This window comes from Biomphalaria glabrata, chromosome 15 (assembly GCF_947242115.1).
Source record: "Biomphalaria glabrata chromosome 15, xgBioGlab47.1, whole genome shotgun sequence".
Classification (NCBI taxonomy): Eukaryota; Metazoa; Mollusca; class Gastropoda; family Planorbidae; genus Biomphalaria; species Biomphalaria glabrata.
Genome location: NC_074725.1, coordinates 23,892,085 through 24,180,442, shown reverse-complemented (window position 1 = coordinate 24,180,442; position 288,358 = coordinate 23,892,085). Strand labels below are relative to the sequence as shown.

Genomic DNA, 288,358 nt, shown 5'->3' with positions numbered 1-288,358 from the left:
CATTTTTTATTCTATGGCATGAATTTGTTGCAATTATGAAAAGAAAGATTTTGTTTGGATCATTTAGAATTCAGAAGATACATGTGTAGGTGGAACAAATTAGATGAGTTTGAGCTCAAATACTTTTTATCTAGTCACATTTTACAACCTTTTATGAATATTAGATTTTTCTATTGTATAAACAACTTAGGGATTATTACACTCTTTGAAATGTTATAACATATTTAAACTGCTTAAAATACACAGACGTAGTAGTATAGGTGTTGTTGAAGGTAAACTGCTGAGATAAAAAATATACAACTTGAAACAACTTGTATAAACTTCTTTTGTGAAACACTTCTATATATATGTATAACTTTTATTACAATATGAACACATTTAACTATAGATTAAATAAAATAAATGTAGTAATAATATAAAATGGTAATCTAAACAAAAAAAAATCTCACTACAAAATATGTCTTTGCACTCTGGAATCCTGGACTCGTCTGGATATAGGTGGAAGTTTAACCTTTTTGATGTGGTGGGAATATAAGGTCCAGGACTCTGATGCATTAAAGAGTGACGGGAGCACTACAGCACTGTAGACTTTCAGTTTTATGGGTATGCTTAAATTTATTGATGCCAAAATATATAGACTGTCTGAAATAAATTATGGTGTCTGGAATCAAATAATGTGGGTCAAATTTGTTTGAATTAAATGAAAACACATGACATCTTTGACCTTAAATATAATAACAAATATAGGTTAGGGGTACAAATATAATTAGTCATCCTTATTCTCATTAAACTAAAGAAGATTTTGGTACTTCATTTTCTTTTCTGTCAAACCATTATACGCTGTCAAAGTCAAACTTTGACATTTTAGCCTATAGGTCCCAATTGCATAAACTACTCTAGATATTTTTATGAAAAGTATAGTTTCTTTTTTTTAATCAAAAAAACTTTATTAATGCAAGTACTAGATCTAAGACTAAAATTAAACTATGACTGCTTTATTGATCCTTACGGATATTTGTTGTGAATACAAGGACTATTACACAATCTATTTATTGTTTGGAGGATAAAAAAAATGTGGCTCTTTAAAAACGTTGAAATTTTGTAAATTATAATTTTGGGATCTTCCGACTCAAAAGGTTGCCGGCCCCTGGTCTGGTGTACCCAAGACAGATTTTGACAGTGATGCTTATCTTGCATCATCTACATTGCTTAGCCACCAACCAATTGCTAACTTGTCACCCTCATCATAGAGACCTATAGACACTCCCTAAAACTAGGTCTACTTTATAGTGTTTCTTCTCCCCAACATTTGTTTTTTTTTAGATTTTCAAATAAAGTAAATATATTTCTGCACCAAAACAATTAGTTACTGAAATATGAATATCGTTTTAATTTTTTAGTTTTAGTTTTTATTATATCACAATAACAATTTTTTATCGGGAGCTACTCCTTAACTCCCCTAAATCACCTTTGCCTAACCTGTGGAGCGCATTTTGCTGTCGGGGGTGGAAGGTATCTTTTTTTTATTAGGGAAAAAACTAGTTTTATTTGCAATCTAGTTAGGGCATAAATATTCCTATTTGAATATTTATCAAGTTAAAGCGTTATTTAAAATGTTTGTATAAATTAGAAATTTTAATATGTATTCGTCAAACCTATTCAACCCATTTTGCGCGCATTGAAATGGTCGAATTTCCCCGGAGCGTTAACCTTCATCCTGGAACTTCTGTTGACTTCTTCTAATGACCAAAACAACCCAGTTACAAAAGTTTCGCCTAGCATAATGATAATCTTACTATGAATATGTAAAATAAAGGCCTACTTATGCTACATGTGCCTCGGTTGTGACTGACACTTCAGTATCTTAATTTATTTCACGTAATTTGACCTGCCCTTTCTAATAGTGAACTGCAGACATTAGGAGAATCTGTTTGAGCTTGTAAGAATGCATGAAAACAGTTGTGTGTGCACTTAGAGCTTACATGGAGTCTAAAATTCTGGATCCGCAAGTGGTTCTCTTAGACTGTCTTAAGAGTAATTCATTCAACTCCAATCTACACTTTGGTCTGCAAGATTTTTATTATCACGATAGACTGAGTCACTGAGGAAAGTTTTACTGACATGTACTAGAGCAGACATTTTTAGCAGCCCCCGAAACAGGAAAAGACGCTATTAGTTTTGTGTGGCTTGTCTGTCCGTTTGTCCGTCCGTCCGTCCCGTTTAGATCTCGGAAACTAGAAGAGAAAATGAAAATCGGACATCATAATATTTTAGATCATTCAAAGTTCTGATGCAACGGCTACTTTTTTCTTTTCTAAGAGCGAAAATTCTAATTTTTTAAATAAATTATGCAGTTTTTTCATAAAAATACACCATTTTTACAACTATTCATTATTAATAGTAACAAACACTGGAGGCTTTTTAGTAAGGGAGTATTCTATTTACCATTTTTTAAACACATTTATGCAAGTGATTTTAGATTTTTGGTAAAAAAAATATATTTTCATTACAATTGTATTGATAAGTTATGTAAGTTCTGTCATACTAAATACATTTATAAAAAAATGTTAACTTTTTTTTTTAAATAGAAAAAATCTATTTACTATGCAAATAAGTTGGACATAATTTGAAACAACAATTAATAAGTAGTTTTTCATATTATCGCGTGAACTGCAGAGGACACACACCATCATTGAACACAAAACTAAAGGAATTTTTTTTTTTACGGAAATGTTTTTTTTTCTTGAGGCTTTGAATAAGAGACTGACCCTTTACAAAACAATTAGATCAATTAGATACTCATTATAAGACATCAGTTAGGCCAGGTTCACAGGGGCCGATTTTGATTTTGTGTTTCCACACAAACTGTCTTTGTTACCTTGTTTTGTTTTGTAGCTTGTACTTATACATCAAGTCTTTTCTCTCTCTCTCTCTCTCTCGCTCTCCATCTGTCTCTCTCTTTCTCAATTCCATTTTAATCTTTTTTAGTATGCTGTCTATGTAACATAAGTCTAATTAACATGCAACTGTAGTGTAGTTAAAATATATCTACAGTCTAATTAACATGCGTCTGTAGTGTAGTTAAAATATATCTTCAGTCTAATTAATATGCGTCTGTAGTGTAGTTAAAATATATCTACAGTCTAATTAACATGCGTCTGTAGTCTAATTAACATACATCTGTAGTCTAATTTACATACATATGTAGTCTACATAGGATACATCTGTAGTCCAAATAGGATACATCTGTAGTCCACATAGGATACATCTGTAGTCTATTTAACATAATCTGTAGTCAAGCTATGATAAATCTGTAGTCTAATTAACATACATCTGTAGTCTACACAGCAGCCTACGTCTGATGTAAGCATTTTATTAGCAACTAATGTTTAGCTCAAAATGTTCTAGAAATATATTCTCCAGACTTAATAATCAGTGAAAACACTTTGCCCATACCGAGTTGTACCAACAGTTCTTCTGCCCATACCGAGTTGTACCAACAGTTCCCCTGCCCATACCGAGTTGTACCAACAGTTCCTTTGCCCATACCGAGTTGTACCAACAGTTCCTTTGCCCATACCGAGTTGTACCAACAGTTCTTCTGCCCATACCGAGTTGTACCAACAGTTCCTTTGCCCATACCGAGTTGTACCAACAGTTCTTCTGCCCATACCGAGTTGTACCAACAGTTCCCCTGCCCATACCGAGTTGTACCAACAGTTCCTTTGCCCATACCGAGTTGTACCAACAGTTCTTCTGCCTGTTTGAGTTAATCAACACAAAGATGAACAAAAAGATTCAATCTAAGCCCCACCGTATTCCCACAAAACACTCGCATTAGTGTCAATAGAAAGGGAGACAAGTCATTCCGGACACTACAGCGGAAATCTCCGTTTTCCACCTCCATTTGAGTTTTCTTAGAACAAAAAAAAAAGTTGACATGTATCACTACAGCTGACCTGTGAATGGATCTAGAAATTCAATGACCAGCGACGAAAGTGTGAGGTCGGGGTGGGGTGGGTGGGACAAAGGTAAAGGTCGGTGAATGACATCATATTTTTCTGCAAGTTCTTGTTTGCTAAAGGATATGGGCTTCTATTGTTTGGCAGTATTCGGAAAGGACGCAGTCTTCTTTCAGATTCCATTGATCAGATAGACGGCTACTTTCTTTCTTTCCGTCCCATACACTCTTCTCGTTTATTTGTCTTCTGTTTTTTTTTATACATCTTTCTTCCATTCCAACTTTCTGCTTTAATTGTCTGTCTTTGTAGATTCCGGCTTGAAATGGGGAGATGGCGGAAATGGTCAATATTGGCATGAGTTGGATGGGGATGTCCATCGATGGCCTGGATGGTCACTAGGGCTGAGACCGTTTCTTTGTATAATTTAGACCGTGTGTGTCTTGTTGCTAGGGCCCCGTGATTTCATTAGTGGCTATTCTGACAAAGTTTTATACAAAGAAAGTCAGTGTTTTCTAGTTTGACCCAAAGTGTCCAACAGTCATGTCCAGAGAATAGGTGAACAGTTTTCTATATGAAATAATCATCAAATATAGTCTGTTTAACATCGAATACCAGACAAGTCTGAGGAGTGCTGCACTAGCTTTTATGAACTTAAGAATGACATAAAATGAGATAAAAACTGAGGTCAGCCAGATTGGGTCAAACAAGGAACGTGTTGCCAACTAGCTTGGGACAAATAAGCCAATCATCAAAATAGTTTACGGATGTCTCGCGCCATTCTAACAAATCACACATAAGATGTCGACTCGTTAAGACGGACTCCATCAGATGGGACAACATCAATCCAGGGAGTCCTTACTCTGTTACATTAGTGGTTGGAAGTTGGAAGTAATTTTCCAGTAATCTTTCAGAAACAAGATTTGATTTACCAACAAACATTATATGAGAGAGCTGACATATCTGCTTGGGCGGGGCTTGAAACAAATAAAGGCTGTTTATTCAATGAAACAACACTGTTCTCCTATGAAGTGAGAACCAGTCCAGATAATGCGCTAAGGTAAATTTGATTTGAGTGCTCGCCTCGTCTGTGACATCATCTAGAACTATTCATCGAATTCAGGAGTCCAGTTTAAAAAGATGATTCATTCTGTGTAGCGATGCTTGGGGTGGGGTACGGCTAGGGATAGGGACATTTTTGAATGTTTTCCGAACTTGTTATAAAGTTACCTCCCTGCTTAGCTTTTCTAAAATATTTGGTTGACGTCAGAACTTAAAGTCCTAAACAAGAAGCAATTGAAGATCTCGCTTCGGTCATGTCATACGCACTTTGGTTCTTGCATTTTGGAGATATTTACATTTGGCATTGTGAAAATTCTCAATTCAATATAAAACCTAGCTAGGTCATTTCTAAAACTTGAACAGATATTTGGTCTTTTAGATTTTCTTCATTGGAGATATGGGTGAATAGGAAAAGAAAATCCAGAACAGAAGAAACAAAATGCATTAAAAAAACAAGAAAAAATAATTAAAAAAAAGCAAAGTTTATATGAAGTGTAATTGTATTAAATATAGTTTGGATCAGTCATGTCATTAAATTTGTAATAGATCTAGACCAATAACAATAAATCTGTGCGATTAGAAACATTTTTTACCAATTGTTTTTGTTTAGCGCTATTTCAATCTTTTAGCTTTCTCAAGACGCTATGATCCTATGTCACTTATCTGGGCCAGTTGGATTAAAAGGGGGGGGGAAGAGGGGAAAAAGCTTGATAGCACAATTTTACCGTAATCTTGTTTTAAAAGCATTTATAAAAAAAGGGGGGGGGGTAGCGACTTAAACTCATGACTAAAGCCTCCTCAAGCTAACGTTCTAACCACCCTGCTAGTGAGGCTAACTGAGGTGTGTATGTACATAGAAGATCGTATAGTTATCCATTGTTTCAAACTTACTTTAAAGCGGCGACCTACAAATTGGACTAATTCAGCTTAATCACCACCTCAGTCAAGTACAATTTCTTTCCCTTGTTCGAAATACCAAACAAACTAATTAATTAAAAATAACTAATTAACTAATTAGTAATTTTTTTTATTGATTCTAGCGTTGTCAGGTAAAAGAAATAATTGTGCAAAATTTCAGCTTTCCGAGATTGGGTGTACAAACTTTTTACCAGACGGACAAAGTGAGTTGATATAAGCTTATTAATAAAAAGAAAACACCTGCCGTCATTGTCATATGAAACATCCTTTATTTCGCTGTGTAGTCTTTATGTTTTTAAAAGTGTTTAGTTAAAACTTTCCGACTTAATTGAAAAGTCACTAACTCAGACTTATAATGAATTTGACTTACCACTAAAAGAAAAAAGCCCTACCCCCCCTTCCCCAACTGATATTGTTCCTCATCCATTTCCTACTAGTCTCTAATCTGTTTCCATTTTCTTCATCGTGGAATCAATTTTCTAGTTGTTAATGGTGGAAAAAAAAACTCTCAAAACTGATTTAATTTGTGGACGCCACAGATAGTCTCCCTTTGACAACAGCTCTTCTCAATCAAATCGTTCAAAGTGTTGTCCCTTTGTTGAGAAAACATTGCAACGTTCAAGTCCAGGGCATCAGATCGAGATCACAAGATGGAACATTTTTATTTCTATTTTACAATAGCAAAACATAGACTCTTAGATTAGATCCAGTTTAATAGTTTTCTTAGAAAAAGTTAAGGACAATAGTATTTTAGATTATTTATTTTGTTATCCGGTTGGTCACAGAAACGTAGCTAGTCCTTTCATTTCGCTTCAAGTCTGTGCTAGGTCTTCAGTAATGGCTCTTATTTGGGGAAGAATCACCAACTAGTCAACGGAGGGAGTCAAAAGAAGAGCATTGCTGTATTCTGGGGTTTGTTGCTCTGTGTTTGTTGCTCTGTGTTTGTTGCTCTGGGTTTGTTGCTCTGTGTTTGTTGCTCTGGGTTTGTTACTCTGTGTTTGTTGCTCTGGATTTGTTGCTCTGTGTTTGTTGCTCTGGGTTTGTTGCTCTGTGTTTGTTGCTCTGTGCTCGTTGCTCTGTGTTTGTTGCTCTGTGCTCGTTGCTCTATGTTTGTTGCTCTGTGTTTGTTGCTCTGTGTTTGTTGCTCTGTGCTCGATGCTCTGTGTTTGTTGCTCTGTGTTTGTTGCTCTGTGCTCGTTGCTCTGTGTTTGTTGCTCTGTGTTTGTTGCTCTGTGTTTGTTGCTCTGTTTTTTGTTGCTCTGTGTTCGTTGCTCTGTGTTCTATTGCTATGTCTGTTACTGTGTTTGATGCTCTGTGTTCGTTGCTCTGTGTTCGTCGCTCTGTGTTCGTCGCTCTGTGTTCGTTGCTGTGTGGTCTGTTGCTCTAAGAAGATTACCAAACAGTTTCTCTTCTTAAAAGTGATTGCTGCAGTATCGATGTATAGAAATCAGTCAAGAAAGACACACCCTGATCAAGTTCTGCTGGTCATTTACACTTCTCTATATACATTACCTGATTTTATCCAACAACATAAGGTTTATAATGTGTAGAGTAGAATAGTCCTGTAGAAGTGGCGTTAGTGGGAACGTTCTCGGGTATAACAAGACTCTGCGCTTATAAATTAGCAACAAATTTCCAGTTACAATGGAGTAATAGTAGTTCACTAATCCTAAATTTTGCGCAATTATGGAAAGAGAATGGTGTGGAGGAGTCGGAGGAGAAGATTGTCTAAAAATCACAAATTGCTGGAATCCTCTGCTAAGAGATGCAACAAAATTACTGATTTCGTCATCAGTTTGGTAAAACCGATTTTAAAACGTTAATGCCTATTCTCAGGAAATCACAAATACATTATAACAACATCTATCCTTAGCACAGTCCCTTCACTTAGGCTCCCGATTTGAGTGGAAATCGTTCTTCCTCCTCAAGTAAACACTCCTCCTTGTCTGGCCTCTAGAAGTGCGCACCTTCTGCACTAGCCTGGATGGCGATGCGCATGGTAGAGCCATAACATTGCCCCCTTCATAGAGCCCCTCGTCCCGAAAAAAAACAGCACAGTGGGGGCCCGACAGTTGAGGTGGAGGTCGATCGGTGGGAACCGTAGATGGTAGGGTGCCTGTTGCCCTCGAAGCCAACTGCACAGCCTTTCACGGCCGTCGCTTTCCCCTCTTCCAGTTGGCCAGTCTATGCTTGAGACGATATCGTGGTCGCTGCTTCGACCTCATGACGATAGTCGCTGATGCCAGCCAGCTGACACATGGAGAGTTTAGTGGAGGTTAGGGTTGCCAGCCACGTAACACAAATTAAGGCGTTGGCGATTCCAGGGTTGCTGTTCTAAGACACTGAGTCAGCGGACCTTTTCCAAGGACGTCTCGTGACACAGTAGTAGGCCCACAGGTAGCCATGGTTTTAAGCACATAGTCTTTCTCAGCCTCATCTGTAAGGCATGCCCATGAAGCATCCTTGTAATGCTCATCCACCACTGCATCAGGCTCGCTGGAATTAATTCTCCACCGTACAAGTCACTCTCACTCTCACTGGTGTGGGCAGAAGTACAAATTTCTGTAAAGCTCAAATCTTGTAGCTGGCCTTCTTGGCATGGGCATTGTCCCCGCAGGGCGCCGCATATACAGTTCATATCAATCTTGATTCAACATTCGATCACGAAACAGTAATGTCTTGAGACAGTAAAGGAATCCCACTTCTGACACTAATGTAATAACTTAAGGGAGGCAACTCAAGGAGGCAAGGATGTTTATTCACAGGACATCACAAATACATTATAACAACATCTATCTCTAGCACAGTCTTTTCACTTTGGCTCTCGACTTGGGCGGAAATCGTTTTTCTTCCTCATGGTAACATCCTTCCATGTCTGGTTTCTAGAAGTGCGCACCTTCTGCACTAGCCTGGATGACGATGCGCATGGCAGAGTTATAACAATAGATTCGTATGTACTTCTTGATTCAACATTCGATCCCGAAACAGTAATGTCTTGAGACAGTAAAGGAATTTGACTTTGACTTACTGGAGTCGGCATTAACAATTAACGTCGGCTAATGAATTGATGAATAGAGATAAGAATATAAGTGTTGAAAACAAAGAATAGGAACATTATTGTGAGCGATGGAGCAAAGAGAGGTGTCTTGTAATACTATTGAAGCTTAAAAAGAAGTACAATTTATTGACAGAGGCGTTCTTTGGCATTTGAGTTGGTGCTTATCCAAGTATCTTGTGAAAGAAGCTTCGACATGTTGAAATGTTGAAAGAATGGGTTGAAAAGCATCTTGACACAAGAATACTTGCAAGGTTTTTGATGATTAAGACTTTTGATTTTATTTTTTTGATAAATTAATGTATTGCAAGAACTTTCATGTTACTTTCTTTTCATGTGTTTTGGTTCAATAATTTAATTATATCAGTTCGTTTCAAAATCATGTAACAAGGTATTCAATTCCAACTAATTAAGGCTGCTATTGTATAATTGTTTGTACAAATTGAGATTTCTCTTGGCCTCTAATTTCTATCTAGATGTAGAAATACAATCATTCAAATTAGGCCTATCTGAACCCACGTGCGCTTGCTTGCGTTCAGTTTCCGATGTCTTATCAAAACTTTATTATGAGATGCACATCATAAAATTATCAATTTAAGGGCCGGATGTTATATAGGATCTATTTAATAGATCATGTCATAAAACAACAGAACAAATACATCTAAATTCTCTTGTTTAGTATTGATACCATTCCACAAGGAATCATATTTTATTAAACTAATAGTTTGTTTTTTTAGAAAAAAAGGTAACTTTTGAATAACGTTTTGCACACATTACACATTAGATAGCGACGTCCGTATACTAACAGTGTTCAACCGAGACCTACTTCATGTCTTTCTCTCTTCTATAAGCAAAAGTTTAGTTGATTGGAAAACAAATGGCATGTAGGGGTCAGTGTAACCAGCTAGAAAATCTTCTTAGTATTTAAATACATTCCCCTATCCTAGTCCAAAACAAATCATGAAAGAGTTCAATATATGCAGATTGATTCAATGATGCTTTTAGTTGGATCCCCAGCTATTCACTTTGTGCATAATGAAGCTGTTCATAGAATCTTTATGATAAACTAGTCCTAGTGTTCCTCATGCGTGGTCCTTTGGTTAAGTACAATGATAGAGCACTCGCTCGAAGGACAACTAATCTGCATGCAAAGTGTAGTCTACGTGGAAAGGTCTGTTATAGACATTACATAGTGTAACCTACGTGGAGGGGTCTGTTATAGACCTTTCATAGTGTAACCTACGTGGAGAGGTCTGTTATAGACCTTTCATAGTGTAACCTACATGGAAGGTTCTGTAATAGACCTTTCATAGTGTAACCTACGTGGAGGGGTCTGTTCTAGACCTTGCATAGTGTAACCTACGTGGAGAGGTCTGTTATAGACCTTGCATAGTGTAACCTACGTGGAGAGGTCTGTTATAGACCTTGCATAGTGTAACCTACGTGGAGGGGTCTGTTATAGACCTCGTATAGTGTAACCTACGTGGAGGGGTCTGTTATAGACATCTCTTAAAAATAATATCATTCATTTCTTTTGTCAAAATCAATCAGAAAGTTAAATGAGTGTCTTGACAAGCATGTAGCCACAATGTTAGTCTTAGTCGGATCTAGAAATTGATTTTCCAATGATTAAATTTAATTAAGTTTAGAATGATTAATCTAAATAATTAAAAAATTAAAACATGTTTATCTAACCATGTGACTGTAAAAACAAATTTCCTACTAATAAACAATCTAACAAAAATGTGCTTCATGAACACTAGATGTTCTTCCATTGTTAAATGACAAAAAATCCCACATTTAAGAAATGAGATCAACAAAATTATAAGAACAGATCTATGGTTCACTTTCCTTTGAGAGTTAATTATTGCTATCATGTTTGATTTTTTTTTAAATTCTGCTATTAGTACTTATATTTTGAAAGTTGTTTTTTTTTTAATTTAGATAGTTTGTTTTTGGTTTGTAAAAAAAAATCTTAATGTGATTATTTGCCGTTGCAACAAAACATCCTGACACGAATTGTAACCTGGACACTTCACATTTTCTGGAGCACTGGTGTGAAATTAAAGGGAGCTAATCCACTAGTTTTTTTTTTTAAATACCTTTCTTTCCCCTTCACTCTTCCCATAATTCTGTGAAAGCGTAAATCCTGGTGTCCAAACAAGCAGACGTTACGCCAATCATGGCTCCTCCAACTCTGCGTCTTACAGTGTCCGGGAAAGGGGGGAAGAGGGATTTCGATGAAAAACATTTTTTTTCCCAACGTGATATTATTTGGTTTGTTTCTTTTTTAAATTGAATTTAGGTTTTATGACGTCATTATGGTGTGTGTCAGATGAAAAAAACAACAACATTGGCGGTAATAAATAAAAAAAAAACTTCCTACACGAGATACACTAGATACACGAGATACACTAGATACATTGGACACACTGCATAGACTAGATACACGATACACTAGATACATTGGACACACTGCATAGACTAGATACACGATACACTAGATACATTGGACACACTGCATAGACTAGATACACTGCATAGACTAGATACACGATACACTAGATACATTGGACACACTGCATACGATACACTAGATACATTGGACACACTGCATAGACTAGATACACTGCATAGACTAGATACACGATACACTAGATACATTGGACACACTGCATAGACAAGATACACTGCATAGACTAGATACACGATACACTAGATACATTGGACACACTGCATAGACTAGATACACTGCATAGACTAGATACACTGCATAGACTAGATACACTGCATAGACTAGACACACTGCATAGACTAGATACACTGCATAGACTAGATACACTGCATAGACTAGATACACTGCATAGACTAGATACACTGCATAGACTAGATACACTGCATAGACTAGATACACTGCATAGACTAGATACACTGCATAGACTAGATACACTGCATAGACTAGATACACTGCATAGACTAGATACACGATACACTAGATACATTGGACACACTGCATAGACTAGACACACTGCATAGACTAGATACAACTGCATAGACTAGATACAACTGCATAGACTAGACACACTGCATAGACTAGATACACTGCATAGACTAGATACACTGCATAGACTAGATACACTGCATAGACTAGATACACTGCATAGACTAGACACACTGCATAGACTAGATACACTGCATAGACTAGATACACTGCATAGACTAGACACACTGCATAGACTAGATACACTGCATAGACTAGATACACTGCATAGACTAGATACACTGCATAGACTAGATACACTGCATAGACTAGACACACTGCATAGACTAGATACACTGGATATACTAGATACACTAGATACACTAGATACACTAGATACACTGGATATACTAGATACACTGGATATACTAGATACACTGGATACACTAGATACACTGGATATACTAGATACACTGGATATACTAGATACACTGGATATACTAAATACACTGGATACACTAGATACACTAGATACACTGGATATACTAGATACACTGGATATACTAGATACACTGGATACACTAGATACACTGGATATACTAGATACACTGGATATACTAGATACACTGGATACACTAGATACACTAGATACACTAGATACACTAGATACACTGGATATACTAGATACACTGGATATACTAGATACACTGGATACACTAGATACACTGGATATACTAGATACACTGGATATACTAGATACACTGGATACACTAGATACACTAGATACACTGGATACACTGGATACACTGGATACACTAGATACACTGGATATACTAGATACACTGGATACACTGGATACACTGGATACACTAGATACACTGGATATACTAGATACACTGGATATACTAGATACACTGGATACACTAGATACACTAGATACACTAGATACACTGGATACACTAGATACACTAGATACACTAGATACACTAGATATACTAGATACACTAGATATACTAGATACACTGGATACACTAGATATACTAGATACACTAGATACACTAGATACACTGGATACACTGGATACACTAGATACACTGGATACACTGGATACACTAGATACACTAGATACACTAGATACACTGGATACACTAGATACACTGGATACACTGGATACACTGGATACACTAGATACACTAGATACACTGGATACACTAGATACACTAGATACACTAGATACACTAGATACACTAGATACACTGGATACACTAGATACACTAGATACACTGGATACACTAGATACACTGGATACACTAGATACACTGGATACACTAGATACACTAGATATACTAGATACACTGGATACACTGGATACACTAGATACACTAGATACACTGGATACACTGGATACACTGGATACACTAGATACACTGGATATACTAGATACACTGGATATACTAGATACACTGGATACACTAGATACACTAGATACACTGGATACACTGGATATACTAGATACACTGGATACACTAGATACACTAGATACACTAGATACACTGGATATACTAGATACACTAGATACACTAGACACACTGGATACACTGGATACACTAGATACACTAGATACACTGGATATACTAGATACACTAGATACACTAGATAAGTCTATCACTAAATAAGTCAAAATACAAGAAAAGCGAGATGCAACGTAAAGATAACTATTGGGAGATATAAAAGGAAACAATGTTAAATGACATGTTCAATAAATCACTTTTGCCCACTAAATAATACCACGAACTTTGTGCTACACTCAAAGAGCTGAGACATTGGATTCTATTGTGTTGAAAAATGCATTCAGTATGATTTTTTTTTCAATACATCAAAACTTGTGTATTCTGTAAACACGATTCATTAGTACTAGTGTATTCTGTAAACACGATTCATTAGTACTAGTGTATTCTGTAAACACGATACATCAGTACTTGTGTCTTCTGCAGAATCTTCAATATTTTTTTAAAAGCTTATATTATCTCACTCTGTCTCTCTGTCTGGTAAAAAGTTTGTACAGTTATTTTTTCGACGCTAATTTCCGATTAATCTGAAATTTCGCACAATTATTTCTTTTATCCGACAACACAAGAATTAATTAAAAAACAAACAAACAATTAACCAATTAATTAACTGTTGGTAATTAATTATTTCGTAAGTTGTATTTTGTATTTTTATAAGTTGAATTTGTCCCCTTGAGGACTCGAGTCTTGAGTGAAGACTTTTTTGTATGCATTTAAAAATAGAAAGATCACCAAGATACCCCCTTCTTCCCTCCCCCTTTCACAACTGGTCCAGACAAGTGATAGGATCATAGCGCATTGAGAAAGCTAAAAGCGAAACAAAAATAATTGGTAAAAAAATATTTATATCGCACAGATTTATATGTAAAATGTTTGTAAAATGTTTTACATGTTTCGGACGTTCCTTCAGAGTTGAAGATAATTACTTCCTAGTCCAAACCTCCCGCAGGACGACGGGGGATGGGAGCGGGCAGGGTTTGAACCCGGGACAATCGATAAATCTGAACGACAGTCCAGCGTGCAAACCGCACGACCAGGCAGCCATCCTGTCATATGTCTAGGTCCATGTTACATATAAATACATAACTGGTCCAAACTAATTAATACTTTTTTTTTAACAAATGAGTACGCTTTCAATGGACAAAAAAAAACAGTTGTTGTTTTTTACATTGTATGGCATCTTGATTATCTCACGATGTGACGACATGTTCATCAGAGCGGCATCTACGCAGCTTTGTTATATTGTTATAATCCTTCTGCAATTTATTTTTACCCTAACATTAAGATTAATTAATAAGTTCACTTACCAGCCACCAGCTTCCTAAATGACCAGGAAGAAACACCATTCCAATAGAACTTCTAAACATTTAACATACTGATACGTCTCCTAGAAAGTCTGTTCCTGTTCTATTGATGGAATCGTCATTTGAGGTTGACTGATATAAATGTGATTGACGTGTGATTCTGTGTCACATAATGTATGAATACAAGAGACCGTCTTGTCTTGAAATATGTATCCAATGTTAATCTTTGACGTACTTCTAATTGGGTTGTTTCTCTTTACTTCCAGCGCTGAGGTTCCAGATGGAGACATCAAGAAGAAATCTCAATCCCAAGTTTTCCAGTACGAGACAAGACCTGGCGACCCACAAGGGAGCGAGATGAACAAACGAAGCATCGATTCCATCGGAAGCGGTTTTATCAAACGTCCACTTGATTCAATTGGGAGCAGTTTCATTAAGAAAGGAATCGATTCCATTGGCAGTGCTTTCATCAAAAGACCAATTGACTCTATAGGAAGTAGTTTTGTTAAGAAAAATATTGATTCCATTGGTAGTGCGTTTATTAAAAGACCTTTAGATTCCATTGGTAGCAGCTTTATTAAAAGACGATTTCATCATTACGCATTCAACAAAAGACCACTCGATTCTATAGGAAGCAGTTTTATCAAAAGGGGTATCGATTCCATAGGAAGCGGCTTCATCAAAAGGCCACTTGATTCGATCGGAAGTAGTTTTATAAAGAGAGGTATCGATTCTATTGGAAGTGGATTTATCAAAAGGCCACTAGATTCGATCGGAAGCAGTTTTATCAAAAGAGGTATCGATTCTATTGGAAGTGGATTTATCAAAAGGCCACTAGATTCGATTGGAAGCAGTTTTATCAAAAGAGGTATCGATTCTATTGGAAGCGGCTTTATTAAAAGGCCACTTGATTCAATCGGAAGTAGTTTTATTAAAAGGGGCATAGATTCTATTGGAAGTGGATTTATCAAAAGGCCTCTGGATTCTATAGGAAGCAGCTTTATCAAAAGGGGTATTGATTCCATTGGCAGTGGTTTTATTAAACGGCCAATTGATTCGATTGGTAGCAGTTTTATAAAAAGAGGTATCGATTCTATTGGAAGTGGATTTATTAAAAGACCATTAGATTCAATTGGAAGTAGTTTCATCAAAAGAGGAATCGATTCCATAGGTAGTGGGTTTATTAAAAGACCAATTGATTCAATTGGTAGTAGCTTTATTAAAAAGAGTATCGACTCAATCGGAAGTGGTTTTATTAAAAGGCCGATTGATTCTATTGGCAGCAGCTTCATCAAGAAAAGTATCGATTCTATTGGTAGTGGGTTCATTAAGAGGCCACTCGATTCTATAGGATCTAGCTTCATCAAAAGAGACTACGATGAAGAAATGGAGGATGACAAGAGGGCGCTGGACTCCATCGGTAGCAGTTTCATTAAACGCCCCGATGATGACGTTGAAGAAGATTTTGAGAACGGTCAGCTAGTGAGGGGTAAACGAAGCCCCACCGATGTTGTCGTGAATGAACCATCTGACAATTCGTACGACGCCATGGCGGCGGGCCTTCATCGTAATGACATGGTACATGCACAGCTCCCTCTTTGGTTTGCTGAAATGGAGATCCCAGAATACCTGTTGGAAGAAGCCCAACATAATCAACAGTTACGGCGGTAAACTAAATGTGTGCGGGGGAAGAGTTGTTGTGGGGGGGTAGTGTGAGGGGAAGGGATGAACTTAGAAAGAGGAGGTTTAAAGTACATGTATTTTAATGTTCAGATAGAAACTGTTTGATCATTCCTCGGAGAAAAAAAACTAAAACGAAGGGGGAGGGGGGGTTGGAAAGTAGAAAGATAAAAGACAAAGAAACGAAGTCTTGTTGCACTCAAAATGAATTTCTGTTATTTAAACAATAAACAACCTTGCTCTATGGTAGCCTGTTCATTTTTTTTAAAACAAAGTCCTTCAAATATAATGACATCTGTGGATACTTTATGACAAGCATTATACAGACCGCTATTTTTGTAAGAAATGTATTGGGAAAATGGCTTGGGTTTTATTGAGCTGTCATGTGCATGAAAATACAATTGTGAAACTTCTGAATTCTTTCAAAGTCTAAATCTCTTAAATTGTGACAATTTCACGGTCTTTTCAATTATCTAGCTTTATTGATTTTTATTAATGGGTGAACTGAATTGTGACTTTCCACGAGTATTTATGAAAACAATAAAAGCTGCCACAATGATTCATTTTGAATTATTTTTCCGTTTATTTCATGTCATTCTACTAACTAGCAGTTCATTGCCTTGAATATTGTATTACAATCACTTAGGGACTAAGGAGTACCTGCTTATTGAAATTCAATTTTGTTCTCAAACAATAAATATTCAAACATGCATGAGGTGCTGAGCAATGGCGAATCTCTATGAAATCCTCCAATTATCCGCTGCGCGCAATTCTAAAAAAAAAAAAAAAAGGTTTTTTAAATTTTCCTTTTATCTTTAAAGATATTGTTTGAGTGACTTCTACGCAGACAGGGAATCTTAGTGAGAATTTGAGTTATTTATTAAATTTAAAAAAAAAAAAAATTACCTTCCCTGACATAAACAGAATTGCTTATCAATTAAATATCTGTGATAGTGTATAATGACATATGCGCACTGTTCTTGTTTCTTCTAGTATTTGCACTGACATATATAGTGTTTGAAGGATTACAATACCAATGTAATTAATGAGATGGGGGCAAAACCAATACGTTTTAGAAATAAAGACATTTTAACTCTTTCGTCTTGTCAATTAGGAAATAAAAATATATATCTTATGTCTGTCACTGCCGAGCTTATTGTTTGAGGTTATTCAAAGATAATTTGGATTGATTCCTAAATAAATCAGTGATTAAGTTCAAGTGTTGAAAGGCTTTTACTGCAGATGTTTTTATGTGCACGTTAAATAAACCAATGTTTTTGTTCCATTAAAAACTTGAGGAATTTTCATTTTTTTGTAAATAAAAAAAAATTGAGTTATATTAGAAAAAAATGTTTAAAAAAAAATGATTTCAGACCAATACAATGGATTTGTTTCTCAATGTCTCACTAAAAGTGCTGACTCACTGCACATTATCTTCTCGTGAGGCACATTGCCACCAAAATAGATTTTTTTTTCTTGTTGTTTCTTGCAATTAATACTTGTGTTCTCTCGTTGCAATAAAAAGGCAAATTTGACAAACTTTTGTAAGTGTAGTTCTTTCTGTCTTGTCAGTGTTTTTTTTAAACTCCTCGAGCTGGTGAGATATAGTGCTATTCTATTTATTTTATAAACAACTTACTTTCTATCAAGTGTGTTTAGTCCTTACACTAGGTTGATAAATTCTATAATAACCGCCAAACAGATTAGATATTTTTAAGCACAAGTCTGTTCCTTACACACAGCTTACATTTTGTTTAAGGTAAAAGAGCAAATTAATTTGTTCGTACTGTTTACTTTTAGAACTGATTTCCTTAAAGGGGGCGCTCTTTTAACAAAAATGTACTCTCTCTAACTTCTTGACTTGTTTATTTCCCTTGCTATGAAATTTTCAACATGTAACGAAGTAATTTGTTTGGCAATCAAAACTGGAAATTGTTTCCACTGACGTTTTGTAAAATGTATAGTTAAAATCAAAATGAAAACCTACATGAAAATACTTGTCAACACATCTATGTCCCTTTGTTAGTAGGTTACAATCAAATGATTAAAATAAAATATCTTGTTCCTTTTCATTGTGCCGTTGCATGGTACATTTAAACAACTTATAACGTGTTAAAATTTTAAATATATGTTTCGAAACAGGTTTCTAAAATGACATTACAAAAATTCCGATAAATTCAAGGATGGCTGTAGATTCGTGAAAATCCGGCTGCACACAAGACATTGGTAGGTTTGGTCTGATGTAAATATGTAAATGAAGAAAAACCTAAAGCTCACAATCAGATCTTTCTCTAAGTCTTATCAACTAATTCAACATAGTGCATTGAGACCTAAGCTAAGGAAATAGTGTTCTGAAAGCTGAAGATCGTATCCCTTTGGAAGCACATACTTTCCATTAGTTGGGCTTGGAATACCAATAAAAGGCCGCACTTAAAGTAATCACAGGGTTAGGTTAGCAATAGATATTTACAACTGACAACTCAAACAGTAGTTTCCAAAGGTTGTTCAAACTTAATGATACGAACAAAAGCAAGACGCACTAACGAATGTACTGCCTTCAAGTCTTAAAACGTAGAGAGTTAAAGGATGAAATAATCTATGACGTTTGTGGACTAAGCTATCTGCATATCTCCAAAGAGTTGTTGGAATCCTATTCAAGTCAAATAACTTAAGGCTTCGAATTTTTGTCTTTCAATCTAAATAACGACAAAAATTAGTCTCCTACTATGAACTTACTGTACACTCTACACAATTAGTGTCCTACTATGTACTTACTCAATTAAAGTGTGTCGTCAACACTGACAGAAAGCAAAATCCTTTGTAAAAATTACAGGTTCTGTTAACATGGCGGGATCCTAGTTTAAAAAAAAGAAAATAGAAAGGACTGTCTGGTGTTTGTCATAACAATGAGTTTACCTGGTAGTCTAGACTGGAAATAACATCTGACCCATGTCACGGTAAGATGTGTTAGCCACTGTCTCGGGAATTATTATTTCACATGGACATTAGGACACTCTGTGCATGATTGGACAAGACGCCTCTGCTCATCATGTGTAGGTATTGTCTCGATTACAATTTGTTCCTTTGAGTATCACTAATGGATATTTTTTTGTAATCGATTTTTTTAAAATTTCAAATCGGTGGCAAAATTTATTACAACTACTATTAACCTACATAAAGTCTAGGATGACACAAAATCTTCCACTGGATTAATGGATATAAAATTGTAACCCATTCACTTCAAAATGGTTAGGCCTAAAATGTTGAGAGACAAATATCGTTATTTAAACTTGTAGTTTAGTTTGATTCACTACTGTCCTTTCTTCCTAAGTTATAGTCACGTCAAGAACTAGTCACACCTATCACCACCATTTTAAAATGAGTTTATTCATCTTCTGGAATGCGCTGTTGAAAATCAATAAGTGACATTCAACGAATAAATATTAAGAACTTTTATTCGACTTATGTTGTCTCTCATCCAGAGCAAATGTAAATCTTGAGGTAGATCTAAAATATTGTTTTAATCAATGTATCTTTTGGGGGGGGGGGGGGTTAATTGAAAAAAATGCTAAAGATGTTTCCTATATTTTATATAAAAAAATAATGTCCTAAATTATTTCATTAAAAACTGTAGACCACACTAGTATGACAAGTCTGCCCTGATGTCAGACCACACTAGTATGACGAGACTGCCCTGATGTCAGACCACACTAGTATGACAAGTCTGCCCTGATGTCAGACCACACTAGTATGACGAGACTGCCCTGATGTTAGACCACACTAGTATGACAAGTCTGCCCTGATGTCAGACCACACTAGTATGACAAGTCTGCCCTGATGTCAGACCACACTAGTATGACAAGTCTGCCCTGATGTCAGACCACACTAGTATGACGAGACTGCCCTGATGTTAGACCACACTAGTATGACGAGACTGCCCTGATGTTAGACCACACTAGTATGACAAGTCTGCCCTGATGTTAGACCACACTAGTATGACGAGACTGCCCTGATGTTAGACCACACTAGTATCACGAGACTGCCTTGATGTCAGACCACACTAGTATGACAAGTCTGCCCTGATGTCAGACCACACTAGTATGACAAGTCTGCCCTGATGTCAGACCACACTAGTATCACGAGACTGCCCTGATGTTAGACCACACTAGTATCACGAGACTGCCCTGATGTTAGACCACACTAGTATCACGAGACTGCCCTGATGTTAGACCACACTAGTATCACGAGACTGCCCTGATGTTAGACCACACTAGTATGACGAGACTGCCCTGATGTCAGACCACACTAGTATCACGAGACTGCCCTGATGTTAGACCACACTAGTATGACAAGTCTGCCCTGATGTTAGACCACACTAGTATGACGAGACTGCCCTGATGTCAGACCACACTAGTATCACGAGACTGCCCTGATGTTAGACCACACTAGTATGACAAGTCTGCCCTGATGTTAGACCACACTAGTACGACGAGACTGCCCTGATGTTAGACCACACTAGTATGACAAGTCTGCCCTGATGTTAGACCACACTAGTATGACGAGACTGCCCTGATGTTAGACCACACTAGTATCACGAGACTGCCCTGATGTTAGACCACACTAGTATGACAAGTCTGCCCTGATGTTAGACCACACTAGTATGACAAGTCTGCCCTGATGTCAGACCACACTAGTATCACGAGACTGCCCTGATGTTAGACCACACTAGTATGACGAGACTGCCCTGATATTAGACCACACTAGTATGACGAGACTGCCCTGATGTTAGACCACACTAGTATGACGAGACTGCACTGATGTCAGACCACACTAGTATGACAAGTCTGCCCTGATGTCAGACCACACTAGTATGACAAGTCTGCCCTGATGTCAGACCACACTAGTATGACAAGTCTGCCCTGATGTCAGACCACACTAGTATGACAAGTCTGCCCTGATGTCAGACCACACTAGTATGACAAGTCTGCCCTGATGTCAGACCACACTAGTATGACGAGACTGCCCTGATGTTAGACCACACTAGTATGACGAGACTGCCCTGATGTCAGACCACACTAGTATGACGAGACTGCCCTGATGTTAGACCACACTAGTATGACGAGACTGCCCTGATGTCAGACCACACTAGTATTACGAGACTGCCCTGATGTTAGACCACACTAGTATGACGAGACTGCCCTCATGTCAGACCACACTAGTATGACGACACTGCCCTCATGTTAGACCACACTAGTATCACGAGACTGCCCTGATGTCAGACCACACTAGTATGACGAGACTGCCCTGATGTCTGACCACACTAGTATGACGAGACTGCCCTGATGTTAGACCACACTAGTATGACGAGACTGCCCTGACGTCAGACCACACTAGTATCACGAGACTGCCCTGATGTTAGACCACACTAGTATGACAAGTCTGCCCTGATGTTAGACCACACTAGTATGACGAGACTGCCCTGATGTCAGACCACACTAGTATCACGAGACTGCCCTGATGTTAGACCACACTAGTTTTACAAGTCTGCCCTGATGTTAAACCACACTAGTATGACGAGACTGCCCTGATGTTAGACCACACTAGTATGACTAGTCTGCCCTGATGTTAGACCACACTAGTATGACGAGACTGCCCTGATGTTAGACCACACTAGTATCACGAGACTGCCCTGATGTTAGACCACACTAGTATGACAAGTCTGCCCTGATGTTAGACCACACTAGTATGACAAGTCTGCCCTGATGTCAGACCACACTAGTATCACGAGACTGCCCTGATGTTAGACCACACTAGTATGACGAGACTGCCCTGATGTTAGACCACACTAGTATGACGAGACTGCCCTGATGTTAGACCACACTAGTATGACGACACTGCCCTGATGTCAGACCACACTAGTATGACAAGTCTGCCCTGATGTTAGTCCAAGTCTGCCCTGATGTCAGACCACACTAGTATGACGAGACTGCCCTGATGTCAGACCACACTAGTATGACGAGACTGCCCTGATGTCAGACCACACTAGTATGACGAGACTGCCCTGATGTCAGACCACACTAGTATGACGAGACTGCCCTGATGTTAGACCACACTAGTATGACGAGACTGCCCTGATGTTAGACCACACTAGTATGACAAGTCTGCCCTGATGTCAGACCACACTAGCATGACAAGTCTGCCCTGATGTCAGACCACACTAGTATGACGAGACTGCCCTGATGTTAGACCACACTAGCATGACAAGTCTGCCCTGATGTCAGACCACACTAGTATGACGAGACTGCCCTGATGTTAGACCACACTAGTATGACAAGTCTGCCCTGATGTTAGACCACACTAGTATGACGAGACTGCCCTGATGTTAGACCACACTAGTATCACGAGACTGCCCTGATGTTAGACCACACTAGTATGACAAGTCTGCCCTGATGTTAGACCACACTAGTATGACAAGTCTGCCCTGATGTCAGACCACACTAGTATCACGAGACTGCCCTGATGTCAGACCACACTAGTATGAAAAGTCTGCCCTGATGTCAGACCACACTAGTATGACAAGTCTGCCCTGATGTCAGACCACACTAGTATCACGAGACTGCCCTGATGTTAGACCACACTAGTATCACGAGACTGCCCTGATGTTAGACCACACTAGTATCACGAGACTGCCCTGATGTTAGACCACACTAGTATCACGAGACTGCCCTGATGTTAGACCACACTAGTATGACGAGACTGCCCTGATGTCAGACCACACTAGTATCACGAGACTGCCCTGATGTTAGACCACACTAGTATGACAAGTCTGCCCTGATGTTAGACCACACTAGTATGACGAGACTGCCCTGATGTCAGACCACACTAGTATCACGAGACTGCCCTGATGTTAGACCACACTAGTATGACAAGTCTGCCCTGATGTTAGACCACACTAGTATCACGAGACTGCCCTGATGTTAGACCACACTAGTATGACGAGACTGCCCTGATGTCAGACCACACTAGTATCACGAGACTGCCCTGATGTTAGACCACACTAGTATGACAAGTCTGCCCTGATGTTAGACCACACTAGTATGACGAGACTGCCCTGATGTCAGACCACACTAGTATCACGAGACTGCCCTGATGTTAGACCACACTAGTATGACAAGTCTGCCCTGATGTTAGACCACACTAGTATGACGAGACTGCCCTGATGTTAGACCACACTAGTATGACAAGTCTGCCCTGATGTTAGACCACACTAGTATGACGAGACTGCCCTGATGTTAGACCACACTAGTATCACGAGACTGCCTTGATGTCAGACCACACTAGTATGACAAGTCTGCCCTGATGTCAGACCACACTAGTATGACAAGTCTGCCCTGATGTCAGACCACACTAGTATCATGAGACTGCCCTGATGTTAGACCACACTAGTATCACGAGACTGCCCTGATGTTAGACCACACTAGTATCACGAGACTGCCCTGATGTTAGACCACACTAGTATCACGAGACTGCCCTGATGTTAGACCACACTAGTATGACGAGACTGCCCTGATGTCAGACCACACTAGTATCACGAGACTGCCCTGATGTTAGACCACACTAGTATGACAAGTCTGCCCTGATGTTAGACCACACTAGTATGACGAGACTGCCCTGATGTCAGACCACACTAGTATCACGAGACTGCCCTGATGTTAGACCACACTAGTATGACAAGTCTGCCCTGATGTTAGACCACACTAGTATGACGAGACTGCCCTGATGTTAGACCACACTAGTATGACAAGTCTGCCCTGATGTTAGACCACACTAGTATGACGAGACTGCCCTGATGTTAGACCACACTAGTATCACGAGACTGCCCTGATGTTAGACCACACTAGTATGACAAGTCTGCCCTGATGTTAGACCACACTAGTATGACAAGTCTGCCCTGATGTCAGACCACACTAGTATCACGAGACTGCCCTGATGTTAGACCACACTAGTATGACGAGACTGCCCTGATATTAGACCACACTAGTATGACGAGACTGCCCTGATGTTAGACCACACTAGTATGACGAGACTGCCCTGATGTCAGACCACACTAGTATGACAAGTCTGCCCTGATGTCAGACCACACTAGTATGACAAGTCTGCCCTGATGTCAGACCACACTAGTATGACAAGTCTGCCCTGATGTCAGACCACACTAGTATGACAAGTCTGCCCTGATGTCAGACCACACTAGTATGACAAGTCTGCCCTGATGTCAGACCACACTAGTATGACGAGACTGCCCTGATGTTAGACCACACTAGTATGACGAGACTGCCCTGATGTCAGACCACACTAGTATGACGAGACTGCCCTGATGTTAGACCACACTAGTATGACGAGACTGCCCTGATGTCAGACCACACTAGTATGACGAGACTGCCCTGATGTTAGACCACACTAGTATGACGAGACCGCCCTCATGTCAGACCACACTAGTATGACGACACTGCCCTCATGTTAGACCACACTAGTAACACGAGACTGCCCTGATGTCAGACCACACTAGTATGACGAGACTGCCCTGATGTCTGACCACACTAGTATGACGAGACTGCCCTAATGTTAGACCACACTAGTATGACGAGACTGCCCTGATGTCAGACCACACTAGTATCACGAGACTGCCCTGATGTTAGACCACACTAGTATGACAAGTCTGCCCTGATGTTAGACCACACTAGTATGACGAGACTGCCCTGATGTCAGACCACACTAGTATCACGAGACTGCCCTGATGTTAGACCACACTAGTATGACAAGTCTGCCCTGATGTTAGACCACACTAGTATGACGAGACTGCCCTGATGTTAGACCACACTAGTATGACTAGTCTGCCCTGATGTTAGACCACACTAGTATGACGAGACTGCCCTGATGTTAGACCACACTAGTATCACGAGACTGCCCTGATGTTAGACCACACTAGTATGACAAGTCTGCCCTGATGTTAGACCACACTAGTATGACAAGTCTGCCCTGATGTCAGACCACACTAGTATCACGAGACTGCCCTGATGTTAGACCACACTAGTATGACGAGACTGCCCTGATGTTAGACCACACTAGTATGACGAGACTGCCCTGATGTTAGACCACACTAGTATGACGAGACTGCCCTGATGTCAGACCACACTAGTATGACAAGTCTGCCCTGATGTTAGACCACACTAGTATGACAAGTCTGCCCTGATGTCAGACCACACTAGTATGACGAGACTGCCCTGATGTCAGACCACACTAGTATGACGAGACTGCCCTGATGTCAGACCACACTAGTATGACGAGACTGCCCTGATGTCAGACCACACTAGTATGACGAGACTGCCCTGATGTCAGACCACACTAGTATGACGAGACTGCCCTGATGTTAGACCACACTAGTATGACGAGACTGCCCTGATGTTAGACCACACTAGTATGACAAGTCTGCCCTGATGTCAGACCACACTAGTATGACGAGACTGCCCTGATGTTAGACCACACTAGTATGACAAGTCTGCCCTGATGTTAGACCACACTAGTATGACGAGACTGCCCTGATGTTAGACCACACTAGTATGACAAGTCTGCCCTGATGTTAGACCACACTAGTATGACGAGACTGCCCTGATGTTAGACCACACTAGTATCACGAGACTGCCCTGATGTTAGACCACACTAGTATGACAAGTCTGCCCTGATGTTAGACCACACTAGTATGACAAGTCTGCCCTGATGTCAGACCACACTAGTATGACGAGACTGCCCTGATGTTAGACCACACTAGTATGACAAGTCTGCCCTGATGTTAGACCACACTAGTATGACGAGACTGCCCTGATGTTAGACCACACTAGTATGACAAGTCTGCCCTGATGTCAGACCACACTAGTATAACGAGACTGCCCTGATGTTAGACCACACTAGTATGACAAGTCTGCCCTGATGTTAGACCACACTAGTATGACGAGACTGCCCTGATGTTAGACCACACTAGTATGACAAGTCTGCCCTGATGTTAGACCACACTAGTATGACGAGACTGCCCTGATGTTAGACCACACTAGTATCACGAGACTGCCCTGATGTTAGACCACACTAGTATGACAAGTCTGCCCTGATGTTAGACCACACTAGTATGACAAGTCTGCCCTGATGTCAGACCACACTAGTATCACGAGACTGCCCTGATGTCAGACCACACTAGTATGAAAAGTCTGCCCTGATGTCAGACCACACTAGTATGACAAGTCTGCCCTGATGTCAGACCACACTAGTATCACGAGACTGCCCTGATGTTAGACCACACTAGTATCACGAGACTGCCCTGATGTTAGACCACACTAGTATCACGAGACTGCCCTGATGTTAGACCACACTAGTATCACGAGACTGCCCTGATGTTAGACCACACTAGTATGACGAGACTGCCCTGATGTCAGACCACACTAGTATCACGAGACTGCCCTGATGTTAGACCACACTAGTATGACAAGTCTGCCCTGATGTTAGACCACACTAGTATGACGAGACTGCCCTGATGTCAGACCACACTAGTATCACGAGACTGCCCTGATGTTAGACCACACTAGTATGACAAGTCTGCCCTGATGTTAGACCACACTAGTATGACGAGACTGCCCTGATGTTAGACCACACTAGTATGACAAGTCTGCCCTGATGTTAGACCACACTAGTATGACGAGACTGCCCTGATGTTAGACCACACTAGTATCACGAGACTGCCCTGATGTTAGACCACACTAGTATGACAAGTCCGCCCTGATGTTAGACCACACTAGTATGACAAGTCTGCCCTGATGTCAGACCACACTAGTATCACGAGACTGCCCTGATGTCAGACCACACTAGTATGACGAGACTGCCCTGATGTTAGACCACACTAGTATGACAAGTCTGCCCTGATGTTAGACCACACTAGTATGACGAGACTGCCCTGATGTTAGACCACACTAGTATCACGAGACTGCCCTGATGTTAGACCACACTAGTATGACAAGTCTGCCCTGATGTTAGACCACACTAGTATGACAAGTCTGCCCTGATGTCAGACCACACTAGTATCACGAGACTGCCCTGATGTCAGACCACACTAGTATGAAAAGTCTGCCCTGATGTCAGACCACACTAGTATGACAAGTCTGCCCTGATGTCAGACCACACTAGTATCACGAGACTGCCCTGATGTTAGACCACACTAGTATCACGAGACTGCCCTGATGTTAGACCACACTAGTATCACGAGACTGCCCTGATGTTAGACCACACTAGTATCACGAGACTGCCCTGATGTTAGACCACACTAGTATGACGAGACTGCCCTGATGACAGACCACACTAGTATCACGAGACTGCCCTGATGTTAGACCACACTAGTATGACAAGTCTGCCCTGATGTTAGACCACACTAGTATGACGAGACTGCCCTGATGTCAGACCACACTAGTATCACGAGACTGCCCTGATGTTAGACCACACTAGTATGACAAGTCTGCCCTGATGTTAGACCACACTAGTATCACGAGACTGCCCTGATGTTAGACCACACTAGTATGACGAGACTGCCCTGATGTCAGACCACACTAGTATCACGAGACTGCCCTGATGTTAGACCACACTAGTATGACAAGTCTGCCCTGATGTTAGACCACACTAGTATGACGAGACTGCCCTGATGTCAGACCACACTAGTATCACGAGACTGCCCTGATGTTAGACCACACTAGTATGACGAGACTGCCCTGATGTTAGACCACACTAGTATGACGAGACTGCCCTGATGTTAGACCACACTAGTATGACAAGTCTGCCCTGATGTTAGACCACACTAGTATGACGAGACTGCCCTGATGTTAGACCACACTAGTATCACGAGACTGCCTTGATGTCAGACCACACTAGTATGACAAGTCTGCCCTGATGTCAGACCACACTAGTATGACAAGTCTGCCCTGATGTCAGACCACACTAGTATCACGAGACTGCCCTGATGTTAGACCACACTAGTATCACGAGACTGCCCTGATGTTAGACCACACTAGTATCACGAGACTGCCCTGATGTTAGACCACACTAGTATCACGAGACTGCCCTGATGTTAGACCACACTAGTATGACGAGACTGCCCTGATGTCAGACCACACTAGTATCACGAGACTGCCCTGATGTTAGACCACACTAGTATGACAAGTCTGCCCTGATGTTAGACCACACTAGTATGACGAGACTGCCCTGATGTCAGACCACACTAGTATCACGAGACTGCCCTGATGTTAGACCACACTAGTATGACAAGTCTGCCCTGATGTTAGACCACACTAGTATGACGAGACTGCCCTGATGTTAGACCACACTAGTATGACAAGTCTGCCCTGATGTTAGACCACACTAGTATGACGAGACTGCCCTGATGTTAGACCACACTAGTATCACGAGACTGCCCTGATGTTAGACCACACTAGTATCACGAGACTGCCCTGATGTTAGACCACACTAGTATGACAAGTCTGCCCTGATGTTAGACCACACTAGTATGACGAGACTGCCCTGATGTTAGACCACACTAGTATGACAAGTCTGCCCTGATGTTAGACCACACTAGTATGACGAGACTGCCCTGATGTTAGACCACACTAGTATCACGAGACTGCCCTGATGTTAGACCACACTAGTATGACAAGTCTGCCCTGATGTTAGACCACACTAGTATGACAAGTCTGCCCTGATGTCAGACCACACTAGTATCACGAGACTGCCCTGATGTTAGACCACACTAGTATGACGAGACTGCCCTGATATTAGACCACACTAGTATGACGAGACTGCCCTGATGTTAGACCACACTAGTATGACGAGACTGCCCTGATGTCAGACCACACTAGTATGACAAGTCTGCCCTGATGTCAGACCACACTAGTATGACAAGTCTGCCCTGATGTCAGACCACACTAGTATGACAAGTCTGCCCTGATGTCAGACCACACTAGTATGACAAGTCTGCCCTGATGTCAGACCACACTAGTATGACAAGTCTGCCCTGATGTCAGACCACACTAGTATGACGAGACTGCCCTGATGTTAGACCACACTAGTATGACGAGACTGCCCTGATGTCAGACCACACTAGTATGACGAGACTGCCCTGATGTTAGACCACACTAGTATGACGAGACTGCCCTGATGTCAGACCACACTAGTATGACGAGACTGCCCTGATGTTAGACCACACTAGTATGACGAGACCGCCCTCATGTCAGACCACACTAGTATCACGAGACTGCCCTGATGTCAGACCACACTAGTATGACGAGACTGCCCTGATGTCTGACCACACTAGTATGACGAGACTGCCCTGATGTTAGACCACACTAGTATCACGAGACTGCCCTGATGTTAGACCACACTAGTATGACAAGTCTGCCCTGATGTCAGACCACACTAGTATGACGAGACTGCCCTGATGTTAGACCACACTAGTATGACAAGTCTGCCCTGATGTTAGACCACACTAGTATGACGAGACTGCCCTGATGTTAGACCACACTAGTATGACAAGTCTGCCCTGATGTCAGACCACACTAGTATGACGAGACTGCCCTGATGTTAGACCACACTAGTATGACAAGTCTGCCCTGATGTTAGACCACACTAGTATGACGAGACTGCCCTGATGTTAGACCACACTAGTATGACAAGTCTGCCCTGATGTTAGACCACACTAGTATGACGAGACTGCCCTGATGTTAGACCACACTAGTATCACGAGACTGCCCTGATGTTAGACCACACTAGTATGACAAGTCTGCCCTGATGTTAGACCACACTAGTATGACAAGTCTGCCCTGATGTCAGACCACACTAGTATCACGAGACTGCCCTGATGTCAGACCACACTAGTATGAAAAGTCTGCCCTGATGTCAGACCACACTAGTATGACAAGTCTGCCCTGATGTCAGACCACACTAGTATCACGAGACTGCCCTGATGTTAGACCACACTAGTATCACGAGACTGCCCTGATGTTAGACCACACTAGTATCACGAGACTGCCCTGATGTTAGACCACACTAGTATCACGAGACTGCCCTGATGTTAGACCACACTAGTATGACGAGACTGCCCTGATGTCAGACCACACTAGTATCACGAGACTGCCCTGATGTTAGACCACACTAGTATGACTAGTCTGCCCTGATGTTAGACCACACTAGTATGACGAGACTGCCCTGATGTCAGACCACACTAGTATCACGAGACTGCCCTGATGTTAGACCACACTAGTATGACAAGTCTGCCCTGATGTTAGACCACACTAGTATGACGAGACTGCCCTGATGTTAGACCACACTAGTATGACGAGACTGCCCTGATGTTAGACCACACTAGTATCACGAGACTGCCCTGATGTTAGACCACACTAGTATGACAAGTCTGCCCTGATGTTAGACCACACTAGTATGACAAGTCTGCCCTGATGTCAGACCACACTAGTATCACGAGACTGCCCTGATGTTAGACCACACTAGTATGACGAGACTGCCCTGATATTAGACCACACTAGTATGACGAGACTGCCCTGATGTTAGACCACACTAGTATGACGAGACTGCCCTGATGTCAGACCACACTAGTATGACAAGTCTGCCCTGATGTCAGACCACACTAGTATGACAAGTCTGCCCTGATGTCATACCACACTAGTATGACAAGTCTGCCCTGATGTCAGACCACACTAGTATGACAAGTCTGCCCTGATGTCAGACCACACTAGTATGACAAGTCTGCCCTGATGTCAGACCACACTAGTATGACGAGACTGCCCTGATGTTAGACCACACTAGTATGACGAGACTGCCCTGATGTCAGACCACACTAGTATGACGAGACTGCCCTGATGTTAGACCACACTAGTATGACGAGACTGCCCTGATGTCAGACCACACTAGTATGACGAGACTGCCCTGATGTTAGACCACACTAGTATGACGAGACTGCCCTCATGTCAGACCACACTAGTATGACGACACTGCCCTCATGTTAGACCACACTAGTATCACGAGACTGCCCTGATGTCAGACCACACTAGTATGACGAGACTGCCCTGATGTCTGACCACACTAGTATGACGAGACTGCGCTGATGTCAGACCACACTAGTATGACGAGACTGCCCTGATCTCAGACCACACTAGTATGACGAGAATGCCCTGATGTTAGACCACACTAGTATGACGAGACTGCCCTGATGTCAGACCACACTAGTATGACGAGACTGCCCTGATGTCAGACCACACTAGTATGACGAGACTGCCCTGATGTCAGACCACTAGTATGACGAGACTGCCCTGATGTTAGACCACACTAGTATGACGAGACTGCCCTGATGTCAGATTTCATACTTGGCGTTCAACAGAGAAAAAAATAAAGCATTGCTTGTTATTTGTTTACAACTAATGTTTCAATTTATGAGGAGTTCATTGAGCCCAATAAGATCCAACAATTCAGTTTTTAAAACTAAAATATGCATATTAAATTTTTATTTAAAAAAAGGAAATTGAGATAAAGAACTATATTTCTTTCTTCTAAAATAACGAAAGCTTTTAGATATAAGTAATTGTATCAAATAGTGCCTAGTTGATCTTTATTAATTTTTTTCAAAAGAGTGTAGGGTCCTCCACAAAAATCTTGCCCCGGATTCTCCACATTCTTAAATCCGGCCCTGCTTACATACACACATACATACATACTCCTTACTTAATTATTTACATATTTGATTAGTTTATTTCTGTAATGTCCATTGCAAAACATCCTGTAGACTATGTTCATGTCAAATTAAGTCTTCTTTAATTAGCACATGTTTTAAAGCAGTTAATCAGAAGCCATTGGTCTACGATCAAATGAATGATTACAACCGAAACAAGAAATACGTAAAAACATGCTGTATATGTTTGAACAATCCAAATATTCTCATGTCTATTGTACGTCTATAGTATTCTTAGTGTTTTGTGTCTGCGTCTTGTTCCATTTGTTTCTCCAGACTTTTAAAGGTGTAATACTACTTTTCCTTTACCTATCGCCCCAAATAAAAAAAAATTGCAGTCATCTAGTCAAAGGAAAAAAACCCACATTAAAATTCTAAAAAACAACAACAAAAAACAAAACACAACAGTAATAAATGACGTGTCTCTAATCTCTCCTAATGTCATAATCCTCTTTCCTCGCGACACATTTCCTTTGCGAACTCCCCAGATCGTTAGATTGTTAAGAACTAATTTTCAGTCAAATACTCTCTGTACCAATAGTTCTAACCTCATTAATGTTTACTCTCTTATTTTACTTCTTGCATTCACGAGAGTCATTTCCGGAAGTGAACAGATCTGTCATGAAGTGACAACATTGTCTGGCTAATCATCAATAGTTAGATCAATACTGTTTTAATTGCACAATCTATCAATTTCTAAGTTTTTAATAAGACAACAAGCTGGGTTTGTAACATTCCTATTTATTTCAAATGGCAAACCAAGTGCTACATTCATGCAAGCCACTTTTAGAAAGCAATGTCTGTTGGTCTGGTACAATGTTTGTACACGTTATTTCTCCCACTTCCCATTCTCGGATCAGGTTGAAACTTAACACAATTATTTATTGTACTTAACAAAATATAAAACAATAAAAAATTAACCAACTCATGAATTAATTATTGGTTGCTAATTTTTTTTTGGTATCATAATAAAAGAAATGAATGCAACTTATTAAGATAGTGACTGTATATATAGAGTTATTCTTTATAAATTTTTTATCCCAGTTGCCATTCTCGGATCAAGTTGAAATTTTGCGTAATTTTTATATAATTTTTCATAGTTGATGACAATAAATAAATGAAAACTTAACCAATTAGTTGTTAAACGTAATGTTAATTATTTTGTTTAATATAGAAAAGGGAATTATTTCTTGTTTTTTATTTAATTGAACAATTTAAATACATTTAATCAGCACTGCTTGTTATTTCTTTAATGGACTCCCTTTTTGAATTGTAATAATCCAATTGTATGATATTTGTATAGTAGGCTTACTAGTTTTAACCTAAATCTCAAATTATAATAACAACTTAACTAATCCTATATTTATAACTTCAATAATAACCAAACTAATTCTTAATAAATTAAACTTTTTAATAACAACTAAACCAGTGACAGTTGTGAAATAATGTAAGTTAGATGTATTGAAGATTCTCACACTAAATGTTTACATTTTGATTTCTAAAATTCCGTTTTTCCAAAGGATTTTAACCAGACAGACAGACAGAAGGACTTGAAACAAGCTCAGTAAAAAGATGACAATGCTCTAGCGGATCCAGGACTGATGAGTTGGGGGAGCGATTTTCTTTCGAAGCCCTAAACTAAAGCCCGATCAGAGTGACTCTGGCAGCGGATATAATTAATATATAGATCTCTCTTTATTTATTTCCTTTGATAAATGGCCAGAGGTCATTTAGACTGTGTGAAAATTATGTCATCAAAACTAATATTAAAGTTCTGTGGAAATCTTTTGGGATTCAGGCAACTGATTAAATTACCCCTCAATGTAATCTTAGAGGGAGACGACCATGAGGCGAGCCTTTGGCGGAAAATTGTAGGTGCTGATAAACGGTGGGATGGTTTTGACAGGGCGTTAATTTGTGTCTTCTCCGTGTGGGAGCAGAGACAGAGAAGGCTGAGAGAAGAATGTGATTCGTGACAGGTTCCTATAGCTCGATACCTATGTCAGTCTATGGACCACTGTGTCAAGGAATCTTTTCAGACAAGTGATATCTGATTCTAAAGACTCTTAATTAATTGGATATCGATACTCTACTTTATGAATGAAATATCATTTGCAATAAATGAGTGTTATCAAGCAAATGAATCAATAATTGTGTTTAAAAAAAACACAACTCTTTTTACTTATCTCAACTTATATCAATATTTGTTTACTTCTATCAACTCACTCTGTCTGTCTGGTACAGTTTTTGTACACGTTGTTTCTCCACGCCTATTTGTGGATAAAGTTAAAACTTTACACAATTATTTTTTGTATCTAAGAAAACAATATAAAACAAGGTTACAAAGACAGTTTGTGTGGAAACACAAACTCAAAATAGGCCCCCGAAGTATTCCATCTAGAGTATTCACCAGGATTCGAACACAGGACTTCCGGTTCCAAGTGCTTTACTCCTCAGCCACAGCATCTTCATATATTCATTTAGCGTACACATATATTTTTTTTAAAATAATAATTATTAACTAGAAGTCCATGAACTTTTTTAAAAAAAGTTATCTTCCCTGAAGTTTTTCATTGACAAGTGGGGTAATTTTTTGAAAATCTGCTTGCATATGAAATTTTAAAAATTTGATGGTTCACTTTCGGAAAAGGAAAAGTAGCCGTTGCATCAGAACTTTGGATGATCTAAAATATCATGATGTCCGATTTTCATTTTCTCTTCTAGTTTCTGAGATCTAAACGGGACGGACGGAAAGACAGACGGACGGACAGATAGGCCACACAAACGTATAGCGTCTTTTCCCCTTTCGGGGGCCGCTAAAAAGAAGAAATTTATTAGTTTCTTTGACATCGAAAAGGGAAATAATTTCTACATTATTGATAGTTATAATTGTAAATGTGAAGCTCTTCCCTTTAAAAAAAAGCTTCATTGTTTTTTTTTTGTTTTTTTAGTATTTTTTATGTTTCTTGTCAAAATTTCATTATATCGTCACCATGTCTCCATTTCACTTTATATTGTTGTTTTTTTTTACTATATTTTATTGCTTCAAGAAAAGATGTGATCAAAGAGCAGATTTTTGTGATTAACTACAACATGCTGATGTCCTAACAACTATAGATCCCATAGATCATGAACAAATGACTGTACAATGTTTTAACAACAGTAAGATAACGATGCTCTGGTAGATGAGAATGTCATCCTATCTGAACAAGCGTAGACATTGATATAAATATTTAGATTCACTAAAAGTCAATATCAATGAATCAAAAGGTTCTATACATAGTTTAAATTCTCTTTATACGCAATGAGCATCTCATAGTCTGCTTTCATTCAATACTTGAGTCCAATTTAAACTATCAAGACAGAAGCTTATCGTGGTCAGTGGGATACAAAACAGAAGTCGAGGATCCTTCCCCAAGAAGTGCCATTATATGCGACACAGAAGCATTGTTAGTGTTAGTATATGATACACAATGTCATTAAGTGTTCTATACTTTCATTTTTCTTCAAGAATTTTATACAAAAGTTTTTTTTTTAAATATACAATATATGCAACACAAAGAATATATGGGTCCGATTGGGATATCTGTGTGCTTGTACGTACAGAAAGATCTGTTCATCAGACTAGTTTCTCTGTTTTATAAATGTAGGCGTAATAAAGTAAAGAAGCAAATGGAGATATTCAAGCCAGCAAAATTACTCCATAGATTGAATGAACACAAACGTATAGCTTGAGAACCTTCAAACTGGAAGAGAGTATTTACTATGTTAAGCTAAGAACTAGTCTTTCGAAAAAAAAAATAAGTTTGAATATAGATGTGTGAAAAAATATTAACCATCTAACACAAACATAGAAACTGTCCGTGAACTTAAAAATTGACTTGTTGAAACTTTCCTAGCTGTACATCCTGGTAAACCTAACCCTAACCATGACTTTCACACTTTGGTCTGTACTTAGCGGGTAACTTGAAACATTGAACATATCGAAAAGTTTTCATAGAGCAAATTTTTAAAAAAGCTGAAATTAGACATTGATCATTTATGGCCTAGCTTTAACGTTGTAACAGTCTAGCAGAGCAAATAATTCGATAAACTAGATGTAACTCATATTTTTGAAATGTCGCAGTACTCTCATTAGCTTTGACAATTCTAGCTGTCTAGACTCTAGACTCATTCTTTTCTTTGACACATTTACATTTTACTTTACTTTGATAAGCGACTTGAAACTTCTTAAGATTGCTTGTATTAGCCAAATGACATTCGGCTCACGGTTGCCTAGAATAATTGCCCATATTTTCGATGTGAAGTTGCAAAAAGCTTCCGTACGAGTCTAATGCGATTGGATGATTGTCTCCAGCAGACAATACGAGATTGTTCATGAGCGCGTCTAGCCAGAAAATGTCTAGAGTTTATCAACCGAGAAGTTATCGGAATGTTCAGCTTCATTGACTTGACAAGACTGGGCGTACTGTTGAAAGCTTGCTTTGATGTGCGACAGCGGCGGCGACAAATAGGGGAACAGTTTCCTAAAAGCTTCATAAAGATCAACAGTTTGCCATTTTTTGTTTGTACGTCATTGTCTAGAGCATGATAGGAAATGAGAAACCAAATGTTTATAATGAAGCGTTCTCTTCTTGATACAATGTTTTGGTTCAGGATTGATTGAAATGTGCTATTGCCTTCCACCAGCTTTAGCGTTCAATCTTCGCCCATGTGTTTTTATTACCCGATATAGGCTGGAGTGGGTATGAAGTGGAACAAATGAGAAAGTCATTGGAACAATTAGCTTGGCCATGAAGGAAGCTTGACATATACACAATGACTGGGTTGACAAAAAGAGCAAATATTTTCAGATGTTTTTCTGGGAAGGTGTTCTACTGTGTCTGTGTATACATACGTGTCTCTGGGATGCTATAGAAAACTATTGATCTACAGAACCAAGACAGAGATCAATACTAAATAGTGATTGTTGTCCTATCACCTTTACAGCTAGTCTGCATTCCTATGCCGACGCCATCCCCCCCCCTACAACAATAGTAGTTTGCCCAAGTAAATACTTCTGAATCCATAGGCCTGTCTCTTCTTCTCTCTTCTTCTCTCTTCTTCTCTTCCTATTCAAAATCTTTTCTCTTAACTTCTTCTTTGTTTTTCTCTCTTATTTGATCCAACCTTTGGATATTGTTTTAATCTCACCCCCTGAGCGTGTTTCTGTCTTGACACAAAGCATTTTCTTAAAAGCCATTGACATTTTAAACATATCTTTCGATGAAATATCTTCATTTAGTTAATGTATTCAGTGTTTGATATATTTAGTTAATGTATTCAGTGTTTGATATATTTAGTTAATGTATTCAGTGTTTGATATATTTAGTTAATGTATTCAGTGTTTGATATATTTAGTTAATGTATTCAGTGTTTGATATATTTAGTTTATGTATTCAGTGTTTGATATATTTAGTTTATGTATTCAGTGTTTGATATATTTAGTTAATGTATTCAGTGTTTGATATATTTAGTTAATGTATTCAGTGTTTGATATATTTAGTTAATGTATTCAGTGTTTGATATATTTAGTTTATGTATTCAGTGTTTGATATATTTAGTTAATGTATTCAGTGTTTGATATATTTAGTTTATGTATTCAGTGTTTGATATATTTAGTTAATGTATTCAGTGTTTGATATATTTAGTTAATGTATTCAGTGTTGATATATTTAGTTTATGTATTCAGTGTTTGATATATTTAGTTAATGTATTCAGTGTTTGATATATTTAGTTTATGTATTCAGTGTTTGATATATTTAGTTAATGTATTCAGTGTTTGATATATTTAGTTAATGTATTCAGTGTTTGATATATTTAGTTAATGTATTCAGTGTTGATATATTTAGTTAATGTATTCAGTGTTTGATATATTTAGTTAATGTATTCAGTGTTTGATATATTTAGTTAATGTATTCAGTGTTGATATATTTAGTTAATGTATTCAGTGTTTGATATATTTAGTTAATGTATTCAGTGTTGATATATTTAGTTAATGTATTCAGTGTTTGATATATTTAGTTTATGTATTCAGTGTTTGATATATTTAGTTTATGTATTCAGTGTTTGATATATTTTGTTTATATCGCTGATGACCTAGTATTTGTGACTTATGCTACTCAGCATGCGCGTAGTGGGGGGGGGGGGCGATTTGTTTTTCTTTTCAAAGACACGCACACACACGCCAATCATTATTTCCTGTTTTGAAACTAATTAAATGTATATTCTGAGGTGTCTACATTGCAATATCCTGCTATTCTATTAAAAAATTGTAGGTACAATTTCAAATCTGCTATTTACTGCACTTATTAATGGAGCCTAGCGACTTGTAGAAAAAAAAACAATGTGTGATATGTCTTATTTGGGATAGGGCTGAGCCTCAAATGACTGTTTAGTTTTGTGTGTGTGTTTCTTTTATGTCTGTGGCTTGAATTGTATTAATGCGTTTCAGCAACTGGCAGAAAATCCCCATTGCTAGGCTTAAATGTTAAATATAGTTTTGCTTTAATTTTTTCTATTGGGAAAATAAAATGGGGGGTAACCAAAAATTCCCTTTGGCTACTTCATGGAATTTACTAATAGTAGCTTTTATTGGAAGGAGATTAAACCTCAAACTTCCATGGTTCCTCTCATAGAATTTGTTTTTTATTTTATTACTTTTTTGTAGAGGGGTTTTAACCTCGTATCTCTCTAGACTACACTCATTGAATGATGCAGCTTTGCTCTTTCTTTTTTTTTCTTATTTGAAGGGGTGACCTTAATATCTAACTCCCCCCCCCCCCTTTGCTACGATTATAGGATTTGTTGACTAGTTATTGTCGGTGTCTAGGTTATGGTATTCTAGCACCAATGTTTGTTACCTGCGCAATTTTTGAACGCACTTTCTTTGTTGCCTTGATTTTAAGCTTATGGAAGGGTTTTTGTTGTTATGCTGGTGTAACGTTTCTTTCGTCTGTGTACCCCTGTGTAGGGTGTTTTTCTAAGGCAGTACTGCATTTCGCAGTTGTTTCGTTGCCATAGTGTATTAGACTAGACCTTTCAATTTGTCGTTTCTTATGTCTCTACAGGGAGTTAGTTCTGGGATTATCACTAGAGACTAGAGTCGGCATTGGGCCAGTGTTGTACGTACTAATGTGTTGCGTTGTGGGACAGCAAGGTGCAAAATGATTGTTTAACTAATATAATCACTATACTATAATTTTTAAAGTTTGTCATTATAACTTACATTCATATAATTAAACAATTACATTGTTAACAGCGATTCAATTATTTATTGTAAGCACGAAGGTGCCTGTTGAATGTCATGGCCCGGGCAAATGTGTTAAGGCTTTTATTAAGACAGTTATTCTAGTTATTCTTCAATTTCTGTAGCAAAAAGGGGGGAGGGGGGAGTTAATTCACATACGTGTCTCTGGGATGCTAGCAAGAATTTTTAGCTACTCTTATGTAATTTAGTGACTGTAGCTTTGCTTTTCTTTTCTTTTTATTGAAAGGGGGTTTTAATCTCAAAATCCCTAGGCTAGATTTATGGAATTGATAGACTGTAATTTTCCTTTAGTTTTTTATTTTATATTGTTTGGGTGTTTTTAAATTCAAAACTGTAGTTTGCTTAAGTTATTCACCAAAGTTTGTTTTTTTTTACATCAAAACCCCTTTGGTTACACTCAAGGAATTTGAAGACTGTAGTTTGCTTTAGTTTTTTTTATTGAAAAGGGGAGTTATACCTCTAGGGGCTTTCAAACTCGAAAAAAACCTTTGGCTACACTCATGGAATTCGTTGACTGTAGTTTGCTTTTTTGTGTGAAGAGGGGTATTTTAACCTCAAAACCCCTGAAGGGTATTTTAACCTCAAAACCCCTGAAGTGTATTTTAACCTCAAAACCCCTGAAGAGTATTTTAAACTCAAAACCTAATTTGGCTAGGCTCATTGAATTTTAAATTCAAGATGGGGATTTCAATCTCAAAACCCCTGGAATTGGTTCAAACTCAAAAACCTCTGGGGGTGATTTCTGCTTGGCTACGCTCATGAAATTAAGTGACTCTAATTTTCTTTTTTTTTTAATTGAAGAGTGAGCCTTCACCTCTTAGCTTAGTTATTGGAATTTGGTGAGTATAGTTTGCTTTAACGTTGTTGTTGTTTTGAAGATGGGGGGGTTTAACCTCAACCCCCACCACCACCACCAAGGCTACGCCCATGCTACTCAGTCACGTATACTGAATTTCTGAAAACTTGTATTTCTTAATGGTCTTGAGTCTTATTCTACTAATAGCGGGAGACGTAATCGTCATTTTACTCATATCAGTAAAGAATAGTTTTAAACTCTAAACCTAAATCCTAACACGACCTTTACTGAGATGTGTACACGGATGTATACGAGATTAGATTTATTTCACGTTGCTTATAAAATGAGCATCGAAAATAATTTAATAAAATTAAAAAGTTTTTACATATTTCAAGGATAGAAAGACATTTTTTTTCGATTCTCTCATTCATAAATTTGTTGCAACTTTTGCTCATATGATATACACTACGTAAGATAAAAGTTTGGATGTCCTAAAATATCTTGGTTTGATATCAATATTCCAACTAATCAAGGTCTCTTAGGTAGCAATAAGCATAGCATCATAATAATGCGAATTAGAGTTTGTCTATTATTATGTTAAAGTAAAAAAACAAAGTCTTCAAATCACAAAAAAATGCCTTATTTATGAAACCAAACTAATTAGCTTTAAAGTATTTTTAAAACTTGGTTCTACAGACATGTGACCACGCTCTAAAATGTGTTGTTACCCTCTAGCAAGTAGAGCTAAACATTCTATTCTTCTCTAATTGATTTAATAACTTTGCTAATTAGCAGGCGTCGTGTTTGGAACATATTAAATGACCTGTGTGTCTCTTGATCAAAATGTCATAATATTTTATGAAATGTTTTGTTTAGGTCAAACAATAAGTACAGTACTAAATAAAATAGATTTTAATGAGCTCAGATTGCATAGTTCAAAGTATGGTCACATGTCATGGTAAGACGTCATTCCTAGAACTATAGCCAATACAATGTAAGCTATACCAGCAGACGACAAAGAAGCAGAGTGTGAAGTTAATCAATAAAAGATCGAACCGATTGTAACATAAGGAGTGGGGGGGGGGTAATTGATTGGTTAATTATCTTGATATATTGTATTCAATAGAGTGGGCGGCAGAATACACAAACCATTCAATGTTCAGTACTTTTATATTCCACTCAAAACTCCTCTTGGCTAGGCTCATCAAATTTGGTGACTTGTTTTCTCTAGATTTTTTTTATTAAAAGGGAGACTTTTATTGTCAAAACCATGTGTTGAGGATTTTAAACTCAAAACCCTCCGAAGGGGCTAATTAACTAAAACCCCCTTAGCTACGCTCATAGAATTTGGTGCATGTAGTTTGCTTTTGTTTAATATTGAAAAGGGAGTTATAAATCTCAAAACTCTCTGTATGGGGGAGGGGGTAAACTCAAAACTCTTTGGAGGTGTTTTAAATTTAAAGCCCTCTCAAAACGTTCGATGACCTTGTAACTTTATGGAATCACGTACTGAGTGCTTAGTTTTTCTAATGGACCTCATTCACCAATCGTAAATAAACACATTTAGCCACGTCATAATATTGATAAAACAATGAAAAATACGTATCACTTGACAGCCTTTATGGATTACATTATTTGTATAGAAGATATAGAGAATCACGTGGCTAAATGTTGTTTGTTTACGATTGGTGAATAAGGTCCATTGTTTTGGCACGATTAGAAATGATGTATTTGTTTCAGAGAAAGTTTTGACAATGACGGGCGACTAGTAAACACAAGACTAGGATTTTACTTGTAAGAAGACTAGCGAAATGTTAAACCGACTACTATTGACGGCTTTAGAGAGAGGCAGTTTGTATGGACGTAGAAATGTAGTTTGAAGACATTCGACGGTTCCTTCGTTATCATTGAACTTCTATCAGCGTCGAGTAACTTCTAGTGTTGGCCTTTAGCCTGTGTTATTTGATTTCGTGGAGTGTTACCTCCATTTGACTTAACTGCATAAGACAAAGCACGGAAGTGCCTGACATTATTGACAGCCTGTGGAATGTAATGATCACACTCCAGTTTTCTTTAATACTGCTGAGGGCTGAGATGTACGTTAATTGTCCAAATGATTACATTGTATCTCATCTCACATTCAATATTTCAAATGTTCACCTCCTGGGTTTGCAAGCTATTCCATTCTTAATGTTCGAAGGATTGTTTATGTAGATTTGTCAGAGACACGGGCTTATAAACACTGATTGCTGTTAATTAAAAAACAATACAACCTGACATTTAGCAACGAATTTTTTTTAATGTACAAACCTGTAATATGAATAGGAAAATATTTTTGCCGCAACTAATAATCCCTGAGATAAATTCGTTTATCAGTTGGTTGATTAGAGCTGGGTCTGATATTGAAATTGAGTGCCTTAATACAACAACAGTCACCAAAGCTACTTGATTCAACTTTCAACGTTTTATCAGCTTTCTCTAATTACCTTTAGAGCCAAACAGTGATAGTTCATCTATTAAGCGGGAGGAGTGTCCATTTAACGTAGTGAACAGTGCGTTAGTGTGGCCAGTGGTCATGGAAGCAATATGGATCTAGTCAGGGCCTATTAGCGGGGGCCAATTAAATGGATGATTACAAGGCCCATCTTCTATTTTTTTTTTAGAATAATAACTATTACTATGAATTAGATCACTAAATTAACATTTATTATACAACATGCATAGGAAGCAGCTCAAACGCAAAAGGTGCCAGTGGGTTAATTTACTTCAATCGTACGATACACTAAATATGTTAACCCTTTCAATCCTAAATCTTTAAAAGCCTATGACAAAAGACATGACCGATAGTGATATGTTAATGTAAATTACGGGGCCCTGCCAGCGCGGGGCCAAATTCGGAGCAATCGATCAAATCGGTCATGGATCTAGTAACTAATTATTATGTGTAAATAAAAATATCAAACGTAGCATAGTTGTACTATATGTTCTACAGACAGATATGTATAGTTGTACTATATGCCCTACAGACAGATATGTATAGTTGTACTATATGCCCTACAGACAGATATGTAATCATAGTAGAAATAAAGTTAAGATATCTCTTCAGGATATAAAAAAAGCATTCAGGGCTAATTCAAAGTTTATGGTAACATTGATTAGCATTGCTTTTAAAATTGGACACGAACATGAACATGAAATTAAAGAAAAAAAATTCTCAGAGTAGAGAACGTCGAGTTCATTGAACAACTCATTTTTTATTGAAACAAAACAAAAAATAATATTCAAATCAAAATTTAACTTTAGTAGATATTGTAGATTTTTAGAGATTTTTTTTGGCAGCACCACAAATGTAAGAGCTATTAGCAGCCTCTGGGAAAAAGAACAATGAAAACCAATTATAGATCTAAATAATTGGAAGTTAAAAATCAAATTTGATTGAAAATAATACTGCAGTAAATATACTCATGTAATCTATGATATTAATAATATATCCATGTTATTAAACCTCGGCCCTTATTATTAATATACTCTTAAATATGAGTAGAAATAGACAAAACGACAAGGCCGATTTCAAAACACACACACAGGTCTTATTCAACCATTTTAGATCACGAATAACATCACACATGTCCCAATCGGCTAAGTCAGGGGTTCGCTAAGGGAACTAACTCTTACAGATTACATCACATATTATTAGCATCCTTATATCACTATGTCTGTCTTTTAAAAAATTTAACACGTTTCTTCTCTCACACCCATTCTCGGATCAAGTTGAAACTTTGCACAATTATTCATTGAACCTGACATGACATGAATCAATCAAAAAAATTAATCAGTTAGTTACTTAATTGTTGGTGATTAATTTTTTTGTTTGATATCGAAATGAGGGGAATAAATGCTACATAATGAGCGATGTGGATGTATATATGGAGTTAATACCCTTATTACGTTCTCGTGCGTTATCTCTCCCACTTCCCGTTTATATATCAAGTTGAAATTTTGCATAATTATTTTAAGTCAATGAAAATACATGTATCAATCCAAGAATTAGTCAATTCGTTAATCATTTAGTACTAATTAACTAATTTGGTTTTCCATAGCAGAAAGGGAGCTAAACCTTGTAATTTTCGAAGCAGTGTTTGTTTTTAAATCGAAGCAGTGTTTGTTTTTAAATCGAAGCAGTGTTTGTTTTTATGCAGCTGGTATATAACCGAAATGACAGTTTAAAAACTTTGCAGGTGTTATAAATTATTTTGTAATTTTTTGAACATCGTGATGGAGTTTTAACCAAAATTATTTTAAGCAGAAAAGAATAAGCAATATAGATTTCTATATTAATTGTGCATAATCATATACTTGTATTCACGAGATACCGCAATGTTATAAATTTGTTTGCATTTGCAAAAGTAAATTTAAGGTAATTTTCATTAGTGAAGAACCATATGAAGGCCGAAAAGAAAAAGCGAAAACAAAAAGGCCGCCTAAGTCTAACATGAGGTCGCAGCTGCTTAAAAGACCTACAATCAGTAAACACTCGCTGGGAAAAGTCTGTGGAAATCACTTGTGACTGGTCTCAGTGATAATAGCATATTCTTTATATTTTTAGATGCGGCCCGCGACATGCAAGTCGGCAAAAACATTTTTTTTACCCGCGAGATGGTTGAGTTAGTTGTCTGGACTGTAAAATAAATGAGCACTGTGCGTATAGGTAACTGCAGACTACAGATATCTAATAGTACTATTATCGGCTTATGTTCTTTCAATGAAGATCAAAGTTATAGAGAGCTTCTTCAACATACCTTAAAGATAAAAAGAACAAATTATTTCAAAGTAGATTTCTTCAGATTGAAGCCACTATTATTTCGTAGTCTGTTGGGAGATATCACCAATGTTCTGTTGTTTAATTTCTTCCCTTATTTCAGCCTTCCTTTGAATATGAGCTAGTCAACTCGTCATCCAATCCTTGGTCTATCTCTCCCCCATTTCTGCTGGTGATCCACATTACAGGACGGACGGTAAATATCAACAATGAGCCCTACATAATTAACTCATTATTGGTTTACGTTCTAAGTGTATAATCCCCATGCTTACTTATGTGGTCATATGAGCTTCATATTTTGTCATTATCTCATACATTGTGAATGGCACTGTCCTACTTTTGAATAGGGAATGATTGCCTCGGGGTCTAAAGGCAAACTCTTCCCAATCGTACAAGTTTGTGATTGGTGTCCACCTTCGTTAGTCAGTAGGGGAACATATCTACGTTAAAACTGTGAGTATTCATATATTGTGGTTATTTCCCTTTAGAATTTAGAATGATATTCGACGATTCAGAAAATTACCAATTAATGGGTCTTAGTTAAAAGCTCTTTCAATGGCAGGCTCGTACATTATTTTATGTTGTTTTCCCATCGCTTTCTCACAAGATTCACAAGCATATAAGAATGTGGAAATGACCAGGGAGCCATTTGATGTTGGTGCCGAGGGCTATGCTTTTGTCTTTCCATATTATTTAAGTTTTCAAAATGCTGCTGTGAACTGTGCAATTCGGGCCAGAGGTCAGATTTCGTTCCCTCATCTGAGACAATAGCTCCGAGGTTTTTGAAACACTAGTCAGCTTTTCACACCCAATACTAAAGCCCCCTATAAAGCCCTGTTGGCTATTGGTCATAATTGTGGGTTTTTTTCGGCATTTATTTGCATACCATATGCTGCGGAAGTCTTGTCAATGGCCATCACCAAGTCAGCCAGTTTTTCTGTCCCTGTCCGCGAAGCGCAAGTTAGTAATTCTTCTTCCTCCAATGCTTATAGTACCTTCATAGCCATCGAGAGCATCCTGCATTATCATTTCAAGGAAGATATTGAAAAATGTTGGTGAAAGTAGGCAGCTTTTACTCCAACTGCGGTTTTAAACCAGTCCCCAATATTATTGTTGAAGTACACCGCACTAGTGGCCTCCCTGTAGACTTAGACTTAGGTCCAACGAGGCCGTTCGGCGCATTGGGCGGCAAGGTGTCACCATAAAGATCTGTCATTTGGCAATGTCTGAAGCCTTTTCCCACCTGGTGTCCACTGTTCTGAGGTCCTCCATGAATGTGTGTCGCCAAGTAATACGAGGACGTCCCTGTTTGCGCTTTCCTCGTATTGGGTTCCATGTTATTGCAACTCTTAATGTGCATAATTCATTTTGTCGTAGAACAAGTCCCGCAAACCTCATACGACGCTCTGTTACAACCTCACTAAGTGTTCGACTCCCAGTTCGGCACATGATTTCCTTGTTTGAGACCCAATGTGTGTAACTGACTCCCAAAATCCGTCTCAGCTATTTTTGTTGAGCCACATTTAGTCTTTTCTCAATTTTGACAGATGACTTCCATGTCTCACATGCATATGTAGCAGTTGGAATGACGATTGTGTTGAGAAGATGTATTTTTGTCTCGAGTCCAATGGCTTGGCTGGTCCAAATAGGCTACAGCCTTTGGAAAATGCTCCCTGCCTTTCCTATTCAGCACACTACATCATGGTAGGCATCTCCATCATTTGTTATGATGCTGCCAAGGTACGTGAACTTGTCCAGCTCTTCAAGCTTTGACTCGCCAAGTCTGACGGGGGCACCCTTTGCCTTAAATCCCACTCGCATAATTTTAGTCTTATCCAAGTTAATGCGGGTGCCTCTCTTCCTAGGCTCTCCGTCATTTCTTGAATGCATTTATTTGTAGCCCCTAGTAGTGCAACATCATCGGCAAAGTCCAAGTCCGTCAATCGGAGTTGTTCACGCCATGGAATACCAAAGGCAGTCTTGTTCATTGCTCTCCTCATTATGTAGTCGATGGCTAGGAGGAAAAGGAAGGGAGATAAGATGCACCCCTGTCTCGATGGTAAAAAAACTATGTTGTTCCCTCTTCTGTTTTAATGCAGCAACTAGACTGACTGTAAAGGTGTCGTAGGATCTGGACGAATTTTTCTGGGATGCTGTATTCTCTAACTAATTTCCATTGTGATTCTCGGTGGACACTATCAAACGCTTTTTTGAAGTCCACGAAACTGATCGTTAGCCGTTGTTGGTACTCAAGACTTTGTTCTATGATATTTCGTAGAACGAAAATCTGCTCTACACATGATCTGCCTCTTCGGAAACCTGCTTGTTCTTTTCTGAGCCTTTCATCTACAGACTGTTGAATCGGTCTCAACAAAACAGTGCTGAAAACTTTGCCAGGGACAGAGAGGAGAGTAATGTCCCTCCAGTTGTTGCAGTCTGCCAAGTTGCCCTTTTTTTTTGGAAGCTTTACAATCACTCCCTTTTGCCAGTCCTCTGGGGGCTTTTGAAGTTGGCCAACAGAGATTTAAGAGATCAGTCATTCTGTTAACAATGCACTGTCCCCCATATTTTAGCATTTCTGCTGAAATCATGTCTAGCCGTGGTGCTTTGTTATTCTTTAGCACTGCAATGGCCATGGTAACCTCCTCGGCAGTTATTGGGTCTGTCTTGACCTCGAGATCATTGTCCGGAGAGGGGTCCATGAATGTGTAAGTTAGGTCTGGCGACGGTTGGTTAAGGGTCTCTTTAAAGTGCTCTACCCATCTTGCATCCTGTTCTTCTTTCGTTAACAAAGTTTTGCCTTGCTTGTCTTTTATCGGTGCCCCACTCTTTGTTCCAGTGAGATCTCGGACAATACGATGGAGAGTTTTTGTGTCATTTCTGCTTGCAGTTGCTTGTACCTCTTGCCCCTTCTGCTCAATCCAGTCCCGTTTATCTTGCCGACAGCTTCTCTTTACTTTCAGATCTGCTTCCCTATAGGCTTCTTCCGCTAGGCTGCGATCCTGTGTTTCATTTTTATGATCTCGTCTACATTTGGCCTCTTTCCTCTCTTTGATCAGTTTCCATGTTCTGTCTTGTATCCACCGTTCCTTGTATGAACCTCGCCTCCTTCCGATAACTTCTTCCGCGCGCTCAATATTGGTATCTTTGAAGTTGGCCCACTCTTCTTCAAGGGTCAATATATCTGCAAGAGCCTCAAAGCGGTTCGTTAGTTTCAATTGGAACTGTGCTGCAGTATTGCCGTCTTTAAGCTTCTCTACATTAAATGGGCGGGGTCATGTGGCTCGTTTTGGTTGGCGTTTCAGTCGGAGCTTACATTTGCCACTGACAAGGTAGTGGTCTGAGCTGATATCCGCTCCTCTGCGGGTCCGCACGTCTAACAGATATGACCTACATCGTTTGGAGTTGCAAATGTAATCTATTTCGTTGAAGGTTTCTCCATTTGGTGATCGCCATGTTTTTTTGTGTGTTTGTTTGTGCTTAATATATGTGTTTCCAATTGAAAGGCTGTTGGGTGCGCAGAGAGAAATCAAGCTCTCGCCATTATCACTGATGTTTTCTGCAGAGCCATATGGTCCCATTACATATTCAAAGCCAGTTCGGTTGGGATTGATTTTGACGTTAAAGTCTCCCATCAGTAGAATTTGGTCGTGAGTAAGTGTTTCATCAAGTGTGGATTGTAGTTGATTATAGAAATTATTTTTGATGGTATCTTCTGCATCCTCTGTAGGGGCATATGCTTGGGTGGTAGTGACTTTGATTTGCTTTGTTTGGAGTCGAGCTGTAATGATGCGGTCACTGACCGGCTTCCAAGCAATTAGCGCTGAAGCTGCTATTTTAGACATGATGATTCCTACACCACCAATGTGTTTCTTATGTCCTGAATATATTACTGTCTTGCCATCATTGATTATCTATATAACAAGTACTCACCGCATCTCGCAGATCCCATGGATGTCCAGCCGGTAAGAGTCAAACTCTCTTAGAAGTTGGGCCAGGTTACCGCATTGGTTTAGGGTTCTTACATTCTACGTGCCTATAAGAGTCGGTTTCCTTGCGTTGAAAGGCTTGCCATGTATCGGGTATTGGACTTCCAGTTGGCTTTGATCCAACACCGTCATCAGGGTTTGGCCGCCCTCGCCGCATGTATAGTTTTCTTTATGAGTCAAGTTTGCCGTTTCTGTTGCAATAGTGGTTTTACAGGGTGGGGTCGCTAGTTCCACGCCTAACCCTCCTCCTTTCTCACCCGGGCTTGGGACCGGCAGATGGTGGAGTTGCCTCCTTGTAGAGGTTCTTGATAACTTTAATTATATTTTTTATTTATGTTGTACTTTTCCATTGTCGCCCAGAGTGCACCATGCCATACTCGATCGAAAGCTTTATTGATTTCAATGTACTGATTAGTGTCTACTTTATTCATATTTCTTCTAGCTCTTGACAATTTGAGATTAATTTCATGTGCAATTAAAATTCTTTTTTTTTGTCATAGTCTTCACATCTTAATGCACACTGTTACATACAAGATACAAGACGTTTAATTCTCTAGTCACATGTAGAGTCCTTCCTTAAGATAATATCAATGTTTCGAACATATTTGTAGGCGTGTAATGAGATTTAAAGAAACCTAAAGAAACACAAAAATGTCAGATTTTGTATTAATACATTGAAGACTAAAGGGAAACATATTCGTATTCACTATATTCTATATTTCTATGTCATGATCAATAGTTCTTTTTTTAAAGCTTATCGCTATAATATTTCTAAAATATAAAATATACTTTAAAAATAAAAATAAAAAAAAACTTACTTTATGTCAGTGAAATTATATCTTTTTTTTTTTAATCTATCATGTAATCTGTATATTGTAAGCCCCCACTCACCTATAACTAATTTTTAGACAGTCTACCATAGGATGCACCAACCTTGGCGATACATAGGTCGATTTCATTATCGATGTTTCCGTTTCGAGAGGGTGTGCTGCCAAGGTAGATGAATCTGTTGGCTACATTTATTTCTTATCCATTTATCTCAATGTGTGAATCCGAGTTGGCGTTACAAGGAGCTGGCAAATGTAAGACCTTTGTCTTTTTTGTGTTCATAGTGAGGCAGAAGTCTGAACATGCTCTTGAAAAGTCACTGACGATGTTCTGCAGATCATTTTCGGAGCAGCCATTTAGAGCACTGTTGTCAGCAAATAGCAGGTCCCTGATTGCGGAGGATTACCAGCTCCCGTCGCCTCATCGTGGCACCTCCTTGGAAACGTCCGCCCGGGGAAGTGGATAGGCCAAGAACGAGAGCTCACATGGCTCCCATTGAGCTACCACGGTATGGTGTAGCGAGTGTACCTGCATGTGGTGGGGATGTGAGAAAGACTTGCTAACCAGTCCGAAACCCCCATCGCCCTGTTCCCCAACGGGGCCCATACGAGTGGTGATGTCCCCCCCCCCAGGTGCGATGGGACAGTAGCCTATAGGCATAAGGAGGACCCCCACGTGGGGATGCATAAGAGGAGAAACTTATGATCGGGGCTTTGAGGACCGTACAACATGACAAGCCGGGTGTGATTACATGATCTTTCGAAAATCACCTAGTCGCCGGTGGACTCCTGACAGAGGGATTGGTGAAGAGCCAATTTCTCATTCTGGCCCCGGGATAAAATCCTTTCCCGGGTCACATGGCTCATAAAAGGGATGCGGTCATCTCGAACCATAAAGAACATCTGATTCTGGTCCCTGAATGCTGCCGATTTAGTTTTTTATTTTGCTTTGAGCCTCCGCGGGTTGAATCCAATCTCTACCTTAGATTTATTCCGTTACTGTCTCTATTTGTGATTACATCTGTCAGTAAAGCAGAGCACATGAGACTGAACAGTTTGGGGGCTAGAACACAACCCTTTTTTTTTTACCCCATTTGATACGTGAAAAGACTGGTGGTTCTACACTCTCCTGAACACGAGCCTTCATGCCATAATTAAATAGTCTCACCGTGGTTATGAATTTGTGTGAACATCCGTACTTTGACATGATCTCCCAGAGTCTTTCTCTGCTAACAGAGTCCAATGCTTTTGTTAAGTCAATATATGTAGAGGTCAACATTTAGTTCTCGGCATTTTTCTGGAGTTGCCCTTGTCGCAAAGATCATGTCAATGGTGTCAGGTTTTCGGAGTTATTTAGGTTGTTCAATAGCTGAACAAAATTAAGGTCCTGGTGTTTAACCTGACAAGAACATCATTCACACACAGTCGTACATAGAGTAACCAACTATGTGGATCAATTTAAATAACAAAAATTAAGACTTTAATTGTATGATACTGATATATGTATATGTACAATGAGAATGATAGAATGATGAATAGGTAATATATATAAAATATAGATAGATAGATAAGTAGTCAATAATTACACATAAGCATCTTGCTACTGCTACCAAATTGTCACCATGGTTTCATAGCAAACCAGACGCTGACCGATTGACGTCACAATACTGTCGACATCGGCAATTATAGAGTTAGACCTCAGCTGATACCCAACTGGCACAAACTGTTGTGTAACGGCCACTGACACTCAACGCCGTCAATAATCGCCTAACTGACAAAGACACTCAAGACTGTAATAGCTACTTCCGAGAAAATAAGCGACATCACCACTGGCAAAGAATCGAGTTCAGTAAATACAACTCCAACACTGGCACCCTATAAACGAAATAAACACTAAACTCAACTTCTACTCTACTAGAAATACAACATATAAACAGGGGTCCAAACGTCCTACAGAATAACAAGTCCAAGGAACTAGTATTTATTTACACAGACTAATAATCTTTTTACGGCCCAACACACCATTCGTTTCAACCAACTTCAGAGGGTGAACTGCTTCATGACAAAGAATGACCAATAAATGTCACCGGACTTTGTGACGTAGCAAACAATTCAAAACAACAAAACAAGGCACTCTCGCCCCGGAAAAGGATTACGAGTAGAGGAAAAAAACCTTAACAGAGTTGTGAGAAATCAAAAGACACCTGTTTAAACTACGTGACAAATGGTTCCACGCTCTTTACTAAAGCAGTATTCTCCCATGGACCGGATTAGAACACCTTTACATCTCTTGTTGTTTTTTTTCTATTGATAGTAAATCCTATACTCTTAAGCGAGCAATTCTTGTATGTATGTATGTATGTATGTATGTATATATATTTATATTTATATATATATATAAATTTTATTTCGAAAACGGCTCTAACGTTTTTCTTTAAAATTTCACGGTATGTGCATAATAGTGAGAAAAAAATTCTCATCTCATTGGCCACATCGGGAAAACTCGAGATCGACCGTTATATCGGTTTGAAAATGGCTCATTATCGAAAAATTAATTTTGGCTAGAATGTTTTATGAATGAAAATTTTCCATGACGTAAACGGGAAAAACGCTGCTTACGTCACTAAGCTTACAGCAGTATACTAAAATATTTCTTTGCAAACAAGATCGAGTTCTAAAGGATCAATAGACCTAATTAAACATTTGCGCACCATCTTACTGTAGATTGATTTATTATAGAACTATGAAAGAAAAGTAATGAAATTAAATGTGCCGATATATGATTAGTTATTGTGTTTTAAGTGCTTAATAAGTTGTTTACTCTTTAATTGTGTAGAGCGGTGTAGATACCTTTTACTTTGTTGTTTATTTTGCTGGTGACCTCCAGCTGTCTCGTTCTGAGGTTGCATGCAACCATATGCTCTCTTCTATGTCAGCTAAGTCAAGTTTGCGCCATAAGCTGGTCTTTTAAGCGTTTCGGTGTTACGTAGACCACTTTTTAGCTCACCAAAAAAGACTGCCTTTGGCATGCGTTCGTCTGAGATTCGTCTCCCATACAGGATACTGCTCTGTCCAGCGTAACTGTCGGACTTAAAGAATTCGGATACACATTTGAGACCAAAAGAAAATTTGCTGCCGAGGACAAACGCAGACGCTAAAAGAAAATCTTAATCGAGCACCGCGGACAACGGTTATGCTTGCCTTGGAAGTGGCAAGATATGTAGGTCACAGCTGCAATCCTCATTAATTTTCGGACTCTAAGACAAGCCTTATTATTATTATTATTTTGCTGGTGAATTATTACCATGTGCTCATGCTTCGGTGTCTACCTCTCCTGTACCAAAACAAAGGAAAGGGTCATAACACAGCTTCTCTACGCCTTACTTGCTCACACTAAACATGATATCCATCTAGCGGTCAACGAGTTTGCGTACGCTGCAGTCTCTTTTGATTTAACTATAAACCTCGGTAAAAAGCTTGGAGTTAGGGCGTGTTGACGGAAGGCCCAAGAGAGATCTGAATGGAGGGATGTGTAAAAGCAGGCCATATCCCTCCACGGGCTGTAGCACCACTGGGATGGATGGATGGCAAAAGCCGGTATGAACTTCTTATAGTCAGGCTGGGCAGGGCACGTATCCCGTATGGGTAACGAGCATATTGTTCGGCGCAACTGAGGTGCCCCACGGAAACGTTTCTTTAGAAAACTAATGCGATGATTTAAGTCTAATAAGAAAAAATGCGCCATTTTACTTTGTCACTAAGTGCATGTTTTACCCTATAACGTAGAAAAGTTACACTGCAATGACTTTCTTTCAAGCCATTAATAGTAAGCCTACAATTGTTTTACGCAAAAGATGGATTGTAAAACTATAAGACGGACGTGAGCTGTAGTTTGTCTAGGCTGTAGGAGGACTTAAAAGACTTTAAATTTAATCGACATGTACAATTAGGCCTACAATTAGAACTAACAGAACACTAAAACAACTCTTCAGATTAGTAGTCTTTATCCGATCGTTCATTTTCGTAATTACAAGAATATTCCCAAAATGACTTCGGGTATGACTTCCTTAACAAATTATTCATCCGAGCGAGGCTCGGTCACCTGATATTAGTTTTTAAAATGCTGTATTTTTATGAAAAACCGCTTACATATTTAAGTTTGAAAACAAAACGGTTCGCTTTCAAAAGATAAAAAAGTAGCCGTTGCACCAGAAATGCATCTTTGATGGATTGGTCGTTTGGATTGTTCAAAGACAATTGATGGAGCTTGTCTAAGTCATCTAATCCTATACTCTTAAGCGAGCGATTCTTGTATGTATGTATATATATTTATATATATATATATATATATATATATATATATATATATATATATATATATATATAAATTTTATTTCGAAAACGGCTCTAACGATTTTCTTTAAAAGTTCACGGTATGTGCATAATAGTGAGAAAAAAATTCTCAACTCATTGGCCACATCGGGAAAACTCGAGGTCGACCGTTATATCGGTTTGAAAATGGCTCATTATCGAAAAATTAATTTTGGCTAGAATGTTTTATGAATGAAATTTTCTGTATGACGTCAATGGGAAAAAAAACTTGACACCGCTTACGTCACTAGGCTCACAGCAGTACACTAAGACATTTCTTCGCAAACAAGAACAAGTTTTAATGATTCAATTGGCGTAATTAAACATTTGCGCACCATCTTATTGTACATTGATCCATTAGGAATTTATGGAAGAAAAATAATGAAATTAAATATCTTAATGTAAGATTAGTTATTGTGTTTTAAAGGCTTTATAAGTTGTTTACACTTTAATTGCTTACACCCGTAGGTAGCTTTTACTTTGTTATTATTTTGCTGGTGAATTATTGCAATGTGTTTAAGCTTCGAAGTCTGCTGTCCAATACCAAAACATAGGAAATGGTCATAACACAGCATATCTATGCCTTACTTGCACAATCAGGGCCGGCCCTAACATTTGCGGGGCCCTATGTGAAATGTGAGGATTGCGCGCGGATCAGTAAGGGTAGAGATAAAGATAATAAGTGAAAATAAAGATTTTGTATTAGAAAAAAATTCGTATTTGCATTACATTTTTATTAAATGAAAGCTGACGATGCCGTTTTTTTATATCACGCGTAGGACTGGCGTTTACCATATTGATTGACACCCCCAAAGTGACAATTTTGTCTTTTTAAGGACATTTTTATGAGTTTCAGGAGATTTCCAGGAGCTCCTTGAAAACAATGAGACCACGGGAACCCTATTATAAATTATAATGGTTTAATTTAATAATTTACACCTAGAATTAGCGCGGGGCTTTTGAACCTTCGGACAGCATAGGCCTAGGGCTGGCCCTGATGATATCCAGCTCGCGGTCAACGAATTTTCATCAAGCTGCTGTCTTTTTTTTATTTGTTAACCTATAAACCTCGGTAAAACAGAAGTCATGTTCCAAAAGTCACCCAATAAAACCTACTCAGCCCAAAGATCACTGCGCATAGACATGCCTTAAAGTGGTAGATAACTTCACATTATCTGGGCAGCATTTTATCAATTGACGCATTGCTTTAAAGAGAGGTTGATATGTGATCATGGATAGTCGTGCTTTTGGACGCCTCCAAGCGAGAGTGTGGCGAAATAAATCGCTCCTATGTGGATCTGAGACATGAGTACTTTATAGAAAGCAACTAAGACTTCTTGAACGACTTCACCAATGACCACAATACAAACAGCGATATTCTTGCAAAATGGTATGAAATTCGAGTCCGAAGATAAGTGAGGAATGCAGTATTTCCCTTTGCTGTGCAGCCCCAACTGTGACCTACATATTTTGCCACATCTAGGGCAAGCATAACCATTGTCCGCAGGTGGCCGATTTAGATTTTCTTTTCGCCGTCTGCGTTTGTTCTCGGCAGCAGATTTTCTTTTGGTCTCAAATGTGTATCTCGCGGCCTTCGTGAGAGACCTCCAGCTGTCTCGTTCTGAGGCCGCATGCAACCAGGTGCTCTCTTCTATGTCAGCCAAGGAAAGTTGACGACTAGGCTGGTCTTTGAAGAATTTCCGTGGAGCGCCTATGTTACGTCGACCACCTTTTAGCTCACAAAAAAAGACTGCCTTTGGCATTCGTTCGTCTCCCATACAGGATACGTGCCCTACCCAGTGCAACTGTCGGACCATAAGAAGTCCCACTATACTGTCCATACCGGCGTTGGCAAGGACATCGCTGTATGTAGTGCTGTCCTGCCACCGTATGTCCATGATGGAGCGCAAGCATCTTTGGTGAAAGCACTCAAAAAGTCTTAGTTTTTTCTGTAAAGTGTCCATGTCTCAGAGCCATAATAAATATACTAATTGCAGTATTAAATGTCATGAAGTAACCATTTTAGAAGTTATACTGCAAAGACTTTCTTACAAGCCTATAATAGCCCAATAGTTCTACATGAAAGAAGCAATGTAAAACGTTAAGACGTGAGCTGTGGTTTTTATAGGCCTACTATTGGAGGGACTTTCTATTCTAATCGCCATGTACAATTACATTGAGAACTGAAAGAACTAAAAAGTAACTCTTAGGATTGATAGTCTTTACCCGATAGTTCATTTTCGTAATTACAACAATATTCCCAAAAATAACTTCGGGTAAATATCCTTCCTTAACAAATTATTCATCCGAGCGAGGCTCGGTCACCTGATATTAGTTCTCTGATATCAGTACTGTTATCATCAAACCAGAACCGGTGCTTTCTCTCCATATGTTTGAGTGTACTTAATTTTTAGCTACGGACGGCTTTTTGGAAATATTCCCAGATTTTATCTACATTGGATTCAGCTAGAGGTGTGGATTTGAGAAAGTTCTGTATAGCATCTGTAAGCAACTTTTCAGTTTTGTCGTCTGCTAATCTGGTCGTGTTTAGCCATTTTAAAGGTTCATATTTCTGCGGACGTCTTTAGGCTGTAACGGAATGTTACATTTTGTAATGATAAGTCTGTTCCACTCTCTCACCACAGCAAGATTTGCGACACCTGGCGGTCAATTCGTCTGTCTATCCTCGTCTTTTTATTTTTCGTCCTTTTTTTTTTTTCGTTTTTTTTTTTCTCTATTGACTGTTAGGCACCTTCGTTCTGTGTAGTGTGCAGATAAGTCTGAACGGAAGTAACACTCAAATTACCGCAGGCAAAAGGCCGACAATGTTAAGGTACTCGACGCTGATCAACGATGTCGAACAAGAAGGTTAATACCTCATAAAAGGAAACTTTGAATGTCGCTAACTTACATATCTACAACAGAAACTAAAGCCGACCTCTCTCTAAAGCTGCGAGGGTAGGCCTATCTATTGTGTTTACTTTCGGTACACTTTAAATCCTAGACTTGTTTTCAATAGTTAGGTCACTGTATCTAAGTCAAAACATTTCCCTTTTTATTAAAACAAATAACTTTTCGCGCCAAATTCATAATCGTATTTCGTATCATAACATCACACACAAGAAAATGTATTCTTCCTTTGACCAGATTGTGAACACCTATACATCACTTGTTTCTGTTTTTTTTTTATTGATAGTAAATAGTTTTTAAAATTCTGTATTTTATAAAAAAAACAACAGTTTAAATATTTAATTTTGAAAACAAAACAGTTCGCTTTCAAAAGATAAAAATTAGCCGTTGCACCAGAAAGTGAGATCTAAATGTGACGGACACACGGATGTACAAACCACACAAAACTGATAGCGACTTTTCCTTGCACGCGCCACTAATTATGTATATGCAAGAGCTATGAAAATGTGATCATATATCTATTGTTTGATTCTGCAGAGATAAAAAAAAAACCCACAAAAACTATATTTATCAGTACACCGGATATAGAGCTTACCAACAAACAACCGTATATACTAATTAATTTTTGTGTTTTTCCGCTGCAGATGAAAATGGCAAATAGACAGCCGAAATCCTCAAGCTGGGGAGAAATCCCAAGCTTTAAACAGAAATGTTGTAGAATACAACGAGTCCTCCTCGCGCGTGAATTGGCGAGACATTTTACCCAAACATGGCGAGCAACTGTTGTGGGGTTAAGAAACAGAAGCTAAACAATTCGATGCCTTCCATTTGTAATGGTAATGTACAGCCAGGACATTCCAGTTATCATAAGAACGGATATTCGGTAGTTCTTCCAGAAATGTGCTATTTTTGTTTTGATGTTCTTCACAGTCATCTTCATAATTATGAACCGCCTAGACCTAACCCTCCTTTTACGAATGAGGCCTTGTAAGTATGACCCATTTCCCTGAACAATGTCATTTTATTATTATTTTTTAAATTTTGCTGCTTCTAAAAAAGATCGTTAATAGACACTAAATGCAAGATGTAGATCTAGATTTGTAAATTATAATTTAAAAATGCTATTTGTTAGAAAAAAAGGTTGCTTTCTAAAAAGTTATAATTTTGAAGATAAAAATTTGTTTGTTGATAATTGACTTGACAAAACAGTTGGGATGTCTCATTATAAAAGCTGGGGTTGATCAAGATCCGAGTAGAGTATACTATTGGTCTATTTTTAGCACATTTCTTTAGGCAAGTCCTTGCCTTAATCATTCACATATATGCCTAGCTGTAATTCAGTTAATGTTATGCATGGTAGTACAAGTAGGCATTTTAATTTAATAAACAATTCAGATCTTAGTATCAATCAAGCATTATTAAATAGTATGTCTACAAACAAGGACCTTTTTTTTTGTTGCATTTTTTAAAAAACAACAATAATAACAAATAACTACTCAAACTACTTTTTAAATTTAACTGAGACTACAACTCAAGCTGCGCTAGATGATGTCTAGTCTACATTCTAGATTGATTCTATTCTATATATAGAAAATAGAAATAGATACTAAGATAATAGATATTAGATAGTAGTCTAGTATGATGAATTGTTTCAATTGTCATTTATTTTATGATGATTTTTTTTAAATTTGTTCTTTAAAGTTCTATATATAAAAAATAAAATATATAGATCTACTCTATATCTAGATGTTCATCAATAATTTCTAAAAATATGTATTTCTGTGTTATATTTCTTTTAAAGCCCTTTATTTGTGACATGGCAACAAGGCCGGGAAAGACGGTTACGTGGTTGTATAGGAACATTTTCTCCTACCTCTCTACATAGTGGACTTAGGGAGTATGCAATTACAAGGTAAATACTGAATTTTTTAGCAGCACAATGCTAACAATTTTTTAAAAATATATATTTACAAAATGAAATTATGTAAATAGTAGCTTAATTTACCTCATAGTAGTATTTACTAGTATTCTAAGTATTTGTTAAAAGAAAAGGAAGAATCTAAACAAACATTTTTAGTCTTTGCTACCGAGAAAGGCTATGCTCAGCATTTAATGCCTAAGCTTGCATTTAGTTAAGAAAAAAAATCAATACAGCAAAAGAAACAAATTGGGCTGTGAAGATTACAAAAGAAGTTAATGAATGATAAACATAATATTGTCTTGATATTTTTTCTTAAAAGCTCTTTTTTTTTTCTTTAAACCAAAATATATTAGAACATTATTTTGAAATGTAGTTGAAAACCAATGAATATTTATTACCAATTATATAAAACTTGCAATCTGTTTCTCTTCACAGTGCAGTGAAAGACAGTCGATTTGAGCCCATCACAAAAGAGGAGTTTCCAAAACTACATTGCTCCGTCTCTCTTCTTACTCATTTTGAGGAAGCCATGGATTATTTAGACTGGGAGGTGGGAGTTAGTGAATAAAATTGAGAAGCTCTGTCCTTAGAGAAGGTGAACAGAGTAAACATAATGAGGAGGAAGAGAATGGGAGTTATAGTGAAGTAATAAGCAGAAAGTGGGCAGAGGTGAGGTGTATCTCTTTAATTAAACAAATTGGCTAGCCAGAGATACAGATGTTAAGTCACAGAGAATCTGGGTGGTAAGGTCAGCATACAGGGTTGAGCAAAAAAATGCAGCTAGTGGTTTATTTTTAATGGAGATCACTTTTATTTATATAAAGTGACTCTTTGGCACTAATTTGTAACATTAAATGAAATTGTATACAAAAATGTTTGGGTCTTAACACTTATTTTAAACATTTCACTCATACATTTTCTATTGTTAGCATCAGTAGCATGCTGTTAAAGAATCAGAAATCCTGAAGTGAAAGATAAACTGATATAATCTGTCACTCAATGAACTTCTCTGTGTTGTGTCTGTTCTCTTTCATGGAATATTGTTTTTAATTGAAAAAGAGTCGATGTAATCATTTAAACACATTTTCAATAAGGATCAATAAATCTGTCAGCATTTCACACTGTATCTTAATATCAAAATAAAGACTTCTATACATTTTTTAAACAAGTATTAAAACAAAATTATTATAACATCCCTACATCTTTTTTTTTTTCAGTTAGGGTCACATGGCATTCGAATTGAATTTATTAATGAAAAAGGTCACAAGAAAACAGCAACTTATCTACCAGAAGTGGCAGTTGAACAAGGTAGGTACAATTTACATGTCTTTGTGTCCAAGTAATACTCTTGCATTCAAAAGTTTGAATTACATTGTGGACCAACATATTGTGGTCCAAATATGATTGTTACACCATATTCCACATTTCTTTTAAATAACTATATCAGTCTAAGCCTAACTGAAAATTGAAATTTTGGTTGGAATAATCAAATATGGATTTAAAAATTAATAAATTTCATGAGATTAACCAAATGAGGTGGAATAAAACTGCTAGAGTAGTGTCTAGTAGATAATTAATTTATATTAATTAATTTAAAATACATATTCTTTGCATTTTCTAATTTATTTTCAAACAGGTTGGGATAGAGTACAGACTATAGATTCATTGCTACGTAAAGGAGGCTTTAAGGGCCCAATTACACCTGAAGTTCGCAAATCTATACGAATGACCCGCTATCGAAGTGAAAAAATGACAATAGCCTACAGTGACTATGTAGCTCAAAAGCAGAATGGGAATGCATGATGTCACGCCCGCCTCGACCTTAGGCAGCAAGAACAGCAGCACGACCACCAGTCCAGCACTACCATAATTGTCATCAGTCTCATAATCACTATTTTTAGCCTCGTCAATATCATCTTCATCATTATGACTATTGAGGGATCATATTGAAACAAGTTGTTAACGTATACAGCTCCTAACATTCAGAAAACAGCAGGAAATTTTAAAAAAATGTAATTTAGTTATATTCAACTACAGACTTGTAAATGTTGTGACATACCAATTTAAAACTGCATCTGAGAATTCTCCTAGTAGTTTTTTTTTGTTTGTTTTAGCTTAAATAATGTTGATGGGACTAGATTCATTAGGCTAAGTTAGTACTACAAAATATAATTTTTTTTTTAATTGATCATAAATAAAATGTCATTGAGATAATTTGTTTGTAAGGGTGATTTTACAGATTTGCTGTAGAATTTTTTTTTAAAATAATGACTTTTAAAAATATTGTAAAATATATAGTCTTTTAATTTTTAATTGTCTCTTATACAGAAGATGATAACTTTGAAAAAAAAACATTTCCAGTCTTTGTAAACAACACTGAGCAATTATTTTTTTGAGCTTAGCTTTGACAAGTTTCAGATGTGACATTGCAAGTACCATTCTTTCTTATAGCATTTGTATTTAAATGGCAAAATTATTGAGACTGTATTTCATTTTATTTTTAGACATGTCATCTTTGCATTAATAAAATTATAATATTTAACAAATGTTATTCCTAGAAAAATTAAAACTAATTGGCTGATGTGTGACTTTTTGTTTTTAGTGCTAAATGTTGGTTACACACACACACACATACATTAAGGCAACTCTACATATAGTTGATATATTGTTTGATTAACATATAATGATTAGTAGTATATATATATTTTATTTTGATCAAATCCTTTAAACATGTCTAAACAATATTTGGTATTATATAAGGGCTTTCTCACCAAATATCCTACATGCGCAGTTTTTTCATGCATTCATCAGTGTTTTTTATTTATATAAACAAAATATATCAACTAGCTTTGTTTTTCTTATATTTGGTTGTATAATATAATTTTTTAAAGGAACATTTTTTTTTTTTGCGATAATTATTTTAACCTGCACACATGCATTTTTGGTGGCCTTAGCACCAATTGTTGTGAAGTCAATGATCTTTCTCTGGCTGGGACACTTGTGATTTTGTCATGTTTTTTTTTTTGTGAGGTGAACTATTTTTCCAGATTGTAATTTTTACATTTTAACCATTTGTGTCAAACAATAGAGTATGGAGTTGAACAGTAATAACAGTAGTAAAGTCTATAATTAGATCTAGGGCTTTTCTTTAATTACCCTTATAGAGATAAAACAGAATTGTATCATTGTAAAAACAAGACCATTTAGTTGTTTTTTTTTTTGCTTTTGAATTTTTTATTTTAATTTTTTTTTTCACTCTTTTCTACTTGTATAGTTTACTTCAGATAAGTAAGATACTTATTCTCTTAGTGGCCGTTTTGGAATAGCGCTGTTAGACTTTGAATGTATGAAATAACTTTTTATATGACCAATTTTATTAAAATATGTTAAATACAATGGATATTCATGTGAAGTATTTTTTTGGCACCTAAATAATGCTTTGGTAAAATAATATGTCAATATACTTAAGTAAGGAGTTACAATTTGAGTTACAATGTGATACTTATAGAGATGAAGTATTGTAGTTCTTGTAGACTTATTCATCTTTGGATAGACAAAGTCAGCCTTTCGCGATCATACCTTTACTGGCAATACAAAACACTTGCTATAATCAGAGATGCTGAAAAAAATGTAAGCACTTGACTCAATTTTCTTTGACCTTTAGAATATGTGTGTGTGTGTGTGTTTGGGATGAGTTGACATAAATCAAGTTTAGAAAGTAAAAAGTTTTTGTCTGCTTTCAATTTAGAATAGACAAAGTTTATTTTAGTTATTTTCTTGTTTTAGTATGCCAGATGCATGCAGGGCTTTGTAACAGGTACTCTGTTTTATACACAGGCCTGTAAATTAGTCTCTCAATTGATTTTGTTGGACTAAAATTAGTCTTGTTTAAACCTGTTTTTTTTTTTAAATCATGTCGTTAGTAAATCAATACAATCTATTTGTTTCTAAAAAAGTATAAATAATTGTTTGAACTCCATTATTCCAATTATCATGTAGGTCATAGAAAGACCAAGGCACAAAAAGCATTTTGTTATTCTTTTTTTTCCTTACATATTAAATATGTATGTGTATCAAATACAATGTGAATTTATAATTTTATTCATTTAGTATTGTTTTTATTAGCTGGCACCACTAGTAGACCTATGTACTCTTTTAACTGAAAAAAAGATCCTCTGTGATATGAACTAAAGATAAGAAACAGAAGCAAGCACATGTATTCATATATAGTTTCAAATTTTCTAGAGCTGAATTGTAAGCTTTAATTTTTCTTGCAATCACACCAATAATTGCCCATTTAAAAAATTGTCTTGGATAATTTGATGTGATTCAACCCTGTCTTATCAGAATTTAATGTTTCAAAAGTAGATAGGCTACAAATAAATCATTCTTTGAATAATTCCCTCCCCACTTTTGATAATAATCTACTTTAGGCTAGTTGTTACTCTAATCATTTGCACCTCATGAACTAGCTCTAATCATCCACTCTGAGAAAGTGGAAAACTACTGAACAAAATATGTTTTATATATGCTAGGACTACACAGTCACTCTAAGGACATGACTAGGTTCTACACATCTACTATTAGGACATGACTACTGGTAATGCACTAGGATATAATTACTTCTATTGAACAATAATTCATTTTGCTGTTATTTTTAAGTATGGTAGACTTAGTAAATGGTTTCAAATGTGTTGATGAATTAGTTTTTTAACTTTTTGTTTTATAATTGTAATTGGTTACATTGTATGATCAATATGCCAGTTACTACAAGGTAGTAAATGCCTGAGAGTTTGAAAAATCATCTCCATTTGAGTGGTTAATCTATTTTAAAACTGATTGTCTCATCTCATTTTATATGTTGATTTGTATTATAACTTTAATGTTTATTATTGTCTTCATACTTGTAAGAAAACTTTTGTTTTGAACTTTTCTGTCCCCTCTTGACTTTTAATTTTATATGTATAAAGAGAGAATGATACTGTCAATTTAGAGTTTGAGAAGAATTTTGCTTTCTTTTATGATGGCACCTTGATATGGTAATGAGCGCAATGCTAGGGTTTTTAGCATATTAATGAGACAAAAGTCCTTGTTTAAGGAATGATTAATAACATGAAGAATATCAGTTTTAATTATTGATTTTATGTTTTCTAAATTGTAGGTATTCCTTAAAAAATACAAATATTTATATACTAATTTGTTACCCCATTGATTAAAGATTACTGATACCGGGTACAGTATTTTTTTTTCTGCAATATATAATGGGATATTACTTCAACCAAAGTAAAACTCCATAACTTTTTACTTGAATAGTTTTTAATTCCCCACTGTCTGTATCATTCCATGGGCCATCATCAGATATATATTTTTGAGGCTATGAATTTATTTTATTCAGCTTGGTATGGGGCTGAGAATAGAAAAAATGAGTATATGAAAAAACCCATTATCAACATGACTTCAGTGATTTCATTGTAAAATGTGTTAGACATATTCAGTGAGCATAACTGGATTGGCATGAATACTAGAGTCACACACTCAGGCTCAATTCCTTGGAAGTGACATATTTTCATAGATGGTTCTAATTGTACTTTCTTTGTGTAAATGTCAGTTCTCTTTATCTAATCTCTGATTTTTTAATAGCTTCAAATTATTTTGAGCACTGCTATGTCAGATTCAAAGTGAAATACAAGTTTGAATTAATCACTTTGTTGTATTTAAAAAAAAAAAAAAAAGACTACTGAGTTATTTACCTCTCAATGCACTAGCATTAGTATCACTCTTGTATTGAACTAAGATGTATTAATTGTGGAGTGGATGTAGAGCTTGCACCATTATTTCTTCTATAGTGATCATACCAAATCAAAGTGTTTGTAGCTCATCTGTCATGTAGACTTGGTGAGAGATTTGGTAGAGTCAATGTCATGACAATGAATGCTTCATTGTGATTTATTTGTCATTTTTTAAAATAGAGCAATGTCAACTTTTGTGTGTCTTTGTAAGTACAGACTATTCATATTGTAATGTATAACATGTAACAAACAATATTACTACTAAAAAAATATAAATATATATACAATTTAAATACATGTATGAGTTTGTTTTCAATGTAATGGCTGGTCAGTCTACTGCAAATATAGGACAACTTTTAGAGGGCAAAAAAAAAAGAAATTTATTAGTCCCATCCGTTGCATAGCTAAAGTTTGTTTGGGGGATATTTATATTTACTAAGAATTTTTTCAAAATTTGGTAATTGGTGTTGGAAAAAAAAGCAATGTTTACACATTTACTTTTTTAATCCAGGCTACACAACTTTCTTGGTCAACTAGGATTACATGCAATCTAAATTTAGTTTATTACTTCTACTAGAAATGGCTAGATATAAGATCCAGAGCAGTGGTCTTCAACCGCCCCGTTTTCTTATAAATTTTTTCTCATTGATAAATCAACCAGCACCCCCCCCCTCCCCTTTTTTTTGTTAATAAATACTAGTTAACTGAGAAAAGGCAAATTTAAATAAAATATCATATATTTATTGATTTTTCACTCTTGTCACTAACAAATTATTAAATTTGATAATAATTATAAAAATTAACTTACAGAGATGACACATCAATTTTGTTTTTCAATGGTGTAGTAGTTTCCTTTTATATTAATGAACATTACTATTTTAGATTTGATTTAAAATTAAGTTTCATAATATATCAATTCTGATTTTTGAATTCACTAAAAAAAACTTGTTAAGTAATGAAATGGGAACCTTGTGCCTCTTGCAGTTTGACAGTATTAGAAATGTCAGGCTTTAGATTAGTTAAAGCTACCCTAAGGTCTCCTCTAATGGCCACATCCATATTTATTTATTCATATGATAAATGAGGGGAAATAACAATTAAAAATTTAAACTCCTGAATAACAAAGCTCCTCTGACACGGAAACAACTTGATCAAGGAAGTAGGCCAGTAATGACATTGATCTATAATTAGATCCTGACTTACCTAGTTTCGCATTTTTCTGCTTTCGCGGAAGTTTAACATCTCTTCTAGATCACGACACGGATCATGCCAATATCTTTAAAGATCTAGACATAGTCATAGATCTATATAATATTTAGATTTTAGATTCTAGTCTAATTGGGTATTAAGTTGAACGTTATTTGATCTAATTCTAATTTAGGTCTATCTATAAGTATAAGTCTATACTGTCTATAGTAGACTATAGAGTGGTAATAGTCACTATTATTATTATCACTATAGGCAGTATTAGTATAGGACTATAGTGTCACTATAGGACTATACTCATACTGACTATAGATTATAGATATATAGATCTAGATCTATATATAATATAAGTATATATTTAAACTGTAATTTATCATAGATCTAATATTAAATATCTCTAAATCTAGTAACTAGTTTATAGAATCTAGTTATATATTATATTATTATTATTTATATATATAATATATATATCTAGTCTAGATTAGATTACTCTAGATTCTAGCCTAGATCTAGATAAATCTAATTATAATATTATTTGAGAATGGATCAAGATAAGGACTCACTGTGTCTACCAGGCAAGTATTGGGGATTGGAGGGTAAGAATAGAAGGATAGGACGATTACTAATTTTTTGAATCTAGATCTAGCTAGATATTACTAATTAGATATCTACTTCATCTAGATGACCTGTCTATAGGATTTTAGCCAGCTTAGGCCACTTAGGGGGTTCTATTAACATATTCTATTAACACTCTGAGGTTGTACAATTTATAATTTATAAATAACCAAAGGATTACTTTAGTTTCAATGGTAAAATATTTAATTCCACAATTTGTAAAAGGGGATGGGTGTTGTTGATTGTCCTTGACTTGTAGCACCAAACTGCTTGTAAAAATAAAAAATATTTTACATGTTTCTGGTGTTCCTTCAGAGTTGAAGATAATTTACTTCTAGTCCAAACCTAACGCAGGATGAGTTAATAATATAAATGGTATCTAACTCACTACAAAACACGTCTTTTCAGTCTGGCATTCTGGAGTCGTCTCCTCGGCGTAAGACCGCTGATGACAATGTCATTTATCTTGCATCATTCACAACCAATTGCTAATCTCTTCCCACTATCACCAAATAACACACACAAAGATTTTGAGAATGATAAAACCTAAAGTAAGCTAAGCTATGTAAAACCTGTAAAACTTAGCTTTAATGCACCTGTGTTTAGTTTGTGTCCTCTCAAATGCTTATCAAATGCTTTGTGCTATAGACTGCTCAAGCCCATTAGTATAAGTTTCAGCATTAGTAGGTGTCAGCTTCCAGTTTTTGAAAACTCCAGTAGAGATTTTAATGGCCCAGTCGCTGTTGTATGCCCTCAAAGTGTGAGGGATGTAGAGGTTGCAGGGCAGAGAAGTGCTTAAGAAAATAAAAGGTTGTATAGTTATCCATTGTTATTTCAAACTTGAAGCAAAGTATAAAGGGGACTAATTCAATTTATACCACCACATCTTACTTAGACTTAGATCCTCCCATGCTGTTTGCACACTGGGTGGCAAGCTGTCTCCACAGAGATCTGTCATTGGCGATGTCTGAATTCTCTTCCCACCTGGTGTCCACTGCTCTAAGGTCCTCTATGAAAGTGTTTATGAGAATGTCCCTGTTTCTCGTGTTGGCCACCATGTCATCGCAACTCTTGGTATGCGTAATTTATTTTGTCAGAGAACATCCCGCAATCCTCATGGGATGCTCTGTCACAACCTCATTAAGTGGTTGACTCTCAGTTCAGCATAGCAATTCCTTGTTTGAGACCCAATCTCTATAATGATCCTAAAATCAGTCTTTGCCATTTTTTAGCCACTTTTAGTCTTTTGTCAATTTTGGCAGATCAGATGACTCACATGCATATGTTGCTGTTGGGATAACGACTGTATATTTTTGTCTCAAGCCAAATAGCTTTTTTTGAGAAAAAACATACTTTGTGGGATAAGTGCCTTATTCAGCACAGCTCTTTAGAAACAATACCAATTATTTATTGTAATAATTGTCTCTGTACTCTCCTCAGTGACATTTAACAAATAATCATTATTAGTAGTGTCATCTTGCCAGCTTAGGCTTACAATAGATTAGTTGGAAACATTTGAGATGGGTTAGTTTCTTCCTCTAGAGCAGGTCATACAATAAGTTTTGAGAACCACTACCAAGACATGTCAGGCTACAGACTTATTCCACCAAAATTGTTATAACCTAGCCATACACACAGCCATCCAAGATAGTTCACTATTAGAGACTACACTGACAAGGATTTTGACATTAGGAAGGGGAGAACAAACTTCCGCCCAAGTCTAGAGAACTTAAGTAGATAATGTGCTTAAGGCAGACATTTTTCTATGTATTTAAACATGTATATCGTTGAGTCATCTCCTTTAAGTTATTACAATTTATAGACATGAAATGTCAGGCTACAGACTTATTCCACCAAAATTGTTTTTTTGAAGACAGCTAAAAGTACTGTTAGATTTAGTCTGACAGTTGTCTATGTCTCTTAAAGTGATGTGTCATTGGTATTTTACATTCATAAAAAAAAAAAGAAAAAATATGCTTTAATTCCTATTTAGTATCTTTTTTTTTTCTTTAACCATACATGTATTACATAATCCTTGTAATTAAATCATAGAAGTTGCTACATTTTCTTTATCACAGACTATTCAATTCAATAACTAAAAGAAATCAATTGAGTTGATCAAACTTTCCTGTGAAGTCTTCAATCATGACAGATCACACAAAGATAACCCAAGAAACATTTATCAGATTTCTTCCTTACAATGTTTGTTTGCAATTGGCTACACACCTGGATGTTGGTGATCTCTGGGAAGAATTAGTATCTGTCATTCCTAAGAACCCCAACATCTTATTGACAGATACAAATGACAACTATGATTTAAGGTAAATATTTTCATATGAATTAACAAGTGTTACACAAATTTTAAGAATGCCCCCTATGTATCCACTATTCGGTAAGTTAAGGCACACTATTTGGTAAGCTGCACATGTTAAAATGCATGTTTTTTTTTGGTATGCTATGAATGCCAAAAAGGCATTTTTAAATAATTTTAACTTGATCATCATCAGGATGAACATCGATGACAATTTTGCTTTTTTTTCTAGCTAAGCATAACTTTGGGTTAACAAAAACTAATATTATATCTTCATCTGTGGTTAGTAGAAACCATGAACTACACGCTCTTATTACCCACAATCCTCCATTCAAATGTATATTTAAAACATGATGGCCTGTGATCACATTCCATTCATGACTTGTTAAAATAATGCTTGTTTATATCTGAATATGGCCATTGCAGGATTTTTTAATAGTAGACAAAGAGATGTACAAAATGCCTCTCAACAGTTATAGTTCACATCCAGCTATTATGTAACATGCACAGCCCTTATAATCTTGGTTAAAAAATTATATAGATCTGCATACAATGTGCATACTGAGTTATTTAAAAATTCACATTTTTAATAAACCGTAAGTACCTGATGCATGTAAGAACACATAGATCTATGTAATTATATCCCTAACTATGTATATAATGACTGACTCAATCACTGACTGACTGATAATCACTAATTCTCACACTTGCAGTGGATGATAAAATACTAAAATTTCCATGGACTTGGACTCCACCAACGACATTGCACTACTCGGGTCTACAAATAAATGCATACAAGAAATAACAGAGAGCCTAGACAGAGAGGCACCCGAAATTGGCCTCTACATAAACTTGGATAAGACTAAAATTGTGCAAGAGTGATTTAAGGTGAATGGTTCCCTCATCAGACTTGGCAAGTCAGAGCTTGAAGAGTTGGACAAGTTCACATACCTTGGCAGCATCATAACAAACGATGGGGATGCTTACTATATTTTATCATGACGAACTGGAAAGGCAGGGAGAATTTTTCTAAGTCTGCTGCCTATTTGGACAAGCCAGAATTGAGACAAAAAAACACCTACTTATTTATATATATATATATATTGTTATTTAAGTAATTCCATGTTTTTTTGTGTGAGGAGTACATAGTTTTACAAAAATTATAGAAGAGGTATATACAAGTCCAAAGTTTGGGAAACACTGGTCTAGATCTGTTAGAAAATATTTACATAATTGATGCAATTTCACTCAATATAAGCTTTGTTTAAAAAAGAAGTATTTTAAAAAATATCTTATTTAAAGCGAAATTCTCCATTTTTGAGACTTCATAAAACAATATGACATTTCCTTTTTTCCCCCAAAATACATAAAAGCTGTAGGAAAATGTGGGTTTATGTGCTTATTAATGTAAAAAACAAATGAAATGAATATAAGTTTTTGTTTTTTTTAATTGTTGTTTGTTGAGATAACAAAGAGTATTTTCAGCTATTAATTAGAATATATAAAGTTGTCTTTTTGGAAAGATAAAAATTCAATCTATTTGCAGGTACAACAATTCTCAGATTCAGAATTTATCAAGCAGAAATACTGCCAGAGGAAAGAGCTGTACAAGAGCCCTAATAGTTGACTGGGGAAGGCAGAATGTTACTGTTAAACATTTAATACAGGTGTAGCCTTAGACACTTTCTGAAAAATAATTGTTTTTTGTATTTCTTTTAATTGTATTTACTTGCACTATGCACATGGATTTATAATGTGTTGTAATCTACATAATGGTTCTTAATGCAAGAAGAATTTATCTTCTATTAATAAGAATTGCCTGTACTTTATGATACCCGTCAAAATAGCGCGGACAAAACAGCGCAGAAAAAAATTTTTTTAGTCATTTTGAAAGAAATACTTTAGATATCTAGATATCGTAAAATATGAATAGAGCCAATATTTTTTTTTTGTTTTAATGTTATCATAATTTTTCAGTCATTTTGCAGGAAACACTTAGATATCTTAAAGCATAAATATGCAAAAATCATTATATGGTAAAATGAATAATTTCAAAATATAGCATTTATTTACATTATAAATGTGTACTTCGAAAACACGCAAAGATACTTGTCAAATTTACACACACACACAAACTTTCACAAAGTTAAATTGTAGGAAATGTCACGTAGAAATTCCATCACTGGCTTGTTTCCGTACATTGGCAATATAGCTTCAAGTCGTCTGTTAAGTTGGAGGTACTTTGACTTGCTTGTAGCTTTACTTTGTTCTCCAGCATTGTTCCTCAGAATCTTGTTCTCAGTGTTCTCCTGTTCTCTGAGGAAGTGAGAGATTAACTTGTACACATTATGCTGATGACCGTCAATCATCATCATCAAACTCCATTAGAGTGAGGGCTTGAGAGGCTCAAATCCTCTCTTGCAAAAGCCCTGGACAGAAACCCTGCTGTCTTGCGTAGTGCATAAATGTTGCCATACAGGTAGAGAATTTTGGGTTTCCCAGACCTGTCAAGACGGAGATCAGCAAGTCTGGGGCAGTCAAACAGAATATGAGGTACGTTTTCCTCTTCTTCCCCACAGCAGGGGTACCGTGAATCAAAATTTGGCTATAGCCACGAGAAATATGAGCCAACAGGACAGTGGCCTGTCCTGCACTGTGCTATAGTAGCTTGCTCAGGCCTGGACAGCCTCCACCACGGGGAAGTGCGGTCAGGGCGCCTCATGCGCTCCCAGACTCCACAGGCTTTTTGGGACTTGTCCCAGCACTCAAACCACTTTTCCATTTCTGTTTTTTGTATTGACCATCAATAGACAGTTGAAATGCATGGTGCCATCCCTCCACTGAATTGTTTGTTTGTGGTACATTGTCCTGCACGCAATCACTAACATTCCATAATGCTATCGGAAATCTTGGAGTCACTCTGTGGTTTCGTCTCTGGTGACCAGTATAGTTGTCCTCCCAATAGTCATACAAATTCCCTACAACATCTGGCCAAGCTTCATTTAATTCTTCAAAGGCAGGTGGAACAATGAAAGGGCTAACAGCTTCTTGACAAACATACATATTCATTTAAGAAAAAACAACTGAATTTTGTCCTGGAAAAGAATCTACCATAAGGAGAGGAAGGCAATGTTTCTATTCTTGTCTCATGAAGGGTGTGCGGGAATTTGATTCAGGCCTAAAATCCAAATGGACACTCCTAAATTTGATATATCTATTTGATGGTGTTAGACAAAGATGGACAGGAAATAGCAAAATTAGTGCTGGAATTGGTCAGTCACTGCCTAAAATTAAACGAACGTTTGGCGAGATAAGAAATGTGATCACCATCTTAACTAATCCTGACACACCTAACTTTGCCAATGTTGCGCCAAAATATGCCCTGTTTTGATCAAAGAAAGATGCAGCAGATTTCTGAGTATAGTATAACACACTTTCGTATTTTGCTATCCTATTTTGTCGGGTCACCACATTTCAAAATCCTATTTTTAGCAAGTTATGCATTTTAATCAAAGGTGAAAAAGGGGAATGATGTAAAATTTAAAGTACATTCTCTCCAAATGTGGCATAATTTCACCATCTATTAATATTGAAAAAGATAGAGACATCAACAAAAATGATGCCCAGGACATTAAATTACTAATAATCCACTACTTTTATACACTTCATATATAAGTCTGCGCTATTTTGTCTTGCGCTATGTTGTCGGGAAATTTTGGTCTATTTTGTCTGCGCTATTTTGATGGGTCCCCATACTTTATAAGACAAAAACGTCTTTATAGACATAAAGTGATAAAACTAGACAAAAGGAAAATGTACTGACTTTTAGAGGTTTAAAAATGTATGAAATTTCTTCTGGCGTATATAAAAGCACAAAAAGAATGTGTTTATGAGCTCTATCTCAGTTTTAGTATGAAATTATCTTAACTTTGCTAACCCTGGAAAATGAAATTTTATTAATCTTTTAAAATGTTTTTTTTAAATAAAGGCTTTGAAAAGGGCAAGATTAACAGCAGCATCAGATTTTTTAATTAGTCTACTAGGCGAAGGTCCAACAGAACCTTTACCTCAGCCTCAATTGTCAACCCAAATTACAGACATTAGACGCATTGATGTCAGTTATCCTTCCAGCAGTGACTCATGCTACAATGTCAAGATTGATCATGAATGCTATCAAAATAAAGCAAATACTGAAACTGGTGAAGACAACTTGGCATCTGAGGCACGGAGAATCTCCATTTCTAGGTCAGTTATATTTTAAGAGCCTTTTTTTTTCATAAATTGCATACTCCTCTATCATTCAGCTCCAAAATTCAATACAAATAAATACATTTGTTAAAAAATAGTAAATGTGTACCTAATTAGGGTATTACAGTTTTAAGTTATTTCTAAACACATAAGGTGCTATTGTGCAACAAGGCAACTAAAAGTTATCAGCAGTTTTTTAAACTTTTGTATTAGAAGAGCTCCTCAGGTCTTGATCAGAAGGCATACTTAAACTTCAATTTTTGCTGATATAGTCACCTATAGTGCATTAGAAACAATTAAAGAAAATAATAATGTTATAAGTAAAGCGAATGCATGAATTCATGGGTAAAGTATTATGAATGGAGCTAAAAATAGCTAATTGACCTGAATACAATTTTTTATGAAAACATTGGCTTGTGTATAAGATCTATATTTAGAAGCACGCGATATCAAGAATAGATATGCACTTAAGGCGTAGAATGTATGTAAAAATGCTTTAGAAAAACAAATTTGAATGTTAATTTGATTAAAATATGAATGAATGGACTATAATTTGCGAAGAGAAGTTCTATCATCTTAGAGTTGAATTAGAGTTTTAGACCTAAGAATAGAGAGATGTGTAACATTTCGGGTAATGTGTAATGAAAGAATGTACATCGGGAATTCAAAATTCGCAGAATAAGGAACGAATTTATCTAAAAATGGTTTTGAAACACAAATTTTAAGGCTAATTTTATTAAATAATGACTATATTTTGTATTTTCATGTGTCAGGGTCAAAGTGAAAAACTATCTGTGCAAAGTGTAGTTCTTAAAATTAGATCTAGATCTAGATCCTTTCGATCTTTTCTCATGTAAACATGGCCTAGATTGATGAAGTTATAATGATGTTACAGAGTTGGTCTATTTTTTTTTTATTTTTTTTTGAGGGCCTTAAGTTTGTTTTAGGGCTACAATACATACACTATGGTCTAAGTTATTACCCAATTTCTGCCTAATTTTTGCCAAGTTTTATCAAGATTGGTCAAATGGTTTTGATTTCTATTCGGCACATACATACATAGGCCTACGCCTTACTTTCTACTTTATAATATAGATATACTAACCATATATTACCCGCGGCCCGCAGGACTTAATTTGCATATAACTGAAATAGTTATTGATATAGTGCATTAAAAACAATTCAAGAAAATAATAATGTTATAAGTAAAGCGAATGCATGAATTCAAGAATATTAGGAATGGAGCTAAAAATAGCTAATCGACCTAGATATCTAGATCCAGTTATTGAATGAAAACATTGGCTATTTAGAAGTGCACGATATCAAGATGTCAAATATATTTTATAATTAAAGCGAATGCGTGAATGTAACTGTTAATTATAACATTGTTAGTTTAATATAGATATAGATCTAAAATCTAAAAAGAACTTGAATGCCATAGTAGTCTAATCAATTACTAAAGACTTTGAGCCTAGTAAATGGCTTGTGTTGACCTAGATCTTATCTTATCTTATATAATACAGACGTTACTTCAAAAAAGAAGATGATTACGTCCTACGCGTCATGCATTTAGTCATGCATATTAACCAATGACTTAAATTCTGCCAAGTCACTGGTTTTCCTGGCTAGCTCAGGCAACCCATTCCATGCTCTAATAACACTAGGGAAGAAGGAGTATTTGTACAAATTTGTCCTAGCATATGGGACGAGGAATGTGCCTTTATCTTTGTGTCTTTCAGAGTATTTTATTAAATTTTGTTTTTGTATTTGAAGATTATGGTTCAGTGTTTTATGTATTATTGCTACTTTACTTTTGAGCCTTCTGTCCTGAAGGCTTTCTAAATTTAGTGATTTTACTAAAGGTGTTACTCTAGTCAAATGTGAATATTCGTTTGTTATGAATCGCACTGCTCTATTTTGTGTCTGTTCTAGTTTCTTAATGTTTTCTTGAGTTGAGGGGTCCCAAACAGAGGATGCATATTCTATTATTGGCCTAACCAAGGTTAAATAACATTTTAGTTTTATGTTCTTATTTGATTTATAGAAATTTCTTTTAATAAATCCTAATGCTTTGTTTGATTTTTTTGTAGTTTCATCAATATGTGGATTCCATGACAGTTTTTCATTTATTATAACACCTAGGTATTTTGCGTTTTTAGTCTGTGTTACTGGTTTGCCATGAATAAGATAAGTGGAATTAATTTGTTTTAGTTTTTTTGTTACTCTTAACAACTGACATTTTTCTGGGTGGAAAGACATGCTCCAATTTGATTCCCATTTCTGTAATTCATCTAATTCTCTTTGTAAAATATCTGTGTCTTGTGTTGTTTTTATTGTTCTATATATTATGCAATCGTCTGTGAATAATCTGACTTTTGTTCCTGAAGTAATGCAATTTGGTAAATCATTTATGTAAATTAAAAATAGTAGTGGACCCAAGACTGTTCCTTGAGGTACACCTGAGTTTACTGTTATCGGTGTTGATTTAGAGCCATTTATTATTACAGTTTGTTCTCTCCCTATCAGAAAGTCTTTAATCCACTGATGCAGTGGACCATTAATGCCGAAATATTTTAATTTTTTAAGCAAACTATGGTGGTGAACTTTGTCAAAAGCCTTAGAAAAATCTAGTAAGATAGCATCTATTTGTTCACTATTATCTAAACCTTTTGAAAAATCATCAATTAGTCCTATTAGTTGTGTTTCACATGATCTATATTTCCTAAAGCCATGTTGGTATGGTGTGAGGACATTATGTTTGTCTAAGTGGTTTATGATGTTGCTACATATTATGTGTTCTAGGATTTTACATGTGATGCTGGTAAGTGATACTGGTCTGTAGTTTCCTGGGTCAGATTTTTCTCCTTTTTTAAATAGGGGGGTGACATTAGCTTCTTTCCAGTCCTTTGGTACATCAGTTTACATCAGGACTGTTTGATTCCTTTGATGCAGACACTTCTAACCCATACAACATCCTAAACACCATCCCAAACCAAACTCACCAACCACTAGCCAGATCCACTCCTGTTAAACCTAAATCTACTAAAATTAATACAACAGCCTCACTAAACAAACCTACTAAAGAAGTAACACCAAAATACCTTAAAACCTTAGTAATAAATTTTCAAAGCATTAGGAACAAAACAGGAGACTTAGAAATTTTATTAGAATGTGAGAAACCAGACATAATTGCAGGCACAGAAACTTGGCTACATCCTGAAATTTATAATGCAGAAATTTTCAATAGTAATTATGAAATTTTTAGAAAAGATAGGGCTGATAATCATGGAGGAGTTCTTTTAGCAATAAAAAACACTCTTATAGCAGAAGAAATTACATTACCTAACTCAAAAAATATAGAATCAACATTTTGTAAAATTAATACCACCTCAACATCCCTAATAATAGGCAGCATTTACAGACCACCAAATTCTAGTTTAGAATACATGCAGGAACTATGTAATCAGATTACGACACTTAAAGAGACAAATAAAAATGCAGTTTTTTGGATTATGGGTGATTTCAACCTACCTGATATAAATTGGAAAACACTAACCATAGATAAACACCAAAACCTTAAGGACATAAATGAGCTTTTCATAGAAACTTTACACAACCTAAGTTTAGATCAAATCATTAAAAAGCCAACTAGATTAAACAACACATTAGATCTCTTCTTAACCAACAGACCTGGATTAGTAGTTGATTATGATATTATCCCTGGTCTATCAGACCATGAGATCATAAAAATACACAGTCAGATAAAAGCAGTAGCCAATACAAAACCCAAAAGAAAAATCTTACTCTGGAATAAATGTAACCTAACACAACTACACCAAGCTGCATTAAACTTTCAACAAACATTCTTATTAGAAAAAGACATTAACCAACCAGTCGATGACCTCTGGAATTTCATTAAAAACCATCTTAAAAGCATTATAGAAAATCAAATACCAACTAAATACACATCAAACAAAATAAATAAATGCTGGTTTAATAATAGACTAAAGAAGCTTTGTAAACAGAAGGAAAACCTATATAGAAAATTTAAAGAAACTAATGCAGAAAGAGTTTACAAAAAGTATATAAAAATTAAACACTTAACCCAAAAAGTAAGCAGACAGCTGCAGAGTGAATACATAAACAATGTAATATCTAAAGACAACAACAAAAACCTATGGTCATACATTAAGTCTAAGAAAATGGAAACAACAGGCGTAGCGCCATTAAAAGATGAACATAACATAATACATAATGATAATGAGACTAAAGCAAACATTCTAAACAAATACTTTGCATCAGCATTCTCAGCCCCAGGAGACAAAGACATATTACTGAATTTGAACCAAGTAGACTACATAGAAGATATAGTAATACAAGAAAATGGAATTCAAAAACTATTAGCCAACACCAAACCAAATAAAGCTTCTGGACCTGATGGTATTCCAGCTAGATAACTCAAAGAACTAAGTAATGAGCTAGCCCCAGTGTTCAAAATACTCTTTCAGGCTTCGCTTAACCAGGGCAGATCTAGCTACACGCTATCTATGACGACATGATGAATGAAATTTTTTGTATATATGTAGCTATGTTAAGAGGTCTAAATGCGCATAAGTAAATCTTAAAGAAAAAAGTAAATTGAAAATAAAGACTTAACATTAAACTGAATCGGTAACTGTAGGCTTAAATGCTTTAAAAAAAAACACATTAGAAAGTAAATTGCATTATGTAAGTAGTTTATTAGTTTAATAATATGCCTTTATAATGCGCGATATTATGACCTCTGGCGTTCATTTCATTTGTATCACTACGCGGTTCATGTAATGCAGTTGCAAGTTACGGAAAAGTATGTCAAGACGTTTAAAGCTATTTACATTTAGAGCGAACGATTTTATGTAAAAAATGTTTTGTAAACTCAAATTTGAAGGTTAATTTTCTTTAAATAATATAATGAATAGACACTAATTTGTATGTTCATGTGTAAAAGTAAAAAATTATGTTTTCTTCAATGAGAGCTAATAATAATAATAATAATAATAATAATAATCTTTATTATCCGTAAGGAAATTTGTCTTACAATTTGTGCATTACACCAAACAAAAAACATTATAACTATAAGAAACCAAAGTGTACATTCACACCAGACTCACTCATAATTTACATGTAACAAAGTTTATACCAGATTGTTCTTATTTAATGATTTGATGGCCAGGGGAACAAAAGAGTGTTTGTGTCTGTTTGTCTTTGCTATCGGTGTCTTGTATCTCTTTTGTGATGGTAAAATCACAAAGTCCTGACACAAAGGGTGATTCTTTATTTCGAGGATCGTGTTAGCTTTTTTATAGATGTTTGTCTCAAACAACTGCCCAAATGGGGTTTGTTTTTTGCCAATGATTTTGCCAGCAGCATTTAGGATTCTATTAAGTTTATTTTTATTTTTAATGCTCAGATTGCCATACCAGGCAGTGATATTGAAACTTAAAATATTGCAGATGTGAGCGTGATAAAACATAGCCAAGGCCTTTTCGCTAACATTAAACGAGGACAGTTTTCTTAGTAGTCGTAATCTTTGCTGCCCTTTTTTGCTGATATAATCAGTATTTGCAGTAAAATTTAGTAAAATTTAATTTAATTTAATTTAATGTAATTTAGACCTAGACATTTTTATCTCTGCGCATGCGTGACCTCTTTGTCTTGTCTCATCATGTAGACATGGCTTTGTGACCTAGATTTATAAGATACAATACTTTTATAGAGTTGGGCAACTTTTTTTTTTTTAGGGTCTTAAGTTTGTTTTAGGGCTACAATACATACACTACAGTCTAAGTTAGTACCCAAGGAACATTTCTGCCAATTTGTTTTCAAGATTGGTCAAACGGTTTTGATTTCTGTTCGGCACATACATACGCCTTACATTCTACTTTATAGTACAGATATATATATATATATATTATATATATATATAATTATATATATATATATATATATATATATATAATTATATATATATATTTTTTTTTTTTCTTTTTTTTTTTTCTAGTAATTGGATTTCTAGTAATTGGAAAAGCAACAAAAAAATAATTTATGATAATAAAATAAAAAAATCTTATCAAAATTTTAAATTTATATCATTAGCACTGGCCAAATGGATGATGTTAAATGTAGTACGTCCATAAATAATGTCAGTGACATAAATCAAGGCACTCCACCTGTAAAAGAAGAAATAGCATTGAAAGATGTCCAATTTGAAGTCCTTAAAAAAATTACTAGTAAGTACATTAAATTTAGGAGTCATGCCAATTGAAACGCATAATATAACTGTTAGAGTAGTAAGGGGCTTGAGATTTATTCTGGTGAGAGATTTCTTTTTGCAAATCTTAAAATATCAATAGAATTATCCAGGTTGAAGGGCTTTGAGGAATGCATTAATAGTTGTTTTGTTGTGTTGGCCAGACCACACCCATATTGTCCACACCACATTTATGCTAATTTCATTTTACACCACACTCATGTTAATTACAGTCCACACCACACTCATGTTGAATGTTACAGCAAACTGGGTAACACTCTGTAGGCTTTGATAAAGGTTTTGTTGTTGTCTACTTGTTTATTTAGATTCATCAAATAAAAGGGAAATAATTCTTTATTTATTATTTGTTGTGCAGATAATTTTGATGTCAGGACTGTTAAAGAAGGGGGCAAGCTGATAGGAAGTGGAGGCTTCGGAAAAGTTTTTCTTGGCACTTTTCATACTGGATTTCAAATAGCTGTCAAACTCCTAATTTCTTGTTCAGAAGATGACATCCAAAGTCAATTTAAAAATGAAGTTGAGGTATCACATATTCAAAGAAAGGAACTAGTTGCACAATTTAGTTTTATGATTAAAATTTTTTTTTTAATGCTCATATCCCAATTATGATATATAACTGTTATACTGAAATGCTTTCATAATTGTTAGGCCAAAAGTAATATTTAACAATGTCTGAATTATTGTTCACTTTTTGCCACTGAAATGTCTCAACAGGGATAAAATAAAATTTATTTAATGGCAATAAAAAACACTATGGCCACAAGGTCCTCAGGGCTCGCAAAGACCTTCCTTCAGGGAACAGTACCAGGAAAAAGAAGAAAAGGCAGAAAGAGAAAGGAATAGAAAAGAACATAAAAGAATGGACAGGCTTGTCATGGAAAGAAATTCTATCCAAGGCAAAAGACAGAGAGGAATGAAGAAAGATGGTTAACAGATCTTGTGTGGTGTCCAACAGTTCAACAGACTAAGGGATAGGTGAAGGCAATTTGAATGGGTGAACTCAGCATTGATTGAAACAAATAGCAAGTTATCTCAATTATTAAACATTAAACATGCCATTAATAAGGCAAACTAAAGACTAATGTGGAAAAGAAAGAATGATTGACAAATGGTGTCATAGTTATCAGTGGGGCAATTAGGATTCTTTTAATCATCTTTATCTTATCACTTGTAAGAGTTCTACTACTTCCATAACACCTTGGCCTTAGGTGATAATTATGCTAACATAAAATGGGTATATCCTAGAATGCTTGACTCTCCTATTTGCCAAAAGATGAATAAGCTGATGAATAAGAATGTTTACATCCTTTAGATCAAACAGAACCAGGTGAATTAAAAATACATCCAGCTTCTCAATATATCATGAACATGTTTTCCTATATTGTTAGAGTTCTCTCACCATGTTAGAATCTTTCAAACCCTTAACTCCTGCATTTGATATTTGTATGGCCTATTGTTTGATAGTTCTACTGATATGTCCTCTACATGCTAAATTTCAGAAGAGAGAAGGGATGGTAGCACTATAAGAACAGGTGAACAATAACATTGAACTGTGTATATACATATTTTAGATGAATTGAGTGCTTAAAGTTTAACAGCACCATTTCACATTAACTTATAAAAATTGGGGTGGGGGGGGATGGCAGGGAATTAAATGAGAAAGAAGTAAAAAAAACAACAAAAAGATAGAAACATATTTTTAAATACTAGAGCAACAAAACATTCAAAAACTCCTTCCCAAGTAGGGACTGGGCATGTTGCCTTAATGAGTGAGCAACAGTAATGAATAGATATGAACATAGGATAGGATAGGATTAAAAAATATCTGTTCATTGCAACAACCTACCACCATGTCCTCAAGATTTTCACAGCATTTACTGAGATGTTCACTTGAGGTTCCCCACCTTTGATTCTGAAGCAACTCTGTTATACTTAGCCTTTAAGTTCACTTAATGCAATTAAAGCCTATTGAAACCAATTACTTTTACTTTGCCTTTTTATGATTCAACAACTACTTGAAATTAAAATGATTGTGTTTGAATCTTTGGGAACTTTTTGAAATCTAGTCTTTGGTAATTTGTTATTATTGGTTGTCACTTTTGTAACATCCTAGATTTAAGTTGACAGTGATTCTAATACCTTTCAAGGTTTGGTTTAATATTAAGCGTTTTTTATGTGTCTTTGACAGACCCTGTGCAAATACAAACATGAGAATCTGGTCTTGCTATTAGGCTACAGTGTTGATGGTGACAACAGATGCCTTATCTATCAGTATATGTGCAATGGTTCTCTAGAGGATAGACTTGCCTGCAACTTTAATACGCCACCTCTCCAAAATAATCTTCGCTTCCATATTGCTAAAGGTTTCAGAATTTTTTTTGCTTCCTAACTACAGTGTTATTATGTTAATTTAATGATTAGGTGACGAGAAAGTTTTTTTTACCAGGTTTGGCAAGTGATGAGGGAGCTCAACAAGACAAAAACAATATTGATGTTAACAAAGCCTTATACCAAAACGCAAAATGTTCAGTACTTCTGAACAACCAAATTGGAGAAAGTTTTAGGACATCAACAGTAGTGGCAACAATGCATTCTTTCTGCACCTCTTTTTAACATAGTAAAAAGTAGCCTATTTTTAATCTCAGGTTTGCAGATATTGACCTTATTTGAGAAAATGCAGGCTAGGTATGAAATCTTACTGTAAAGCTGGATGCTAGAGCAGTTGGTTAGATATTGGTGCTGAAAATAGCAAAATACTAGTTTGTGATGGAGATAGTACAGGATGCTGCATACAGTTGAATGGCCAAACCTTAGAATTTGACTCATTTAATACCTAGAATCAAACATAACAAGAGATAGAGGATCAATAAAAGAGATAACCCATTAGGCTTGGCAACCACTGCCATGAGCAAACTGTGGAAAATATTTAACTTTAGCTTACAAGTAAAATTAAAACTGTTCTTTCTTAGTGGTCTGAGTACTCCTATATGGTTGTGAACATTGTACACTGTATGCTGAAGCTGAAAGAAGAATTCAAGTCTTTGAGAGTAAATGCTACAAAAAATTGCTGGGTATCAGATACCAGAAAAAGAAGACAAATGAATTTGCGCTTATACAAGTCAACATTCCTGGCAAAAAGAAGTAACTCCTCAATATTGTGAAGAGATGAAAGCTGAGCTGGTTCAGTCATGTTGTAAGTCATGACTCACTGTCAAAAGTCATCCTTAAATGTACAGTGGATGAAGCACCAAGAAACAGTTGTCTAAAGAAAAATGACTGGACAATGCAAAAGAATGGACCGACCTCTCTCTTAATATCCTGCTAAGAACAGCTGCTGACTGGGAAAAGTAAAGGGATGTGGTTGTAAACTGTCACAGCACTCTTAGGTCAAGGGACAGACAGTTCATTTTGTAATGTTTACCAAAAATAAAAAATGGATACTCCATCATTTAACAAATTTATTGTTGTTATTTATACAAGTAACAAATGTTTCCTTTGTGAAGTCATCTATTCCTGGACCTTTAGTAAATTCATTTTGTCACTTTTGTTCTTTAATTTTTGAAGAAAATTTTAAAAAATGCAAACAACCAAAACCTGCAGCAAGAGGAGAAGAGCCTGTTATAAGTATGAAATGTTACATATACTTGTAATTCTTATAGTCCAAATCAATGACATTTTCAAACACAAGATAAAAAAAAAACATTGAGAACATGGATAGTAATATATCTGATCATTTGCTTGATTCTCATACTATTTAGACCCATTGCTAACTCTATGGTATCTGTTACTAGGTACTGCTAGTGGAATAGAATATCTTCATGAAGGGGGATTAATTCACAGAGATATTAAGAGTGCCAACATTCTACTGGATGCCAAGTTCAACCCTAAAGTAAGTTGCAACTGATTTGTAGTGTAAAGACTAAGAAATAAGCCACTCTGTTCTATTTGTTTAAAGAATGCTTACTAGTGAGTTCTCTTAGTACTGAGAAATAGTTTCTTAAATGTATGTAATCATTTACTTTAGGATGCTTATTAACTAAAAGGAAATCTCCTAGTCATTTAACTAGCATTCAGCTTTTGTCTCTGGCAATGCTTTGATTTCCATTAAAGCCATGTAATATGGAACACTTCCACTTGTGTCAGATTGCTATACTTTAATAAGCTATGTGTGTGATAGGGTTAGTGTCAGTTGTGCAAATCCTGTATCTCTTGCATCTATTCTTTTTTGTGTGGAGGGTTAGAGAACATGTCTAGTTACAACTTTTGTGTGGAGGATTAGAGACAGCAGCCTAGTTACAACTTTTGTGTGGAGTATTAGAGAATGCAGCCTAATTATAACTTTTGTGTGGAGGATTAGAGACAGCAGCCTAGTTACAACTTTTGTGTGGAGTATTAGAGAATGCAGCCTAGTTATAACTTTTGTGTGGAGGATTAGAGAATGCAGTTTAGTTGCAACTTTTGTGTGGAGGATTAGAGAATGCAGCCTAGTTACAACTTTTGTGTGGAGGATTAGAGAATGCAGCTTAGTTGCAACTTTTGTGTGGAGGATTAGAGAATGCAGCTTAGTTGCAACTTTTGTGTGGAGGATAAGAGAATTGCAGCTTAGTTGCAACTTTTGTGTGGAGGATTAGAGAATGCAGCCTAGTTATAATTTTTGTCTGGAGGATTAGAGAATGCAGCCTAGTTACAACTTTTGTGTGGAGGATTAGAGAATGCAGCTTAGTTGCAACTTTTGTGTGGAGGATAAGAGAATCGCAGCCTAGTTATAACTTTTGTGTGGAGGATTAGAGAATGCAGCCTAGTTACAACTTTTGTCTGGAGGATAAGAGAATTGCAGCCTAGTTATAACTTTTGTGTGGAGGATTAGAGAATGCAGCCTAGTTATATTATTTGTGTGGAGGATTAGAGAATGCAGCCTAGTTACAACTTTTGTGTGAAGGATTAGAGAATGCAGCCTAGTTACAACTTTTGTGTGGAGAATTCGAGAAATATTTATTTCTAAGAATAATTTTTTTCTCCACAGGTTGGAGATTTTGCCACAGCTAGAGTGTCACCTAAGGGAGAAACCTCAACTTTAAAAACATCTGTGATTATTGGCACACAATCGTATCTGGCACCAGAGGCTTTTTCTTTTGTGGTTCACCCTGGACTTGATGTCTTCAGTTATGGAGTAGTTTTATTGGAAATATTAACAGGTCAGTTCTCTCATGTCACATTATACTTAAACCTGAGTTACATAAATTTATTATGAGGCTGTTTTTATTGTTATTTATCTTCTCTTTAGGACCATGTTAATGAAATAGATAAAATTGTGTAGGGCTTGATTTCTCTAATTTCTTAATAAAATGTTTCTTGACATCTTGAAATTCTACTTAGATTTCCTTGAGGTTTCATCAAATACCCAACATTTTCTTGTTAATATTTAAAAACAAATCATTAAACCAAAGCCAAAAACAAACAAACAAATCAAAAAGCCAAGTTACAGACGATGCTTTCCTTTTGTTGGCCAAAATGCAAACTTTTGAACTATAAGAAAAAAAGAGTACATTCCTTGGTCAAAAAGTGATTCCTGGCTAATGTAGAATTAATTGCTTGAAAATGTTGCAATGAAAAAAAATCTTCTACATTGAATACATCATTTAAACAGTTCATTGTAGTATTAAGAAATCAGAACATCTATCTATAAAAAAAAATTTTGTAGAATGAACATTCTCTATTACGTTATAGAAGTTTCATATGTACTTTCATTTTATTTTGATGTTTAGACTCTGCATATCCAAGTAAAAATGCAGACAATGTATTTCTGTGATCATTCATTGAATTAAACATCTTTTTAAACCACAACATGGTCAATGTCTATGTTCTCTTTTTGTTGAAGAACTCCCCCCTCCCTCCCCATGCACACAGCAGTGACATCAAATAAAAGAAATATCTGTTCTTTAAGTCACACACACACAGCATTAAAACACACATTCTTAAACTGTAGAAAAAGAAGTGAAATGAATAGTTCTAGTAGTCATTGTTAGCTGAGTGTACTTTAAATAGTTTCTAGTAGTCATTGTTAGCTAGTGTGTACTTTAAATAGTTCTAGTAGTCATTGTTAGCTAGTGTGTACTTTAAAGAGTTCTAGTAGTCATTGTTAGCTAGTGTGTACTTTAAATAGTTCTAGTAGTCATTGTTAGCTAGTGTGTACTTTAAATAGTTCTAGTAGTCATTGTTAGCTAGTGTGTGTTTTAAAGAGTTCTAGTAGTCATTGTTAGCTAGTGTGTACTTTAAATAGTTCTAGTAGTCATTGTTAGCTAGTGTGTACTTTAAATAGTTCTAGTAGTCATTGTTAGCTAGTGTGTACTTTAAATAGTTCTAGTAGTCATTGTTAGCTAGTGTGTACTTTAAATAGTTCTAGTAGTCATTGTTAGCTAGTGTGTACTTTAAATAGTTCTAGTAGTCATTGTTAGCTAGTGTGTACTTTAAATAGTTCTAGTAGTCATTGTTAGCTAGTGTGTACTTTGAAGAGTTCTAGTAGTCATTGTAAGCTAGTGTGTACTTTAAAGATTTCTAGTAGTCATTTAAAGAGTTCTAGCAGTGCTGGCTGGTGTGAATGACCCTTGTATTTAGTTACTTGTTTGTAATCAAACATTTACATTTTTTTATATGTTAAATAATGACTATATCTCTTGCGTTATCTAAAGTCTTAACAAGTTTTGTTGTTTCTGTGTTTAGGTCTTCCAGTAATGGACCCTCATAGAGAAGATCAAGACTTAAAGATCCATGTCCAGGAATTATGTACTCCTAATGATGAAGGGGAAGCAGCAGGAACTATTTATGACATTCTGGACACCAAAGGAGGCAACTGGGATAGTGCTGTTGTAGATGCCTTGTATTCTATATCCTGTAGGTGTCAAGAAGTCAAGCAGAAGCGACCCAAAATGGCAGCCATACTTGAAGCACTTGAACTGACTGATGTTAAATGTTGACCAAATACTTATGGGTTGGGAAGTATAGGGTTTGGATTTATCTTCTTGTTCAATGGTACTTTGTGAAACATACAAGTAAAGTTTCCCTTTAAGACTTTACGATCTATGGGGCAGATGATGTTAAGGTGAAACATGTTTTGGCCAAAAATTTGTATGTCTTTTGTAGTCTTACTCATTGTTAACAAATTTTATTTTGAAGTAAGAAATGAAACCTAAAAAATGTTGTGTAACATAAGGAAAAAAACTTTGATATTTACATTTATGTCATTGGTTACAGATAAAAGTTTAAGTTTTCAGTTCTGTGTTTCTCTTACTGATTATGAACCTTATTATTAGCTGGTTCATTATCAGTAGAAACTTTGTGCCAGTCTTCACATTTATTCAGCTGCTACCTTGAAGTATTTAGACTTAGCCTGCTACATATTTTTAAAAAAAATGTTTCATACAGAAATTACTTGAACTCATTTTAATTTGCCTTTTTTTTTTAAAGAAGAAAACAAAACTGTGCTTCCACATTATTCCCATCAAAGACAGTGGGTTTAAAATGTTGTTGCAGGTTTGTCAGGAATGAAGAAAGTGATCCCCAAGAACAATGGGGTCTAAAATGTTTTCATGCATAAAACTCTTTTTTATTTTTCCTCCATTCTTTGGTTGATATTGTAAGATTAGGAAGACAATGATAGATGCACTTAACACTCAGGACTAATTATGATACTATTACAAGAGAAGAGCTGAAAAGGAAATTGTTGTATCCCTTTGGTTCTAGCTTGTTATTTTGTTCTACTACTCTTTCTGTTAACAACTGTAACACCCTGGTCAGGAGGTCAGTTTTATTTCTCCTTTATATTTCTTTCAATGTACTATTTTATTTATCACCCTTTTGTATTAATGTACTGTTTGTATGAATTTTCTTTTTTATGTCCCCTTTGTTTAGATGTACTGTTTTATTTCCCCCTTAGATGCTATTTTTAACCTTTGTGTCCAATTTAAGTTTGAAACAAGCTGTTACATCATGGCTTATACAAAGAAACGATCTAAATTTATATAAAAACTTGGTCAATAACAATCTGGTCATACAAATATAGGTCAGAAACTAGTGTTTGAAGCTGCATTGTTTTTATTTTAAAATGAGTTGTTATTAATTATGTTATGTCTTGTTCTGTTGTGCTGCTTTCTTGATTGGGCACTTTTTTTTTGTCTGAACTATTTCCTACTCTCTTGTTCACTAACCCCTGGATCTAATGAAGGAAGTTCCAATTGCTATAGGCTGTTGTTTTATTTTATTGTAAACTTTTCAAAACATCTTTTATATGTGCCATATTTTTTTTTACTAAGAACATTGTCAACTGCTTCCAATGTTGTTTTTGTAGTCAATTGATAGAATGAAATGTTTACATCACCGGTGATACTCTTGTTTTATCATGACTTTCTTAATAAAAAAAACAAGTTTCAAAAGATAATGTTTATGGTAAGGTCTAATAAAGATCCAAGAAATGTACTTGTTTAGATCCATTCTTTTTAAATTAAGATGTAATTGACATGAAAAGACGCTTTTCTTCTGCTAGCGCTGTTCTCTTGTCCTCTGCAATTTTGCGCCAGTTTACACAGCGCAACTTCAAGATGCTTTATCATGTGCTTCCGTCTCCCAGGTGACAGGATCAATGCTGAAGGCTTTCAGAGATGCTTTGAGGGAGTCCCTGAAGCGTTTTCTTTGTTCACCTAGGAAGCGCTTCCCATTCCTTAATTGGCCACTCAGGAGTCGTTTAGGAATGCGGGAGTCTTCCATTCCATTTAACTGAGTAATAAAAGGAATCCTGTAGTGACGTTGCTGTCGCAATAGTGTCACTATACAAAAAAGTCCAAAACTTCCAAACTTGACTGCCTCGCAAGATGCTAATCCATTAATTGTTTTTATTTCAGATTCATTGACACACATCTGTCTATGTTCACATATAACTGTTTTTATTTTATTGTACAACCTAAACCCAAAATGAATCCTTTTAGACGCCAAATTCCGTAATGTAACATCACCCAGCTAAACAATATATCTTCTTATCTTATATAATGCAGACGGTTCTTCGAAATTGAAGAGGATTTCCTCCTACACGTCATGCAAATTAACCAATGTCCTAAATTCTGCCAAGACACTGGTTTTCCTGGCTAGCTCAGGCAACCCATTCCATGCTCTAATAGCACTAGGAAAGAAGGAGCATTTGTACTAATTTGTCCTAGCATTCCAAAACTCATTATGGGTAATAAAAAATGTAGTGTTGAAGCTATAAGATAGGGTAGGTGTGGGCAACTTTTTTGTATTGAGGGCCGCATTAAAACAACTTTGGGAATGAGGGGCCACATATATTAAATATATATATTATATATATATATATATATATATATATATATATATATATATATATATATATACTTAAAACTCAGAAAGATACGCTAGCTAACTGTTTATAATGTCTTTGATTCATATTTATACAGTATTATACATTCATGTTTCTTTTATTTTTTCACACTCTCAATTTCAAATTACAACAAGAGTTAGCAATTTCTGAAACATAAATGCTATTATCTTTTTACATCGTAACATTTTACCACAAATATACAGTTGTACTTAATGTGAAGTATTTAACTTTTTGTAGTCGCGTGTAATGTTCCAGAGCTGTGGAACTAGCTTACTAGTTGTATTCCTTGTGACTGCTGTCAACTCACAGTTAGTCAGCATCGACCTGTGATTACATTTGTTTCCACACAAAAATGCATGTTCACAGCCTACCCAAACAATGTGGCATTTAGCAGCAATGTATTTTTAAGAGTGTAAATACAGCTTATGGCACCGATAAAACTCATTTAAAAAGATTTTGATGATAATTTTCATGCATTGTATTGCTGAGAGATGCCTTGAAAAAGTAGACCGGATTTTTAAGACTCCAAATGTAAAGAAAGAGCAGATACATGATTAACTTAGGAGTGAACATTCCAAATACGTACATTATGTGGCTAGTGTCTCAGAAACAAAAATACATGACATTAGAAACAAAAGTTGAAAGAACGATAGAATAGAAATGTTTAATACATGATCAAAATGCAATCATTTGAATCGAGCTGATTTATCATTAATGAGCTGGGCATTTAACTGTACTCATTACATAACATAGCCCAGTCATTGTATTTCTATGCTTCTATTTTTTTAAATTAAAAACAAACAAAAACAGTAACACATTTGTAGAATGAACCGAACATAGTCCTTACAATTTCAATGTCACTTGATTTGTCATTAACAACTAGGACCTACAGATTTCAATGTAATTAAATGTATCAATTAAGGAAATAACCATTCTCCTGTTCGTCTAAAGCAAACTTTAGCTCCAAGAACACAACATTACACAGCATAGATAGGATTCCATTGTATATTGACATCAACACATTCATCGGAATTGAGATTATGCTCATTTTCATCAGGAAGTGGGAGCTAATCATAGGTCAAGATGGATGACGTAGTTGTGGCACAAGATACAAGCATATATTCAACAACATGTTCACCTAAAACATTGTGAAGACTTGAAACAGTTTCACTTAAAGTAAGAAATGTGTCACATTGTGATGTCCCTTCTAACCATGCTGGACAGTGTACACGGTCAAGTAAAAATATGAACTGGACACGACAATGAAAATACTTTATACAATCGTATCACAGTTATTGCAATGTCAGTATAGTGAAAATCTAGACATAATAGTTAAGTGATAATATAAAAAAAAGATTGAAGCATTGTTTACAAACACAGGTCAATGTTTACAAACGCAGGTCAGTAATTGTCACAAACACAGGTCAATGTTCACCAACACATGTCAGTGTTTCTGTACAAACACAGGTAATTGTTTACAAATGCAGGTCAGTGTTTGTGCACAAACACAGGTCAATGTTTACAAACACAGGTCAGTGTTTGTGCACAAACACAGGTCAATGTTTACAAACGCAGGTCAGTGTTTGTATACAAACACAGTCAATGTTTAAAAAAACAGATCAACCATCCAGACATTTTTCTGAGGTGTACTTTTATCTGAGTTAAAGAGGCAATGTCCAGGTGGCTTTGTGTAATAACGTTGTCTGGTGTCAGTCACTTAATGAATGCCGTCTGATGTCAGTCACTTGATGAATGACTTTGTCTGTTGTAATTCACTCGATGAATGACGTCTGATGTCAGTCACTGGATGAATGACTGTGTTAATTATTTAGTGAATGAGTCAGTCAGAAAACCAAAACATGTTTTTTTTTTAAGTCGATCTAATTTTGTGACAATAGAAATAAAAGACTTGATTAGACATCCAGACAATGACAAGAACAATATTTTGAGCATCTTCACCAAATGTTTTGCCAGACATTGTCAAAGTTTTCAGCTCAATGATTACTTAATCCATTGCGAATGTATACACTAGTCTACTTTAAAATGTCCAGTTTACAAACAAAACTTAAGAGTAACCGTGAAGATAAAATCATGATACCATGAAGAGTAGAATCACATAATGAGCTATTGATCTAAGACACGAATTATGTTGTTATCCTTTTTTTTTCATATGTAAAACACACAAAACAAAACTTGAACATAAGATTTTAAAACGTATCAATTCAACTTCCTTCAATTTAGTCCGTAGTTGATCTTCTTTCACTTCTATTCTTCTCTGACTTTTGTTTTGACTAGAATCTCTTTCACTGACAGGCTCGTCCATTCTTTGATGTTGTCTTCCCATCCATTTGTCTGTCTGCCTCTTCTTTTTCTGGTACTGTTCCCTAAAAGAAGGTATTTAGGACCTCTTGATATGGCTATATAGTTAAGTTTGCTTTTTCTGACAGTGGTCAGCAGGTCATTGTGGTCATTGTGATCCTGTTTCCAATATACCTAATTGTTTTACGGTCTTTGTAGGGAAGAGCTAGGATCCTTCTATATCATCTTGATTACATGGCTAGGATCCGCCTCTCTAATTCTGCAGTTACAGAGATACCATAAAAAAAAAGATAATTACAAGTTTCACTTAACCGCAAGTTAATCTAGTCGTTAAATTCATGAACACATATCCACTATCCTATTTAAAAATGATCTAAGGACGCCTTGCTCTGCAGTGGAAAATACACTTCCTCATGTTGCCTTTAGAAACCACTTGAAGTACTGCAAACATTATTGAACGCACCAGTTTCATTCTACGCTAATAGTAGGTCAACCATCATGTCAACATATGCAGATATGTTTAGTACTTCCTACTTACTTTCAATTCTAATGACTGCAGTATAAAATGCAAATACGTATCTGCCTACGCATTCATTCTGTTGTTCTTCTGTCTTAAGAGCCAGTGTTATTATTATCTTTGTTAGCATTAGGCTCAATTAGCGCAGCCTGGTCCTCATTACGGTTTTCTATTTCCTCAAGGCGGACTGTGGACATTGCCGTCATCTCGCTACAGCCAGATGGTGAGTTGTGACGCAGACAGTAGGAGAAATACGTTTCTTTAAACTGTTTCCTGAAACTACGTCCGAAGGTTAAATAGATGACCAGGTTTACAGCGAAGCACAAGTAGTAGATCATCTGTGAATAAGAACAAAACTCAACATACAATCTGTTTCAACAAATAACGCACAAGAATTACATTGAAAGAGAAACTCAAATAGTTCAGCAGCAAACAGTTGAACGAAGAATGGATCAGGAATCTGTACATTTTCATTGAATTATTCAAGTTAGAAAGAGGAAAAAATCCAGTCTCTGAAAATGTTATGCTCTATTCGCGTAGAAGCTCAATGAACTTGTATAAGTTCTACACTAATTTATAAGTTACTTCGCTTTGATTTTGTGGTAGTTAATAATTAAATACAGCCCCCCCCCCCGTAAGTGCTACAAAGATCATTCGTCTTCACTGGCATAGAGGAAAGTAGCTAGCAGCACATGACCTCTGAAAGAGACATTTGTAGAGCTCTCGCAAAGGCTGCGGGACACACATTTGACATTCAAAAGAAATCCCTTATTGAAGACAGGTGCAGAAGACGGAAAGAATACTTACATAGACCGCCGGCGGACAACGGCCTTGTCTGCACGAGATGCGGGAAAATACATGCAGGTCGAAACTAGTTATGTGAAACACTGCATTTAATCCTCGGAACCGAATACATTGCCATTATTATTAATTATCAAACAGAAACAACAAATATCTAAATTATGTTTATTTTATTTTTAGCTCTTCAGCCTCTTCGTACCCTACCTGTCTTTTCAGTCCTCTCTCCCTGAATTCTCAACCTTCCCTGACTTCTCTCCTTGAATTCTTAACCTTCCCTGACCTCTCTCCCTGAATTCTTAGCCTTCCCTGACCTCTCTTCCTGAATTCTCAACCTTCCCTGACCTCTCTCCCTGAATTCTCAACCTTCCCTGACCTCTCTCCCTGAATTCTTAGCCTTCCCTGACCTCTCTTCCTGAATTCTCAACCTTCCCTGACCTCTCTCCCTGAATTCTCAACCTTCCCTGACCTCACTCCCTGAATTCTTAACCTTCCCTGACCTCTCTTCCTGAATTCTCAACCTTCCCTGACCTCTCTCCCTGAATTCACAACCTTCCCTGACCTCTCTCCCTGAATTTTTAACCTTCCCTGACGTCTCTCCCTGAATTCTCAACCTTCCCTGACCTCTCTCCCTGAATTCTCAACCTTCCCTGACCTCTCTCCCTGAATTCACAACCTTCCCTGACCTCTCTCCCTGAATTTTTAACCTTCCCTGACGTCTCTCCCTGAATTCTCAACCTTCCCTGACCTCTCTCCCTGAATTCTCAACCTTCCCTGACCTCTCTCCCTGAATTCTTAGCCTTCCCTGACCTCTCTTCCTGAATTCTCAACCTTCCCTGACCTCTCTCCCTGAATTCTCAACCTTCCCTGACCTCTCTCCCTGAATTCTCAACCTTCCCTGACCTCTCTCCCTGAATTCACAACCTTCCCTGACCTCTCTCCCTGAATTCTTAACCTACCCTGACCTCTCTCCCTGAATTCTTAACCTTCCCTGACCTCTCTCACTGAATTCTCTGTCTTTACTGACTTCTCTCCCTGAATTCTCAACCTTCCCTGACCTCTCTCCCTGAATGCTCAACCTTCCCTGACCTCTCTCCCTGAATTCTTAACCTTCCCTGACCTCTCTCACTGAATTCTCTGTCTTTACTGACCTCTCTCCCTGAATTCTCAACCTTTCCTGACCTCTCTCCCTGTCTTCCCTTTGCAGTTATTGAGTAAACTTGTGTGTTTTTTATTTTCTGAATGTAGGCCTATGAGTCAGAATTTCCTCCTCTCACATTTAATATAATATTCTTCACTATTTGGAACATCTAGTTACCATTTAGTACATGATGGTGAGTTGCAGTATGCACTTTTATTTTAAGGTACTTCAGATTTTCTATTTCAAATTTACAAAAATTAATAGAAAACAGAACGAAAAGATTTGGAATACAATTGTCCTATGCTGTATGACAAAAATAACAACTTTCAGTATTCTGGAAACCGCTTAAGCAACTCATCACATACCCCAACCCTCTTTAACCTGAACTCACCTCACAAAACACCTGGGCCTGTTCCTCGACTCCTGGGGATAAAGTTTGGTGGTCAGCTGACGTTTGGTTAACTGGCGTTGGGTTAACTGGCAGGAAGACTCGGTAAGCTCTGATGAAATGACTGGGTCCGTTTAGAAGAATAAAGAAGAATGACACAGCAAACAGCATCCTGGTGACCTGAATCATACATAAAACGGATTTTAATCTATTGCTAGAGTGTAGATCTATTGAACAAAGTCCATGGGCATGATAAAACGAGTAGTACAAAGATACTACTTCTAAAATATAATGTTTATAAATTTATATAAAAAGAAAATAAAGTCCTGAAAGTAAAGCACTGAAGGTATTTTCAAAGTGTTCTCAGCAGTAACAGAAGGCATCTTACTATTTACCGGCATTCTACATCAACTGTTGGGATACAAACCTTGGCTTGTGGAGAACTTTTGGATCTGCTTCTACCTCCACCACCTGTCTCCCCATTGGTGCACGCTGACCTTGAACCTACGCCCTGGAGTCTTGACTGTCTTTTTAAGGACTTGATGAGGCTGAAGGTGATGGCCACCATCAGAACCACAATCAGGATGGACGGGACCACTAAAGTGGTCAGAGTGTCCACAAAAAGCACTGCCTGCAAATGGTAGGTAATAGATAGACTCAAAGACATTCTATAGAATAAAACATTGGCTGGAAATATGCATATGACAAATAAGAAATAAAGTTCCGTTTAAGTTCCCGTTAAGATCCAAATATTCTGTTTCTGTGAATGTTTAGAAGTGAATGTTTAGAAGTGAATGTTAATTTTTCAGAGCAAAGAAACTTGTCAATGCCGAGTAAAGATGTGGCCACAATGACTCGAGCCATCAACATTGGATCTGTAATCACCATGTTCACCAAATAAACTTTTAGCTGTCCGTTCATTAAGTATTTTATTACGTTTATGTCTGCTTCTGTCTCCAGAGTCAATGGAAGATTCATTACTTCTGCTGATTGCTTCTCCTAGACTCTGCTGTGACTCAACAGACCAATTCTGGAGCGGCAATAATATTTTAAAGCTATATATCAGATGAGGGAAGCTTTTTTTACTATACATGCTGCTAATGCCGCCTCAGTCCTTGTGGCTATTTTATGTAGATGACCATATGACAGAGCATATAAGCCAACATTGGCTAAAGAAATAAAGTGGAAGAACAGCTAAAATTAGGGACTGCAGGAATGAGCTCCTTTTTTCTATACAAAATAACATTAAAAAATAATTAATTACCACTAATTGATTAATTAATTGGTTAATTTTTATTGTCTCTTGCATTGCTATCGTTAAATAATTATGCGAAATTTCCACTTGATCTGAGAATGGGAAGTGGGAGCAAGAACGAGTAGAAAACGTAATAAGGGGAATAACTGCCATAATTAAAGTCATCAGCTTCACAAAGAAGGAATTGTCTTTCAAAAATGATGTTACTTGTTCAGTTTCTGTTTCTAAATATAGATGTATGTCACCAAACTAGAATCTTCTATACCATATCTCTAGTCTAGACTCCTGTCTTTAAATGTTACCAGGTCTGGATCTATATCACCAAACTAGATAAAGTTCCTTTTTAAAGATGGCATTGATAATATTACTTGTTCTGTTAAAAGTACATGTCTAAACTCATTCAATTCAAATAGATATTTTAGCTTTGACAAGAGTTGCAAGCCAATGTGAGCCATGAGATTTTAAAAAATAAATTTAGCGTCTTTAATTACACACACTATAAGGTTAAACAAGGAACTTCAGTTCTGTGTCCTTTAGATCTACCATTTCATTTCCTTTGTTTGACTTACTTTCATAAAGGCTTTGAATTCATCCTTGAACTTGCACCAAACCAGCGTGCTGTTTCCATACGATGTTGCTACACTTACATTAACCCAGAAGGGGAAGTTGTAGAGCAGTATGCCTACAGACACAAGGACTAGGATAGTGTTCCTTGCTATCAGAGTATTACAAAACTTCTGGACACTGTAAGATACAAGAATTAAAATAGAAACATACTTGTAAGTTAAAAATAAAAAGCTTATATTAAGCAATTAGTTTGGACCAGTCATGTCATTCAATTTGTAATAGATCTAGACTAACACTAACAAAACATTTATGAAAAATATTTTTAAAAAAGGGGGAAAGACCTGAATTCGAACTCGTGGGCTTCTCAGGTTTCTAAAGCCAACACGGTAACTACTTTGCTAGTGAAGAGTTTATAGTTGTATAGTTATCTATTGTTTCTATAGCCTCTTCCGATTTCATGTTTGGGTTCACCAAGACTCATGAGTCGACCTATAAGTGTAGATAATCTAGCTGGTACCACAATTCAGCCAAGTACAAATTCTTTCACTTGTTCGCGATACCATAAGTATAAATAAAAAATAAAAAAAAAAAACTTTAAGTTTAGGTATTGTTAGTGAGGGATGAAACATTTCGTTTCTAAAGGACATCATAGTAACGTCTCAATGTTTCTAAAGGACATCATTGTAACGTCTCAATGTTTCTAAAGGACATCACTGTAACGTCTCAATGTTTCTAAAGGACATCATTGTAACGACTCAATGTTTCTAAAGGACATCATTGTAACGTCTCAATGTTTCTAAAGGACATCATTGTAACGTCTCAATGTTTCTAAAGGACACCATTGTAACGTCTCAATGTTTCTAAAGGACATCATTGTAACGTCTCAATGTTTCTAAAGGACACCATTGTAACGTCTCAATGTTTCTAAAGGACATCATTGTAACGTCTCAATGTTTCTAAATATTTCTTTTTAAAATCATTTAAGCATTATTAATGAAGAATGATCACTATTGACAATCTTTACATACATTTCCCATATAAACTTTTGCGTGACATCCAATATCGCTAACAATTGCAGAAACATAATTCATTAAATATTGAATAAATTAAAAAAAAACAAAAAACTATATTTACAGTTAAATCATATAGGACTCCATGGAACTAACACATTTATTGTATTTCTCGTATTACGAAGTATCATTAATATGCCTATTGTGGTTACCCGACAGAATAGCGAAGACACAAATAGCGTCTAAAAAATAGCGCTAACAAAATAACGCTGACAGATTAGCGCGAAATTTCCCGACAAAAAAGCGCGACACAAAATAGCGCGGTCATATTAATGATGCATAATCAGTACCGGATTTTTGATAATAAGTGAAGTCCCTGGGCAAGAGTTTTTATGGAGAGAGGGGGAGAAAGTGGGGGAATGGGGGGGTGGGGTGGAAGTAAGAGAGCGAGAGAGAGCAGGGGAGAAAGTGTGTGAGAGAGAGAATCTAAAGATTTGTTAATTGTTCAAATAATGTTATTGAATATTTGCTACCGCGCGTTTCCTGCTGTTGTGGCTACTAAATGGTTTACTGACAACTTTGATTGACCAAAAATCCACAAGTCTACAAACTATGAATCTAAATCCTTTTTACTTGCATTGTTTAGCAAACATCGGACCCACATAACCTACGAGTTTGTGTAGTTCACACTCTAATCTTGCCTTCGATTGACTTCTGGTTGCTATTCCAGTCATGCTTGTTTCACTTAGAAAATGTGTAGAGATAAATCTTCGATCTGGTTGACATTCTCGTATTTACAATAAAGTTTTCTAAATATAGCGATTTAAAAAAAAAATAATTTGTTTTACAGGTTTCGGATGTTCCTTCAGAGTTGAAGATAATTTAGTTCCTAGTCGAAACCTCCCGCAGGACGACGAGGGATGGCAGCGGGCAGGGTATGAACTCAGGACCGAACGACAGTCCAGCGCGTATCCTGCACGATAAATGCGAACAGATTTGTAGTTCCTGATAGATCACCGAGTAAACGAGTTCTCTCAAAAGTTCCTGATAAAAATTCCGGATTTTAAATATATCTGCTCTTAAAGGAGCAAATTCACACAGCTAAATGTTGATTTACTGTCAATAGCTGACCTAAAAAACAGAAACGGGTTTGATGAGTAGGTCAAGGCCTTCACAGACAAGGACAGATAACCCTGAGCGCTCCTGAATTTGAAACTGTAAAAAAAAAAAAAAAAAGAAGAGGTGACGGGAACAACTCTTTATCACGTGACATGTAGAGCAGGTTCCAAAGAGACTTGTTGTCTTGTTGGAAACCTTTACAATAGAATGAAGAAAACAGAGCAGAGGCCTGACGTCACATGTTGCCAGTTTCTCGCCTCTTCCCAAAATATATTTTTCTAATAAAATCTTTGGTTGGGTTATTTTTCTCTTACTTCAAACATGATAAGCTACAAACTTCCTATCAATAAAACTTGTTGCTTTATACATTCACTTGAAGCTGTGACAATGACGAAATGAAACAGAGCACGTTTTGTACTCCGTCAAATTGAGAAAAACTAAAAAGAAAATATTTTTCAAAAAAAAAAAAACAACAACTTTACTTAAAGTTTAGTTTACTGGTTATTCATTCTTGCAAACTTACGCTGGGGGAAAGGGGAAGGAGATTAGACCTCAACCGTCCCCCCCCCTCCCGTGGCTATTTCTCATGACATTTGGGGACTAGTTCTGCTTTACGTTTTTATTGGACATTAAAGAATTCAAGTCAATATTTTTAAAGATTTCTTTTTCAAATGTCAGAATGACAAGTTCCTGTAATGTCCTACAACTGAACAAATGAAAGCGACTTACCTAAAAGGTCGACATATCCTGACGTAATTCTCCAATGTGACTACAACAGTGAGCCAGACAGACAGGAAGGAGAAGAGATAGGTGAAAAACACGAACACCTGGACAGGCATGAAACAAAATAACTTTTAGTTTGGAAAACAGAAACTGTAACATTTGTAGATTTCTCTATAAAAACTTAAAAAAAAAAAGAAGAATAAAATCTAAAAATCATTTAGAGAGCAATCAACGAAATAACTCGCTCCACTGACATGTCACAATTACCTGACACATTCCAGCCAAATGGATAAAGTTCAGTGAAAAGGTTTCCGATAACCATGATAAAAAATTAAAAATCAGAAAGCCGCTGTCGGAAACTGACCTGGCCGCAAGATACCAGCTGAAAATAAAACAGACCAAGATTCATTAGCCACAAAACTAAATAGAAATAACACACACACACACTAATTTAATAAGAAGAAAGTTCCCCTTTCAGACTTTGCGATTTATAGGGCAGATGATGTTAAGGTCATCTGTTTCCTTGGAGTTTAATGGACTCACAGGGCGCCTTAAAATCCCGAAATTCAAAATCCCAGTCTTCACCGAGATTTGAACCAACTTCAACCAAGGACCCTAAGTTCGGAAGCTAAGCACTTAACCACTCATCCAAAGCCCCCCCCCCCCAGACACTAATTTAGATATAGGAAAAACACACACACAGATATAGGAAAACACATACACTCAATTTAATTATGAAAAAAATCCACACTATTTGGCCAGATTCTTGGAGGACACCAGAGAAAAAGTTTCAATTCCAATTGGAAGTTAAATTTAGTCATTGTAAGTATTTAAATAGGTTTTAATTTTGTATGTTTTCCATTCTTTATGTTTACCATTCTTTGTGTTTACCATTCTTTATGTTTTCCATTCTTTATGTTTTCCATTTTAATTGTTTTACATTCGAATTTTTTTAATAATAATAATCTTTATTGTCCGTCAGGAAATTTGTCTTACAATTTGTGCATTACACCAAACAAAACATTGTAACTATAAAAAACCAAAATGTACATTCACACCTGACTCACTCATAATTTACATGTGAAAAATTTATATCAGATTTACATTATTTTTGAACTAAAATATGCACATCACAATTATTATTGTTAATTTACACTATACAATATTCGTTTTTGAATATTCAACATTTCTGTATGATGTAAACAAGTTTTATTTAATTTCTCTTTTCTCACCTAATAGAAAAGTCAATAAATGCAAGTCATAAAGATATTTTTTTTTGTTAGCAATTTAATTATAAAACATTTATTGTACACTATGGCTTCTATATTAGCGCTACTTTCATGCTTATTACATTCTCAGAGCGCTTTGGTCCAATCTCGATTGTGGACCAGTGGGGGAAGGGGAGGAAGTATCTAGGAGAAAGTTTTTCCGATCTGCCTTCAGGCGCTCAATAAACACAACTCTGCCCGAGTCGGGTGTCGAACCTCGAGCCCCCTTCATGGGTAGCCAAGCCAAGCCAAGTTCAAGCCTCTCGACCACGCTTCCCACTAATGACAATTACATAATGCAATTGCATAATGGGACTTTCGTAAGTATTGTTTATATCAAATAGTTTTCTGTTGATTTATGTATATATATATATATATATATATATATATATATATATATATATATATATATACACATCTTAAATATAAATACATTCATTGTTTTGATATGAGATAAAAAAAAATTCCAACGATAATGATAAACTACAGGACAACTTGGATTATGATTGTATATTTTATTTTGAATTTGCTCAGGTATTAAATGACTGTGTGTGACATGATTGAATTACATTATTAGAACAATACTCACTAGCATAATGTTATATGTCAAGGACATCAATTACTCACTAGCATAATGCTATCTGTCAAAGACATCACTCGCTCACCTGCATAATGCTATCTGTCAAAGACATCACTCGCTCACCTGCATAATGTTATCTGTCAAAGACATCACTCGCTCACCTGCATAATGCTATCTGTCAAAGACATCACTCGCTCACCTGCATAATGTTATCTGTCAAAGACATCACTCGCTCACCTGCATAATGTTATCTGTCAAAGAAATCATTCGCTCACCTGCATAATGTTATATGTCAAGGACATTAATTACTCACTAGCATAATGTTATCTGTCAAAGACATCACTCGCTCACCTGCATAATGCTATCTGTCAAAGACATCACTCGCTCACCTGCATAATGTTATCTGTCAAAGACATCACTCGCTCAACTGCATAATGTTATATGTCAAGGACATTAATTACTCACTAGCATAATGTTATCTGTCAAAGACAACAGCCGCTCACCTGCATAATGTTATCTGTCAAAGACAACAACCGCTCACCTGCATAATGTTATCTGTCAAAGACATCACTCGCTTACCTGCATAATGTTATCTGTCAAAGACATCATCCGCTTACCTGCATAATGTTATCTGTCAAAGACATCACTCGCTCACCTGCATAATGTTATCTGTCAAAGACATCACCCGCTCACCTGCATAATGTTATCTGTCAAAGACATCACTCGCTCACCTGCATAATGTTATCTGTCAAAGACATCACTCACTGACCTGCATAATGTTATCTGTCTAAGACATCACTCGCTCACCTGCATAATGTTATCTGTCAAAGACATCACTCGCTCACCTGCATAATGTTATATGTCAAGGACATTAATTACTCACTAGCATAATGTTATCTGTCAAAGACATCACTCGCTCACCTGCATAATAATATCTGTCAAAGACATCACTCGCTCACCTGCATAATGTTATCTGCCAAAGACAACAGCCGCTCACCTGCATAATGTTATCTGTCAAAGACATCACTCGCTTACCTGCATAATGTTATCTGTCAAAGACATCACCTGCTTACCTGCATAATGTTATCTGTCAAAGACATCACTCGCTCACCTACATAATGTTATCTGTCAAAGACATCACCCGCTCACCTGCATAATGTTATCTGTCAAAGACATCACCCGCTAACCTACATAATGTTATCTGTCAAAGACATCCCCCGCTCACCTGCATAATGTTATCTGTCAAAGACATCACTCGCTTACCTGCATAATGTTATCTGTCAAAGACATCACCCGCTCACCTGCATAATGTTTTCTGTCAAAGACATCACTCGCTCACCTGCATAATGTTATCTGTCAAAGACATCACCCGCTAACCTGCATAATGTTATCTGTCAAAGACATCATTCGCTCACCTGCATAATGTTATCTGTCAAAGACATCACCCGCTCACCTGCATAATGTTTTCTGTCAAAGACATCACTCGCTCACCTGCATAATGTTATCTGTCAAAGACATCACCCGCTCACCTGCATAATGTTATCTGTCAAAGACATCACCTGCTTACCTGCATAATGTTATCTGTCAAAGACATCACTCGCTCACCTACATAATGTTATCTGTCAAAGACATCACCCGCTCACCTGCATAATGTTATCTGTCAAAGACATCACCCGCTAACCTACATAATGTTATCTGTCAAAGACATCCCCCGCTCACCTGCATAATGTTATCTGTCAAAGACATCACTCGCTTACCTGCATAATGTTATCTGTCAAAGACATCACCCGCTCACCTGCATAATGTTTTCTGTCAAAGACATCACTCGCTCACCTGCATAATGTTATCTGTCAAAGACATCACCCGCTAACCTGCATAATGTTATCTGTCAAAGACATCATTCGCTCACCTGCATAATGTTATCTGTCAAAGACATCACCCGCTCACCTGCATAATGTTTTCTGTCAAAGACATCACTCGCTCACCTGCATAATGTTATCTGTCAAAGACATCACCCGCTAACCTGCATAATGTTATCTGTCAAAGACATCACCCGCTCACCTGCATAATGTTATCTGTCAAAGACATCACTCGCTCACCTGCATAATGTTATCTGTCAAAGACATCACTCGCTCACCTGCATAATGTTATCTGTCAAAGAAATCATTCGCTCACCTGCATAATGTTATATGTCAAGGACATTAATTACTCACTAGCATAATGTTATCTGTCAAAGACATCACTCGCTCACCTGCATAATGCTATCTGTCAAAGACATCACTCGCTCACCTGCATAATGTTATCTGTCAAAGACATCACTCGCTCAACTGCATAATGTTATATGTCAAGGACATTAATTACTCACTAGCATAATGTTATCTGTCAAAGACATCACTCGCTCACCTGCATAATGTTATCTGTCAAAGACATCACTCGCTCACCTGCATAATGTTATCTGTCAAAGACATCACTCGCTCACCTGCAAAATGTTATCTGTCAAGGACATTAATTACTCACTAGCATAATGTTATCTGTCAAAGACATCACTCGCTCACCTGCATAATGTTATCTGTCAAAGACATCACTCGCTCACCTGCATAATGTTATCTGTCAAAGACAACAGCCGCTCACCTGCATAATGTTATCTGTCAAAGACATCACTCGCTTACCTGCATAATGTTATCTGTCAAAGACATCACCCGCTTACCTGCATAATGTTATCTGTCAAAGACATCACTCGCTCACCTGCATAATGTTATCTGTCTAAGACATCACTCACTGACCTGCATAATGTTATCTGTCTAAGACATCACTCACTGACCTGCATAATGTTATCTGTCTAAGACATCACTCACTGACCTGCATAATGTTATCTGTCTAAGACATCACTCACTGACCTGCATAATGTTATCTGTCTAAGACATCACTCACTCAACTTCATAATGTTATCTGTCAAAGACATCACTCGCTCACCTGCATAATGTTATTTGTCAAAGACATCACCCGCTCACCTGCATAATGTTATCTGTCAAAGACATCACTCGCTCACCTGCATAATGTTATCTGTCAAAGACATCACCCGCTCACCTGCATAATGTTATCTGTCAAAGACATCACTCGCTCACCTGCATAATGTTATCTGTCAAAGACATCACTCGCTCACCTGCATAATGTTATCTGTCAAAGACATCACCCGCTCACCTGCATAATGTTATCTGTCAAAGACATCACTCGCTTACCTGCATAATGTTATCTGTCAAAGACATCACCCGCTCACCTGCATAATGTTTTCTGTCAAAGACATCACTCGCTCACCTGCATAATGTTATCTGTCAAAGACATCACCCGCTCAACTGCATAAAGTTATCTGTCAAAGACATCACTCGCTCACCTGCATAATGTTATCTGTCAAAGACATCACCCGCTCACATGCATAATGTTATCTGTCAAAGACATCACTCGCTCACCTGCATAATGTTATCTGTTAAAGACATCACCCGCTCACCTGCATAATGTTATCTGTCAAAGACATCACTCACTGACCTGCATAATGTTATCTGTCTAAGACATCACTCACTCACCTTCATAATGTTATCTGTCAAAGACATCACTCACTCACCTGCATAATGTTATCTGTCAAAGACATCACTCGCTCACCTGCATAATGTTATCTGTCAAAGACATCACACGCTCACCTGCATAATGTTATCTGTCAAAGACATCACCCGCTAACCTGCATAATGTTATCTGTCAAAGACATCACTCGCTCACCTGCATAATGTTATCGGTCAAAGACATCACCCGCTCACCTGCATAATGTTATCTGTCAAAGACATCACTCACTGACATGCATAATGTTATCTGTCTAAGACATCACTCAATCACCTTCATAATGTTATCTGTCAAAGACATCACTCACTCACCTGCATAATGTTATCTGTCAAAGACATCACTCACTCACCTGCATAATGTTATCTGTCAAAGACATCACTCACTCACCTGCATAATGTTATTTGTCAATGACATCACTCACTCACCTGCAGGACGTACGTCTCAGAGACTTGGAAACAAAGACGAAAAATGCAAGGACGTTGCCAGTGACAGCAGTGACACAGATGGTAGGGGTGCTGACCAGGAAGATGTTCTTTAACACCTGCAATGACAAGTGTTTGGACACTTCTAGAGTTAACGGTGCTGCAGAACGGGATATGGAATAGAAACAATTGTTATATCATTGTGCTCTAATGGTAAATATTGTGGTACTATTAACTTGCATAGAAATAGAATAAAATGTTTCAAGATAATCAAATGACTAAAATAGTTCCTGAATAGTCGACAAGAAGCTGTATGTATTAAGTATTAGCTGCATACAAAATGAGCGGAATTCAATTAAGAAAATAAAACAAACTCAATTCATTTTAAAAATCTTGAAAATCGTCACAATTGGAGCGTGTTTTTAGATTGCAGCCTGCTCGGTGTCAATGACTCTAGCAGTTTGACTTAAAATTTCACCAGACAGCTTTATCTTTATGTAATTGTTTGACATTTCAACTTTCAAGATCTTTGCGTTAAAAGTTAAGGCTGCTACATCCTATTGTCGTAAAGAGCACACATATACACAGATTATGACCAAGTCTTCTAGAGTGATATTTAAAAAAATCTAAACTGACCATTTAAAAAACTAAAAGTTTAAAAAAATAATTCAAATGTCCAGCTCGAGATGGACATTCATGAATAGAAGTCACATTATGTCCTGCCTTCTATCTGACAGTCGAGATAAACGAGGACAGAATACTATTTGGCATTTTCAGATGTAACTCAATTTCTCACGATCCCCGAGGTTTTCAAAGTTGACACGCTCTCACACATCTAAATAAATAAACCTAAATAATAAATGACATGTATTGTGTGAAGGTTGGAAGGTCCCAAGTGTTCAATTCTAGGACAACACAGGGAAGAGAGGCCAAGGGAGAAAACTTATTTAAGGGGCATTATTCAGACTAGAGAAAAATAAAGTATATAATAGCTCAAATTCTGACGTGAACTTGTGACACAAAATGATTTGAACAGAAAAACATTTAAACAAGAAAAACATAAAAAATATACGTAATAATAATAATAATAATAATTTTATTTATAAAGCGCTGTTGAAGAACACAATGTAGTCTCAAAGCGCTGTGATAACATTACTAATATCAACTCGAAAGCTAAAATGACAATCTAATCTATACTGAAGAACAACAAAGCTTATATGAAGTGTAATTGTATCAATTCGTTTGGATCAGTCGTGTAATTACACGTATGATTAACATAGTCCTAATAGACGTAATATTCTGCTCGATTAGAAATATTTTTAAAATTGTTTCTGTTTAGTTTTTGGCTTTCTCAATGCGCTGTGATCCTATCACTTGTCTCAATGCGCTATGATCCTATCACTTGTCTCAATGCGCTATGATCCTAGCACTTGTCTCACTACTCTGTGATCCTATCACTTGTCTCAATACGCTATGATCCTATCACTTGTCTCACTACGCTATGATCCTATCACTTGTCTCAATACGCTTTGATCCTATCACTTGTCTCAATACGCTATGATCCTATCACTTGTATCAATACGCTATGATCCTATCACTTGTCTCAATGCGCTATGATCCTGGCACTTGTCTCAATACGCTATGATCCTATCACTTGTCTCAATGCGCTATGATCCTATCACTTGTCTCAATGCGCTATGATCCTATCACTTGTCTCAATGCGCTATGATCCTATCACTTGTCTCAATACGCTATGATCCTATCACTTGTCTCAATCCGCTATGATCCTATCACTTGTCTCACTACTCTGTGATCCTATCACTTGTCTCACTACGCTATGGTCCTTTCACTTGTCTCAATGCGCAATGATCCAATCACTTGTCTCAATACGCTATGATCCTATCACTTGTCTCAATGCGCTATGATCCTATCACTTGTCTCAATACGCTATGATCCTATCACTTGTCTCAATGCGCTATGATCCTATCACTTGTCTCAATACGCTATGATCCTATCACTTGTCTCAATGCGCTATGATCCTATCACTTGTCTCAATACGCTATGATCCTATCACTTGTCTCAATGCGCTATGATCCTATCACTTGTCTCAATACGCTATGATCCTATCACTTGTCTCAATACGCTATGATCCTATCACTTGTCTCAATGCGCTATGATCCTATCACTTGTCTCACTACGCTATGGTCCTTTCACTTGTCTCAATGCGCAATGATCCAATCACTTGTCTCAATACGCTATGATCCTATCACTTGTCTCAATACGCTATGATCCTATCACTTGTCTCAATACGCTATGATCCTATCACTTGTCTCAATGCGCTATGATCCTATCACTTGTCTCAATACGCTATGATCCTATCACTTGTCTCAATGCGCTATGATCCTATCACTTGTCTCAATGCGCTATGATCCTATCACTTGTCTCAATATGCTATGATCCTATCACTTTCTCAATACGCTATGATCCTATCACTTGTTTCACTACGCTATGATCCTATCACTTTCTCAATACGCTATGATCCTATCACTTGTCTCAATACGCTATGATCCTATCACTTTCTCAATACGCTATGATCCTATCACTTGTCTCAATACGCTATGATCCTATCACTTTCTCAATACGCTATGATCCTATCACTTGTCTCAATGCGCTATGATCCTATCACTGTCTCAATATGATCCTATCACTTGTCTGGGCCAGCTTTGAAAAGGGAGAGAAGAAGGGAAGTATCTTGGTGAATGTTTACAGAATCCTTTTTTAAATGCATAAAAACAAATGTTCACTCAGGGCTAAAGAGTCCTCAAGGGGACTAATTCAACTTTTACCACTACATTTGTCAAGTACAACTTCTTTCCTTTGTTGAAGATACCAAACGAAATAATTCACTGTCAATAATGAGTTAACTAATTGGTTAATTTTTTAAAATGATTCTTGCGTTGTCAACCCAAAATGTTAAAAACTCAATCCAAGATTGGATGTGTGAGTAATAACGTGTATAAACTTTTTGTCAGACAGACTTATATAGTTCGTCCATCGTGGTTCGATGATGACCACCTTGTCATCCAGGGGGCTGAGGGCTCTGCACTGGTGTTCTATGCCTCCCCATGTGGCTGTGAGCCCGGAATGTTCGGTTGCACACTAGGTAGGCTATTCCAGCTGGAGCTAGTGTCGTGGGCCTTGGTTTTTTTTCAGCGCGACGCCATGATGCCCTGACTTACAGACAGACTTACTGAGTTGATATAAGCTTTGTAAAAAGAAGTGTACTCAGTGCTTATAAACACAAATATTTTTTTGTGAGTCAAAATTGTTTTGAAAGTGTCAAGAAATCTTCGTGATATCGTAACACCTATAGAAAAAAACACGTTATTATTATTATTATAGCTTTAATAAAGCGCTACTTTCATGCTTATAGCATGCTCAGAGCGCTTTGTCCAATCTCATTTGTGGACCGGTGGTGGGGGGGGGGGGAGGGGGTATCTAGGAGTTGGTTTTCCGTGCTGCCTTTAGGCAGCTCAGTAAACGCAACTCTGCCCGAGTCGAACCCCCTTCTAGGTAGCCGAGACAAGCCAAGTTCAAGCGCACTTAGCCTCTCGACCAAGCTTCCCACCACGTGTCAAAACTGAATCGGTCTTTCTGTCTGGTAAAAAGTTTAAACGTTTTTTTTTCCTATTCTCGGATCAAGTTAAAACTTTGCACAATTATTCATAGTCGATGACAATACACGAGTCGATCCAAAAATTAACCAATTAATTAATCATTTAGTTCTAATTAATTAGTGTTGTTGTTGAATATAGCAGAAAGGGGAGCTAAACCCTTTGATTGTTCAGATAAATGGTAATAATTAGCGGTTCTTTACTTCAATAAACTTTGTGTTGTTGTTTTTTTTATTTTATTTTTCCCCTTCTAGTTTATTTTTTAAAATGTTTTCTTGTATAGTAGCTGTAATTCAGTTTGAGTGTTTATTTCAAACTGTCTAGTACACGCCACTATAACTATTTCAAATTCTATACGCATCTCTCTACGGTTATCTGTCCTTGTTCCTCTATTCACTGTTGTATTTTGTCAGTGCTCTGATTACTAGACACAATAAAAGAAAAACCTCTTACCAGAATGAATGCTGTATTGTTGGAAATCCCACTGGAGGCCAGGCTGAGGTTACTAGGTGGCTGCTCATTGTACGATAACGTGGAGAGGCGGTCACTTGCGTCCATTTCAGGCCACTGGTCACTCAATATCTTGAATCTAAATCACGAGAGACATAAAAGTGTCATAATCAAAAATGTGTTAGAGCATGCCAGATGATAGTATACATTTCTAGAGACAACATAGACAGAAGCATGAGGCGCTGACATTGTCACTTTAGAGATTGTTTTATTTATACCTATCTTATTTTTAGCTGCAGCCTACGTGTCTTCAAGGAAAAAGTAACAAACAAACAAATAAACAATACGTGTACAGAGGCGTCAAGTAAATGGCACATCACGTGACTTAATGTGCATAATTTCGAGTAATCCTTCTTCACCCAGATCCAATCTAGTAACATTGAAAGAATCAGAAATAAGAGAATTGTGTGTGTGTGTGTGTGGGGGGAGAGTTCATTGTTTAAAACTATATAAATGCTGTATGAAAAAGGTTTAAGATCTCATGGAAAGAAGTAGATCTACTATTATCTGTAGAGATCACCTTAACTCTATTATATTTATTGTGTTTCGCTATGAGATACATCTGGCAACTAGTGACAGTAAAAAAGTCTTGTTTCAGACTTGAGTAAGGTCATACAAGGTTATTGAAGAGTTGAAGTCATTATTGGTCGTACTACAAATTGTAATTGGGTTTTAAATTATTTTTTTACTCAAAAAATCTCTCCAAATATCTCTCCAAACATCGCTCCAAATATCTTTCTAAATATCTCTCCAAATATCTCTTCAAATATCTTTCCAAATATCTTTCCAAACATCTTTCCAAACATCTCTCCAAATATCTTTCCAAATATCTCTCCAAATATCCCTCCAAATATCTTTCCAAATATCTTTCCAAACATCGCTCCAAATATCTTTCCAAATATCTCTCCAAATATCTCTCCAAATATCTTTCCAAATATCTCTCCAAATATCTCTCCAAATATCTTTCCAAATATCTCTCCAAATATCTCTCCAAATATTTCATGTACTTTAGGCATAAAATACAAATCAGGACTTTTCATATGGTCCTTTAGGTCAGAGGTAGAAATAATACATAACCTCAATGGATATGACTTTTAAGTCTAATATAATCATCTATGAATATTTAAATTTACAATATCAGAGAATATAATATCTTTTTAAAATAATCAAAATATTGGCCGAAATCTCATCAAAATATTTTAAAGCCATTGCCACCACTAAACCCCCCCCCCAAAAAAAAAAAAAAAGAAAGAAAGAAAAAAGTAAAATTAATTTGGAATCCACGTTCAAGAAACTCGTTTCATTTTTCGATTTCGTAGTTGCATTCATTTTTCTATTCTACGGAGCAACAACGATGTCTTCCGGTCTAGAGCATTCTATCACAGTGTTTACAAGAGAAACAGAGGTCTTGGCGAAACAAATGTTTTGAGTAGATGAAAGACAAACTTGTTTCGTAGAATATTTCTCTTAAAGATAATGTCCATGTCACAAGGGGTAGAGGTGCACACAGTGCAATGTAAAACTGACTTGGAAGCAACTAAAACTAAAAATTCTACTATCAAAACATTTTTGTCTTTATAAAAGTCACCCCCTTTTTTTTCATTTCTTTTCAACATTTATCTTTGAGATGAGCGCAAAATTTGACGTTTTGCTTCTAGAACATAATGAAAGCCTAGTATGTCTTGACAAATAGTGCCAACACAATAGGGTGACCTTGATTTCATCAATCTGAGATGGAGAGAAAACAAAAAGATAATTTGAATTCTCAGTTGTTGTTTTGTGTCTTATCCACACTGGACTGACCTCTCTCTCTCTCTGTCCCCATCAAGGGCGTCATTTATCAGCACCATGAATAAATATTTGTGCTCAGTAAAATGATAATTTCTATATTTGGATGAATGTTAGGATCATTTGATGATGACACCCAAACGTGAACCCTAATGTAGTGGATGGAAATCTGAGAGTTGTGGAATACATTCTAGACTACAGACCTATATATATTTTAGACCTAGACTAGAAAACAAAGTCAAAGTCGTATTCGATCGTTATGTACGCAACTCTTTTTCAAGCTGTAATATTGTAGAATAATGTAGAATGTATTTCCCTTTTTCGATATCAACAACAAAAAAAAGCAATAATTAATTGACTAATTGTTTTTTTTTTAAATTAATTCATGTTACGTACAATAAATAGTGATCAACTTGATCCGATAATTGGTGTGGGAGAAATAACTTGTACAATTATGTGAGGTGATAAAACCCAACAAATTTAGCCATGTTGAAGGATTAATGTCTTTTTTTGTTTCAAGCAAAATAATTAATTACCAGTAATTATTTGACTCATTGGTTAATTTTCTTTTAGTGATTCATGTTTTATTAGGTACAATAAATAATTGTGTAAAGTTTCAACTTGATCCGAGACTAGGTGTAGGGAGAAATAACGTGTTCCAAATCTTGGACCAGACAGACAGAGGGAGTTGACAAAAGTGATAAGCTTTGTGACAATTCTTAAGAAATAGATTTGGAATAGATGCCGTAGTGAATAGACAACAAAAGAATGAAAGATCTGCTTCAAATATAGATATATAAAAGCCGTAGATAATGCGTGACAATACTAAGTAGATGTATATGCCGACAAAATACTTCAACAAAAAAAAAAGGTGATGTAGGCTGCACTTTCTGTTCCAACAAGTTCGAATCCTACCGAGCAATTGTCAGATAAATATCAAAGTCTTAATCTACCGGCTACTAGGATTAATTACACAATCTCTAATTAAACTTTTACTAACAAAATTTAAATTTTTGAGTCCTATATTATTTTTTTGTTTAAGATTAAAAAAAAGGGTTTCACAAGCAGGTCTACATTTTGTTTGTCCAATATTTGTCTATGAAAAAAGCAACACCATTACTTTGAATGTTTACGCCCCGAAAGGTCAGCTGACTGGTTGCCTAGAGACTATTGACACATTTCTTGTTTGGATTCCCAGATAGCTATTTACAGATTTACAAAAACACAAAGTCATTTATTTGGTGAAACATTGGATACGTTCTAAGGAACATTGGGATTGGATACACTGTGTGTGTGTGTGCGTGTGTGTGACAGTTTGATTAATTTTACATTTTTGAGGAACAGTTTCATATATTTTACTCTGTGAGAGACTCTGTGAGAGACAGACAGTTTCATTAGTTACTGTAAGTGTATGTGTTTGCTTGTTGGTCGAAGTATTTGTTTGTAGGACCTGCGGTTGCAATGCCTCTGTGCCCACATGACTGTTTCATCACGCCTATAGCTCTCTATGCCTACATGACCCGGTCTAATCACGCCTATACCTCTCTATGCCTACATAACTCTCTATTCACGCCTATATCTCTCTATGCCTACATGACCCTGTCTAATCACGCCTATACCTCTCTATGCCTACATAACTCTCTAATCACGCCTATATCTCTCTATGCCTACATGACTCTCTCTAATCACGCCTATATCTCTCTATGCCTACATGACTCTCTCTAATCACGCCTATATCTTTCTGTGCCTACATGACTCTGTCTAATCACGCCTATATCTCTCTATGCCTACATGACTCTCTCTAATCACGCCTATATCTCTCTGTGCCTACATGACTCTGTCTAATCACGCCTATATCTCTATATACCTACATGACTCTGTCTAATCACGCCTATATCTCTATATGCCTACATGACTCTCTCTAATCACGCCTATATCTCTCTGTGCCTACATGACTCTCTCTAATCACGCCTATATCTCTCTGTGCCTACATGACTCTGTCTAATCACGCCTATATCTCTCTATGCCTACATGACTCTCTCTAATCACGCCTATATCTTTCTGTGCCTACATGACTCTGTCTAATCACGCCTATATCTCTCTATGCCTACATGACTCTCTCTAATCACGCCTATATCTCTATATACCTACATGACTCTGTCTAATCACGCCTATATCTCTCTATGCTTCCATGACTCTCTCTAATCACGCCTATATCTCTATATACCTACATGACTCTGTCTAATCACGCCTATATCTCTCTATGCTTACATGACTCTGTCTAATCACGCCTATATCTCTCTGTGCCTACATAACTCTCTAATCACGCCTATATCTCTCTGTGCCTACATGACTCTGTCTAATCACGCCTATATCTCTCAATGCCTACATGACTGTCTAATTACATGGTAAGTATTGCAAGATAATGAATGGGAAACATTTTCTTTATATTTAATAATTTTAACGTATGTTCCGTTGGTCAAAACTGTCAGAAGATATTTGACACTAGACTGATCTAGAACTGTTACTTTATTTCCAGGGTAGAGTTTTCACAAAGTATTGAAATAATTAAAATAAAGTAATCTTATAAAAATATTTGCCTAAATGCATCTAATTCATTGCAATGTTTCGCCTTGGTATAGAAGAGACAGAGAGGGAGCCAAAGGAACCAAAACATGTACAGAAAAAGTCGCGTCTGTTGTAAAATGATGACACCTGATGACACCTGATGACACATGATGGCACCATATAATCCAAAATAACAAGAAGAAAGTAAAAAGAATAACAGCGAAAACGAGATGACAGAAGAGAAAACAGACATTGAAAGTGCATACTGACAGAGAAGAAAATAAAATAATAAAGCGGAACTCGTGTCCCTCTCTTAATAGCCACTGGGGATAACCTGAATTGATCTTAATCAGCTAGGGTAAAGGGGGGGGGGAGAAGGGGTACTAATGGGACAAAAAGCCCAAGTACTTCGGGGTCATCCTCGATCAGAAATTGACCTTGTGCGACCGTATCCAGCATGCACGCGAAACAGCCTCCGAGAGGCTGAACATAGTAAAAAAGCTGGAACGAAATGGGGAGTAAAAGCGGGTGTGCTGAGATCACTGTACATGGGTGCAGTTCGGTCTCATACAGTCTACCTGTTCAGGTCTGGGCTTCGCAAACGTCTCTAGCGAAGCTAGAAGCTTTTCAGAATCAAGCCATCAGAAGCATCTGTTTCGCACAACGTCAATAACCGCCGGCGAGATTATGGCCAACGTGCCGCCTTCCTGCTAGCTCAATAGAGATACAGGCGGCTGAAGGAGGGATGTCCGCTCAGAACTCTGGTCGACAACTGGGAGGGCAAGAGACCTTTCAAAAATCGGCCCTGCTTCATGCATGTGGCGCGTGGGCTTGTTAGCGAGATGAATCTACCAGTGGAGCGGACTGCTCTTTCCCCGTCCTGTTCCTTCCCCCCTGCCAAAGCTTTCGGCATGCCGACGGTGCAGGAGAGCCTACTTGACCCGGAGGTGACAAAGCGGTGCGATCCTACACGGCTACTACATGCAGCCAGAGAAACTATCGCTTCGTATCTGGCTGGAGTGTCCACCATCTACACGGACGAATCTGTGCAGACGCTCGAGGGTACTGTGAGAGCAGGATATGGGGCGGTGGTTCGACTCTCTGGCAATCCCGAAAGTGTAAAGCTGAGTGGACCCTGCCATGGGAAAAGCAGCACGGAAGCTGAGCTGGAAGCAATGCTCGTAGCATTGGAGTGGGTAGCGGAAAGATTCGGAAATGGATCCACGGCCCTGCGGACGTGGTCATTTTCAACGCTTCGATATCTGCCCTCAATGGCCTTGAAGGACAGCATGCAGGCGTCGGGAAGGTAGAAGCGTTCATCGCGGCGGTGGAGCGCCTTCTACAGCTCAATGTACACAGTTTTATTCACTGGGTTCCATTCCATTGTGATCTGGTCAGTCACCAGAGGGCTGACTTTTTAGCGAAGTCCGCTGCAACGTGCACCCTAGATGATGAACCGTGCAGTCTCGCGAGTGTACGATCCCTAGCCGACATCAGTTTGTTGGCACTTTGGTACGACAGTTGGGACGCTTCCAACAAGGGCCGAGAGCTACACAGGCAGATGAGTTGACCAGACAGTGAGGACGCATGGTGGGAGCTCTGCCGTGTGGAACAGGCAGTCCTAGCCCAGTTCCGAGTCGGGCATTGTCCAATAGGTGCGTACTTTGGACGGTGGAAGGAGAACTACGACACTGCATCGAGGACGACGAGACAATAGAGCACATTCTTTATGAATGTCGAGCTCTGCATGAGGGACGATTGGGACAAGGAATGGAGAGAGAGAATACTGGTCCATGTGCGGCAAGAGGTCTGTCATTGTACGGGGATAAGGCGACCTTACAACTCACTGCCCGCTTCCTCTTCCGTGCTCTAAGGGAGTAATTCTCTACATGGTTTGTTACTAATAGGGTTTCTGGTTCATTACATATTTGAAAATCCCTTCGGGCCCCCAACTTGAGGGGGTCTCCCAAATGAGTGTCGAAAATTTATTGTTTACATTAAATATTTCGCTATCATCTCATGTCATGATGTCGAATGTCAAAATGCAGGGGCCCCTAAAGAGATCAAGCCCGGGGCCCCCAAAATCGCTAGCTACGCCACTGATGTTAATATAGATAAACTGCTATTCTTTTCGACCGATGCTGAACATATACATTCGAGGGTTGGTATGCTTATGTATTATGTCTGTGTGTCACTGTATGTTTTTGTACGTGCGTACGTGTGTTGAGGATATATTTTTTTTTATATGGTTGAGCATTCCGATTGTACATGCCTAATGGATCATTGGTTTAGAACCCTATCACCTGACATCCAGCACTTAATGCCGTCTTAAGTCAACACATGGAACCTGCTCTTAAGAACTGCACACTATCGCATTTACTGATAATGTCCCAATTTGTTCTCATTGTGAGATTCACAGTTTGTTATTGGAGTCAATCAATATTTGTGTGACTGAGATTAATTTAAAACCATTTTAATGTTTGTGTTACAAATTGGCCTGAGACTGTCATTCAAATTGAGCATTTTCTTCCCCCCCCCCTCTCTCTCTCTCTCTCATTCTGTCTTTTTAATTGCTATGTAAAAACTATGAAACTACTTCTAACATCATCAGAAAAGGAGGCTTACAGCAAGAGTAAGCACGAAAATTAGTAATAGCTACGCCTCTGTTAAAATTACGTTTGTCATTAATTACAAAAGCTTTAAAATTGAAATATAAAACCATGTGTTTATAATCTTCAATATTTTCATTTTGTAAAAAGTTTTTACGTTTTAAATCCTAGAAAATAAGATTCATTCATTCCGAGCCCAACTTTCTAAATACTTTGTGTAGTGCAGAAAGTGTCTGTGTGTGTGTGCGGGTAATGTTAGAAGAAAACTTCTTGTCAAGTACTTTCCAGAAAGAAAAACTTGCTGGCAGGTTTGTATTAATGTACGCAATCACAGCTTCAACTCAACATGCTGTATTCAATTACAGAAGTACCTCGTTCTCAGGGAGTCCTATATTCTTCTGAGGCCCAACACCATAGAAATAAATGACAAGTCAGATCATCTGTTTGGCAATTTAAAAAAAAACAACATTTTTTTGATGTCTTGGGATTTTCACAATTTCGAACTTGTCTTTCTTGCTGCAATTCACTTATAACATTGTGAAACTTTGATAATCCTTCACGATTTATTGCCGATAATTAAAATAGCCAGCTACATGTGCACCTCCTCTATGCAGTTGTCGATCGGGTATTGGTTAGTTTAATATGGAATTGGAGGTAGATTACAATTTGATAGAAAGCTCTTTGCATATCAGTCTCAATTAATGTTTTAAAAATGTCATTATCATTATGTTTATGATGTCTCTGTTTTCCCATGTGATGATTGGGTTTGAAAAACTCGATTAAAGTTTGTTATTATTGATGATAAAAGTAATCAAAAACATTTAACATTGTATTTCATAATGCGTCATTACGATTTCTAATATTAATATATTAATGCTCTACGTATACAGCTTCGTTACATATGCTACACATCAAAGTAAGAATGAACTAGTTACAAGTAGGAATGACTTGCCAGCTAGTCTTTTGCTGTTTTTATTCACGGTTTATCCGGCCATCAGACCAAAGACAACAGTACATACAGTGATTTTACTAAAGGTGTTACTCTAGTCAAATGTGAATATTCGTTTGTTATGAATCTCACTGCTCTATTTTGTGTCTGTTCCAGTTTCTTAATGTTTTCTTGAGTTGATGGGTCCCAATCGGAGGATGCATATTCTATTATTGGCCTAACCAAGGTTAAATAACATTTTAGTTTTATGTTCTTATTTGATTTATAGAAATTTCTTTTAATATATCCTAATGTTTTGTTTGATTTTTGTGTAGTTTCATCAATATGTGGATTCCATGACAGTTTTTCATTTATTATAACACCTAGGTATTTAGTCTGTGTTACTGGTTTGCCATGAATAAGATAAGTGGAATTAATTTGTTTTAGTTTTTTTATTACTCTTAACAACTGACATTTTTCTGGGTGGAAAGACATGCTCCAATTTGATTCCCATTTCTGTAATTCATCTAATTCTCTTTGTAAAATATCTGTGTCTTGTGTTGTTTTTATTGTTCTATATATTATGCAGTCGTCTGCAAATAATCTGACTTTTGTTCCTGAAGTAATGCAATTCATATCATATGTCAAAAGGAAGCTATGCATCTGTTTAGTTGTACATTGTAACACGTAGATCTACTTATTAGCCTCTGATATTATTGTATATTACTTTGTATTTGAAATGGACTTAGCCGTATTTATCAAAATGTAAATTTGGTCAGTGAAATCTGTAACAGTGAGTTTGTAAAACAAAACCAGGAAGTAATCATTACTTTATAGACCCATGGAAATAATTTGTGATGTCCATACAATATATTTTACATTTACACTCTTGTATGTAATGGTTTTGTTTCAGAGCGACTATATAAACATGTGACTTTTGACTGAACAAAACTACCTGTGGGCACATATGTGACATTCTAGTATTGACTTATTGAGCATGTTCTGTAATATACATGACTATTTTATTGAGCATGTTCTGTAATATACATGACTATTTTATCGAGCACGTTCTGTAACATACATGACTATTTTATTGAGCACGTTCTGTAACATACATGACTAGTTTATTGAGCACGTTCTGTAATATACATGACTAGTTTATTGAGCATGTTCTGTAACATACATGACTAGTTTATTGAGCATGTTCTGTAATATACATGACTATTTTATTGAGCACGTTCTGTAACATACATGACTAGTTTATTGAGCATGTTCTGTAACATACATGACTAGTTTATTGAGCATGTTCTGTAATATACATGACTATTTTATTGAGCATGTTCTGTAATATACATGACTATTTTATTGAGCATGTTCTGTAATATACATGACTATTTTATTGAGCATGTTCTGTAATATACATGACTATTTTATTGAGCATGTTCTGTAACATACATGACTATTTTATTGAGCACGTTCTGTAACATACATGACTATTTTATTGAGCATGTTCTGTAACATACATGACTATTTTATTGAGCACGTTCTGTAACATACATGACTATTTTATTGAGCACGTTCTGTAACATACATGACTATTTTATTGAGCATGTTCTGTAACATATATGATTATTTTGACTTTAAACTAGATAATAGAATAACGATAGTTTCGTTGGATTATTTTTTTAAATGGAATTTGTCTTTTTCTTTCTTTCTCTCTGTCAGTTTGTCTATCTGTCTATCTTTTATATATAATGATAGAGCACATCGACATAGATCTATAAGTGATGTCAGTGGTTTGAAAATTAGTTTCTCTACTGCTGAGGCTGTAGAAAACCCTAGGATTAGATTTGGGCTCAAGTTGTCTTGGTATCTCATTCAGTACAGTGGCGTTAGTTTGGCAAGAAATTGACAAGAGGGCTTTTGAGAAGTAACAGTAGTCATCAATCAACTGACCAACAGAAAGTGTGGTAGCTTCAGACACACCAGCCACTCATACCAACACATACACACAAATACCCATTAAAACACATTCACACACACACACACACACACACACATATATATATATATATATATAAAGATACAGACTGTCACACTTCAATACATTTGAAAACATTAAAAAACGTTACAAATAAACACGCACGATAGTGCTGGCCAGATCGAAATAAAATAGTGACAAATTCAATCAAATACATTGTATTGTGACTTTTTACCTAGGTTGAAAGTCAATGCCAAACTATAGTTATAAAGTTGTACGTTTGTACAAGTCGCTGAGCTCCATCAGTGAAAAGTAGATTTGGTTTTTGATATACAATTGTTGACTAGAAGAGTAGCAGGATGTAGCACTGTGTAGATACCTCAGAATAAGCATTTTTTTTATAGTTTTAAATACCAGATATAAGGCGTGAGAGTAGCCAAGAGAGTTTTGAGGCTAAAAAATTTCCAATTTAAAAAAAAAGTAAAAATAGTCAACAAATTCCCTGAGATTGAAACCCCGCCTCCAATATAATGAAAAAAGCTTGTCACAAAATTCAATGAGCGTAGCCAAAAGAGGTTTTATGGTCAACCAATAATAAACTGAAGCAAAAGTATCGTTACCAATTTCTAACAGTCGCTGGGCTCCATTAATGAAGTGAAATGATTTGCAGATTTGACATTTGACCAACGATTTGTTAATAAAAGAGTAGCAGGTTAATGCATTATAGACATTGACTTTCAACTAACTCCATGTATATATGTGGAGATCTTTTGTGTGTATACTTAGTAAACACATTGTTCTAATTAAGAAGATGTACTGATTTATAAAGTATTCTTTTTATGTATTTGTTGGGGAGTTCTGTTGGACATACACTGTTATTATATGACTTTAAAAATTCCTTTGAATCTATGCTACTCCACAATAAGCTGAATGGACTTCGCCTAAACCGTAAGACTTGTATTGCTTTATGCATTTATTTTTTTGTGCTCCAATGAAAATGATAGTCTATACAAGATTTTCATTTATGGCGGAAAAACTAGAAAATGATTTTTTTATGCATTTGGTATTTTGAATATTTATTTTGTAATATGCTTTTTTTTAAACGTATATGAAAGTTTTTGTTAGTTGTTTAGCGCTGCACAATGACATTTTCTAAGGTCTTTCGTTTGTAGCAAACAATGATTCGATACGTGCAACTTTCACTTGATGACTTTCAAAACAAATGGACAACTAATTAACTGTAATCAAGGAATATATATACACGAAGATCGACTACTACACATTGATATAGTGTTGACGTTTTTAGCACATTTTCTTTCTTTTTTTCTTTTTTTTTTCTTTCCTTTTTAAACATCTCATCATCATTTCTGCCTGTGGTTTTGGAAATAGACCACCAACCAACTTCCTGAAGACGTATTGTTTCTAGGCCAGACATTCCAACTGTACCCACGTCTATCTGCTTGACATCTGCATCCAAATCTCTGCGCCTATTTCTGGGCGTCCCATCTGGCTCTTTCCTTTAATAAAGTCCTTGAAATGATATAACTATAAAGCTATATAAAGCTTAAATACCTATATTTAATATCACAAGATGAACTTCCTTTTTTAAGCATTTTGTTTGAAACTCTCCTCTGTAGAGACTATAAGAACTCTGCCCGGAACACATAAGAGCTGCCTATAATTGTGTGTGTGAGCAAAGTTCTACAAACAAAATGAAATGTATGTTTTTAATGTTTCGGGCAAAAGTCTAATTTATTTCTACAATCGGTCTACAAGATCCAAGTGTCTTTTTTAGTAAGTCCTAGTTCTTCATTTTTAAATTTATTAAACGCTTAATTTTATTACATTATTGTTTGATGTAAGCAGCAACAGCTATTAAGTAAATGTAGGCGAATAATAGAATACTCTTGTTCCGTAAAGTTCAATGCATGTTTTGTGTTATTCACACATTGTCATAGTTTCTAGTTTTACCAAAGGTGCTGTTAGTTCTCCCGTGGCTCACATCTTTCAAGTTCTTAAGTTTTCTTTGCTAAATCTTTTTGTGTGTTCGTTAAACCTTTCCCTTTCTAAGGATTTCCTTCTAGTTGTAATAATCCTGAGTGATGCTCTGAAAAAGAGACAGGATTATCAACTTGTATTGATTTAGCCTCGGGGACATCCCAGGACTGCAAGTGTCTTGCTCAGCTGATCCGGGTAAAGTCCATTGGCTTAGTTGACCAAGCTGCTCAGTACTGGTACTAACATAAGAGCTAACTATCGATAGTCGTAACACGTAAACGCCAGCCATTTTGACTATTTAGGAAGGCTCTATAAAGTTACAACTTAGTAATGTAGATAAAGTCCAATGTCAAATAAAACTAATGGGTAACTCATAGACCAGTTGCTCTCGTCACTATGGTCCAGAGTTCGAGCCATGCCCACCGTCCAGCCGTCCTGAGCTTGGACATTTGAAACAAATGAAATCTTAAGCCTAAACAATTCTCTCAATCAACTCACGTCGAAGTAAACCCTCAGAAAAAATAATTTTTGTTTATCTGCATGGACGAAATGTTTAGACAATTTTTTCAGTCATTTTTTGTCCACGAAGTGAAGCTACTGAAACCAAGTCCAGAGCAACAGGAACTATAGTGGACTATGAACAGAACAATGTTTCTCATCAGTATTATATCTTGTTTTTTGTGTGTTTTAAATATAGTATCAGTCTAAAATCTTGCTATTGTTTAAAATAAAGTATCAGTATTATATATTGGTTTTGTTTGCTAAGTTTTGCCTTTAATTTCATTCTCTCTCTCTTTCTTTCTCAAGCTCCCTCTCTCTTTCTCTCTCCCTTCCTAGGTGATGGTGAGGAGAAGTTAAGCGATTCGTTGATGGCTGTGTAGAATGATGAAATATGAGCTGATCTATAATAATTTGTGTTAACAAGGGCAGACGATCTTGAGACATCAAAGAGTAACAATGTGTTTTTGTTGTGAGTTAGAGTTTGTTTAAATATCAATGTATTTCATTTTTATTAGATCTAGATCCCATTTCAAAATAAATCTGGGAATATTGTAAAAAAAAATTTATATTGAGATTTTTGTAACAAGAGAAAGTTGTTCAAGTTATTTAACGTTTTTTTTTAAAAATTAAAAACATAATACGCGTGCATGGGTTCAGTTGTACTAGATGTTTGGAGCTACAAGCCAACGTCCGACTTATAACAAATAGTTAAGTGAGTGTATTGAGACTTAGAGTGGGGAACGTTAGAATTTCATTTAGTGATTATTTCCCAAATTCCTCTCTTCTATTTATTAATGTCTCAATAATTTCTTTGGCTAACTTTATAATTTCTACATAGTTTTGTACGTTGTACATATGTCTTTAAAAAAATTAATAGCCCCCCCCCCTTCTTTTTCATCATTGCAATATATAGGACAAACAATGTAAAGTTCATCTGTTTCTATGGCCGAATTTGAACAACGGCGTCATGTGACCGACAGATCGACCAACCACCTTTAATTCCCCAAATGTCAGGTACCCATTAGAGATGGGTGGACTTAAGGCCGTCTTAAAAAGTACCAATATTCAAAATCCCAGTCTTCATCAAGATTCAAACCCAAGACTCCTGTATTCGGAAGCCAAGCGTTGTACCACCCAGCGACAACGCCCCCCCGCCCCACCCAGCCTACATATTTCTTCTCTATTCCAAACGATTTGATTTCTGTCCACTACATTTTTTTACGTCTGACACAGTTCTTGGTTGAAAGACGGACAGTTTTGGAGACATAATAATGTAATATCAATCACTGCTAGAGGGATAAAAAATACAACAGAAAAACTATTAGCCAAGCTAAGCCGAGAACGATACATCATTGTAGCTGCTTGCAAAATGTCACAGAAAAGTTTTTTAAACAAAAGCTTTTCTTGTCACCTAATATTTCATTTGTCGAATTTGTCGCCGAGATAGAAATCATTAGAAACCTTTTTTTACATCTTAGAATCAAACAACAAAGAAGCTGTAAACATTGTCTAAAAAATGGGTGGACCTCATAAACTAGACTTTAATAAAGCAAAAAAATGTTTAAATTTTTTTCTTTTTAAATTAAAGAAAATAAACAAGGTTATAAAGACACACAAACTCAAAATCGACCCCCGAAGTTGTTCACCCAGGCTGCTCAAAAGGTTTCAGTGTTTTCAGCAAGAATATCAGAAACTATGAAGTACAAAGTATCAACTTTATCTCCACCGATACAAAAAGAAGAGATGTGTGCGTTTCGAAAGTGTTGCAGATACTGTCACCACCACATGATAGCTCAGGTTACGGAGATTTATAAATGTTATTATTATGATATTGTTAATATTCATATGTATTCAATGAACTGATAGTAATGAAGATATGATTCAATGTGAACCTGACCTAACTGATGTTATTGAATGATTATCGAATTGATTTATTTATTTTGTAAAGGGCCAATCTCTCATTCAAGGCCCGAATAAAAAACGTTTTCCCTTTGGTTAAATGTTTAAGAATGTTCTAAGCTCATTTGCGTAAAAATGCATACTGCTATATAATGCACACATTTGCTAGAATGTTATCTTCCTTTCTTTTGTGGTGTCCCTGTTTTTTTTTTTGTTACACTATGAATAGTGAATAGTTGTAGAAATTGTTTATTTTTGTTATAAAAAAAATTGCTTGCATAGTTAAATGAAGAAGTTAAACCTTTTGCTTTTAGAAAACAAAAAGTAGCCTTTGCATCAGAACTTTGAAAGATCTAAAATGTGACAAAATGTTTACTTTAGTTTTAAAAGAAAAAGAGTCAACTTATATACATACTAAATTAGAGTCAACTTATATACATACTAAATAGATTCTAATTTAAAACAGCAATTAATAAGCAATTAAGTAGCCTTTGCATCAGAACTTAGGCAGGTACACCAGATTATAATTTCGGATTTTCATTATCTTTTCTAGTTTTTGAGATCTAAACGGACGGACCGATGTTAGGACAGGCCACACAAAAATAATAAGTTTCTTCTTTCGGGGCGCTATGTTATAGTTAATAGATGATGGAAAATGTATAGGCCTATTTGTTGCAATTATAATAATACAAGAAATGAACAATCGCTTAAAGCTGGGATTATTAAGAGACGAAAAGAAACATGATATTTATGAAATAGCTGTGCAGTATTTAGTATGACCAGACTATGTATATCAATAGAATACATCGGGAGTAGTGAACAAAGACATTTCAAAATGATGAAGTGTAGATAGAACTTTTGATTTCAGCTTAGCTCAGACAAACTAATATAAGACTCGTTTATGAACAAGAGCTAAACTTGACAATGAGTTGACACACTTCAGTTTAGTCACTGAAATAGATTGGGAAACTGAGTCTGTCATAGCTTGCAAGTGGTGATGAGCCTGTCATAGCTTGCAAGTGGTGATGAACCTGTCATAGCTTGCAAGTGGTGATGAACCTGTCATAGCTTGCAAGTGGTTATGAGCCTGTCATAACTTGCAAGTGGTGATGAACCTGTCATAACTTGCAAGTGGTTATGAGCCTGTCATAGCTTGTAAGTGAAGATGAACCTGTCATAGCTTGCAAGTGGTGATGAACCTGTCATAGCTTGCAAGTGGTGATGAACCTGTCCTAGCTTGCAAGTGGTGATGAACCTGTCATAGCTTGCAAGTGGTGATGAGCCTGTCATAGCTTGCAAGTGGTGATGAGCCTGTCATAGCTTGCAAGTGGTGATGAGCCTGTCATAACTTGCAAGTGGTGATGAGCCTGTCATAGCTTGCAAGTGGTGATGAGCCTGTCATAGCTTGCAAGTGGTGATGAACCTGTCCTAGCTTGCAAGTGGTGATGAACCTGTCATAGCTTGCAAGTGGTGATGAACCTGTCCTAGCTTGCAAGTGGTGATGAACCTGTCCTATCTTGCAAGTGGTGATGAACCTGTCCTAGCTTGCAAGTGGTGATGAACCTGTCATAGCTTGCAAGTGGTGATGAACCTGTCCTAGCTTGCAAGTGGTGATGAACCTGTCCTAGCTTGCAAGTGGTGATGAACCTGTCCTAGCTTGCAAGTGGTGATGAACCTGTCATAGCTTGCAAGTGGTGATGAACCTGTCATAGCTTGCAAGTGGTGATGAACCTGTCATAGCTTGCAAGTGGTGATGAGCCTGTCATAGGTTGCAAGTGGTGATGAACCTGTCCTAGCTTGCAAGTGGTGATGAACCTGTCATAGCTTGCAAGTGGTGATGAGCCTGTCATAGCTTGCAAGTGGTGATGAGCCTGTCATAGCTTGCAAGTGGTGATGAGCCTGTCCTAGCTTGCAAGTGGTGATGAGCCTGTCATAGCTTGCAAGTGGCGATGAACCTGTCATAGCTTGCAAGTGGTGATGAACCTGTCATAGCTTGCAAGTGGTGATGAACCTGTCATAGCTTGCAAGTGTTTGTCATTATTTATTATTTATTAAGAGATTGCGAGGTTTCACAAATACATTCACGTTAACAAACAAATGCTTCTATTACAGACCTATCTTACAATATCAGGAGATCAGTTTTCTATTTTCAGAAAAAATCTTGGCTATTTCATTTTGACAATTAAAAAAAAAAGAAAACACCAACTTTCACAAAGACTTATTTATGTGATCCCTTTAGTAGTGCAGCATTTTATTTCTAAGTTCTTAAATGAAGTAGCACAGAGTGAACAGCAGTGAGCATTCATTATGGAGTCTTTGTGTGTGCATTTAAGGGAGATTTAAGAAAGCTTTTATTTCGGCTTTTAAAATGTCTCGGATAAAAATCACGAAATGTCTTTGCGTGAGACTTGAATATATCAAGAGTGGAGTCGATCAATGTCAAACAGGGATCACTTCTTCCTGACATTACATTCTCCTGTTTAGACATAAAACATTGAGCGTTGTTGGAGATGTGTTCTCCTGCCAAGGAACTCTTCACTTCATCTGAAGGACACTAAGATTAGAAGTCTCTATTTGAAGGAGAATACAGTTTAAGACACAATTACAGAAAAACAACATTCCTTCATGTTGACATTTTTTTCCCAGCATCAAACAAATACTTTCTATATTAGTAGATTGTGTAAATACAAATTTAGTTGAGATTTGTGTGGCCTACTTGGGTTTATTCTTTTAGATATCAAAGCTTTCTTTGTAATTGTACCCTAAACCCAAGATGGTTGCCAGATAAAAATGAGGTGTATGTCCCAGTCAATATTTAAGAAAATTATATCACGAGTACGCTACTCTACCTTAACGCGGCACTCGGGTAGAAACGATCGCAGGAGGAAGTGATTAGGCTAAATGGGTAGTAACACTAATTTCCTTTAGAAGTGTCTAAGAGAATGCGAGAGCTTTCCAGTGGCATAGTGGGGAGTTGTAAAAGACCTTGCACGACCCTGTCAATAATTTAGGCGCCGTTCCTCGAGGGACTGTTTCATCAATGGCGAATCCTGCACGGTTAGCTTAGTATTAAGTCTTATATATTGGGTATATTGATAGGAAAATGTCGGTGGTTCCCGGTGTGCTCGACTTTCGGCCACGTATTCTAGTTCGTGCAACCTGAGTGTCCGACACATTGGAAAAAACAGTGTTTAATATGGACATTTACTTGTACTTCTTACAGACAGAAAAGTTTGTTCAATCAGGCTTACAAGTCTTCGGCTCCACTCTTTTGACAATAAAACATTCTGTAAGTAGTTCATTCTTGTCATGGGATTACAAAATTAAGTCAAAATAATGTGTTGTTACGATTCTCTGTCTCCTAATCAGCACTTCTGTAACCAACTGATCAGCACATCAACAACTTGATAACACGAGTTCCAAATAATCTGGTACTTTAATAATATAACAGCCAATATGACACAATTGGCAGTACATCAGCAACTAAAAGTGCTACACTTTACTGTCACTATCTCTTCCTGGACTCGTACATTCACTTGAGGACTCCACCAGGACCGACTTCATGGCCGACTCACAGTCCCAGTCTCCTCGCTGTCCTGTCTTGAACTGCCTCTTTCTTACACACTGTCTCTCGTCCGTGAAGGATTTCGATCACATGACCATAACACGTGTCATATTTGTGTGTACTAGCGGTACTGTCCGTTGTCCATCGCCAGCCGTTGACCTGAGTGATTTGCCGAAGTTCATGTGTGTCAGCTGAATCTACAGTTAACCCTATCGCGCCGCCAATAGTGTTCTAACAGTATTATGTCAGTTGGGTATATTGAAAGGAAATTATAAACATGCTGTTCACATGTCACTCCCATTTCTTCCAAATGACTATAAATACTGGCCAGGCCTTGAACTCAAATAATGACAACCTTAGTAAAAGTAACATTTGAGGTGAAGACAGGCACGATTAGTACAACTGTAACGAAAGTAAATATCTCGTGTGCTGGATGCTACAACCAAAAGCTTTTCTTTTGGCCTACTCCAGTCCTGGAGAACAATGTGTAACAAAGCTCGGGGTGAACATTATGAAAGCCCATTGTCGTCCTAAAAGAAATGTTAGCCAGATTTCTTTTATGATCTGGACATGATTAACAGGACATGATTAACATTAATATGAATATAGACGGAATAAACATGAGAAGAAAGAAAGGGAACAAACTGGACACTTGTTAATTTGGTTCTTAAATATTGATAAAACTTAATCCGGAGTGTTTGAACCTGTATAATACATTCAATATCAACACACAATAAGCGTTTGTAATATCGTATGCTTATTTACTCTTAATCTGAAGCAAGACTTCTAGAAAATTTATTGACATTGATCATACTAAACTCAAACATAGACAAACAGACAGAGTGAGAGAAATGTGTCACTGAATTTCGTTTAACATTCAGAATGATGCTAGACTTTTCAATTCTTCATTATTTATTTCTATTGTTCTTCACATACGAAACACAAAGAAGAATATAGAAACATGTATTGAAGCCCCTGGGAGATTCACAGCCTAGTCCCAACAGGACATTACCAGGACATCTTGTATGTTTGGCTCTACACAAAGGCAGACATTACAACGTTGCTAGAAAGTGAGACATTTAATGAGACAGTTAATGGGACAGTTAATGAGACAGTTAATGAGACAGTTAATTAGACAGTTAATGAGACAATAATACAATTTTAATTCATCTCCATTAGTATGCATAAAGTGTGACCATGACCTGCTTTGAATGTTTATTGTGCGATTTCTTTTCTCCTCTATCGTCTGGTTTAAATACACAAACTCTGAAACAGCAGAAATAGGACTCGTGTTTGTCAAACTATTTTATGAGCAGGTATCTGTGTATTCAAGCCTAAACATTTTTTGAAACACAAAGCTGATAGAAGAGAAAGAACTGCACATTTAAAAATATATCTCATGAGCAACGTTAGAAAACGAACAAGAACCGGAAGTCAGACATAGTTGGGCAATACTTCTCTAACATGACTAGTCGGAATATTGAGAACTTACACATTGTGATTGGGATGTACACGCAGTATCAATACACACGTGTTTACATAGCATGCTTAGTTTGTGTTCACACTTTAGTCCGGTAGTAGTACACATTATGTCAGGGGTAGAAATAATCTTTCAATGTAACAATGTTGATATTATTTTATATTATCTACTTTATAACCTCTCTGGGTCTGACTGTCTGGCAGTTTTTCCGTTAGGTTCAATTAGAGCTCCTCTTTAAAGTGACTTTTAAAAAAATCTATTATTAGGCTAAAAAAAAGTTTTTTCCCACTTAGGAAGTAGAGCTAGTTAGAGATGTGTGTGTGTGTGTGTATGTGTGTTTGTGTGTGATTTAGAATTGCATCTTGCATCAAGAGTTGTTTTTTTCCACCAGCAAGGACAGCAACTCTTCTTGAATGTAACGCTCTCAATGGGAGACAATGAGTAGAAAACTGTGTAGAGTGTTCAAGTGTTGGCTCCATTGTTCTCCGTACTTTCACTAGCTCCAGTGGGAATAGATGGAGTTTAAGCTCTATTTTTGTGTTAAAAAATGTTTTATTGAGAAGAGAATATTTAGGTATTTAAAAAATATATAAAAACAAAACTTTGGAATTGCCCAAATATTTTTTTCTTTAATCTAAAACGTGTCCATAAACTAGTGCTGTTATATCCTATACTCGTAAGTAAGTACGTCTTGTATACATGCATGTTTATATGTACAGATGTATAATATATATATATATATATATAATTTTTTTTTTCGAAAACAGCTCAATCGATTTTCTTTAAAATTTCAAGGTATATGTATATAAATGAGGAAAACATTCTCAACTCATTGGCCACATTGGGAAAACTCGAGGTCAATCGTTATATCGGTTTGAAAATGTTTCATTATCGAAATATTAATTTAGGCTCGAATGCTTTATGAATGAAAATTTTCCATGACGTCAAAGGGTAAAAACACCGCTTACGTCACTAGGCTTACAGTAGTAAATTAAAATATTTCTTTGCAACCATGAACAACTTTTAATGACTCAATAGACCTAATTAAACGATTCTCGCACCATCTTATTGTAAGCTCTATATTAGTCAACAAAATAAAAGTCAACTACACGGCTCTCCGCAATTAAAGTGTAAAGAATTAATAAAACATAGCTCTGCACAATCACCAAACATAGCTCTGCACAATCACCAAACATAGCTCTGCACAATCACCAAACATAGCTCTGCACAATCACCAAACATAGCTCTGCACAATCACCAAACATAGCTCTGCACAATCACCAAACATAGCTCTGCACAATCACCAAACATAGCTCTGCACAATCACCAAACATAGCTCTGCACAATCACCAAACATAGCTCTGCACATTTTATTTCTTTTTTTTTTCTTCCATAGGTCCATATGAAATTAATCTACCAAGTGTTTGTAAGAGTTTGTGCATTATTGAAATACAAAATAAAAAGTTATGAATATTTATGAATTGCATTGTAATAATTGAATAGCCTTTTTAAAGTGCAACTTTCATGCTCATAGCATTAACAAAGCGCTACGGTCCGATCTGTATGGTGGGGGTAGGGGATATATGAAAGCAGGTTTCCTTGATGCCACTGGTGGATCCAAGGGGGGCGGTAGAGTCGCCCCACCCCTATTCTTTATTGCCAAATGCAATCATTAGCAGAAATTATAAAAAGGAGCGAGGATTAGGTAATCGTTTTCACTCTACCGCCCCTCCCCTTTCCAGACGAAAACATAATGTTTTAAAACAGAATAGTCAAATATGGCGACAGAGTTTATGTAATTTCACATGATTTTATCATAATTTTTAAAAATGACTTTGTTTTGGAAAATTTAGAATTTATACGAAATTTTTCAGAATAAGAGTAACGATTGAGATGAGTTCTGAACCCAAATATTCTTTTCCTAGTCGCCTTTTTCCAACCTTTACTCAATCTGCTATTTATCTAGTTAAATAAATTTGAGACTATATCTCATAATTTATGCTTCAATCCTAAAAATGCAAATTTAGAGTAGAATGTAATTGATCCACATAATTTCTACTCCCACTTCCGAAGTTTTTGTTAGAGCTTTGAATTATAATTCTGTAACAAAAACAAAGTTACAAACATGCCTATTGAACAAAATGTATCACTTGCAAATGAGCTTTTTTAAAAAAATATTATTTTTCGAATATTTTTTTTTTCGGCGGTGATTTTCAAAGCCTTAATCTAAATATATGGGGTATCTTCAAATCGTTTTATTTGCAATGTAGTAAGGGCCTATCTAATTCATATTAGAATATTTTTTTTTAAGTAAAATATTATTGAAAAGGTCATTTTTTAATAGGATAAATAATGAACTGTAGATGTCAGGAAAATGCGTTTCTACAGTGAAGAATGGAAGAAAAATGGCGTCGAACCCCACTGCTTAGAGCGCTCCCACAGACCTCCAAGTTATCAAGAGAAAGGGCTAACTGATTTTTTTCTTCGCAGAAAGTTGAGAAACACTGCTTTTTTTTATTCTCGTATATATATATATATATATATATATATATATATATATATATATAGTCCCTCTATACTGTCCATACCGGCACTTAAGAGACTTTCTTTTCTAATCGCCATGTACATTGACATTTAGAACTAAAAGAATACGAAAGCAACTTTTCGAATTGGGAGTCTGTACCCGATCCTAAATAAGTCAATATATCTCCTCAACAAACAATTCAAACGAGCGAGGCTCGATCACCTAGTACTCTTACGAATAGGAGGAGGATTATATGTTTCACTTTCAAATAGTCGAAGACATATTAACGTAGTAATGCATTTCATGTCTTCAAAGTGTCTTAGAAGTGTCTGAGTGAGATACTACAATTTGTAGATCTTTGAATAGTTCATACTCTAAAGGTTTTCCAGAATGGAACAAACATTTTCTTGGTTACGTGATGCATTCAGTACAAAGAAATAGGAAAGTATTAATTAATTAATTTAAAAAAAAAAACACTAAAAATTTCTTTTTTTAAGAACTAATATACACAATGATTATTTTGTTAATGCCTGCCGTCTTTTGTCATTTGTCATGGAGTTAGAATTGAGAATGTGAGATACACTTTGTAGTTCGATTATCTCTTCAAGTAAGGCTTAACACATTAGCAAAGAATTCTGATGAAATGCTCTGATTCTGACCAGAGACAAAAAGAAAGAGAGAGAGAGAGATTATGTGACTCAAAAAGAAAAACAAAGAAAGAAAACAAGAAAGAGAATCAGAAGGGAAAAAGAAGAAGAAGAAAAAAGAAGGACAATCCAAGTGTAGTATGTGTAAGACTATAGTGACTTTGTTCAAGTCCAAGTGTTTAATGTTTATGAAATCATTATCATAAAGAACAAAATACAAACGCTGAATCACGTGATAGAAAAAATTATATTGTTACGTATTTCTGATTTTCTGGCTAAATGTACTAGGCACACAAATAAAAGAAACACTGCAAAGAACTTGACGACTCAACTTTCAGCTTTAAATAACTTTATTGAATTATAACTATAACAATTCGTCACTGTAACATGTAGCGTATACGTCTTACATCGACTGTATCGACTGTAACGGCTCAAGTCCACTCTCTTCTACTGTCTCGCACAGTAGAGAACAGTATCGACGACTGTACTGACTCTTTTCACATGAACATCTCTGGTTTATAAAGAGTCCCTAATCGCTTGTCTATTGTTGCAAAAACACTGCTAGTATCCTCTGGAACAACATGGGAGGAAACATCACATCCTGTTGTTGTTTATACATGTCGATTCCAGAGGATGCCTGCTGCAGTGTCATCTCGCCGAGGTCACACGTAGTGACCTCTAACTGTCACTGTTCATTTGTCACAATGCCCCCCTTCGTAAATCTGTTCGTCCTCTGGAACAACACGTGAGGCACGTCCCATCCTGTCTTTCTTTACATGCATAGATTCCAGATAACACTCGGTGCTGTGTCATCTCGCCGGGGTCACACATAGTGACCTCTACCTGTCACTGTTCATTCGTAACACTGCCCCCTTCTTAGATCTGTTTGTCCCGAACAGATTCTATTTCACCACGGTACTGATGGAGTCGGTCAACGTGGACAACCTTCAGCTTGGACCGTGGACTTTTCTGTATCCGGTAGACCACGTCGTTTATTCTTTTTACGACACGGTATGGACCTTCCCAGTCTCTTTGGAGTTTCGGGGATCTTCCTTTTCGTCTCTGTGGGTTATAGAGCCACACTAGATCATTCTCATGGAACCCCGACGTATTGGCCCGTTTGTCATACCTCGTTTTCATCAGGTCACTGTTGGTCTTGATGTTTCTGCGGGCCAATACATGAGCATTCTCCAATCGTCTTCGGAGATTGGCGACATATTCAGTTGAAGACACTGGCGTATCTCTCGGAATCCCAAATAACAGGTCACATGGTAGACGAAGCTCACGACCAAATAACATCTTCGCTGGGGTATATCCTGTGGTGCTATGAACGGACCCTCTGTATGACATGAGGAACATGGGGATATGGCTGTCCCAGTCGTCTTGTCGGTCATCAGTAACCTTAGACAGATGTTGTTCTAGGGTTCTGTTGAATCGCTCCACCATCCCATCAGATTGCGGATGGAGAGCTGTCGTGTGAGTCTTTTCGATGCCAAGTGTCTTGCACATCTCCTGGAAAACTTTGGACTCGAAGTTCCTGCCCTGGTCAGAGTGCAACTCATTAGGTACACCAAAGCGACTGATCCAGTTATCCACGAGTGTTTCGGCCACTGTGATAGCTTCTTGATTTGGTATGGCATAAGCTTCTGGCCATTTGCTGAAATAGTCCATGACTACCAAGATGTATTTGTTTCCTTTCTTGGTTTCAGGAAATGGGCCTGCTACATCTATTGCGATCCTCTCGAATGGAACACCAACATTATACTGTTGCAAAAGACCCCTAGTTTTGCGTCGAGGGCCTTTTGCTGCCGCACATATGTCGCACCTTCGACACCATTCCTCTACATCCTCTCTATATCTGAACCAGTAGAACCGCTGACGAACCTTTTCCAGAGTCTTATTGACACCAAGATGAGATCCGCTAGCGCCATTATGCATCTCTTTCAGTACTTCAGCAACTCTCACCTTCGGTAACATCAGCTGAAGGCGATTGGATGTTCCATCAGCAGATTCCCAAACTCTTTTGATGACACCATTGACTAACGTCAGCGAGTCCCACTGAGCCCAGTACGCCTTGGTGGCTACCCCCTTCTCAGAGATGTCTTTCCAATCTGGCCGTTGTCCATCTTCTTTCCATAGAAGAATGGGAGCCAGATCTTCATCTTGCATTTGGTCCTCTCGAATCCTTTTATCACACCAGGGTCCGGAAACATCTACTCCGAGCCGAAGACAATTGACAGCTACCTCCTTTTCTTCAGCCCTCTTGCAGTGTTTACATTCTGCTTTGCAGGGTCGTCGAGACAGTGCATCAGCATTTTGGTGAATTTGCCCTTTTCGATGCTTAGTTTCAAATTCATAGGTTTGAAGACGTTCGATCCACCTTGCCACCTGACCTTCAGGGCTCTTAAACGAAAGCAACCATTGCAGAGCTGCGTGATCTGACCTTAAGATAAATTTCTGCCCGTATAGGTACTTGTGGAAATGTTTTATTGCATCCACAGCAGCCAACAATTCACGTCTCGTCACACAGTAGTTCCTTTCAGCTCTCGATAGGCTTCGACTGAAGTATGCGATGACTCGTTCAGTTTCATCCACCTTTTGGGACAAGACTGCGCCTATTCCAGTGTTGCTTGCAACTGTGTCGAGTATGAATGTCTTCCCTGGAATGGGGTAGGCCAATACTGGTGATGAGGATAGTGTGTTTTTCAGCCTCTCGAAAGCTTCTTGACATTCAGATGTCCAAATAAATGGCCTCTTTTGCTCTGTCAGTTGATGAAGGACCTTACAGATGTTTGAGAAATTTGGCACGAAACGTCGGTAGTATGTACAGAGTCCCAAGAAACTTCTCAGCTCATGGATATAACTTGGCGTAGGCCATCGTTTCACTGCCTCAACTTTGTCAGGGTCAGTGCTGACTCCGTCATTTGACACAATGTGACCAAGGTACTTAACGTTTTTCCTGAATAAGGAACACTTCTTTGGGCTGAGTCTCATTCCCGCACTTCTTATCCGTTGAAATACTTCCTTCAGATTTGCAAGGTGCTCTTCAAACGTTTTGCCAATGACAATAATGTCATCAAGGTAAACAAGGCATGTAGTCCAATGAAGTCCTCGTAAAACCCTCTCCATCAATCGTTCAAAGGTGGCTGGTGCGTTGCAGAGACCGAATGGCATCACAGTAAATTGCCAGAGGCCATTGCCAGCAGAGAAGGCGGTTTTCTCTCTATCATTGGGATGCATTTCAACTTGCCAATACCCACTCTTTAGGTCGAGAGTAGAAAATACCTGGGACCCTGCAAGCGTGTCCAAAGTATCGTCGATTCTAGGAAGTGGATAACTATCTTTATGTGTGACTTCATTCAGAGCTCTGTAATCTACACAAAATCGCATAGATCCATCCTTCTTCTTTACTAAGACAATAGGCGAACACCAAGGACTATTTGAGGGCTCAATGATTCCTTGCTGCGTCATGCCCTCTATCATGTCCATAGCTTCTTGTTGCTTTGCTAGCGGCAAGCGACGTGGTGGCTGTCGAATCGGTCTGGTGTTTCCAGTGTCTATTCGATGTTGTACCATGTTTGTCCGTCCGCAGTCTGTTTCATCAGATGGCAGAATATCTTCAAACTCAATGATCAACTGTTCCGCTTTGCTGAACTGCTCATCTGATAAATTCACTTTCATTTCTGTCAGGAGCTTGGTAATTTGTGGATTGAAAGGTTTGGTGGAATTAACGATCGTGATATCATTATTACAGTTTCTTATCAGGTCAAGAGTATTACATATTGCGATGGGGCTGTCTTTCTCTAGATGTCTCTCCTGTAGGCCGAGGTTCATGATTCTGACGGGCACCTTTTGATCTTTTCCGACAAGGACCAATGTTTTTCCTACTGCCATTCCGCTGTTGTCATTTTCAATGCCTTCCACTATCGCCGTCATCGTTGCAGTTTGACCATGCTCTAACTTTCCCCAGATAATTGCTTCAGACTGAGCTGGCAAACTTGTATCTTCTGTTAAAAGGATTCTTCTTATTTGACCATTCTCTTCATCTTCATCCCCGAGCAAGGGAATCTCAACATCACCACATTTCAAAGTACCACCTCCGATGTTCAGAGAGAATTCACATTTCTGCATAAAATCGAGCCCAATAATACAGTCATCCGTAATGTTAGCGATCAGAAATTCATGTATAAATGACTGATGCCCGAGCTCAAAGTTTATATTTGTCAGTCCATGTATAGGCATCATCTCTCCACTGGCCGTCTTCAAGGAGTAAGAGTTCACTCTCTTGATTTCGTTCTTTTTGACAATGTCTGGACGAATGACTGAACGTGAGGCACCAGTATCTAGAAGAAAACGGTAATTTCGAGATCCAATTCTACCATTGATGTACAGACTTTTATTCTTCCCTAACACAGCGACTGGAATTATAGTTGCAGGGGCTGTCATGTTCTTGATCGCCGATTTTTGCCCCATAAAACCGGCGAAAGTTAGTTTCCCTGGTAGACATGAGCACCTGACCTTGCATCTGTCTCCGGTCTGTGCTGATACTCTGTTTGTCGGGGAAATCTTCTCGTGCAGTTCCTTTGTAGATGGCCAGGTTCTCCACAATTCCAACAACGTACACTGGTTCTATTCTGTCCTTCTTGCTTCTTATTTGGTCTGCGTTCTTCTAGCACTTCAGTTACCCTTCTGAGAAGTTGTGTAAGATCTTCTTCTTGGACTTTCAGCATACGCCCATGATGGATATTCTTAGAGGCGTCTTTGGCGGCTTCATAGGAGAGGGCGTAGACCAGAGCTTCGCTGGATTTGCGCTTACCACTGATTCTTATTGCCTTCTTCAGTTCTGGATCTCGAATAGCATCAATGAATGCATCAGTGATAATGACGTCCAGAAAGTCTTGTGCTGCTGTTGGATATGCCAAATGAGCAAGACGTTCTATGTCCGCCTCTAGCTCTTGCAAGGTTTCACCGGAGCGTTGTTGTCGGGTTTTCAACTGAACTCTATAAACTTCTTGTAAATGTTCGTCTCCGTAACGGAGCTCCATAGCCTTAACAATGGCAGCGTAATCTTGTTGATTTGTTATTGACTGAAGCAGTTCTGCTGCCTTCCCTCTTAAAGCTAACACCAGAGCAGTCGCTTTCTCTTCTTCAGTGTTCCAGTTATTAACCTTGGCCGCTGCCTCAAACTGTCTTTTGTAAACAGTCCATGAGATGGATCCATCAAACACAGGCGGCTTTATCTTCCCAGAGATTTCGGGCACTAATGTTTTTGTTCTAGTACCCCGTTCTTTACTCAGTTGTTCTTGGACATGAGTCCTTATCTCTTCCATTTCTTTTTCCACAGTGTTGACTCTCTGGTCAATCTTCTCGTTCATAGAGCTCATCTGTTCATTTACTTTTTCATTCATGGCGTTTATTTTCTTGAGGCTCTCCTTCATTAAGTCCATCTGGCCCTGCATGTTACTCAGGATCTCTGTCATATCTGGGTTTAATTCAAATATGTATTCATCTGGATCTTGATCTTCCTCAATAAGGGCCTGTCTTAGGCGTTCTGTTAGTGTTTCTTTGTTACCATTGAGCTGCAGACCTCTCTCACGAAGTTCTTGCCTTAATTCTTTGACCAACAGCTGGTTAAGTAGTTTCCTCGAAGACATTTCAGCCAGAAAACATCCCACTTCTGACACCAATTGTTACGTATTTCTGATTTTCTGGCTAAATGTACTAGGCACACAAATAAAAGAAACACTGCAAAGAACTTGACGACTCAACTTTCAGCTTTAAATAACTTTATTGAATTATAACTATAACAATTCGTCACTGTAACATGTAGCGTATACGTCTTACATCGACTGTATCGACTGTAACGGCTCAAGTCCACTCTCTTCTACTGTCTCGCACAGTAGAGAACAGTATCGACGACTGTACTGACTCTTTTCACATGAACATCTCTGGTTTATAAAGAGTCCCTAATCGCTTGTCTATTGTTGCAAAAACACTGCTAGTACCCTCTGGAACAACATGGGAGGAAACATCACATCCTGTTGTTGTTTATACATGTCGATTCCAGAGGATGCCTGCTGCAGTGTCATCTCGCCGAGGTCACACGTAGTGACCTCTAACTGTCACTGTTCATTTGTCACAATGCCCCCCTTCGTAAATCTGTTCGTCCTCTGGAACAACACGTGAGGCACGTCCCATCCTGTCTTTCTTTACATGCATAGATTCCAGATAACACTCGGTGCTGTGTCATCTCGCCGGGGTCACACATAGTGACCTCTACCTGTCACTGTTCATTCGTAACAATATTTTAAAGTTTTACAATAGAACGTATTATCAAAGCAAATTATGTAATGAGTTGTTTTTTTTCAATGTTGTCTTATTTAAGCCAATGAAATGGAAATTTTCTCTCGTCCATTACAAACTTTTGTGTTCACATGAGGTGCAAGCATCACTTTAATTAGCACTTTGTTAATAGCCAGACAGAATAGTCACTGAAAACAACCAGACTTCCCTCCACCCATTTCAGAACCAACCTTATACTTAACAAAAAGTTTTAATAATTTTATTTGCAAGATTACAGAATAGAAGATATATTAAAATCTAGTGACTTAAAAAACTCAGAAAAAAAAAGAAAAAAAAAAGAAGCAGGCCTACGCGAGAGAATAAAGACTCATACAAAATTACAAGACTAGAAATAAAACTATTAGTTAAAAAAACTCCAAACAAATTCCGACTTCATTTCCAATTAGCATTTTTTATTGCCGATGTGAATAAAGGCATATTTTTTTCTCGTCCCCCACAGCCCCTCACACCACACACACACGTTGACTGAGCTCCCCACAGGATAAGGAAATCAATTCATGAACATAATGGGCTCGAGGAGGGGCCTCCCAAACGCAACGCGCTTCGGTCATTACACACCACGCGTCAATGCTAGGGAAAGATAACCTGTTGTTACGAGATAATAAGGAAGATAAGCCATAAAGAAACACACAACTTGGGTATCTTTCAAGGAAAAAAATCAATAGACTAGAAAGGATATCTTTTTGTGATTCTTACTACAAGATCTTGACCCAATGACATCAACTCCAAGTTGTCCTTGCTGGGCAAAGGATGTACAAATGTGGCTATTTCATGGTCACTAGTCCGTCACTCAGTCGATCTGTTTCGTTCAACTGCTCCTAGTCAAATAAGTTTGTCGCTAGTTCTATCCCTCGTTTAAGAAAACTTACAGCGACACTAGATGTAGTTCCAAACCCTGCATTCTTAACAACTGCTTCTGGTGTTTCTGCTAAAATATTTCAGCTTGATTAAAACCCACAATATCAATCAAAAAGATAAACCATAGCACCACATCTGGTTTAGAGTTGCATTTCATTTGTCATATTTGTTTCAATATTTGGAGCTATGGATGCGGGAAATAACTTCTTATCGAGATATTAAATAATATTTTAAGCTCAACTCTTACACAAAGCTAAACAGGTGGCTTGCATCTAGTCCTAGAAGAAGATTGACCGTTGTAATGTTCAACCAAACTTCTCGTATTAAATGTTTTGCTTTGCAGATCACTCAACGTCTTTTGTTTTACTTTAAATTTTGTTTAAAGCTGAGTCGCATGTGAAAAGAAAAGCGGGCAGACATATCCGGCCTGGCTGGACGTTTCATCAGGTTTCAAAGGAAATGTCCTGAAAGGTCGTAGTGGCACGCCAACTGTCACAGTCTGTCTAGCGACACGTCTGCGGACCTAATGGAGGCAGACATGCATACAATTTTGGTTTTAAATTTCATCTTTCTTGAAGGACGTTGTGACTGTATTAACCATCCACAGAAAGATTCAGAACACAATCTTGGAGACAGAGATAGCATGATGGACGCAGGGATAACATGATGGACAAAGAGATAACATGGTGGACAAGGAAATAACATGGTGGACAAAGAGATAACATGATGGACAAAGACATAACATGATGGACAAAGAGATAACATGATGGACAAAGAGATAACATGATGGACAAAGAGATAACATGGTGGACGCAGGGATAACATGGTGGACAAAGAGATAACATGATGGACAAAGAGATAACATGATGGACAAAGAGATAACATGAAGGACAAAGAGATAAAATGATGGACAAAGAGATAACATGATGGACAAAGACATAACATGATGGACAAAGAGATAACATGATGGACAAAGAGATAACATGATGGACAAAGAGATAACATGGTGGACAAAGGCATAACATGATGGACAAAGGGATAACACGATGGACAAAGAGATAACATGATCGACAAAGAGATAACATGATGGACAAAGAGATAACATGATGGACAAAGAGATAACATTGTGGACAAAGAGATAACATGATGGACAAAGAGATAACATGATGGACGCAGGGATAACATGGTGGACAAAGAGATAACATGGTGGACAAAGAGATAACATGGTGGACAAAGAGATAACATGGTGGACAAAGAGATAACATGATGGACGCAGGGATAACATGGTGGACAAAGAGATAACATGATGGACAAAGAGATAACATGATGGACAAAGACATAACATGATGGACAAAGAGATAACATGATGGACAAAGAGATAACATGATGGACAAAGAGATAACATGATGGACAAAGAGATAACATGATGGACAAATAGATAACATGGTGGACAAAGAGATACCATGATGGACGCAGGGATAACATGATGGACAAAGAGATAACATGATGGACGCAGGGATAACATGGTGGACAAAGAGATAACATGATGGACAAAGAGATAACATGATGGACAAAGACATAACATGATGGACAAAGAGATAACATGATGGACAAAGAGATAACATGATGGACAAAGAGATAACATGGTGGACAAAGACAAAACATGATGGACAAAGGGAAAACATGATGGACAAAGAGATAACTGATGGATACAGAGATAACATGATGGACAAAGAGATAACATTATGGACAAAGAGATAACATGATGGACAAAGGGATAACATGAAGGACACAGGGATAACCTGATAAACACAGGGATAACCTGATGGACACAGGGATAACCTGATGGACACAGGGATAACCTGATGGACAAAGGGATAACCTGATGGACACAGGGATAACCTGATGGGCACAGGGATAACACGATGGACAAAGGTATAACATGATGTAAGTAAAACACAGACACATAATTTTTTCTTCTTCTTCTTCTAGCCAGCTTTATTGCTGCTGAGCTGTAAGCTCTTTTGCAGACTATGCCAAGGAAAAATAGTGTGCTGTTCTCTTCAGTTGTTCAGCACTGCCGTACAGGGTGGTTATGTTGGGCTGTAGTGGAAGTAGGTGTCAGGTGGGGTTTCCAGCTTGTCGATTTAGAGGTAGACATAAGTTCCTTGAACTCCCAGGTTCCCCCACCTCGACAGTATAAACCAAAGCAAAGAGTAATGTCAATTAGAACTATGGCTTACTGAACATCGAATACATGTCATTCAACTGAACAACAATTGTTCAACATGAACAATATTAATAACAATGATAAATTAACTTACAAGAGTTAACAACAAGAGTGTACGTCAACAATTTAATGAATGTATGAATATTATGACATGAAGATCAATAATATTTACACGGGTAAATACAAGTTATACATATTAGGGGGATTAGGCAAATGAAATATAGCACACCTTAATCTCGGTGCCACAATTTGATCAGGGCTCGCGAAGCCCACACACAATCATTCACAATGCCATAGATGCACGGACCATACCAAAACAAATCAGGCTTGACTTCAACAGAGTCCCAAGCCTGCGTCCCTAAACAAGAAAATACATATTCCTTGAGACCGCCATTACAATATTATATTAATGACGATTTCAACACTACCCCGCGAAGACTAACGCAAAATAAACAAACTTACCCAACACTGGGGAAGTAAACCACAACAGAGAACTTCATCTCAAGGCAAAACAAACAATGACACCAACATAGCGCGTCCTTAGAAACTAAAGCCAAGACCATTATGGTGCACAAAAGAGAAACATTCCACAAGAAGCAACTCTAGATGTGCACGACAGTAGGGTCTGCCTAAGGTGGATTAGCAAAGAGCATTCCAAGAGGATATTGTTTGCGGTTTCATAAGGGTGGGTGCAGTGTCTGGGGTAGATGTGTGGGATGTATTTTGTTAAGATAGTAATTTAAGAGAAGTGTGCGTCCTGTTCTTAGTTGGAAGATTACTCATAGGGTTGTTGCAAGTGTCAATGTTTTCAGCGTCGTAGGAAATGGAAATGGCAGCAAACAATGTTGTTAAGACGTGGGTTTAAACTTAAGAAAGTAACTCACCGATTCTCAGATCGCTGGTATCTCGTTGAAGCACAATCCAACTATGATCAATCAATATCCCCGTAAAAAGAAATAATATCACAATCTCCAAATCAAATTTACCTATCCCGATTCACTAAAACAAATTAAAGAAAACAATGGACCTCATTCAGCAATCGTAAACAAACAACATTTAACTACGTAATAATATTGATAAAACAACGGAAAAAACTGTCACGTGATAGCCTTTGTGTATAAAAATTAGATCGTAATTTGTGGCTAAATGTTGTTTGTTTACGATAGGTGAATGAGGTCCATTCTCAATCCTCAGTCGAGTAATCCAAAATCATAACTAAAGTTTCTGAACACATTAACAAACTAGCTCAGGTCATTTACACCCAACAGCATCAACAAAAATCCCCCTACTCGTGGGAAAAATGGTTAGTCAGGGAGGAACAGGGTTAAAACATGTTTCATGATTAATTTGTAATTAATAAATTAAGATGATTGTTTAATAGCCATTATAAGAATAATAAATACATTCGAATTGTATTGAAACTTACAAAACACAAGCTATTTGTTAAAAGTTGTTACTTTAGGAAACTGATGGTTTATGATTTCTCATTCGATTCCTTTCTTGACATTATTGTAAGAAGTCTTTCTAGTGAGCTTCGTAGGATCATTACTCTAGAATCTAGATCTCGTCTAATAGTTTACATTTACATAGTTCAAAACATGTATAGGTTTATTAAACCCTTCACTGAATGCAAATAAACATTTGAGATGAGTGCGGGAATACCCGCAGAAGCTGTGCTAAAAGTATTTCTTTTTTTTTGCGGCCCCCGAAAGTGGAAAAAGCGCTATTAATTTTGTTTTTTATATTTGCATTGTTAAGTTATGTAAGTTCTGTTATACTAAGTACAATATTTACAAACACAAAAATTGTTATTTTTTTAAAGAGAAAACATTTATTTAGTATGCATATAAGTCAGACATAATTTAAAACAACAATTAATAAGTATTTTTTCATATTATCGGGTGAACTGTAGCGTATTATATCCAAATCACAGCGACGACGTAACACCTTACCAAAAAAAAATAAATTATTTTTTAAATATTTTTTACGGAAATGTTTTATTTTTAAGGAATAAGAGATTGGCCCTTTACAAAACAATTAGATCAATTTGATATTCATTACAAGACATCAGTTAGGCCATGTTCACATCTAACTTCACATTAACTTTCACCTATCCTTTGATCTGCTTGACCGCTGGGGCACCACGACAGGTCTGTTAACCTTTTTTTCTGCATTATTTTCTGTCATTTGTCTTTGATAGAATTTCATTCTGATAATATTGAAACCTGCCTTTTTACCTGCCTGGGTGGACCACTTCGGGGGCCGATTTTTGTGTGGAAACACAAACTGTCTTTGTAACCTTGTTTTCTTTGACTTCATATCAATTAACAATTTCATTGCTTAGACTTCATATCAATTAACTATTTCATTGCTTAGACTTCATATCAATTAACAATTTCATTGCTTAGATTTCATATCAATTAACAAATATATTTTTTTTGTTATGTAAATAAATGTAAAAAAAAATGATAACGGTCAAACCAGAGTTTTCACTATGTGGCCAATGAGCTAGTATGTTTTAAAGTGTGAAATGATTCGATGTCAAATTTCTATGATGAGAGTGTTAGGTATTAGTGGTAATTGTAAGAATAAGCTTTTAGGGTTATGCAGTTTTTTAAAGCAATGGAAGTTAATAGTTTCATTTGCTGAAATTGTATACCATTGTGTACATCTCAAGCTAATTGTAGTCGAATGAATCCAAATTTGAAATTACTCAAACATATGGCGTGAATCTTGCAAAGGTTTTCACTGTAACTGTTCAAGTTTAGGCCACTTATATACAATGTGTATAATCTATTTTTTTAGGTGTTTATTTTTTTTCAAATGTCATCATAACATCCATTATAGGTCTTTAAGAGATCATTTTTTTTTACAACGAAAAATTCGATTATCAATGTGTGTTTACAACATCAATTTGTTAGTATCGATACTTGTTATTTTCAAAGTATCCATTACCAGACCATCTCTTGTATGTGTAATGCTTAACTTTTATTTCCTTGTAAATCTTGGGTTATCCCCCTTGGAAGACAGATGGAGTTTAAGGGCGATGATTAAGTCGTTCAAATCCTGTATTTACGCTGTGACTAAGCCAACAAGACGGACGTCTTGGTTACTTCTAGTGGGACTCACTACTGTCACATATCGATGTGACCCAAGATTTTGAGCAAGGATATCAATTAGTCACATGATTACTGAACTTGAAAATTTGGCGCGAAAGAAAATAGTATCAGCAGACGCCCTGAAGATGATTGATGTTAAAATGTTGCCCGGAAAATCTTGACTTCAATCAATTCCAGAAAGGAATAGAGTTATTAAGGCAGTAGATAATGTATAGGTCCAAGAAGAACGTGGAGGCATCATTCTTAGAGCTTTCGAAGCGGGTTGCTGAGTACGGCAATCATAAGACTGTTGGTTCAAGGCAGACACCTCGTCAATATCATTTAGTGAGAGTCAAGAGTTAAAATGGGAATGGAAGAGAAAATCAAAACAAATAGACTTGGCTGCTAGAAGTATCATTATCTACAGCAGTGTTTCCCAAACTGTCTTCCCCGGGACTCTAGTGTTCCGCAAGGCCTGCATAGTTGTTGTATGAGCTATCAGGCCACCACGTAAAGTAATCTCTAAGTAAATGAGGGAAAAAAAATTTAATTGGTTCTTCTTGATAACAAAATAAATTTTATAACCTCTTTGAACTGAATTCTGAACCTTATTTAAAACAAAGATACAATAAAAGATCAGCAATGAAATGATTTCTGCTCGAGTTAGTCTGAAGAGCGCCACACTATTTGAACTCAAGCCAGTGAGTTGTTTGGTTCCGTATCCTACAACCTGTTTCTGTCAAGCAAGATTTGCTTAGGTTGTAACAAAAGTCAAAGTCTAGAATCAGGCTTGACGCCACACCAGATGTTGGAATTCAGATTGATATCAAGTCTAGAATCAGGCTTGACGCCACACCAGATGTTGGAATTCAGATTGATATCAAGTCTAGAATCAGGCTTGACGCCACACCAGATGTTGGAATTCAGATTGATATCAAGTCTAGAATCAGGCTTGACGCCACACCAGATGTTGGAATTCAGATTGATATCAAGTCTAGAATCAGGCTTGACGCCACACCAGATGTTGGAATTCAGATTGATATCAAGTCTAGAATCAGGCTTGACGCCACACCAGATGTTGGAATTCAGATTGATATCAATTTGTTAAAAAGTTTTTTTTTTAATTGAACAAAAAAAGCTCAATATTTAATTAATCTAAAAAAATGTGTTCCGCTAAATACTTAGAATGTGCAAAGTGGTTCGTCAAGGAAAAAGGTTTGGGAACCACTGATCTAGAGACTTAGAAAAAATGAATGGAAGAAAATATAAGCTACAAAGGGGATAGTCTGTCGGAGAGACTGACAGTAAAATGAGCGGTCAAGGCCTCTACTCGAATACTGTTACTAGCTGTTACTAGGTGACATGCGTCTGTTAGAAGTGAAACATTATTAGGGGATATATGGGTCAGTCTACGTTAATACAGTTGTAGCGAATAGTATAATTACTTGAAACAGCGTTATAGTTCTTATAAGTGTGTTACTATGATATTACTATATTATTGGAATTATACAAAGAGCTGCACAATAATTAACCGAGCAGTCTAGTTTCAATTAATAAACTTATATGTAAGCTCAAACTTTTATCACCTGAAATACAAATCAAGGCCAAAAGATGATGATGATAAGTATGCACATTCGCATGTATGGACACTACAGTTATAGTGGCTTCCCTTCTTATTGGTATTTTTGCGCTTGTAAAAAGAGTTTAATTTTTGCACATGCAGGAGTACTAATTCATATGTGGTAATTAAACTTCAGATAATTGATTTAAAAATTGACCTAAAACTCTGAGCAATGCTATTGTTCTGCTATTTCAAATATCCAGAAATGATAAAAAAAATATTCGTCTCTAATTTGAACCAAATCTCACTCTTGCAGAATCTAAGCCTAGAAGCGAGCTAACTTGCAATCGATTTCTGTACTTTAGTTTAAGCCTAAAACATGTGAAATGTAATCCTGTTATTATTGTTATTGCACAGTAGTTACGCTGACGTTGTCAATTGTAGTCAAACTGAATTTCCATTTGATTGGATCAAAAACATTATCTTATCTTGTCTTATCTTATCACACCAAGAACGTAGAAGAACTAAACACAAGTTCCAAATAGTCAGTAGGAGGGAGCTTAGAATGCGAGCACAGCAGCAACTAGTTCGCAAACGTCGAGAAACTGAAGAGAAATGTTGGGAGAGAGAAGAGAAAGTCGTTCTCAAAACTAGAGAGCTTCAAAGTCTTACACTATTTCAATGTTCAACCAATAGAAATGTCGAACAAATCTATACAAATGTCTAACCTATAATGATATCTAGCTCACATAACCTATACAAATGTCTAACCTATAATGATATCTAGCTCACATAACCTATACAAATGTCTAACCTATAATGATATCTAGCTCACATAACCTATACAAATGTCTAACCTATAATGATATCTAGCTCACATAACCTATACAAATGTCTAACCTATAATGATATCTAGCTCACATAACCTATACAAATGTCTAACCTATAATGATATCTAGCTCACATAACCTATACAAATGTCTAACCTATAATGATATCTAGCTCACATAACCTATACAAATGTCTAACCTATATTGATATCTAGCTCACATAACCTATACAAATGTCTAACCTATATTGATGTCTAGCCTACTTAACCTATATAAGTGTGTATATATATATATATATATATATATATATATATATGACTTTTTAAAAATTAGCTGAGGGTGCAATGTACTTTGTGGTTACTATTTTAAATGTTCAGGAATAATTTAAGCTCCTTAAGTTTCATTTCTGCTACATCCGTAGGCCTATTTGTCAGGCTGACACTGTTTTGATTAGCAGTCTAGGGTTTGTACTTCCGGTCAAAGTCTCCAATGAAACTGTTTCTTGGCTATCGATCGTGGTACATCAGAAGTTAACAGCAGGGTGTCCAGAGAGCTAGCACTCTCACTAACAAGGGAATTACTCTGTAATCAGTGCTAATGTTTAATCGTCTTGCTACTGGGCGTTGGGGATGACCCCGCGTGGACGGTAAGGTCAGTTTGGCCACTATGTTAGCGGGTCATTTTGATTGGTTGAATATTTCATGTCACGCATGCTGAGCTTAATTAGTAAATGGGTTATGCGCAGGGGCGTAGCTAGGAATTTTCCATCATTTGGGGGCACGGGGGGCTTGGGCTATTTGGGGGTCCTGCATTTTGCTTCATATTTAAGATTTAATGTAAAAAACACTCATTTGGGGTCCCGTTAGTATTAATTTAACATTTAAATCTTATTCAGGTAAATTATAACCCTATTAGCGTGTGTGTGTTCGTGTGTGCGTGTGAATAGTTCATATCTAATGACTCTATATTTCCTAGTTACATAAGAAACAGTTCAAGCCTTTTAAAATGTCCACTCGATACATGAGGGTAATGGTAACGTTCTCTGCACAGGACACAATGAAGTGTCCAAACTTTTGATCTATTCAAGTCTACAAACGAATCCGAGTTTTGGATTGATGATGGCTAGGAAAGCAAGAGAAATCTCATTCTTAACAGTTCTTTAATGGACACATCGCGTGAAGAGCAGCACCATGATTATTACATAAGCTTGAATAAATATATAGGTCTGTGGGTGAAAGTTATTTCTATGTCAAAGGAATGGAAACATTTGTAAATCCTTAGAGATGGAGTCACGAGTTGTTTTGTTTCTTCAGAGCTAGCTCAGCACGGCCCGCTTTTCATTGACAGATTGGAGTATCTAGGAAATTTAAATAATTATAGTCTCTGTGAGGAGTCAATAGATTAGTATGGAACTAGGAACTGCAGATTTTTAATATCTGCAATATATATGTAAAAGAAATTAAACATACTGCTGTTATGATTTGCATTATTAATTATGAGCTAGTATAGTTTGTTTGTTTTTTTGTCCTGGTCAAAAATCTTAAAGGACATTAAAATTCATGCTAGTCCCATTTAAACTGTGTCCACTAGAAACCAAACATAACGGTACATACTAATTTAACAACTTCATTAAGACAGGGCGCAGGGAGCACTGTCACTAATTACCTACCAACACCCTGCTCTTGAATATGTCCGTGTAGCAGAAGTCTATGCAGTGAACTGAAAGGATTGTATTTACATTCTATTGTAATGAAAACTTTAGATACGAGATGAGAAAAAAACATTTGATTGGAACTAGAACAAATAAAACACCTACATGCATATATATATACACACACACTCTCACACACGATCACATGAACACACTTTTCTTCTTCCCTATTTACTTGATACTTGAATCTTTTCCCTTTCCTTTTTTTGTAAGTTAATTAACTCTAATGACCTTTCCTCGATTTGCTAGAATGAAACAATTTTAATGATCACATAAGTAACACATTCATTCGAGAATGTTAATGGGCGAGTGAATGCCCTTTGATCGAGACAACATTGACAGCTAACGATTTTTTATTCCTGTTGTTAGCAATAATGTTTGTTTTTTTTACTTGATTGTATATGTAAGGATTCTAATGGAAGATTCAAATATTAATTTCAGGCTAATTGCTTTCACAGATAAACTTCAGTACATTTCTTTTCTCTAGTATAGAGAGTGCTATTCCCAGAAGACACTAGTGTTAGTTAGTGCCCCAGCACAAGCATTCTCTGTGTGTGTGTGTGTGTGAGAGAGAGAGAGAGAGACTACTGTCATATTTTCTCAAAGAAAGACTGTGAGCCCCTCGGCCCCTCCTCCAGTTTAATGTCAGACATTTTTGTGGGAGTCCCGGGAAAAATGAAAGATAACAATCGTAGGTCAATATGTCCCAGTCTTTATTAATAATTAACCGACTTGAGATTTTACTGCAACCAAGTTTTCATCTTTTAAAGAAAATCTCACACATGGGAATGGAAGATACAGAAACATCTTTTATTTTATCCAACACTGTAAATATTCAAATACTTTTTTTTTTAGTGGTTCTCAAAATGTTCAGAATATATATATAGATATATGTGTGTGTGTTTATGTTTCTAAAACTGTGACGCGTGTCCCATATAAGGGAGAGGCGCAACTTGCTGTCAAAAGGGGGGGGGGGGCGCAAAGGCATTTTTTATCAGTAGAAAAAGATCTGCTGTATTTGCATAGCAGTTTTAAAACCATATGTAGTATTGATTTATTAAAAAAGACTTTGTTCCAAATAGGATTTGTTTTGTTGTCGCGAGATTTGTCTGCATCAAGAAGGATTTAAAATATTTTTTTAAAGAAGACATATCAATACATTTTTACCAATGTGATTTAGAACTAACCCTAATGTAACTAAGGTAACATTTGATGTACAAGTTTCTGGTGAGGTCTTTGGCTCGAAAACAAAAGCTACCAGCTACATTGTGTCTAGCTGAATCAGATGATTATCAAGCCTGTTACATTCGTACTTGCCACATCAGCATCCTTCTTAATTGTATACGTGCGTTGACCTTCGCTCTTCTTGCTAGCTAGAATATTGCATTGTGGACGCCAAGAGAATGACTTCTAAGATGAGAGTGCTGGTTAAGGGGACACTAATGTGTATAGTTTGGTCAAATGAGTGTCAAAAGTACCTGTTTGAGAAACAATGCATTAACTTTTTTCCCCCGACAAACATTCTCACTTCAAATACTATTATAATTTAAAAGGCTTATCTTTCTAATAACAATAGCAATAATAAGATGGCCGCCGGAAGCTATGTCCTGTTTTCCATGTCTATGGTTTCATACTGATGCTACTGGGTAAAAGCCTAGTTTGATTGACAAAACAGTAGGTTTTAATCGCCCTGATTTACTGCTCATTGACAAAACAGTAGGTTTTAATCGCCCTGATTTACTGCTCATTGACAAAACAGTAGGTTTTAATCGCCCTGATTTACTGCTCATTGACAAAACAGTAGGTTTAAATCGCCCTGATGTACTGCTCATTGACCAATAGAAAAAGATTGCTACCATCATTGACATCGCCCTAACCAATATCCCATAATACAAGGAAAACTGAAATGGAAAAACAAAGAACAAAGGGGAAACAAAACTTGGAGATTAAGAGGTTATGGAAGTTGTCTACACTAACCCTATACCCCATTGTTATAACAACTGAGGGGATAATGAGAACTGACCTCACAAATATCTTCAAGGTTCTTAGCATCCTGAAGAAGATTCTCCTTGCCAATCAGAGGGCGGTACTGCTGCAGACCTGCCACATCACCAGAAAATTTTTCCGTGGACACTATTTCAATGACTACAATGAATTAAGTTTCTCTCTAACGAATCTCGACCCTGGCAGTGCCAGAGAATGAATTCTAGTTTTTATAATTTTAATAATACAAATAATAATAGTAATAAGAATAATAATCCAAAGAAATGAACTAACCCTAATCCCTAACCCCTAACATTAACCCTAACCCTACCTACATATCTATCTATCTATCTATCTATCTATCTATCTATCTATCTATCTATCTATCTATCTATCTATCTATCTATCTATCTATCTATCTACATGTTTATCTATCTATCTATCTATCTATCTATCTATCTATCTATCTATCTATCTATCTATCTATCTATCTATCTATCTACATGTTTATCTGTTTGTCCAGCATTCTTTCTAGTAGTTCGGAAAAGCGCTAAAAATAGCGTTACTAAAACGTGTCATGGCTCCTAGAAACCTTGCTCTTCAATCCATTACTACAGTCTCTATTTCATTATACATGAGGTTTCAATCCCACAGTGCCATATACGTCACCGACATGTTTTAGTGTCTGGAACAAGATTTAAGAAGAATCGTTGGCATTAGAGTCAGAGCTGGTGATCAATAGCCTTGCCATCCTCAGACAATAACTGATTCAATAGAATTCTTAAAGACGTTCCAGACACTCAATCTTACAAGAAGATTAGAAGCTCCTATAAACATTCAGGTATTCATCTTGCTAGTCATACACATGTTAGAATGATACAAATCTCCGTTGCTCAAGATAACGCATTTCATGTATGAATAAAAAGTAAGGGACTAACTGATTTCAAAGATTATAGTATACGATAACATATCTCACACATTACATTTACTAAGTGACTTTTTGTAGGAGTTTAAATCAATGTTTTTCAAACTGTTGGGCGCACCCTCAAGACATTGGGAGGAGGGTGCAAAGTTTTATTTTTATTTATCAATTAAAAAAGACATTTCAATGCGTCTTCGCCAATGCGATTCTAGAGTCTACCCATCATTCTTACGCTGGAGCGTTCAGCGCAGTCTACGTTATACTGTAATGTTAACATCTTTTGCATAAAGAAAAAAAAAGGTTGCTGAACTCTACGATAATCTTGTCGCAATCAAGTCCATTTCCAACATACATGCTGGCTCTATTTCCTCTGATGTCTCACGTCTGGTCTCACCCCTTTCAAGTCTTTAACTTGATATTTTCTTGTCCATCAATGTAATAATCTATGGCTATGAACATTTCATAAGTCAGTCTGGTAAGGTTCAAGAAATCAAATATTCTGATAAAGTTCAAGAAATCAGTCATTCTGGGAAAGTTCAAGAAATCCGTCAGTCTGATAGAGTATCGAGAAATCAGTCATTGTGATAAAGTTTAAGAAATCAGTCATTCTGGGAATGATAAATACATCTTTTGTAGCTATGTGACTGTCAAGGAGGTCTTGGAATTCTTCAATGAAAGCCTTTGTTGTCAATTTATTTCTCTTGCTCGATGGTGGGCGGTAGAAGAAAATGAAGGTCAGTGTTCTACTGTGGTGGAGGAAGGTAGTGTACATTGAGTTGTATGGGTAGCATTGTTATTGCCTTGGCTAGACTCTCTTTGTACAGTATAGGTAGTGTACATCGAGCTGTATGGTAGCATTGTTATTGCCTTGGCTAGACTCTCTTTGTACAGTATAGGTAGTGTACATTGAGTTGTATGGGTAGCATTGTTATTGCCTTGGCTAGACTCTCTTTGTACAGTATAGGTAGTGTACATTGAGTTGTATGGGTAGCATTGTTACTGCCTTGGCTAGACTCTCTTTGTACAGTATAGGTAGTGTACATTGAGCTGTATGGTAGCATTGTTATTGCCTTGGCTAGACTCTCTTTGTACAGTATAGGTAGTGTACATTGCGTTGTATGGGTAGCATTGTCACTGCCTTGGCTAGACTCTCTTTGTACAGTATAGGTAGTGTACATTGAGTTGTATGGGTAGCATTGTTACTCCCTTGGCTAGACTCTCTTTGTACAGTATAGGTAGTGTACATTGAGCTGTATGGTAGCATTGTTATTGCCTTGGCTAGACTCTCTTTGTACAGTATAGGTAGTGTACATTGAGCTGTATGGTAGCATTGTTATTGCCTTGGCTAGACTCTCTTTGTACAGTATAGGTAGTGTACATCGAGCTGTATGGTAGCATTGTTATTGCCTTGGCTAGACTCTCTTTGTACAGTATAGGTAGTGTACATTGAGTTGTATGGGTAGCATTGTTATTGCCTTGGCTAGACTCTCTTTGTACAGTATAGGTAGTGTACATTGAGTTGTATGGGTAGCATTGTTACTGCCTTGGCTAGACTCTCTTTGTACAGTATAGGTAGTGTACATTGAGCTGTATGGTAGCATTGTTATTGCCTTGGCTAGACTCTCTTTGTACAGTATAGGTAGTGTACATTGCGTTGTATGGGTAGCATTGTCACTGCCTTGGCTAGACTCTCTTTGTACAGTATAGGTAGTGTACATTGAGTTGTATGGGTAGCATTGTTACTCCCTTGGCTAGACTCTCTTTGTACAGTATAGGTAGTGTACATTGAGCTGTATGGTAGCATTGTTATTGCCTTGGCTAGACTCTCTTTGTACAGTATAGGTAGTGTACATTGCGTTGTATGGGTAGCATTGTTACTGCCTTGGCTAGACTCTCTTTGTACAGTATAGGTAGTGTACATTGAGCTGTACGGTAGCATTGTTATTGCCTTGGCTAGACTCTCTTTGTACAGTATAGGTAGTGTACATTGAGTTGTATGGGTAGCATTGTCACTGCCTTGGCTAGACTCTATTTGTACAGTATAGGTAGTGTACATTGAGCTGTATGGTAGCATTGTTATTGCCTTGGCTAGACTCTCTTTGTACAGTATAGGTAGTGTACATTGCGTTGTATGGGTAGCATTGTTACTGCCTTGGCTAGACTCTTTTTGTACAGTATAGGTAGTGTACATTGAGTTGTATGGGTAGCATTGTTAATGCCTTGGCTAGACTCTCTTTGTACAGTATAGGTAGTGTACATTTAGTTGTATGGGTAGCATTGTTACTGCCTTGGCTAGACTCTCTTTGTACAGTATAGGTAGTGTACATTGAGCTGTATGGTAGCATTGTTATTGCCTTGGCTAGACTCTCTTTGTACAGTATAGGTAGTGTACATTGAGCTGTATGGTAGCATTGTTATTGCCTTGGCTAGACTCTCTTTGTACAGTATAGGTAGTGTACATTGCGTTGTATGGGTAGCATTGTTACTGCCTTGGCTAGACTCTTTTTGTACAGTATAGGTAGTGTACATTGAGTTGTATGGGTAGCATTGTTACTGCCTTGGCTAGACTCTCTTTGTACAGTATAGGTAGTGTACATTGAGCTGTATGGTAGCATTGTTATTGCCTTGGCTAGACTCTCTTTGTACAGTATAGGTAGTGTACATTGCGTTGTATGGGTAGCATTGTCACTGCCTTGGCTAGACTCTCTTTGTACAGTATAGGTAGTGTACATTGAGTTGTATGGGTAGCATTGTTACTCCCTTGGCTAGACTCTCTTTGTACAGTATAGGTAGTGTACATTGAGCTGTATGGTAGCATTGTTATTGCCTTGGCTAGACTCTCTTTGTACAGTATAGGTAGTGTACATTGAGTTGTATGGGTAGCATTGTTACTCCCTTGGCTAGACTCTCTTTGTACAGTATAGGTAGTGTACATTGAGCTGTATGGTAGCATTGTTATTGCCTTGGCTAGACTCTCTTTGTACAGTATAGGTAGTGTACATTGAGCTGTATGGTAGCATTGTTATTGCCTTGGCTAGACTCTCTTTGTACAGTATAGGTAGTGTACATTGAGCTGTATGGTAGCATTGTTATTGCCTTGGCTAGACTCTCTTTGTACAGTATAGGTAGTGTACATTGAGCTGTATGGTAGCATTGTTATTGCCTTGGCTAGACTCTCTTTGTACAGTATAGGTAGTGTACATTGCGTTGTATGGGTAGCATTGTTACTGCCTTGGCTAGACTCTCTTTGTACAGTATAGGTAGTGTACATTGAGCTGTATGGTAGCATTGTTATTGCCTTGGCTAGACTCTCTTTGTACAGTATAGGTAGTGTACATTGAGTTGTATGGGTAGCATTGTCACTGCCTTGGCTAGACTCTATTTGTACAGTATAGGTAGTGTACATTGAGCTGTATGGTAGCATTGTTATTGCCTTGGCTAGACTCTCTTTGTACAGTATAGGTAGTGTACATTGCGTTGTATGGGTAGCATTGTTACTGCCTTGGCTAGACTCTTTTTGTACAGTATAGGTAGTGTACATTGAGTTGTATGGGTAGCATTGTTAATGCCTTGGCTAGACTCTCTTTGTACAGTATAGGTAGTGTACATTTAGTTGTATGGGTAGCATTGTTACTGCCTTGGCTAGACTCTCTTTGTACAGTATAGGTAGTGTACATTGAGCTGTATGGTAGCATTGTTATTGCCTTGGCTAGACTCTCTTTGTACAGTATAGGTAGTGTACATTGAGCTGTATGGTAGCATTGTTATTGCCTTGGCTAGACTCTCTTTGTACAGTATAGGTAGTGTACATTGCGTTGTATGGGTAGCATTGTTACTGCCTTGGCTAGACTCTTTTTGTACAGTATAGGTAGTGTACATTGAGTTGTATGGGTAGCATTGTTACTGCCTTGGCTAGACTCTCTTTGTACAGTATAGGTAGTGTACATTGAGCTGTATGGTAGCATTGTTATTGCCTTGGCTAGACTCTCTTTGTACAGTATAGGTAGTGTACATTGCGTTGTATGGGTAGCATTGTCACTGCCTTGGCTAGACTCTCTTTGTACAGTATAGGTAGTGTACATTGAGTTGTATGGGTAGCATTGTTACTCCCTTGGCTAGACTCTCTTTGTACAGTATAGGTAGTGTACATTGAGCTGTATGGTAGCATTGTTATTGCCTTGGCTAGACTCTCTTTGTACAGTATAGGTAGTGTACATTGAGTTGTATGGGTAGCATTGTTACTCCCTTGGCTAGACTCTCTTTGTACAGTATAGGTAGTGTACATTGAGCTGTATGGTAGCATTGTTATTGCCTTGGCTAGACTCTCTTTGTACAGTATAGGTAGTGTACATTGAGCTGTATGGTAGCATTGTTATTGCCTTGGCTAGACTCTCTTTGTACAGTATAGGTAGTGTACATTGAGCTGTATGGTAGCATTGTTATTGCCTTGGCTAGACTCTCTTTGTACAGTATAGGTAGTGTACATTGAGCTGTATGGTAGCATTGTTATTGCCTTGGCTAGACTCTCTTTGTACAGTATAGGTAGTGTACATTGAGCTGTATGGTAGCATTGTTACTGCCTTGGCTAGACTCTCTTTGTACAGTATAGGTAGTGTACATTGAGCTGTATGGTAGCATTGTTATTGCCTTGGCTAGACTCTCTTTGTACAGTATAGGTAGTGTACATTGAGCTGTATGGTAGCATTGTTATTGCCTTGGCTAGACTCTTTTTGTACAGTATAGGTAGTGTACATTGCGTTGTATGGGTAGCATTGTTACTGCCTTGGCTAGACTCTTTTTGTACAGTATAGGTAGTGTACATTGAGTTGTATGGGTAGCATTGTTAATGCCTTGGCTAGACTCTCTTTGTACAGTATAGGTAGTGTACATTGAGTTGTATGGGTAGCATTGTCACTGCCTTGGCTAGACTCTCTTTGTACAGTATAGGTAGTGTACATTGAGCTGTATGGTAGCATTGTTATTGCCTTGGCTAGACTCTCTTTGTACAGTATAGGTAGTGTACATTGCGTTGTATGGGTAGCATTGTCACTGCCTTGGCTAGACTCTCTTTGTACAGTATAGGTAGTGTACATTGAGTTGTATGGGTAGCATTGTTACTCCCTTGGCTAGACTCTCTTTGTACAGTATAGGTAGTGTACATTGAGCTGTATGGTAGCATTGTTATTGCCTTGGCTAGACTCTCTTTGTACAGTATAGGTAGTGTACATTGAGCTGTATGGTAGCATTGTTATTGCCTTGGCTAGACTCTCTTTGTACAGTATAGGTAGTGTACATCGAGCTGTATGGTAGCATTGTTATTGCCTTGGCTAGACTCTCTTTGTACAGTATAGGTAGTGTACATTGAGTTGTATGGGTAGCATTGTTATTGCCTTGGCTAGACTCTCTTTGTACAGTATAGGTAGTGTACATTGAGTTGTATGGGTAGCATTGTTACTGCCTTGGCTAGACTCTCTTTGTACAGTATAGGTAGTGTACATTGAGCTGTATGGTAGCATTGTTATTGCCTTGGCTAGACTCTCTTTGTACAGTATAGGTAGTGTACATTGCGTTGTATGGGTAGCATTGTCACTGCCTTGGCTAGACTCTCTTTGTACAGTATAGGTAGTGTACATTGAGTTGTATGGGTAGCATTGTTACTCCCTTGGCTAGACTCTCTTTGTACAGTATAGGTAGTGTACATTGAGCTGTATGGTAGCATTGTTATTGCCTTGGCTAGACTCTCTTTGTACAGTATAGGTAGTGTACATTGCGTTGTATGGGTAGCATTGTTACTGCCTTGGCTAGACTCTCTTTGTACAGTATAGGTAGTGTACATTGAGCTGTACGGTAGCATTGTTATTGCCTTGGCTAGACTCTCTTTGTACAGTATAGGTAGTGTACATTGAGTTGTATGGGTAGCATTGTCACTGCCTTGGCTAGACTCTATTTGTACAGTATAGGTAGTGTACATTGAGCTGTATGGTAGCATTGTTATTGCCTTGGCTAGACTCTCTTTGTACAGTATAGGTAGTGTACATTGCGTTGTATGGGTAGCATTGTTACTGCCTTGGCTAGACTCTCTTCTTACAGTATAGGTAGTGTACATTGAGCTTTATGGTAGCATTGTTATTGCCTTGGCTAGACTCTCTTCGTACAGTATAGGTAGTGTACATTGAGTTGTATGGGTAGCATTGTTACTCCCTTGGCTAGACTCTCTTTGTACAGTATAGGTAGTGTACATTGAGCTGTATGGTAGCATTGTTACTCCCTTGGCTAGACTTGCTTTGTACAGTATAGGTAGTGTACATTGACCTGTATGGTAGCATTGTTACTCCCTTGGCTAGACTCGCTTTGTACAGTATAGGTAGTGTACATTGAGCTGTATGGTAGCATTGTCACTCCATTGGCTAGACTTGCTTTGTACAGTAGAACTAAACAGAACTCACTTTCAAATGGATGATTTTGAACAATCTATTTCCTTGATTTACAAAACAAAACGTTCTACTTCTTGACATTGTTTTAGTCCCCACCAAATGTTTAGTTCGCATGTAACACAAAGCAATGAATTTAGAAAGCAGGTAATAAAGTTAGATTGTTCCAAATTTCAAGCTAAGTTTCTATGGTTACAAAGTTATGAACAGTTCAAGACACTTGAATTCATTTTTCGAACACAGTTTTCCAGACATTTTAAACACATAAAACGCCAAAACTCCTCTCCTATTTGACAAAGGAAGATAATTTTAGTGTCTTTGTTATCCTTACAGCAAGATCTATTGCCTACAGAACTAGATACTTTTGTTGTTAGATATTGATTTTGAAATGTTTGTCTAAGTACCTAACTAGATCTATGTTTCTGTATCTAGATCAAGAAGAGACTATAGATTATTTAATGTTGTTTTCAGTTTAAAACATTAGAATTAGCCAATTGTGCACCGGAGCCGAATATTGCCGAATAGTAAAAAATGATATTCAGCCGGAGTCGAATACCTAAGTATCTTGTAAATAGCTTGTGTTGCTGAACATTATACGAAACTGTTAAAATAACATACCTATATTGGTTGGTATTTTTTTCCATTTATTTACCTTATTGTTTTAAACACTGTTACTGAGTGATTTATTCAAGCTTAATAGTATTTAAAACAGATATCACAAATTAATCTTTGTAGCATGTGCGTGTCTGTATGTATGTACGAGGCCTCCAACTGTAAAGGCTTTGTGTGGGAGAGTCAATGTAAAATATGTAATTGTATATTTAACTAGTTACTAATGTAAATCTCTCATAAGACAAGTGCGATCTGGTTTGTATAGTGGTTGGATGTATGTGTTCATGAATTTCAGACCAACAACTGGTCATCAGATTTGTAATATAAAGTCCAAAGACCGCTTCTGGTTTTGGCTTCAAGGGCTTAATACTGATGTTAGTTAATAGTTGGAATCCAAAGCGTAGTAGATCAATTATTTATTATTTTAGATAAATCCATTCGCGGCAAACGATATTAATACCTATTATTACCAAGGGATTTTTAACACTCCAGCATATTATTTCTTTTTTCCCCTTAGATCTAACTCTCGGTACTATTGTTCAATTTATTTTATGCGATATTAAATTTTATCGTAGGGTTTGCCGTTATTTATTGTCATAAGAATTAAACAATGAATACAATGCAAAAAATACATACACACGCAAAAAGCACATCTTTGTTTTATTTTATTGTGCAAAGAACGTATGTAAGAAACATCTTCCTTAATTATTACTGATTTTATTCGTGGTTTCAGTAACTGTTACAAAAGAGCACGATAGTAAGCCTATGGGTGTCAGGTGTGTAAAAAGTCGTCCTGGCCTGATACACAGTGGCTAAGTAAGCATCTTAAGTAAACACAAACAGTAATAACGAGGAGTTAATTGACTGTCACAAATAATTAAGAATATTGTTATCAGATCAAGACACTTAACTGTAGGAGTAATATATCAAGTTAACATGTTAGAAAAAGTAATTTAACCGTAATACTTATGTATAGTTTAGTATGCTTTGTTAGCACGTTGTGTTTTTTCATTCTGGCTTTAAAATGGTCAATGTCTATCAATAAATTGGGTGTCAAGGACCAAATAAATAAAATAAAGAGTAGGGGATGTTTAGCTCTCCATTTAAAGATAGGCCTGGTCGTGACTTTTACGCTAATATATTTTTCCTCTACAAAATAATTAGTTAATGACTTACTGGGCTATGAAATCTCGCGGTTTGTGTTCTGTGTAGCTAAAGGTCACTCGTTTAGTTGCGTGATCTTTAGTCCAGCTTACTAATTAAGATTTATATCCAAGTTGCTCGGCACACGTGAAAAGGTGTGGCCTCTAGTCTAGCCACGTGATTCAGATTTTTTTTCCAAATAAGCAAACTCTTTGTCCGGTTACCCGTGTAGATGTGTGGCTTGAAGTCCAGCCCCCTAATTAAGATTTACTACTAAGTAAACAAATCTAGTTCCCTCGTGTGACCTCTAGAGAGTGCTTACGTCCATCGTATCTGACTTGTGGTCACATGTCAATCAATGAACTTAATGTGATGGACTAAACAAATAAAAAGGAGTGGGGTGGGAGTTGATCATCTCTACCTCTGGAAATATACCTGGTTACCCGTGTTAGGCCTGGATAGGTGTGGCTTGTAGTCCAACAACCTAATAAAGATTTACTACCAAGTAAACAAACTCAGTTCCCTCAACAGGTGTGACCACTAGAGAGTGTCAATACGCTGACATTAAACCTACGTCCATCGTATTTAACTTGTGGTCACCTGTCTATGAAAAAAAATCAATGTGATGGATTAAACAAATAAAACGAGGGTGAGAGTTGTTCATCTCTACCTCTGGACATATACCCGCACAGCTAGACAGACGTCTGGTCAGTATGACGTAGTCAAGGAATATAACATCTTAACATGTTAACTAACCAACTCAAAGATCAAGAGAAATTGAAAAAATGTGCCAGCCATTGCTGCTCTGTATGTAAAGTGGCTTTATGATGTAAAGTTTCATTCTATTTATATTAACACGCCATGTTTTTATAATAAATGATGTTTTATGCATTTCATAATCTATTTTTAAGCACATTATTTTGTTTTAATATAAACATTAATACATTCTACAACAGACATTAATGGAACGAGGTCCACTTTATTTATATTAAATATGTGTATTTTTTACTATTCGGCCAACTATCTGGTAGTGATATTCGACCGGAGCCGAATAACGTCGAATAGTGAAAAAATGCCGAATATTCGGCAGAAGACGGAGCCGGAGCGACTGTCCGCCTAATTAAACATTTGCGCACCATCTTATTGTAGATTGATCTATTATGAAACAATTGAAAATAAATAATGAAATTTAATTTGTCCATGTATGATAAGTTATTGTGTTTTAAAGGCTTTATAAATTGTTTACACTTTAATTGCGTAGACCGGTAGGTAGCTTTTACTTTGTTATTATTTTGCTGGTGAATTATTGCAATGTGTTTAAGCTTCGAAGTCTACTGTCCCATACCAAAATATAGGAAATGGTCATAACACAGCTTATCTATGCATTACTTGCACAACCAGGGCCGGCCCTAACATTTGCGGGGCATTCTGTGAAATGGATTGCGCGCGGGCTAGTCAGGGTAAAGATAAGGATAATAAGTGAAAATTAAGATTTTGTATTTGGAAAATAAATTCGTCTTTGCATTACATTTTTATTAAATGAAAGCTGACAATGTCGTTTTTTTCGCGCGAAGAATTGGCGTTTACCATATTAATTGACACCCCAAATGACAATTTTGTCTATTTTAAGGATATTTTTATGAGTTTTCAAGACATTTTAATAATTTCAGAGATTGCCAGGACTGTTAGTATATTATGCAGTTTCAGGAGATTTCCAGGATCTCCTTGAAAATAAGGAGACCACGGGAAGCCTATTATAAGTTATAATGGTTTAATTTAATGATTTACACCTAGAATTAGAGCGGAGCTTATGAAAGTTCGGGTCCCACTGCGGCCTAGTCGGCATTGATGATATCCAGCTCGCGTTCAAAGAATTTTCATTACGCTGCCACCTCTTTTGGTTTAACTCTACACCTCTGTAAAACGGAAGTCCTGCTCCAGAAGTCACCCGATAAAATCTTCTCAGCCCCAAAGATCAACGCGAATAGGCATCCCTTAACGTGGTAGACAACTTCACATATCTGGGAACCATAGTATCAAATGACGCATTGCTTTAAAGCACGTGTTCTCAACCTGTGGGTCGCGACCCCCTTTGGGGGTCGATTGACGATTTGCCAGGGGTCGCCTAAGCCCATCGAAAATATGGATTGTTTTTGTCTATTCTTCTTTTGCTGTGTGTGTGGGGAAGGGGGGGTTTCGTGGCCGAGTTGGGGATTCTAAAAAGGGGTCGCCGAGTTTAAAAGGTTGAGAACCGCTGCTTTAAAGGGAGGTTGATATGTGATCAGGGTTAGTCGTGCTTTTGGACGCCTCCAATCGAGAGTGTGGCGAAATAAATCGCTCCTCCTCCCTACAAAAGTCTTAACCCCTCTTTGTAGATCTGAGACTACTTTATAGAAATCAACTAAGACTTCTTGAACGCCTTCACCAAAGATATTTGCACACCATCATGGACATTTGGTGGCAAGACGGCGCTACAAACAGCGATGTTCTTGCGAAATGGTATGAACTTCTTATAGTCCGACAATCACGCTGGTTTATTTTACTTTGTTACAAGATGCACGTTTACCCTATAACGTAGAGATTTTGTATCACATGATGCTTCGTACTTAAGCCATAATGAATATATTAATTGCACTATTAGCATAAATTCTGAACGTAACTAGTTTAGAAGTTAAACTGCAAAACTTTCTTCCAAGCCAATAATAGCCTAATAGTTAGACAAATGACACGACGTGAGCTGTGGTTTTTCTACACTACATTGAGAGCAACTTTCCACATTGATAGTATTTACCCTATTGTTCATTTTCGTAATTACAAAAACATTCTCAAAATGACTTCGGACTTCGGGTATATATCCTTCCTTAACAAATTATTTAACCGAGTGAGGCTCAGTCACCTAGTACTGTAAATTAATATTACAAAATTCATTTTAATCTCCTGAACTAGTTTTATGACCACGCCAATGAACCACATAACAAACAACTCCGCGATAATGAAAAATCCATTCTGCACTCAACAATTTGACGCTAAATTTAACTTGACTGATAACAGAAATGTTTGAAGACAACAGAAAAACGTCAATAACTACACACAAAAAATACGAAGACTAGAAATCATGTCAGATTGAAATCAAACAAGCCGGAAAATTCAATTATATTTATTAATGAACCAAACAATAATGCATCAATAACTGATGCTGAAGGAACGGGTGGCTTCATTTAGAGCTCAGAGCACATTGGCTGCAATGAGTTTAATACAACTTGACTTTTTTTTAAATAATCTTTTAAGCTTCCAGAAACTCGGATAATTTAAAGTTCATCATATTCTCTCCCTTAGTTTTAAAACGTTTTAGGAGTTGTCCAAAAAATGATTTCTGATTTTCTAAAAGTTTCAGTTATTTGGGTGTGACACATAGACACATAATGAATGAAGATCATTATTTTTACATTAAATATTATGCAAAATGCAGGGGCCCTCAAAGCGGTCAAGCCCTTCGGGCCCCCAAATGATGGCAAAGTCCGAGCTACGCCGCTTATCATTACATCCATAAATGACAGAAAAGTGCCATTGTGACGAATTGATACCACACGCGGTCGTAAAAGACACCAGATGTGACGAATAGAGAGATTGAGGTGATCATGTGACTGAAAGATTAAATGTGATTATATTCTGCTTACTACTGTAAACATATGTAGACAACAATTTAATTCGATATTCATGAGAATGAATTTTTTTCTTTGATCGGAATGGTTAGTTCAGTCAAACATGCAACATTAATTCTTTGGTTGGTATGGCTAATTCCATCAAACTTACTTGCAAAATTAATATGTAGAAATATTGGTTGTCATTAGCATCATCGCTCAGTTAGAAAACGAGTTAAAAGAAATGCCGAGTCAGGATGTAGTGTCTCTTCTTCATTAGATATTTATTTCTGACTACTAAGTTGGGCTAATAGGATATGTTAGTTAGGTGCCTTTTTCTTAACATTGAAGTTTGTAATCCTATTTAAAATCGAATCCTAATAACTGTAATTAGCTCAACATAAGCTTATGAGAATAAGAAAAACATTTCAAGGACGTGGTGAAGTTTTCTTAATTACCTACCTACACACAGAACTATTTGTCAATCTTTGAAATTGTGAAACTGTTTTGTTCATTGGAAATATCTACAACGTAAGCATTACGTTTGGCGTATGTTTTAGATCCTTTCATTTAAACAAGAAACCAAGTCTTACAAACAGTCGTCTAATTCTGAGAGAGTTTGGTTACATGAACATAAAGAATTCATCACGTTGATTAACAATTAAGGTTTATAGTTTGAACTTGATATATTAATTACAGACTACAGAACTACCACCATTCTCAAAATTCTCATTCTACTTCAAGCAACCATTTTACAAGTTAGCTCTAGAAGTAGGTAACGGGTTTGAGTGTTGGGAGAACTTAATCACATCTCCCCGTGATAATGGTGTGACAGGTGGGGAAATGTGATGTGTGTTTGGCACGTTTTATGTCTAGGGGATGATTATTTTTAAAGCTATCACACCCCCACTTATCAGCATATGAATCGGGAGCAGACACGCAACGAGACAAAGCAATGAAAGATAGATACAAAAGTTAAAATAAAGAATATTTATTTACATAAATATACATATAAGGATAAAAAGGGGGAGGGTTTGCATCTATCTCTAGTATATTCTATGTTTAATCATCACTCTTGCACATAATAAGAGAGTATGTCACTTTGTCCTCTGACTTAGCTGGTTGTCCTGTTGATGTCGCAGCTGGCTGTGTCCTGGCTTGAGGTTCTGCAGCTGGAGGTGGCGCTCTAGCGGATAGAGGGACGCCGGCGATATAGTTCTTGTGGAGTCTCAGTCCCAAGTTCTAGTATCTGTAGTGGGCACAGTATGGCGGGTGGCCGGATACCGTGGGCACAAGGTTACTGCGGGCAGAGCTGATCTGCCGTGGGCAGCGTGGTTGACAGGATATGTCCAGTGAGTTGCAGAGGGTTGGCGTAGCTATGACGTCTCACACAGATCTGGTCTATAGGGACGTCGCACCTAATAGCTTGACAGGTGGGCTGTCGAATAGGCGGGCAATGCCGATAGCGCCAAGTGGTAGAGTTGAGTAGATCTCAGTAGGCAAGTGCGGTGCTGAATAGCACTAAGCACATAGGCAGTAGTTGAGTGGCGTCGAGTAGACACTGAACAGCAAATAGCAAATAAATAGGCAGACACCTGAGGGAGGCTGCGGATAAATAAAGACAAGTTAGGACATGTCTCTCATGCATCTTATCGATGCCCTCGACTGAGGTGCATTCGTCAGATTGGTGAAATTGCTTTAGAGCACAATGAGGAGATGATGACAAATGGGATTTGGGAAAATAGATGGCAGATAGTAGCAATATAGAAATGTACATAAAAGGGGAAATAATAATATAAAAATGTACATAGAAGGGGAAATAATAATCTCAAATTAACAACACAGGTGGATAGAGAAAGAAGGGGGGGGGGGAATGGACGGTGGTCAGCGACCCAGACGATTTGTTTACATATGACCGTGGGTCGAGAACAATGGAGCGCGCTTGAATGGTGTGTCCGTTCAAGCGGCGCAACTCTCATTAGAGTAAAATGAGTAAAGGGGAGATAATTCAATACAGGGGAGATAACTCAATATCTCCTTTCTAGACGCAGTATTAGTGCGCTAGTAAAATTATCAAGGCGGTCAACCGAGATAAAGGAAATAAAATAAGATGTACGAATATACACATGGTTGCATCAACGATCAATTGAGCAACGTAAATAGAGTAATGCAGTACACAAATAAATACATAGGACATGTTTATGTTTTCTTACTTACGCCAGTGAGAAATACACAATGCACTAATTAAATATAAATGAACTAAGCAAAATACACATGTTAATATCCAATGGAAATAGCACAAAAGTAATTAAGATGGAACTTGTGATTAAGTTCGGCTTACCACCAGGTATTCCTCTAGGAGGGAGAATAAATGATATAGTCCAAACTCGATAGCTCAGCTCGAATGAGAAATGGAAAAGGGTCTGGCTTGAGTTGGTTCTACTTATATATGCCTGGGAAATGTGGGCGGACACAGGAAACGTCCTAGGCTAAGAATTAGCTTACACGTGGGTGAAGTCCGACAAGCGTCACACCTTGGAGTACCACGCGGTGTATTGACCCGTGTAATCTCTTAGATCAAAGAGAGACGTGGGGGGAAGAGTGACCTACATTCCACCCAAGGGGGGGGGTCAATCGCGGCGGACATCCGCGGATAGGACTAAAGAGAACGTGTCTATCTTTGCCCCGGTCAAGGGCAGATAAATGAAAGGACGCGCCTTAGCTATCTCCAAGGTGGTCAACTAAGTCTAGCCTGTAGTGGAAAAGGTGGCGCGGGTGAAGAAATCAGGGGTAGGATGGGGAAATAATTAAAATAAAATAAATAAATAATGAAAAATAATAATTAATGCTGTGATAATTTAGAGTGACTCTGACAGCGAGTTTTTGACTTGTCACAAATGGCTATCCAGGCCTGAACACGGTATTTAGACCCAAAGCATGACGGGTCACTGTTCAGGCCAAACATCGACTAGCAAGCTGAAAAGAGAAACTCTTATTCAATGCGACAGCACCGGACTTGAAGAATTCCGATGGGCTTTTGGAAGAAAAATTTGAGCTTCTCAAACATCCATTAAAACTGAGGTAGTTACGATCATTGTTTAAAAAGTATAATAAGTGAGACGGTGTTTAACTGTTGTGAGGTAATTTGAATACAATAAGACAAGGGGGGTGGATGAAGAAGGGTCGTGACACTTCATGGCACAATAATCTTCACTGTTACTAGCACAACATCACAACACAAACCTTAATGTCTAAGATCAATACAAACGTGGATCGAGTCCAAGAAGTAGGAAGTGATGGGAAGTGTGTAATGAAAAGTGTGTAATGGGAAGTGTATGATGGGAAGTGTGTAATGGGAAGTGTATGATGGGAAGTGTGTGATGGGAAGTGTGTAATGACAAGTGTGTAATGGGAAGTGTGTGATGGGAAGTGTATGATGGGAAGTGTGTAATGGGAAGTGTGTAATGGGAAGTGTGTGATGGGAAGTGTGTAATGGGAAGTGTGTAATGGGAAGTGTGTGATGGGAAGTGTGTAATGACAAGTGTATGATGGGAAGTGTGTAATGGGAAGTGTATGATGGGAAGTGTGTAATGAAAAGTGTGTAATGGGAAGTGTGTGATAGGAAGTGTGTGATGAGAAGTGTATGATGGGAAGTGTGTAATGGGAAGTGTATGATGGGAAGTGTGTAATGACAAGTGTGTAATGGGAAGTGTGTGATAGGAAGTGTGTGATGAGAAGTGTATGATGGGAAGTGTGTAATGGGAAGTGTATGATGGGAAGTGTGTGATGGGAAGTGTGTAATGACAAGTGTGTAATGGGAAGTGTGTGATGGGAAGTGTATGATGGGAAGTGTGTGATGGGAAGTGTGTGATGGGAAGTGTATGATGGGAAGTGTGTAATGGGAAGTGTGTAATGGGAAGTGTGTGATGGGAAGTGTGTAATGGGAAGTGTATGATGGGAAGTGTGTAATGGGAAGTGTATGATGGGAAGTGTGTAATGAAAAGTGTGTAATGGGAAGTGTGTGATAGGAAGTGTGTGATGAGAGGTGTATGATGGGAAGTGTGTAATGGGAAGTGTGTAATGGGAAGTGTGTGATAGGAAGTGTGTGATGAGAAGTGTATGATGGGAAGTGTGTAATGGGAAGTGTGTAATGGGAAGTGTGTAATGGGAAATGTGTAACGGGAAATGTGTAATGGGGAGTGGTTGATGGGAAGTGTGTGATGAGAAGTGTTTGATGGGAAGTGTATGATGGGAAGTGTGTGATAGGAAGTTGTAATGGGATGAACATAACAAGTCAATTTAGTGAGCTTTTAGGATGCTTCTTATTAGCATATACTAAGGTATATAGGAATAATAACATTAAGGCTTAGAAAGTGCAAGAGCTAACTTCACAGCCTCGTTTGAGACTCATTGTGACATGTTGTGACATTTTAGTCATAAAAGATGCCTTTTGCACGAGGAATAATCACGAGGAAAAAGCTCTGTGCAAGAAAGCGATATTTCAGCAGTTTGCAATTTTGTTCTCAGAGAAAAAGGACGTATTTTTAGCGGCTCCCGCTATTAGTTTTGTGTGGCCTGTCTGTCAGTCTGCCCGTCCGTCTGTCCCATTTAGATCTCAGAAACTAGAAGAGAAAATGAAAATCGGACATCATGATATTTTAGATCATTCAAAGTTCTGATGCAACGGCTACTTTTTCTTTTCCGAAAGTGAACCATCTAATTTTCTAAATTATATATACAAGCAGATTTTTCAAAAAATTACACCACTTTTCAATGAAAAACTTTCTATAAAAGGTCATGGACTTCTTCATTAATAAATGAAGTTTCATTTATAGATTCACGCATTGGTTCAAAAAATTTGCATCTAAGGTCACAATGGTAAAAGTGTCAATGGATCATTATAAAATATATTTTCCATTTATTAACTTACTCACTGATTCAAATGTTGTTTTTGAAAAAGAATTTTGATAGGAATTTCGTTTCAGTTATAAGTTTTAAAATAACGCAGTTTTGACATATCCTCAATTATAGGGGCCTACACTTACAGTCTAAATAAGACTAATTAGAGCCCAGATATAGATATATTTATAATAAATGTATTAATAATTTAAACAAAATTGTAATTATTAAGGCAATAACTTATCTTCTAACAGCTTGGGGGAGCAGATTTATTTATTATGTAAACAATAGTATCAATACTAATAAATCGGGTAAGAACAGCATAGTACACCATTACCCGGTAACAAAAGGCTTACTATTCATGATCATAACATTGGCCTAGGTCTAGTCATTATAAGATTCAACGTGTAGCTTACATTTATACGAGTTCCAGTCTAGATATAATAGATTCTATATCAAGATTCTAGATCTAGACGTAGATCTAGACTTAGATCTACTAGATTTAGACTTAGATCTAACTCTAGATCTAGAATTAGATCTAATTCCAGATCTAGACTTAGATATAGTTCCAGACCTAAACTTTGATCTTGAATCTAGATTTAGATCTAAATCTAGGTCTAGATCTAGCTAGATCTATGTCTAGTTTGAAGACAAATGACAATGGAGATATTAATTTTTATTTTCGAGGGAAAGTCTTGTTGTCATTTGTACACAATTGTAGCTTAAAGTACATCAAGATTTTTATTTTCGTGTTGCTAATTTGTCTGATTTTGTAAGAAGAATAAATCTTTTTTAGTTTCTCTTTATTTACATGTAACTTGTTATTAATTTTGAATGTATGGATAAGGTTAATAATTATTATTTTAAAAATATAAGTGTACGCTTAATGAATATATGGAGATGCTGTGGCTGAGGGGTAAAGCACTTGGAACCAGAAGTAACGTGTTCGAATCCTGGTGAAGACTCTAGGTAGACCACTTCGGGGGCCGATTTTTAGTTTGTGTTTCCACACAAACTTTCTTTGTAACCTTGTTTTTCTAAAGAAGTTATTTGTGAGAAATAGTTATAACTTAGTCATGAGTAGAGAAGGATATATTTTCTAATGAATGCATTTGTATTGAGTACTGCATATTACTATAAGTTTGTTTAAACTCTGGAGATGTAATTTTATACTTGAAGTTATTGTTTAATTCTGTACTACGCATCTATCTATAAATTCATTGTCTGCTGATAAGTGCGTTGCTTAGTGCATTTTACTCTATGTTGTGACACTTAATTACGACTCACGCTCTACAGTCTCAAACACACAAGACCACACATCAGGAACCCAAGGTAAATCAAGAATTCAATAGTAAGAATATTACTGCTACAATTGCCCTTTGCACTTACCTTTTGAATGCTGCTACTTGGATAGGGCTTGAAGACGAGGCCCCACTTCTGCAGTAATCGATGAATGTAATCACAGACTGGTCAATAGAATTCAAATATGTGTGAGTGTGTTTGCGTTGGTTTACTCAACATGAGTTAACTTTCCCTGACTTTTATTGATACTCTGACACCAGGAGGTCTTGTTGCTGATTACATGACTTAATGCATGCATAGTAAATGGCTCTGCCAGAGAAAAAAAAAGTTAATTTGACCAATCATGAACTCTGAAGTTATCGGCTTTTCCTGTTGCACGATATGAATATAATTGTAGCCGAGTTGAAGTTCTCAGCACCAGGTAAAAGAACAGATACCATGTTTATTTCCAAACAGAGTTAGAAATACATTTTCAAATTTGTAAACATCTTCACTCTCTGTTGTCCAAGAGTTGGTGACTATCAGGGAAACTGGGTCAGGAAATCTGTCAATGTTTCTTCTATTAACTGATAGTATTAGAGTTCACTTTAAAAATGCTTATACTATGTGCAAGTTAAAATGAAGTATTCCTCCATCTCTTGCAGGGTTTATAGCTGCGTATATAAAGGCGATCGTCTGAAAAGAAAAGAAAACAGTTGTCAATGAATATAAAATAAAGCAATTATTAATTCTATCTAAAAACATTGTAACCCCAAGAATCCCATGGTACTTCCTATTTGTTTATTCTAACTAAGAATTTGATAAAATTTGAGTCTTGTAAATAATTCAAAGCTTTGCATGAAATTCTTGAAATAATTCATCTTTCCATTTCATTTTGATGCTAATATTGCGCTTTCAAAAGAGATCTAAGTGAACTAAAGTGTTATCAAATTTATCTGTTCACGTGGTTTTTTGATGTGTTCCCAAGAATTTGTTTAGACAAAGACAAAATTCCACAGGCTGAACCACACATGTTTTCTACTCTTCTTTAATAATAAGACAAGCATAGTATATATAAAAATATATATATATAAATGGAAGTACTCTGCACTTACAAATATATCTCTCTAAATGTAGAAGTTATTTCCTTTTTTGATATCAAACAAAATAATTAATAACCAATAATTAATCGACTATGAGGATATTTTGATTTGATTCCTGTTTTATTAGGTACAATACATTTTTGTTCGAGTACTGTACTACAGTGTGGGTGTGGGAGACCAGACAGTGTACTCTAGGTTTGTAATAATTCGGACTAAATTGGCTGTAGCGAACAATACTCCCAACCAAAAAGTAGTGGTGCACATCTACGCCCCTGGCTGGTGGCCAGAGTTTAGATCGTCAGAACATAAACATAAATACTAACATCGACTAAACAGAAGTGAACAATATCATTAGAACACAGCACGAGGTGGGAAGACATATGCACTAAGTGTTACAGTTATCTCCCCTAGTTACTTGGTGATAAAAGAACCATAACTCGTCTCAAAACAATTTGCCCTGACTTGTGAGAGCCGGAACAATGGATTCCCTTTTATCACATCCTGTCGAGCAGCTTGCTGGTACTGTGATTTATAGGGGAACTAACTACATCTAAAGGCCGGACATTTAATGACTTGACTAGTGAGTAAAGGTTAACTAGAAGAGATTCGAGTGAGCTGAACAAAATATCTTATTAACTACACAATTATCTCCCTTTTAATCCGACATTAATGGGTAGAAGCTGTGCAAGAAAGTTTGTTTCTAGTAGAAAGTGTAAAAATAGAATGTGTCTTACGTTGATCAGACGAATGAAGGTCGCACTAATGAGTGCAAATGTCTAAGTAGAAATTTATATATTGTTATAACCCTATTCGCGACGCAAAAGGGTTAACTGTCTGTGATCAGCTGACATATGTGACACAGGCCAGTAATACAGTTGAGCGTGCTATATTGAAGGGCAAGGGACAGTACTGGAATGAACTTTGCACGTGAATAGCGCCCGTGTTATGGTCATCTGATCATAAGCCTGCGCAGACGAGAGACACAGTGTGTAGGAAAGCGGCAGTTCAAGACCGGAGAGCGTTGAGACCGGGACTGTGAGTCGACCATGAAGTCGGTCCTGGTGCCGTCCTCCAGTAAAACATACGAGTCCAGGAAGAGATAGAGACAGTAGAGTTTTGTACGGTGATGTACAATGTAACATTTTAGTTGTTGATGTGTTTGTTGCCAATTGTCTAGTATTGGCTGTTATCTACCTGACCATTATTAAAGTACCAGATTATTTGGAGCCTTGTTATCAAGTTCTTGATGTGTTGATGTGTTGTGTTGTGTTTAGCAGTGTTTACAGAAGGTCTGAGTAGGAGAGAATCGTAACAATATATATATATATATATATATATATATATATATATATATATATATATATATATATATATATATATATATATATATATATATATATATATATATATATATATATATATATATATTTACATATCTCCATAATAATTCTAGTAAGAGAAAAAGGTCAATGTAAATGTTAATATTTGATTGAATACTTAAATTAAAGCTCGATCATTGTTACTGAATACATCAGAAAAAAAGCGATTACTGAAACTCAGATGAGAATATTGATTCGAGCACTAGATCTATAGCTGAACCAGTATCGATACTTTAATCTTCTGAGAAGACTTTCAACAGATCACTGAGTACAACACTAGAATATAGGAGCTAATGCAGTGACCCGCTAGCTAGCCCCGAGGTACTAGAATTGGTGGCATACTACTTAAAAATGTATGTCTCAACAAAGAATAAAATGGATTAACTATCAAGCTCGAGTTAGATCATTGCAGACAAACGTCATGGTCTCACACCTAGCTACAAGATGCCTGTCAAATCTGGAAGAAATGTTGAAGCATGACAACAGAAAGAACATTATTATAAACCGTTTTACTCGTGCATTATTTATACAGTTTATTGTATCAGTAAATCTTTACACAAGACATCAACATATTCAATAGTGTTTGATTCATTGCATAACTTTATCAGACATAAACCTAACACAAATCTACAGCAACTGTTCCGGTTCGATAAACAACATCAGTTAAAGAATTAATTTGACAATTCCAATTTGTGCTACGAACTATTGTTTCTCTTCTCCCTAAGGTGAAAATAACTTTCTAGCTTAGGCCAAGGATAAATATCTAAGACATATTTTATCCAAATAACAGTTTCACGATTCCCCAACCAATTAGGTCACCAAGGGGAGACAATAACAACAGGAGTGATGGCACTTGAAGTTCCTATAAATAGAAAAACCTCTTTGATCGATTGGTTATGTCTCTTGTGTGATTTAGTTTCCATTGCATCTACCAATATTGGTTTCTGGAGATAGATAGCTGTTCTATCTTCCTTCCCTTACACTAAACTTGTGGACTGGATCGAGACTCATTTTATAAATCTAGCAACACCCCGTTCTTGTTCCGCCTAGCTCCATTAGCTAGTTCCCTGCTAACTACAGAAATGTAATGGTATGCTCCTCTATGACCTTCTGCTTGTGTTCACTTTGAATCTTTCTTTTGATCTCAAAACCTTGACACATAAAATAAAAGAGATTTAAAAAAAAAGAATTTCAAAAGCCAAAAAAAGTAGCCAATTTTGCTCAATTAAAATAAATTGCTTCTTTCCAGCATTAATAAACTAAATTGCTTGTTTCCAGGAATAATAGATGCCATTCAACTTGGCTCTTCCTTTCTCACCCTAGGCTTATGTCCCCATCGATTCCTTCCTTTCTCTTTGTGGAAGTGTTCATTGTAGTGGAAAAATCAACATACTTGTTTGTGCTACGTTGAAAAGTTGACTCTCTTGTTTCTGGCATTATAGTTGAAAAGTTGACTCTCTTGTTTCTGACATTATAATTGAAAAGTTGACTCTCTTGTTTCTGACATTATAGTTGAAAAGTTGACTCTCTTGTTTCTGACACTATAGTTGAAAAGTTGACACGTTAGTTGAAAATTATTAAGCAGGACGTTTTGGCGCAGTGTCACAGTTTTAAAGAGATGTTCGTTTTTGGTGCAGACGTTTTGATGAGTAACATTTTGGCGCCAAATGTTGTAGCCACATATGTCCATTGATTTGTGTTTTTCTGTTTAAAGAATTTGTATGTAAAGATTAACAGTGTCTATGTTCTTTAGAATTAGATTTCATATTTAAGTTTGTTGTGTACTCAATGGCACTAACACTGTCATCTGAGTGTGATTTTTAGTACTGTCTGACAACAAAATGAAACAATGATACAATTTTTACTCACACAAAAATGGTCTATTTAATTGATATCTTTAACTTAAAAATTAAAAAAAGAAACAGAAAACCTGATAATTGTCACCCTGTACGCTCGCTTAGAAATTATGGGATGGTGGGGAGCCTATCGAGATCGTATTATCTTGTTTTATTGACATCTCTTGGATGTTCCTGCAGATTTAAATATTAGACGTCCTTTCTCAGATCCACCTCCCCCCCCCCCCCAGAAACATTTGTAAGTGCTATGTGTTGATTGTCCCGTAAGTAAGGTATCTGAGAAACTGTGTAGGTGCTATGTGTGGGTTGTCTTGACAGTAAAGTGTCTGAGAAACAGTATAGGTGCTCTGTGTCTTGAAGGTATCTGAGAAACAGTGAAGGTGCTATGTCTGGGTTGTTCTGTCAGTAAAGTGTCTGAGAAACAGTATATGTGCTCTGTGTCTGGAAGGTATCTGAGAAACAGTGAAGGTGCTATGTGTGGGTTGTCTGGTCAGTAAGGGTCTGAGAAACAGTGTAAGGGTCGTTCCTGCTAGTTAGTAGATCAGAAAACTAAGACTGCTATGTTTGTGATGTCCGTATATCCCATGTAAATTAACATTCATTCTCTTTTACTGGAAATCCTGGTTGCGTTTCCCTGGCCCCTAAAAATAAGATTACAAGTACGAAATTCTTCATTTTGTCTAGCACATTAATGAACTCGAAACGTCGGAAGCACATTTCTCTGGCTGTTTGTATACATTTGTTTCTGTGTTATCCAACAAGTTCTCTAATCGTCTCAAGCATTATTAAATCTGTACATTTTTATCTGCGCTGAGTTCCTTCTTCACACGCAATTCTACATTCCCTTTTTTTTCTAAAAAGAAATCTTTGTTACTGTGTTTTTGTATGTTTTTTTGTGTATTTCTTGAAGATTACAAGATTTAAAAAAAAAAAGAAAAACATTGGATTTAATTGGGTGTTAGAGGAACGAAATGTTTTATTTTAGTCTGAAACAAAACAACAGAAGCAAGGGTGATAATAGACTTACAAAAAAAGCTATTTCATTCTTTATAAGATGTTTAACTGAAATAGCCCGAGTTATGTGTTTATAACAATGGGGATATTAGGAAAATATACTGACGAGTCCTATGAAAAAAAAATTAATGTACTGTTTTTTTTTTAACATTTAGTATTTTAAAAAAAGGTACAAATTTATTATATGAATTTAATTTAAAAAAAAAAGAAACTCTCAACCACTGAAGAAAAATAAACATAATGTTGTATAAGAATACATCCAGACTTCAATAAAAAAGATACTCGCGAAGACAGTTTGTGTGGAAACACAAACTCAAAATCGGCCCCCGAAGTGGTCCACCCAGGCAGGTAAAAAGTCAGGTTTCAATATATTCAGAAAGAACTTCAGAATGAAATTCTATCAGAGACAAATGACAGAGAAGAAAGGAGAAAGAAGGTTGACAGATCCTGTGTGGTGCCTCAGCGGTCCAGCAGACCAAAGGATAGGTGAAAGTGAAGGTGAAGTTGATGCGAACCTGGCCTAACTGATGTCTTAAAATGAATATCTAATTGATCTAATTGTTTTGTAAAGGGTCAATCTCTTACTCAAATCCCCCCCAAAAAAATGTCCTTTAGTTAAGTGTTGTGTAGCTGTATGGTAGCACTGCAGTTCACACGATAATATGAAAACCTACTTATTAATTGTTGTTTTAAATTATGTCCAACTTATATGCATACTAAATAGATTTTTTTCTCTTTAAAAAAAGTAAACATTATTTTTGTGTAAATGTAGTAATAAGTATGACAGAACTTACTTAACTTAGCAATACAAATGTAAAAAAAAATCTAAAACCATTTGCATAAATGTGTTAAAAATATTGTAAATGGTTATCTCCCCAACTAAAGAGCCTCTTGTGTTTGTTACTATTAATAGTGAATAGTTGTAAAAGGTGTATTTTTATGAAAACAATGCTTGCAAAATTGTTTAAAAAATTAGATTTTTCACTTTCAGAAAAGAAAAAAAGTAGCCTTTGCATCAGAACTTTGAATGGTCTAAAATATTATGATGTCGGATTTTCACTATCTTTTCTAGTTTATGAGATCTAAACGGGACGGACGGACAGACATTCCACACAAAACTATTAGCGTCCTTTCTACTTTCGGGGACCGCTAAAAACACATATTAGCTAGCGTTACTCTCAATGGATACCATATTAGATAGCACAGCATATGAACTCACGGCATAGTGAGAACCATTTGAATGAATGCCAAAGATGAAGTGAGAACCTTTTCATCGGATCTATTAACTCTTTTTACACTACCTCTATTCAAGTCACTTTTTCATGGGTAAAGGATGGGCGCAATTATCGGAAACGGTTCTAACGATTTCTTACAAATCTGATAGTTAACTATGAAAGTTTTTCAAAGTATAAAAAGAAATAAATTTAAATTCGGCTAGAGAACTAGAAAGTAGGTCCTATTCCTTGAAGACTTTAATAAATTAATGTTCAGGAAAACCGTCTTCTAAGTCTAGTAGATTTAAACATTCTCTTTACCAGAATTTTTTCTCGTGGTAGGGGTTATAATGGGGTTGTTCCTTTAAATGTAACATTCATCAGTTATTAAGAGCAAATAAATCGCTCTATAAGATGTATTTGTAATTTTTTTTTAATCTTGTTTTTTTTTTTTAAGTTTTTCTTACACAGGAAACAAACAAAAAGTTTGTTATAAGCAGAAAACCAAACTCCAAACAACTTTTCACAGAGCAAGTACAAGAAAATCTTCAATTCATTTTCTTGAGAAAATATTCACAGTAAGAAAGAAAAAAGTCATACAAAATATATACACTTTTTTTTTACATTATGAAAAGGGATAAAAAAAAAACCAGCAACAATGAAAGTAACTACATTGAAACATAAAACATCTCATTCAATAGAATTCTGTATGTCATCAATGTAGAAGCATAAAACATCTCATTCAATAGAATTCTGTATGTCATCAATGTAGAAGCATAAAACATCTCATTCAATAGAATTCTGTATGTCATCAATGTAGAAGCATAAAACATCTCATTCAATAGAATTCTGTATGTCATCAATGTAGAAGCATAAAACATCTCATTCAATAGAATTCTGTATGTCATCAATGTAGAAGCATAAAACATCTCATTCAATAGAATTCTGTATGTCATCAATGTAGAAGCATAAAACATCTCATTCAATAGAATTCTGTATGTCATCAATGTAGAAGCATAAAACATCTCATTCAATAGAATTCTGTATGACATCAATGTAGAAACTACGGCACACTTGTGAAGATGCAGTGTGGTATCACTGTCCGATCTCAGGCCCGCCAGGTGGACATAAAGCTGCATGTTTTGTATTCCCCCATCAGACCTTGCGATCTATCGAGTAGATGATGTTCTAGCTGCCTAAACGTTTTCTTAATGCAATTGACAAAAACAGAAAAATGCTTTGAGTCTTTGGACAATCTTCTTATCTTATATAATACAGACGTTACTTCAAAAAAGAAGATGATTACGTCCTACGCGTCATGCATTTAGTCATGCATATTAACCAATGACTTAAATTCTGCCAAGTCACTGGTTTTCCTGGCTAGCTCAGGCAACCCATTCCATGCTCTAATAGCACTAGGGAAGAAGGAGTATTTGTACAAATTTGTCCTAGCATATGGGACGAGGAATGTGCCTTTATCTTTGTGTCTTTCAGAGTATTTTATTAAATTTTGTTTTTGTATTTGAAGATTATGGTTCAGTGTTTTATGTATGATTGCTACTTTACTTTTGAGCCTTCTGTCCTGAAGGCTTTCTAAATTTAGTGATTTTACTAAAGGTGTTACTCTAGTCAAATGTGAATATTCGTTTGTTATGAATCTCACTGCTCTATTTTGTGTCTGTTCCAGTTTCTTAATGTTTTCTTGAGTTGAGGGGTCCCAAACGGAGGATGCATATTCTATTATTGGCCTAACCAAGGTTAAGTAACATTTTAGTTTTATGTTCTTATTTGATTTATAGAAATTTCTTTTAATAAATCCTAATGCTTTGTTTGATTTTTTTGTAGTTTCATCAATATGTGGATTCCATGATAGTTTTTCATTTATTATAACACCTAGGTATTTTGCGTTTTTAGTCTGTGATACTGGTTTGCCATGAATAAGATAAGTGGAATTAATTTGTTTTAGTTTTTTTGTTACTCTTAACAACTGACATTTTTCTGGGTGGAAAGACATGCTCCAATTTGATTCCCATTTCTGTAATTCATCTAATTCTCTTTGTAAAATATCTGTGTCTTGTGTTGTTTTTATTGTTCTATATATTATGCAATCGTCTGCAAATAATCTGACTTTTGTTCCTGAACTAATGCAATTTGGTAAATCATTTATGTAAATTAAAAATAGTAGTGGACCCAAGACTGTACCTTGAGGTACACCTGAGTTTACTGTTATCGGTGTTGATTTAGAGCCATTTATTATTACAGTTTGTTCTCTCCCTATCAGAAAGTCTTTAATCCACTGATGCAGTGGACCATTAATGCCGAAATATTTTAATTTTTTAAGCAAACTATGGTGGTGAACTTTGTCAAAAGCCTTAGAAAAATCTAGTAAGATAGCATCTATTTGTTCACTATTATCTAAACCTTTTGAAAAATCATCAATTAGTCCTATTAGTTGTGTTTCACATGATCTATATTTCCTAAAGCCATGTTGGTATGGTGTGAGGACATTATGTTTGTCTAAGTGGTTTATGATGTTGCTACATATTATGTGTTCTAGGATTTTACATGTGATGCTGGTAAGTGATACTGGTCTGTAGTTCCCTGGGTCAGATTTTTCTCCTTTTTTAAATAGGGGGGTGACATTAGCTTCTTTCCAGTCCTTTGGTACTCTGCCCTGGTTAAGTGAAGCCTGAAAGAGTATTTTGAACACTGGGGCTAGCTCATTACTTAGTTCTTTGAGTAATCTAGCTGGAATACCATCAGGTCCAGAAGCTTTATTTGGTTTGGTGTTGGCTAATAGTTTTTGAATTCCATTTTCTTGTACTACTATATCTTCTATGTTGTCTACTTGGTTCAAATTCAGTAATATGTCTTTGTCTCCTGGGGCTGAGAATGCTGATGCAAAGTATTTGTTTAGAATGTTTGCTTTAGTTTCATTATCATTATGTATTATGTTATGTTCATCTTTTAATGGCGCTACGCCTGTTGTTTCCATTTTCTTAGACTTAATGTATGACCATAGGTTTTTGTTGTTATCTTTAGATATTACATTGTTTATGTATTCACTCTGCAGCTGTCTGCTTACTTTTTGGGTTAAGTGTTTAATTTTTATATACTTTTTGTAAACTCTTTCTGCATTAGTTTCTTTAAATTTTCTATAGAGGTTTTCCTTCTGTTTACAAAGCTTCTTTAGTCTATTATTAAACCAGCATTTATTTATTTTGTTTGATGTGTATTTAGTTGGTATATGATTTTCTATTATGCTTTTAAGATGGTTTTTAATGAAATTCCAGAGGTCATCGACTGGTTGGTTAATGTCTTTTTCTAATAAGAATGTTTGTTGAAAGTTTAGTGCAGCTTGGTGTAGTTGTGTTAGGTTACATTTATTCCAGAGTAAGATTTTTCTTTTGGGTTTTGTATTGGCTACTGCTTTTATCTGACTGTGTATTTTTATGATCTCATGGTCTGATAGACCAGGGATAATTTCATAATCAACTACTAATCCAGGTCTGTTGGTTAAGAAGAGATCTAATGTGTTGTTTAATCTAGTTGGCTTTTTAATGATTTGATCTAAACTTAGGTTGTGTAAAGTTTCTATGAAAAGCTCATTTATGTCCTTAAGGTTTTGGTGTTTATCTATGGTTAGTGTTTTCCAATTTATATCAGGTAGGTTGAAATCACCCATAATCCAAAAAACTGCATTTTTATTTGTCTCTTTAAGTGTAGTAATCTGATTACATAGTTCCTGCATGTATTCTAAACTAGAATTTGGTGGTCTGTAAATGCTGCCTATTATTAGGGATGTTGAGGTGGTATTAATTTTACAAAATGTTGATTCTACATTTTTTGAGTTAGGTAAGGTAATTTCTTCTGCTATAAGAGTGTTTTTTTATTGCTAAAAGAACTCCTCCATGATTATCAGCCCTATCTTTTCTAAAAATTTCATAATTACTATTGAAAATTTCTGCATTATAAATTTCAGGATGCAGCCAAGTTTCTGTTCCTGCAATTATGTCTGGTTTCTCACATTCTAATACAATTTCTAAGTCTGCTGTTTTGTTCCTAATGCTTTGAAAATTTATAACTAAGGTTTTAAGGTATTTTGGTATTACTTCTTTAGTAGGTTTGTTTAGTGAGGCTGTTGTATTAATTTTAGTAGATTTAGGTTTAACAGGAGTGGATCTGGCTAGTGGTTGGTGAGTTTGGTTCGGGATGGTGTTTAGGATGTTGTATGGGTTAGAAGTGTCCGCATCAAAGGAATCAAACAGTCCTGATGTAAACTGAGGTAACCCACACGGTACACAGTGCCATGATGCGTCTTTGTTGCCTAAGGCATAATACACAGGTGTATTCATATGGAGACATGATGCATGGTACCATTCATCGCAGGTGTCACATTGAATGGCTTTCTGTTTCAGGGTGCATATTTTTTTGCAGATGTTGCATCTATCTTTAGATCTAGGCCCTGGATTTGACTCTACATCTCCTGCCATTAATATTAACAGTGATAGGTATTTATTTCTGCTGTGTCTGATTGAGAACTTCCATTTGTGATGGGTAATCTTCTTTAATGTTATAGATGTGTATGTTAGGTTATTTTTGAAGTTGCATTGTTCTAAAGTGTGATGATTGATTATGACTGTTGTTTCCTTTTTAAGTTTAGTGTTGACAAAGGTAGATCTAGTTCTGTGTTCAGCTAGTGTGCATTTGGTGATTATTAGGATAAATAGCCAGAGCAATTTCATGATGACTGTTCTTGATTTTAGTTTTTAAAGGAGTCTAGTCTAAATCTAGTTTAAGGTTTACAATGCCTAAGTTAAGTCTAAATCTAAAGTGAAAGCTAGTTTACAATGACAATTAAATCAAATCAAATGGTTTATTAAATTCAAAATCCCATACAAAGCCCTAATCAAGCTATTCTACTACAGTGTAGGGTGTGTAATGGTCTAGTTGATTTGTACTTTGCACGGTCCCGGTCAAGTTTGTACTTATATGCGGCGAGGAAGAGGAAAGCGTGTCTCACATTTCAACTGAAATTCGCATTCTGATTGAACTTCGACAGAAACATAATTGTATAGAAACATAGTTCTAGAGAAACATTCTTCTAGAGAAACATACTTCTAGAGAAACATACTTTTAGAGAAACATACTTTTAGAGAAACATATTTCTAGATAAACATACTTTTAGAGAAACATACTTCTAGAGAAACATACTTCTAGATAAACATACTTCTAGATAAACATACTTTTAGAGAAACATACTTCTAGAGAAACATACTTCTAGAGAAACATACTTTTAGAGAAACATACTTTTAGAGAAACATACTTTTAGAGAAACATACTTTTAGAGAAACATGTTTCTAGATAAACATACTTTTAAAGAAACATACTTCTAGAGAAACATACTTCTAGAGAAACATACTTTTAGAGAAACATACTTCTAGATAAATATACTTGTTCATATCATGCTACATTCCACGCTACATATCATGCTACATTCCACAAATCAAACATGGCAGATTTGGAAGCTAATTATCTATGTGTAGGTGTGTAACACCATTTTTTTCCTGACATTTTTTTCCTGTGTTCCATTGTACATTGTCTCATTTTGACGAGGAGATAATTAACAAGTTTGACGGAACGCAATTTTTTTATGTTCTACAATGTCTTGAACGACATGAAAATTTAATTAAATCTAACCCTTTCTGTTACATGTTCCTAATTCTCTCCCCTTGCAATGATGATATTCTCTCCCTTTTATCTCTCATTTCTCCCATCTCCCTACTTTCATGCGCTAGAAATCATGTTTCTCTCTCTGGATTGTAGCAGTTTTCTTAGTGTCTGTGTTCATCACATGAAATCTATGGAGGGCAGCTATGTAAACACTAACGCGATCAATTAAATCACAAGGATGTATGTAGGTACAATAAAGTATGAATTGATCAGAGACTTGAACTTGTGAGCACTGTACTTTTGAAATAGTGTCATTATCTACAACAACAAAGTTTATACAGTATGTTAGGATGTGTCACCCTTAGCGGTAGATTGGTTTGACAGTACGTTATAACACCGCCCCAGAAAAGGGGAAACAGATATTAGTTGTGTGTGGTCTAACTTATTAATGGCACTCATGTTCGAATACTGACTTCAGCAGAAATATATTTACAATGTTTATATCAATTTACTCCGTCTGTCTGTCTGTCTGGTCCACATTCTGTATAAGCTATTTCTCTCGCTACCTATTCTGGGATCAAGTTGAATTAACCAATTTGTGGTAGATATTTGTTATACCGAAAAAGGGAAATAAATAGTAGAGTATTAAGATATATGACTGTAATTGTGCAGTGCTTTCCATTAGATACACATTATTTATTTATTTTTTTAAGTACGTAAAATTTCTTCCAGATACCCCGTCCCTCCACTGGTCCATAAAAATAAAAATAAAAAAATAAAAAGATTAGACCATAGCGCACTGAGCATGCTAGTAGCAGGAAAGTTGCGCTATACAAAAAGAATGAAAGAAAATATTTCGGAACGCACCAAATTGTAGGACAAGCTCTAGTAGAAGAGGACATGCTCATTTTTTAAGGTCAAAACTTGATTGCACGGTGGTCACTGCAGACACGTGTCTAAACAAACTTTTTTTTTTATTGCGCCCCCGTAAGATCAAAAGCTGTTGTTAGTTTTAAGTCGTCTGCCGATTTCGAAAAAAACAACAACTAGAAAAGCTATTGAAAAGTTGATTTCTCCTTTTGGCAAATAAATTAATGCAATAAAAATTTTAAAAATCCCATTATTAATATTAGGTTGTTCAGTTTATTTTCAAGTGAATATAATGCTAAATGATTCTTTCAATTTGCTATTCTGGCCTATAATGAACAAAAATGATCTTTCCTATAGTTCTAAGAAAATATTTTACTTTATTACAAACTCCAAATAAAAACACATACAACCGCTTTCTCACTTTTCGGCCCATTTTTATTACAATGAGAACCTCCGAGTTCATAATACTTTTCAGCTTTTGAATTCTATAGACACCACCTTTGGTTAGTTTTTTTTTTCATCCTTTAATCTTAAAGCATGCAATGTACCGTATTAAACATTGAGAACATTTCTTTAGGCCATCAGTTTCAGGCCTAGAAGAAAAACAAATGCATTTTCCGAAGGCTCGAATGGAGTTCCATATTCCTGTTCCGTATTGTATTTTCTAAATAGACCCCTCCACACCCCCACATCAATTTGGTTTTATTAATTGTAATCATTTTTTCAACCCTTTAAAATGTAGTGAAATGACATTGTTACAAATTATTCCTTGCTTTCTCTCGCTCTCGAAAAAAAAAAAGAAATAATAATAATAATAATAATCTTTATTATCCGTCAGGAAATTTGTCTTACAATTTGTGCATTACACCAAACAAAAAACATTATAACTATAAGAAACCAAAGTGTACATTCACACCAGACCCACTCATAATTTACATGTGACAAAGTTTATACCAGATTGTTCTTATTTAATGATTTGATTGCCTGTAGACTCTAGATCTACATTTGTTGATGCTACTGGGATTAGGTTTTGTTTTTGTGTTTGTCAGCGTCTAAAAGAAAGCGCAAGTGACTTAAGGCAAGTTGTGTTTTTTTTGAAGTTCATTTTGTGGAAAGGAAAGAAAAAAGAGTAAGTCAAACTTTTTACTTCAAATTCAAATTCAATATATAGAAATACCGAAAATAAAATACAAGGTTTCATAGAAAGCTTGCAGTTTTTCGTCAATAGCGGTGGCCAGGTTGGGAATCTGTCCAAACTGTATCTTAGTGAACACTTAGGAAGTGAACCTGTGTACGAAATTTCATGTGAATGTGAACGGCAGGTAATGAGTTCTGTTGATACATTAGTCAGTGGTCATTTACAAAACTATAGTAGATTTGAATTATGCCAGACCCTCTTGTGATTTCATCACTATCAGTCACCAAAGACAAACATTCCCTCTCCTGGCTGTTACCTTGGAAATACAACACACACACACACACAGTCCAATGTCATAACCTGGGATTGTTGTTAGTTGTTAGTATAATTTAGACAGGAAATCATTCGCTTGTGGACAATGTGTTTTTTGGCCCTATCGTGAATGTTTAAAAGAACATGTAAGCCCATGATTGGGCATTCTCTTAAGTCCTAATGGGAAACGTGGGGCGTGTAACGAGCTAAGACAATAGTTACAGCTGTTCATCAAGTGATCAATGAGAACTTCCTAGTGCATGTTAGGATACCATCCCACTTTTCTCTTTCCAAACCTTTTTTGTTGTCCTTCACCTTCACTTAGCCTTTAGTTTGTTGGACTGTTGAGGAACCACATATGATTGCTATGTTGTATCTCTCCATTCCTCTGTCTTTTTTTTTTAAGTATCATTTTTTAAAGGGCTATAACTGGTATGTTATGGTAGCATAATTTGTTTTTCTCCTGTAAACTAATGAATGAATTAAACAAGAAGCTAAATTGAAATCAACGACCTTTTGGTGATATTTATTAAAGTGATGTAAAAATAATTTGAAGTTCTGATTAAGCCAATGAATTTTTTTTTTCTTTGAATTTTTTAACAAGTTAATATATTGCGATCAGATGACGTAAAACTGATCAGTTCAATGAAGGTGTCATAAGGCTAGCATAACATGTAAATTACCGATCCAATGATCAGGATCTCACTGTAACAAGATTTGAACTCTTGACCCCTCGGTTCAAATGCGTTTTGCCACTCGGTCACTGCATGCTCATGAACTAAACATTTAATGAAATTTTATCTTTTGGAAATAGGAGTGAGTATTATCAGTTCTCTATAATATTGGTTCAGCGATTTTCGTGCTACTTTTAGGCGCTCAGCAAATTTGATTCGATTGACTCTCGATCACCCCAAAGCTATCCATGGGTTATACGCTACTCAGCAACAATGTTTAAAAATTCACACATCCCACAATTGTATTATGCAAGCTCCTCTGTCTTTAATACAAATGAAGAAAAACCAGTTTAAAGGTTAGCGGAATTATCTTAGAAAGCCTTTGCTTATAACAACAAACAAATCAAGAAAACAAATGCACATGAGAAATAGCGTGCCAGCTTATCTCAATAAAAAATAGAAGCCTCAGCTTCAGAGCACACACTTTGTGGCAAATCGACGATGTTATCCTGTAAAGAGACATATCCGGTGGCTCAAAGCTTTTAAGCTATTGAAAAAAAAAATGTTAGCACCAGGCTACACAAGATTTTAGTGTTGTTGTTTTTGTTCCATAGCTCATTAATATCTGTGTTTTCACGTAGCTAAAGATATACATATTTGACATCCATTATGTACTCCTCTTTTGTTTTATTCTTTGGAAATAAAGAAAAAAGGAAACAAGGTAGACAACTGCGCTTGTTTGTCTTGAATAGAAGAGAAAAATAAATAAATAAAACATTGAACATCGATCCTATAATTTAGAAAAACAAGAGGGAGTATCAGGCGAGATAACTTGCCATTTCCTTAAAACAGAAGAGTTGGATTAGGGGCCAAATCCCTTCGGTGCTAGCCATCCCCATTACAAGAGCCATCCGACAGGAGAACAAGAGAAGATAATTAAATGTTTATTTAAGTCAATGTACCAGAACCAGAAGAAATGGCCAAAAGAAATGAACAAAGTACACTTGAAAGTGCATTGTTTGGGACAGTTTGGGTTTGATGGATACCATGAGAAATAATTAAATCTTGTTTCCTTGTGATATTAATAGTTTAAAACATGTCATCAATCTACTAAATATAAAGCACACAATAACGTTTTTATTTAAAACATCATTATATACCGTTGTTAATGGGATTTGTTTATATGACCCACATTAAATAAACAAATATAAACTCGGATGGTCATGTACCCAGACAGTACCTTGACATTGATTATTTAATAGCTATTAAAACTTACTCTGGTTACCCAATAACAAGCAAGTAATAGTCTCTGGATATCAAAGTACTTTGTAGAAAGTGACGAAGGCTGGGTGGAGGTTGATCTAAAAAACGCCTCAACAGTTCCTCTGGGTGGGTGGAGGCTGATCTAAAAAAACGCCTCAACAGTTCCTCTGGGTGGGTGGAGGCTGATCTAAAAAAACGCCTCAACAGTTCCTCTGGGTGGGTTGAGAAATTTAATAGTTTATGTATATCGTTAAAAAAAGAATTACTAGCTCGGTGGCCACATGGGGAAAAGTCTATTTCGACTTTATAATATTTCAAAGTAAAAAATTAATAAATATAAATTTGGCTAGAGAACTAGATCTAGATCTAGATCCAACATTGTCTTTGAAATGACTCTCGCTTTTTCGTAAATTTCCGAATTAAGGCTTTATTGATTTCAAGAGTTTAATAAATTAATGTTCAGGAAAATTTTGCGCATCGTCTTCTAATTCTAGACTTAAAGACCCCTAATTACTAATAAGTGCAACATTCCCTTAACCAGGATATATAGATCTTAAAAGAATTTTAAAACATTGTTCTTTTTTTATTTATATGTTTGTGTGAGTCTGCTAAACAACTCACAGCCCAGCAGCTTTAAAAGTGGCTAGAAGAAGATATGTCTGAGCTAGTTTTGGGAAAGTATGTAGGTCGTAGCCGAGGCTGCGCAGCCACGGTAAATACCCCATTCCTAATTAATACCTGGGGCTCGAAGACAATCTTTAGATAGATAGAAAGATAGATAGATAATTAGATAGATAATTAGATAGATAGATAGATAGATAGATAGATAAATAGATAGATAGATAGATAGATAGATAGATAGATAATTAGATAGATAGATAGATAGATAGATAGATAAATAGATAGATAGATAGATAGATAGATAGATAGATAGATAGATAGATAGATATTGATTGATTGATTGATTGATTGATATATATATTGATTTATTGATTGACAAAAATAAAACAAAAACAAGGAAGAGATAAAGTAACAGAAAAATGAGAGGAGAGAGAGCGATATAGAGAGAGGGAGAGAGAGAGAGGAATAAGGGAGAGTAAGAGGTAGGGAGAAGGAGTGCTATTGAAAAAGAAGGAGAAAAAGCCCGGATCAGACACTAGAAAGCGAGAGGAAGAGAAAGTGTAAGAATAGAAAAGAAACACACACACACACACACACAAAGAAAACTTTAAAAAAAGAGAGATGAAGATAAACGAAAAAAATCTAACTGCAAAGAAGAAGTCCGACCTTACTCTGCTAACTGGGATACATAGCAAGACGAGCTGCTGCTTTAACATACTACAGACATACAAGCCAAAAGACATTTAAACACACACGCACAAGAGACAGACATCAGATACACAGACTAAGTGCTAATGGCAGTCGTGGCAGCCTGTGTCCTTCCAATAGCAACAAAAACAAAAAAACTAAAACAAAACCTGAGCACGTACGAACTGAAGCCAATGTTTGGTAGAAAACCAGAAATCACGTTAAATTTCTCTGAACAACTTGGCAATGTTTACATGTCAGGGCTAGACTTCTAGTCCAGTGTGTAGTTAGATAAATGAACATTGTCTTAAAGGAACTTGGAGGTCCCACTGACTGTTTCAACGCCCCCTACATAAGTAGACGTGATGCATTTTAAATGGCTTGAAATGGCATGCGAAATGTCAAACTATAGAACATATACATGTCATAGTTCTGACATAAACAACATATAAGCTTATAATTCAAAACAAGATTGTGAATAGAGTCGTGATTGAGCTTTAGGTCCAACAAACTAGTCCAGATAACCATTGTAGACTTTTAGCTTGACCCAAAACTAGACTAAAGCTTTGAAACTCCTTTTATAGTTAAAATAGATTTAAGTTATATTTACCAATATTTCTATTTCAATGCAGATATATATAGAAACAAGGGAAACAACTAGATGTCTAACTATATAATTCGATTCATTTCAAAACTACTTGTTTGGCCTTAAACCGACAAACATGATCGCCTGAGTCTTGGACAAAATTTATCTGCCAATAGAAACAAGCTCACATCTATCTATCTATCTATCGATCGATCGATCGATCATTTTACGTCATTTTAATTCACCATTTTTCATCTATTTTTTTTATAGATAGTTAAAAAAAGTGAATCTTAAATTAGTAAAGGAAATTACTATTTTGAACATCTTTAAACTATTTATGCAAACTAAATTATCTTCCAAAATAATGGCATTGGTTGTGCGTGAGAGTGTGTATATGTTTCATGCGTTAATATCTTTCTTGTTCGTATTTATATTGTTATTGTTATAGTAGTTATGTTGAAGTCAAACTGAATTTCCATTTGCTTGGACAAACACTAAAATTGTTATATCTTCTCTTGACGTGTGTGTATATATATTATATATGCGTGTTTTCTGTTATACAACTAACTTCAAACAAATTATGGAATATGTTCCTATTTCTTTAGCTAAGAAAAAGAAACTCAACCACAAGGGATTAAAATCAGTAGATACAATATTGAATAAGCCGTGTTTAGTTTTATCTAATGCCAGATACATTTATTCCTGAGTGGTAAGAGTCCTTTGTAGACACATGACGAAAAAGAAGGACCCCTTCCATAGGCAATGAATGAGAATTTGTCCGTACACCAACAATAATCTAGTTGATTATTTAATATCATCCGTTAGCCAGTCGCATACTGGTTTATATCTCCATAACAATGAGTTCATTGAATATATTTGAATATGAACAATGTAACAATAAGCTTTTGTCTGATTTCTTTTTTGATCTGATGTGTAGTTTATTTCTTTTTTTTTTAGGGAAACTCTCTTCTAAATCAACTGTCACGCCCTTGAAATGACAACACAGAAACGCCATTACTTGATCACACTTTTGCAGTCTTGTAATTTCATGACTAGTTGTTGGTAGCCAGGGAAATGATGCATCCTAATGAGTGATGTGAGATAGCCAGATGAAGAGCTCTCAAATCTTCATTCACGTCTATTAGCAGTACTGGACAAAGTGTGTAATGTTTAGGATAGCTGACTGAACTACTTGTCAGTTAAAGTCTAAAGTACATATTGAGAACCACTTTCCCTTGTCTATTCCGATCCAGACATCTATAGTGTGATATTGTATGGTGCCTTGCTGGCAACAATCCCTCAAACAGCATTGGGGAGTTTCACTGAATGGAGGGGGCAACCTGACTCTGTTACCTAATCCAATAAGGGTCTACCCCTGGCTTCTCTTAAATGTATTTCGGACGTCCTACAAGACTCAGTAGACTGTAGTCTGACCCCTAATACCTCCCTTCTCCCCCTTCTTGTCGCGTAGCATCAGGGCTCATAAATATTAGCAGTGTTTCGGTGATGATAATCTGATTAGTTCATGGGATGCATTGGAAACAAAAAGATTGTGTGTTGAAGCCCTTGTTGTAGTGTAGAGCAGAAGTTAAGTATAGTGTGTTCAAATGTGTATGTGGGTATAGGAGAGAGAGAGAGTGAGATAGAGAAAACCTGATATTTTTGCTTTTTTCACAATCCTGTATAAAAACGTGACATCTATTACTTTGATGATATCTCTCTTATATCTTCTCTTCCATTGATCATACATATTTTTGTTCAGTTTTTTTGTTATTGATTGTTGGTTCATCTGCTTCTACGTAGAGATTCCAAAGTCTTAAGTTTAATGAAGATCTGCTATAAGAAATTCTTGTATTTGCTTTAGTCAGTAAAGGTCATCGTGACCATTAGTGGAATCTTCCAGTTTGCTTCTCTGTGTTATTTGAAACTCGACACCATCACGTGATTAGAAATGTGAAATAGGGTTTTGTTTTCCTTGATTTGATTTGTATTTCCTTGTGTGAATGTTCGAACTCAACTGCTGGTCATTAAATGCTGGACATCAGCTGGCTCTCTTATCAGTGACAGACAGCTGTAAACAGCTGACCAATAGAATGTGAAGACACGCTCACGTGACTAAATAATCTCGACAACGAAATGATTCACTTCAAAACATTTTCATTAAACAAGGGAAAACAATTCTCTACATCTAAATGGCGATATTTCTGTCTAAAAACTAAATTTATGCTCGATCATTTACTAAGACATTCAACAACTGAAGATAGACATGTTGATAAGTAATGTAAGTTTTCTTGGACAATATGCACACAACATATCTCTAAAAATGTATTTAATTTTTTTTTCCAGTAAACTTTTTATTAAAGATTTACAGAAACAATGGATCTCTACGAGTCGCTAAGAATCACCAGTTTAAAAGATGCATTTATTTAGTCTCCAATCAAAGGCATTGTAAATAAATGTAACAATGTGGAACCTTGAGAACAAACAGAATGAAAGATTTTTAACTATTCACTGTACATTAGTCAGCAGTTCCGGTGTTTGTATTTACTAGTAAACTTGCAGCAATACTTTTCTTTTTCATTATTTTTCCGATGTTTTATTTGGTCAATCTGAATGGCTCGACGGAGACAAGTGCACTCAGATTTCCCTCAAGTACTTGTGTGATTGTGTCCCCTGATGAACTTTGATTTATTCAGCACTATTAGATCTACCACCAAGACCTATCTAAAGGTAAGCCCCATTCACTAAGATCTAGGGCGAAGAGGAGAAGACATAATGAAACTTAACGTTCTAATTCCCAGCAGGAGTTCAATATATTCTTTGATTTAATTATTGGAATCAAATGTCTCTCTTTCTTTTAATTCGATTTCGGTCTGATGTAACACAAGGACACAAGAGTTGTGAGAAAAAAAGGGGAGGTAATCATATTCGATATAATACGAGAAACTTGCCGTCTGCTGTAGAGCTGATAGATAAATATCAACATGGCGCCAAGACATCATGAGGTTTGGCGGGAAAAGTTCATTTCGTTATGTAACATTTGTGGTCCATGGTTGTAACAAAATGTTAACAAGCACATTGAGACGTAACAAGCCCATTAAGAAATAACAAGCACATTGAGAAGTAACAAGCACATTGAGAAATAACAAGCACATTAAGAAATAACAAGCACATTGAGAAATAACAAGCACATTGAGAAATAACAAGCCCATTAAGAAATAACAAGCACATTGAGAAATAACAAGCACATTGAGACGTAACAAGAACATTAAGAAATAACAAGCACATTGAGACGTAACAAGCCCATTAAGAAATAACAAGCACATTGAGAAATAACAAGCACATTGAGAAATAACAAGCCCATTAAGAAATAACAAGCCCATTAAGAAATAACAAGCCCATTAAGAAATAACAAGCACATTGAGAAATAACAAGCCCATTAAGAAATAACAAGCACATTGAGAAATAACAAGCACATTGAGAAATAACAAGCACATTGAGAAATAACAAGCACATTGAGAAATAACAAGCACATTGAGAAATAACAAGCACATTGAGACGTAACAAGCCCATTAAGAAATAACAAGCACATTGAGAAATAACAAGCACATTGAGAAATAACAAGCCCATTAAGAAATAACAAGCCCATTAAGAAATAACAAGCCCATTAAGAAATAACAAGCACATTGAGAAATAACAAGCACATTGAGACGTAACAAGAACATTAAGAAATAACAAGCACATTGAGACGTAACAAGCCCATTAAGAAATAACAAGCACATTGAGAAATAACAAGCACATTGAGAAATAACAAGCCCATTAAGAAATAACAAGCCCATTAAGAAATAACAAGCCCATTAAGAAATAACAAGCACATTGAGAAATAACAAGCCCATTAAGAAATAACAAGCACATTGAGAAATAACAAGCACATTGAGAAATAACAAGCACATTGAGAAATAACAAGCACATTGAGAAATAACAAGCACATTGAGAAATAACAAGCACATTGAGACGTAACAAGCCCATTAAGAAATAACAAGCACATTGAGAAATAACAAGCACATTGAGAAATAACAAGCCCATTAAGAAATAACAAGCCTATTAAGAAATAACAAGCCCATTAAGAAATAACAAGCACATTGAGAAATAACAAGCCCATTAAGAAATAACAAGCACATTGAGAAATAACAAGCACATTGAGAAATAACAAGCACATTGAGAAATAACAAGCACATTGAGAAATAACAAGCACATTGAGAAATAACAAGCACATTGAGAAATAACAAGCACATTGAGAAATAACAAGCACATTGAGATGTAACAAGCACATTGAGAAATAACAAGCACATTGAGAAATAACAAGCACATTGAGAAATAACAAGCCCATTAAGAAATAACAAGCACATTGAGAAGTAGCAAGCACATTGAGAAATAACAAGCACATTGAGAAATAACAAGCACATTGAGAAATAACAAGCACATTGAGAAATAACAAGCACATTGAGATGTAACAAGCACATTGAGAAATAACAAGCACATTGAGAAATAACAAGCACATTGAGAAATAACAAGCCCATTAAGAAATAACAAGCACATTGAGAAGTAACAAGCACATTGAGAAATAACAAGCACATTGAGAAATAACAAGCACATTGAGAAATAACAAGCCCATTAAGAAATAACAAGCACATTGAGAAGTAGCAAGCACATTGAGAAATAACAAGCACATTGAGAAATAACAAGCACATTGAGAAATAACAAGCACATTGAGAAATAACAAGCACATCGACAACTGATGATATTTTCAATAAGTAAATTTCTAAATAGTTTCCAATAAAATAGAAATCAATGTTTTCTCAAGGTTTTTGTGGGACGTGGTGGCCAAGTGGAAAAGAGCTTGGCGTTTGAACCGAGGGTTCTCGATTTCGTAAACAGTTGAAAACTAACATTTTTAACTTCCAGATTTTTAGAACGCTCATGAGTCCACCAACTCTAATGGGCATACGTTGGGAAAGTAAATGCCATTGGTCGTTGTGCTGGTCACATGACACTCTCGTTAACCGTCGGCTCACAGAAACGAGCTTTACCTTATCCCCCATAGATCGCAAGTGTTTTACTTTTCCTAAGGTTTACATAAACATAGACCACAATGGAGCTAATCTCACATTGCCTATATAAAGGATTGCTTTTGAGACTGATGGCGGCTAAGCCACGGGATACACATTCAAGAACTAAAGAAATTTACCGTCCTTAACTTTGAAATATTTCTAATGGCATAAATCAGCAATAGACTCTAAAAAAACAAAAGCCAGGGATCTGGCCTGCATGTGTGGCTTAGATATAAAGAAACTCTATAAGAAACTAGTTATGATGAAACTCTCTCTAGTGAAGAGTGAAGATGAAAATGCGAATCCCAGGCGCCTTTAAATACACACGTTTCCCGCTTTTGGGGCCCATCCGACTAACACGTTTATCTATGATAAAACCTTCGCCTTGCGTTCTAAGTCAAACTGGTGAAATAATCAAAGGTGTAGCTCCATGAGCTTTGAGAGAACAACTTAGTTATTTCCTTCGACAGCTCCACCAACTGAGCATCTGCCAAGATTATTGACTAGCCTTACTTTGGATGATCGAGAGAGTGACTATGCCGCATGGGCAACCCATAATTTCAATATCTAAGGCCCAAGGTAAGGGCCGGATTTGGGGGAAGGCAGTCAGGGCTACTGCCTTGTGGACTTATAAGAGAAGGGTCGCCACAAGAGAGATAAATAAAAAAATATTCAAATTTCCACAACAACATTACGTGTTTTTTGTTTTTGTTTTAGCATTTTCTTGTTCGCATTTGAACGTCACTACTTCAAATCTTCCAGTTGGCGACAATATCTAGGTTAAGAAATGTCCGCTTGTAGCATGCTCGCTTCTAGGAAGCTATTTACTCTACCATTCTAGAATATTACGATTTCGGAGCTACATTCCCGAACATAGAAAAGACTCAAAGAATTTGCTGGTCTGAAATTGCACTGGAGTGCGCTCGTCTTCAAAATTAAAATTATAAACAGTAGGTTCCGAACTAAGATAAAAACGATTTTATTTGTTGAATATAAATTTTCGAAGCATTTGATGGAAATTTTTTTTCACCTTTATTCTGAAAATAATTAGAGACCTCCGCTCCTTCGTTGCCGCGGGGCCTTAAAACCTCCAAATCCGGCAATACCCAGAGTTGTGATCAAAATGCTGGTGCTTTTGCTGTTTGATGCATCTATTATCTTCAAAAAGCCTATTTAAAAGATGTCCCTTGGGAGCTTGAATAAAGCAATATACAAACTGAGAAAGTTTTCCTTCACAAGTCTCGATAAAAAAAAAACAAGGTAAAAGTTTTTAAAAAAAAAAAAAAAAGGAAAGTTAATATTGAGTTTAGAGACACTACTACAAACCATTTGGGGGGGGGGATTTGGCATTTTTTAAAATAAAATATGGCCAATTTTTTTCTCAAATGGAATATGGTCAATTTTAAAAAATGGGATATGCTAAATTTTTTTATGGGATGTGGTCAATTTTTTAATTTCTGGGGCATGAGTAATATGTACTGCCCACGCCTTAAATCTATATGTGAATATATTTATGTAGAAGAGAAATTATTTGTGGAAAAGGTAATTAAGACAGCGTTAATTAACAAATCATGTAGCCTACACATTTTTCTTTATAATGGATTAATATACTTACAGTCTTTGGTTTAATCTTTACATCTCTATACAATCTCAAATATAATCTTTGCACTAACATTTATTTTTGTTTATTTTACTCTAGCTATCTTTCAATTCCTAACGTCTAATTCTCCACACAAGGCTTTGCTTCCCTTAGTCTGGTGAGCTGTATTTTGTTATATGTATATATTCTATATAAAAACAAAATTAATTAATTAGGACTAATTGATAAAAAAGTGGTCAATTTTTCGATGGATTCATGCTTTGTTAGAACAAGAAATAATTGCGTAAACTTTCATCTTGAGCCATGAATGGGAGGTGAGAGAAAATGTGTACCAGACAGACACACAGACAGAGCAAGTTGATAGAATCTTTGTGAACAATATGACTTGACTATAACACACACACACACACACACAACTGTTAAGTGACGAAAGAACAAGTCTAGTCATTGTAATGTCACCTGTCTCTCAAACGTCACTAGTTGATATATTGATCTAAATAATTATCTCTGGTTGTATAAAGTAAATCAATCAATCAAATTATATATATATGTATGTATATATGTATGTATATATAAATTTATGTATGTATTATGTATGTATTATGTATTAGTATGTATGTATGTATATGTATTATGTATGTATTATGTATGTAAGTATGCATGTATGCTTGTATGTATTATGTATGTATCTATCTATGCATGTATGCTTGTATGTATTATGTATGAATCTATCTATCTATCTATCTATCTATCTATCTATCTATCTATCTATCTATCTATCTATCTATCTATCTATCTATCTATCTATCTATCTATCTATCTATCTATCTATCAGATTCTATCTATATTAATGTAGCCTGTCTCACATTTTATATGTACATTCCTGCATAAAAATGTTTTATCACGACATTACAAATGACTTCTAAATCGTTTACCATTGAAAATATCAGGTGACCGAGCCTCGCTCGGATGAATAATTTGTTAAGGAAGTCATACCCGAAGTCATTTTGGGAATATTCTTGTAATTACGAAAATGAACGATCGGATAAAGACTACTAATCTGAAGAGTTGTTTTAGTGTTCTGTTAGTTCTAATTGTAGGCCTAATTGTACATGTCGATTAAATTTAAAGTCTTTTAAGTCCTCCTACAGCCTAGACAAACTACAGCTCACGTCCGTCTTATAGTTTTACAATCCATCTTTTGCGTAAAACAATTGTAGGCTTACTATTAATGGCTTGAAAGAAAGTCATTGCAGTGTAACTTTTCTACGTTATAGGGTAAAACATGCACTTAGTGACAAAGTAAAATGGCGCATTTTTTCTTATTAGACTTAAATCATCGCATTAGTTTTCTAAAGAAACGTTTCCGTGGGGCACCTCAGTTGCGCCGAACAATATGCTCGTTACCCATACGGGATACGTGCCCTGCCCAGCCTGACTATAAGAAGTTCATACCGGCTTTTGCCATCCTTCCATCCCAGTGGTGCTACAGCCCGTGGAGGGATATGGCCTGCTTTTACACATCCCTCCATTCAGATCTCTCTTGGGCCTTCCGTCAACACGCCCTAACTCCAAGCTTTTTACCGAGGTTTATAGTTAAATCAAAAGAGACTGCAGCGTACGCAAACTCGTTGACCGCTAGATGGATATCATGTTTAGTGTGAGCAAGTAAGGCGTAGAGAAGCTGTGTTATGACCCTTTCCTTTGTTTTGGTACAGGAGAGGTAGACACCGAAGCATGAGCACATGGTAATAATTCACCAGCAAAATAATAATAATAATAAGGCTTGTCTTAGAGTCCGAAAATTAATGAGGATTGCAGCTGTGACCTACATATCTTGCCACTTCCAAGGCAAGCATAACCGTTGTCCGCGGTGCTCGATTAAGATTTTCTTTTAGCGTCTGCGTTTGTCCTCGGCAGCAAATTTTCTTTTGGTCTCAAATGTGTATCCGAATTCTTTAAGTCCGACAGTTACGCTGGACAGAGCAGTATCCTGTATGGGAAACGAATCTCAGACGAACGCATGCCAAAGGCAGTCTTTTTTGGTGAGCTAAAAAGTGGTCTACGTAACACCGAAACGCTTAAAAGACCAGCTTATGGCGCAAACTTGACTTAGCTGACATAGAAGAGAGCATATGGTTGCATGCAACCTCAGAACGAGACAGCTGGAGGTCACCAGCAAAATAAACAACAAAGTAAAAGGTATCTACACCGCTCTACACAATTAAAGAGTAAACAACTTATTAAGCACTTAAAACACAATAACTAATCATATATCGGCACATTTAATTTCATTACTTTTCTTTCATAGTTCTATAATAAATCAATCTACAGTAAGATGGTGCGCAAATGTTTAATTAGGTCTATTGATCCTTTAGAACTCGATCTTGTTTGCAAAGAAATATTTTAGTATACTGCTGTAAGCTTAGTGACGTAAGCAGCGTTTTTCCCGTTTACGTCATGGAAAATTTTCATTCATAAAACATTCTAGCCAAAATTAATTTTTCGATAATGAGCCATTTTCAAACCGATATAACGGTCGATCTCGAGTTTTCCCGATGTGGCCAATGAGATGAGAATTTTTTTCTCACTATTATGCACATACCGTGAAATTTTAAAGAAAAACGTTAGAGCCGTTTTCGAAATAAAATTTATATATATATATAAATATAAATATATATACATACATACATACATACATACAAGAATTGCTCGCTTAAGAGTATAGGATAAAATACATCCCAAATATTAGGTTCCTACAGTTTTATAGTTCAAATACTAAGTAGTTGCTCTAAATCCACGTCCACACTAAGACACATAAAATCATAAAATAAAAGACAATTTACACTAATGATCTTCTCATCTGACGGCCTGATGGACATTCTAATGATTTCGTACCCAGGCTATTCACACCAGGACTGTCTCGGCAACCGGAAGCTCTGGTCACCGCTGTCCACCGGTTTAATGGTCAGCGCCTTATATAGGTCATAGGGCACTACCGGTGACGGGATCTGGTAGAGGACAAAATGAAGTTTCTGGTAGAGGTTTGCCTGAGCTAGAGTACTGCCCTTAAGTCTTGTGGGCAAGTTATCACTGGAACAGGAGAAAGAGAGAGAGAGAGGCGCTGTCTTGTTCATAATTATTATAACAAAGACAAAGAAAAACAAAAAGCGAATGAAAGAATAATGATGAAAAATAATTGCTCAAGATAATGATCTCTCGTTGTTATAGCAGCATTCAATACATTAGCAGGAAATAAAAATAGGAACACACACACACACACGTCTCGGGGAAAATACAAAATTGACTAAGGCAACCCAAATCCTAAACTAAAAGGACTGCGTTTTGAGCACACTTCACTATTTCCGGAATTTAAAACAAAAAAAAAAATCCATACTCTGAAATATCTACTGTGCATTATCCTGCTATTAAAAATTTTGGTTCAAAAAACTAAATCAGCTATTCAATGCACTTTATTAGTGGACTCCAGCGACTGGTAGAAATTTGTAACCCCTCTTGGCTACGCTCATGGAATTTGTGACTTTAGTTTGCTCAGGATTTTATATCGAAAATGGAAGTGTTTTAGTCAAAATTACATGTTGGGGGGGGGGAGGGGGTAAACTAAAAACAAACTCAAAACTCCACTAGCTACGCTCATAGAATTTGGTGACTGTAGTTAGCTTTAGGATAATATTTAATTTTTTTAAACCTCAAAGCTACCCGTGGGGGGGGGGGGGAGGGGGGGTTAAGCTCAAAAACCAACTGGAGGGGTTTTTAAACATAAAGCCCTCTGGAAGGAGGGAGGGTTAAACTCTTGGCTACTCTCAAAGAATTTTGTGTGTGTAGTTTGCGTTAGTTTTAAATTGAGGGCTTTAAACTCAAAACCTTCTGGAGGGGGTTTAACTTAAAGCCCTCTGGAGGTTTTTTTTAAACACAAAACCCCTCTTGGCTACTCTCATAGTAACTGTTGACTGTTGTATGCTTGAGTCTTATATTGTAAAGGGGGCTTTATGATTAAACAAATTCGGAGGATGTTTTAAACTCAAAATCCCCCTTGGCTACGCTCATGTAATTTGGTGACTGTCATTTGTATCATTTTTGTTTTATAGAAGAGGTGGGTTTTTAGCCTCAAACCCCCTTGAGTGGGATATTAAACTCAAAACCCCCTGGAGTGGGATATTAAACTCAAAACCCCTTTTGGTTGCGCTGGAGCAGGTGATGGTTTAACATTAAAATCTCACCTAAAATAAACAAAATTAAAGTAAAAAATCAGTTCTAAAATTCATCCTTCCTGCAAAGTCTCCAACAGTACAAAGACCATCTGTTACAGGAAGTTTAATTACAAATAAACTAGCTCAGATGAACGCAATCAGTGTGTTAATGCTATAGAACAGCATACTGTTAACATTCCATTGAGTTTATATAGAATCGATAGTTTTCTCTAGTTGTGACATCAGCTGTAAAGGATGTGGATCAATTGTCAAGACGTGACGCTCTGCTCATGAAGACACCGAAACTGTTGGTGAGTAACTGTGGAGTTCTGTGGTACTCATTTCCAGACCATGCAGTTCAGTAACAGTTAATCTACTTTGTATTTATTAGTGTGGACATCAGAATCAATTAAAAAGTTTAGCTCAAGACTCCATATTCTGGGTTTCTTTTTTATCTTTATTCATTTTTATTTAAAAGCAATATTTAGATTGGACTGAAATAATAAAAAAAATAAAAAATAAAGCGAGTTTTAACCTTTCGACTAATTAAAAGAGTATTATTAGTATTATATTATTAGCCCCCCCCCAACCCATTTCTTTTTTCAGTAATAGTTTCGAACGAAATGTCGACTAAATTTAAAGATTGTTGCTTTTTTTATATTTTCAGCAAGAAATCAAAGTTTTAAAGGCATTAATATTTTTTTTTTCACATTTTTGTTAAACACAAATTTGTCTGGTTTATTTAATTCTATCTTGAATTACACACTACCGAAGTCACACCAGTAATAATACCCCTAAATTCTACATATTTTAATTATTACTAAGTAAATATAAGCAGATTGAGTTGCCAAAGTGGCAGGGTAATGATTTGTTTTTCCAAGCCCAATTTTTTTTTCACCTCATCTAATCAGTCACTAGTTTGACATGATGTCTGGGCCACTATGTTATTGGCCTCTGACACCCAGGCCACTAGTTTCGGTCATCTCTGGAGTACAACTTCTGCCCTGTAGTTATTTGTGTCTGTGTGTATGTTTGATGGCGTATTATTTGAGTACAAGTTTGTTTGTCTATTTCAAAACTATAAACGTCTCATGTCTCTGTTTGTCATCTGTTTCTGTCATCTGTTTCTGTCATCTGTCTCCGTCATCTGTCTCTGTCATCTGTCTCTGTCATCTGTTTCTGTCATCTGTCTATGTCATGTGCTGTTTACTTGAAGTCTATCAAAAGTCATTCACCACTCGTCCCTTAGATCTAGCTATGTCTTCAACTTGGTATTTGATTCTTTTGAGTGTTGACACAGTTCATAAAAATTTGGTTGCCTCCTTGCAGGCACAAGGAAATGAGGCAACACATGTTCATGAAACTGAACTTTAGAAGTAGCGAAACTTGTGGAGTGTGTTCAGATGGACCACACGTTAGCTGCAGCCTTTATAGCATGAGATCGTAACAAAATACCAGCAACACAACTCTCTATTAACTCTATTAGAAGGAAACTGTATGAGGATCTGCCTGATCTGGAAACAACTAAGAAATTCATCTCAGATATAGGACTGGTTATCTGAACCTTCCAGTGATAATGAAAACACAATCGCGCTTTGGCTTTTATTGTATCCACCAGTTTTATGAATCTCTTGATTTGCATAATATTATGGGTTGAGAATATTAAGAACAATTTTCGAACAATATTTAATTATTAAAAGTGAAGTAGAGAATAGTTCCCCTTTCAGAGCATGCGATCTCTAGGCAGATGATATAAAGGTCATTTGTTTCTGTGGCCCACGGTTAACGAGGATGTCATGTGGCCAGCACAACGACTGGGTGGATAGAAACACCCTAAGAATCTCGAAATTAAATGTTTGAATTTGAACCTGGGACCCTCAGGTTCGAAAAAAAAGGGCTTTACCACTCAGCCACCGCGCCTCCATTTTAATTAATTATTTATTTTATGAATTTGTAGAGCTGGCATTGATTTGAGCACTTCCAAGCACAAAACTGATTCAATCATGTAGAAAACACTAAGACTTGTTTCACCTCATGGACAGTCGTTTTATTACCAGTATGTTGGCCACTTTACCTTTAGGCTTGTAGACTTCATTGTTGTTTTATTACCAGTATGTTGGCCACTTTACCTTTAGGCTTGTGGACTTTATTGTCATTTTATTACCAGTATGTTGGCCACTTTACCTTTAGGCTTGTGGACTTCATTGTCGTTTTATTACCAGTATGTTGGCCACTTTACCTTTAGGCTTGTGGACTTCATTGTCGTTTTATTACCAGTATGTTGGCCACTTTACCTTTAGGCTTGTAGACTTCATTGTTGTTTTATTACCAGTATGTTGGCCACTTTACCTTTAGGCTTGTGGACTTCATTGTCATTTTATTACCAGTATGTTGGCCACTTTACCTTTAGGCTTGTAGACTTCATTGTCGTTTTATTACCAGTATGTTGGCCACTTTACCTTTAGGCTTGTAGACTTCATTGTTGTTTTATTACCAGTATGTTGGCCACTTTACCTTTAGGCTTGTGGACTTCATTGTTGTTTTATTACCAGTATGTTGGCCACTTTACCTTTAGGCTTGTGGACTTCATTGTTGTTTTATTTTCATTGTTCGTTAGTCCTTGTGCTTAATTTGTGCAATAATTGACAAGTCTAAGGTTTTCATTCACAAATGCATTCCTTCAAAAAACCGTAACATTTGAAATTTATTAACATAAAAATACGTGACATTCAGGGGCGAACTGGCTACATGGGCATTTGGGAAACTTGCTGGTGGGCCGGTACCCTAATAGGTCGGTAGGTCCACCGAAAGGGCTACATGGCACGTATTAAATTGTTAAAGGTTTTATAATATTCTCCTATGAAAGGGGCCTTCTGAGTGTCGTTTAAAAAAAAATCTTCTCCAGAATCTGCAGTGCAATTCCACTTTAATCTACCCCGTTTTCCGAAATATTGTAATAGCCTTCATCGTAGACAGTAGGCTTCATCCTTTTAGGGCCATCACACTTTGAGATTAACAAGAAACATAAGGCCTATGTTTAGCATAATCATATATGTTCACAGTATACGTACAATTATCGATACATAATCAAACCTAACATAATGACTTTGAGGACAGGTAGGCTTAATAGTGGATGTCCATCACATGATATACAATTTATGGGCCGAACGATACAGAAGTTCCAGGACCGATTTTGACACCCAGTCCGCCCCTAGTTACATCTCAGGTCTAGGGTTATCATACCAATGTAAGCAATGTGTGTTCACAATATAATGTCGAGGACATAGGTGAGATAAAGTTGTTCTAAGAAACTAGGGGTAAGAAAAGTTATACATGGCTCGCGTTATTAGTGTGAGCTAAAATGTCAGAGAAACATTCAATCTTTACACGAGGGAGGAGATATAATATTTATTACATTATTACATTCAAGACCTATACATCGGAGTAAATGCGCAGTTAATAAATTACTTAATAAAATTTTAAGACAATCAGTTTATCATTTTCTTCGTTAATCATTACTCAATCAATCAATCACTCAATAAATGTATTATTCACGTGATCGATAAATCTATTAATTAATCTATTATTCAGTAAAATCATTACTCATTTGATACATTACTCAATCAGTCAACCCACTACACATCTACACTAATACACACACACATCCACAAGCATGAAAGTCAGTTTGAGATTTAAAACACGTTCCTCTTGGTGGTAAGTGAAAAATAAGCTTTACATGTCCTCCCAGTCTAGGACTAAATTCAATTAGACTGTTTAGTTGTCCTCCACCTCCACCCCATTTGAATGTGGGTTGCTAAGTTTAGATATTTGGCTTCTTTGTGAAACATATTTTATAAATCAGATCATGTGATAAATTGTTTCAATAGGAAATAAGTAGAAATAGAACTTGCACATGACTATAGAATCAAAGCATAGGAAAACAGGAACAAGGGGAAGTGACTCTAGAAGACAGGCGTTAGCATAAGTGAGTTTAAGATAATCAATAAGAAAGGAGTTTCATTTCACTCTGTCTTTAAAGACGTTTCCTTTAAAAAAAATAATAAAGTAAAGTATTTATGTAAACTAAATGTTCAAGACATTATTTTAATGATGTATCTGGTCTTCCTGCCCACACCCAGACCTAGGTTTAGTCTGGGGCGGACTGGCTATATTGGCATCCGGGCAAATGCACGTTGGGCCGGTACCGAAATGGGCCGGTTGAGTCGCCGAATGGGCTACTTGCAACGACAGTAAGTAGCGTTCTTTTACCTTTCATACAAGAACCTTACAGACTTAACAAACTCTCGTAATGGAATCATCTCGATCTATATCCATAGACCATGCTACTAGTGATATACATCCCACTATATACATAAAGCAAGTTTAACAAACAATGAGGCTTATATTTTGTATAGTGAAGTAGAAGATGAATGGATGTAAATACACTGGTGAATCTATAAGACACTAAGCTTATACATTACAAACGAATTTCTCGTTATAAAGGAGTAGTATTGTATACAGTCATCTATAGATCCACTGTTACCAAAATTAACTCAACTAGCGTGTCGAGTCCAATGTTATTGAGCTCGTTGCCAGATCTCAGTATTTCCTCGCTACGAAATCTTTCAAAAATCACAATTTTACGCAGTCAGGCAAGAAAAAAAAAGCTGCACCGTCAGCTAGCCATAGGACAGAAGCATATACATGCACAAACTGTGGCAAACACTGCCGCTCCAGAATTGGCTTGATCAGTCACTCCAGATTCTGCCCCATCTCAAGACAATGACAAAGCCATTGACTCATCTTGGCGCATCCATTGTCTTCCGAGTCAGACGGAGCCATATAACAATTGACGTCAATTAGAAGGCAATCAAGTTGTGGGCCGGATGGTCATGCCAATGCCGATTGTAACACCTAGGGCTTAGTCCAGTTGCAGAACTGACCTAAAGAATTCATTTTGAGGCTCGCCATTCCAATGGGACACAATAGCGTTCACTTGTCATTGGTTAACGAGGGTGTCAGGAAATCAGCACAATTCGAGTGGTCAGTAATTTTGGTCAAACATTTTCAATGCTCAACTATGTTTCCTCGATACTACATAATTTAATAACAGTCGTTAGAGGAGACGATTAGGCCAATAGTGAAGCAAAAAAGGAACCCCCGATGGGGTGCGAGTCCATTGCACTGGCGGGAATGGAAGAAAAACCCCAACTTGTGACACACCCTGCCTCAACGACCTATCGGTAAAGGGACGTAATCATTTACATCTTTCTGGATGTTTCCTAGACGAAAGTTTGTTCAGACATGCAGAATGAGGCAAGCTTCAATAATCCTAGATTTCCAAGAGCCATAGACTCAACTCTTAGGAACATCACACCGGAGAAGTTGAAGATGGTGCCCACTAGCGCACTATTAAGAGTGCGACATAAATGGACCGTTTAGAAATACAGACTTGACTTTCACCTAGGCACCTGAGATGGACGCTGTTTACAATTGTCGTATTTGTTTGTTTATTTCATTGTCATTTCCTTGTTGTTTAGTTGCTTGCCAGAACTATTGAACACTTGTTTTAATTTTAATTATCGACGTTAATGTCAGAGATGGGTGGGGAACAGAGACGCTCCAAATACCGTATTCATAAAGTTCATGTGTCACCGTCTTTTTACAATTCCTCTATTCAGCTTGCACATTCATCGGCACTGGGTGGATTTGGGGCGGGGGGGGGGGAGGGTTGCGCGGTTCTCGAAAACGGCTCTAATGATTTTCCTATAAATTTAACAGTTGAGAAAAAAGCATTACTAGCTATTTGGCCATCTCTAGAAAACTCTATTTTTGAAATATTATTTTCTAACATTAATTTTGGTCTTGAAACTCATCTTGAACAGACACGCCACCAGAGGGTCTTACCGTATTTAGGCGCCATTCATTAATGATAAGTTTAATATAGAATAAGATTATACGTAAACAATACTTAAAAAAGAAAACAACGCTTATACGAAGTGTTCTTGTATCAATTAGCTTGTTTAGTCATGTTATTAAATTTGTAATAGATCTAGACTATTCTAGACTAACCACACACACAAAACTGTATATTTACCAATCGTATTATTTAGCGCAATTTCATGCTTTTAGCTTTCTCAATACGCTATGATCCTAGCACTTGTCTGGACCAGGTGGTAAAATCGGGGGGGGGGGGGTGAGGATTGGATATCTGGGTGAATTTTACTGTAATCACTTTTTAAAAGCATTTTTAATTAAAAAAAAAGGGGGTGACTGATCTGAATTAAAACTCATGGCTCAAGCCTCTTCAAGGATACATACTGACCACTCTAGCGATAGGAGCTTATGTATGAATATAGAGGATTTTTAGTTACCTATTGTTTGTTTTAAACTTACTTTTAATCGGCGACCTATAAAGGGGACTAATTCTGTGTAGGTTCAGTCAAGTACAATTTTTTCCCCTTTTCGAGATACCAAGCAAAATAATTATTTACCAATAGTTAATTAACTAATTGGTACAAAAATTTTTTATTGATTCTTTTGTTGTCAGATAAAAGAAATAATTTTGTAAATTTTCAGCTTGATCTGAGATTGGGTGTCGGAGAAATAAAATGTACAAACTTTGTACGAGCCAGACAGAGTCAGTTAATATAAGTTTTGTTGTCCTGGGTTCGAATCCTGGTGAAGAATGTGATATTTAATTTCGGGATCTTTCGGCGCCTCCGAGCTCACTCAGCTCTAATGGTACCTGTCATTGGTTGGGGAAAAGTAAAGGTGGTTTGTCTTTGTGCTGGCCACATGACACCTTTGTTAACCTTAGGCCACAGAAACAGAGGACCTTTACATCATCTGCCCTATAGACCACAAAGTCTGAAAGTAGAACTTTTCTTTTTCTCTAGTACATTTTTTAGGTTCACCTAAGCAGATTTTTTTTCTGAGGTGGGTGTGGGGGGAATATGGACTAGGTTCCATTTTTAAATCTATCATTCATTAGTCATTAAGAGCAAAAGAACCGCTCTTGCAAAGGTTGATCAGCTGTATAAAGGACTAATTATATTTCTTTGTATTTTACTTGTTGGTTAAGAACTTTAATGAGTCTCCGCAAACCACCGAGTAGATTACGTCTATTTATATCTGCAATGCAAATGGATGAGTCTGCTGAATACAATCCAACTTGAAAGAAAGAGAGTGACAAGTTACTGGTGGTCTGGAAAGTAAAAAAAAAAAATCAACTAGGCATGTCACTGTAATTTCAAGCGAGTAACAAAATGAGATACTGACCTACAAGTTCAGTTCTCACATCAATCTGTGTCGGGGAAAAAACTTTGAATTGAAAATGTACATGACTGCGTGGGTAGATTGAGACTTGAATGTATTAGAACTAGAAATACAAATTCCTGATTTTAAAAACAAGACAAACATATAAAATACTTTTTTAATAAAACGATTATTTTTTCTTAATCACCAATAAATGATTTTTAAAAAAAAGGAATATTCCACGTCTCGTTCCCTCATTTCTTCCACCCGAGAAAGAATCCACTGGTTCTTGAATGTAGAGATCTACTAGACTTTTATACTATTCACATGACAAGTATCTAGAGCTAGACTTAGAAGACAATGTGTACAATGTTCCTGCAAGTTACTTTATTCAACTCTTCAAATAGTCTGGAAATACCCGATAGACGTTTCGTTCGATTCAGATGTTTTCTCGTTCTCTAGCATAGTTATAGGGGTAGAGTCTGCTACATAGTGTAACACTGTGGCTGTTACAGCGCACTCTGGATAAGAGACATTTGAGTGAGGTCCAATTAGTGCTCTCTGGACAAGAGACATTTGAGTGAGGTCCAATCAGTGCTCACTGGAAAGAGACATTTGAGTGAGGTCCAATCAGTGCTCTCTGAACAAGAGACATTTGAGTGACGTCCAATCAGCACTCTCTGGACAAGAGACATTTGAGTGAGGTCCAATCAGTGCTCTCTGGACAAGAGACATTTGAGTGACGTCCAATCAGCACTCTCTGGACAAGAGACATTTGAGTGAGGTCCAATCAGTGCTCTCTGGACAAGAGACATTTGAGTGAGGTCCAATCAGCGCTCTCTGGACAAGAGACATTTGAGTGAGGTCCAATCAGCGCTCTCTGGACAAGAGACTTTTGAGTGAGGTCCAATCAGTGCTCTCTGGACAAGAGACATTTGAGTGAGCTCCAATCAGTGCACTCTGGACAAGAGACATTTGAGTGAAGTCCAATCAGTGCTCTCTGGACAAGAGACTTTTGAGTGAGGTCCAATCAGTGCTCTCTGGACAAGAGACATTTGAGTGAGGTCCAATCAGTGCTCTCTGGACAAGAGACATTTAAGTGAGGTCCAATCAGTGCTCTCTGGACAAGAGACTTTTGAGTGAGGTCCAATCAGTGCTCTCTGGACAAGAGACATTTGAGTGAGGTCCAATCAGTGCTCTCTGGACAAGAGACTTTTGAGTGAGGTCCAATCAGTGCTCTCTGGACAAGAGACATTTGAGTGAGGTCCAATCAGCGCTCTCTGGACAAGAGACTTTTGAGTGAGGTCCAATCAGTGCTCTCTGGACAAGAGACATTTGAGTGAGGTCCAATCAGTGCTCTCTGGACAAGAGACTTTTGAGTGAGGTCCAATCAGTGCTCTCTGGACAAAAGACTTTTGAGTGAGGTCCAATCAGTGCTCTCTGGACAAGAGACTTTTGGGTGAGGTCCAATCAGTGCTCTCTGGACAAGAGACTTTTGAGTGAGGTCCAATCAGTGCTCTCTGGACAAGAGACTTTTGAGTGAGGTCCAATCAGTGCTCTCTGGACAAGAGACATTTGAGTGAGGTCCAATCAGTGCTCTCTGGACAAGAGACATTTGAGTGAGGTCCAATCAGCGCTCTCTGAACAAGAGACTTTTGAGTGAGGTCCAATCAGTGCTCTCTGGACAAGAGACTTTTGAGTGAGGTCCAATCAGCGCTCTCTGGACAAGAGACTTTTGAGTGAGGTCCAATCAACGCTCTCTGGACAAGAGACTTTTGAGTGAGGTCCAATCAGCACTCTCTGGACAAGAGACTTTTGAGTGATGTCCAATCAGTGCTCTCTGGACAAGAGACTTTTGAGTGAGGTCCAATCAGTGCTCTCTGGACAAGAGACTTTTGAGTGAGGTCCAATCAGCGCTCTCTGGACAAGAGACATTTGAGTGAGGTCCAATCAGTGCTCTCTGGACAAGAGACTTTTGAGTGAGGTCCAATCAGCGCTCTCTGGACAAGAGACATTTGTTAGTGTTTCCTTTAAACTAACAGTGCCAGAGAATGAATATTCAATCAGATACATTATCACAAACACTTTTAATGCAAGAATCATTAAAAAGAAAATTAATGTATGGTAAAAAAAGGTAATTGAAAAAAAATGTGTGAAGAGACCAATAGTACATTATTTTCTTTAGCAGACAGTGAGATAGATAACTTAGTAGAAAAGAAAGATCAATTAGCTTGACCTAGCTGCCATCGCATTGGTTGAATGGTTCCTATTCTAATCTTAAACTAGTGCAACTTTAGAAGCTCCTGGTACGACCTGCTCAGCCCTGTTCTCTACTTTCACAAACAGGTTATTTATAGTTTCTAGAAAATGAACCAGGTAGTGAGAGTTATGTTTCAAAGTATAAAGTCATTTTAAAGGTCACACTTTTCACATGTGAATACTTTTAAAAAAGTGGAGATCAGGAAAAGATTAAAAGAAATAAGACGAAAAGGAAAAAAAAGAATTAGTACTATACAAGACAGAGAGAGAACTGAATGACAGAAAGTACCAGAGAGAAACAGAAAACTTAATCAAATAAACAAATATTTTGGTATGATAAGGAATGAAGTTATTCAAGTTCTGAATGAAAGAAGTGATAAAAGAGAAAAGGCGAAAAAAAAAAGAGAAAATGAGAAGAAACAGAATGATGGAAAGAGAAAAAGTGAGCGAGTACGTGCATAAGTAGCTGATCAGTGTGTGAGTAAAAGAGGTAGATGTCTGTGTGAATAGATTGAGTCTGTCATTCTTGAACCAAAGGGGAGCGCTAGCACAGATTTATGACATTAAGGACGACATTAGTTGCCGCACACATACACCACCCACTCACACACTAAAGGTAGAAGAGAGAGACCTTAGGGTTTGGATAGGAATAGTCAAAGGAAAACTTCACATGTTACAACAGAAAACAAAAAGTCAATTTCCCTAAGGACAGATAAAGTAGATCTACATGCTATGGAGTTTTATCAGTGTTGGAAAGAATCGAATAAAAAACATACATAATATCAAGAAAGTGATCATGCACCTGGTATATATAACATTTGTTAAACTGTTAAATTACTGATATAACAATTTGTTGAACTGTTAAAATGCTGATATTACAGTTTGTTGAACTGTTAAAATGCTGATATTACAGTTTGTTGAACTGTTAAAATGCTGATATTACAGTTTGTTGAACTGTTAAAATGCTGATATTACAGTTTGTTGAACTGTTAAAATGTTGATATTACAATTTGTTGAACTGTTAAAATGCTGATATTACAGTTTGTTGAACTGTTAAAGTCCTGATATAACAGTATGTTGAACTGTTAAAGTGCTGATATAACAGTTTGATTAATGTTAAAGTGCTAGTATTACAGTTTGTTGAACTGTTAAAGTCCTGATATAACAGTATGTTGAACTGTTAAAGTGCTGATATAATAGTTTGATTAATGTTAAAGTGCTAGTATTACAGTTTGTTGAACTGTTAAAGTGCTCTTCGACCGTTGGGCTTGCTAAGCTGAACAAAGTTTTGATAAGGCATTGCATAAAGACTAAAAAATAGAGGAGGTAGAAAGGAAGAAAGAGAGAATGGATGAGTGAGAGAGACAGAGAGAGAAGAGACAGAGAAAAAGAGAAAAGAGAGGGAGAAGAGATAGAGAGAAATAAAAAGAAAATAAAAAGAAACAGCAAGAAAAAAAACGGGAGGTGGAAATTGATGACATGCTTGGTCATTCTGGAGCCATTTTTGAAATACCCGTCGAAGTTTCCACGCAGTCCCCATCCCTCTCATGAAGAGTTTGCAAGCTAATAAAAGGAATTATATTAACTGACACATGATAGTGAAAGATAATACGCTACTTTAGTTCCCACAATTCCTGTGTTGAAGCAAGTTGCCAGAGAGTAAGCGAATTCGAATCTGCCTACATGAGTTGATTTTACGAAATGACCAGAGTAGAGATAATCATTACAATACTAGGAATCGTTCCTCAATATTCTCAATGTTCCTCAACATTTTCAATGTTCCTCAACATTCTCAATGTTCCTCAACATTCTTAATTTTCTTTAACCTTCTCAATGTTCCCCAGCATTCTCAATATTCCCCAGCATTCTCAATGTTCCTAAGTATTCTCAATGTTCCCTAATATTCTCAATATTTCTCAATATTCTCAATGTTCCTCAACATTTGCTCTGATCTGACTGACGTAAGCAATTAGAAAATTGAATTCAAAACTTAATACTAGGTATCAGATTTATTATCAGAATTAAAGTCTAGTTTTGAATTAGTTGCTGAGAGTCTGAGCAGCCTTTGTTGAAGTGATATATTCAATTGCTTTAATTTCTAATATCTGGACAGGAGTCATCCGATACAAGCGTAAGTATTAATGACACATACCAAATTACTAGACTAATAAACCATGTGTTGGCTCACATTCAAATAGGATACCTAAATATCTAGAGAAACAAATGAATCGGTTTTCAAGTAAAGACGAATTGAAAAAACTACATATTTGAAAGTTTTATCCCAAATAAAATGACATCTGTAGGTAGGTTTAAAAGGATGATGTCTGCAAACACAACTTGGATGAAATTTTATTTAGGATCGATATCTTTTTTCAAAAGAAATTCTAGAAAAATAAATAGAATTTCCTATTCAATATTTGAAATTTAATCTTGTTTTTAGTATGAATATCAAGTTATTGTCTATAGATACACAGCCTTGAAGTCAGATGTTTTTATTTCTAAAATGTTCCTTCAAAGTTGAAGATAATCTTGAAAAACCCGACCCAAATAAATTAGAAGTGACCACAGATTGTAGCATTGCTCACTGTGACCATGCATACTAATAGCCACAACTTGACCAGTACTCACGTAATAGTATTTACATTGTGGCCAGTACTCACGTAATAGTATTTACATTGTGGCCAGTACTCACGTAATAGTATTTACATTGTGGCCAGTACTCACGTAATAGTATTTACATTGTGGCCAGTACTCACGTAATAGTATTTACATTGTGGCCAGTACTCACGTAATAGTATTTACATTGTGGCCAGTACTCACGTAATAGTATTTACATTGTGGCCAGTACTCACGTAATAGTATTTACATTGTGGCCAGTACTCACGTAATAGTATTTACATTGTGGCCAGTACTCACGTAATAGTATTTACATTGTGGCCAGTACTCACGTAATAGTATTTACATTGTGGCCAGTACTCACGTAATAGTATTTACATTGTGGCCAGTACTCACGTAATAGTATTTACATTGTGGCCAGTACTCACGTAATAGTATTTACATTGTGGCCAGTACTCACGTAATAGTATTTACATTGTGGCCAGTACTCACGTAATAGTATTTACATTGTGGCCAGTACTCACGTAATAGTATTTACATTGTGGCCAGTACTCACGTAATAGTATTTACATTGTGGCCAGTACACAGACCAAAAGAAAATCTGCTGCAGACGGCGAAAAGAAAATCTAAATCGAACGCCTGCGGACAATGGTTATGCTTGCCATAGATGTGGCAAAATTTGTAGGTCACAGCTGGGACTGCGCAGCCACGGGAAATACTGCATTCCTCACTAGTCTTCGGACTCAAAGACTAGGCATATTATTATTATTGTGGCCTGTACACACATTATAGCATGTCACAGTGTGGCCAGTACACACATTATAGCATGTCACAGTGTGGACAGTACACACATTATAGCATGTCACAGTGTGGCCAGTACACACATTATAGCATGTCACAGTGTGGCCAGTACACACATTATAGCATGTCACAGTGTGGCCAGTACACACATTATAGCATGTCACAGTGTGGCCAGTACACACATTACAGTATGTCACAGTGTGGTACACAGAGACCTGGTTCTAATCAACAAGATCCTGTAGAGAAATTAACCATTTCTGAAACACAATTTACGCTATTTCTCTGACCAAAGACATGTCTATACCTTTCCGTATGTAAAGTCAAAATGTTTCAACATATCTTGGACTAGCCGTACTTTCTTGTCTTAAGACTAGTTACTAGTTGAGTCAGCTGATGACCCTATGTCCATGACCAAGAAAATGCCAGTGCATCTTGCAAGGTTCTATATTTTCCCCTGAAGACCACTCCTTCTTAATTTGTGAAATGGCCCATACATACATATTCTCTTTCTATGTTTTAGACTTCAACATCTAAGAATAAAACAATATTAAACATCAATAAGTTGCAATTATTTTTGTGATGTTGGTTATAGAGATCAAATGCGCTCAAATAGTTGCCATTATTCTATGTTTTTGTTACAGAGGTAGTCAGGTAATCGTATTGCTATAGTTGCTATAAAAAAAAAGAAATTTAGACAAAATTTTAATGTAAAATTTATTAAAACATTTAAACCAGAAAAAATGTTCACAATATATTTTCTCATTAAATTGCATGCACAGAGCTCATGTCTGCCGGTAGAATTTAATCTTGTCGGTCGTCACGTGATTTAGAGATTTTTTTTTTTAAAAAAGAGAAAAGAAAGGAGAGTAGAAGGGTGAGAGGTCAAAATGTCAGAATAACGTGGCACAGCTTGGACTCCGGTGGAACACTGAAGTATGTTTCCTAAAGGCCAAGAATGAGATCACTTCTTAGACCTTTTAAATTGATCCAATATATAATAATCTATATATATAATTCTTTTCATGGCTCAACAGTTTAGACACCATGAAATAAAGAAAAGATCACTCAGTCGGACTAGAGCTACCCCACGTTAAAAAAAATGAGGATGGGGGGGGGGGGGAAAAACACCTGTCACAAAATAGCAGGACCGGACTTAACCATTGTGACCAAGAAGTCATGGAAAGATCACTCTAAGAGTTAGTTACCCCACGTATTTTTAGCGGTGAAAAAAAAAAAAAAGGGTGAGAACAAGTAATCAACTCTGTATTACTAGTCACTAAATAGCGGGGTCGGACTTAACCATTGTGTGACCCTATGCGAAACGGATTTTTCGAGGCCAAGTTTGGGTAGGGATACTAATAATAAGTTAAAATTAAGAGTTCTATTTGATAATAAATTCGTATTTGCATTTTATTGATTCTTTGCTACGTACAGAATGACTTTACGAGCCTTGCGTGTAGCGAAGTTATACAGTATATCATAAAAATTATATTTCCTTCATAGATCAAGCTCAATAGCAAGAATTACCAAATGTTTCAATCTATCTACGAGACTTTTTGAACTCAAGTTTTAGGCGCGAGAAGCTTCTTTCACCAGATTCCAAAATTACGGGTATTGCATAATGTGTTTTTTTTTATCCATCGATTGGCGTTTTCCATATTGAATGACACCCCAAAATGACAATTTTTGTCCATATATTTCAGGAGATTTGTTTGAGTTTTCGTAATATTTTTATACATTTCCGGAGATTTCCAGGACTTTCCATATATTTTGCAATTTCAGGCGATTTCCAGGAGCTCCTGGTCAATTAGGAATGTTTAAATGTTTTACATGTTTCGAATGTTCCTTCAGAGTTGAAGATCATTTACTGCCTAGTCCAAACCGCCCACAGGACGACGGGGGATGGGAGCGGGCAGGGTTTGTAGTCGGGAATCATCGATAAGTCCTAACGACAGTCCAGCGCGCAAACCGCACGACCAGGAGGTCGCGGGAAATCTGTTATAAGCTATAAAATGGTTTAATTTAATAATTTGCACCTAGAATTACCGCGGGTTATATGAAAGTGCGGGGCCCACTGTGGTCGCATAGGTTGTAGTGGCCTTAGGCCGGTCCGGCAAAATAGCGGCGTATGCTACGCCGTGGGTCGATTAGTTATAATACACACAATAGGTTTTTATTCTAATGCTTACTAATAAAAATCTTCCCTTTAGCCCCAACTTTAACTTTTAATTCTTAACAAATTCTATTCTTTTTTTTTTTGGACATACTATTTTATTACAACTAAATCTAGATCTACATGCTAGATCTAAAGCGAAGTGAATATGAGGGCCGATTAATTGTTCTTTAAAAAAGAAATTGTATCATGCTGTTCTTTCCGGCATCCCTAAAGAATTACTAAAGCATTTTTTGAAATAAGTTACGGCCTTAAAGGCAACACCGACCTTATGATATATTTGGTATTGAGAGAAGCCAAAGAAGTCACAGATTGTATTTCAGAATTTGTTTTTCCGGGGGGGGGAGGGTATCCCTTTATTATCTACCATTTTGGGTTTTGCTGGGCTAGGGGGAGGAGAGAAATGTGATACTAGAATTCAGGGGCCAAAAAAGGTATGTGTGTGTGTGAGCTTTAGTTTGCCACTCAAATTTATCGTTACAGACCAGGAATTTAAGGGCCAAAAGTATGTCCAAAATTTATTTAAATTTCCTTAAAAAAGAAAAAAAAAAGGAGGGCGGGGTCCGTCAAGAATAGTATTGTCCAGTTGTTTGACTGAAAGTGGAAAAGGAAAAAGAAAGGCGTGTGTGTGTGTGTGGGGGGGGGGGTAACAATCACCAAGGCCATCACCAAGGCCATCAAAAGTGTAAAAAGTAGAAATGTGAGAGGCCCAGATGGGATGAGGGTGGAGGTGTTTAAATCAGACCCCAAAAACATCAGATGAAATGCTACACCCGCTGCTGCACCCGCTCTCTGTCTTTTGCCTTGAACATAATCTCCCTCAGTGTCAGGCCCGTGCATTCCTTCATGCTGATGTAACATCACTTTCTCTGGGGGAATGGAGCGGGGTAGGTATATGTTCTTATGGAAACAAAATGTGTTAGTTATGAAGAACAAAAGGTGTATAAATGAGGTATCATCTTTTTTTTGAATGTTTAAATTGTATTTCTTGTTTATTATACTTTGAAAAATTATAACGGTCAAAGTACAGATCTCCCAGTGTAGCCAATTTGCTAGTAATTCTTTTTGCAAAGATATAAATCAACTGTCTCATTTCTAGGAAAATTTCAATCTCAAAACATTTTCGAGAACAGTGTCCATTTCTATTTGTATTGTTTTTTTTGCCTATGAACTTGCAAGCTGAATAGCGACATTATACTAAAACTGGTGGCTACGTCTTTGTTTAATTCATGATTTTGTCTGGGAGTAGTTGTGCCCTCAGATATTAGCTTGTAAAAGATTGTCTTTTAGAAATACCTTGACACCTTTTTGTCAGATCACATGACAGATGGGAAGCTAGATTTGAAATAAAGAGAGAAGTAACACAAGTGGAACTGGAAACTATTCAACATTTGTTTGCAATTTTTTCTTACATGGATGGAAAGTTGTTTTTTTTTTACATAGGCACTTTACTGATTAATAAAAAAAAACACCACACATATCACACCAAGGGGGCGCTGTGGCTGAGATGTTAAGCGCTAGACCTCCAAACCTGGGGTCCTGGGTTCGAATATCGGTGAAAACTTGGATTTTGAAATTCGGAATGTTTTAGAGCGCCCCCAAGTACACGTATCTCTAATAGGTACCCGACTTTAGTTGACATTATAATCATCTGACCATTCTGACCTATAGATAGCAAGATCTGAAAGCGGAACTATCAAACCCCGCCACCTCACACAAAACGTTTGAGCCCAACAGCAAGTCTTGTATTCACACACAGGCTAAAAAGTATTGGAATATTTTTTTTTTAGTAATACCAAAAATTTGAATTTTTAATTTTTTTTTTTTTTTTTGTTTTCCAACAGATTTTAGTTTAAGTGAAAAAAAAATTCGTTAAAAAAAAAACTTGTGATACTACTGGGAGTCGAACCTCGTACCCTTAAGTCTTCATTTAGTAATGAGCTGTACTTAATAGAGTATTGGCAATGTAAGTGATCACTTTGAAATAATTAAGTCTAACATATGCACTTAGTTTATATTTAACTTAAAATCACTTTAAAAAAAAAAGATCCTTCACGGGCGGATTGCGTAAGGGGCAGCCACAGAGCATGCTGTGAAGTATCTCCCTAGAAACGATGAAACCCCTAGACCACGCCTCCCGCTAACTGATCAGCTGTTTTCTACCAGGTAAATCTTAGTGCTAATGTTAGTGGTAGGCGTCAGTACGTGTTATCTCTGTGTAGAGTGTGTGTGTGTGTGTGTTTCTAGCTTATCAGTAATGTTTAATGTACACAGTTAGTTTTGCAACTCTCCCTCTCTCCTCTCCCATTGTCTCATTCTGGTTCCCCTCTATTTCTCTCTTGCCCTCTTTGTCCTCGTACTCTTTATCTACTGTCTCTCTCACTGTCTTCAATTTTCTCGCTCTGTCTCTCATTATAATTATCTCCCATGTATCCCCCCCGTCTCTCCCCATCCCTATCCCTCCCCGTCTCTCCCCATCCCTATCCCCCCCCCTCTTGTTCTCTTTTCCTATTTTCGACTCTTCTGTTGAATATCGACCTCTTTATTTCATTCCTCGTTTCTCGCGCATACTTTATCTTGGTTTCTACTTGCACCTCTCTCTCTCTCTCTTAATCTGCCTCTCATCTGTGTATATATCTAACAAACATAGGTATGTATTTTCATTTTTCAGCATCAAAGCCAAACCTAAATATTTACCAAGATAAAATTTGGGTGGGCAAGGTTCAACTCAGATTTAGAATTGTTTTGGATAAACTCAGCAGTCTCTCAACAAGACTGGAAACACTGATACTCAAGAGATGGTGTAACCTTGAACTGCAGCAACCAGTCAACGTAATTCCTAGCATGCCCGAGTTGTCAGACCTCATCTTGACATTTGGATGAATAACTCCGATTTGATTGTCCATTCTAACGTATGAGCACCTGGCCACCAGCTTTTGTAATGTTTCATAAATTGTTGACATTTATTTTTTTAAATTTACAACAAATATAATTTGTAGAATTGTAGAATTATTAGAGATTTATTTTTATTAATATATTTTATCTACATTTGTGACTCGATTAAAAAATAAATGTTTCCTAGAAAACCTATAAAACATGCATTTGTACTTTATATGCTGTTATAAGAGATCATGTGGATAATATTACGATATAAATTTTCAGAAAAAAATCATGTATACAATCTAACTATTTGTTATGGGTTGTTAATCCAAATGAATGTTATGGTATCGTTTATCAGAGTGGCGTTGCTAGGGTGGGGGAGGGGGGGTCCAAATGTGAAAATCCCCCGTTCCTCCACTTGAGAGGACCTCCAAATGAGTGTCCGAAATTCGTTTTTAAGCTACATTGAATATTACCTCATTATCTCATGCCATGATTTTAAGCCCCCCCCCTCCCCGGCCCGCAAATCTCGATCTACGTCACTGGTTTATCATTACATCATTCTTTTTTTTTTCTGTTTTTTTTCTGTCCCAATGTACATTGGTCCCTAGGCACTGTAACAAGGGAAATTTCAAGGTAGTTACACTGTCATCGCTGATGTTAGTCTGTCTATAGAAATTGTGTGCAAGTATGTTTCTAAATAGAGGGCGGGGTGGTAGAATGGGTGGTCGAATGTTAAAGTGCTTGTTTCAGAACCTGATGTCCTGGGTTCGAATCTCGGCGAAGACTGGGAATTTGAATTTCGGGATTTTTAAGGTGCCCCTCTAATGGGTAACTGTCATTATTTGGGAATAGTAAAGGCGGTTGGTTGTTGTGCTGGCCACATACCACCCTGCTCGATAACCGTTGGTCATAGAAACAGATGACTTTAACATCATCTGCCCCATAGATCGCAAGGTCTGAAAGAGAAAACCTTCGTATTTTTATGTTTGTAAAATAGAAAACATCAAAATAGAAATAACAAAGAAGAGATTAGCTGCGAGAAAGAAGGAAGAAGAGATTAGCTGCGAGAAAGAAAGAAGAAGAGATTAACTGCGAGAAAAAAGGAAGAAAAGATTAGCTGCGTGAAAGAAGAGCGAAGGAGAAATTAGTTGCAAGAAGAAGAAGAAGAGATTAATTGCGAGAAGAAGAAGAAGAAGAAGAGATTAGTTGCGAGAAGAAGAAGAAGAAGAAGAAGAGATTAGTTGCGAGAAGAAGAAGAAGAAGAGATTAACTGCGAGAAAGAAGGAAGAAAAGATTAGCTGCGAGAAAGAGCGAAGGAGAGATTAGCTGCGAGAAGAAGAAGAAGAAGAAGAGATTAACTGCGAGAAAGAAGTAGGAAAAGATTAGCTGCGAGAAAGAAGAGATAAGCTGCGAGAAAGAAGGAAGAAAAGATTAGCTGCGAGAAAGAAGGAAGAAGAGATTAGCTGCGAAAAAGAAGGAAGAAGAGATTAGCTGCGAGAAAGAAGGAAGAAGAGATTAGCTGCGAGAAAGAAGGAAGGAGAGATTAGCTGCGAGAAAAAAGGAAGAAGAGTTTAGCTGCGAGAAAGAAGGAAGAAGAGTTTAGCTGCGAGAAAGAAGGAAGAAAAGATTAGCTGCGAGAAAGAAGGAAGAAGAGTTTAGCTGCGAGAAAAAAGGAAGAAGAGTTTAGCTGCGAGAAAGAAGGAAGAAGAGTTTAGCTGCGAGAAAGAAGGAAGAAGAGTTTAGCTGCGAGAAAGAAGAAAGAAGAGTTTAGCTGCGAGAAAGAAGGAAGAAGAGTTTAGTTGCGAGAAAGAAGGAAGAAGAGTTTAGCTGCGAGAAAGAAGGAAGAAGAGATTAGCTGCGAGAAAGAAGGAAGAAGAGATTAGCTGCGAGAAAGAGCGAAGGAGAGATTAGCTGCGAGAAAGAAGGAAGGAGAGATTAGCTGCGAGAAAGAAGGAAGGAGAGATTAGCTGCGAGAAAGAAGGAAGGAGAGATTAGCTGCGAGAAAGAAGGAAGAAGAGTTTAGCTGCGAGAAAGAAGGAAGGAGAGATTAGCTGCGAGAAAGAAGGAAGAAGAGTTTAGCTGCGAGAAAGAAGGAAGAAGGAAGAAGAGATTAGCTGCGAGAAAGAAGGAAGAAGGAAGAAGAGTTTAGCTGCGAGAAAGAAGGAAGGAGAGATTAGCTGCGAGAAAGAAGGAAGGAGAGATTAGCTGCGAGAAAGAAGGAAGAAGAATTTAGCTGCGAGAAAGAAGGAAGGAGAGATTAGCTGCGAGAAAGAAGGAAGAAGAGTTTAGCTGCGAGAAAGAAGGAAGAAGAGTTTAGCTGCGAGAAAGAAGGAAGAAGGAAGAAGAGATTAGCTGCGAGAAAGAAGGAAGAAGGAAGAAGAGTTTAGCTGCGAGAAAGAAGGAAGAAGGAAGAAGAGATTAGCTGCGAGAAAGAAGGAAGAAGGAAGAAGAGTTTAGCTGCGAGAAAAAAGGAAGAAGAGTTTAGCTGCGAGAAAGAAGGAAGAAGAGTTTAGCTGCGAGAAAGAAGGAAGAAAAGATTAGCTGCGAGAAAGAAGGAAGAAGAGTTTAGCTGCGAGAAAAAAGGAAGAAGAGTTTAGCTGCGAGAAAGAAGGAAGAAGAGTTTAGCTGCGAGAAAGAAGGAAGAAGAGTTTAGCTGCGAGAAAGAAGAAAGAAGAGTTTAGCTGCGAGAAAGAAGGAAGAAGAGTTTAGTTGCGAGAAAGAAGGAAGAAGAGTTTAGCTGCGAGAAAGAAGGAAGAAGAGATTAGCTGCGAGAAAGAAGGAAGAAGAGATTAGCTGCGAGAAAGAGCGAAGGAGAGATTAGCTGCGAGAAAGAAGGAAGGAGAGATTAGCTGCGAGAAAGAAGGAAGGAGAGATTAGCTGCGAGAAAGAAGGAAGGAGAGATTAGCTGCGAGAAAGAAGGAAGAAGAGTTTAGCTGCGAGAAAGAAGGAAGGAGAGATTAGCTGCGAGAAAGAAGGAAGAAGAGTTTAGCTGCGAGAAAGAAGGAAGAAGGAAGAAGAGATTAGCTGCGAGAAAGAAGGAAGAAGGAAGAAGAGTTTAGCTGCGAGAAAGAAGGAAGGAGAGATTAGCTGCGAGAAAGAAGGAAGGAGAGATTAGCTGCGAGAAAGAAGGAAGAAGAATTTAGCTGCGAGAAAGAAGGAAGGAGAGATTAGCTGCGAGAAAGAAGGAAGAAGAGTTTAGCTGCGAGAAAGAAGGAAGAAGAGTTTAGCTGCGAGAAAGAAGGAAGAAGGAAGAAGAGATTAGCTGCGAGAAAGAAGGAAGAAGGAAGAAGAGTTTAGCTGCGAGAAAGAAGGAAGAAGGAAGAAGAGATTAGCTGCGAGAAAGAAGGAAGAAGGAAGAAGAGTTTAGCTGCGAGAAAAAAGGAAGAAGAGTTTAGCTGCGAGAAAGAAGGAAGAAGAGTTTAGCTGCGAGAAAGAAGGAAGAAAAGATTAGCTGCGAGAAAGAAGGAAGAAGAGTTTAGCTGCGAGAAAAAAGGAAGAAGAGTTTAGCTGCGAGAAAGAAGGAAGAAGAGTTTAGCTGCGAGAAAGAAGGAAGAAGAGTTTAGCTGCGAGAAAGAAGAAAGAAGAGTTTAGCTGCGAGAAAGAAGGAAGAAGAGTTTAGTTGCGAGAAAGAAGGAAGAAGAGTTTAGCTGCGAGAAAGAAGGAAGAAGAGATTAGCTGCGAGAAAGAAGGAAGAAGAGATTAGCTGCGAGAAAGAGCGAAGGAGAGATTAGCTGCGAGAAAGAAGGAAGGAGAGATTAGCTGCGAGAAAGAAGGAAGGAGAGATTAGCTGCGAGAAAGAAGGAAGGAGAGATTAGCTGCGAGAAAGAAGGAAGAAGAGTTTAGCTGCGAGAAAGAAGGAAGGAGAGATTAGCTGCGAGAAAGAAGGAAGAAGAGTTTAGCTGCGAGAAAGAAGGAAGAAGGAAGAAGAGATTAGCTGCGAGAAAGAAGGAAGAAGGAAGAAGAGTTTAGCTGCGAGAAAGAAGGAAGGAGAGATTAGCTGCGAGAAAGAAGGAAGGAGAGATTAGCTGCGAGAAAGAAGGAAGAAGAATTTAGCTGCGAGAAAGAAGGAAGGAGAGATTAGCTGCGAGAAAGAAGGAAGAAGAGTTTAGCTGCGAGAAAGAAGGAAGAAGAGTTTAGCTGCGAGAAAGAAGGAAGAAGGAAGAAGAGATTAGCTGCGAGAAAGAAGGAAGAAGGAAGAAGAGTTTAGCTGCGAGAAAGAAGGAAGAAGGAAGAAGAGATTAGCTGCGAGAAAGAAGGAAGAAGGAAGAAGAGTTTAGCTGCGAGAAAAAAGGAAGAAGAGTTTAGCTGCGAGAAAGAAGGAAGAAGAGTTTAGCTGCGAGAAAGAAGGAAGAAAAGATTAGCTGCGAGAAAGAAGGAAGAAGAGTTTAGCTGCGAGAAAAAAGGAAGAAGAGTTTAGCTGCGAGAAAGAAGGAAGAAGAGTTTAGCTGCGAGAAAGAAGGAAGAAGAGTTTAGCTGCGAGAAAGAAGAAAGAAGAGTTTAGCTGCGAGAAAGAAGGAAGAAGAGTTTAGTTGCGAGAAAGAAGGAAGAAGAGTTTAGCTGCGAGAAAGAAGGAAGAAGAGTTTAGCTGCGAGACAACTTATTGAATCATGATATAAATAAATATGTTAAAATCACGGACCGGAACAGAATCTACAGATCAATACATTTAAAAAATGAATGCATCTAAAATATTCATTTACAGCAAGGGCAATCTCGATGTAAATCTTGGATGGCATGCTTTTAGAGAGCATTTAGAGAAAAATAAATTGCATTCAATCCACTGGTTAACAGGCCTCTTTGGTAAACATTTTATACACATATAGTGCTTAGTATCTTTGGTAAACATTTATTTTAATGCATTTTGACTTATGTGTCCTGGACATTTATTGAAAGTTGAAAAAAAAATCAAACTACTTAATGTCTATTAGAAAGTGAATGGTGTTGACTTTAGAGTTTATAGTCTTTTCAAGGCGGCTAAGTCTATCAAGAGATAAATAAAACACCGGTTACTCATGAAAGCAACTTTCAGGTACTCAAACGATACGATTTAGTCATTGAGATCGAATTCAGTTAAACTGAAGAATTTATTTGATACGCAACAAACACGGGGATCGCCAAGTGGGTGAATTAGGTTCCCGGAGCCATGAAAAGCTTGTTAACGCAAGGGATTGTCTAGTTAGTTTCTTACACAAAACCAAAGCATTTGTTAGCATTAGTTAGTAAAACAAATTGATGGCCATGGCGATATTATGGAGTAGTATTTTAAATAGAAAAATAGGATTTCATTAAGAACTAACTATTTAAATGTACTAATTGTCTGGGTAGCAGTAATTTCTTTAATTTTATACTATCTTCTATCAGAAGTAAGCTACACAAATTGAGTGTACTGATACTTAGCCCTAACCTTCCCAGTACCCATGTCCAGAAAACCATACAGGACATGCACTGGACATGCAATGAAAAGTGACAAAGAACATGGGAATTTCTTAAAGAAGTTCATTTGAGTTTTAACTTTCTTATCTTGCAGTCCTTATCAATTTATCTTTTGTGCGCATCGAAAGCTGAACTCTAAATGACAAAGCTTCTGAAAGTTTTATAAATATTATTTTTATTTTCCTGTACCGCCCACCACCAAGCAAGAGAAATAAACTGACAACAAAAGTTTTCATCGAAGAATTTCAAGACCTCCTTGACAGTCACATATCAACAAAAGATCTATTTGTCATAGGCGATGTGAACTTGCATTTTGACAGTGAAAATGAGACATACGCGATGTCGCTGAAAAATGCGCTAAAGGATCGCAACTTAGACCAACTGATAAATGTTCCGACACACGTCAAAGGCCATACTCTTGACTGGATTGTTACAAATGCAAGTGAGCTTGTAGCCAAACTCAATGTCTCAGACCGCGGCTTGTCAGATCATTTTCTCGTAAACTTTGAAATGCGCCTGTCAAAAGCAAAAAGGCAAAAGAAAAACGTGACTTCCCGTAAACTTAAAGCCATAGATATTGCCTCCTTCAAAATGGACGTGACCTCTTTGCTGTTGCAACAGAGCAACACAGACGTTCTCAGCAATTACAGTTCTTGCTTGAAAAAGTTGCTGGACAGCCATGCACCTCTTGTCACTCGTACAGTCTCAGTTAGGCCATCTGCACCCTGGTTGACGGAAGACATAAAGACTGCCAAACTTATTCGCCGACGTGCCGAACGTACATTTCAAAAGACAGTTCTGACGATACATCGACAAATATACATACGAGAAAAAAACAAGGTTAACCGTATGATTAGAGACGCAAAAGCTAGTCATATTCGACAAAAAATCGAAAATTCTGATTCTTCAAAGGAGCTATTCAGGATCACCGCTGAAATGTTAGGGGGAGCAAATAACGAACGTTTGCCGTCATCTATCCCATTATCTGAACTTCCTGATTCCTTCAATAGATTCTTCATTGGGAAGATTGAGCAGATTAGAAATGACATGCCATCCCTCTCATCACAGCTTGACCACTCTCCAATTTTTCAAAATACTCCTTTTTGCGAGTTTCAGCGTGTATCTGAAGATTATGTCAAAAGTACTATTTTGAAGATGCCAAATAAGTCATGTGACCTTGATCCCATTCCAACCTCCTTGCTCCTTGAATGTTTAGATGAGCTTGTACCTACAATTACCAACATTGTGAACTCTTCACTGACTTCAGGCATTGTACCACAGCAATTTAAGCATGCACTTGTCAGGCCCTTATTAAAGAAATCCAGTCTTGACCCGGAATGTCTAAAAAACTATCGCCCGGTTTCAAATCTTCCCTTCCTGTCAAAGCTTCTGGAGCGCATCGTGTTAGTGCAAATTCTTTCTCATCTTGAACAGTACTGTCTCTTGGAAGAATTTCAATCTGCATATAGGAAGTGCCGTAGCACAGAGACAGCAGTGGTCAGGGTACTAAACGACTTACTTCACAATTCCGACAAAGGCCACATATCAATTCTTTCTATGCTGGACTTGTCCGCAGCCTTTGATACGCTAGACCATGAAATTATGATGGCCAGATTCTCTGCAACTTTTGGTTTAGCAGGAGTCGTCCTAAAGTGGCTTGGATCCTACCTGACGGAACGCACCCAAAGTGTCGTTGTTAGCGGGACGGAATCAACAAGCTTACTTTTGAAGTACGGAGTACCCCAAGGATCAGTTCTAGGCCCAGTACTGTTCACTATGTACACATATCCACTCAGCGGTGTCATACGGCCAACCGGCATCTTATACCATTTCTTTGCCGATGACTCACAGTTATACGATTCATCAGTACCCTCAGAGGTGTCCCATCTGGCAGAGAATATCAGTGGTACCGTTGCAAGGGTGAGCGATTGGATGGTTGAAAATAAACTCAAGATGAACGAAGACAAGACAGAAATAATTAAGATTGGCACTAGGAACAATGTCTCAAAAGTTGAAAGCACAGATTCTCTCTTTATCACGAACTGCCATGTTCCTTTTGTCCATGTAGTGCGGAATCTTGGAGTTTTCTTCGACTCAACACTATCTTTCAACCCACACATAAATCAGCTCTGCAAAGGTCTTTATCTGCAGCTGCGCAGATTAGGCCAGATCCGACCATATTTAACAACGGAGTCAACAAAAACGCTAGCTGTGGCATTCATACTCTCCCGCCTTGACTACTGCAACGCCGTGCTAGCAGGTATACCTGATGACAAAATAGCCAAGCTGCAACGTATACAGAACAACGCCGCTCGAATAGTCCTTAAAAAAACTAGACAAGATTCTGCTACTACGCTCTTGCGCACGCTCCATTGGCTTCCCGTGAAAGCGAGAATCGATTACAAGGTCGCCACACTTTGTCATCAGTGTATATATAACAATGAGATGCCCTTGTACCTTAGCGAACTGATTACTCCATATGTCCCCCAGAGAACCCTGCGCTCAATGGACTCAACGCTTTTAGTAGTGCCACGTTTCTCCCTCAAAAGCTACGGTCTGCGTGCTTTTTCAGTTCACGGACCAAAGGTTTGGAACTCACTCCCCATTGATCTCAGACAGACAACATGCTATACCACTTTTAAGAAGAACATTAAGACCTACTTGTTTAAAACTTTTTTAGATTAACTGTTATTTCGGCAGTTGTGTGTATGTTTGTAATGTTGTTACAGCGCCTTGAGCCTACATTTTGTTTGTTAACAGCGCTTTATAAATAAAATTATTATTATTATTATTAAATAGCTCAAATGTTTAGTCACTTACAGTTTTGTTTGATTGTGAACTAAAAGTGGTTTTAAAAACAACAACAGTTCATAGCAACATTTTTTTTGTTGGTATAATCAGAGATTTAATTCTTTATGAAATTAAGAAAATTAATTTGCAGGGACTATAAAAAAAATTATTTCCTGTGTATAGAATTGAACCGGAAGTTATCATCACGACTAGATTGATCCTCGTGCCAATAAGAAAGGTTGAAAAACAAAACATTAATAATGTAAACGAAAAAACAACATTTATGTAGAACATTGAACACTCCACGAGACATAACACAAAGTTAATATGAACAACGATAGAAACATAAACAGAGCATGAACTACTTCTAGAAGTCACGAGCCTCACAGAGAAGCTCATCTCAAGGTTATTACGCCGGCCATATTGCCTTCATTGTTCGTGTGACTTGATTACGACTTAGATATCTGACAAATGAATGTCCGTTGATTTACTAAAAACATACAAATAAAATAAAATAATACAAAACTCATAAAATCTCCAGAAATATATAGACGAAAATCGTTATTTTGGGGTGGCATTATGCAATACCCGTAATTGTGAAATCTGGTAAAAGAAGTTTCTCGCGCCTCAAAATAATGAAGAATTACGAGTTTTAAAAATCTCGAAGATAGATTGAAACATTTGGTAATTCTTGCTATTGAGCGTGATCTATGTAGGAAATAGAATTTTGATGATATACCGTATGACTTCGCTACACGCAAGGCTCGTAAAGTAATTCTGTACGTAGTAAAGAATTAATAAAATGCAAAGATGATTTGTTTTCTAATAAAAACTCTTAATTTTAACTTATTATCCGTATCCCTACCCAAACTTGGCCCCGCGAAATCCGTTTCGCATAGGGCCCCACAATGGTTAAGTCCTGCCCTGCCATTTAGTGAGGAGTGAATATAGAGTAGATTACTTCCCCCCCCCCCCCAACACTCTCTCTTTTTTTTTTACTTGGGGTAACTGTAGTCCGACTTGCAGAAAAAAAGAGTGATCTTTCAATGACTTCTTGGTCACAATGGTTAAGTCCGGCCCTGCTATTTAGTGACGGGTGAATACTACTTGTTACCCCCCTCCCCTCTTTTTTTACGCGCTAAAGGTACGTTGTGTAACTCTAGTTCGACTTTTAGAAATAAAAGAGTGATCATTCCTTTACGTCTTGGTGTCCAAACTGTTGAGCCATGAAGAGAATTATATAAAGATACTTTAAAAAAAAAAAGAGCTAAGGAAAAGAATGTCACATTTAAATCCATATATCTCAATGCACTACGATTTATTTTCATTTTTCGATATCAATCTTTTCTAATAACAACGACTAATTAATTAATGTATTAATTGTTTGATTGATTCATGTTAGAAACATTGAATAATTGTGCTTAGTTTCAACTTGATCCGGCAATGGGATGTGTTCAATTTTATTTTATCAGACAGGCAGACAGAAAGACAGAGTCAATACAAAAACACACACACACATATGCAATTTATAAAATAGAAACATTTATTTCTCTTTTATATACTTTTTAGCTTAAGTGGAAAACAATAATTTCTTTTGGTGTCAAATATTTGAATGTTTGTAAGTAAATATATATATATATATATATATATACTAGACATATTTTACGCGCGACCCGCGGGTCTTTATTTGCGTATTACTGTCGATATAGTCACTGAGAGTGTTTGTAAAACAATTAAACAAAATAATAATGTAATAATTAAAGCGAATGTGTAAATGTAAAAATAGTGAGAACGAAGCTTTCAAATCAAAATAGCTAATCTACTTACATCCATTTTTTCAAATTAAAACATTTGCTTCTAGGCCTACATATATTTGATTAAAATTTGAAATGAATAGACTTGATTTTGTATGTTCATGTGTTGAAGTATAAAGTAGATCTTGAGGTAGACATAGATCTAGATCTAGACTAAGCTAGAGTTAAAAATTGGCTTTTATAGAGTTCTTTCTGTGCTGCGTGAAGGCTTTGCTCTGCGCATGCGTGACCTTTTTTCATGAATGAATTTAGACCTATCTCAACACGGCTACGCAGCTTTAGCGAACAGCGAACGAATGTATTAAAAATGCTTTAGAAAAACAAATTTGAATGTTAATTTGATTAAAATATGAAATGAATGGACTATAATTAGTATGTTCATGTGTTAAAGCATAAAACTATCTTTGCGAAAAGTTTTATCATCTTAGAGTTAAATGAGAGTTTTAGACCTAGGCCTAGGAATAGACTCAGTAGAGAGATGTGTTAATGTGTAACCATTCGGTAATGTTTAATGAAAGAATGTGCATCGGGATATCTAAAATCGCAGATATAAATAATGAATTTATGTAAAAATGCTTTTGAAACACAAATTTGAAGGTTAATTTTATTAAATGATGAAATCAATAAACAATATTTTGTATTTTCATGTGTCAAAAAAAAAACAACAACTATAATTGCAAAGTTTAGTTCTTAAAATTAGATCTAGATCTAAATCCTTTCGATCTTTTTCTCATGTAAACATTGTAACCATGGCCTAGATCCATAAAATACTATAGCTGTAATAGAGTTGGTCTTTTATTTTTTTTTTTTAGGGTCTTAAGTTTGTTTTAGGGCTACAATACATACACTACGGTCTAAGTTATTACCCAAGGAACATTTCTGCCAAGTTTTATCAAGATTGGTCAAGCGGTTTTTATTTCTATACGGGGACATACATACATACATACATACATACATACATACATACGCCAAACATTCTACTTTATATATTAGATATATTTATTTCAAGACTATGTACACAAGGTTGACCTTAAGAAAGCTGATCTCGTTCTGGTAAGGCATGAGAGCGGCCTAAAGAAGAAGTGAGTCGCTTTTCGTTTCTTGTTGCCAGTCTTATTATTCTACTGAGCTACCAACATTTATTTAACTCTTAACTACCGACATTTATTTAACTCTTAACTACCGACATTTATTTAACTCTTAACTACCGACATTTATTTAACTCTTAACTACCGACATTTATTTAACTCTTAACTACCGACATTTATTTAACTCTTAACTACCGACACTTATTTAACTTTTAACTGCCAACATTTATTTAACTCTAAACTACCGAAATTTATTTAACTCTAAACTACCGACATTTATTTAACTCTTAACTACCGACATTTATTTAACTCTTAACTACCAATATTTATTTAACTCTTAACTACCGACACTTATTTAACTTTTAACTACCAACATTTATTTAACTCTAAACTACCGAAATTTATTTGACTCTTAACTCTCGAATTTATGTTGAATGTCTGGAAAAACATTCAAAGGTCTCTAAATGTTTATAGTTTTCTTTTTTTTTTTTTTTTGCGCTCTACATTGTTTGGTACTTAAGTCTAAACAAAGATAAGCAGCGTGTGTGTATGTTGGTACCTTTGTCTAAACAAAGATAAGCAGTGTGTGTGTTGTTATTTATGTCTAAACAAAGATAAGCAGTTTGTGTGTGTTGGTATTTATGTTTAAACAAAGATAAGAGGTGTATGTGTGTGTGTGTGTGGTACTTATGTCAAAACAAAGATAAGCAGTGTGAGTGTGTGTTTCTCGCTAGAATAGTTGTGAATTATAAATGTTCTGTCTATCTACGAGAGTGGTCTTTGCTAACGTGAAATCTTACTGAGGGCGACATTTCTGACATCTCCTGGGATTGTAGAACAAACTTCAAACACTGACTAGGATGGTTGAGGGTTAGGTTAACAAAGAACATTCTTTGATTCCTATTGGTGACTAGGGAATTTAAAAAAAAAATGTTGGATAAAACTAGACAATGAAAACCAATAGCAAATAATAATACTAATAATAAATTAGCCGATCAAATGCTTACTAATGCAAAGATAAAATATAAGAGACCAATCGTGGACCAGGTAAATAATTGTGGTACTTATTGTTCGATTTTTAATAAGACTAATTAAAATTGTTGATAACATGAATTAGTATTTGAATGTCGGCATTATAAAGAAGTAGCATTGTGGGATCTCTTCTAGAAAGCACGAGCAAGAAATATGATTGAGAAGCTTGATGTATGCCAGACAAAAACATTGTCACAAGAGAAACGTACATTCCATGATAAGGAAGGAATAAACGGAATCAATGCAAAAGAATAGAATCAGACATCAGACTTAGGCCACTTCATAATGTAGACGTCTGCCAATAGTCTGTCTGAGCTGCCAGACAGTCATTGAATAAACGAAGGACTGGATTCAATCTTAGAGCCCGGAGACGTCGCGGTGTTCAACTGTTAAGGTTAAGTGCCATACGGCTCAAGCACATATCAACATGGGCTGTCAACAGTTACCCGGTTACCCGGCTAAGCTTCCTGCCCGTGCAATTATGTTGGGCTTCTAGATCTAGATTACAAAAGAAAAAAGAATTTTTAATAGTAGCTCAATAGTATGAAATGTTACTTTACCATTCAGCCTTACACGATTCAGCTCGGCATTTTCTCTCAGTTTACATTAGTTTGTCTTAGGGAATGATAAATAGGTCATTCTTTCTGAATGTACAGAGCGCTATTGATGATATTGAAGGTTCAAGACATTTAAAAAATAAGCAAGAAAAACACTTTAAAATTTACTTTAAAATAACAATATCAACAACAACAACAACAAAGCTTATAAGAAGTGTAACTGTATGAGTTAGTTTGGATCAGTCATGTAACTAAATGTGTAACAGATCTAGACCAACAACAATAAATCTGTGCGAATAATGATATTTTTACCAATAGATTATGTTAAGCGCTATTTCAATAAAGCAGTCTTAGTCTTAGTCTTAGTCTTAGTCTTAGTCTTAGTCTTAGTCTTAGTGTAGTCATTCTCCTAGGTTTCTCACTACGCTATGATCCTTACACTTGTCTGGGCCAGTTGGGAAAATGGGGGGGGGGGGGAGAAAAAGATATCTGGGGGGATTTTATTTAGATTGGCTTTTTCGAACATTTACAAAAAAAAAAAAAAAAACAGACACACACACACACCTTAATTTGAACTCGTGGCTCACGCCTTCATGCGACAACGTGCTAACCACTCTGTTGGTACTTGTGACTAGAGAAGATTGAATATTTTGTTTGGTTCAGCTTAGAGCGACGATCTATAAAAGGTACTAATTTTGCTTATACCACTACTTCAGTCAAGTACAATTTCTCTCCCTTGTTTGAGATACCAAACAAAATAATTAATTGACAATAGTTAATTAACTAATAGCTATTTTTTTTATTATTGATTCTTGTGTTGTCAGGTAAAAGAAATAATTGTGCAAAATTTCAGCTTGATCCGAGATTGTGTGTCGGAGAAATAACGTGTACAAACGTTTTACCAGACAGACAGAGTTAATATAAGATTTGTAATGTTATATTAAAGTAAGTAAAAGTAAAGTACCATTTTCAGACCTGACGATCTATAGGGCAGAGGATGTAAAGGTCATTTGTTTTTTTTTTTATGTGGCCCATGGTAAACGAGGTTGTCATGTGGCCAGCACAACGACCAACCGCCTTTACTTTTCACCTACTTATGTCAGGTAGAGGGTCTGATCATTAGGGCTGTGTGGACTCAGGAGCACTAAAAATCACGAAATTCAAAATCTGAGCCTTCACCTGGATTCGAGCCCAAGACCGCTTTGCTTGGAAATCAAGCACTTGACCACCCGGCCACCAACTCCCAAAAGACATAAACGAAGAAAGAACAAATAAATTTTGTCACAAAGAAACAAAGACAAGAATTCAAGGGAAGACTACAGCACGAGACCAGTCGTTATAGGAGGCCTGACCTGCGAAGTCGCAACCAGTGGACAGTGGAGACCAATAGTTCGTTGCCACGTCGTACAGAGCTGTCTCGGCGGACACAATCATGCTTTAAATTTTTTGGTCAGCCAGTGGATTTCTGAATGGACTGTAGTTAACATAGCTTCACAGTTTAGGGAGGGAGCGACAACGTTCTGTCGGATCTGATACAGTGAACACAGATGTTGACCAGAAGTTCGTCTTATGATAAGTTTAAGAAAATTAACAGAATGGACACCTGTTAGTTTCCGAAATTCTTATCCTTTTGCTGTTATGTGCTGACCTATTGTTTTTATGGCCATGAGTTCAAATTCTTTTTTTAAAGTTCAAGTTAAAAATGTAGCCTCAACGCTAATGCACTGACATATTTCTTAAAGAGTATTTAATAGGCAGTTGTTGATAATTTGCCTTTTCTATGTTGAAATACAACTTAATTGTGACACTGAATGTGTCAACAAGACTGACCCACAGCGTCACCTACGAGTTTTGTGTGATAGATAAACTCCCTTCATTACCTTGTTAATTTGTTATGCAGTGGATCCAAACTCTTTTCTATCTGGAGGACATAAACATTTATGACGGATGTGCCGCATCACCGCCAAATATCGTAGATTCCAGTAGAATCGATTCTCTGCTGCTCCATTTTGTAATATCGTTGAGTCAAATAGAATCGATTCTATGTGAAACTTGTTCTTTTCTACTTTATCACTAGCTCTCTGTGTATTCTACATAGTCTCTAATTTAAACAAAAACATTTTAGCTTTAAAAACATCTTTTTTTTTTCATGCCTAGGAAAATGTAACATGTAATTTTTGTGATTTCAAACGTTCTCAGCCTATTTTAGGGCTCTTCTATGTCAACAGAACATGAACTGAAATGAAATGAATAAAGTATAACTACATAAAAGCTAATGCGCTGCACATAGAAGCATGGGGTCCTATTTTAAGTTTATAAGCATAATCTGGAACAATTAACACCCGCATGGGGGACGATCAAAGGCAGCTTTTTTTGATGAGCTGAAAGGTGGTCGGCGAAACAGAGTTTTCCCCCGGAAATATTTTAAGGACCAGCTTAGGCATCAGCTTGCTTTAACTGCCTGGCAGCAGGTGACTGTCCGAACAAGATAGGTGGAGATTTCTTACAAAACTCTCAAACTCTCGGGGTAACAATCTCAGACCAAAAGAAAGTCCATTGCCGAGGACAGACGTGGACGGCGAAAAGAGAACTTAAATCGACTACCGGCGGACAACGGTTATGTCTGCGCTGGATGTGACAAAATAAGTAGTTCGCGGCTGGGACTGTGTAGGCAAGTGAAATGCTGCACTCCTCATTCATCTCTGACAATCAAAGCGTCAAATACAATGAACTATCTGATATAAACATGGCACATGCAACTTTTGAGTGAATCTGGTGTGGACGTATATTTAGTTTCTGTAAAAACTGTAAAACAAATTTCCTTATGGATAATAAAGATTATTATTAGTATTATTGTTATTATTATTATCATTAAGGCAAGCCTTATCATTATTAATTCCTCAATGTCTGATAGGCAAGGCTGACAGGGACAATTCTATTGAGACATTGTTAAATGTGAAGACGATTCTAAAACTCAATTGTATTCTCATTATATATTTAATACTTAATTTGCGTACATAGAACATACTAGACCACATATGTGTATGGCGTAACAACTCTACAACTAGTTTAAATTCTCGACAATGAAATCTAGATGGCACAAACTATAGATTATTAACTTCAACATGATCCTTTTGTTAGAGTGTGTTATAGCCAACACAACATTCAAAGACCTCTAGGCTGGTGTACTGTGTTCCAAATAATATTCATAGAGCATATATAGTTAGAAATAAGAAGTTGTTTATGTATTTTACCTAAGAGATAGAGAGAGAGAGAGAGAAATGAAAATATTAAGAAAATGATGGATAAACAAATAGAGAATATAAAACAGTAAAAAAAAAAAAAAAGGTTGTAACCGAGTAGAGGTGCCTGAGTAACACGACCACTCTGACATATTGCACCGGTCTATCATTACAAATACCAAGCCGAATGTCCATAAGGCAGAACGCGTCATCACTGACCGATGCTAGCCACCGACAAACTCATGTCTGGGCTATGAATGGACAGGAAAGGATTAACCAGATTTAGCGATGTCGTGAGGGACATGTTGAACAGAAAACTATAAAAATAAAGAGACTGTAATACAGGAAGAGCAGACGAGACAGTCAGTCATTCAGTTATGGCTGAATTCATTTGTTTACGGACAATCACTTTAACATTATTTTTATATATAACCTACGGTCATAGTCATACAGGTACGATAGTCTAAATGTAATAAACAGTTGGTAAGAAATTTAGTACTTCCTTAAAAGCAGATTATATATAATCTGTGTGCAACATTTCATGCATATCCGATCAGCGGTTTCTAGAGATCTCTTGATAGATAAGTGACTGTATGGTGTTTGGCATATATATATATATATATATAATTAAAAAAATAATTATTGTGTGCTTAGAGACGAACTAGTGACCTTTAGATCAAAAGTGTGATGCTCTACCAACTGAGCTTACCAGGTATTTCGATACTAGAGAAAATTAAGCAAAAAAAACTATAAAAACTAAAGTTTAGATCTAGATTAATAGACCTCATTTTTACTATGAGATTTTGTTAAAATTTTAGTTATAGATCTATAATACATGATTATGTATGATTACATTTTTATTTTAAATTACAAACGTCCCTTTTAACAGAAGATAGTCGTGTAACAAAATAGAACTTTAGAGACTTCTTGTCTAGGTCAAAATGTGTAGAATTAAAATTAGACCAATAAGCTGGAGCGAACAGGAAGTGTTAGCTTTATATCATGTCGTGTTTCAAAAAATGTAGGCTATATTGTGTTGAAAATGCGAATAAAGAATGGTATTTGGTAAGTTTAATCTCTGCAGTTACGATCCTGAAAGGTGCTTAGTTTGTTCTAGCCATACGGAAAATAGTAAATTGTCGGATTGTTTCGTGTACGGAAAGTTGCAGAATTAGTGATGTCAGTACGTAAATCAATCAACTAGGGGCCTTAATATCTATCTATCTATCTATCGCTGAGATTGTATCTAGGACTCTTGTGGAAAGGAAGGCAGAAAGAGTCTATGTTTACGTGTGTAGGTATGGTGGGGCGTTTCAATTCAATTACGAGGCGCAGGATGAAGAAAAAGGGAGGTGGTGTTCCAGAAAGAGAAGGGGAGAAAAAGTAGGGGAAAGAGAAAGAGAGCGGAGAGTGAGAAAGAGAAGGAGAGTGAGAAGGAGAGTGAGAAAGACAGAGAAGAGTTCTAATTGAATATAATAGATACTAGAAATCACGGGCTAAAAAATACGTTTAAAGGTATAGCTAAAATATTGGATGTTAATTGGAAGTGAAAAAACAAAATGAAACAAACAAACAAATCAAGGGACATAATCAAGTATGTATTGCTGGTATTCTTATATAATAGCATACATTTCTTTTTGTGTATGTATTTGTGAATGTCCTATTGAACGATACACAATTTGTAGAGTGTGTGTATATTTTTAAAATAAATATTTGTATCATTCTATACTTATGCATATTTTAAAAACATTTTATTTTCTATGATAAATTACGAGTTAAATATATATATAATACTAGTCGACCCACGGCGTAGCATACGCCGCTATTTTGCAGTGCCGGCCTTACGCCACTGCAACGTTTGCGACCGCAGTGGGACCGCACTTTCATAGGTCCCGCGCTTATTCTAGGTGTAAATTATTAAATTAAATCATTTTATAACTTATAACAGATTTCCTCCTGATTTACCAGGAGTTCATGGAAATCTCCTAAAATTGCAAAATATACTCAAAGTCCTGAAATATCCGGAAATTATTAAAATCTTTTGAAAACTCAAACAAATCTCCCAAAATATATAGACGAAAATTGTCATTTTGGAGTGTCATTCAATATGGAAAATGCCAATCCTACGCGCCATAAAAAAAGGTCAAAATTCTCGAAGATAGATTGAAACATTTGGTAATTCCTGCTATTGAGCGTGATCTATGTAGGAAACAGAATTTGGATGATATACTTGTATGACTTCGCTACACGCAAGGCTCATAAAGTAGTTCTGTACCTAGTGAAGAATGAATAAAATGCAAGCACGAATTTATTTTCTAATACAAACTCTAAATTTTCACTTATTATCCGTATCCCTACCCAAACTTGGCCCAGTTAAATCCATTTCGCATAGGGCCCCACAATGGTTCAGTCCAGCCTAGCTATTTAGTGACGGGTGAATACAGAGTTGATTACTTGTTCCCCCCCCCCTTTTTTTTTAAATGGAGTAACTCTAGTCCGTTGATGTGATAAAAAGGGATTTTAAATCAGTGATCATTGATACTGACCATTGGGAAGACATAGCCTTAGACCGCACTAGTTGGAGAGAGACGGTGACCAAGAAAGCTATAGACAGCGAGAAGACATGGGCCTCGATTCTTGAAGAAAAGTGTGCCACAAGGAAAATGGCCAGCTCCTCTTCCACCAAAGCGAAAGCACTATATGTGGACGGGAGTGTCTCAAAAATAGGGCTCCACAGCCATATGATAAAGTGTTCGAGATGAACTATAGTCATTTCACGACTGAAGGAGGCCAATGAATGAACTCTAGTCCGACTTGCAAAAATAAAAGAGTGATCTTTCCTTTACTTCTTGGTCACAATGGTTAAGTCCGACCCTGCTTTTTAGTGATGTGTGAATAATACTTGTTCTCCAACCCCTTTTCTTTTTTTTTTTTGCCCTTAAGTTACGTGGGGTACCTCTAGTCTGACTTGCAGAAATAAAAGAGCGATCTTTCCTTTACTTCTTGGTGTCCAAACTGAGCCATGTAGAGATTTGTATATATAGATATGGACATGTAAAAACATATACATGTATTTAAGTAACATATGTTATGCATATAAATATAAATGAAATGTATGTATATATATGTATGTTTATATATATGTTCAAACAGTTGTCTTACCTTCCTTTAAGTGGAAATCATTTCTGTATATCTGTTAGAGAAGTAAAAGTAATATATACAGCCATTTAAATTTAATGAGGTTTAAAGTAACATTTTGATGAATTGTTGTGACTGATCGAATTGTTTGTGAAATAGGTCTTGCTATTTGTTGAAAATTGATTTAATGTTTCAATTTCGATGACTCGAATTCTAGGACAAATTCTTTAGTTAGGTGAAAAATCATACAAAAATTGAACACACACTCTTAGCGCATGGGGAAACCTGACTCCAATAATAAATTCACACAAGTAGTTAACTTACGAATTTACTAACTGTTAATATAAGTCTCTCTCCTTTTTAATATACGCTTTTAAATATACAAATCTCCAATGGAAATAAACTTCATTTTTAATTAACTCTATTTTATTCTCAGTTTCACAGTTTAAAAACTCGAAGCCAATGTATGAGAGAACTTCCTGTTTACACTTCTCTTTGGACCTTGTGCGTACATGACAGCGACTTTGTGTCACAATGAATAGTGAACATTCTATTTTAAGATGATTATATCTAGTGGATTCTATAATGCACAGAGAATAATTATTTAATTTAAGCAAACTACAGTCACCAAATTCTATGAGCGAAACCAAAGGGAGTTTTTGAATTATAAAAAACAAACAGCAGCTGGTTTTGACGATAACGCTTCCCATTTCGATAAAAAAATCTAAAGCAAACTACAATCATTAAATTCCATGCTCGTAGCCAACAGGGTTTTGAGGTTACTCCCCCACCCCCCTCCTTACATTTTCTACCAGTCTTCCTTAATGAAGAGCAGATTTGATTTTTGACCTACAATTTTTTTTAAGTAGAAGAGACGCAAAATAAAGGACTTTAGATATCTAGGAATATGCATTTTTTAAAGTTTTAAATACCGGAAATAATACTTGGCGCCTGGGTGGGGTGCTTGTTGTCTTTCTATTAACTAAAATAAGAGCCAATAATAGGGTTAAAAAAAAAGAGTTTTTCGAATGCCCAATTCTTGTAACCCACACAACATTGATTTTTGCATTGGTCAACCAAACCTAGATATCTCATAGAGATGGTAGTACAACTTGTGATCAACCAAATTCCTAGATATCTCATAGAGATGGTTGTTCAAGTTGTGATCAACCAAATTCCTAGATATCTCATAGAGAAGGTAGTACAACTTGTGATCAACCAAATTCCTAGATATCTCATAGAGATGGTAGTACAACTTGTGATCAACCAAATTCCTAAATATCTCATAGAGATGGTAGTACAACTTGTGATCAACCAAATTCCTAGATATCTCATAGAGATGGTAGTACAACTTGTGATCAACCAAATTCCTAGATATCTCATAGAGATGGTAGTACAACTTATCAACCAAATTCCTAGATATCTCATAGAGATGGTAGTACAACTTGTGATCAACCAAATTCCTAAATATCTCATAGAGATAATATCTAAATTGTGTGTAATACCTAACTGAAACTTTTAAAAGGTAATAAATTCAGACAGCTAGTTGTGAAGGCATGTCAACATTGAACATGACACCTGAAAAGCAAGGTAGGTACACAGGTATGTAGATCCAAGGTAGGTAAACAGTTATATGTACACAATAGGTTCACAAGTATGTACAATTAGAATCACTTGACTTAGTTGCACTCCTGTATATAAGAGAATCTTGGGTCCTCTGAAAATACTGATCGAGATGCACAAAATAGAAAAAAAAACGTTACAAAGACAGTTCGTGTTGAGACACGAACTCAAAATCGTCCCCTAAGTGGTCCACTCAGGCAGGTAAAAAGCCATGTTTCAATATTTTCAGAAAGAACATCAGAATGAAATTCTATCAAAGACAAAATGACAAAGAATGGAGAAAGAAGGTTTGCGGATCTTGAGTGTTGCCTCAGCGGTCCACAGACCAAAGAATAGGTGGAGGTGAATGTGAAGTTAGATGTGAACCTGTCCTAACTAATGTCTTATAATGAATATATAATTGCTTTAATTGTTTTGTAAAGGAACAATCTCATATTCCTCAAGAAAAAAAAACATTTCCGTAAAAAAAAAACCACCTTTAATTCCGTGTGCTACTGCGAGAGTTTACCACTGCTGTTCACGCGATAATATGAAATACTTATTAATTGTTGTTTTGAATTATGTCTAACTTATATGTATACTAAATAGATTTTTTTCTCTTAAAAAAAAAAGTAAACATTTTTTTTGTGTGTAAATGTAGTTGTTAGTATATAAAAGAACTTACTTTTACAAATGTAAAAAAAAAAATTTGACAAAAAATCTAAAACCGTTTGCATAAATATGATACAAATATGGTCTTTTGTGGTCTCTCATATTAAAGAGCCTCCCGTGTCTGTTACTATTAGTAGTGTATGGTTGTAAAAGTGGTGTATTGTTATGAAAAAAAAGCTTGCATAAGTGATTTAAAAAATTAGATTTTTCGCTTTTAGAAAAGAAAAAAGTAGCCGTTGCATCAGAACTTTGAATGGTCTAAAATATCATGATGTCGGATTTTCAATATCTTTTCTAGTTTACGAGATCTAAACGGGACGGACAGACATTCCACACAAAAAAATAAAAGTGTCTTTTCCCCTTTCTGGGGCCATTAAAAACAATCACACATTTTGTTTTTCCGAGGACTATGTTGCTTTTCATTTTCTGCTTTCGTTATTTCTAATTTGAAATGACCAATTGTAACCTCTCTATCATTGTATAGATATTCCATTATGTCTTCAGAACTGCCCAGAAGTACATCGTTAATTGACATCTCTCTAGTGCACATACAAAACTGGTAGGATCAACTGAAATTAATTGAACATCTATACGTCACACGAGACCCGAGAAGAGAGAAGGAAATCAATTTGGGACACGCCATGCTGACAAATACACACTTCTATTTAAGTTATTACAGACATCAAGCGAGACCATGTGTTGTTGTTTTTGTGTGTTATTAATACAAGAAATGAAAAATATGTAATATAGATATTGTTGGTTGTCGCGATGTTGATGTGGGTTGTTGGGAGGTTGATGTGGGTTGTTGGGAGGTTGATGTGGCTTGTTGGAGTGTTGATGTGGGTTGTTGGGAGGTTGATGTCGGTTGTTGGGAGGTTGATGTGGGTTGTTGGGAGGTTGATGTGGGTTGTTGGGAGGTTGATGTGGGTTGTTGGGAGGTTGATGTGGGTTGTTGGGAGGTTGATGTCGGTTATTGGGATGTCTATGTGGGTTGTTGGGATGTTGATGTGGGTTGTTCGGATGTTCATGTGGGTTGTTGGAATGTTGATGTGGGTTGTTGGGAGGTTGATGTGGGTTGTTGGGAGGTTGATGTGGGTTGTTGGGATGTTGATGTGGGTTGTTCGGATGTTGATGTGGGTTGTTGGGATGTTGATGTGGGTTGTTGGGATGTTGATGTGGGTTGTTGGGATGTTGATGTGGGTTGTTGGGATGTTGATGTGGGTTGTTCGGATGTTCATGTGGGTTGTTGGAATGTTGATGTGGGTTGTTGGGAGGTTGATGTGGGTTGTTGGGAGGTTGATGTGGGTTGTTGGGATGTTGATGTGGGTTGTTGGGATGTCTATGTGGGTTGTTGGGATGTTGATGTGGGTTGTTGGGAGGTTGATGTGGGTTGTTGGGAGGTTGATGTTGGTTGTTGGGATGTTGATGTGGGTTGTTGGAATGTTGATGTGGGTTGTTGGCAGGTTGATGTGGGTTGTTGGGAGGTTGATGTCGGTTATTTGGATGTTGATGTGGCTTGAAGGGATGTTGATGTGTGTCGTTCTCCTTGAACGGGTTTGTGGGCATTACATTGTTCTCTACCCCTCCCCCCTTTCATTTTGTATTATTGTTTCCCTTTATTTACTGTTAAATGAATTCCTTTCATCTTATTGTTTTTCATTATTTGTATTGAAAACCTTTTGTGGTTCTCTGTGCCAGCCTGATTGATCGCTCAAGGCACGATGTCATGCTCTGTTTAACGGATTTGTATTATTCAAAGCACTTGGTCTACTGTGATCTGCAACAACACCTACTACTGCTATTGTCAACTACATACTAATTGGCAAGTACCCGTCTCAATTAGATTTAGTCATAGAGTTTCGCGAAAGATCACTAGATCCTAAAATAACACTTATGTTCGCGATTGGAGGAGTGTATCTATAGATAAAAAAAATAGACCGGCTAAACCCTGTGCTACTAGATCTAAATATGACGACTAAACCCTGGACTTCAAGATCTAAATAACCCGGCTAAACCCTGGACTTCAAGATCTAAATAACCCGGCTAAGCCCTGGGATCCTAGATCTACAATTGAATTTAATTCTCAGCTTTCCGTATTTGCATCATTCAAGAACATCCTTACCTTAACGTCCTCTTATTACCAGGCGATATCATTACCGCCTTCATTGCTACCCTTCTCGAGGCCTCAATAACTAGCAGGCGCTCTCTCAGAGGCGGAAGCCTGTTAGCGTGAATACAAGTGTTAGGCTCCAACTTGAGAAGTTCCCAACAGTACAACCATAAACCACTTGAGGAGATCGTACAGTGTACGCAGCGCATCGCACCTCAGATCCGGCCCACTCGCTTATAAGCGACCTCATTATCCTAAACTGTGACCGCCACAAAACTAAGTAAGGGTCGCCAATCCAGCTGCATAGTACTTATGACGATCCCCTTTGTGGAACGACTTGGCAGACTTTTTGGACCGGGTCACCTTTTTTTTTTCTATTATAAACGTTAGAGCCATTGGATCATTGGCCAACGGAACATAGAAAGTGTTATTTGTGTATAGTATCTATTGCTACAAACAGATGACTGCCATATGTTTCAATGATATTTTCCATCACGTAACATAGCCTAGTAACAAATTCTTGATTTATCTAAAGACAAGGAAAACTCAGCGCCATAAAGAAATTACTTTTTTCAGAATTGTAACTGAATGTCAGACAAAAGATAAGCTTTCAGCCAATCTCCATTAGCCTGATCTAAGATTATGTAGAGCTCTCTAGTTATTTCTTTGGGGATCAAGTCAAAGTCAAAGTAGATTTGTTTGAAACACTATCAGGCCAATAAGCATGTTTACAGTGACATTAAAGTTACACGTTATAGAGAAAGTTTTCTCTAAATTACTTGTAAGAATGTAAATGAAATTTTGTTTTGGGAACGATATTTTTAGTATTATGTGTGTATATGTGTGTGTCTGTGTGTGTGTTTGAGTGAAAAAAACTATTTAGATGGCCTCATTCAGTAGCGAACATACAGTGGATCATCTCATGAGATGAAAGCCAGTATGTTAGGCCTATCTCTGGTAGACACCCAGATCGGTGTTGCTCACACAGCAATCCCTCCTCCTCACCACGGAACTGATGTATCCAATGGAACGGCAAGTGTCGATACAGTTTTCAGATGAATGTCGTTGTATATTATGTCAGGCAGTAGCACAATGTTCTGAGAAACTGTCGTAAAGTTACCAGCTGCTGATTTTGTCCTGAGTTGACTTCCGAAGCCTTCCCAGTTTTGGTTTAGCAGCAAGGCAGCAGATATTTTAAATGATATTTAAGATTTCCTTCTAGATTAGATTCTACATGGATAGCTAGCCTAGGCTAACACGGCGCTCATGCCCGAATTATACTGGTTTAAGTGCCAGATTGACAGATGATAGAGGAATAAAGACGCTCTGGGTAACACTCATAAGGGGCTCTTGTGGGTCAATTTTAATCAGCCTACATTAACAGTTACTATAAAGAGACATTTTTACGAGAATAACTACATAGGAAAGTACACAGATAGATAGATAGATAGATAGATAGATAGATAGATAGATAGATAGATAGATAGATAGATAGATAGATAGATAGATAGATAGATAGATAGATAGATAGATAGATAGATAGATAATTTTTATCCTTCGCTGCCCCTCTCTTGACAGGTTGAGAAACACTGGCCTACTCCATTTTTTTCTTTGTTTTTGTCTTGCATTGCACATGTTATCTAATGTTTACAGATGGATAACTTCATAGTATTTATTTTCCTGCAACTGTTGCCACAAAAGGAGACTGCGTTCAAATCCAGCCCATGGCCTGTGCGAACACCTTTAATGATCTGAGCACAAAGGTAACGTTCATCTGCAAACAGAACAGATGGCGCGCAAATCTTACTCTCATGTCAACTCTTCTTAAGTACCATTAGTGACATTCGACTAATCTTTCAGCATGGCACCAGCAGACTATAATTACTCGGGGGAGGGGGATAACCCCCACCTGGCAAAATGAGCATTTTTGAAGCTTTGTTCTATTCTAAAGGTATTAAGATGAATGTGTGGGCAAGTAACTTGAACAAAATCTCGTTGTCTATGACATAGTTAACAGAAGAACAAAACTTTGTGTTCATGAAATATTAGCATTTGAAATGTAAACAATACACATCCGATGGATTGATCTCTCGTTCTCTCTGGCACTCTCTTTCACTCAATCTTTCTCTCACACCTCAGTCTCTCTATCTCTATGTATTACTCTGTCAACTCTTTATCATTTTGTCAAATCTCTGTCTATCACTCTATCAGGTATTGAAAGTATATATTTTTTAAACTAGATATATCGTTCGATTTTTATAAGTTGTTTACATTTATGTATTAGTGTTAGAGCTTAAATATTCTATTTGCTAGTCGACCCACAGCGTAGCATACACCGCTATTTAGGCCACTGCAACCTAGCTACAGCAGTGGGCTCGCTTTTTCATAGGACCCGCGCTAATTCTAGGTGTAAATTATAAAATTGAACCATTTTATAACCTATTAACAGATTTCCCACGGCCTCCTGATTTGCCAGGAGCTCCTGGAAATGTATAAACATGTTGTGAAATCAAGCCGTTGCCAGTGGACGCAGATGTTCGACACAGTATACAATCATGTGATTAAATGTTATCCCTTTGTTTGTAAGTGATTGGTATAGAATATAGATCTATTTTGTTTGGGTATTACATGATTAAAAACCTTTTAACAAAAAATCCAAAAGATTAACTGTTAAATACGGATAGAAAGATAAATGCTTTACAAAAAACAACAAATGGCATCATGACATTTAATGTACAAACACGTCCAGCAAAACATCGATTTCTTTAGGCGTATGTCGTGTGCTTATGTTTTCGAGATGTGTGTGAGCGAATTTGTGTTTCTATGAAGTAGAAATGTTTAAGAGATGTTTAAGAGATGTTTAAATCTATGTCCCTCTCTCTCAATTCTTAGATGCACACAAACGCATTCTCCTCACGCCTACGTCTAATCATCCGATTAAAAAGCAGGTCAAATTAAAGAAATATAGTAAGTATGGGCCGACACTGACAATTGAGTTAGATGTAGAGTAAGTATAATATTTAAGATTACCTCCATGCCTAGAGAAACCTCCTGCAGTAGAACTTATCGGTCCGAAGAAAACGACAACAGAACCATGGTTAAACTGAGAGGAAATTCGCGCAGTTAACAGATAGAATTGATTTGACGAAAACATATTACAATGTTTAATTTATAAGAACATTTTGAATAATGCTTTTACTTGATAAATATTCTTAGATGAATTTATAGGCACTAACTTCATTGAAAATACAACTAATTTTTTGTTGTTTAAAAAAACAGGACAGGAATTGCGCCCCATAGGTTGAGAAAAGCTAATCAAGATAAGTGGAGTTTTAGTGTCGTCCCCCCCCCCCCCAATGCTTTCGAAAGAATATATTTAAACAAGACGTTCATATTAAGGTAATTAGTTTTGTTCACTATGTCTGTTTGAAACTTTGCTTTTGTTACAGAACTAGGATTCGCATGCAAAGATCTGGGAAAAAATTGAGAGAAAGAAGGGACAATGAAGTAGAGCTATACAACAATCAAACAAGAATCAAACCTAAAGTGAAGTTATCCAATGAAATCTTTATACAGTCAACCCTAAAGTGAAGTTATCCTATGAAATCTTTATACAGTCAACCCTTAAGTGAAGTTATCCAATGAAATCTTTATACAGTCAACCCTTAAGTGAAGTTATCCAATGAAATCTTTATACAGTCAACCCTTAAGTGAAGTTATCCAATGAAATCTTTATACAGTCAACCCTAAAGTAAAGTTATCCAATGAAATCTTTATACAGTCAACCCTTAAGTGAAGTTATCCAATGAAATCTTTATACAGTCAACCCTTAAGTGAAGTTATCCAATGAAATCTTTATACAGTCAACCCTTTAGTGAAGTTATCCAATGAAATCTTTATACAGTCAACCCTAAAGTGAAGTTATCCTATGAAATCTTTATACAGTCAACCCTTAAGTGAAGTTGTTCTAAAAAAATTTTATACAGTCAACCCTTAAATGAAGTTGTCCTAGAAAATTTTTATACAGTCAAACCTAAAATAATGATATTCTGGAAAAATTTTATACAGTCAAACCTAAAGTAAAGATATTCTGGAAATATTGTATACAGTGAAACCTAAGGTGAAGCTATCCTGTACAAGCTTTATATTGTCAAGCTTAAAGCGAAATGTTTCTATCCATCGGATAGCCGACCAAGTTGAGTGGACTCCAGCACGTGCTGACTGCCGAAATGAACAACTCTTAGTATACACGCGGACATTCGAACAAGTTTCTCTTCGTAAGCCACGTGCAATAACATTCGGTCAGCACGACCAATCAATACAGAACTATAAAAGTTGGTATTAAAAACGCTCTAGCCGACTCATTCAAAGTCATGAATGGACAACCATCTTGTTGTAGCCAGAGTTGACAAAATGATATCGTACGACAAAGACAAACACAATCAGCAGCTCCACGTCATAGGGAGATTAACAATAAGAAATAAATCCCAACATTGAAATGTAGATAAGAATACTTGATAGAACACATAAAACGTAACATATAACACATAACATATAATACATAATATATAACGGCTAACCTAACAGTCTCGAGGTCTATTTCATTTCAAATGTATTCTCAAAATGATGTTTCATGTTTGAACATTGCTTTTTAATTTCTAACACAGGAAATTTATTTTAATGGAGGGGGATATAAATAATTCGAATGTAGATTGTGTTTTGTAGGTGTTGTGTGTAGTGTGTGTGTGTGTGTGTGTGTGTGTGTGTGTGTAGCTTGTGCTACATTCAATTTTGGACTTTCTTTTGTGTTTATTTATTTATGGATGCATTTCTTCCTAGGACTGTGTTTGATTCTTTATGAATTTTTAAATTATTTTGTTTTTGATTGGACAGGTTTAGTATTCGATTCTAGTTTATTTGTCTCAATCTTTAAAACTTCTTTAGATGGGATGTTTTTACAATTCCGAACTTGTGATGAAACGTTGACCAAAACGATGGATCTAGATCTAGAGTCTCTGAATGAGATATGGGCCATTCACTAACCCCCTTGACCCGTAGTTCAGCCATCATATAGATGATCATTTAATGATTAATCCCATCCGTTAGAGCAGGCCTATAACAGTCATTTCATTAAATACTAATGAATGTAAACAATGTAATAATTATAGTCACAACGTCATTGGACCAAACATAACCATTACTTTAACAATCCTTTGGCCCCGCACATGTCTATTGATAGGGAGAATGTGTTATGATTGTGGTTACTGATACTTTGTACGTCACAGCCTCTGTGATAGTCGTGATGACAAATAGTGAAACCTTTAACTGTACTGCTGACAAAATAAAAGATGAAAAATGGGTGGAACTTTCAATAAAAGGGTGACATCTACATTTCTTTGAAAACACAAACTCTCAATGAAATCTTGTTCCCTTCAAATTTTGCTGTTGAAAACATTCCATAAAAACCTTTTTATATTTCTTTATTTAATCGTGAAGTTAAAGAGAAAAAAAATTAAAATGTAATCTTGTTCCCTAAATGTTTACTTTGAGTTCTTTGAAACACTTTTCAGGAATCTGAATTGGGCATCACATTTTTTTACTTCCTGTATCTCGGACGTTAAGATTATATATGAATTGTTGAAACTGAAGAATGTAACTCTAGAAATAGCTAGCTGTGTACGTGGTACGGATATGTATTTTAAAAACAAATAATAATTGATATCTCTCCTCATAGTACTGCAAAGTCAAACATTTAAGCTCTGTCGATTGTTGCAAAAAAAAAGTTATTTAGTAGTTTGTATATTTGTTTATCTATAATGTTGCATTTTCCTTGAATCTACTCTTTGTTTGATAAATAATAGATCTATTGAATAGATATTTGGAAAGCGACTATATTGAAATAAATTAGTCATGATTATCATATCTTTATCATTAACACAAATATCTTAATAAGAGTAAAACACTTACATGATATTACTGAATTATCCAGAGTTTGTATAATGTTTGGAAATTGAGTTTGGAAACACTGGACTAGTATTTAAATCCAAATCCAAGTCAGAGTTAAAATGTGTATATTCATACGTTTAAATCGAGAACTGTCTTGAAATAGAAAGAAAAATAATTAGCTATCTATCTATCTATCTATCTATCTATCTATCTATCTATCTATCTATCTATCTATCTATCTATCTATCTATCTATCTATCTATCTATCTATCTATCTATCTATCTATCTATCTATCTATCTGTCTGTCTGTCTGTCTCTTTATCTCTCTCTCTCTCTCTATCTATCTATCTCTATCTATCTATCTATCTATCTATCTATCTATCTATCTATCTATCTATCTATCTATCTATCTATCTATCTATCTATCTATCTATCTATCTATCTATCTATCTATCTATCTATCTATCTATCTATCTGAATGTTTGTCTGACTTTTTTCTGCCTGTATGCCTTTCCGTCTTTTCTAATGCTTCTTGACTTAATAAGTCAACATTCGTGAATTCATAGAAATTCTCCAGAGCTTGAATCGGTCAAACACTAAAACCCTTATATTCACCGTATGAAGGCCGTCTTTTATTATCTGTTCATCAGATCGCCTCTACACCGGACCAATATATTAGTCAAACACTCCAATGAGGAGAGAACATAAAGCCCTCAATTAATGAAGATATGAAGTTGTGAACGATCAGCTCAACCTAGTAGACTGCTCACCAGAATAGCAACAATAGCGGCCATCCTGCCCCTTAGCGCGTGAACAGAGAGGCGAGGACCGCAGCGGTGACGAGAGAATTGAGAATTAACTCCCTTGCCCGTTTTCTTCTATTTTTAATCTATCGGCTTGTCGTATTAACGGGAAACAACTCGACGTTTCCTTACTTGGGTTACTCTTAGACATCGAGAGAGAGAGAGAGTGAGAGAGTGTGTGAGAGAGAGAGTGAGAGAGAGAGAGTGAGAGAGAGAGTGAGAGAAAGAGAGAGAGTGAGAGAGAACAAGAGAGGTGGAAAAGATTGAAAGAGCAGTAAGAAAGAGATATAAAAATAAACGTATGAAAAGAGAGAGAAGTGACAATCACTTGGACAATATCGAAGGGAATGGAAAGAAAGAGCGAAGAGAAAGGAGATGAGGAATAAAGAGACATACAAAAGATAAAGAAGTGATAAAGAAAAAAAGTGATAAACAGACAGAGAACGAGTGTAAGGAAAGCATGAGAGAGACAAGAAAGTCGTAGCTGACTTCTAACAATCATTTGTCCAGTAACCACGAAAATGGTCTACGAAATTTCAAACCCCTAATATAAAAAATATGCATTGTTTCTATAAAAAAAAAGTTCCCCTATAGGGCAGATGATATACAGGTCATCTATTTTTGTGGCCCACGGTTAACGAGGATGTCATGTAGCCATCACAACGACCAACCGACTTTACTTTTCCACCAATAATGTCAGGTATCCATTAGAGCCCAAAAGATCTCGAAATTAAAAATCTTCTTCACAAGGATTCCAACCCGGGACCCATTTTGGAAGTCAAGCGCTTTACCGCTCAGCCACTGCGCTTCTATGCATCCAATTAAATAAAAGAAACTCGTAGCTTAAGTGTAAGTATTTTAGGGGAAAATGTGACTGGCAAGGTGGAAGAACATGGTATCAGGGACAGAATATATATAGATACAATTCCATGCCAAGCAACAGTAAGCCTTCTTAAGATGAAAAAGCTTCATAACTAAATGATTATTGACAACTGATTTGTACGTTCTTGAAGACTTGAAATTAATTTTCAAATTCCATATTTCAAGTCTTGTACTTTTCAGCTATTTCGCTACGAAATGTTTCAACACATGAAAACGACAAAACCTGTTTGTATGAAGCGCTCTGGAGGGCCGCATGTGGCACGAGAGGCGTAATTCACCCATCCATATGACATCAATCAGGAGAGAGTATAATATGTCGATACATGCAATACAAACTTATTAGAAACAGTTGTCTGTTTAGAAAGAGAGAACAGAAACAGTTGTCTGTTTAGAAAGAGAGAACAGAAAAAATTGTCTAATTAGAAAGAGAGAACAGAAACATTTCTAATTAGAAAGAGAGAACAGAAACAATGGTCTAATTAGAAAGAGAGAACAGAAACAATGGTCTAATTAGAAAGAGAGAACAGAAACAATGGTCTAATTAGAAAGAGAGAACAGAAACAATGGTCTAATTAGAAAGAGAGAACAGAAACAATGGTCTAATTAGAAAGAGAGAACAGAAACAATGGTCTAATTAGAAAGAGAGAACAAAAACAATGGTCTAATTAGAAAGAGAGAACAGAAACAATGGTCTAATTAGAAAGAGAGAACAGAAACAATGGTCTAATTAGAAAGAGAGAACAGAAACATTTGAGACGTTAAAATGAAATGAAAAACATGAAACATAAAAAAAAAAGTTGTTTTTTAAAAGACAATGACCGATGACTATGTTCTTCATAACTAAAGAATGATAGATCAAAAAGAAGCATTTAATAAACAGCCCCTAGTCCGACAAAAAATCATAGTTATACTCTTGCATAAGTATTCCAGAATATATAACATTCTAGTTTGATACAGACTTACAAACATAAAAAAAAAGTGCCTACACTGAAATCTATATAGGGCAGTGCGCAACATGGTTCTGAACGTTGAGTTCATATGAACGGGAATTTCCACTAAAGTGTTCAAGATTTGTCTGCAGACCAAATTTAATTCTAAGATGATTATATTTCAAAAAAAATAATAATGGTTAAACCAGATTTTTTTTCCGGGTGTCCATTAGCTAGTAATTGTTTTTATCAAAGATAAACATGAACTGTGAAGGAAAATCGTTTGAGCCGTTTTCGAGATTCGTGTCCAGGTTCTTCATGAGTCCTGATTTCTGCTCCCATGATGAATTTGCAAGCTTATAAGAGGAATTGTAATAACAACACAATAAACGACAAGAAATAATAAACAATGAAATAACGCGTCATTGTTTAAAACAAAACATTTTGAAGTTGTTTATGACATTGTGTAAAAGATTGTATTAACTTTGTCAAATTGTTAAAATATCGATTTATCGGCAAAACCTGGTGAAAATTGGACACGGCATTCAATGTCAATGTTTCTGTCAAGTTAGATGTGTTACGTGTTTACAACCTACAGTGTCAGGTCTAGATATGACTCCTGAGAACAATCTAGAAACTAGACAGCGCAACAATTATTTTGATGGACAGTCATTTTGTAAGATATTTTTGGCTCATTGGTCATATCCTGGACATCTCCCAAAAGTTGTTCCAATATTCTTGTCAGTAAACACAGCGACACTGATGTTGAAACTGTTTCATCACCTCGGCAACAATCAAAGTATAAATGCCAAAGTATAAATACTCTTGTCCCAATAAGTTTATAAATACTATAGATGTTTGTGTACATTATTTATCAAACTTTTAATACATGTACAAGAAATTTTTTCAAAATGTTTCCATCCATCAAAGCTGGTAAACAAAACTTCATGCTAAATTTAGTGTTAGCATTACATGTTGTCCATTGAAGCTAGATATAGTGTCAGCATAACTTTATCATAAAAAAATAGAAACATTTTCTTCAATTGTTTTTGCTTTAAAAAAACCCACAAGAAACTTCTCTCTTGAGGTTGAAATCTAAAGCCCAGACAGAGTGGAACATTTCCTTCAACTCTAAATGAGAAGTGAACGTACAATGACTCTCTACGGAGCTGTTAGCAAAAGTAACGGACTCAAAAGAAGAACATATATATTTATATATATATATCATAGAGAGATTAACATTTCAAGAATCAGCTGGTTCTATTAACTTCAAGGCTACTTCCTACACTTTGTATTGACAGATTGTTAGAAAACATTCATTCATAAGGTCACTGAAATGTATTTGATTTAGTAGAAAAACAAATTCAAAGACATCCCTGAAGACAAAATGTTCTTTGTGTAAAAACAAAAACATCTCATATTTAAAAAAAACAAAAACAATTGTATCCATTGAAAACTGAATGACATTATATTATAAAGTAGAATGTGAGGTGTATGTATCTATGTATGTATGTATGTTACTTAAAGACATCAAAACCGCTTGACCAATCTTGATAAAACTAGGCAGGAATGTTCCTTGGGTACTAACTTAGACCGTAGTGTATGTATTGTAGCCCTAAAACAAACTTAAGACCCTCAAAAAAAAATAAAGTTGTCCGACTCTATTACAGCTATAGTATTTTATGGATCTAGGCCATGTCTACAATGTTGACACGAGAAAAGATCGAAAGGTTTTAGACCTAGATCTAATTTTAAGAAATACACTTTTCGCAGATAGTTTTTTACTTTGACACATGAAAATACAAAAGAAGATCCATTGATTTCATTATGTAATAAAATTAACCTTCAATTTTGTGTTTCAAAAGCATTTTTTACATAAATTCGTTCCTGATATCTGTGACTACAGATTTCCTGGCGAACATTCTTTCATTAGACAATACCGTAATGAATCGCGTACTAAAAATTAATTCGTTTAATTGTTTACTTTATAATCCCATCCCTAGATCTAAAACTCTAATTCAACTCTAAGATGATAAAACTTCTCTTCGCACAGATAGTTTTATACTTTAACACATGAACATACTAATTATAGTCCATTCATTTCATATTTTGATCAAATAAACATTCAAATTTGGTTTTCTAAAGCATTTTTAAGAGACTACATTCGTTTACGAAAGCTGCGAAGCTGAGTTGAGATAGCCTAGATCTATATTCATTCATGAATCGCGTACTAAAAATTATTTCGTTTAATTGTTCACTTTATAATCCCATTCATTTAACAAAGCTATCGCTCTTTTCGTTTTTAATAGATAAGAATGTATCGGCTTCGGGTAAACCCATTTTGGCAAACCTAATTTTATTTTCGTAGCGAAAGAGAAAAAACTTGAAAGGATCATTAGCTAAGTTTAACATACATCTAAATCCAATCCACTAGATTAGTAAACACCCGCAGGCCGCAGGTAATGTCAGGCTAGTGTCAAATAAAACTAACCCTAAACAGGGGTCAAATAATCCTTCAAGAATATATACCAAGACCAACGCTAAGGCTATCCAATAACGAAGACACAAGGAGAATTCAAGAACTCAAAAGATACGGCCTGCTTCAGTCGAGCAACATGAAGAAAAATGTGACGTCATATGAAAATTTACAAGGACACGACAAGGGGAGAGCATTTACTGCACACAAATAAAATAATGCAAATGACGTCATCGCCTAGGATGAAAGCGACGCTATTAGATAGAGAACACTTTTACTATACAACTACATAGATAGTTGTGACAACCAAGTATGTAAATCTATTTCAAACTGTGCAAAGTGACGATGGTTTTTATTATCATTCTGTTTTGAACTATGACTAGCATACACTAAATGACGTACACTTGAAAAACACGTTAAGTAAACATTACTGTTTTTATAAGAGAAATTGTTCAGATTGAATGAAAACTAAAACACATTTATTCAGCACAATCCTTTATATTATTTATAAATGCAAACATTGAAACATCATATGGAGCAGAGCTGTGAGATTTGTTTTTTGACATGTTTCGAATGTTCCTTCAGATTTCAAAATAATGACACCCTAACCCAATCTGTCACGGAAGGCCTTCGATTGTGGCGTGCAGGTTTCGAACCCTGGACTATTTAGACTATCTAACGAAAGTTCAGAGTTCATACCACACTATCAGACAATCATAAAAAAATAAACGAATATTAACATTTGACTAGAGTAGCGAATTGGTCAAATCACTAAATTCAGAAATGCTTCAGGACAGAAGATCAAAAAGTAGAGCAGCTAGGGCCGGTCCTAACTATGGCGTCTTTGCAACAAAGTTTTATTAATGGAAAGTTGACAAAGCCGTGTTTTTTTATCACAGGTGGAACCCCAAAATGACAATTTTATCAATTTTTGCAGGAGATTTTTATGAGTTTTCATGAGATTTTAATAATTTGCGGAGATTTCCAGAAGGTCCTGGAAAATCAGGAGGTCGCGGAAACCCTGTTATTATAAATAAGTGATGATGGTTTAATTTAATATTTTTCACCTACAGTTAGCGCGGGGGCCTATGAAAGTGCAGGGACCACTGGCAGCAATAATACATGAAAACACTGAACGATATCATTGAAAACAAAACCTAATAGAAAACACTGAAAGACACAAACATAAAGTCTCATTTCCTAGTTCCTATGCTAGGGATAGTGTGTAGAGATGCTCTTTTAACCCTAGTGCTATTAAAGCCTTAAGGGTCTGTTGCCTGAATCAGCCAGGACAACCAATGACTTAGCAGAGACATCACTAGATTAACACGCGCGTAGGACGGTAATTATCTTTGTTTATAGAAACGTGTGTCATCTATCCGATGAGATCCAAATCAATATGGCAGCCATATTTTAACTGGTATCTTTTCATAACTTCAAAATTTTTAATTTCATCAGATCACTTACCTATATACATTATGCTCAAGATGACAATGATATTTGAGTAGTTCTGTAGAGCTAATTTTACTTAAAGTAATTTTTTTGATATATACATGAAACATGAAACAAAACAACTTATGAAATCTAATCTGAAGCCAATGACAAAAGCAGACAAGAGTAACGTATATACATGTTTGAACCACAATCAGTCTAAGAAGGCAACAGCTGGTCACATGGTAAGTAAAGGAAAGTTCCCCTTTCAGACCTTAAGATCTTTGGGGCAGATGATGTAAAGGTCATCTGTTTCTGTGACACATTGTAGATCTTTGTTGTATAATCAGATAATGTATTTATATTGTGAAACTTCTTATAATTACTGATATTCCTTCAAAAGAAAGGATGATTAACTTAATGTATAACTACACTATTACATAATGAGAGAGAGAGAGAGAAAGAGAGAGAGAGAGAGAGAGAGAGTAATGATAGATAAATGAATAGATTGATAGATATTGTAAAGTTTATTGAGGACTTCATACTGATTATGAATGTAGTAACACACTCTATCATCAATTGACTTCATTTTAAAAGGATAAAAATATGTTTTCATTCTTTGAATATTGCTAGTGTACTATCTGCTGACATCAATGTCTGTAAACTTGATCGAAAAGTTTCGTACAACTCACGAATCTTTCTCATCTCAGATTCTATCTTCGGTCCAGTTCGTGGAGTCCACCGCTTGTTGTCTGCTTGACCTTTCTACTTGTTCTAATAGAGTTCGCCAATGTTAGCAAACGATCCCCACGGTGGGGGATTTCAAATTTTCTGTCTGTAGATGGTCTGTGTACGACATTAAAAGGTCGGGTTGTACGGATAGTATTCCGAGTCTCTACCAGGGGCTGGGCTTAGTGACCTGTAAACTGGGCAGACGGATCATCGTTCTGTACTGAACCCCCCACCCTCGCCACCCTACTTAGAAAACCAACAGCTGATTGCATGATAAATTATTTTAAAATATATATTCTCCTTGTCTGTCAAATCTTGATTTTTATTTTTGCACAAGGAGACTGTCATTACTTCGCTCTAATTACCCCCTCCCTTACGAAAATAAAATTACAGGTTAAATGCATGTATAAATAAACCTTCTCAGAATATATAAAATTCAAATAATAGGCCTATAAATCAGACTTAGAAGACAGTACGCAATATAAATTTATTTATTAAATCCTTTAATGAAGACACGTGGGAATACCCGCTGACGTGTGTCTGTTCAAGCTTATAGATTGTCTAGACCTCCAGACAAAATTTAATTTTACGAAATTTATAATTTGAAAAGTCATGAGGGTCAAATCAGAGTTTTCCCCGTGTGGCCAATTAGCTTTTTTTTTTGCTTTCAAAGACTTAAATTAAGCTGTCGAATTTCTAGAAAAATTGTTAGAGCCGTTTTCGAGATCCGTGTTCAGGTTCCAGGGTCTCCTGATAAAGATTTTGTAAGCTGATAAAAGGATTTGAAAAATATTTTTTTTCCTCATTTGAAAGCAAGTGTCGAGTTGAAGGCCAAATGATATTCTCTTGGTGTAGAACGTCTGTAGCCAGTGGTGCCGGCTTGGTTAGTCATCATGGTAACACGATACTTTAACGCTATAAATAGACCATAGATATAGGAAGTGGACTTGAAGCTGATCAGTTTCGTCCACATTGGCAAAGAGATTTTGATTTTAAACCTAAAGAGGGGGATTGCTTGATTTGCTTTGAGGTTAGTATCCCTCCTTTTTTTTTTTATAAAGAATACGAAAGTAAAACAACAATCACCAAATTCTTTATTTACAATTTGAAACCAACGACAAGACTCCTTAGAAGATGTACCTTTGAAGTTCCGAATACAAGTATCGTTGTGCGGCGTCGGTACTATAAGCAATCTCTCCGACCCTGACTAAGTGGCAAGAGAGAGGTATCTACTGACATTTCTCTAAGTCCAGTAACAAACTAATCAATGGTTAAAAAAACACTATATATACTGTTATATAAATTTAGAGTATGTATATATCTATATCTATATTTAGAAATATAGATATCTATTGATATATATATATATATATATATATATATATATAAATTTATATAGACAAAAATAAAAATTGTATCCCCTTAAACACTCCCTCCAGAAATAAAATCTTGGCTACACCCATGCTATCTATCCATCTTCTGGACATTTAGTTTGCGCGTTTTAGTTCATGACTTCTATAAAAAAAAAAAAAAAAAAAAAAAATAGAAAAAAACTAAAACTTATTCTATGTAAAAGTTGTGTTTATTTCTAGACGATGGATATTTATTTTTGATGGTGTACATTTGAATGTATGAATATTACATGACTTTGCAATACCACTGGTAGACATTCCAAAAGAAACTCTAGTAACATAAGCATTAAACAGATTGGCGCAGACTTGTTGATAATTGCACTGTGAAATCGATTGGATCCTACAAATCAATACATCATTGAAGAAGCACTGAAATTATATCTTGACTTTTAAATGTCAGGGGCTTTGTTCCAACTCAAATACATTGGTTTGCGCTTCTATCATCGATGGGAAAGATAACTCCACACGTTTGTAACGAATGTGCGCGTGTTTAATTATCTCTCTTTGCGAATGATTGTGACTCGGATAAATGACTTAATTGTTGGAACAATAAAAATTTGATGTGAGCTTTAAACAAAATCAACAGTGTCCAAGCAATCCGTGGTCTGGATACGGAAATAGAATGGCCAAGTCAAGATATCACATACATTAATAAGGTGGTATAATGTATAGGTAGAGCTTTGATACAAATAGTTACGGGCAGAGCTGATCCTCTCACGTATGAATTGATAATGGAGGTCTCATTAATCCTTAGAGAGCATTCGTTAAGCTTTAACTCTTGCAGGCATCTGTGGGATTCTGAGCTGCAGCAACTATTCAGACAGAGAAGCTTGGTGTTGGTCATTCTTTTCAAAATGCAGTTTTGTAGCTAAGTGTAATTATACAAATATAGGTAGCCTCGTGAGACTCACGCCCTCCTCCAGTGCGGCTTGACACCATTCTAAAAGAACATTACACTTCAGGTTGAGATGCCAAAGCACTCGTTGATTCTTATAGTGTAGCTGTTAGTTTTAAAAAGAAATTCGCAAAAAGAATGAAAAAAAAAATAAAACACATTTTTGAGCGTTTAGTCATTAAAACAAATGACATCCTGACTAGAGTGTTACTTGCTGCCACCAGCTGAACTACAAAACATTCTCTGGAGATGAACCAATATCTTTCATAGCAGAAATTAAAATACAAACTTCAAAGCTATTTAAAATAAAAATAAATCGTACTTTTAAAATACACTATTACTTACCAGCTAGGGAATATCAAGAATTGCTGCAGACGTTGTTTTCCTGAGCGCCAGAAATTCATTCTCTTGGTGTCTACAGCACACTAATTCTCCTAGTAAGAATAACGCAGGACAAAAAATAATTAAAAAGTGATGAGATTGCACGTTTGTACTGGACTCGATGACCATAAAATGATCCTCGTGGTCAGCAAGAGTTTTATTACCTTTTTTGTTCGTGCACACAACATCAGCAGAATGTGACGTCACTTTGGGAAAAAGTTGTGACGTAAAAACAACCGGATAGATTCTAGAATAGCGAAGACGCATTAAAATGTATTCAAAGCGAACGTTTTGAATCGATTGATGCAGAATCCCCTCAAGGTCCTACCAAGAAGCCTAGAAGATGAAATGAAATCAGTTAAACATTGGTAATAATGTCATGTGTACTCGAATAATACTCTTATATGTAACGATAATAAAATGTACATTGTAAAATGTTAAATGAGAAATGAGGACCTAAATTTCAAAGACATGAAATGTGAAAGTCTGTAGTGAATCTAAGATTGTGAAACAAAATGATTGAATATGAGATTGTGAGACGACATAAAGCATTTGTCGTTTATTTGTGCGACATTTGTTTCTGTGTTTAAGACAAGTTTCTTTCGACAGAATTCAGATTCATTGACTAAACCATAATGTAGAATATTCTTAATAGGAGTGTTCTCCATTGATCGTCATAACATAAGTTGGTGTCTATAAAGAGCTGAAAAATATAGCTTGGGGGGGGGGGTCTACATTTCTAAAAAAAAAAGATTTCTCCGGATTCCAACCTCGTTAATGTAAATGTGTTCCTGTTGTGTCCATTGATCACTGACCAAACCAGTCAGTTGGTTTAATAACCTTCACATCTCATTAAGAGCTCTATCCAAGAAATGTTAACAAAGCGTGACATCTTTTAAATGACTATTTGGCATCAGATAAATAATGTCTTTGATCAGCTAGAGCAAGAGATTTTAAAGCCATTTTGTTCTAGGCTTTATATCAAATAGTATATTGAACTAGTTAGCATTGTCTTCAGATGACATATTAGTTTTTCTATCTCCTACAGTCCGCTCTGGGCTGAGCGGCCGGATGTGACACGCTGCGACAGACTGGCCTGCTGAGCCAATCAAAGCAAGTTTAATGACGACATGACGGATTTTCATGTCAGCGGATGTGAGAACGGACTCCCAGTGGACTGTCAGTGGACTGTCAGTGAATTCTGAACACCTTAATTCTAAGTACACAAAGACTAAAGTAACTGTGTTTTTGTTGTTGGTAATGAGGAGATATTATTGATATAGATAAATATTGTTAAGCACTTCAATTTTTTCATAACTTAAACTGTACGACTAAATGTAAGAATATATTACAACCCCCCCCCCCAACCCCTCAACCAAAATAAACCAAACTTCTTTACCCTCTACTTTGCACTATTTTACTTTGATGTAGATCTAGTCAAGTGTAAGGCCTGTGTCAGTGGCGTCACTAGGGTGGGTGTCACCCGTTGCGTACCACACCCCCCGCACCCCCAAGTGACGCCACTGGCCTGTGTTTTCTTTAATAAAATAATGTTATAAATGAGCCAAATGTCATTGTCTCCATATACGACAGAGCTCCTTTTTTGTAACTGAAAATAGCTTCTACTAAAAGATTAGCAATCACTTGGGAATGTCCGCACCGGGTCTAAAGCACATTGTAGGGTATTGGAAAAAAAAAAAGATATTTAACGAAATAATTGTCTGTATTATGTTGAAACAAATAATCTGAAGTGTCCCCTGGAGCTCTAGTTGCTGTCACCTTGTACATGACATACAATCCTTTATCTAAAAATTATATTTTTAAAATCCTATAGAAGACCATTAGCTATGTCAGCACACAGTCTTGTCACTTGATAGTGCTGGTTGTGATCATGTATTTTCTAGAGTGCATTCCCTTTACTATAGTTTTATCTTGACCCCCCGAAGTAAACATCTACAACTTTATGAACGGTTCAGATAATGAAAGTATTTGAACACAAACTGACTCAGTTAACTCTAATCACTCTTGGAACAGTCAAGTAAAACACTCCTCAGCGCAAGGATAAGGTTAATGTGATCCCACGCATTGACCCAAAACGCTACATGCTTTCAAAACCTGGAGGAGTTAGTCCAAGCCATGATGATGATGATTCAGAAAGGTATCAGGTATCTAGGTACATAGAACACATCCTCAAGGTATCAGGTATCTAGGTACATAGAACACATCCTAAATAAACAAAGGTATCAGGTATCTAGGTACATAGAACACATCCTCAAGGTATCAGGTATCTAGGTACATAGAACACATCCTCAAGGTATCAGGTATCTAGGTACATAGAACACATCCTCAAGGTATCAGGTATCTAGGTACATAGAACACATCCTAAATAAACAAAGGTATCAGGTATCTAGGTACATAGAACACATCCTCAAGGTATCAGATATCTAGGTACATAGAACACATCCTCAATAAACAAAGGTATCAGGTATCTAGGTACATAGAACACATCCTAAATAAACAATACGAGAAAGGAATAGTTAGCTATACAATACCTAAAGAAAATTAATTGAAAAAGATAAATACTGGAAATGTTCTTGACCCTTATTAACAAAAACCTAGCTAATAGGGTAAAGTTCCAGCTGGAATGTGAAATAATAAGATGATGTTACTACATAAAATGATGTGATGATGTTACAACATGAAATGATATAATGGTTCACCATGAAATATTCTATTGTCACAACCTGAAATGATGTAATAACCTGAAATGATGTGGTAATGTCACAAAAATGATGTAATGATGTTACAACATGAAGTGATGTGACTTTGCTACATGAAATGATGTTATGTCACAATATAAATGATGTGATGATGTTACAACATAAAATGAAGCGATGCTTTAATAACATAAATGATTTGTTAGTGTTAAAATCTTTTTAGCTTTTTTATGAAATGATGGGATGATATTACAACATGAAATGTCGGGATGATATTACAACATGAAATGACGGGATGATATTACAACAAAGAAAGATCAACATTTGTTTACACAACCTGACTAAAAAGTTAGCAAGAGAATTATTCTGATGCGTTGTTCTAGTCTAATGGCTCCTTTATATATCCAGTGCAAAGTTTTACAGTTTAGACCCTAAATAGTTCTACGTCTTCTTAATGGGATACTAGTGTTTTTTTTTCAATTAGATTTACTTCTGTCTAGGTCAAAGTGACCTAGCCTGGATACGTGGCAGAAGAGTAGTACCACCTGAAGTTGTTTTTAAACTTTACATTTAGATTTCAGGAATTAATGGTAAGATTTATCTCATGGTGAGTTCTTGTTTACAAAACAGAGGCAACATTATTAAAACGTGTACAGTTCAGACTTATCCTCCAGGTTTTCAAATGACTGCCTGCTAGTGTGGTATTCACTTCGGTCTTTCGTCCCGACAGTCCCGAGTTTTTCCCCGTGCCCACTCCCTTCACCTTCAGTCCTTCAGAAGGTTAAGCAATTTTTAAATTGAAGTTTAATAAATATTAATATTTGTTCAGAGCCGCTTCCATTGGTGCGTTTAAAATGTCTAATGTTTATGTATGTCCACTCTTCTCTTAAAAATATGTCCACAAAAAATATAATTACTCTCTCAACACTTTCAGTTCCGGTCACAACAAGTAGGAGATATTGACCACAAGTTGGAGATATTGACCACAACAAGTTGGAGATATTGACCACAACAAGTTGGAGATATTGACCACAACAAGTTGGAGATATTGACCACAAGTTGGAGATATTGACCACAAGTTGGAGATATTGACCACAAGTTGGAGATATTAACCACAAGTTGGAGATATTGACCACAAGTTGGAGATATTGACCACAACAAGTTGGAGATATTGACCACAAGTTGGAGATATTGACCACAACAAGTTAGAGATATTGACCACAAGTTGGTGATATTGACCACAAGTTGGAGATATTGACCACAAGTTGGAGATATTGACCACAACAAGTTGGAGATATTGACCACAAGTTGCCGATATTGACCACAACAAGTTGGAGATATTGACCACAAGTTGGAGATATTGACCACAAGTTGGAGATATTGACCACAAGTTGGAGATATTGACCACAAGTTGGAGATATTGACCACAAGTTGGAGATATTGACCACAAGTTGGAGATATTGACCACAACAAGTTGGAGATATTGACCACAAGTTGGAGATATTGACCACAAGTTGGAGATATTGACCACAACAAGTTAGAGATATTGACCACAAGTTGGAGATATTGACCACAACAAGTTGGAGATATTGACCACAAGTTGGAGATATTGACCACAAGTTGGAGATATTGACCACAACAAGTTGGAGATATTGATCACAAGTTGGAGATATTGACCACAACAAGTTGGAGATATTGACCACAACAAGTTGGAGATATTGACCACAAGTTGGAGATATTGACCACAAGTTTGAGATATTGACCACAACAAGTTGGAGATATTGACCACAAGTTGGAGATATTGACCACAAGTTGGAGATATTGACCACAACAAGTTGGAGATATTGACCACAAGTTGGAGATATTGACCACAACCAGTTAGAGATATTGACCACAAGTTGGAGATATTGACCACAAGTTGGAGATATTGACCACAAGTTGGAGATATTGACCACAACAAAATGGAGATATTGATCACAAGTTGGAGATATTGACCACAACAAGTTGGAGATATTGACCACAACAAGTTGGAGATATTGACCACAAGTTGGAGATATTGACCACAAGTTGGAGATATTGACCACAACAAGTTGGAGATACTGACCACAAGTTGGAGATATTGACCACAAGTTGGAGATATTGACCACAACAAGTTGGAGATATTGACCACAAGTTGGAGATATTGACCACAAGTTGGAGATATTGACCACAAGTTGGAGATATTGACCACAAGTTGGATATATTGACCACAAGTTGGAGATATTGACCACAACAAGTTGGAGATATTGACCACAACAAGTTGGAGATATTGACCACAAGTTGGAGATATTGACCACAAGTTGGAGATATTGACCACAAGTTGGAGATATTAACCACAAGTTGGAGATATTGACCACAAGTTGGAGATATTGACCACAACAAGTTGGAGATATTGACCACAAGTTGGAGATATTTACCACAACAAGTTGGAGATATTGACCACAAGTTGGAGATATTGACCACAAGTTGGAGATATTGATCACAACAAGTTGGAGATATTGACCACAACAAGTTGGAGATATTGACCACAAGTTGGAGATATTGACCACAAGTTGGAGATATTGACCACAACAAGTTGGAGATATTGACCACAAGTTGGAGATATTGACCACAACAAGTTGGAGATATTGACCACAAGTTGGAGATATTGACCACAAGTTGGAGATATTGACCACAACAAGTTGGAGATATTGACCACAAGTTGGAGATATTGACCACAAGTTGGAGATATTGACCACAAGTTGGATATATTGACCACAAGTTGGAGATATTGACCACAACAAGTTGGAGATATTGACCACAACAAGTTGGAGATATTGACCACAAGTTGGATATATTGACCACAAGTTGGAGATATTGACCACAACAAGTTGGAGATATTGACCACAACAAGTTGGAGATATTGACCACAAGTTGGAGATATTGACCACAACAAGTTGGAGATATTGACCACAAGTTGGATATATTGACCACAACAAGTTGGAGATATTGACCACAAGTTGGAGATATTGACCACAAGTTGGAGATATTGACCACAACAAGTTGGAGATATTGACCACAAGTTGGAGATATTGACCACAAGTTGGAGATATTGACCACAAGTTGGATATATTGACCACAAGTTGGAGATATTGACCACAACAAGTTGGAGATATTGACCACAACAAGTTGGAGATATTGACCACAAGTTGGATATATTGACCACAAGTTGGAGATATTGACCACAACAAGTTGGAGATATTGACCACAACTAGTTGGAGATATTGACCACAAGTTGGAGATATTGACCACAAGTTGGAGATATTGACCACAAGTTGGAGATATTAACCACAAGTTGGAGATATTGACCACAAGTTGGAGATATTGACCACAACAAGTTGGAGATATTGACCACAAGTTGGAGATATTTACCACAACAAGTTGGAGATATTGACCACAAGTTGGAGATATTGACCACAAGTTGGAGATATTGATCACAACAAGTTGGAGATATTGACCACAACAAGTTGGAGATATTGACCACAAGTTGGAGATATTGACCACAAGTTGGAGATATTGACCACAACAAGTTGGAGATATTGACCACAAGTTGGAGATATTGACCACAACAAGTTGGAGATATTGACCACAAGTTGGAGATATTGACCACAAGTTGGAGATATTGACCACAACAAGTTGGAGATATTGACCACAAGTTGGAGATATTGACCACAACAAGTTGGAGATATTGACCACAAGTTGGAGATATTGACCACAAGTTGGAGATATTGACCACAACAAGTTGGAGATATTGACCACAAGTTGGAGATATTGACCACAAGTTGGAGATATTGACCACAAGTTGGATATATTGACCACAAGTTGGAGATATTGACCACAACAAGTTGGAGATATTGACCACAACAAGTTGGAGATATTGACCACAAGTTGGATATATTGACCACAAGTTGGAGATATTGACCACAACAAGTTGGAGATATTGACCACAACAAGTTGGAGATATTGACCACAAGTTGGAGATATTGACCACAACAAGTTGGAGATATTGACCACAAGTTGGAGATATTGACCACAAGTTGGAGATATTGACCACAAGTTGGAGATATTGACCACAAGTTGGAGATATTGACCACAAGTTGGAGATATTAACCACAAGTTGGAGATATTGACCACAAGTTGGAGATATTGACCACAACAAGTTAGAGATATTGACCACAAGTTGGAGATATTTACCACAACAAGTTGGAGATATTGACCACAAGTTGGAGATATTGACCACAAGTTGGAGATATTGATCACAACAAGTTGGAGATATTGACCACAACAAGTTGGAGATATTGACCACAAGTTGGAGATATTGACCACAAGTTGGAGATATTGACCACAACAAGTTGGAGATATTGACCACAAGTTGGAGATATTGACCACAAGTTGGAGATATTGTTCACAACAAGTTGGAGATATTGACCACAAGTTGGAGATATTGATCACAACAAGTTGGAGATATTGACCACAACAAGTTGGAGATATTGACCACAAGTTGGAGATATTGACCACAAGTTGGAGATATTTACCACAACAATTTGGAGATATTGACCACAAGTTGGAGATATTGACCACAAGTTGGAGATATTGATCACAACAAGTTGGAGATATTGACCACAACAAGTTGGAGATATTGACCACAAGTTGGAGATATTGACCACAAGTTGGAGATATTGACCACAACAAGTTGGAGATATTGACCACAAGTTGGAGATATTGACCACAACAAGTTGGAGATATTGACCACAAGTTGGATATATTGACCACAAGTTGGAAATATTGACCACAACAAGTTGGAGATATTGACCACAACAAGTTGGAGATATTGACCACAAGTTGGAGATATTGACCACAACAAGTTGGAGATATTGACCACAAGTTGGAGATATTGACCACAAGTTGGAGATATTGACCACAAGTTGGATATATTGACCACAAGTTGGATATATTGACCACAAGTTGGAGATATTGACCACAACAAGTTGGAGATATTGACCACAACAAGTTGGAGATATTGACCACAAGTTGGATATATTGACCACAAGTTGGAGATATTGACCACAACAAGTTGGAGATATTGACCACAACAAGTTGGAGATATTGACCACAAGTTGGAGATATTGACCACAACAAGTTGGAGATATTGACCACAAGTTGGAGATATTGACCACAACAAGTTGGAGATATTGACCACAAGTTGGAGATATTGACCACAAGTTGGAGATATTGACCACAACAAGTTGGAGATATTGACCACAAGTTGGAGATATTGACCACAAGTTGGAGATATTGACCACAAGTTGGATATATTGACCACAAGTTGGAGATATTGACCACAACAAGTTGGAGATATTGACCACAACAAGTTGGAGATATTGACCACAAGTTGGATATATTGACCACAAGTTGGAGATATTGACCACAACAAGTTGGAGATATTGACCACAACAAGTTGGAGATATTGACCACAAGTTGGAGATATTGACCACAAGTTGGAGATATTGACCACAAGTTGGAGATATTAACCACAAGTTGGAGATATTGACCACAAGTTGGAGATATTGACCACAACAAGTTGGAGATATTGACCACAAGTTGGAGATATTTACCACAACAAGTTGGAGATATTGACCACAAGTTGGAGATATTGACCACAAGTTGGAGATATTGATCACAACAAGTTGGAGATATTGACCACAACAAGTTGGAGATATTGACCACAAGTTGGAGATATTGACCACAAGTTGGAGATATTGACCACAACAAGTTGGAGATATTGACCACAAGTTGGAGATATTGACCACAACAAGTTGGAGATATTGACCACAAGTTGGAGATATTGACCACAAGTTGGAGATATTGACCACAACAAGTTGGAGATATTGACCACAAGTTGGAGATATTGACCACAACAAGTTGGAGATATTGACCACAAGTTGGAGATATTGACCACAAGTTGGAGATATTGACCACAACAAGTTGGAGATATTGACCACAAGTTGGAGATATTGACCACAAGTTGGAGATATTGACCACAAGTTGGATATATTGACCACAAGTTGGAGATATTGACCACAACAAGTTGGAGATATTGACCACAACAAGTTGGAGATATTGACCTCAAGTTGGAGATATTGACCACAAGTTGGAGATATTGACCACAACAAGTTGGAGATATTGACCACAAGTTGGAGATATTGACCACAACAAGTTGGAGATATTGACCACAAGTTGGAGATATTGACCACAAGTTGGAGATATTGACCACAACAAGTTAGAGATATTGACCACAAGTTGGTGATATTGACCACAAGTTGGAGATATTGACCACAACAAGTTGGAGATATTGACCACAAGTTGGAGATATTGACCACAACAAGTTGGAGATATTGACCACAAGTTGGAGATATTGACCACAACAAGTTGGAGATATTGACCACAACAAGTTGGAGATATTGATCACAAGTTGGAGATATTGACCACAACAAGTTGGAGATATTGACCACAACAAGTTGGAGATATTGACCACAAGTTGGAGATATTGACCACAAGTTGGAGATATTGACCACAACAAGTTGGAGATACTGACCACAAGTTGGAGATATTGACCACAAGTTGGAGATATTGACCACAACAAGTTGGAGATATTGACCACAAGTTGGAGATATTGACCACAACAAGTTGGAGATATTGACCACAACAAGTTGGAGATATTGACCACAACAAGTTGGAGATATTGACCACAACAAATTGGAGATATTGACCACAACAAATTGGAGATATCGACCTCAACAAATTGGAGATATTGACCACAACAAGCTGGAAATATCGACCACAACAAATTGAGAGAATTTGCTCCAGTCAAAAACATTGGCATCATTATAGTAAGCCAAATGTATGTTTAGTAGTAGAAAAGAAATGAAAAGAATAGGAGAGAGCCAGTGACAGTGTTAATGTATGTACCACTTTGTTAAGAAGGGGCATGGTTCATAATGTATGGTTCCACTCTTTTGAATTGAAAGTATCAATTATAAACCAAATGTTTCTCTAAGAATGACCCCGAGAACCTTCGGTAACACTAGATGGTATGTCACCAACACTAATTATAAAGCCACCAGATAATTCTCTCAATAACTTCTGTAATTACAAGCAAAAGTTTTCATAAATTATTTACAGCCCTGGAGGTTGAAATAATTGGGACATAAGTCTCTTAGACTTTTACAGTCTAATAAGCAATCTATCAAGATAAGAAATATTTAGTTCTGTTGTACCAGTTCACATTCACATTTCTTCTTGTCCCTTTTTTGTTCAAAGTCTCTTGTTCACTTTTTTCTTTCTTTAATTCTTATTTATTTCAATTTTGTGCTACATTTTTTTCTCTTTTTCTCTCGCTCCATGTACCTATCTCTTTCATTCTCTTTCTATCTTTCCTCTCTCTATTTATCTCTCTCTCTTTTTTTACTCTCTCTCTCTTTTTCTTTCTTTCTCTCTGTCTATCATTTATTCACACGTTATAAGTCTAGACTTCTGGGGATCGAAGCTGAACATTTTCTGATATTAGTGAGACATCGTCTATAAACGTATATTTGCTTTGAAAATCCTATTAACTTGAGGGCATGGGTTCTATATTTGGTCTATTGATGTCTGCATTGTCTCTCAGTTTTTTCTTATTTATTTGGCTTGTCTTTTTCTTTGCTATAGGCTATCCCATCTGCCTCAGCCTACATTGACAGCTTCATGACCAAAAAAAAATGTTAAAAAGGATGAGACCAAGCGAAACGAAGTTTGTAGATTCCTCACATTTACATTTTAGATCAGGATCTGATTCTGTGATTCTGCAATGTATTTGAAATGGTGCTACATTGTCTTTTCATTGGATAGGAACTAAGGTGCAAGACAAGTTTGAATGCTTTCTATAACATCGTTCCACATTGATACATGATTTTAGATCATAAACTGTGTTCACGGATGCAAGCCAATAAAGTCATGATCATATTTCTGGAATCTATTAGGAGAGGAGCTCGAGTATCACACAAGCACGGGGGAAGATGGACGTTCTTTGATAGTGATAACTGAATATGTCAGTGGAAAGGTTGTTGATATTGATATTTACAGATGATCACGCATGCCAAGTCCACCCTTAGACTGAAACTTTGAATGGTTACACTGTCACACACTACATTTCTTTTTAGTGGACATAACATCTTAAGAAGCAATTGGCAAACATCATTTAACAGAGCTTTCCCTCAATTTTTGTTTCAAAATGAGGTATATTTAACAGATTACAAAAGCTTTGCCAAGATGCTCATTCTATAGCTCAAATAAATAGCAGTCAATAGTCAATACTAAGGTGCAGTGCGTAACTTATGGATGAGTGCAGTAATTCGCGTTATGACGCAAAGCTTGTTGTTATTTTATGACACCGACACAGACCAAACCGAAACAAATTAAAATCGTAGAACAAAAAAAAAAAAAAACAAGTAAAAAGTACATAACAAATTTAAGACCATTCCTCCTTTAAGAAGCTAGAATTTTTGTAAGAGCGATTACTTTGTCAGCGCCCCACATCTTGAGAAAAGCTGATTTGGAAAAAGGAAAGCTTAAAGTGTCCTCTGCGTACAAAAAAAGGAATTGTTTTCGAAAAAAAAATATGTAAAACTACGTTCATATTTAAGTAATTAATTGTGTGTGAAGCTTCGTTTTGTTACAGAACTATGTGTAAAATAGTATGAGATAAAGTGATAAAATAAAGTTAACCGTAACTCTTAATTTTGTGTTTTTAAAGCAGTTTAAACAAATACCCACTATGTAGGAAAGTTATAGGCCCAAAGCTGGAAAGGTTGGAAAATAAGTTAAAATAACGTATATAGGTAATGTACTGATTTTTACCCGAAGGCTAAGGGCCAGAAAGTGGGTGGAGGTAGGTACTCCACCCCCACCTCACAGAATCGGCCAACATACCAAATGCGGGACATAATTTATAATGGGTCCAACTATCACTATGTAGCACATAATAAATAAATCTTTGACTAATTTAGTTCACAAATTGGGATTTTTGCACACCTGAAAGGTAGATTGCCTCCCCCCCCCCCTTTACCAAATAAATAGTATATATTCTTAAGAAAAATTGTTAATTTTGTAAAGAAAGTTTGTACAGGGTGGAGTAAAACATATTCTATTGTTTTGTTCATCTAACATTCATGATGTATGAAGAGAAAGAGAATCTCTCTATAATATAGAATAAAATAGTTTTTTTTATAAAAAGAAAGTTCAAAATGTTTTTCTTATTTTTAAAAAAGATTTTGTTTATATTTTACTTCTTTTTTTTCTCTGAAGGATTTGCACGTTGAGAAGAGGAATTGTAAAAAAAAAAAGAACAAAATTATTTTTTTTTGTAAAAAGCTACGATGAACAGATTCAACTCTAGTTTACTGTAGCAGTCCAGCAAAGCTTTTTGTTTCAAGTTACACTCTTGTCTCGTCTCCTACAAACTGCTCTTTAAAGTGGATTGTATTGTGTGGGCTGCTGTAATGAAACATTGGATGGACGTCATTGCTTGGAATCAAAACTAAATTGAAATCTGGCCTTGATATTGATATCTAGGAAGCGATTGAAATAAAAACTTGACGACTCTAAGGTTTCAACATTGTGGACGAAATGTTTCAGAAATTAACGGGATCGTATTTCATAAACTATTCTGAGACAAAACTAAACAAATATGTCTCTAAAATAGCGCGGCGACAATCTCGCCATAGAAAATGATAATGACATTTGTAATTCTGATGATGACAGATGACGATATCTAAAAATCTAATTTTAGTGATCTTAGATTAATTAACACACGCCAATTTTAACATCTATCAAAGGTCTAGTTTTGCATCAAGGACAGGCTAAATTTAACATCTCTCAAACACCAAGTTTTTCATCTAGCATAGGTTAATTTTGCATCTAGTACAGACTAAATTTAACATCTAGCGACCAAGTTTAACATTTAGCGTATGTCATGTGTTCCGATTATCACAGGCCAAGTTTATTATCTAACACAGACAAAGTTTAACATCTAGCATATGTCGCGTTTTGAGTCTAACACTTGCAACTCTATTTTACGTCAAGCTCTGCATCCAGCATAGACCAAATGTTTCATCTAGTTAACATTTGGCCACAGAAACAGATGGCATTAACATTTTCATCCCCATAGAACGTAAGGTCTGAAAGGGGAACCTTTCTTATTTTTTTATATAGGTCACTTTCTCAATCTAGCATCGTCCTTTTTTAACACCCATCACAAGCCAAATTAAGAAAAGGAACAAACCGCCTCCCACCCCTCAAAAAAAAACAACAACAAACAACTGGTTTAATTAATGGAGTCATCAAAATAATACATGTAAACCTTCCAAAACATTAAAGTGAAATGGAAAAAGCACTTGAAAAAATGTTCAAGCAAAGGGAAAGTCTTGGTTAGTATATAAGGGAAGACACTTTCTAAGAAGAACAACATCAATAGGACATCAATATTCTGACATAAACGGTTTTAAAAAAAAGAGGGAGGAGGAACCGCAAAATCATTGTGATAGCTTTTAATACTGTAAGTTTTTATTCCGCCTTTTCTATTAAAAGAAAACTAATCACCACAAATTGACTTACTAATTGTCAATTTTTTTTATTGGTTTATGTATTGTCTTCGACTGTGTATAATTGTGTGAAACGTCAACTTGATCCGAGAATGGGAAGTGGGAAAAAAAAGTGTTCAAAATGTGTACCACACAGACAGATCTAATATAGGCTTTGTACAAATACACTCACGGCCCTGCATTGAAAGTGGACAAAAAAAATACCTAAAAGTCAGATGCTAAAATATCAGCAGGCTAGGAGTTAGAAAATAGTTACAAATAACGTAAGCTATAGATACTCTTCAAGTTCATTAAGCATATATTCAGATGTAGGACATAAAGCTGTTACTGTCTTACTTGGTCTTCATAAATGAACAGAAATTTAATGTTCTTGAGACTTTAGTTTCAGTTATATATTTTTTTACAAAACTTATATTAGCTGTCTGTCTGTCTGTCAGTCTGTCTGGTAAAAAGTTTGTACACTTTGTTTCTCCCACACCCATTCTCGGATCAAGCTGAAATTTGGCACACTTATTTCTTTTACCTGACAACAGAAGAATCAAAAATAAAATGTAACCAATTAGTTAATTAACTATTAGTAATTATTTTTTGGTATCTAGTGAATTTTAAAGAATTTGTACAGGACTGAATTGGAGGTATAAGCTGAACTAGTCCCCATTATAGATTGTGGTCTAAATCTAAGTGAATATAACATTAAAAATAGAACGAGACTATACAAACAAAAGATAACTAAACAAAACAACTGCTATTTTAATAGTGTTGTGTAAAACACTGAACTAGGGACAAAGTGTTTTTTTTTAGTTGTTGAGGATTTGAAAGATTGGCCCTTTACAGAAACAATTAGATCTAAATCAATTAGTTAATCATTCAATAACACCAGTCCCGTTCGGGCATTACACAAGATCTGCCAACAGTCTTTCCCCATTCCTCTCTATCCTTTGCCTTTGATAGAATTTCAATCACTGACAGGCCTGTCCATTGTTGTCTTCCCATCGCTTTCTCTGTCTTCCTCATCTTCTTCCTGGTACTGTTCCCTGAAGGAAGGTCTTTGCAAGCCCTGAGGACCTTGTGATTTGGCCATAAAGTTTGAGTTGTTTTGTCAGTGGTTAGCAGGTCATCGTTGGGTCCAATTGCTGTATTACTACTGTTTCTAATCTCTTCATTCGTGATGCGGTCTTTCTAAGTGACACCCACGATTAAACTATATTTTCATATCTATCAGTTCATTGAATACATATGAATATTGAACAATGTAATAATAATAACATTTATAAATCTCCTTGTCCTGTGGTATCAGGTCGTTAGTTGAACTTAACAATACAACAGAATCGATAAAACTTTAGATACAGACACGCCTGTTCTCTTTTTACGACGCAGATAGTGCTGTAGTTGTTTTATAGTTTGTAGTTCATAGTTTCTGATATTCTTTGTGAAAATATTGAAGTCTGCCCTTTTACCTGCCTGAGCGCACCACTTCGAGGGCCGATTTTGAGATGTGTTTCAACATAAACTGTCTTTGTAACCTTGTTTATAAATTATTTTTATCGTTAGTCTAGATCTATTGCAAATTTAATTACCTTAGTGATCCAAAATAATTGAACAAATTGATACAACTATGCTTAATATAAACCTAGTTTTGTGTGTGTGTGTTTTTCTCGTTTATTCGTTCAACTTCCTCAGTTAAATGTCTTCTAAATGTGTATATTGTTCAATAATGTGTATATTGTTAAATAATGTGTATGTTGTTGAATACTGATGTTGTGTTCAACAATGTGTAAATTGTTCAACAATGTGTATGTTGTTCACTAATGTGTATGTCAGATTCAGCGAAGGTCCTGTGATAGTGCTATGTGGACTTCGATCCAGTCGTGAGTACGTCTTTCATGTCCTGAAATGTCCAGACACTTTCTCAAATATTGCTATCCCTTCCCCTTCCCTCCCCAGAGCTAGTCCCCCGTCTTCTTGGTATTTACTCTGTTAACCCAAGCAGTTCCCAAATTTACTTCAATATTAAATCTAGGGAGAAAAATCTGAGAAATATGTTCCTTCCTTTATTTTTTATCCCCAGTTTGTGGATCATTGTGAAACCAGGAGAAGGGAGAGAATCTATTGTGTTTGTAGAGATCATTTAGCTTTTAATCAAAAAAGTTGATGAGAATAACAAAGTGATATTGGTAATAGACTTGATGAGAACAATGGGTTCAGACAGCAGATGGGTTCAGACAGCAGATGTGTTCAGACAGTAGATGTGTTCAGACAGTAGATGGGTTCAGACAGCAGATGTGTTCAGACAGTAGATGTGTTCAGACAGCAGATGTGTTCAGACAGTAGATGTGATCAGACAGTAGATGTGTTCAGACAGTAGATGTGTTCAGACAGAATATGGGTTCAGACAGCGAAATTTTATTTCCTACATAGATAACGCTCAATAGCAACAATTAATAAGTGTTTCAATCTAACTATACGAGAATTGTTGAACTAAAGTAATTCTTCATTAGTTTGAGTCGCGAGAAGCCTCTTTCACCGGATTACACAATTACGGCTAATGCATAATGCCGTTTTTTATTTGTCGCGTTTTCCATATTGAATGACACCCCAAAATGACAATTTTTGTCTATATATTTCATGAGATTTGTATGCGTTTTCAAAAGGTTTTAAATAATTTCCGGAGATTTCCATGACTTTTTCATATAATTTGCAATTTCAGGAGATTTCCAGGAGCTCCTGGAAAATCAGGCGGCCGCGAGAAATCTGTTATAAGTTATGATATGATTTAATTTAATAATTTACACATAGAATTAGTGCGGGTCCCATAAAAGTGTGGGGCCCACTGCGGTCGGATAGGTTGCTGTGGCCTATGGCCGTCCCTGCAAAATAGCGGCGTATGCTTCGCCGCCGGTCGACTAGTATATATAATTCTCTTCATGAGTTTGGACACCACGTAAAGGTTAGGTCACTCTTTTATTTTAGCAAGTCGGACGGACTAGAGTTACCCTACGTAATTTAAGAGGCGAAAAAAAAAAGCGGGGGGGGGGGGAGAACAAGTAGTAGTAGTATTTCTCAGATTTTTCTCCCTATTATTATTAACCCGTCACTAAATAGCAGGGCTGGACTTAACCATTGTGACCAAGAAGTCATGGAAAGAAAACAAGTAATCTACTATGTATATTAACAGGTCACTAAATAGCAGGGCCGGACTTAACAATTGTGGGGTCCTATGCGAGACGGATTTCGCGGGGCCAAGTTTGGGTAGGGAAGCTGATAATAAGTGAAATTTAAGAGTTTGTATTAGAAAATTAACTCGTCTATGTATTTTATTCATTCTTTACTACGTACAGAATTACTTTACGAGCCTTGCGTGTAGTAAAGTCATACAGTATATCATCAAAATTCTGTTTCCTACATAGATCACGCTCAGTAGCAAGAATTACCAAATGTTTCAATCTATCTACGCGAATTGTTGACCTTAAGTAATTCTTCATAAGTTTGAGGCTCGAGAAGTCTCTTTCACCAGATTCCAAAATTACGGGCATTGCATAATATCGGTTTTGTTTTATCGCGCGTAGGATTGGCGTTTTTCATATTGAATGACACACTAAAATGACAATTTTGTCAAAATATTTCGGGAGATTTGTATGAGTTTTCAAAAGATTTTAATAATTTCCGCATATTTCCAGGACTTTTTCTTATATTTTGCACTTTCAGGAGATTTCCAGGAGCGCCTGGTAAATAGACAAGAGAGCGCAGGAAGTCTCTTTTAAGTTATAAAATGGATCCTATGAAAGTGCGGGTCCTATGAAAGTGCGGGTCCTATAAAAGTGCGGATCCTTTGAAAGTGGGGCCCACTGCGGTCGCATAGGTTGCAGTGGACTAAGGCCGGCCCTGCAAAATAGCGGCGTATGCTACGCCGCCGGTCGACTAGTTGATAATAATAATAATAATAATAACAATAATAATAGATCCTTATTATCCTCGAAGATATTTGTGTCACAAATGTGCATAATAAAAATTAAAAAGGAAGGAAGCAAATTAAATGATCAAACCAAAGTTTCAATGAAATATTTACATGGGAAATGTACACCCAAATGTTGGCTTGGATTCAAATTAAAATTAGTATTTGTCTATTGTCATACAGATTTTTCTAGTATCGTTTTTAAACAGCTTAAAGGTCAAACCAACGAAATAAAAACACTCTGAATAAAAAAAGAAACATTTAACTTAGATATGAACTTATAACATACAATTTTATACTTTGAATTCTTCTGTAAACTATTTATTTAAATCAAATATGAGCTCACAAAGTGTCATAGAACTGTCCGCCGCCCTATGATCACAAACACATCCTCAAAGAATCACTGGAGACAGCATGTCATGAATGTAAAGGCAACCAATAGTCTATGAGATTCCTTTAGTGGTAGTGTACATATTTTTAAACTGTGATAAAAGATCAAATTATGAAACGATTTAATGAAATCTATTTACGTTCAAATTAGAATATTTAGAGAAAAAAAAAGCTAGCTTAGTTAAACATCGTAAAGGAGTGAAATTGTCTTTTAATTCGTGAAAGCTGTAGGCGTGTGACCGAGAGGTAATACAATGAGACCCTAACAGTCCCACATACACACACTCCTCCACACACACAAGCTCACATGAGAAGTGCCTGAGTTGTAAAGACTTTTTTAAAGCCAGTGGTGTCATGCTAACTTCCGTTGGTTTCTCTCACAAAATATGTTCTCCAAATAAACGGATTCAATTTGACCGAGTAAATAGATTATCTGTTCGTCCACACATTGAGATTGTCTGTTCACATAGAATTTCTTTTTATGGCATCAAGAAGAGGAACTAGATCAAGCAATGATTTAAACACAGAAAAACCCAAGAGTTAGTCATTTAAAATTCATTTGATTGTAGTTGTTTTAAATATTAAAAAAACACCAGAATGAATACGGTTAGGTCAACATCTTAGCTTCTCTAACGCTTAATGTTAGGTCATTATCTTAGCTTCTCTAACGCTTAATGTTAGGTCATTATCTTAGCTTCTCTAACGCTTAATGTTAGGTCAGTATCTTAGCTTCTCTAACGCTTAATGTTAGGTCAGTATCTTAGTTTCTCTAACGCTTAATGTTAGGTCAACATCTTAGCTTCTCTAACGCTTAATGTTAGGTCAGTATCTAAGCTTCTCTAACGTTTAATATTAGGTCACTATCTTAGCTTCTCTAACGCTTAATGTTATGTCAGTATCTTAGCTTCTCTAACGCTTAATGTTAGGTCAACACCTTAGCTTCTCTGACGTTTAATGTTAGGTCAGTATCTTAGCTTCAATAACGCTTAATGTTAGGTAAGTATCTTACCTTCTCTGACGTTTAATGTTAGGTCAACAGTTTAGCTTCTCTAGCGTTTAATGTTAGGTCAGTATCTTAGCTTCTCTAACGCTTAATGTTAGGTCAGTATCTTAGCTTCTCTAACGCTTAATGTTAGGTCAGTATCTTAGCTCTAACGTTTAATATTAGGTCCACAGTTTAGCTTAATGTTTATAGCTATAGAGCTTCTGTGCATTTAGAGAACACTCTTGGTTTAATCCCAATTTTTGTTCTTCACTTTCCAATGTACATATTGGACATTAAATCATAAGGGAAGTGAGAAGACGAACTGGTTGACTTGGTGATGGACATTGATAAGACTTCCTCAGCATTTGGTATGCAAATAAATGCCGAAAAAAAAACAACAAATTATGACCAATAGCCAACAGGGCTTTAAAAGGGACATCAGTAGTGGAGGTGAAAAGCTGACTAGTGTTAGCAGCTTCAAATACCTCGGAGCTATTGTCTCAGATGAGGGAACGAAACCCGAACTACTGGCCCGAATAGCACAGTCCACAGTAGCTCTTTCAAAACTTAAAATAAATATGGAAAGACAAAGGCTTAGCCCTCGGCACCAAAATCAGACTGATGCGCTCCCTCTGAGGTCATGGCCACATTTTTATATGCTTGTGAGTCTTGGACGCTGACTGCAGAGCTAGAGAGGAGGATCATAGCAATGGAATTGAGATGCTACAGAAAAATCCTAGGTATCACATTTAAAGACCGCATCACAAACCAAGAGATTAGAGACAGGGTTACTGCAGCGATTGGACCCCATGATGACCTGCTAACTTTCATAAAAAACGCAAACTAACAATCTATGGCCATATTACAAGGTCTTAGCGTGTCGCAAAGACCTTCTTTCAGGGAACAGTACCAGGAAAAAGAAGAAGAGGCAGGCAGAGAAAGCGATAGTAAGACAACATAAAAGAATGGATGGGTCTGCCATTGAAAGAAGTTCCAACTAAGGCAAAAGACACTGAGGAAAGGAGAAAGACGGTCGACAATTCTTGCGTGGTGCCCCAACGGTCCAACAGACTAAGGGATAGGTAAAGGTAAAGGAAGTGAGAAGCTATAATGCTGTGTTGACAGTTTCTAAAAAACTGGTAAGGAGAATGCGAGCTAAATTTTCAGCTGAATAAAATAAATTACAATACTAATCCTTAATATATTGTTTTCCTGAAGAGATCTTATTCGTTCACTTCACTCATGACGTGCTAAGTGCTTTGAAGATTTGTTAACTGATGCCAAGCAATAGGCACATAACGTTTATGAAGTCTAGAAAAGTGCAGCTCTATGAGTGTGTTATCTTGAGAGTACCTACAATTTAACAATATGTAATTGATTCTTAAATACGAGAGTTTTTATATGTTCTTCAATACGATAATTCCCCCTTTTTTCATTTTCCATTCGACAGTGCCTCTAGCCTCTATGTTCTTTGTACGATAGTGCCTCTGGGTGGCGAGAAGGCGGAACTCGCAGCCCAACTCAAGCTGGTGAAAGGGAGCTTGTATTCGCTTTTGCTGGCCTTAGTGTTCCAAGTGCGACGCACAACACTACTAGACTATTTCATATTGTTCACAATGCTAGGATATTCCTAAAAACACTTTGGTTCATCTGACGAATCAATGTGTGTTACATTCAGAGAAAGGGTTTAATATAACAATAGTAGTCAATACCCAAGAGGAGAAATACGAAGAGAGGAAACTACATACCATAAAGTGCGTCGCGGTCAACGTTGATGTTGGTAGAGTCCCAGTTACAATCATCTCAGCTCGCCCTATCACCAACATTATGACGTGGCGTGATCATGAACTTAGAGCTAGCTAAGGCCACTTATAATTATTTAATGCACCATTGAGTACTAAAAGGTTAAGTGTGCAGAATCAAAAATTACCCAGCAGTGTTCACCACTATGGTAGCACCTAGATAGGTGATACACAAATGGCCAGCGGGCAATATCCAGTCCATGTTGAAGTCCACAGTGATTTGCAGCTCTCAAAACGTGTTTCATCAGTAAATAAATATAAAAACTAGGGCCGGCCTTAGGCCACTGCAACCTATGCGACCGCAGTGGGCCCCGCACTTTCATAGGACCCGCGCTAATTCGAGGAGTATAAATTATTAAATTAAACCATTTTATAATTTATAACAGATTTCTCGCGGCCTCCTGTCGATTTACCAAGAGCTCCTGGAAATCTCCTGAAATTGTAAAATATACGAAAAAGTCCTGGAAATCTCCGAAATTATTAAAAATCTTTTGAAAACTCATAAAAATCTCATGAAATATAAAGACAAAATTTTTCATTTTGGGGTGTTATTTAATATGGAAAACGCAAATCCTACGCGCGATAAATAAAAACGGCACTATCCCGTAATTGTGTAATCTGGTGAAAGAAGCTTCTCGAGCCTCAAACTAATGAAGAATTACTACAATTGTCGTAGATAGATTGATATATTTGGTAATTCTTGCTATTGAGCATGATCTATGTAGGAAATAGAATTTTATGATATACTCTATGACTTCGCTACACACAAGGCTCGTAAAGTCATTCTGTACGTAGTAAAGAATGAATAAAATGCAAAGACGAATTATTTTTTTTTAATACAAACTCTTAACTTTCACTTATTATCCATATCCCTACCCAAACTTGGCCCCGCGAAATCCGTTTCACATAGCACTCCACAATGGTTAAGTCCGGCCCTGCTATTTAGTGATGGGTGAATACAGAATAGATTACTTGTTCTCTTTCCATGATTTCTTGGTCACAATGGTTAAGTCCGGCCCTGCTATTTAGTGATGAGTTAATACTATTTGTTCTCCCCCCCCCCTCTTTTTTTTTCGCCTCTTAAATTACGTAGGGTAACTCTAGTGATCTTTCCTTTACGTGGTGTCCAAACTGTTGAGCCATGAAGAGAATTATAGATATATAGATTCTTTTTGAAAATAACAAAGGGGAAGAACACCACCCTTAAAAATATGTTTATTAATAATGTTCAAGTTATTTGCCTTATTTGATAACAAACACAATAATTAATTACCAATAATTAATTAACTAAATGGGTATTTTTTTAATTGAACTATGTTTTGCTAGTTAAAATAAATAATCATTTAAAGAATCAACTTGATCGGAGAATGCTTGAGAGAGAAATAGTGCATATTTGGAAATACTGAAGGAATAGTTTCCCTTGGTGATAACAAACAATATAATTAATTAACAGTAATGAATTGAATACTTTTTTACTTTAAAAAAAAAGATTCATGTTTTATCTATGCCAATTAATAATCGTGCAAAGTTTCAACTTGATCCGAGAATGGGTTTGGGAGAAATAACGTGTACACAATTTTTACCAGACAGACAGGCAGACAGAGTGAATTGATATAAGCTTTGTAAAAAAAAAAAACATCAAGAGATGTTTGGTTCCAAGTGACTTGTGTTTTGTGCTGACCTTGACCCTGACATGCTTGTCGAAAATGAATTTTTTTTAAAGGTTATGCATTATTGGCCTAGATTATGGCTTGCTCGTGATTTGGTATTATGTTTTCTTGTTACTCTTTTTTTTTTAACAATATCTGGTCGAAATTGTGACTATCTTAAACCGCCATTTCTTCCTCTCACGTCTAACGCAGACACATTCACATCTCTCTTATCTCTCGTGTTTCCCCCTCGCAGTGATTCCCCTTTCACTTTCCTACACATAGCAATGAATGTACATTGAGCAACGCTCATTAACACACATGCTGGAAACAACAAAACTCGAGAGAGAAAGATCCTCGTACAATAATGTGTCCATAGGTGGCTAATAAGATAGACAGTTGCCCATACATCCCTGTAGTTATTCAGCAACTGTCTTTCATCTGTCAGTATCGCGAAATCCCCATTAGGACAATCGTTTGATCTGCCCCCATACATCACAGAATCAATAGGATCCAGACCTACAGACGACACGCGTCTATTTCAGCCCACTTTTGGGCAAAGTACTGTTAAGTTATTTTGTAAAGTACACAACTGATTGTGGCGCTGAGGTTCTATGATTACCTATTTGAAAATCAGATCATGAAGAATTTATCACTTTTGTCCACACGGTACTCACTATTGTGCTCACAACGAAATCATTTTTATTTTTATAATATGATACAGAACATTTCTCTTACCAGGTTTTGTTTTCCTAGTTTAATAAGCCAGGTTTTGTTTTCCTAGTTTAATAAGCCAAGTTTTGTTTTCCTAGTTTAATAAGCCAAGTTTTGTTTTCCTAGTTTAATAAGCCAGGTTTTGTTTTCCTAGTTTAATAAGCCAGATTTTGTTTTCCTAGTTTAATAAGCGAGATTTTGTTTTCCTAGTTTAATAAGCTAGGTTTTGTTTTCCTAGTTTAATAAGCTAGGTTTTGTTTTCCTAGTTTAATAAGCCAGATTTTGTTTTCCTAGTTTAATAAGCGAGATTTTGTTTTCCTAGTTTAATAAGCTAGGTTTTGTTTTCCTAGTTTAATAAGCCAGGTTTTGTTTTCCTAGTTTAATAAGCGAGATTTTGTTTTCCTAGTTTAATAAGCTAGGTTTTGTTTTCCTAGTTTAATAAGCAGGGTTTTGTTTTCCTAGTTTAATAAGCCAGATTTTGTTTTCCTAGCTTAATAAGCCAGATTTTGTTTTCCTAGTTTAATAAGCCAGGTTTTGTTTTCCTAGTTTAATAAGCCAGATTTTGTTTTCCTAGTTTAATAAGCCAGATTTTGGTATTCTAGCATAGAAACGTAGTCCGACTACAGAAATAAAACCTTTGAATCCGTCAAAATAAGCCAGCCAGGTTTTGTTTTCCTAGTTTAATAAGCCAGATTTTGGTATTCTAGCTTAGCTTGGTAAGCCAGGTTTTGGTATTCTAGCTTAGCTTGGTAAGCCAGGTTTTGGTATTCTAGCTTAGCTTGGTAAGCCAGGTTTTGGTATTCTAGCTTAGCTTGGTAAGCCAGGTTTTGGTATTCTAGCTTAGCTTGGTAAGCCAGATTTTGGTATTCTAGCTTAGCTTGGTAAGCCAGATTTTGGTATTCTAGCTTAGCTTGGTAAGCCAGGTTTTGGTATTCTAGATTAGCTTGATAAGCCAGGTTTTAGTATTCTAGCTTAGCTTGGTAAGCCAGGTTTTGGTATTCTAGCTTAGCTTGGTAAGCCAGGTTTTGGTATTCTAGCTTAGCTTGTTAAGCCAGGTTTTGGTATTCTAGCTTAGCTTTGTAAGCCAGGTTTTGGTATTCTAGCTTAGCTTGGTAAGCCAGGTTTTGGTATTCTAGCTTAGCTTGGTAAGCCAGATTTTGGTATTCTAGCTTAGCTTGGTAAGCCAGGTTTTGGTATTCTAGCTTAGCTTGGTAAGCCAGGTTTTGGTATTCTAGCTTAGCTTGGTAAGCCAGATTTTGGTATTCTAGCTTAGCTTGGTAAGCCAGGTTTTGACGGATTCAAAGGTTTTATTTCTGTAGTCGGACTACGTTTCTTCTTATACAGTTTGAACTAGCAATTGGACATCTGGGATATGTAGTTTGAGAGATGACATCAATGCCAAGTGATGTAAGAATACTCAGAATACAGATGACTTTAATACCTAGATGATGTTACTACCCAGGTGTCATCAAAACCCAGATGTCAACAATACCAATATGTCATCAATGCCCAAATATTTTAAACACACAAATGTAATCAATACCCAGATGACATCGATATCCAGATGACATCAATACACAGATGTTATCAAAACCCAGATGGCTTCAGTAACCAGACAACAATATCAAGATGACATCAATACCAATATGACATTACTAACCGTATAACACCAATAACCAGATATCGTCGATACCCAGATGACATAAATACCCAGATGACATCAATGCCCATTACAATATATTGTAATAACTTAAGTGAGGCAATTCAACGAGGCAACAATGTTTATTTGCAGGACATCACAAACACATTATAACAACATCTGTCTTTAGCACAGACTCTTCATATCGGCTCTAGACTTGGGCGGACTTTGTTTTCCTCTTCCTAATGTCGACATCCTTCTCAGTCTGGTTTCTGGCAGTGCGCACCTTCTGAACTATCTTGAATGGCGGTATGCATGGCAGGGTTATAACAATGTTCATAATTTCGACTGTTAATATCTATCTATTTAATTTTCACATGTAACATAAAATAACATGAAGCTTGTTACAATGTAATGAACTATTTCTAGCCAATGTTTCCAAACACCCAGATGCTACTCATTTCTGAGGATTTGTATCCTGTTAGCACAACGACCAATAATTTCTCTAACTAATCAGGAGCCCGTTATTCAGGACAACGCAGCAGTCTATACAAATCTATAAGAATAAACCTTGAACTTCACTACATCAGCGAACTCTTGAATGGGTAGCCTTCACCTTTACTTCATCAGCAAACTCTTGGCTGGGTAGCCTTGACCTTTACTACTTAGTTTGAGATTCGTGGCTGGGTAGCATTTCCCTTTACTAAATCAGAGAACTGTTTGCTGGATAACCTTGAACTTTATTGTACCAGGAAATTCTTGGCTGGGTAGCCTTGACCTTTACTACATCAGAGAACACTTGGCTGGGTAGTCCAAATCTTTATCACTAAGACCAGTTGGTTTTAAAATACTTGATGAGGAGGATACTTACTCTGTATGCTGTTCTATCTATTGACTTGTGAAGAGCTGAAAGACTCGGGCAACAAAAGTGCGACACTCTAAAACTTGCCTGGTCACTAGTCAAATGATCATAACGGTTACAGAACTCTCTGTCAATGTTGTATATAGATGCTGAGGGTAAAATTTTAATTTATGCGGAAAAAAGGCCCTAAACAATCTCAAACACCATATGATTTGAAGTCTCTATATACGACAATAGTGAAAAAAAGTGTATATGTGGTGTGGGGTATGGTCTCTGCCTTCAAATGAATACCAAAAATGTATGCTAATATCTGAAAAAAAAAGTAATTTGTAATTGAGCTCTAATACACTACAAGAAAGCTATCTATTGTAAATGTCATTACAAGGGAGATAATTGAACTGGCCCATAACATCATTGCAAAGAGAAAGTAATTCGAGCAAAGAATTTTTTTCACTTAGGAGCTCATTCTGTTTTACGAGCGACTTGTCTCCCTTGGCTAGGGGCGGCTAGGAACAGGGAATATTAGTTATAGCTTGGCTCCATTTGAGCAGCCAAACGAGTAATTGTGTACCACTAGAGATAATGGGCAAGTTCTATTGTTAAATAATTTAATCCATAAGTTGGTGTTGGTCGTATGGCGTCTAGATTAAAGTCTGTAGAAGTGTTCTATCAAGATTTGAAAGTGATATGGTGTTGTGTCTACCAGTAAATTGGACACACTTTTTACGGAGCGTTTTTTATAGTTGATTTTATATACTTTAACATTTTCTAAAACTCATTCGATTTTCCTAGAAAATAATTTGTGTTGTAATATAACAAGACCAAAAAATATTTAGATGAGCTGATAAACTCAATCATGTAATTTCTGAGACATATTCAATTTAGACATTAGATCAATCAATGCTTTTTTTATTTATTTTTATTTCCTTTTTTTTTTGTTATTTAAATGTCAATTTTTTATTTCGCAATATTAAATATCACCAATACAATAGTTATCATTATTCCATGTAACAATGTATAAAATATAGGATAACAATTAAATTTATCTTTAAATACAGAAGTCAGTAATGAAGCAGGACATTTCCATCAATCACGTGACCCAAAGATATAATATTTAATTCATTCGTGGTCTCTGAAGAGAGAGAAAAAAAATCAAATCTTGGTTTGTGAAGTTTGTAAAGTTTAGTTCTCATAAGCAGTTTTCATCCTCGACTGATTCTTCCTGACATTAAGTGCCACGTCTATTTTTGGTCTTTTGAATGATAAAGTCTTTTTCAGAGTACGCCAACATTCCCTGTTCTCAGATGAACATCAAGATGTACCTTTATGAATCATGTTTAAATGAGTTTGCTCTTTTAACTCTCTGTTTACATGCATGTACATTTAGTTTGGCAACAGCGGTTATAAATAGAAATAAAATTATTGGAATAAATAGGGTGTTAACCTAATATTTTATTGACATGTTGTAAATAGGAAATTCCATTTTAATTCTGTATATACTAAGAATCAATTCAACTCTAGTTGTGTAAAATATAGTAAAAGTATAGTATACTATGACATCCAATAGGGACAACCACTCATGCAATACACTTCGTAAGAAACATGTCAATAAGTGTCAGGTAATATACGTAACAAAGTTCTCAGAAATCTTGAAGAATAGATATACATATAGTCTTACCTAGCAATCTTTTCACTTGGGTCTTACAAACTACTGAGTTACGGCTATTTATAACTAGCTAGGCTAGAAGTTACAAATCTGTTGTTGTTTTTGTGTTTGTTTTATTCAGAATTTTTGGGAGGAAGAGAGCCCTTTGGATAACAGATAATTTGTCTATACCTAAACGTTTCAATAAGCATTTAAAATATTTACCTTTGAATGAGACACTGGAATAATCTAGACTTTTTATGTAAAGATATTAGTAAATAGATTTCGCCTTTAGGAGAAGAAACCTGTTTGGATTCAAGTGTTAATAGGTTAAGGAAGATCATGAAGCCTTAACGAAATCTGGCCACAACTGCTAGAATTAAAAACTAGCAGAGCGAACTCGGACCGAGTCCAAATAATCATGCCAATTAATAATGTTCTGAAGTAGACAGAAATCAGTTTGGCCTCAAGGAGTTTTTATTCCTCAGAAATTGCCAGGACAACCCGCGGGTAGAAAGCCTTTTAAGATTCCCTCGTTTCTTCTTTCTTTCTCGTCTGACGGAAGTTTTTCTTCTCCTGGTTGTCTCCCCCTCCCCCTGCCTCTCCCCTCCTCCTCTTACCAATGATGTAAAGCGAGGTACCTAATTAGCAGAACAAGAGCCCGGCCAGAAGACCGGCGAGGGCGCCGCTCACCCCGGCGGGAACGGGATGAGACCGATGTCTCTTGGAGTTGGGTGTAACTGTCTTGGCTTCTTGGCTAATTTCCGTCTTCCCTTCAGACACTCGTTAATGCATCAACATGAAATGAGCTGAAAAAATAAAACAGTTAAAAACCTCTAATACGTCCAATTGGGATACCATAGAGAGTCTCAAATTGTATTATGTTGGTCAAATTATACATTCTTTGTAGACAGTCAAAAATACTTACTAAAATAAAAAGCTCTAAAAAATTTTGTTTATTAAATTTGTAGGATTTAAAGACAATCTAATTACTTGCATATCATGAAAACACTTTTGATTACTATTGCAGGACGAAGCTCTGGACACTATAACTTGTTAAACAGGAAAACATAAAAATACTTTAAAACAAAAAAGAGCTTAGACGAAATGTAGTTGTACCAATTAGTTTTGGATCAGTCATGTAAATAAGTATTTAAGTAAATAAGTAAATAAATAACAAAAAAAAACTAAAACAAATTAATTCCACTTATCTTATTCATGGTAAACCAATAACACAGACTAAAACGCAAAATACCGAGGTGTTATAATAAATGAAAAACTGTCATGGAATCCCCATATTGATGAAACTATCAAAAAGTCAAACAAAGCATTAGGGTTTATTAAAAGCAATTTCTATAAATCAAATAAGAACATAAAATTAAAATGTTATTTAACCTTGGTTAGGCCAATAATAGAATATGCATCCTCTGTTTGGGACTCCTCAACTCAAGAAAACATTAAGAAACTGGAACAGACACAAAATAGAGCAGTGAGATTCATAACAAACGAATATTTACATTTGACCAGAGTAACACCTTTAGTAAAAAAAAAAAAAAATCACTAAATTTAGAAATCCTTCAGAATAGAAGACTTAAAAGTAAAGTAGCAATTATACATAAAACATATTCAAATTCAATCTTCAATCTTCAAATACAAAAACAAAATTTAATAAAATACTCAGAAAAACACAAAGATAAAGGCACATTCCTCGTCCCATATGCTTGGACAAATTTGTACAAATTTTCCTTCTTCCCTAGCGCTATCAGAGGATGGAATGGGTTGCCTGAGCTATCCAGGAAAACCAGTGACTTGAAAGAATTTAGGTCATTGGTTAATATGTATGGCTGAATGCTTGACGCGTAGAACGTTATCATCTTCTTTTTTGAAGTAACGTCTCAAAATATTTGTACCTATTGTTTTTGTTTAGGGCTACTTCATGCTTTCAGTGTTCTCACAACGCTATGATCCTACCACTTGTCTGGACCAGTTGGGAAAATAGGTGGTGGTGGGGAAGGGGCGGGAGAAATTAAGGGACATTAGGGGAAATTTTACCGTTATCCTTTTGTCGTGTTTCATACTTACTTTAAAGCGGCAACCTATAAAAGGACCAATTCAGCTTATACCATTACCTGATTCAATTACAATTTCTTTCCCTTGTTAAAAATACCAAACAAAATAAATAATTAGCAATATTTAATTAAGTAATTGGCTCTTGTGTTGTCAGGTAAAAGAAATAATTGTGCAAAATTTTAGTTTGATTTCAGATTGAGTGTTCGAGAAATAACGTGTACAAACTTTTTACCAGACAGACAATAGTATTATTTTTTCATTTACCTTTTTAATGTATCACTGCTTATTTATCATTCAATACTAATCTTGTCATGTGTCATTTTTTATTATAGCTATATTACTATGTAAAATTTTCAATAGTCTTAGACTTTGTCATTTCTAATTTGTTATGAAGGATTAGTAAATGTTTTATGTGTTGATAAATTCTGCGGTAATAGTAGATATTGTAGCGCACACGCGTTATATAAATATATATATATATATATATATATATATATATATATATATATATATATATATATATGTTGTACGCACGTTTATGCATAGGGTTAGGGTTAGGGGTTAGAGTTTTGAAATAAATCGCCCTCCCCCCATTCCAAAGTTCTGGATCCGCTAGTGGTCTGGAGATATAAAGACTACTTGGACAAGCTGTTTAGAGATACAAAGGATATCTAGACTAGCTGCATAGAGATACAGAGGTTACCTAAACTAGCTGTCTGGAGATACAGAGGTTAGATAGACTAGCTGTCTGGAGATACAAAAGTTACTTGGACTCGCTGTCTGGAGTTGGACTAGCTGTCTGGAGTTGGACTAGCTGTCTGGAGTTGGACTAGCTGTCTGGAGTTGGACTAGCTGTCTGGAGTTGGACTAGCTGTCTGGAGTTGGACTAGCTGTCTGGAGTTGGACTCGCTGTCTGGAGTTGGACTCGCTGTCTGGAGTTGGACTAGCTGTCTGGAGAAACATAGTTTTCGCTATTCCTGTTATTTATAACTCCTGCTACTCTAGACATATTCAATTGTTCCATTTCTAGAGACCATTTCTTTCTATGTGTTTCGTTTCCTATCCTGAAAGTGTATTTTGTGTGATGAGTTGAGACTTATTAACATGAATGTACATACAACACAATGATTATATTTAATGTCAACTAACAACACGTGCGAATTGAAGTAGATTTCTAATGAAGTCAGCCTGACTCTGCTAATGATGTGCTAGTCACTGTGTAACATATTATAATATCACCAGAGGGTCTACATTAAAATAATTAACTCTGTGAAGCTCATCGATATTCTTATATTTCGGTTGGTTAGTCTCCTTCCGTCTAGTTCCTAACTTTTATTTCTTGTTAGTCAAATATATGGAATTATTATTTTTTAAAAGTCTTTGCTCAAGTCTTTGACTAATAGCTTGGTAATGATCAACTTTCTTTTCTATATGAACCTTAATTATGTCTCTTCAGAGACTAACCGTGTCCTGGAAATGAGTTGGAAATGAGTTCTTTAATATCTTGAATATTTCCGATACAAAACATTGAACGATTCAAGAGGGCTGCGATGGTCATCATTCAATTGAAACTGATACTCAGTAGAGTTGGAAACGTGGAGGTGGGAAGGTGACCGTTTTATAAGCTGCAAAAGAAAAAAGAAAACTCTTTTAAAAAACAAAGCTTATTTAAGGGAAAGAACCGTTAATTTCAAGATGGCAGGGTTTAGATCTCTTTCAGACACATGAAAGAAAATTAATATTAATTACTAATAATTGATTCTTCTTTAATTGGTTAATTTTTTATTGATTCATATATTGTTGTCGTATTGAATAATTATGAAAAGTTTCAACTTGATCCGAGAATGGGAAGTGCTCAAACTTTGTATCAGACAGACAGAGTGAGTTGATATATGCTTTGTAAAAAAATATTTGCCCTTTTGTTTGTTGTCTCTAAAAATAAATGATATTGATTTTTAAATTTTGTAAAGTAAAACAATTATCTTAATAGTTTCCCCCTTTCAGACCTTGCGGCTAATGATGTAAAGTTCATCTGTTTCTGTGGCCCACGGTTAACGAGCGTGTCATGTGGCCAGCACAACGACCAACCGCCTTTACTTTTCGAAACTAATGTAATGTATCCTTTAGAGCTGGTTTTACTCAAAGGCGCCCAAAAGATCCTGAAATTAAAAATCCCAGTCTTCACTAGGATTCGAACCCTGGACCCGCGGTTCAGAAGCCAAGCGCTTTACCGCTCAACCACCGCTCCTCCAATTATCCAAATAGTTACCGTGGATTTGTTCTGTAGAAAAGACTGTATGAATAGACAGTGTATTTTTGTTTGTGTACTACATGTGTTGAGTGCATTCTCCATGCTATAACATATTTAATACGCTACGGTTCAGCCAACACAACTCAGTTCGAGTCGGAATTCGAAGTCGAGACCCCTTATTTCTTATACTCATCACAGGAACTGCCAGCTCTTCCATTGGTTTTAAAAGAAGGCTCTAAGAAAGAAAATTGCTTCAAAAACATTCGCAGGTCAAAAAAAAATTGCACTGACAATAGTCAATTATCTCCCCTTAGATATTGTGACTTTAATTCTATTATGTCAGATAATGTTGGACATTGAGTTCTACTAAACATTATCCTTCTTTGAGTCATGTCAGGGAAAAAAACTTAACAGATTATATTGTAGACTATTCTTGTCGTTTTTCTGAAACATGAGATTATAAGCTGATGGACTTTTAAAGTCTACATTAAGTTAAACAGTTCATCTTGTTCTTCGGTACTTATAAATAATATTACGTCAGTTTACTCTGAGGTTTACGTCAGCTAAGCAGATACAAGCATGAACTGGCGGACATATTTTAGTACAGGAGTCATTCAAAGTGTGTAGATAATTAATCACTTAGCTTTATGAAATATACTAACTAGCATGTCATACATGCTACGCCCGTTGCTTTGTTTCCAAGATATATATATATATATATATATATATAACGCTAATAATAAGAAACTAGTCTACTGGCGACGAAGCATACGCCGCTATTTTACAGGGCCGGCCTTATGCCACTAAAACCTATGCGTCCGCAGTCTGCCCCGCACTTTCTTAGGCCCCGCGATAATTCTAGCTGTATAAATACTTAAAATAAACCATTTTGTAACTTATAACAGATTTCTCGCGGTCTCTTGATTTACCAGGAGCTCCTGGAAATCTCCTGAAATTACAAAATATACGAAAAAGTCCTAGAAATATCAGGAAATTATTAAAATCTTTTGAAAACTCATACAAATCTCCTAAATTATATAATCAATAATTGTCATTTTGGGGTGTTATTCAATATGGAAAACACCAATCCTATGCGCGATAAAATAAACGGCATAAGTAATAGTGAAGAAGCTTCCCGCGCCTCAAAGTAATGAAGAATTACTTGAGGTCAACAATTTTCTTAGATAGATTAAA

The 288,358-nt window shown here is 36.5% G+C and overlaps 6 protein-coding genes across 16 annotated transcripts in view; 4 read left to right on the top strand and 2 right to left on the bottom strand.

Moving 5' to 3' along the window:
* The window catches only part of LOC106072721 (feeding circuit activating peptides-like), a 90,245-nt gene extending 72,180 nt beyond the window's left edge, over positions 1-18,065 (top strand). The window contains exon 3 of the mRNA XM_056012713.1: positions 15,113-18,065. Within this exon, the coding sequence (XP_055868688.1) occupies positions 15,113-16,517 (1,405 nt within the window). The 3' untranslated portion in view covers positions 16,518-18,065. The remainder of the gene's footprint in view (positions 1-15,112) is intronic.
* A 40,041-nt stretch (positions 18,066-58,106) lies between these two features.
* On the top strand, positions 58,107-65,374 carry LOC106072722 (AMMECR1-like protein). The gene is made up of 5 exons (XM_013233163.2): positions 58,107-58,354; positions 59,169-59,279; positions 59,724-59,838; positions 60,506-60,596; positions 60,925-65,374. Exons 1-5 carry the CDS (start codon positions 58,137-58,139, stop codon positions 61,089-61,091), a joined length of 702 nt encoding a protein of 233 aa, XP_013088617.1. The 5' UTR covers positions 58,107-58,136; the 3' UTR covers positions 61,092-65,374.
* An 898-nt stretch (positions 65,375-66,272) lies between these two features.
* On the top strand, positions 66,273-88,239 carry LOC106072724 (interleukin-1 receptor-associated kinase 4-like). Of its 6 annotated transcripts, none has more exons than XM_056011904.1 (11): positions 66,273-66,419; positions 66,759-66,858; positions 68,977-69,219; positions 70,756-70,876; positions 73,198-73,454; positions 79,593-79,726; positions 80,123-80,289; positions 81,956-82,130; positions 83,559-83,656; positions 84,791-84,962; positions 86,488-88,239. In XM_056011904.1, exons 3-11 carry the CDS (start codon positions 69,044-69,046, stop codon positions 86,739-86,741), a joined length of 1,554 nt encoding a protein of 517 aa, XP_055867879.1. In that variant the 5' UTR covers positions 66,273-66,419; positions 66,759-66,858; positions 68,977-69,043; the 3' UTR covers positions 86,742-88,239. The 6 variants fall into 6 exon arrangements, with proteins under 6 accessions (XP_055867879.1, XP_013088619.2, XP_013088618.2 ...); XM_013233164.2 differs by having other exon boundaries at positions 66,288-66,419; positions 66,824-66,858; XM_056011905.1 differs by having other exon boundaries at positions 66,296-66,507; positions 66,824-66,858.
* Positions 88,240-89,797: 1,558 nt separating this feature from the next.
* On the bottom strand, positions 89,798-246,695 carry LOC106072725 (cholecystokinin receptor type A-like). 6 transcript variants are annotated; one of them, XM_056011912.1, is made up of 13 exons: positions 246,324-246,695; positions 245,853-245,984; positions 235,526-235,556; positions 205,700-205,799; positions 169,215-169,802; positions 108,999-109,134; positions 104,875-104,990; positions 99,257-99,371; positions 98,996-99,093; positions 96,140-96,314; positions 94,743-94,946; positions 94,319-94,495; positions 89,798-92,326 (listed from the first exon to the last, which is right to left on the bottom strand). In XM_056011912.1, the coding sequence occupies exons 6-13, from the start codon at positions 109,101-109,103 to the stop codon at positions 92,084-92,086; spliced, it is 1,233 nt and encodes a 410-aa protein (XP_055867887.1). In that variant the 5' UTR covers positions 109,104-109,134; positions 169,215-169,802; positions 205,700-205,799; positions 235,526-235,556; positions 245,853-245,984; positions 246,324-246,695; the 3' UTR covers positions 89,798-92,083. The 6 variants fall into 6 exon arrangements, with proteins under 6 accessions (XP_055867887.1, XP_055867883.1, XP_055867885.1 ...); XM_056011908.1 differs by lacking the exon at positions 205,700-205,799; XM_056011910.1 differs by lacking the exon at positions 205,700-205,799 and having other exon boundaries at positions 245,853-245,980.
* Positions 236,601-237,014, top strand: LOC129923187 (uncharacterized). The gene has a single exon (XM_056013115.1). It carries the CDS (start codon positions 236,601-236,603, stop codon positions 237,012-237,014), a length of 414 nt encoding a protein of 137 aa, XP_055869090.1.
* On the bottom strand, positions 237,036-239,341 carry LOC129923186 (sporozoite surface protein 2-like). The gene is made up of 2 exons (XM_056013114.1): positions 238,501-239,341; positions 237,036-237,079 (listed from the first exon to the last, which is right to left on the bottom strand). The coding sequence occupies exons 1-2, from the start codon at positions 239,339-239,341 to the stop codon at positions 237,036-237,038; spliced, it is 885 nt and encodes a 294-aa protein (XP_055869089.1).
* Positions 246,696-288,358: the final 41,663 nt, after the last annotated feature.

Excerpts from the sequence above, each read along its gene's own strand:
- LOC129923186 (XM_056013114.1), bottom strand. The coding sequence starts at position 239,341 with ATGCCCACAAACCCGTTCAAGGAGAACGACACACATCAACATCCCTTC. Across the intron at positions 237,080-238,500 it reads TTACATATTTTTCATTTCTT|GTGTCATGTTCAATGTTGAC; the intron begins GTATTAATAACA and ends CTTGCTTTTCAG.
- LOC106072725 (XM_056011912.1), bottom strand. The coding sequence starts at position 109,103 with ATGGACGCAAGTGACCGCCTCTCCACGTTATCGTACAATGAGCAGCCA. Across the intron at positions 99,372-104,874 it reads CTGAGACGTACGTCCTGCAG|CTGGTATCTTGCGGCCAGGT; the intron begins GTGAGTGAGTGA and ends TTTTATTTTCAG. Across the intron at positions 96,315-98,995 it reads AGGATATGTCGACCTTTTAG|TGTCCAGAAGTTTTGTAATA; the intron begins GTAAGTCGCTTT and ends TGTATCTTACAG.
- LOC106072722 (XM_013233163.2), top strand. The coding sequence starts at position 58,137 with ATGGCGAGCAACTGTTGTGGGGTTAAGAAACAGAAGCTAAACAATTCG. Across the intron at positions 58,355-59,168 it reads CCTTTTACGAATGAGGCCTT|CCCTTTATTTGTGACATGGC; the intron begins GTAAGTATGACC and ends TTTCTTTTAAAG. Across the intron at positions 60,597-60,924 it reads AGAAGTGGCAGTTGAACAAG|GTTGGGATAGAGTACAGACT; the intron begins GTAGGTACAATT and ends ATTTTCAAACAG.
- LOC106072724 (XM_013233165.2), top strand. The coding sequence starts at position 69,044 with ATGACAGATCACACAAAGATAACCCAAGAAACATTTATCAGATTTCTT. Across the intron at positions 73,455-79,592 it reads CGGAGAATCTCCATTTCTAG|CACTGGCCAAATGGATGATG; the intron begins GTCAGTTATATT and ends TTATATCATTAG. Across the intron at positions 84,963-86,487 it reads TTTATTGGAAATATTAACAG|GTCTTCCAGTAATGGACCCT; the intron begins GTCAGTTCTCTC and ends TTCTGTGTTTAG.
- LOC129923187 (XM_056013115.1), top strand. The coding sequence starts at position 236,601 with ATGGTAGTACAACTTGTGATCAACCAAATTCCTAGATATCTCATAGAG.